The 225,342-nt window shown below is 39.7% G+C and overlaps 9 protein-coding genes across 10 annotated transcripts; 7 read left to right on the forward strand and 2 right to left on the reverse strand.

Annotated features, from left to right (window-relative positions):
* Positions 1-19,619: 19,619 nt before the first annotated feature.
* LOC131981701 (neuronal acetylcholine receptor subunit beta-2-like) lies at positions 19,620-34,901 on the forward strand. The gene is made up of 6 exons (XM_059346116.1): positions 19,620-19,748; positions 28,495-28,640; positions 28,797-28,841; positions 28,951-29,060; positions 32,829-33,816; positions 34,675-34,901. Exons 1-6 carry the CDS (start codon positions 19,697-19,699, stop codon positions 34,828-34,830), a joined length of 1,497 nt encoding a protein of 498 aa, XP_059202099.1. The 5' UTR covers positions 19,620-19,696; the 3' UTR covers positions 34,831-34,901.
* A 13,300-nt stretch (positions 34,902-48,201) lies between these two features.
* Positions 48,202-68,337, forward strand: LOC131982283 (neuronal acetylcholine receptor subunit alpha-3-like). The gene is made up of 7 exons (XM_059346894.1): positions 48,202-48,368; positions 62,876-63,015; positions 63,098-63,142; positions 63,230-63,339; positions 63,485-63,692; positions 64,339-65,382; positions 67,434-68,337. The coding sequence occupies exons 1-7, from the start codon at positions 48,311-48,313 to the stop codon at positions 67,557-67,559; spliced, it is 1,731 nt and encodes a 576-aa protein (XP_059202877.1). The 5' UTR covers positions 48,202-48,310; the 3' UTR covers positions 67,560-68,337.
* A 13,525-nt stretch (positions 68,338-81,862) lies between these two features.
* Positions 81,863-89,417, forward strand: LOC131981995 (neuronal acetylcholine receptor subunit non-alpha-3-like). 2 transcript variants are annotated; one of them, XM_059346551.1, is made up of 6 exons: positions 81,863-82,062; positions 83,589-83,740; positions 86,071-86,115; positions 86,707-86,816; positions 87,614-88,529; positions 89,115-89,417. In XM_059346551.1, the coding sequence occupies exons 1-6, from the start codon at positions 81,999-82,001 to the stop codon at positions 89,277-89,279; spliced, it is 1,452 nt and encodes a 483-aa protein (XP_059202534.1). In that variant the 5' UTR covers positions 81,863-81,998; the 3' UTR covers positions 89,280-89,417. The 2 variants fall into 2 exon arrangements, with proteins under 2 accessions (XP_059202534.1, XP_059202533.1); XM_059346550.1 differs by lacking the exon at positions 81,863-82,062 and having other exon boundaries at positions 83,557-83,740.
* A 1,059-nt stretch (positions 89,418-90,476) lies between these two features.
* On the reverse strand, positions 90,477-92,310 carry LOC131981996 (uncharacterized protein C3orf85-like). Its single transcript, XM_059346552.1, has 4 exons — positions 92,277-92,310; positions 91,870-91,994; positions 91,649-91,734; positions 90,477-90,950 (listed from the first exon to the last, which is right to left on the reverse strand). Exons 1-4 carry the CDS (start codon positions 92,308-92,310, stop codon positions 90,872-90,874), a joined length of 324 nt encoding a protein of 107 aa, XP_059202535.1. The 3' UTR covers positions 90,477-90,871.
* Positions 92,311-98,190: 5,880 nt separating this feature from the next.
* LOC131981994 (neuronal acetylcholine receptor subunit alpha-7-like) lies at positions 98,191-139,015 on the forward strand. Its single transcript, XM_059346549.1, has 10 exons — positions 98,191-98,331; positions 98,883-99,044; positions 113,183-113,322; positions 118,452-118,496; positions 120,170-120,279; positions 130,806-131,053; positions 131,798-131,992; positions 132,969-133,055; positions 137,031-137,140; positions 137,246-139,015. The coding sequence occupies exons 2-10, from the start codon at positions 98,984-98,986 to the stop codon at positions 137,867-137,869; spliced, it is 1,620 nt and encodes a 539-aa protein (XP_059202532.1). The 5' UTR covers positions 98,191-98,331; positions 98,883-98,983; the 3' UTR covers positions 137,870-139,015.
* Positions 139,016-154,310: 15,295 nt separating this feature from the next.
* si:ch211-175m2.5 (uncharacterized protein LOC568697 homolog) lies at positions 154,311-160,175 on the reverse strand. Its single transcript, XM_059347018.1, has 5 exons — positions 159,851-160,175; positions 159,601-159,768; positions 158,629-158,728; positions 156,034-156,164; positions 154,311-155,858 (listed from the first exon to the last, which is right to left on the reverse strand). Exons 1-5 carry the CDS (start codon positions 159,902-159,904, stop codon positions 155,568-155,570), a joined length of 744 nt encoding a protein of 247 aa, XP_059203001.1. The 5' UTR covers positions 159,905-160,175; the 3' UTR covers positions 154,311-155,567.
* Positions 160,176-161,533: 1,358 nt separating this feature from the next.
* polr2g (RNA polymerase II subunit G) lies at positions 161,534-164,844 on the forward strand. The gene is made up of 8 exons (XM_059346279.1): positions 161,534-161,755; positions 162,071-162,180; positions 162,988-163,147; positions 163,652-163,702; positions 163,805-163,870; positions 164,000-164,071; positions 164,231-164,264; positions 164,505-164,844. The coding sequence occupies exons 1-8, from the start codon at positions 161,744-161,746 to the stop codon at positions 164,516-164,518; spliced, it is 519 nt and encodes a 172-aa protein (XP_059202262.1). The 5' UTR covers positions 161,534-161,743; the 3' UTR covers positions 164,519-164,844.
* Positions 164,845-164,925: 81 nt separating this feature from the next.
* eef1g (eukaryotic translation elongation factor 1 gamma) lies at positions 164,926-171,815 on the forward strand. The gene is made up of 10 exons (XM_059346278.1): positions 164,926-165,076; positions 165,939-166,097; positions 166,336-166,399; positions 166,668-166,810; positions 166,944-167,087; positions 167,929-168,058; positions 168,536-168,740; positions 169,273-169,445; positions 170,682-170,806; positions 171,443-171,815. Exons 1-10 carry the CDS (start codon positions 165,065-165,067, stop codon positions 171,599-171,601), a joined length of 1,314 nt encoding a protein of 437 aa, XP_059202261.1. The 5' UTR covers positions 164,926-165,064; the 3' UTR covers positions 171,602-171,815.
* Positions 171,816-187,972: 16,157 nt separating this feature from the next.
* ahnak (AHNAK nucleoprotein) lies at positions 187,973-223,078 on the forward strand. Its single transcript, XM_059346677.1, has 7 exons — positions 187,973-188,204; positions 195,604-195,667; positions 200,118-200,176; positions 200,326-200,482; positions 200,596-200,822; positions 200,946-205,476; positions 205,639-223,078. Exons 4-7 carry the CDS (start codon positions 200,326-200,328, stop codon positions 222,102-222,104), a joined length of 21,381 nt encoding a protein of 7,126 aa, XP_059202660.1. The 5' UTR covers positions 187,973-188,204; positions 195,604-195,667; positions 200,118-200,176; the 3' UTR covers positions 222,105-223,078.
* Positions 223,079-225,342: the final 2,264 nt, after the last annotated feature.

Genomic DNA, 225,342 nt, shown 5'->3' on the forward strand with positions numbered 1-225,342 from the left:
TGCTGGATTTCTCTGTTAGATTTGATGCGGTGGTATTATTTATATAAACTTGACTGCTGCTCTGGGTAGCTTAATCTTCTCAGGTTTTGGTCTGGAAGTGCAATGAATTCAAGCTGCCACTAGGTGGCGTTATTGTTCTTTTACACGACCAGTTCTCCACATCTGGCCAGGTTGTTCTACATACTTTTTGGTTTACAGGTAAACAATATGCAACTAACACTACTTCTCTGCATTTTGCTGAAGTGCTTCTTAAACAGAACATGCACATTACAGACTCGGCACACAATAATATCAACAGTTTGTGATTGAGTGAGACAGTTGTTACTCTAAATAGTAGCCATTCTTCATGTCACTCTGGGGAATAAGTGGTCTTTTGTTCTTTTTAAATCACGGCCAACATCACTTTCTTGGGGTTCTCATGAGTGTCTACTCATTTGTTACAATTCATTGTACTATCACATACGCAGATGTTGTAGTCCTGTAAGTTACAAATACTTGCTGGAGTCATGATTAAAATAATTCTGCAACAGTTTAAAACAATATAGTGGAATAATTACAATTAGAAATACAACATAAATGAACAGGTACGGTACATGAATAAAAACAGAGTGCTGGAGCAATGAGTCCCAAAACCCAGAAATGAGCATTTTTTGCATTTCCAGTTCCCTAGTCTTTAAGTCAGTGTTTTGAAAAAAAGCTCTCTGAAATAAAGCCTGTGGTTAACAAACAACATGGAATACATCAGTAAATACTCCACTTGTGAATATTTTAAGCTTTTATGTGTCTTAAAAAAGGCTCAGGGTAACTACAGAGGCTTAGCTTAGTGGTGGTGACCTTGAATTAATGTGATCGTGGTGCAGTTTGTTGTAACGTTAGCTCTTTTTCTCCTGGCGGCTGCATTTATGCCTAAAAATGTATTAAAGGTGTGTATTTTTTTCCATGAATATTATCTTGCTGAAAGAAGCTCAGAAACTTTTGTTTACCACGTAGCTTATATTTTCCAATTATCTAAAATCCAATGGAACAATCCCTTTGGCTTTTTGTTAAGGGCAGCAGGGCGTCGCTAACTTCTGTGTTGGCCTGCAAAAACCCATCATTCCTTTAAAACTTTGGGTGCATTAACTAAGGTTTAAATTGTATATGAATCTGAAACAGAACAAACACACAAGGTATAGGAAACAAGCATTTAATCAAATAAAGACCATGATGGATAGCTTAATTAAATGACAATGTATTATCAGTGACCCTTTTATGCAATTTAGATTGTCTGCATCCAGTTGGTGCACACGCTCGCAGCGTACGTCTGTCTCCCCACTGTCGACGTAGATGTTAACTCTTCCCTGACTGCACACAGCTGTTTCCCTAGCAGCATCCGCCTGTTTACTTGTGCCTTCTGTTGCTGTATATACTTCTACAGTATCTACAGTTGAAGTCCAAAAGGCAGACGTCACCTCTAGGCTTTGCCGCACAAATGGCTACATGTTTGCAAAATTGTGCATGTAGCTGCTTTAGGCGCAGACAACACAAATGTCATTGTTTTTCACTGGAGACCGTTTACACAGCCTGTTGACGAAGAATGTGATGAAGAGGGTACAAGCACCTGGGGCCAGTTTTCAGATTTTTTGCACTGAGCCGGTCAAACTGAGTTGCAGTGACTTCTGTTACGACTTCTGGAAGAACCTATGGAGAACTCTGTCCAAAGGTAATGGGTTTATGTTTCTAGAAGTGAGAACTTCAGATCAGTTATTCACCCTTTGTGTTTGAAGGAGCTGGTTGCAGGAGCCAAAACTGACCCATATTTTCATTATTCTTTTCAGTTTCTCTTTGGATTTCCCTGGCTGATTTTTAACCACCGCGTACATATTAATTTGCTCATTTCCCTCTTCTTCTGTCACCCTAATAAAATTAGGGTTAAATCTGTTTGCATGTTTGTGGCCAACTAAAGATAACCAGTTTAAATGAGACACTGCAAACTCGTTCCACTTTGTGAAATTACTCCACTACAAGTAAAAGTCCTGCATTCAGAACATACTTAAATAAAAGTACAAAAGTATTGGCATCAAAATGTACTTTAAGTACCAACATAACTACTCATTATGCAGAATGAACCCATTCAGACTGTTATATATTATTAGATTAATTATATTGGTGCATTTATGTATGCAGCATTTTAATTTTGTAGACATAAGGCTCATTTTAACTACTCAATATACTGTTATGAGGTTTAATTTATGTTTTTTAAAATGTTTTTTTATTTTTAATGTTGACCAGAAAAGTAACGAAAGCTGGCAACAAAATGTAGTGGAGTAAAAAGTAAAAATATTTGCCTCAAATGTAGTGGAGTAGAAGTATAAAGTTATATAAAATGGAAATACTAAAGTAAAGTACAAGTACCTCAAAATTGTACTTAGTACAGTACTTGAGTAAATGTATTTAGTTACAAGCCACCACGGGTCACAACAAACTAAAGAACGGTTTGATCGTATCACAGCACAACTTTGCTCATGCAGTTTTAATCCTGACATTCAGGTGTCACTTTGATTTCTGGAAACCTGAATCTGGCTCACTGTTACTTTATGCATTTGTCTTGTAGAAACTACTCTTCTCCACTTCATCTTTGTTACAGTATTTGTTGTAAACTGAAAAACAGGAGGTCACAGAGGTTTACGCCGTCTAAAACTGACAAAAAGTCTGATAACTGCCCCCCTTTTAGAGACGGAGAGGAGTTCATGTTTAATTAAATAAGAAACCTCTTGGTTGAGGCCTGATGACTCACTGTCCTCCTATCCTTGTCCTTCACCCTGTTTGTTCCTGCTCTTTTTGTTCCTCATCGCTTCTTCTTATTTTCTGAATCGCCCCCTCTTCCGCCACTATAACTTTCCCTTTCCCCCCCTCCCCGTCCTTTCCTTCAGCCACTTTCTCCTGTCCTCCTCATGCACTGTCCACTGTCGACTCTCCTCCTGTTCTCTACTGTCTCACCACTCTGTTCTTCTTCTCTTCCTGTCTTCTTACTTATGCATCTTGTCCTCCACCCTGCTCGTCTCCCTCGTTGCCTCTGCTGCGATCACCACCCACTCCTTTAACCCGCTTCCGCTGCGGAGCAGGCAAGTGGAAGTGATGGGAGATTTCTGCCTAAAACTGTCGGCCCAGTTACTTAACTCAGGGAACAAACAATATTTGTCTTGTCTTGCTTTTTCTCCCATTTCATAACCAGGGTTCTACAAGGCCACAGTTCCCCCAACTTTTAATCTGGGTTTACTGTTTAATGGGATACTGTTAAATAAGTTTACTTCGAACTTTAAAAACACTGCAGAACATAATAAATAATGCTAAAGTTCACATTTAGGTCTCACCTGCTGTGTGTTATTTGCATAATAAGAACCATTCATTTTTGCACAAACTTACCTAAATCATTCTTTCTTACAGTGTCATTGTATCTGCTCAAGAGGAGTCCTACTGCTAAAAATTCTATCTTGATTGTCGTTCTCTTTGGCTGGTTTGTTGCACTCCAGTCACTCATGTGTCACTGGCTGTCCCGTCCTCAGGCTGGAGGAGAAGAGGAGAAGAGGAGAAGAGAAGAGGAACTAATTCAAGTCTGTCACTTGCAGGTCAAAGAGAGGGCAAGAAGAAGAAAAGTTTCAAGAACAAGATAAAGAAGAAGAATCACCAGAATTCATATTTTTACTTGACTAATGTAAACAATGTTTGTTTTGGAAATGTGAATGAGGACCATTTTGCCCTTCTATATAAACAGCTCAATGAAGCCGTGTTGTAAAATCAGCGGTTGTATACCGGTCTATGACTTCAAATTTCTACATTTGTAGCTGTGCTTTGCACGTTCATGTTTACAATCAACATGGTCTCACAGGAATCCGTGAAATAGCCACGGATTTCGCTTAACTCAAAATCCGTGGAATAGCCACGGAATCGCTCAAATTCCCGTGAAGCTGACACGGATTTCGCTACAATGCAAGTTAATGACAGTCATATCCCGTGGCTATTCCAACATACAAAGTGATTATGTACATTCACTGAATGAATATTTAGAAAATAAAACATATATTTCTCGCTAGAAATGTGATCAAAATCCACTTTTATGCAGAAACAAAGTCAAAATATTAATTTTTTCACAAAAAATGAGAGAACTGTCCGCCATGTTTTTTGTTCTGACTGCCGGAACCTTGAAAGTCACGTGACTTGGAACAAACCAATAGGATGGCCACCGGATATGACTGTCTTTAACTTGCATTGTAGCGAAATCCGTGTCAGTTTCACGGAAATTTGAGCGATTCCGTGGCTATTCCACGGATTTTGAGTCAAGCGAAATCCGTGGCTTTTTCACGGATTTCTGTGAGACCAGGTTCTTTACAATATATGTGTGCTTGCCTGTGAGTTTGTATAGGACTCAATCATATTTCAAGCAGGAGAGTTTAAAGTGAAGCAAACGTTACTCTGGAAGAACGTGAAATAAGAGCCTGATGTCACCTGTGACCTCAGAAGGAGCCTCAATGACCGTCTACTCAGGTATGTGTCTGTGTTTGGCTTTTATCTTTCCTTGCAAAGCTCAAGTCAGGTCAAATGTCTTTCTAAAGCACACACTAAAGTGTATAGAATCACAGTTAAGACAGTAAAACGGGAAATTCACAGTGAAGCAGTAACACTAGTCAGCAAACATAATTAAAAAAATGTAGTCCCAACAGAAGTAATTTATTGATTTGTTTGTTAGATTACTGTATTAAACAAGGACACAATAGATTGTTACATTGGGAGAAGCAATGCAACACATATGTTGTATGTACACTACTGGTCAAAAGTTTTAGAACACACCAACTTTTCCAGAATTTAATTGAAAATTATGCAGTTTAATCTCTGTGTACTCTGAAATTAATGCACATTTGCAACATTTAAAATTCTTTATTGAGCATGATAGTGTTTTGAAAGTAAAAAAAAGATTCAAAATTACATATTATGTTGGACTAAAGGACTAAAAAAAGACACAAAATGACCAAAAAAAAGACACAAAATGACTTACAAAGACATGAAAAGAATTAAAAAATGGACAAAATAGCCCAAGACTCCATAGAGTTAAGTTGTTAACCCATTTCTTGTTCACTGAAAAAGGCCTACCGTACTTATATAATTCTGAAATGTACATTATTTTTCAGTTTTGGTTAAGCTTACCTTTTTTATTTACCTCTGGCAGTTCACCACTTACCTTTGTACCCTTTCAAGCTGTTCATTTGACTAGAACTGCTTGAATTTCAATAAAAAACTGGAAAAAATTGGGGTGTTCTAAAACTTTTGACCGGTAGTGTATGTAAAGCATCCAGCTAGTTTATAAGTACATTTCATAAGATTTTCCTAAAAAAAAGGCTTTGTGGAAACCCCTATTTCACCCCACACCTATGATGACCTCTCTGTCACACCACTCAGTGTCTCACACCGAGGCACAAGGCAGCATCTGTATGAAATCATACGCTGGGAAGAGAATGAATTTTTGTTTTTATGTGCTTTATGTGTTCACCCATCACCATCTGTGCTGTGGTTTATGTGTTTGACCCACGGTGGGGGTGAGCCACACGGATCAGAGGACAGAGTGAAGCGTGTTATTGTAGAGATGTGCAGAGGTGCAAGTGAGTTTATTTATGCTTTATAATATAACCGCCATGAAACAGTCAGAACTGTTGTTATATTCCTCTTATTCACAAGCTTGTTCTCTCTAATGCTGCTCCCTCTCTTCGTCAGTTCATTCATTATGTTTATGACTTAAAATTGGCAATAAGTTACACATTATGCCTTTAAGTTTTGGGGAGATTTTGGGCTTTTCTCACAGCAGCTACACTGATAGCTGACTTTTTAGTGATTAAGATATCAGATGGAATCAGGCTGAGGTTTGGGAAAGAGTTTAGATAGAGCTAAACCTCAACAGATAAATGTAAGTCAATTAGTCAAACTTTATGTGCAGCAGATAAAAGCCACAGGATTAAAGTGTATAATCTTTGACGTGATGTGCTTCCCTCGTTGGGATGAAGGAAAGACAATAAATCAGTTTTGCAGTTATTTTAATGATAAACCATGATCCAGCTCCAAAACCTTTTCTTTTACAATTTAAGAAATGGCTCTGTCCTTTTTCATTCTGTCCTACCTTTGATAACTAAACGAAGAGAGAGAAGAGGCTTTTACACCTCTGCTGTCTTCACCGCTCTCCACCAGGCAGCCCACACTTTTAATGTGCAAATGCAAGAGTGTGTGTGTGTGTTTGTGCACGTTGTGCAGACTGTCCCAAGCTGACAGGGTACATGGATTCTCCATCCTGCTTGTATATAAAAAGAACGCGAGGGCAGCAAGCTCTGCCTTCTTCACTTATATTCACACTCATACACACATCGACTTGCACACACTATCTTTCCTTCCCCCTTCTCCCTCTATCTCTTGTATCTTTCACTCTCCACAGACATGCACTCAGCAGTGTGAGGGTTAAATGTGCATGCGTCAGCAAGGCAGGTTGTTCCCGGCCCGTCTCCCTGAGTGAAGTGTGTGTGTGTTTAATATTTATTTCATAGGGATTTCCCCTTCTCTGCATGCTGGATGGCTGCTGGCCATGTCATCATGTTTTGAGCTGTCAGAGGCCATCACTGTAACGTATGAGACACGAGGTGTGTGTGTGAAAGAGTGAATGATGAGGAGAAGGGGACGAGACAGAAATAGAGAGACAGACAGGATAGGGATTTGTGTTTGTGTGTGTGTGTGTGTGTGTGTGTGTGAGTGAGAGAGGGAGAAAATAGGTGGAGTGGAAACACGGGGCTCAGTGGGAACGTCAGCGTCAGGACGAAGGCTTTCCACTTGACACATTTAATCGGTGAGGAGAGGCAAGCTTGGAGGCAGAGTGCATCACATGTGTCTGTGTGTGATATATACACACTGTGTAATATACTGTACACACTGTAGACACACACAGCATACATGGACAGCAGGACCCTCAGGTCGTCTTCCCAGTCTGCTGGCTAATTCCCTCTCCGGGGAGCCGATGTGAGCCATGTGAAACAGAGCAAAGTCCATCAAGTCACTTGTTAAAGTTTAAATGCTGTCATTATTCTGAGTTGGCTTTTATGTTTTACAAAAACACGGGAGTTTCAGTCCAAGACAGAAAAGTGATGGCAGAGAAATGTGTTGTATAATAATCATATGTAATTTAAGTCAGTGAAACCCAATGCATTAAGCAACTGCTATGTAGGTTATCTTAAAGGGACAGTTACTCACCCTGTGTTACAGAGAATTCTTGAAGAAAACTTTTGTTTTTCTCACATGCCTCCATGAAATGAACAAAAAACAGAGACAATGCTTGAAATAATCCAAAAATAAACTCTATGTCTACCCTATGTATTTTTATGATTTTTTTTAATAATGGAATTTGAGATACTGTTTATTTTTAGAATCATACACACTATGATGACTTAAAAGTATCAATTTATCAAAGGACAAGATGTTGAGTTTGGACAAAGGTCTCAAAAGCCTTTAAAAAGGGGGTACAATCAGTGTTTGTATCTTGTATCTAATCAGTGTTTGTATCTTGTATAAATGCATTCATGTGCACACAAAGCACACAACTGGACATGCAGACACACAAAGTATAATCCTAAAGTTTAACAGTCACATTTATTGTGCTGTGATGAATGTGACTGATGATCTAATGCTAGAATTATATTTTGATTTAAGGGACATTAGCCATATTTGTGATCTCTCTGTCTTAAGGTTCCCCTCTTTGTGCCTTTGGAAAATCATTTTAAAGTCTCCGTGGATATGGTGTTACATCACTTTTCTCCACTGATGTGATTTTATTTAAGAGCCTAAAAAGCACATCTGATGCCAGCTGGCTTGATGATTTGTCTGGTGGGCCATATTTTGATTCTGGGCTTTAATGTCGACCCATACCAGCGTGGCAGGTCAGGCCATAGAAATACAATTTATTGCTGTATTTTAGCCACTGTTCCAAGGCGACTTTTTTAAACAATAAAGATGAGAAAGTATTGGTTTCTGTCTTCGAGAAGGGTTGGCTGACAGGTCGGAGTAGCGAATGGACCAATATGAGTCACATGAATCACCCTGTGACAGTGATGTGCTGTCACTTAACAGAGATCTGTGAGATCATTTTTGTTTTGGTACAACTGCTATTTAGTTGTGCAGTAAACAAACACGCACACAGGGTGAGACGCAGGTCATGGAAAGTAACAGTAAACGTTAGACCTAACTTATTTGATATCCTTGTTAAAATATGCATTGTCATGAATAAGAGCTGTCTATAACACCACGAGCAAATAGCAACTTCTCTTTTCTTTGCAGGAAATTTTGGTTTTTCTATTGAATTAAAATTATATCTGTTTAAAGATAAAGAGAACATTCTCAATGCACAGTATTGAAAAATAAAGCTGTAAAAAATGGAAACTATGAAAAAGTTTTGAGTCAAACATCCAATCCACACAAATCATTTCCAGCAATGGTTGCATGGCGAATAAGCCAACTTGCACACAATAATATTAAGAAATTAAACATCCAATCCTATATGAAATAAAGTTCTCTGGCTAGATTGAAACCAGGGACGCTGCAGTATACAGTATACGTCTATATAAGAAGCCCCCAAGCTACCAGGATATCCCACAGTAAATAATTGATTATTATAATACAGTAGACCATAATATAAAGTAATATGTCATATTGGTTCTAAGCAGAGTGTCGTACAAATTGTGTTTATTTGTAACATGAGAGGAGTATATTTACAATGTAAACAAACACGTTTTAGCCAGAGGGTCAGATTCACTCGAATTGAACAAACAGACCGGAGGCAGACTATATGTCAACTCCATATCTATACTGGGTTAGAAGAGAAAGCTAGGAGAAATGTGTTTTTGCTGCATTTCTTGGTTGGCTGGAACATATTTTCAAGAAAAAAATTGGGTTTTTCAATAGGCCTACTTCCTGCCATTTTAGACTGATTGAGAGAATAATTGGCAGATTTACGATGGTACACAACAACTTTCTTTTGTGATTTAAATTGATTTGTTTATTTTTAAACCAAAATGTTTTTTAGACTATCATCTCAACAAATTAAATTTTTAAATTGTTACCAATGTCCTTTTTGCATTAAACCCATGCCCATCTGAAAAAGAAAAAACTTTTTGTATGTCAATTTATGTGCACATCCTTACCTGTGTTTGTGTTAGTGATGCATTTGTCTGCATGTTTGTCTATGTGTGTGTGTGTGTGTGTGTTTGTGGACATTTGAGGACGAGTCTGCCAGCCGCGCAGCAGCCTGAGTCAGGTGTGCTGAGGTCAGCCACAGACTGAGTCATGGTGACATAACACTTTGCAGAGTGCAAACCTCTCAGACAGACACTCACACTCAATCACACAGACACACAAACACTAGCTGTCTGTTCACTGACTTGTGTTTGATTTGTTAGCAAAAAGAAAACTAATTTGCCCTCAGTTGGGGTTTCCTTCGAGGCTCTATCACTGCTTGAATGCCACCATTTTCCCCCTGAACTCTACAATGTTTGTCAGGTTTTCTTCTGTGTGTCAGTAAATTGGTAGTTTAACAATATTCTTATACATGTATAATTTAACTATGTTTTAGGGATTAATCCCAGTGTGTTACTATAATTTGACATATAGACATTCCTTTTAAGTTGTGCATCTTTGGACGAGCCTTGATGAACTGTAGCTTCCAAGCTAACTGCTAACATGCTAGCTAGTGGGAGACATGCTAGTGCTAACCCACTGGGCTGTACTGTACTCTTTTCATTTTGTTCACTGGGTTGCACATCTTTAAGAAGAGTTTTATTGACAAGAGGGAAAAATATCTCCAAGCTAACAAGCTAACTGCTTGTCAACTGTCAGTTAGCAAGCTCATTAGCTCTGTCGCTAACGGGACAATGAGTTCTAACATGTTCATCAACTTCTGTCTCCTGGAGCAGTTCACGTTCAGACAGAGGAGGCTAAATAAAAGTGGATGGAGACACACACCCCACCTGCTAATGAATCCACTGATTCCATTGAAATATATTCATTTCGCTACAAGATTTTGCCAAAATACTGCTGTGCCTTGTCACTATCTGATCCTAAAGACTCAACTGTTATATTATGCGGTTAGTATTTTATTCAAAGTTCACTGTCACAATAGTAAAGATTCAATATCCTACTAATACAGTGCAGTAAGTAAGAAATCGTATAAAGGAATAACCTCCTTATAGATCTTCAGCCTTCCCGGTATCATAAAACTCCCCAAGGCAACGCACCATAAGTCTGCTTTTGGACGGCAGCAGCAACCTTTTCATGTTCCAGCTCTGACCTATTCTATGGGGCCCATGTGTTCAACAACACACTGCATGTTCTGCCCCAGATAAATACTTCACATCTTGTTCTTCACGCTGTGATGCAAGTTAGGTTCAACCTATAGGAACTGTATCAATCTGTTTACTTTTATAGTTCGGATAACAGGAGGTTGGAGGTTTTAAGTAGGCCACTTCTGTGCTTCAAGACCTCATTCCCCTTCTGTTCAATACAAATAACAATGTTTAACCTGAGAGCTGCAACAATTATATTACTTTATTTTGCAAAAGCAAAGAACTACAGGCTTTTATCATTCATTGTTATATCTGCAAAAGTAATGCACTCTAATTCATAGGTAGCCATGCCATTGTTTGCCAGGAGGTTCAGCTCATTACGAACCATATTGACTTTGTTATTAGGACTTTTAGTTGACGCTTTAATGACGTGTGTAAAGCAGGAACTGAGGATGTGAGCTGACATACCATAAAGGCAGAGAAGGTTTGTTTAGAGGTGGTGGATGGGCCAAACAGTCTCGCCTCTATACATTTTAGATTATTTAAGGTACTTGTGTAGCACCCTGCCCTATGAACTGAGGAATCACCTTAAATATTAGGGCGGGCTCTGGGTTCTTAATTGTTTGTGTGGTGCCGTATTAACCTTAATAAAATGTAACTCTTTTTTCTTCTTTTCAGAGATAAGATAAGTGCATAAGTTATTTGGTGCCTCCACTTAGTAGAACTTAAAATGAAATAGAATGTAAAAACTAACAATAAACAAATTGCTTCAACTGTAAAAGTATTAAACACAGCAAATTATTTCACATGTGGTACATGTTGACAATATCTTTGTTACAGGAAAATACTCAAAATCAGTATCACTTTTTATTCCCTGAATGCAATACTCTTTTCACGTTTAACATAAACCCTTGTGTGCACACAACTAAAAAAAACAAACAAATGGTGCAGGCCTGAATCGTGGCTTGTGAGCGGTGAGGTCTGAAACTTGGGGACCGCTTCACTTAAACAAGCGAAATAAATGCAATGAGTCGATCCAGTGTATTTGTAACAGTTTGTACTCGCAGTCTGTCCTCAGAATCTGTGAAATAGCCACGGATTTGCTTAACTCAAAATCTGTGGAATAGCCACGGAATCACTCAAATTTCCGTGAAACTGACACGGATTTCGCTACAATGCAAGTTAATGACAGTCATATCCCGTGGCTATTCCATGGATATTTTTTCCTATTGGTTTGTGTCCAAGTCACGTGACTTTCAAGGTTTCCGGTGGTCAGAACAAAAAACATGGCAGACAGTTCTCTCATTTTTCGTGAAAAATATTTTGACTTAGTTTCTGCATAAAAATGGATTTTAATTACATTTCTAACGAGAAAAATGTTTTATTTTCTAAATATTCACTCATTGAATGTACATAATCACTTTGTGGCGAAGATTTCACCAGAAAAAGACGATCCGCTGTATTTTATTTTGAAATCTCTCTGATCCTCTGTGTATTTAACGGATCAACCCTTCGCCCATTACATGCCTTGTGTCTGAGGTTGATTTGCTGATCTACAAATATTCTGTTGCAGCGGGAGACACTAATGTTAAAGTAACGACTTACGATCTACGTTTTTGTCCGCTGTTTTATTTTGTAATCTACGGGATGTGTGGCGCGATCTCATTGAATCGCGATCCACTGTATGCCGCGGGTAGTAAAAAGAAATCAATATTTTGACTTAGTTTCAGCATAAAAATGGATCTTGATTACATTTCTAGTGAGAAATATATGTTTTATGTTGTTAATATTCACTCAGTGAATGTACATAATCACTTTGTGGCGAAGATCTCGCCAGAAAAAGACGATCCACTGTGTTTTATTTTGAAATCTCCCTCAGTGCTGTCAGAAATCTTATATACACATAGAAAGTATATTCATCTTTCCCATTGACCAGCTGTTGCTCATTTACAATCCAAGCATTGAAAATGGAGGGTGGAAATGTTGCTTTTAGCCATTTGAATCCTGTCATCTTCTATTTAGTTCAATTAGCAACGAGTGAGTAACCAATCCACCAATGGAGACAGATCCACCTATAGTGTACTTTGAATCACTGCTGTTGAAACTGAGAGGGGTGAGAGTCCTTCCAGGAAAGGAGCCACAGTATGGAACACTTTATTATTCATGAGTGTTCATGTTCATGTGAGTGCACCTGGAAATATGAAATGTCAAGCCACACCATGGATTCAAACACACACACATACTGCCAAAAATGGTGTGTGTCAACACACAATTTTTTAGCTTTTGTGGATAAATCTGAAATGTCCAACCAAGATAATTTGTCTAATGAAATACAAGGAGATTGACTCAGTTTATTACTTTGTGTTACCATTTTTTAACTCTGAACTCTGAGCTACAGGAGGGCCTATGGCGAGTTCATACTGAATCCAAAGTGAGCGGTGTATGCAGTGTGATAACATACACAAAATCAATACAAAGACATGAATAGATGCAAATGTGTGCTTGGTGATTCAAATGATTTAACGCAACATGATGCAAGTACACAAAATTTGCAAATTTGTCAAAAATGTATCAAAAATATTTAACTCTATTTAACTCTCCTGCAAAAAGTTTTTCACTTTTCTTGCGAACTGACCTGAGAAAGCAAGAATTCAGACCTTCTTTATGATTTGGGATCATCATGTAGTATTTCAGCTTCCTTTTGATCCATTTGTTTCAATGAAATACCAACAAAATCAGTTTATTTTGGATCCATACTGCTATAGTAGCAACAGTCATACAGACACAGATCCTGAAGAAGGCAATGAAACTAAGCTCTGTGTGCCTCAAGAAGATGTTACAATCCCAGACATGATGGCATTTGGTTTCCAGATGTATCTCAGACTTCCATAAAAAGGCAAATGAAATGATCATGCAAGTAATACATATAAACACAAATGATTTGATGAGTAACAACAGGTGAACTGCTTCACGTTTGGTGTGAACATTAGCACAAATAACCTTATAGTGATCAATTAAAAACTCAACACATATTTACAAGGTTTATATTAAATCTATCTGTTAAATATAAAACAAGTTAGATTCGTTGTCCCAACTTTTCTTATTTTGGGGTTTTATGACTCTTAAAAGTTCAGTCTGTTTGTAGTACATGTGTTTTCCTTGCAGTGCATTATTTAGTCGAGGAGATCAAAGGTGAAAGGAAGGAATAATGTGTGATGGGAACTTTCAACAAAATGCAGAGTCATCATAATGTGACTCTCTTCATTGACAGCCTGTAAGTGATTTTTTCCTAAAAATCAATGAGCAAATAGAAAAATGTTTGCGATCCAAACATAAAATATGTGACAAAACACCAATATTAAATGTATCTTTTTTTGTAAAATATAATGCTTTTATAAATAAATCCACTAGAGCTCATCATCTTGAGCTGTTTTCCCCTCATGTATCCTCCTCCTCTTCTTCTTCCTCACTTGTCTCTGAACAGGAAGCGTGACTGTGTCAGAGGAACATGCTGGATTGTGTAACGCTGTCATATCTCTTCAACCCTACATGTGTGTGCAGTCCAAGCCTGTCAGATTGTTGTTGCCTCTGGATTATGTGCAGTGCTGAATATTCTTGGCCCCGCAGTTAAAGATGACATGAGAGGCTTTATGTGGAGGAGGGCTGCCACAGAGACAGCACAGCCATGCATGTACACGCCACCCTGCACAGCCTGTAAGACTGCTTTAAAATTTGATCAAGCTATATACTTAGATTTGTATGCTTGAAATAATTTGGTCTGAGGTGGATTTTCCACATCACCAAAAGTTATTCGGCGCCTAATTGTAGCACCACCCAGTAGACTCAGATAAGGACAGTGTATATGTAGAAATAAGAGTGTTTTTTGAATTTGCTCACTTCCTAGATTCTATAAGTTTTGGAGGCAAACCTGGGGCTGTGACAGAAAACCCACCTTCCTTTTTTTTTTTTTTTTTTTACGATGTTACAGAAAAACCAAATCAGCCCGGATGTAGCAGAGCAGCAGGGGCACTCAGAAGCGGCATATAGAGACATGCTCCGAGCTGCGGGCTCCGTCAGAACATTTAATTGAGTTTAGCCTTGATAAGATTCCTGCCATTTTCCCCAACATATTTCTCCCACCCACTGGGAGCTCAGCAGGGGTTTATGTGCCTGTTTGGTTTAAGAGAGATGAGAGGAGAGCGACAGGGTATGAAGAGGACTCAAGAAGAAAGAGTGAAAGTAGGAAGAGGAGATAAGAGGAGGGGGAAGGGAGCAGGCACATGAATAGAACAAAAATGGAGTAAGAGTGCAAATAAAGGAGACTGAAGGAAAGCAACGCGGAAGCAACAGGAAGATTAAAAAAGAGATAGAGATAGATGATGAGATGCTACACATCCAGGAGGTCCCATCATACTGATTCTGCACCACTGGAGCAGGACAATGACCAGCTGTGACAGGCAACCAGTCTGGAATTTACAAAGACCCATCTCACACTGTCAGCCCGAGACACAAATGTCCCCTAGTGATATGAATTTATGATAACGTTAATGCAGCGGAGGAATCAGCGTCTTTACCAGGGCACATTGTCTCTGACTACATTGCCTGAAGACAAACAAACACAGTGTTAGACGAGACCGAGGCTGGTGAGGAGGCTCTTTGGCGAGCAGTAAACTAAACAAACTTAATCCACTCAAATGATATGCAACATGATGATGCAGCTGTTGGAAAATACATGCAGATGTTGTGAGTTTGCTGTAAGCCGGAGGAGCGTGTTGAAGGGGAGACACATGGTGTACAGAGTGTGTAAGGCTACGTTACATACTGACACACAGCTGTGTACAATATGTGATTAATTAGATTAGATCTCAGCAGAGTGCTTCGGTCGTGGTGGATATCAGATTATCGTTGCTGTCGGAACAGAGTTGATGAATGATTAGTGAAAAACTTCAGCACTTTGACCAGACCAAAGGATTTTATCTTAAGTAGAGTCCTATAAGTAGAGTCAGATAATGATTATTATATATTGATTGTATATTATATTATATTATATTATATTATATTATATTATATTATATTATATTATATTATATTATGTTATATTATGTTATATTATATTATATTATATTATATTATATTATATTATATTATATATGTGTATTGTATTATATTATATATAATTAATGATTTTATATTTTGTTAAGCAAAGGGACATCAGTAATGAATTAAAATTTTATAGACATAAACAACAGATAAAATTTAGGGTAAGTAATTAGTATATAGGTCCACATAAATAAGAGAGCTGGCTAAAAGTCAACTAATAACTTATGGAGAAGGTGTGAGAATTAATAAATTTACTTCTATCACTCCTTTTTGAACAATTTTGACAATTGATTTTGCTTTATGCTTTTCATTTTCTGTGATATTCTGTGATATGATCACTTCTCTTTTTACTTTTTTTTTTTATATATGTCCGAAATACATTTCCAGAATTTTTATGTATCATATATACACTACTGCTCGAAAGTTTGTGGTCACTTAGAAATGTCCTTATTTTTTAAAGAAAAGCCGATTTGAGAAGCAATAAAATGATCCTTCCTCAGGCTAGTTGAGTATCTAAAGGTAAAGTTGGAGATTTACAGGTTGAAATTATTTCTACCCTTGTCAATGTCTTTACTATATTTTCGATTCATTTTGTAACTCATTTAATGAATAAAACAGACATTTTTCAAACTTTTGAGCGTTAGTGTACATTTTTTTATTAAGGGTTAAATTATTGTGGTTTAACTACAATCCTAACTACATTTAGAATATTTTTCATTTTCATAACCACTGAACATTTTTATATAGATACTTTACCTTTCCAGAATCTATATTGCTGCATTCATGTCTTTAGATGGATCGTAGCGGTAGGAAATATTCACTTTTTTACAACTTTGAGCATACATATCATCTGACAATTTAAGATAATTGTACGTTTGCAGAAGTGGTGGTGTAAGGCTACACAATACCAGCGGTGGAAGAAGTATTCAGTTCCCTTACTTCAGTAAAAATACAAATACCACCAATACTGTTAAATTAGACCACTACAAGTAAAACTCCTGCATTCAAAGCTTACTCAAGTTAAAGTAATAGTATCAGCATCAAAATGTACTTAAAGTATCAAAAGGATATTCCCAATATATGATTGTATTATTATTTCTGATTGTATTTTATTTCATCTAAGCAGCATTTTATGGTTGTCCAGGTAGGGCTTATTTTAACTACTTAATATACTTTTATTTGGTTTAATTTATAAACCTGCGTAATCATTTAAAATTGATCATGTTTTTCATGTAAAATCTTGAATGGAAAAGTAACTAAAGCTGTCAGCATAACTTCCATATGAGTTGTAAGTTTACTAAGTAATTTCTATAGGAGCATTAATCAGGCTAAAAGAGTAATGAAGGTTAACATTGGGACAGGTGTTAAAGCTGAAATCTAACACAAGTGAAGGTAATGAAACCGTGTGTGTGTGTGTGTGCTAGTATGTGTGTGCATGCATGTAATATTGCTAATTTTCCAGCTTTCAGTTGTAGTAAACAGGGGAACAAAGTGTTTATAGATGTTATCCTGTGTGTGTGTGTGTGTGTGTGTGTGTGTGTGTGTGTGTGTGTGTGTGTGTGTGCTGGCTGGCTCTTCAGAGCCCCAGCAGACCCCACAGTGAGCTCTAAGTAGCTCTGATTAAATTTGGCCTCCCTCTGCTCCTCTCTGTTGCTTTTAGGATGCAGAGATAATGTTCATTAGGAGAGACGGGCGGGGACTTTGGGGAGGCGGATGCTCGCATGTTGCTCAAGTGTGACTGTAATGGGGAGAGATGGGAGGGTAATACAATTTGGTTGCATTTGGAGCTGTGACTATGGGTTAATTTTTATGGAGTGTGTGTGTTTGTGCATGAATGTATGAACCGTAAATTGTCTCGAGTGGGGCCAGAGTTCAGGTGAGAGCTGGACACGGTGTTCCTGCAGCTTCTCTTGACTGCATGTCTGAGGGGGTCACATATTACATAGTGCTTGTTCAGAAGTTGGTTGTTTTGCTTCTCTTTCCAACTCTCAGGAACAGTGTCTGTGTGAGGCTTAGAGGAATACTTTGACATTTGGAAAATACGGAAGTTAGATGAGAATACTGAGTGGTAAATATGAAGCTGGAGCTGGGATAGCAAAGTTTAGTGCAAAGACTGAAAACAGGGCGAAACAGCTGGCCTGATGCTGCCAAATGAAACAATATCCACCAGCCAGCACCTCTAAGTCCATATGAAAGAGAATGATCACTCAGCAAGATCCCCAAAATGAAATATGTTTATGTTCAAGTGACGAAGCCCTTTAGATGCAATTATGAAGACAGCAAAGGAAGCAGTAAGGTCATGGTATCATGGATTCCTGTAGGGGGAACGTCTTATCTTATGTTGGTATTGATCTTCTCATCTATTTCTTGGTAAGACAGTGCAAGCATTTTCCCCAAAATGCTGAACTATTCCTTCCACAGTCTCCTCACCTTCTCCACACTGAATATATCATCCAAAAAGAACCATGGTCCTCTGGAAAATATTTAATTCCCCTATTCTGCACAATCTTTGATGGGGCACCTATTTTTTATTTCCACTTTGTACATTTTTTTCCTTTGCTTCCTCCTCCTCCTCCTCCTCCTCCTCCTCCTCCGTGTCCATGCAGTTAAATAATTAGCAGGAGTCGTCTTGTGAAGCACATTTAAGGGCATGTCTTCCTCCTGCCCTCTCTCCTGCTCGCATCACCAAAGGGACCTCTGGGCCAGTTATACTGCATTGACGTGTGCAGACTGAGGAAGCCTGCAGCTTTTCCACTCTCTCTCGAGCACACACGCACACACACTCACACGGACACACACACAGACACACACAGACACACAAAGACACACACTCCTCTTTCCTCCATAATGCCCGATCGGACCCATAACCCACCAGCTGAGACTTCTTCACCACATGTGCATTAAGAGTATTGCCTGTCATAGTTCCGCCTGACAGGAAGCTCGTATGAAGAGAAAAGGAAAAACTGTAATTAATCTGCTGCCGACATGCAGATTTGATGAGCAGTTTAGCTCTTTTTTTTAATTGTTATTTTCACTCCATTTTTTACGTTCTGATAAACTTAAACATTTCATCTGATGAACTGAGCTTGTAGCCTCGCGATTACAGCTGTGTTTTCTGGGTCCTTGCAGTTTCCTGCTGCTCTTCTGTTGTCCTGTAGCTGATCCTGACCTTTGAACTCCCTGTGGTTGTAACAGGGAGGAATCACAGTGGGCAATTTCCCCATGGGGATCAATAAAACATCAGATTCAAATGACTTTAAATGACAAGCTGCCAACACCTAAAGGTCCTCGTGCTTCCTACATGAGCTGTCATTCCCTTCCTCCTCCCAGCCTCAGTGAGGGCACAAACAACTAAAGCACAATGTGCTTAATGCAGATAAAAACTGACTTGCTGTCAAAGACCTACTTCTATACAACTCCAGTGTTTGGGTTTAATGGCTTTATATTCTCACCAGCTAACAGAGTGCAGAATTTGAAGAGATAAAGTTTTCTTTTTGTAGTTTTTTGTGTGTTTTGTTTTGTTTTTTTTGCCACAGCTCAACAACAAAAAACGCTTCATGTAGCTGCTCCCTGCTGAGCTTCTTAAAGTGTTTTAATTAAAGTACATTTTCAATGAGGGGATTTCTCCTTTGATTGGAGAAGATACGGTTGGTTTCAGTGGCTGCTGGGCGTTTAATGTTTTCCCTAGGGAGGATTTCTGACTGCTATCGCTTCCTGTTTGTTGTCATGTCACACTGTGTCGATCAAGACGGCAGAGAGTGAAACTGACGCCCGACAGGGGAGCGCACAGGGCGGGCAGGGCGATGTGAGGGACCGGGACGCTTAAATCTTTTATCTGAAGAATGGCCGCTTCGGTGATAACAGGATTGGCGTATCCCCACTAGCTCCTGACCCATATTCCCGAGGAAAAACATTGTTTGCATCGCTCAAAAAGAATTAATCGGGGACTCTGTTCTCTACGGCCGGTTTCCGCTGCGCGCAATCACAGCTCCAGGACCAGCGGTGGAGTCGGTGCGCTCTGGCAGAAAGCATCCAGCCTCGGACAGCAGTCAGTGCTGCTCTCCATGCCTCCGAGCCTCAGCCACCGGAATCCCTCGCAATGAAACCGCTATAAATCCAGCCTTTCTTTCTCTCTTTGTGCTTCACTCTTTTACTAACTTCACATCGGGGGCATACAAAAAGGAGAAAAGCTACGCGAGTGACTCTCTCAATCTGTAAGTTTTCCGCGTGTGTGTCGCACTGGAGGGGAGGAAGCGATGGCAGCCCCGGTGAAAGCAGCGCTGGTTCTCCTGGTTCTCACCGTGGCAAGTGAGTAATCCTTTTAAATCCTCCCGCAACGGGACGGGACAAGGGGGGCTTCTACTTTGCCTATGGGGCTCACAGTCTCAGGCTGTCCATTGTAAAATATATCTCTCTCTCTCTCTGGGCTTCATGCATGCCGATTAATATAATAACTCCGGGAAGTGTTATGAATGGTAGGAATTTGATTTAATGCCACATGCTTTATGGCTTAAATGCCACAACTCCGCATCAATAGGCTAAAACGTAATGCTTTCTGTAAGTTTTTTATTTTTATTTTGTACAAATGTTTAAACCACAGCTTTATTTTGCAGACAAACACGTGATACCGGAAAGCAGGCCGGTGGGAAAAATAGTGGCATTTCCCTGCGTCAGACAGTTTAGCACGTGATTTTACAGCACGCCTCAATTAACTAACTTGCTCCTCTTTTACACAACAAACCCACGGAGTCATAATGGAATTGCTTAACAGGAGCGAGGGGGTGATGATGGAGAAGGGTGCATCTCTTGTGCACACATTCCTCTCCTCAGCTGGATGATGTGGCTCTAATTGCGGACACAAATCTACTTGATGATATCTCATAATGGTATTCTGTGGCCCTCACTGTGCCTAATGGCCTGCAGTGTGTGCCAAGGCCCTCTGATGGTAATAACAGGGACCCTAATGGATTGCCTCTTTACAGAGCTCCTTAATTTATTGCACCTCTATCAGATTATGTGCAATAGAGGAATTTTTTGGGGTGGCTGTGGCTCAGTTAGTAGAGTGGGTCGTCTTCTGATCGGAAGGTTCGATCCCCGACCATGGCAGCCTACATGACGAAGTATCCTTGAGCAAGATGCTGAACCCCAAATTGCTCCCGATGCTGCGTTCATCAGTGTGTGAATGAATTCCCAATGGTGGCAGGTGGCACCAGTGTGCCCTGGTAGCCTCGGCCATCAGTATGAATGTGTGTGTGAATGGGTGAATGTGCGTAGAGTGTAGTGTAAAGCACTTTGGATAAAAGCGCTATATAAGTGCACCCCATTTACCATTTTCTCTTTTGTTTCTATCCATTGAAACAACATATAAGGAGCTGTCCATGGTCCTGAATCAGGTACTGAGGGGGGAGACCCCATTCAGGAGTGCTGAAATGGGATCTCAACGTGTCAGTGCATGATCTGCTGCAGCGATCAACAGGGTAAAAACCCACTACCCATTGTGTCTGCTTCCTCTGATTCACTCAGTGCAGATAGATGGATGGATGGATGGACGAAGTTCTTGCCTATTTGTATATATATATATATATATATATATATATATATATATATATATATATATATGTTACTTCAAGAGCTAATAACTTTTTTTCCTGTTTTTTTTAGTAAAGCTTAACCTATTTTCATTTATATATTTGATTATTTGATCACAATGTTGCAATGTGACACAGTTACAGACATACATTTCTCAGTTTTTTTTGTTATATATAATAAATGTATGATTACTCTTATTATTCACTTTTAGCTTTAACTTTACCCAGTTCAGTTCTATATTTAGTTATGCATCTAAATCTTGAATCTTCAGTATCTTCAGTACTATAAGTGCGCTAAAATTTCAGCTTAGTTATCAAGTATGGCTCTTGTGCAAATCCTGCATTTATGATGTTTCATAAATCTTCTGATTGCACCCCCTTCCATGCACCCCGTCACTTTACCTTTCTTTGACCTCTTTATCCCACGTTTTTGTCGAACAGATGTACCTCTGTCTCTTTTCTCTGACTCTTTCACCATCACCTGCACTCTGTCTGCAGCTGAGGCGTTACATGACTGTGGGTCTGTCCCTCTGATCAAACTTCACCCTGGCTGCTACAGTAAAACGGCTTCTTTCTTTTTTTCATGTCATATTTGTTCCCTCTCCTTCGCTTATGCTGTAACTCATATGACACATTGAGTTCCTCATCACGCACTCCTCTGTCTCTCTCAGTATCAGCTGCAAGTAAATGTGCCAACGTGTGCAACAGCTTCACTTGATTAGATGTTTTGCTCGTTAAATCCAGAGGAGTGCAAAAGGGGGAATCTCACGCTATCTGTGTGTGACATTCCTGACTCTGCTTTTCCGTCGCCCTCGGGTGAAGCTTTACATGTGGATGGGCAGAAATCTGCAGCTCTAAGTTTTGTCCTAAGGCTGTTGTTTCTCACGACTTTAAAGGAGCAGTGTGCAATTCTGGAGATGGATAATTTATCGCTGAGTCTTAACACATTTTACTTGAACATTAAGCTATCTTCCTTGACCAGGACTCCCTTGTTTAAGATATTCTGAATCTCAGAGGGAATATTCCCAGAAAACAAGGTTAAATTAGATTTTAAAAAAAACAAATCTGTCTCCAGAAAGGCATGCTGCACCTTTAAAAACTGCTTTCTCATAACTGCAGATGTGTTTTGTGTCAAGAGGGCTTGACGTCAGTGAGTCAACACTTCATAGTAAACTATTAGTCATTGCCTTGGCACACTTGTTTGGATGTTGCTCTTTGAATGAGGAAAAAGGAGTGTGTGTGGTTTTCAAGCCACAGAGAGCTGCATCAGATGCATTTAGAAGAAACCTAAGCAGTGGTTGCATGTGAGAAGAACACTCAAGGAGAACAAAGACAGAAGAAAGACACTTTTCTGCTGCCGTTGTCTCTTTTCTACACTCTTTAGTAGTTGGTTTAATCCTCGCAGATGGGGTGATGATAAACATTTCGAGAGCAAACAAGCAATAGAAATCCCTCGAGATGCTAAAGAAAAATCTCTCAGGCAGTAGATACACTGCGAGCAATGTAAAACATCGTGCTTGAACTTGACCATGTGTCTGTGGATGCATATGAGTGGCACGTGAATGTCTTTTGTAACACACCTGATACGAGCAGTGTACTGAGCAAAGCCAAAGACAGATGAATCCTAAATTGTTTTGGCCTCAGAAAGGCCACCCCAGATGGCAAAGCACTGAATAATTCACTACCCTAAAAAAGAACATAGAGATGCAGAATTTGGATGCTTTTTCTCTCCGTACACCAGACAGATCCGTACAGCCTGCCCATCCATCTGCATCATCCAAACACAGCAGCAAGGCAGCAGTGTGTCCCAACGTTTCTTTGTTACGATTCTCCCGTTCTGTATGTTGTGATGGAGCCTGTGTGTTGATTCAATCGGGTTTAGAAAGATTCTGAGAAAAATCTTGTCTGATTGTGGTTGAGTCTCCGCTTGTGAGATGATGGCATTTTTATTTTAGCGGCGATGAATTATTAAGGTGTGGAGAGTGCAGTGAGGCAGACAGGAGAGTGTGTGTGCATACATGTGTGATGGGACCTGCTGGTAGACTCCCTAATGCTCTGTCTGTACTTATAGGGACCTCATACACATCTGATTTAAGACTCATCTACAGCCCATACTGCGCTTGTTCGTCAGTCTTTTCTTACGGTCAGATGAAGTCATTTCTCTTTCACAGTTTAGTGTTTTTTTGTGCTTTATGCCAACTTCTTTTCCGTTTTAAGGCGATATGACAGAAATCAGCGAGCAGCCAGAGAAAAGCAAAGGCCGAAGCTGCTACAACGAAGACCAGTCATGGAACCTACTGGATATCAGTCTGATGGCGATTTAGCCTCTGGGGACATGGGCCAGTATTGCTGGGATTCCAGTGTAGCCAGTCGATACCCGGGCCAAGACTTCCTCTTCTGTGCACTGGTCACTGTTTACAGTCTGATTAGCAACTTGAGATGCGAGAATGGTGTTGGAGTTTGGAGACAAAGTCTACAAAGGGATTGTTTCTCTGCATATGAATGTAAATACATTTTAAAATAGCCATAAAAGCTAAATTGTTGTCAGACGATGGCCTATGAGTTCCAAGATTGCATCTGCAATCCTTTTTTTGTTCTCTGCCCATCTAGTTACTTGATCGGTCAAAAATACTCGGACTACAAATGGAAACCAAAATGCTTCCAATGCCGAAACATTTATTTACTCAGATTTCAGTTTATAGAGATAACAACGAATACCACACTGCTTTAGATTAGTTTGAATTCTAAACAAATTATGTGCCTCAGTTTTTCTAAATAAAATCAACCAACCAAACAATCCCATGTGCTGATATAGGGACACTCCAATGATTTATTATCACACATTAATAGAGAAAGGGGAGAACAAAAGAAGGCAACAGCGGCTGATGTTTCCTGTTTTTACTCCCTGATGCTCAACAGTGGTTCCTACATTTTGCATGATTCAACCAATATTGTTATTTCTGTTTTGACTCTGCCTGCCTCATAAATGCCAGTGTCTTTCAAACTCCATTAGCCCAGTAGTAACGCAGGCTTTCTGCAGGTCATAAATGTCATCAGGGTTTCTATTTCTGTGTGCACTGCTGCAGACACTATACAAATGTTGTCAAAGTCTGAGTAGTACTCCTTATGACGAGTAAAATACACTTAATGTCTGCAATCACTCAAAGCTTAATGGTAGAATAGTTTTCCAGCATTTACTTTTTTGTAGCAAATATAATGGTTCAATAACATACTTAACAACAATTCTGCACATTTTGTGGCCAGATGTCTGTCACTGCTTGGCAGTTCAGCAGCTCCTGCTTTTTATTGAGGCTTTAATCCAATTAACCAAAGCACAATGATAAATAAAGCTGAAACAAAGAGCTGGACTAACAGGATTTATAGAAAGTGTGCTCTCAACTCCCAGGGTGCCAAAATAAAACCAGTTTATTTTAATTAAGGAACACATGTGCCATTATGCAGCAGTTTGCACCCTTAGTGCAACAATGAGTTGTTGCCAGGCTGTGATCCCATTAAACAAACTTATGAATCACTGGGATTTCCCATGAATCATGGCTATAATACGCCATGATCCGTTTTCATTTTTATCAGATGATTATGCTAAGCTGTGGATTGTTTTGTCCTACACTTCTTACTGTTGTTTGTTGTTTATTGTGTGTGTGTTCTCCTCTCAAGTGCCTCCGCCTCTTCTGTCTGTCTAATCCTGACAGACAGAGCGTTGGGTTTCAGAGCTCTCTGAAGACACTTACCCTCGAGGTTTAGTGTCATGTCATAGTTGCTCAGATGTCGGACACGTCTTCTCTTCAGAAGGAAGCCTGCTGGACGTTAACGTGGACTGACCAAGTGTAGAATATACACCATGTCTCTTTCCTGCACCTGCCTTTTAAAGCTCAGTGTCTCTTCTCTTCTTTCTGATGTGCCTCAGAAAGCATTTTTTATCTTGGATATATATTGATATGACAGCTGGCAGAATTGCTGAAAACCAGTGCAGGCAAAGTGCCAAAATAAACAATATTCATAGTTGTCTAAAGCTGCCAACTGCACAGTTTTGAGATGTTTGGACTCAAGTTTATTGCTGATGTCAGTTCAAACATGTTTGCACAGCTGCTTCAGTCTGAATGGTTGACTGCGACACTATCTTTTGAGAATTTTGTGCTTTTGTAGCTGAAATCAAACCCGGCTATACAGCTATCATATGCTAAGCTAGGATACTGTCAAACTGTGCACTATTCAAGGCAGCTAGATGATGTAAACCACTGCCAAAGTTATACAATTATCCAATAGCAGAGGTCTTAGAATCAGCTGAACTCCAAAATGTATTATTTTTTCATCAGTTTTTGTTTTTTCTGGGTGAGTTTGCTTTGCGATGACATAGGCAGACCTCAGTTTCCTCTGAGTTTGCTGTGGTCACGACAGATGTCACTTGAAGTCGGCTACATAACCGAAGACTGAGAGTTTTTATGCTTCTCTACGACACAAACTCTCCCCACACCTGACAGGACACTTGCTGACTCATCTGTCTTCTGAATCTTGAATGGTAGTTTCCAAAAATAGGTCTCTAAAACTAGTCTCTAGACTCTAAAGCAAGTGCACCTGTGTGAGGCTTGGTTGCTTAATAAATGTTATAGAGACTGAAAAGAGATAATTGTTGTATCATCCCAATTCTAAAGTATCTGAAGAATATTCCATTTTTATTTTCAATATTTTCTTTGTTGTGTATTCTGTACAAACGACATGTCAACTGTTGCTCTGTGTCTTTTCTTTTGTTCTTTGGGATCTTTTTATCTGAATTTAAAATTTAAGGACAGAGAGTCGTATCCTGTTTGGATCTGTTACATCTGGCTTAGTTTTAGATAAAACTGAGTTGACTGGACTTGTTACTGATATTTGTAACAACTTAGTAAAGCAAGGTGTGGACACAAATATTTACTGGCTCCATGATCAAAGCCAGGCAGGCGCTCAAACGGCCCTTTTCTAAACGGAGAAACTTTTTACAGCAACTTGGAACCTTTTGAGGAGCTCATTGTGTTTCGACTAAAGGGACCAGAATCTTAATTTAGTTCCTGGGCCATTGTACTATCACTCCAGTATTGATTTAGGACAATTTTAAGACTCACTGTTTAACAACATTAAAGCTAGGCTTTGCTGCTACTGCAACAGTAAATGTCATCGCAGTGAGACATAACCTAAGGTTTATTTTCTTTTCAACGTGTTTTTTTTTTTAAAAAGGGTGGGTAAAGTGGACTGCAGGCTGCAGAGGGTGTTTACCCTTGCGACCATCTTCAGCCAATGGGGTGAAGAAACCTTTGAGTTGCCCCTGGACTAAAATTACCTGCAACTTCCTGGTGGAAACTCAACCAAAGGGGCAAAAGAGGAGGCAAAGGTTAAAGAAACCCACATACTGTTGGATGTATCTTCATGCTATAATCTGCCAGATATTATTACCACAGTGCTCATCTGACTTTAAAGGTCCAGACAAAACCTCCATACTTATCGAGATTAGTTACTGTTCTGGTTAAAATTAATCCTAATTATCACACTTTAAGTGCTTTTTGAAGATGGAGTCTAATGCTGCTTTGGGCTGAGATATCCACAGCATTGACCTCTTATGTAATCCACCGCTCTCTCTTTTCTTGTCACCCTCCAGTTTTTATTGTCCTGTAAGAAGGAAAGCCATAGCCAGCAGTCATGTCAAGCAAAGTTTATTTCTGCGGCACACACAAGGCGGTCACAGAAGCCTTCCAGAAAACATGGCACATGAAAACAGATAAAAGAAAAGAGGAAAGAACAGGTACAAGAGAAAAGGCTTTTAAATGAAAGCATTTGTGACAGAGAGTGCCTATTTGCTTGTATGGGAGCACAGGAGAAAACCTGTTTATATTTTATATTTTCAGCAGAGGGACAGCAGACATGCAGATACAGAGAGGTAAAAAGGTGTAATTTAGGTTCACAGGCTGTGCTAATGGAACATTTGAGGTGAAAAGAGGAGCCAAAACAAGTTTAAAATGTACGAAACTCTGGCAACGTCTGTTTTTCAAACCACCCACTATCAATGAAGCCCTGCGACCCTGTCAAACATTGTTCCTTGTTGATTAAACGGGTGAAATCACTTAGACTGCAGATTGCATGCATTGTTAACATGCAATGTATGCAAAATATAGGATCAAATGCCTGGGGAAGAAGGTAGATACAGATTGTTCTATATGTCTGTTTCTCTGTGTTGGACTGTCACTGAATACACCGTGTCATCATGTCCGTGATCTCACCAACAGATTACAGACACACACACGCGCACACATCACATTACTCTCATTACACACTCATTACATCCGAGGACCTAATTGGTGAAACCCAACAGCACGAGATTTATACATCGCTTCACCAACTACTGCTCCGTGTGTGTATGTGCATGCGTGTGCGTGCATGCGTGTGTGTGCGTGCGTGTGTGTTTGTTTGTGTGTGTGTGTTAGTGTGGGTTTTCTCATTGTGATCCTGTTCAAGTATGCTGATAGTCAGAGAGTCAGCACAGGAGGATCAGGATCAGGGAGCTGTCTGTGAATAAAACCAGGATTTTTGTAGTTAATTCATTTCTTCAAGGACTCTGAAAACTTATTTGAGGTCTTAAAGGTCAATGAAAGAAATGCTTAACTGCACCAACTTTCTTCTCTGTTGTGCTCTTGACCTTATCCATTTAGAAGGGGCCGACTATGTTATTGTGCAACTTTTTTTCTTCTTTTACATCAGAGCCACTCTAACCTGTTCACTACGTCAAAACTCCTTCAGAAATGATTCATCCCATCCGGCTGCAGAGCTGGAAAGTTCAACTCAAGGTCGCATCATATTCAAGGTTTATAAGCAGCCACTCTGACTTCTTCCTACATACATCTGCAACATCAAGCAGATCAGATCCCCCACTACATGTGGCCCCAGGTGTCAGGTCACCACACCCGATTTTTTAACGCACACACATTATTCAGTGTGAGGCAACACACCATGTTAACCTGATTTCATCTCACTACTCACTCCACTGAGATGAGGACATTAGGGAAGTCATTTAAGGCAGTTGTGCAGGGTTGTTGTTTGACATTTTTGGCAAGGTGTAGGGAAGATTACATAACAACCAGAGGATATTTTAGCCTCATGAAATAGAAAAGTTGGAATAGCTCCCATGAGGCTCAGACAGTGTGCGGAAGAGATATGGGATATGCTGTTGTTTAATGCTTATGGAATAAATACTCTTTTGCTTTGGTTAAAATGTGCAGAATTGAATATCAAATACACCTGTAGATGGACACTACAATCATTTTCCAGAATGCATGATACGTATTTTACAGTTGTGGCCAAACAGTGTGTTTTCATTCCAACCTGCAGACTGTTCGATCACTTGCGTCTTGGTTGGCCACGTATAATGAACATACTTGCTATTCAACCCTGTTTCTTTTCTGTGTTTGTGTATGTGTGTGCAGCTGCCATGTGTGCGGAGGTGGAGGAGCGGCTGGTGAGTCACCTGTTGTCTCCAGAGCGCTACAACAAGCTGATCAGACCAGCTGTCAACAACAGCCAGCAGGTCACCATTTACATCCAGGTGTCTCTGGCCCAGCTGATCAACGTGGTGAGGAAACACACACTCTGTCCATATCGACACAGATGCTGTTATTATAGAGGGGTGTCCTGCTTATTTAAGTTCATTTAAGAAAACACATGGTGGAGATTATGCTGTGAGGATGAGTTCAGCCATCCACGAACTGTCTCCCTGTCTGTGTTTCAGAACGAGAGGGAGCAGATCATGACCACCAACTGTTGGCTCAGTCAGGTTTGTGTCCCCACTTGTCCTCTTGTTCTCATTTTTTGTGATTGTGTCCAAATGCATTTTTTGTGTTTCTATACTTGTGTGAGTGTGTGCGTGTGCTCTTCTTCATCAGGTATGGAATGACTACAGATTAATGTGGGACCCTGAAGAGTACGAGGGAATCAAGAAAATCCGGCTCCCGTCACAACACATCTGGCTGCCGGACATAGTCCTCTACAACAAGTACGTCTGACCTGTGAAAGACAGAATGTGTGTGTGTGTGTGTGTGTGTGTGTGTGTGTGTGTGTGTGTGTGTGTGTGTGTGTGTGTGTGTGTGTAAAGTGATTAAAAGAGGAACAAACACAAACAATGAACAACTTTATTCTGAAGCCCCATTTTCCTAAAATGCTTTTCCATATCCTCTTATTTCTTCTATCCTCTTATCTCGCCTTTTTTAAAATCCTTTTTTAGGATAATGAATGCAACCAAAATGTTTTGTTATCACTGTCTAGACACCCTCATGATGATGAGTGATCTTTTAAGGGATGAGAGATTACCGGTTTTGCAGCGAAAGACACAGGGACATATTAAAGTTACAAAATCTGCAGATTAGACAATGGTGTCTTTTGTCACACCTTTGATGTCCATATGAAATAATCACATGTCACGTTTGAGAAAAAACAAGACTGTCCTCCCTCAAAAACTGTCCTGAAAGGTAATTTGTAAAGCAGCTTGTTATGACCCATATTTAAGTTTATTATAAGACAGTGCCCTCCTGTGGCCGTAGTCATTATGACAGCAGCAACGAAGGAAGTCAGGTGATGAAGTATAAAGAGTGAGAAAGTCCTACGAGGGTTGACAAGTCAAGCAAACACTGGACTTAGACCCACGAGTGCACTGTTTGAAACCCACATGAAACCAAAAGTCAGTGTATTTTAAGCCAGGTAACATACTTAACTTTCATAACGTACATAACATACTTATGTCACGTAGATTAACTTACGTTTTTAATTCAAGTAGCGTAACAAATGCTACTTAAATGACTTTTCCTAACCCTAACCAAGTAGTTCTGTTGCCTAAACCCAACAAAACTGCAACTATTTCCCAACATTAACCATGTGTTTAAAAGGGAGACGTTACATTTAGGTATAAGAAGATGTTGATCAACTGCCACCAGTAAGGGGCGCTAATTTATGAAACGCTCCTGTGGGCTGTATTAGAGGTAGGAACATGGTTCAGCTGCATTTCACAATATGTATAATAATATATACGAACCATAGCCTCACACAGTCATTATAAGTGAACTATGATGCGACAACAAACCCGTACATTATGTGTTTTTGAACATTGAGCAGGGCTGCACGAAACCCTGAGGTGAGAACCTTTTCACTTTGGGCGCACATTTCAAAATCGTCTTGCAGCTGTATAAAATGCCTCCAAGGCAAAATCAATACATGAGAAGGTTGATGCTGTAATAAGTTAATTCAAGGAGAAATTAGACCCACTGCCTCTATCCAGTGAAGTGTTAGCTGACAGACAAGACGCCTTTTGGACCTCACTCACGCACTCATATAGGTCAACACCTGGGTCTTTCCCCGTCGGCTGGTTTCTTATAAAACATTTACCTTTATCATAAAAATGTTGTTAATATAGGTTCTTGCTGGGTTGTCTAAAAATAGGTTTAACCAGAATACATCTTTTAAGTTCCTTAATGGTGGCAGATGATTTATATTTATTTATTTTATTCTGTCAGGATAATCTTTCTAGATATGTTATTGTAATACTCATTTTGGCCACAAGAGGAGGAAGTGCACCACGACCCCATGATAAAAATAGGACTAAAAGTATTTATGTTTATTCACAGTTGAGTTTTATTTGTTCATGCACTCTAAACACAAAGGTGTATATATATATATATATATTACGTAACATTACTGTCATGTCTTTGTTTTGGTTATACATTTATTTTTTAATTAAAACTCACCTAGAGGAAAACATGAATGCCTTCAGTCCAACAACAAACCACAACAAATGATCCTGACGGGGAAAAAAAACACCTGCGAAAAACTTGAATTATCCTGGCAAAAGGCTTTTCCCCACTTATTGAAACCAGATTAAGAAAATAGATCACAAGATTTATTTTTCATAGTTGCCTCTCAGGGTGCTGTATGAAGCCCTTAATCTGAAAAACACAGTGAAACTCAGTAAACTCCATATACAAATATAGGCCGTGTGGTATACAATCAAAAGCTCCAGAGCATATATCAAATGGACCTGGTGGTTTTATTATTTATTAACAGTTGTATCTAAAGTCAAGACTAAACCTGAGACTGAGACGGTTCAACAGGCTCACAGCTGTGTGGCTGTGTAGCCTCTGTGTTCTGGTCAGCAGTGTGACCCCGCAGTTCATACAGGACTGGTAAGCATTAAACTTTGATGAACACAGATTGCTGGTCAGCTAAAGACCACATAAAGAGCATAATGGCTTAAGAGGCAAAACGATAGGAGATGATCAGCACTGCTTTACGACTTCAGGTTGAGTTCTCCGGCCAAGTGTGAGGGACCCGGAGTTGATGTAGGCAGGTGGGGCCTCTGCATTTTTAATTAGTCTGCATATTCACAGCAGGGCCCAAAGCATTAGAGACCGAGTGTGATGGTTGGATTCCTGACCTACTTTATAATTGATAGGCCACTTATCTATAATGCATCACCTTCAGCCATGGAAAAAAGTCAGTCTCAGCAGATTTGAGGTGAGGGGAGGGGGCAGTTGTTGGCATGTTGCTGGGACGTGTGCCAGTTTGAGCTCCTCCCTTGAGATGATGATCACACATTCTTCAACTTTCAGCACACATAACTGTTGCATGTGTCACCTCTGCAGAAACACGGTAACAGTCATGAAATTATCTCAACACGCCATCAGTCACCACAGAAAACATTCTTATTCAAGAAAACTTTTAGCCTCTTGATGACACTTTCTGTTGTTAACTCAGTAGCACTAATATTGTGAGCTACTGTAGCTCAAGCTGTAATGGATTCAACAGATGATTTCATAGATTTGAACCAGTGAAGCAGCAGAGTGGTTCTCATAAAGTGAAGCTGAAGATCCTTTCAGTTAACGGCATGATGGAGCCTTATGGCGAAGCACTTAAGGGAGCTTTCACAACCAAAAGTTTAGTCCATTTCAATCGAGCTCTGCTGCAGTGAAATCCTTGTTGAGATGTGTTTGGTCGCTTGTGAACGCTCCAATTGTAATCTGGTGCATTTAGTAAGATGTACACAGAGCGACAGGCGCAACATGACTGGGAGAGGACTGACTTGGACTTCTGCTGAAGTCCGATGTTTGCTTGACATCTGGGCCAAATAACACAAAAAGGGAAATAAAGTCCCCAAAACAATGACATTTATCAAAAAAAAAGATCAACTGGAGGAGAAAAGATTTGTGCGAACGATAGATCAGTACTCTAATATTTCTGTTTGGCACCACATTGCCTTGTTTTTCTCCATGTTTACATTTTCCACTGCTAGTATATGGAGCCTGAAAATCTTTTTTTTTGTTGTTGTTGGTCTGCTTACATTTCTGCATTGTGAACGCAAACCAAACTAAATACAAAATGAACCAAAAGTATCAATTTCACTCTGATTCGGTCTAACCAAACAGAATTGGGTTTTGAAAGTGCCCTAAGTCACACTTGCATTAGGTGATTGGCTGCTCCATTGGTCCTTCCTCATCATTGGTTCAACTACCAGCTTCCTCCACCTCTTTATTAAACAACAATTTAAAATTCATGTATCACCCTAACCCTCAGATTTGATATTCAAGTAATTGTAACAATAAACCAATCTATAAAGCAGCATAAATACAGTCAAGTATGCCAGACTTCCTCTTCTTGCCACTTCCTCCAATCACCCAAAGTTCTTCTAAGATAAATGTAATATTTAATCCCTCCAGTGTGTTCTGAAGGTTATCTGTTGTTTCTTTTGCTTACCTCCTACATTTTTATCTCCCCTCAGTGCTGATGGGACCTACGAAGTCTCTTTCTACTCCAATGCTGTGGTCTCCAACAACGGCGAGGTGGCCTGGCTCCCACCAGCTATCTACAAGTCGGCCTGCAAAATTGAAGTCCGTGATTTCCCTTTTGACCAGCAGAACTGCACGCTCAAGTTTCGCTCTTGGACGTACGACCACACGGAGATCGATCTCATCCTCCTCAGTGACTTCGCTTCACGAGACGACTTCAAGCCCAGCGGTGAGTGGGATATTGTTTCGCTTCCCGGACGTAAAAACGAAGACCCTAATGATATCAGGTACCTGGATATCACCTATGACTTTATTATCAAGAGAAAACCTCTCTTCTACACCATCAACCTGATCATTCCCTGTGTCCTGATCACGTCGCTGGCTATTCTGGTTTTCTACCTCCCGTCAGACTGTGGTGAGAAGATGACTCTCTGCATCTCTGTCCTCTTGGCCCTGACTGTGTTTTTACTCCTAATCTCAAAGATTGTGCCACCCACTTCTTTAGCAGTGCCTCTGATCGGAAAGTACCTAATGTTTTCAATGGTGCTGGTCACCTTCTCCATCGTCACCAGCGTTTGCGTGCTCAATGTGCACCACCGGTCCCCCAGTACGCACACGATGCCTCCTTGGGTCAAGCGTGTCTTCCTGTACCAGCTCCCCTCTTTCCTCTTCATGCGGAGACCCGGTAGCTCCAACATCCGCGAGAAGTTCCGGAAAAAACACCAGCAGCGATCATACTCCGACCATAAGCTGCGTGGAGCCGACGGAGGGACCGGAAGTCCAGGAATGACAGATTCCTCCTCTTCCTTCTTTGTGAATGAGGAGTCGGCCAAACGATACGGCTGGAAGATCAGCGACTTGTCAGAGAACACAGAGTTCAGGAAGAGGATGACACTCAAATGCAAAGTTGACATGGAGGATGCCGTGGACGGGGTTCGCTACATCGCTGAGAAGATGAAGAGCGAGGATGATGATGAAGGGGTAGGTATATCTGCATGTCCATGTGTGTCTAAATATGCGAAGAAAGCTTTCAAGGCTTGTTTTTAGTCACACTAGCAGCTTGGCAATATGATAACAATATTCATCTGTTGATCCGTCCAGAACTTTCATCCTGACTGATATTCTTCAGCAAATACAGTATATAGATTGAAGTGAGCTTCCAATTTTATCGAAATCAAAAGCAGGCAAAATCGAAAATTTGACCATATGGCCATATACAATGTAGCCTAGCTTTGTAGCCCTTTATAGGGAACTCATTGAAATAATTGGAAATTGAACATTTCAACCCCTAAAATGTTTTGGAGGATATTAAAAGACTTGTGACTTTTCTCAAAATGTTAAATTTTTTTGTTACATATCAAGGTCAATTGAGTTATAACGATGATAATTATATTATTATTGTAATAACTGGACAGATGCCATGGTTTCGTTATCTGTGACGTAGCATGCTCTTTGCTGATTGGCTGAGAGAAATCCATGTATTTCTACGACCTCATGGAGAGGCATGGGGAGCCCATTTTGGATATCTGCTGAAGTTACCAAATACGGTTCTTATCCCAATAAAGGGTTAAAGAAGAATTTGAGAATGTGTTTAATAGTTGTCACTGTCAGGATGTAGGTTCATAACCTGTTAACCTTTACAAATCCATTTTCAATAGTCTAACAGTGGCATAGCCTTCAGTGCTGAAAAACAAGTTAAAATAGAAAAAGTGCCTATCCATAGAGCAAATCCGTCAACAGATTTGAATCAGTGAATTATAAGTTTGTACACCTCAATAAAAGATTAAATATATTATAACAGAACAATGGTAACTTTTAAAAACTAACCTTTCTCTGCAGATAATTGAAGACTGGAAGTACGTTGCCATGGTGATTGACCGTCTCTTCCTGTGGATCTTTGTGTTCGTGTGTGTGGTCGGGACGCTGGGCCTCTTCATGCAGCCTCTGTTTAATAGTTACAACACTCCCATTGTCGATGAACTGGACCATGACTAAAGTCTGCAGCATCATCATGAACTTTGAGTGCCCCCCAGAAAAACAGAGCTCCGACAACATTTTAACACACAAACTCAAATGTCCGCCTCGCACCGCACGCTCACTGGGAGATTATAACAATGCACTTTAGCCTTCATCCTCCACCTGCTCCCTTTCTTACCTCCTCCACTTGTCCCCTTCATCCTCCATGTGTCCACCCACCCTCCGCTCCACTAACCTGTCCTCAACTGGGATTTGATTATGTCAGTTGATTAAAGGATAATTCGGTTTATAACAACTTAGGTCACATTTTGGACTAGATATCGGGGGCTTGTGCCTCAACCACTTGTTTACCAGGAGAACCTCCAGACTTAAAGCTGTCACACCAATCACAGATTTTCACCTGAAAAATAGGGCCTACCGAAAATGTATGCGGGGAAAAAAATTGTCCGACCCACTTGATTTCAGTGGATTTCTGCCTGCGAAAATATAGTTTTGAGTCGTGAAAAATTTAGTTCAAACCTCAAGGTCATAGGTCATATCTAGCTTGCTGCCAAAATGGAGGAATACCTTAATTATTCGGTTTCTCAACACCGGATATTGTGCAACAAATACTGCGATGACTACCTCAACATCCAAATAAAATACATAATATTGCTTGAGCTCGCCCAGCAGCTGGGATACGATGAAAATGATAATGAAGATGATGTCAACAACATAATGCAGAGACTTATCGGCTTCCCAAATGTGATGCTAATGCTAACTTTTGTAGCTAGCCCTTTTTGATGACCAACATATGAAGTTAACAAGTGCATATTGGTATATAAGCTGGAGTGGAAAATATATCATGGCAATGCGAACAATTTGCGCCTGACCTGATGTGCATAGTGGTCATGCATAGAATTTGCATGTCGATTTCCTGTATTCCTGCACTGCATTTACACATTGCACTGATGAGTAGCTGCTTTTATTTGGATGAGAAAACAACATTGTCTATTGTTGCATCAATCACAACATTCGACATTGGCCTAGCTTAATTATTGTAGTTGTATGTGCACACAGCAATTGATTTAGTGTGCGGAATGATGTCATTATCAAAGTGACAATGGCCAAAACTATGGAAACAAGACCCAAGTTATAATAAACCAGAATTATCTTTTAATTCAAGACATGAAGGGAAACGTCCAGTAAGCCATGATGCTCTTTTTTGGGGGATCAATACAGATAAGCAGTTGCCAATGTTTGAAATGTATCAGCATTTTTAAAAAGAGACGGTTAAATTAAAAGTGTGTTGACCCTTATCACTGCTCACAAAGGTTTACCTAGCCAACAGCAACTCAGGACTTTTTCTGTTTAGAACAGACTTGGTTTTGCTCTTTGCTACTATGTATCTTGCTGTGGCTTAATCAAATTTTAATGGCCCTAACGTGGCATGCATGTATACAACAAGGCACTGTTCTTTATTTTTACTTTTTTACTTGTTGGCTCAAAGAGAGAAAGAGCCCACAGATCAACAAAGAGGCTGAATTTGCAGATATGGGTGTCACGTCGGCAACACACATACACACACACACACACACACACACACACACACACACACACACTTGCAGATACATTGAAGAAGATCACCTCCCTCTGTCCTTCTGCCAATAGCACACATAAAGTATTAATTTCTAATATTTGCCTTGAACATGAGAGCGAGAGGGGCTGTTCAACTCCTCAAATAATAATGAATTGGTGTGTGAGGGAGGCCAGCCTGTTTTTACCCTCACACACACTCACTGTGTGGACTGATGAATAATAATGATAATAACAGAGTGATCAAATGTATGACAAGCTGTGGGTTTTAAATGACGGAGGGATGTTACAAAAGTGCTAAAAAAGAGCAAAACTCCAAACCAATGATCATTAGGCTGCTGTTACTGTCCATGCTACTTTTAAAGGTACAGTACGCTGGTTTCATTGAAGCAGTGCTCGTCAGCATCCATCACCAAGAAAACCAGCAGCAATAATATTGTACAGTATTTTATACACACCAACCTGGGGCAACTAAGCCCAACAGCCAAACAGCCTGGTTCTTCACTTGCTTCATCTTCCATTATAATGTATGCTTGATTATCGCAGTCTACTCTCAGAGACTTTACTTGAATCAGTGTCGAGTAATTATTTCATAGCGGTATTATAACCTGTCACCTTCATGACGCACTCGTCTGTCACTGCTGCCAACGTTAGCCAAGGAAAAGGTCTACTGTACTAATCCAGCTGTGTTGATTTATTTCATCTTTGATTTTTCAGTGGATGGAATCAAACGTATATATTTTTTCTTTTTCTTCCCACTGGCCAGTCATGTTGTTGAGATTTGTCTGTCTAGACAATAAATGCTGAGAATTACAGGAAGGGACTTGATGGGAGGAGCTGATGTCTTGATAAGTGGATCAATAAATGGAATTGAAACAAACAAGCAGACCTGATGAATCATGTGAGCATTACTTGTTTATTCTCATGGAATGTACAAAATACGTGAACGTAGCTACCGTAAAGATAGAAAATGCCAAAATGCCAGACGTGACCATATTTTGAGTGGTGCTCGGGAGGAGAAAGGGATAGATCGAACTGAGAACCCGGGAACACTATGCACGCCCACCTATACCTGCAACCTGACCATTAGCATAGCAGACGCTAAGTTAGCTGCCAGGTAACACTAGCTCTAGGTAGCTAGCTTGATTAACAAGGTGCATCTGCAATTCACATTAACTGTCATATTAATGCGGATACAAACTTTGCTGAGCGAAAAATTGGGTTAAACCAAATGTAATTGAAGAAAATTAAACTCAAAATTATAGGTTTGAGGTTGGCAGAACTCAAAATTGTAGTTTTTTTTTAACACATGAAAGATTAATTACTTAAAGAAAAAAGTTTTCAAAACGTAAGACTTTTAGTTTGCCTCAAAACTCAAATAGAAAGACACATTCTTCTTGGCGAATAAAACATTACAATTCATGAACACACTGTAAAACAGATGAGCATTGCTTTACCTCTGTCCTGACAGGTTGTCTTGTCAATCTCAAGATTGCCAAGATTGCCTTAAACATAACTTCCTTTATTGTTGATTTACTCTTAATGGGTTCATTAATGACAAAATGAACATCATGCTGTATTTAAGAAGATTAAAGAGAAAATGTTTATTGAAGTTATACATTCAGTGAGAAGTTGAGTCTTTTCCTCATAGACTTCTATACAATCTGACTTCATTTTGCATCCAGCGAAGATGGCCACAGTCTGTTATCATCTTCTCCTTCAGTGTTTCATTCAACATTATAAACAAGTCTCAGTTTGTATGTTAGCTCTTTGAGGCTTCTCTCACTGTCTCTCCTCTAGCTTTCTCTCTCCCACCTGTTTATTTCAGTATCACCTTGTTAAGCACAAGATAAAGTAAAAGCTTAGACCTCCTTCAGGCTCTTTTTCTCCAACCTCACACATTTCCAGCCACACTGAGATGACTCAAAACTAAGCACAATCTTGGGGCAGTTGGCCTTTTCTGACAGAAGTTTCCGGAGTGCACGTGTGTGAACTCTCCGGAGCCAGGGCTAAATGTTAGTCAGCTGACTAAGGCTTCATTAGACAGTCTTGTATCCCCGGGGTTTGCAACTTCGCCTTCTGTTAGCTTAAGATGTCAGCGAGGCGGTATGACCGCTAAAGGGACACAGCATGTGAATGAACACACACATAATCACAAATCTGGAAAGTCTTATGTGTGATGAAGCTTTCCCCTCTTTATCAGATAGCAGCTGCTTTGCCTAAAATGTTGTGTGGACCTATAAAAGAGCCAGAAGCATCATATTAAGCTTGTTGTTCACATGCCACTGATAATCATCTCCAACAAGCAACATCAGGTATAATCAGAGTATTCAAAACTCAATGTAATAGCATTTTCTTTCAGTGTCTGCATTAATGTTTTAAGATGGTTTTCCTGAAAACAAATGTACATGAGATGCTTTTTTTCCCAAGATATGACTGCATCATAATTTTCCATCTTACATCACATCAGTCACACTCGCACACACACACACACACACAGACGCGCTCAGAGTCAAACAGTGACATAATCCTACAGACACAGTGACAGCCATTGAATTGGAGTTGGGTTCAGCAATTATAGCTCATACTCGTTCCCCCATCCTCCCTCCGTACGACTCGTAAATTAGATACTTGACATCTGCATCAATTTCCATTAAGAGTGTGACCACACGAGGTTGGGGTGGGTTGGAGGAGCTGATGGGTGAAAGGGTGGTGTGGGTGATTATGTGTCACATTTTTTTTTCTTTTTTTCTAAACGTCATACAAATGTCATATCCGTTACTTTCTGTTGCATTTTTTTTTGCTCATTTTCTTTAGTTGAAAAGTCAACAATAAGGATTCCTGAAACTCTCTGGTGAGCTTTACAGTATTATTATTTTTATTTTTTTTAATCGAGTCATTCACAGCCTTAAAGATGGAATTATTTTATTAAATTTTCTTTTCAGTTGTTGGAGCATCTTTTTGTTTTTGGTCTGTATTTTGAGGTTAATTTGGGCCCCCTGTTTCCCCCCTAATTTCCGCCCATGGCCGTTGCGGTTAACTCCCTCTGTTGGTCTGGAGAGAGTATGGCAGCAAGGAGTTTCTCCAGGATGGCCTGTGTTTGCAAGGAATATTTCTGAAGGAGTATTTATTGGAAAGCAAGAGTGCTAAACCACATTTCTGTCCTCATGAAAAATCTCGGATTTCAAATATAATGTGACTATATAGCAATTTGCTTGTAGTGCTCAAAACAACAACAACAACAACAACATCATCAACTCAACAGCACTGTCTCTTTCTAGAAATCATGACACTTTGAGCAGTTTCATGTAGATACTATAATAAAAAGTTCCTACCTGGCTATGTTTAACCCAATAACATCCTGATAGAGTTGCAGGTCTTGCAGTGGAAGGACATTCCTCTGGACAAACTGTTAACATTTTATAAATTAGCTATCAGTACACACTGAAACTAAATATATTTAAATTAATATAAGGCTTCCTGTCAATCCAACCAGTGCTGAAACTGTTTACAAGTTTGTGCAGGGAGGTAGAAAGTATAGGAAGCTTTGAATCTGCAGTTATAAACTTATCATCTTAGAGTTGCAGAATGGTCACGAAAATAATTTAAAGGAACAAAAATACATTTGTTGTTCAGTGGTGACAAACTTCACTCAGGCATAGTCTGCTGACTGTAGGTTTAAGTTTTCAAACTGGAATTCAGCAGAACACACAATTTATACCCTTATCTGTCTGCCCACACAAAATACACTTATATATAATAATAATAATATGTATTTTCATCTATTTAGCAGTTTACCACTCCTCAAACATAACTGCACCACCAGGCCTATTCTTCAAGAGGAAAAAAAAGAGAAAAGTCAGCCAGAGAGAGTTGGTGTTATGGTCTCCAGGTCTGATCATGAAGCGTGACAGAGGAGATGAGACTGGATGAGTAAGGGAGGAGGTGGTGGCTATAGATGGTACAGGGCGGTAGAGAACGAAGGGAGCAAGGTATGATAGAGGGAGACAGGGATGATAAAGGCCGGTCGTAAACCAGAGACACAAGACCTCTGCAGTCTGGAGAGGAACCGACATTAAAGACCGCTTCATGCTGTAGTCGGGGATCAATAAGCATTTATTCTTCTCTGCAAGACAAACCCACATGCATATAGACATATATAATGTGCATACATGCAATCATATGCACACATAAAGGCATAAAGGCACTCAGAGGCAGAGAAGCAGTCATAAGATATTTTATTTATTATATATTTTGTCATACATTTTTAATAGGATTATTTGTTTATTGTACAGCAATGCATCACATTCTATAAGATCACCCTATGTTTGCAGCGTTGGACAGCACTGCAACAACTTTGTAAGAATTTATAGTGTATTCCAGATGCTTTTAGTCTAATGCTAATAGTTTATATAGCTAAAGAAGAAGAAATTATTCGTCAAAACATAAAAGAACTCTTATCTTCTTATTCTTATTCTTTTAATGTTTTTGCATTTTTTCCCCTTTATATTACTTTGGAAAATTGAATTCCATTTTTACTATTATAATTGTCTGGTTTAATGCTATTATAGTGTTTTGTTTAACCATATAAGGCACTTTGTAACTTTGTTTTGAAAAGTGCTGTAAAAATAAAATGAAAATTAATAATACTTTAATAATATTTTAAAATGAATACAATTTCATCAGAAATTCGAACTTAAAATCATCAAATTGGAGTTGTCCTGGACAGGACAGGACAGAAAAAAAAAAAGTAATCTCAAAAGTAACTTAAACTGTCATACAAAAAAGTTGAGTAAAAGGTATAATATTGGTCTTTGAGATGTAGAAGAGTAGAAGTATACAGTAGCAGAAAATTTGAAGTAAGATTGAAGTAAAGTAAAAGTAGCTCAAATTTGTACTTAAGTGGGCCATATACTTTATATGTTATACTTCTATTCTATTCTATTCTATTCTATTCTACTCTGCGTGTCAACCTGCTGTAATCAGACTCTTGACCCTCTGATGCAGCATGGTGAGTGTCAGCAGTTTGATGTGTTTCCTGTACCGGCTGTTGCCCTCCATCTCCCCCATTATCCTCCGCAGGACATTCCTGTAGGATTTATACCTGCCATTTCAGCTCTGTGGTCAATATTTATGAACTACATTACTGCATTACAGAATGTGTAGCTGCCGTGCAGTTGAGTCAGGGGGCCATCGATCCTCCCCTCCCAGCGAGTCATCCTCTGAGCTTAGGGGACAGATGTAGAGCTTTGGTCCAAACACTTAACAGGGTTTTAAACTGAGGGGGTCGCTCAGTAATGTCCCTGCTGGAGCGATAAATATGTCCTCAAGTCTGCTACCTGCTGACAGATCAGGATGCCTGCTGCTGCTCGCTAGTGGTCAAAAGAGACACTGCAGACTTCTCTCAGCTACAGCAGTAACAGGAGCAGTTCTGTCACTGCTTTAACTCTCATAAAAAATGCAAATCATCCCCATTTATGATATAGCCGGGATGACATTACAATAAATACATTTAAAAAATAACAGATATTGGGAATCATTTATTGTACAGTTACATGTGAAAAATATGTATTGTTTCTGCACATCAAGGTGTTGTTGTTATAAAACGATGCTCATTTACTTGTTTGTGACATTAAGTTTGATCTCAGTGAACATGTTTATGGTATGGAGGCAAAGTAAGGACATTATAAATTGACTTTTTACAAGCAACTGAACACCTTATTGTGAAATTTAACCACCATTGATTGCTGCAAGGTTGAAGCTCAACGTTAAATTGAATTTATAGCACTTTGAAAAATCCTGAGTTTGATGAAAACTCATTTTGGATTTATACATTTCAATTTTACAGTTGCTCATCCAACTTTTGTGCATCAGATTGTTTGACAGAACCTATTCAGACAGATGCCTGATCAGTCTGATGAGTTTATTTCATGCTCTAATTTTGATGAATTTAAACCATTTGATTTTAGCAACCTTGTATTTTGACTTTATTTGACATATTCAGAATGTGTCTTTCTGCATTTGATCAATATGAAAGTGAAAGTTTCAAAGAAAAATATTTGAAAATTGGTATTTAATTTAAACGCCAAATGTCACAAATCAGTTGCTATTAAGATTAAAATTATTTTGACTTTACTTTACCTGGCTATATAGCCACATGCACAGCTTCATCATCTTCTCTCGGAGTCTAAAATCTCTAAATTTAATCAGACATCGATTTTCAGGCCAGAGAAAAACAACATAAAGTATAAAGGCCATTAAAACGCATCTTTATCTTGTCCGTTATTGTGCTTAAAATGTATGCAACAGTTTTTGACAAAAATGTCACTAGATTCCCTGCAAGTATTCTGATAAGAGTCACAATAACAAAAAGATGAAATAATCCAGTTGGACATTTGCCCCGAGGCCACAAATGAGGATTGAAACAGCAACAAAATCAACAAAATCTTCCACATTTTAAACTGATAACTTGAAGCAAAGATGAGCAGATCATCTGTGATGGCAAAAAGAAGCTCATTCAATCATTCAGATTTCATCTCAGGACAAACATGAGTGGACCAGATAATGAGTAAGCTTCTCGTGGCTCTGTTTGACCCCTCGGGCTGCAGCCATTTAGATGAAAATGACACTGCTGGTTATTCATAGAGCAAGAATAAATACATAAAGCAGAATGGAGTTGTGGGCATGAATGTAAACAAAGTGGCACAATTTAATGTATGCAAGTTGCTGCTCTACATATGCATGTGAGGGAAGGATTTGTGGGAAAAACGATGGTGGTTTAATTAGCAGCAAAGTGCTTTAATCAGATAGCTGTGATCCGAGCAGTGAAGGGACTTTAATTAGTTGCTGGTGGCGGCAACAGGCCACAGCTTGACCAAGCACACGAGTGGACATTGGATGAATGGAAGAATAGGAAGGAAACTCTCTGTGGTGTTAATGGCTGAGCTGGAGGGAGCGGAGAGAGGAGAGAGAGGAAGGAGAGGAGGGAGAGGATGGGTGAATACTGGAGGGTTGACCGGGGTCACTGACTGTAGCGTGACTGGCAGAACAGGACGAGCTGTGGGAGGAAAGGGGATGCTCAGAGCTTTTAAAAAGATGTTTTTTCACAGGGCGGTGACAGTGGAGTGGTGGGATTAGACCGAGCAGAAGGGAGAAGAAGGGGATGATGGGAGGAAGGCTTTAGATGGGGTTAAAGGGTAAGGGACGAAAAAATGTTGAGAGGTCAGGAGTACACATCCTCTCAGCTTACGAGATTACATTTTATTCATATTTTTACAACAAAAAATGTAATGCAAGCAAGACTTGACATAAATGCATTAGTTGAGACGGAAATATGTTAAAATTAAATGTTAACACTTTATTTCGGGGAGTCTGTAATTCTGGAGAAAGATTGAGATTGGAGATTGGAGATAAAATTGGAGCTCAGCACCCAAAATAATAAACTCCAGAAACCTTTTCTTGGACACTTCCGCCATACTCCTAGCTGCGTCTTGCTGTGTTACTATAGTTTCTCCGACCTTCCTGCCCCTTATAGCTCTTGCCGGTTGATATATCACACATTAATTCTGGTGCACCAGTGCAGGAAAGTTCACACAGATGCCACAACTCTGGTGTACTATGAAAAACAGACAGCTTAAGGCTTAATTAGCATTCTGTGAATTAATTTGGCAAGGGCTTGAATATAAATAAGAATTATGGTTCCTTCAAAACATCATTGCTGTTGCAAATTAGTTGCTTGTAAATGCAATTTCTAGGAGACGGTTGCACCATCTAGTTGTTTACTTTGTTTGCTGTTTGGCGCTGGGCAGGTAGTGTTTCACCTCTTAAATAGCTGTGACTAATAATGTCACAAAAGAGAGCAGTGAGAGTGAACAAAACAGTAAAGAAACACTGAGCGAAAATGATTTAAAAGCTTAGGAGAGTTGAAGGAAAGACTAGAGCCGTGTTTTAAACTGCACCACATGTTGATTGGTTCAACTTTAAATGTTCTTATGGCAGAAAAAAGAGGCTGACTGTATGTTAAGGGGTTAAGCTGATGTTAAATTTGCCACAGACGCAACCTGTTCAATAATACAGGTTACTGATCAGACTTACTGCAACATTAGACATCAGGCTGTTTAGAGGCAGACGTCTCCTCAGTGTGAGTGACAAGTAACAAGGTGAGACCGTGACCGGCTGACAGGAAGAATAAAAGAACCAACAATGCGCTTGATGAGCAAAGGAAACACTAAACCCACTTACGCTCTCTTCTCTGGCAATTGATCTATGATGTAAACAGTAAAGGTCAAGGTCAGGAAAATGAGTGATTTATAGAAACAGAAACAGAAAATACCAAAAAAGATTGAGCTGAGGAGAGAGAAATTGTGCACACGGGTGATGTGGATGAGCCAGGACAGTCCTGTCTGACACACACTGTTTGCAACCACACTTGCCCTTTTCTGTTTCCTTTGCTGTCTCCATCAGGCCCTCAAGGTCCTTCTGCTTTGTCTGAGCTGTCCGACCAGATGCCTGCTATTATTTAACATTGGCGTCAGGATCGTACAGGCAGAGGGACAGGACAAAAGACAAGAGAGAGAGAGAGAAGTAGCAGAGTGTTAGAATATAAAAGAGTGGTATGGAGAGTGTTTTCCTCTGTTTGCTTGCTGGGATGTCACCTTGGCTAGAATCACCAGCAGACTGATTGTGACAATGTGGGGCAATAGTCTAACATTTTTATACTGCATATTCATATTTATTCTGCACTGGAATTCTACTCCTTAATACATACTCCTTCTTTAGACACTTTCTTTTTACATTACATTTTATTGTATTTTTCTATCTATCTATCTATCTATCTATCTATCTATCTATCTATCTATCTATCTATCTATCTATCTATCTATCTATCTATCTATCTATCTATCTATCTATCTATCTATCTATCTATCTATCTATCTATCTATCTATCTATCTCCTGGATGCAGGTAGTAAATATTAAGTAAATACACAGCACACGTTGCACAGCTGTACACATCATTTTTTTTGTCTTCTCTGTGTTGATTAGACCAGTGGTGCTCAATCTTTTTGACTCATCAATCTCAAGAAAGTATCTCTCAATCACCTTGGAGGTCCCGACCCCCGGGGTTGAGAACCACCAGACTCAAATGATCAAAATCAGGTACAACGACATCGCTGTTTTGTAAATCCTGTCTCACAGTGACTGAAAATCCCTCTACTGTATTTAATATGAGTGTACAAAATATATGGGACACTTGCTTTTACCTTGATGAGGTTTGTGAATCCAGGTGAAGCCGTTATCCTGTTTTATTCCCTTAAATCGAAACTAATCGCAAAGAAAGAGCAAATAAGAAGCAGAGGGGGTGAGCAGAGGGACTGAGATGCTGATTTACAAAAGGGGTCCCAGGTGACTATGAGGATAGTCACCTGGGACCCCCCCCCCCCAAAAAAAAAAGGAAAAAAAAAATTAGATTATAGATCAGGCTATTACTGAAAAATCTGAATAGAATTTATTCAAACATCTTGGTAACTCCATCCGTTAAAACTAACATTTAGGTAAATATAGGATAAGATGTTTATTAAACGACAAAGGTCAAAGGTTGACCTTTAGCTTTAAATCTCAACGATGGTGGAAAAATACCTGCAAATGTGTGTTGAATGTCAACCAGGCTTTGCTTAAATGTCGATCACTATCTCCTTGTGCCCCTGTGAGATCAACTGTTGAAGTTGATGAAAAAGAAGACGGTGCATGAGGAAAAGAGGCAAATAGAGAGAAAAATGTAATATTATGGGCAGAAAAATAAAAAGACTATGAAAGGAAGAGTTAAAAAAGAAATGTTGTTTCTCCTGTTTCTCTCCTGTCTGTGCCGGTGGGTGGAGACTCTTCCGCAGCTTTTCTCTGCATCTCACTGAATCAAAAAATCTGCATGTAGATTCACTGGCTCTGTCAGACTGAAGGACACCAAGCAGACAAACTGCATCCCTGTTTCTCATTTCTCACCAAACCACATCAACTCTGGAGCTTTTAACATTTTGTGCCCAGCCGTGTATCTCTCTCTCTATTAGCTGTCCATATGCCTTTAGTTTCACCCATCACCTCCTCTCTGCAGCACTCTCTATAAAACCTCTGTTTGCACCTTGCTTTCCTCTGTTTTTTCTTTCTCTGTTGTTCTTTTGGGGGCTGCTTCTGGCCCAAGAGAGACATTTAATCACCGCAGTTTTCAGCCTCCGAGCCTCAACAACAACCTCGGCTGACTTCACTTCCCCAACGACAAAACAAATTGAGCTTAAAATTGAGGACCGAGCAGTTCCACTAGTCTTCAGCCTCTTGGCTCCTGACCTGCCAGCTGCTAACATGCGAGGCACTTTGTACATTAATGATCAGCAGCAGTTGCAGCACACAGGTCGCATTCTCACATTGCACCTGCTGTACTGTGGAGCCGATTTTAGTTTTCTGTGGTGGCAGTGTGCAGCAGGAAAAGGCACAATAACATGCCAAACATAATAAAGAAAACTCTCTCTGTCGCTTTCTATTTTGTCCCCTTCTGTTGTCCCTGGTGTGCATGCATGTCAGTGCATGTCCACACAGATATAAGTGTGTGGGAGATGAACTACATGTTAGAGGCAGATATAGTAGCAATGCCAGGTAAGTGGGTTAAGTAGAGTGGCAGAATAGATACAAACGCATCTGATGCTGCAGAATATTAAAACACACATACACGCACACATGCACACATGCACACATGTAGGTGAACATGCTCCACACATGCATGAACACAGATTCATGAAATATTAAGTGACAAATCAACTAAAAGCTACATCTGTCCATCCTGTTATTTTTTGCCTTTTAGTGCATCACTACTGTGCATGTGTGACTGATTTTTACAAAAGACTAATTTAAGATATTTGGACCAAAAAAAGCAGATTTAATAGAGCAACAAATGTTTTAAGAGTTTCAGGTTTTTGGGATTTTAGTCCTGAACCTCAAAGCAAAACTACAAAGTAAAGACTTTTCTGCCAAAGTAAAGTTCAAATGTTTACTTCAGTGTATGATATTAAAAACACACTATATTCCTTTAAAGATGATAAAGTCCTCAGTCTGGACTTTGCATACCACTTGTATGCATTAATAGCTTTCCATTATTTGAATTGGGCAGACGCTGCAGCATTCAAGACTATTATAGAGCAGCTAATGCTTTAAGCTGCCTGGGCATTGTTATGCATACAAAATCAATTAAGTGACTAAATAGGTCATTTACAGCTCAGCAGTGAAAATATGAGATCTTATTGTGTGTGTGTGTGTGTGTGTGTGTGTGTGTGTGTGTGTGTGCTGCATCTTTTCCTAGAGAGCTGTATAGAGTAAATGTGAGGATAATTCTTGTGTGTGTGGGTGTCAGATATTTTAGTTGAACTTTCTGTTCTTTTCAGAGAAATGTTTCCAAATGTATGCAAATCTACATTAATAATTCAGACAGACAAATACAATACTATTTATAATACAATACAAGTACAAATGCAATAGAAAAAAGCTATTATTAAAGGTAACAGGAGTGCAAAAACTATGACAATAACTAATAAAATAGACATTTTTGCAGTGGGACTCCTGGAGCCATTCTCGAAAACCATTTCATTATTGCAAACTTCTCACCTGTGAGTCAGTGTGAGTCAGGTCGCTAGGTTTGGCCCTTGGGTGAGTGGGTGGGTTAGTGAGTGGGACGCGGAGACGGAGGGAGGCGGGACGTGCAGAAGTTGTTCATGTCGGGAGAGCGCACCGCGAGTCCAACCTCTCCAAGCACGGGAGCGCACAGGAAAAAATGTGGCTCGAATCTTAAGGCTTCACGGACGTCTGAAGCGGGTTACAGACAAGACTTAAATCACCACAGTCATATTTTATCCGCAGAAGGCATCGTCAAGCGCCGATGCATCGATGAATTTCTCCGGGAAACTACAAAACGTCCTCCTGCTGGTGCTCCTCGCAGCGCAAGGTAAGACGCAGCGTGCAGCGAGTCCGTGCTGGGCTCGCAAAAAGTCCCATTATTGTCGGTAGTTGAGTCAAATTGCCATCTCACTTAAGACTCGTGTGAATATTTTGCACGATGCATTACTTTTAGGTTATCTTCAGCTAAACACTTCGAGTTACCTTCAGTGCGCGTCTGTGCGAAAGATCCGTGAAAACAACCGACAAAAAATGATCAAGCTGGATTACATGAGCGAAACTTGAGTGTGATGACACATTTAAACATATCTTACTCCTGAAACTGGCAGTTGTACCAAATAGTCAGCATTCTGCTTAAATGATTCAGTTTCTGGAAGCTTAGGAGCAAATCAGGAGCTGATTTTGAAAAAAGTCTCCCCTCACATTTTAATGTGTGCTCGCTGCTCCATCAAACACGTATGCTCGAGACTTTTACCAGTCTACAAGTGCTCACCCCACCTGCCTATGATGATAATGTTCTCTGCAGACTTGTAGAGTCACTGTGTTGCATGGAGGGACACAGGGCTTAGTTTCCTTTGGAGATCTGTGTGATCATGGCAAGCTGATCCCTCATCCCCCGGAGCTACTGAGTAGCAGCTATTCATGCACAAAAAGAACCAATGCACGGATGACATATGTTCATCGAGCAGCAGCGGCTGGATGCCTGTAAATGTTGATGTCTTTCCTGGATCCTCCAGATGTGGAGCGCTGTGGTCTCCCTCCACCCACAGAGGTCAGAGGTCAGGGTTAGGTACAGGATGGATGCCGTGGAGCTGTTGGGGTTCAGTGTCCTGCTTAAGGGCATTTCAGTAGGATGGTGGTTGCCAGTGGTAGATACTGACAGCAATTATTTATTTGCAACACTCTCATTTCCCCAGTGGTTTGATTTAACGTCTGTAGTTTGTGACTTTAAACCTTAGCTGGATCACTCTGTCAGGTTGTCTTGCTCTCTGTGTGATCCTTTTCTTTCTTTTCTCTTATTTCCAAAGCCCCCTTTGCACACATTTTCCTATTTTCTTCCACCTCTAGTACACGTAAGGCTTTCGGTCCCCTGTGTGCTTTAAAACAGCACATTTTTGAAGCGGGGTGCTTGAGTGGCTCCCAGGGGACCCCAAACAGAACAAAGAATAGATAAATGCTTTAATGCTGCTTTCAAATGTAACTGAATGGTTATTTTAATCCTGAATTTCATGTCATTCACATCAGCAAAGAGTACACAGATACACAGCAGGTTTCTTGGGAGAGGAGCGTCTTTCCCGATGGGAGCACAATGGGCATCTATCTTAGTGAGCGATAAAATAACTCGCTTTAAAGTGCTAATATATTTTTTGGCTGCATCCTCTTTGTTCTAAGTGCTCTCTGCTGTTTTTGCACATTAATACCTGTCAGTCAAGCTTTTTCTGTGGATTTCTGTTGCTGAAATTTGAGTTTCAATGCTGCCCCACAAAGACAGAGAGCAGTAACAACACAAACACTGAGGAAACATTTTCAGCCACACTGTGTGACATATAAAAACATTGTAATGCCTTAATTTGATACCTTTTAAAATAATTTTTGTCTGCCTTTGGTTCATTTTCACAGAATGTAAGGGAGGGAACAGTATCTACAAACAATTACAGCTTCCTTTGAGCCTTTTCATTGGTTTGTTTAGAAAATAAACTTATTAATTAATTAATTAATTACTAGATGTATTCCGGTTTGCTCTCGGTGTCTAACTGTTCTTCTACTTATAATGTTTATACAATTGAATCAATTCAATAATTCAATGACAGTTAAAGCTCGCCATATTGTATGAATAACACTAAAGTCAAAAGCTGTCATGGCTGATATGCTAAGTGTATGCTACTTTAAAAGCTAGTTACCATGAGCAGAGCTGGATTGTTCTTCAACATTCCTGCTTCAATTAATAAGCTGTTATGTGGAATAACAAGCCAAGTTGTCTGTTGGGAGCGCATATATCTGGTTTTTACCTTCTGAGTCCATGTTTGTGCACCATCATGGCCTAATGTAGTCCTGGAGACACCTACTGTCACAGGAACTACCACAGAAGAGGTTTTGAGTACTTTGTCAGTTGTATATGACTGTGGACAGATTTTGTCACCCAATATTATCACAGGAGACCGTCTTGCAATAAGATTGCACCAACTGTGACACCAAATCAGGCCACAGGTGTAAAGTGGAGGGTGCCAATGGCCCCTTCTCTACTTCCTATCAGCCTACTTCTGGCTCCCTTTGCACAGACTAAATACATCTTTTGGCCTTCATTTTGATTTCAACTACACACCTGTAAGGTTTCATGTTATCATATTGCACGGTTGTGACAGTGTCACTGTGTACAAGTAACAGCATTTTGACCAAATATGTAGTTACTGTGTTTTGCCTTTTTAGGGCAGTACATATGACACTCTTTTTCTTGGTTTATTCAGCCATGTTGGCTATCGTTGGGTAGACCAACCAGTCATTTTTTTCTGGGGATGACAGTGTGCTTTGAACTAACTGAGGCAGGAGTAATTTTTCTGGCTATAGGTTGAATCACTGCCATGTTATATGAAGCATTTTTTTAAAAACCCATAGTGCAGCAGTGAGTTTGTCCCAGATGTGTTTGAGTTTGTCCCCCGTGGGAGCAGCACTAAGTGCCTTCATGTTGGCGAGTCGAGGCGAAGGGATGTGTCTCCGTTTGACACGTGGGATGGACTCCCTCACTCCCTCTGTCATTCTCTTCAGCTGGAGAGATTTGCCACAGCCGGCTGCTTTGTCGATTCGCCCTTGAACTAGGCGAATTTCAAAAGGAACAAGAAAGCGGCGCTGTGAAGGGATGAGAGTGTCAATACTCTCCACAGCAGAACAGATTTTGCTCAAGTGAGAGGAAATCTACTGTGTCCTTGCTTGTTTGTGGTGGTTTGGAGGGAAAACTCTAGAATAACCAAAGGATTTTGCTCTCACCTTCCTCTTTTCCCCCCAACTCTGTCTTCCACCTCTCCTGCCTCCCATCCTTCCCTCAATCCCTCACTGGGTGTGTGGGCTTTTGTATGATTCTGTAAAGGGGCTGTGTGTGCAGATAAGTGCCTGAATAACACACACTGACACACACACACACTCCCAGTGGGGGTCCGATTAGTGGGCTACAGAAGGTATTGTCTCATGCCATCCAGAATCCAGTGATTTGTCCCCATAACAGAGAAAAAGCTGATCCTGCAGACCATGGGATTGGTCGAACCTGGTGAATATTTTAGTTAAATCTGGCTGGAGTAGCTTGGAGGTAAGAATTGAGAGATCTGTACAGCATGGGGCTCTTCGTTGTGACATTGAATAAAGTAACACAGCCTTTGTGATAGCTTGTCAGCATATTTCAGGATGGGATTGTTTTTGTAAGGTGAATTTTGCATGATGCGTTTCCCCCCAGCCTGCATCATCTCCAGCAGAAATAGCTGTGAGAATTGTCCAGCCATGCCTGCATTATACTGATCTGCCCAGCATTATGTTTCAGGCTCGACCCTTTATCTCACTGCACAGTGCTTTTTTAATGGGCTGCAGATGCGTGTGACAGTGTAAAGAGGATCTGCCTTTTTAAGCAAGTTCTGCCAAAGCGAGCTGCAAGTGCAGTGCAGTGCTAATAATACAAATAACACTCCCAAGTCTTCACAATGCAGGCTGTGGAGTGGCCAACAATCAAACGTTTCACCAGCAAATTTATATTAAACCCCCCCGTGGCCTTTATCTGCTTGTATGGAATTGTCTGCTTGCATCGCAGCATCATGAAGCTCCTCTGCAGGACTTAAATGCTCCTCTTAGCTTGGAACTACAGAACAGCTATCTGGTTTCTCTCCCAGAAGCAATATAGTTGCATTAAAGTCTGACAGTCAATCTGTGTGTATGTATGTGTGTGTTTCTGTGCGTGTGGCTTAAGGACTGTGCGGTGGCTTGAGGATCCTCTTAACGCGATTGTCGTGTGATTATTGCAACCGAACCTCTCCTCCCTCCCTCCCCACCGCACACACCGTGTAACCACCACAGGCAGAGGCAGAGGACTTATTCTACCCCCCATGGATTGGCTTAAACCATCATACTCCCCTCCAACCAACACCACACACACTTTCTCACACACTTTCTCACACACATACACACACACACACACACACACACACACACACACACAGACCGACATCCTCCTCCAGATAGCCCTGCTGCCTCATTCCTCTGGGACATCCTGGTCTTCGTTGCTGGCGATGAAGTGAGTCACGCTTTCGGATGGAGGGAGAGGGTGAGAAGTAGAAAGCTGGTGATGAGGTTGAGCAAGACAACAGATGCCTCAGATGGAGCACAGAGATATTTGAGCATTTTGCCACATTTTTCTTCTCCTCATTAGTTTTACTGCTTGTATTTGTTGTTTTTTATCCTTGTGTCCATCAAGCACAGTGCAGGCTCTCACAGTTTTGCAGCCATGCATGTCATGGCTTTGTTTACTGCTGTATCTAGCTACCACAAGTTTTAATTACGCCTTAAAAGATCACAGCTTCCTTATTGGCATGTTTGAAAGTATCTTTGTGTGTTTGTTGTCTTGATACCGGAACATGAGTACAGGCTTAACAACTTTTGCCTCAGATAATTAACTAACAGACAAAAGGTTAGTTGTTGCTAGTTAAATCTTGTGCTTCGTGCATTCTTGTCTTTTTATCCCACTTCTGTTTTTGCATTGCATTGTTTTGCACAAAGTTGTCATTTTCAAGAGTGATGATGTTCTTGCATTTTGGTTGTCTGCAGTCGTGCAACAAACTGCTCAACCATGATCGGGAAGCAAACACAAGTTTCAAGATCTCCTGGTTCAGTGTCATCGTTTCCTGCTGAGAATCCATCATTAGTACAACAGTTCAAGCCCTCAATTGATCCATCCAGCCATTCATCCATTTTCCATTCACTTACAGTCATGGAAAATTATGCTGCCCAGCACACTTTCTTTAACAATTTCCTTCCTCTTGATGGATCCTGATAAATTTTCATGTCAGTGTGGGATATGAATATCTCCATGTCGGTACAACTTCAGAGGGAGAAAGCTGTTTGTCATCCTCAGTGACTCCTCTCAGTATAGAAGATCAGGAGTTTGACACTGAGAAGCTCCTGCTGCCTCAGTTCCTCACTTTCACTTGGAGAACCACGGCAGCTGTCAAGTCATTTGATCTATTGTGTCCATTATCTCATTACTCCCCCACCACTCAGCGTTTGAGGCTGTAGGTGAGGGCTGTAGAGATTTCGTTACGACTCATTCTGATCCTGTTTGGCAGCTGCTCATTTCCTCTGAGTGGGCCCAGAGATATACGTTTAGTTCTTTATTGTTCCTTTACCTTCAATAGAAAAAACTGATCTCTATGTGATAGTTAAATAGTTGGAAGAATATTGTCATATTTCCTGAATATTTTTCATCTCACGACATCTGAGAGAGCATCTTAAGGAGAGCATAGGAAATTACTGAATCAGGCAATTAAGCTTAAATAGTTATATAAAGTACACTCACTGGCCACTTTATTAGATGAAGTGTGTACCTAATAAAATTTGGCATACCTTGGTTGTAACAAGTGGTTATTTGAGTTACTGTTGCCTTTCTATCCTCTATAACCAGTCTGGTCATTCTCTGTAAACCCTAGAGATGTTTTGCGTGAAAATCCCAGTAGAACAGCAGTTTCTGAAACAACAACCATGCCACGGTCAAAGTCACCTTTTTTCCCCATTCTGATGCTCAGCTTGCTGCCATGTGATTAGCTGATTAGATATTTGCCTTTTTTCATGGAAGGCATTTTAACATATGTCATACATGTCATATTTTGAAAAAGTGTATGACCAAATAATACAATTAATGATGACTAAAGTCCATTAAGCTGCTACAGTTTCAGGGTGTGATTGTGCAGAGGACTTCAAAATCTTTACTCCGTACAGATTCAGTCAGTGCTGCTGGCATGCATGATCAACTTTCCTTCACCAGCCTCACTGCAGGAGAGATAATCAGACATTTGTTCTGATTACTCAGTTTCCTGCAGCTGTGACTGCTGCACTGTGAAAACCACCATGACCTCCCACTCCAGACTGACACTGCTCCCAAACTGTTTCTGAGTTTTGCAGCCTGGCGCTGTCCCTGCTGCAATAGGTAGCCATATACGTGTGACAATCACACGCTAATTTTATTATTAAACATACGGCAATCCCAAAAACTGTTGACATTTTATTCTTTTTTAGTCATCAGATTATATTGAACATTTCAATCTAGTCCAGCCAAACCAATCAATTTGTCATTTTAGTCAAACTTATCACACATAAAAGTTAATATCATCATTGTCTGATGAAGAACACAGGCTGGATGATTAAGAATGCAGCTTTGCAGAAAGTTTAAGGTCGAGTCGTCTGCTAGAATATTTTTGAACTTAATTTAAGTCTAGTCCTTGTTCGTCACCAATTTAAATCAAGTCAAGTATAGTTTATTTGTCCCAACTTGGGCAATTTGGTTGCAGTCTAGGTGTAAAAAAGACATAAACAATACATTCCAACACACATACATACAACAGATCACAGCCTCTGCTATATATATATATATATATATATATATATATGTATATGTGTGTGTGTGTGTGTGTGTATGTTTAAATATAAAACAAAACAAAGCAAAAACAATAGTTCAACAGAAGGCAATTCCAGGTGAAGTGTCAACCACATAGGTCCCCAACATCAACATCATCATCATCGTCAATATCAAACTCATCATCATCATCATCACCATCACCATCAACATCAACATCAACATCACCATCATCGTTCAACCAGGTTCAGTTCCCTAATGGAAGTGGGGATGAATGAATATCTGTACCGTTCTTTTTCACCCTAGGGGCACATAAGCGCACACCAGATGGTAGCCAGACAGACTCAGAGCTAAGAAGACGGTACCGTCTGAACAGGCACTCCTAGTTATTCTCACTACTTGCCTTTTAAATAAACAATTCAAATCAACAAACAGAGTCCCCACAATCTTGCTAGCAACCTTCACAATGCTCTGTAGGGCATTTTTATGTTTAGTTCCAAGGTTTCCATACCGGCAAATGATAGAAAATGAAATAACAGATTGGATAAAGGATCTGTAGAACAGAGTCATTAAGGTCTTATCAACTTGAAATGCAGCTAGTTTTCTTAAACAAAAAAGGTGCTGCTGGCCTTTCTTACATAGCGCTTCTGTCTTGAAATCAAATTTTAGTTTGTTGTCAAACATGGTGCCAAGATACTTATAAGTGGTCACCACATCCACTACTTGGCCATTTATGACACTGCTCTGGAGGGCTGCTGGAGCATGCTGTCTAAAATCAATACACATATCTTTAGTTTTGCTAACATTAGGTTGGAGAAAAGCATCTTTGCACCAACAAATAAAATCATTTACAATAGGGCCATGGCTGTCCTCTTTATCCTGGAGAAGGCTAACAATTATCGAATCATTCGCAAAATTAATGATGTGTCTGTTTACATGGTGGCTATGACAATCATCTGCATACAAGATGTACAAGAGAGGGGAGAGGACGCAGCCTTGGGGCGAGCCGGTGGATGTGGTCAGCTCCTTTGACAGAGTTGTGTTTACCCTCACTTTCTGAGTTCTTTTTGTGAGAAAATCAAGCACCCATCCTACAAGGCCTAAATCTAAATTAAAGCTGTCAATTAATTTCTCAATCAACATATGTGGCTGGATGATGTTGAAGGCAGAGGAGAAATCAACAAAAAGCACCCCAGCATGAGTCTTATTGTTTTTCAGGTGTTTCAATACATAATTCAATAAAGTAAGTGAAGCATCTTGAACACCCCTCAGATGCCCTGTCCTAGTCAGGAGCTCCCTTTTAATCAATGTCTCGAAAGACTTCATAACTAAAGAAGTTAAGGCCATGGGCCGGAAGTCATTTAAAACCTTGGGGTGACGACCTTTCGCCACAGGCACCACAGTGGACTGTTTCCATAATAATGGAACCTTCTGCTGGATAAGAGACAACTGAAAAATATAGTAAAAAATAGGGCCTAATTGTTCTGCACAAACAAACAAAGTAAGCAGACGGCTACAGATTCTATCTGGGCCTGGACTCTTTCTTGGTTTGCAGCTTTTAAAGCACTTTACCACACTGCCCTCGTCAAAGGAGGTGGTGAAGGAAGGTGCGGATATGAGTCTTTTTCTGAGCTCAACGTGTTTACCATTAAGTACTTGTGTGTCAAACCGCACATAAAATGTATTTAGTTCCTGAGCCAACTGCAGGTCTGAAGGGTGGCCATTGAACTTTAATATGCTTCAGCTAATCGTTTTTGTGACCTACAATGGTCTTCATGCTCTCCCAGGCAGAGCCCAGGTTGTTCATTTTGAGCTGAGCCTCAATCTTAGCTTTATACCTCATTTTACCAGCCCTGACTTCCTGTTTGATGTATGTTCAATGACATTGGTGCCTTCCTGTCATTGTCTTGTTTTAGTCGTGGATTAATTAATTGTATGAGTTCAAATTACTTATATACTGTGCTGATTTTTTGTTGCCCTTGTTCTCCATTGTACTTTTAGGGAAATTTCATACAGGCTTTTGTTGATTACTTTATTCACTCTGTGTCAAGATATTGCATACATAACATGTTTATCTTTTTTCAAAAAGGGATGAACATCCCTTGCTGTCTGTGTAACACACGCACACACAGCAGCAGCAGAGCCGATGTAATGAAAGTGTTAGAATCAAACGACACAATAATGTTTTTTCTTTCTTGTTCCCAACACCCCACGCCTGTCAAGTGTAGCCATTATTGGGCTGATATTGTGTAGCCCGATATCAGCAGTAAAGCCTCCACCTGCTTAAGTTAAGTTATATTTCTAGTTAAGATAAAGTATGCTGTTTGTCACATTAGCACATATATATATTTTTTTAAATAAACAAATGTGACCTTGCTCACAATGTCTTGTAATACATGCAGAGAATTCCAACCTCAAAACTCCCACATCTTCTCAGATGAAAGCATGGAGGCAAGGAGCCATTGAATTTCATGCATCAGTGAAAATAATTCATATGCTATTCCGAGTGAGTCATATCAAAGGTGAGTGGACACACAGTACATAAATAGGAACATGTGCGGACACACAGCGGCACACGCAGTTCCACATATATACATGTATAGGAGAAGATACACATTAAAGCACGCACCATATGCCAAATAGGATGGTCACAGCACATGCAGATCACTGTGGATCCCTTTGTGCGTCACTCAGCATGTCACAGTCAGGGCATCAGAAACCCTGGAGAGCATAGACACGCTATCTAGCTTTTTACCGCTCCTTCAGCCTGTCACTTTTCTCCTCCTATCTCCTCTCTACGCCTTTCCCCTCTCCACCCCTTTGTATCTCTTCTCCATGCACTCACGCACACTGTCAGCAGTGTATTATTGGAGGGTAATTAGTTCCTTCAGAGTGTCCACCACTCGCTCCCAGGCTCATCCTGTTAAGCACATGCCTGATCAAAGAGCCTCCCACAGGCCACGGCTCTTTCTGCGGCTTTAGGCTCCTGTAGCCACGGGGAGACGGGGACAGACTCACTATTTGGTTTGCTAATTCTAAATCAATGTGGTTATTTAAGGGTGAAATGCATGACTGCTTGACTTGGCTTCATCTGCCTCTGAACAAAGCTTCATCACTTTGTCACAGCGTCACAAAGGCAGGGGAAGGAAAGAAGCAAGTCTGGTAAAACGAAACACGACTGTCAAGCCGATTTAATGTGATTTTCATCATCAGAGTCAAAGACAGTTCGGTCTATAATGATTAACAGCTTTCCTCTAAAGTGTAAGACAAGTGAACTGAGACACATTCAGTTGGTAGCTAGCAGCCTCACTTTGGGGATAGCAATGTTGGTTGGTTCACCACTTTGGATTGAAATATTTCAACACCTTCGAGATGGATTGCTGGATTTTATTTATTTATTTATTTATTTTTTGTAGACATTCATGATCCCCAGATGATGTACCCCAGGGAATTTGGAGATCCTCAAACTTTTTCTCCAGGTCCACCATTTTTTAGAGAGATGTATTTCCATGACATTTGGTGCAGACATTCATGTCCTCCACAGGATAATTGTAACTTTGGTGGTCATTAAAGTCCTCCAGACTTGTTTTAAATTATGTAAAAAATGCTCTGCTATAATTAAGAGTTTTGCTATGTAAAAAGTAAAAGACAACTTTGTGAAGGGGCTTGAAGCACATCTACCCTCTCTCCCTCAATTATAAATTCACGCTCTACCCACCACCTGTGCTTGCACTATGTTGTAAAAGCAGTTCAGCTAGCTAGCTGTAGACTGCAGTGGTAATTTCAGCATCTGGTCTATTTTCCCTTTCAGAGGAAACATCGGAGAGATTCAGCCCCACATGTTTGAGCCTCCTGACTCACACGAAGAGTCTGTTGTGTATTAGAAAGTTAGCATTTCTTTGTGTTTTTGCTCTGTATATTGAGAGGTCTGCTCTGTGCTGGAGGTGTCAGGTTTCTTTTACGGCTTTTGATTGTTGAAAGTTGTAACGTAGCTTATTTAGCTTGCCCGGCGTCCGTTTGAATCTCCGATTTCTGGAAGGTGCACAGACTGGAGGAATGTAAAAACACCTCTCTAGTGACAACCTTTACACAGGTACGAGTCAGAATAGTCAAGGTCAGACATTTTCATGCGACATTAACAGAAGAAGATAACATTTTTGAGTGGAGGAGGATGTTAACTTTTCATTTAGGTACTCTTCATCACATCAAAATTTCACTTTGTCGAAGTGCTTTGGTTTATTATCAACTAATAATCTTCCATTAGCCTCATCTGTATTTTTATTTAGGGCTAAAAAGCAAATGTGAGCATGCTAAAACACTAAAACAAGATGGTGAACATTATACCCGTTCAACCTCAGCATGTTAGCATAGTCAGTTATGGCTTGTTAGCGCTAATGTTAGCATTTAGCTTGAAAGAACTGCTGTGCCTACAGACACTAGCATGATTAAACTCTTGGTCCGGTTATCTGTCCCTAGATATATTTGCCTTGCTATAGAAAATACATAGTCTGAGTGTAATATATCAAAGCTTTATGCACCTACTGTGTTGAAATAATTATTCCACATCTGGGTCAGTTGGAGTTACATGTGTTCTGGATTTTAACCCCTAAATGCTCTCTGTGCCACACAAATTAAATGCTTACATTAAATGTATAAGAAACTTCAGAGAGTGGTAAAGTAACACAGGGAATCAACTGAGGTGAAAGGGCAAAGGTTATAATTAACTTCCTTTAAATTCAGGCGTCAAAAGAAAGAAGGGAATTAGAGTTAAGTGACTGTGCCAACAGAGAGAAAAAAAAATATTGGCTTCATCTTTTTTTTGTCTCAGTGAACAAAAGGTCCAATTAAATTACTGATTATAATTGCCCTGGTTTCTGCCCAATTAGAGGCTTAAAGAACTTTCTGTGAGTGCAGCGAATCAGGGAGCAGCGGGCAGTTTGCAAGGCAGGTACCAAGCGCTGAAATTACCCGAACGTCTCAGGAGAGAGGCCTTTTCATTAAGCCTTAACTCTCAACTCTTCTATGCCAGTGACCTCATGAAACTTTATGAGAGTTTTTAAAGCCACTAGTATAATGCAACTAAGAGATCAGACAAGTTTTAATTTGTTTTTTAGTTAACTTATTAGGATCATTCTGGCAGTTGAAACGAGACCAACAACTTCACTTAAGTAAGATAAAATCCCCAAATGGTCCTGGCTATATTTCCTTCATTGGGTTAGGGTCAGATAACACTGGTGAGTTTGATGTAGCAGAAAATGTTTGGGGAAATAAACATGATGGGGAGAAGCTGTGTGACCTGATTTCCATTTACCTCAGTGGACTTGATGAATAGCTTATGCCTCCACTGCTCTGCACCCAGCTGTGTGTGCTCTATCTGAACGTGAAATATTTAGGGGAGTGGTGATTTACATTTAATTTGCAGGTGTAAAATTTGGGGTTACATTAGGTCTCTTTTGCTGCAGCATTTTGCTCATTTTTAAAAATTGTATAGGACTAAGTATTGTCCGGAGTCATGTTTGTGTTTGTGTTTGGTTTTTGTTTTATGTGCACCAGATGTTGTGATGATGTAAGTGTTGTGTGTTTTGAATTTTTAGCTCAATAAGCTTTACCCCTGAGCTGTATTAGTCCACTATGAGTTTAAATTTAATTCTTGTTAAAACCTGTAAAATGTAAAAAGCTAAAGAAGGGATTGAATTTGCTGTGTTTCTGTAACTTTGCTTGAGATGCTTCAGATTCAGATTGCCTCTGAAACAAAAACAAAAGAAAAACTAACAAGGGATACACTTCAATTACATCTTTATTTCCCCGGCTCTGGCAAGTGTGATTTTGTGAACATGAGCAAATGAACAAGTCTCTCAAAATGAGACACCAGACAGACTGTAATCAGAGATGTCTGCCAGATATTCATCTATGTGAACTCCCAATGGAAAAACACGGACAACTGCTTTATGACTTCACTATATGGACACAGAATATTATATATTTATTTTAGCACATTGTTTCTTAAAAAGAAAGATGCCATATAAAATTATGTTGCTACTGAAAGTCCTGTTTTATTCAACGTATGTGAATGAGTATAGGGTTACATGATTAGGATCATTATTCTTATTGTCATTGAAAAATATATTAAAATGGTCACAGTGTGATTTTTTTTGCAAGGATCTGTACCAAAAAAAGATTTTTCTCAACTAAAAATATTGCATCTCCCACCATTTGGATATTATACTTGTCAATATTACAATTTTAATACAATTTTGCAGCCCTTAATAGATATAGTATCCCATGGCAGTGAAAGAGCTGCACATCTAGTTGAGGCATGCTACCTCAATTCAATTAGTTTAATAACCTGCAATAAAACATTGCAGTTTATATTTCTAATTACATTTGTCCTCAGTTTTTTTGTTGCTAATGTGTGCTAGAACTAGCTTTCTCTGTCAAAAACTCAGTGCTATTGTTCCTCCTTTCACAAGATTCAGTGTAAAACATGACACACAAATTACTAAAGACGGGATATTTTTGAAGATTGTGATAGACAGGAAAGTATACAAAGTAAGGTTGTGAACCAGTTTCACAAGCTTCTGCTTTGTAGAGAGGTAACTTACTTGCGCAGAAAGAAAGTGTTCCATTAAAGGACCATGTTTTATTTAGTTGTTGCCAAGGAAACAAACCTTTTCTGTGAATGTGGCTATTTGTGCGTATATAGGCTGTGACCCATTTGCCCTTTTGGTGAAGCACAGAACGGTTCACACTGCTCAGTAAGTTTAAGTGTGATGGTTTGGGACTGAGCTCAATAATGGGTACGTCATTTCTTGCATTGAGCGTTATGATGGAAGAAGTTGGCCTCCGCTGTAACAAAATGAAACAGATTGAAATCCAAGGATGTACAGTGTGACAGAGTACCAATGTTTCAAGGGCTGACATAGAAATAACCAAACGTCCCTGCTACCGAAGAAACAGGAGGCCGTTCAGAGATTTAAAGCCAAAAAAGAGGAACATGACACAGGGAAGATGGGATGGACACACAGGAAGTTAAAGGAAGAAAGAGAGAGAGAGAGAGAGAGAGAGATTATGCGCATTTCCATGTTATTCTAATGTATGATAATGTGCTGCAGAGGATTTGGACCTCATTGAAGCCACTGGCACAGTGTTTCTGAGGTTGTGCCACAGGAGGCCACATTTTCTGCTCCAGGCGGAGATGTGTGTGCCATCCCAGGCATCAGTGCTTCTCGTGGCAGTTTTCCACATCACAACCTTCATTCCAGCCTTACAGTGTGTGTTCAGAAGACACATCGGCCAAAGGCACAGCAGTTTCCGTTGCTCAAAGCATCTTGTGTTTGGACATTTACTAAAAGCTTGCAGACCTTGCTTTCTTTCTGTAAACAAGCGATAGAAAAGCCTCTCAGAACGCACTTCGATCTCTCACAGCTTTCAGCTCATCCAGAGCCAAGAAACATTGATTAAACAGATAAAGGGTCATTTCATCTGAATCAAACTAAAACGTATTTTCCATTTCTCCCCTACAGTGAGTATCATGTAGACATTCACATTATTTGCACAGGATATCCACTGCCACAAAGTGAATGTTTACACTGTTCTGGAAACAATTACAGGATCATGTTTCTGTCTTTCTTCCTTCTTTCTCTATTTTTAACTTCCCTTAAAAAACATTTCTAAAGGCTTGCTAGTGAAATTATCCATTTTTTATGAAAACATAAAATCCATTTGTTTTGTCTTTAGAAGATTTTCTTTTGCAAACTCTCATGATAAACATTTAGTGGCTGACGTTAAGTCAAATTTACTTTTTTCTTTTTTTTCATTTCTTGTCTTAAGTGCCTACACAGCGGCCACATTGTCATACAGCAAATGTCAAAAGACCATTTTCAACTTTTGGGCCAACACTATAAAAGACATTTTTTAAAATCTGTTGACATCCCCTTTTTCTTCCTTTTTTTCAGGCTGTTTCTCATCTAAGGGGGAGGACAGATTATTCCGGAGGTTGTTCAGGAGGTACAACCAGTTCATCCGACCAGTGGAGAATGTGTCAGATCCAGTCACAGTGGAGTTTGAGGTCTCGATATCTCAGCTGGTCAAAGTGGTAAGAGTCGAGAATGAACAGCTCATTGAAATAAAAGCATCTTTGTCCCTTGGTGACTAATTCCCTCTTTTTGTCTTTACAGGATGAGGTGAATCAGATTATGGAAACAAATCTGTGGCTGAGACATGTGAGTGACATTTAACCTTTTTTCATGATGTCAATAGTGAAGCCACTTTTTTTTTTTAGTCATACTAAGTTTGTGTCTGTCTTTAAGGTGTGGAATGACTACAAACTGAAATGGGCTCCTGTTGAATACGACGGCATAGAGTTCATACGAGTTCCCTCCAATAAAATTTGGAGGCCAGACATTGTTTTATACAACAAGTAAGTTTTAGAGGCTAACTTTGCAGAGTTCCTTTACTCTCCTTTATACATGCTAATTTTATTTATTCATGCTCTCCACCTTCTGACCTTTTGTGTTAAATGTTGTAATGGCCTTTAAGTGAAATGACATTTCCGTCCCTCTCAGTGCCGTAGGTGACTTCCTCGTGGAAGACAAAACCAAGGCTCTGTTGAAGTTTGATGGCACCATCACCTGGGTTCCTCCAGCTATTTTCAAGTCCTCTTGCCCCATGGACATCACCTACTTTCCCTTCGACTACCAGAACTGCTCCATGAAGTTCGGCTCCTGGACCTACGACAAGGCCAAGATCGACCTGGTGCTCATTGGCTCAAAGGTCAGAGGGAGACATATTTACAACAGAGTATAGTATATAAATATAATGAAATATAATAATCTAAATTTTGTTATATGATATTTATGCTTTTTTTATGTTCCTCAAATTTAAAACGTATGTCTTCTCACGTTGGGCAAGCAGTTTGTGAACAGTGAAATTAAAATTAAAAAAAATAAGGAAAAAAAATCTTATTTTGGTAAAAGTGCTCTCCAACATTCTTTACAAATTTTCTCTTACCTAAGAGAAGAACAAAAATAAGTACATAGGAACAAATAGTGGATATGAAAAAAAAATCAAAGGAAATTTGTTGCTGCATCGCTTCCTGCATTAGGCCCATTATTTTTTACTTTTGTAAGAACTCATAGTGACATTAACATAAATGTTTCAGTACTGAGCCACAAATACCCTTTAAAGTGCTCCTATCATCTCATATTCAGACAAAATGGGAACAACTTCTATTATATCCCTTTGCTTTTATGTCAGAAAATATTTAGTGACGTGTCATAATTCACAAGTGGCAACTTTTGAACATTTGAATGATCCGATTCTGTCTCTATAAACTGATTTGCTTTTGATTTTCACACACAGAATGAAATTATTTTTCCTCAAAATAACTCCCATTCATCATACATTTGCATGTCATCAGGTGAACCTGAAAGACTTCTGGGAAAGTGGAGAGTGGGAGATCATCGACGCACCAGGATACAAGCACGACATCAAGTACAACTGCTGCGAGGAGATCTACCCGGACATCACCTACTCCTTCTACATCCGCCGCCTGCCTCTCTTCTACACCATCAACCTCATCATCCCCTGCCTCCTCATCTCCTTCCTCACAGTGCTGGTCTTCTACCTGCCGTCTGACTGCGGCGAGAAGGTCACCCTGTGCATCTCCGTCCTGCTCTCCCTCACCGTGTTCCTGCTCGTCATTACTGAGACCATCCCTTCCACGTCACTCGTCATCCCTCTGATCGGCGAGTACCTCCTCTTCACCATGATTTTTGTCACGCTCAGCATCGTCATCACTGTCTTTGTGCTGAATGTCCACTACCGCACCCCCATGACTCACACCATGCCCGAGTGGGTGAGGTCCGTGTTCCTCGGCGTGCTGCCCAGGGTGATGCTCATGAGGCGACCTATCGACCAGGGCTGCTCCCCTCCCGCCAGCATTACAGGAGGGACAGGAGGAGGGAACAAGAAGAGGAAGAACAGTATAGGAGGTGGAAGTGGCTCAACAAGTGTAAGTGTTGGGGGTATAACTGGAGGCGTACCGTGTCCACCGGTGGACGGTGGAGCAGGTGGAGGTGGAGGAGGAGGAGGAGCCTCAGCTGGCGGCTCCATGAACTGTGTGGAGTACAGTGACGTGAACCGTGACATGAACCGGGATATGAACAGGAGGTGCCCCTACAGAGGCAAGGAGGTACCCACTCCTGTGCCTCCCCCGATGGGGCCACCTCCTCCCCCTCCTCCCCCTCCTCCTCCTCCTCCTCCTACTACTACTACTACACAGGCACCCCAAACACAAGGGCCCCAGGAGTCAGAGTTGCCCAAGGTGCCGAGGTCACTGAACGCCCCTTCGCCTGTCAACGCGATTGTTGCTTTCTCCGTGGTGTCGCCAGAGATCAAGCAGGCCATAGAGAGCGTGAAGTACATCGCAGAGAACATGAGGACTCGCAACAAAGCCAAAGAGGTATTAAGGCAAATTTTGAAATGATTAGATGATTATACATTCAGAAATCTACTTATGGTAGCCCATTTATTTTAGGAAGAACAACATTAGAAAGGGTATCCTTGAACTCTCGGCAGGCCTATTCGCTATGATTTAGGGCATTTCTACAGCACGTTTTAAATTGGAATCTGGTTCGTTATCATATTAGTAAATAATGTTTGTGTTCATATTTTTACTGCACTTTTTACTTTTAATATTAATGTTAATCTTTGCTGTATACAAAGTTAGTGATTTCACCTTTATGATGGGATTTGCCAATTTTCTGACTTGTAAACAATCCTAAATTGCAACTACAAACATTTACAAAAACATATATATAGCAGATAAACACACACAACCTTAAACTGCTGTACTTGGGATTTATGTTATTTCGCTGTATTTATCCTAACCCAGTAATAATTAAACTGGAATGTATTCTATGTGAAAAAAATGTTAAAATATAGTAACTAACTGTGTAAAATTATTTATTAGTAGGCCAATGGTGTCACATAGGCTTAGATTACTAAAATCCATCCCCTAAAATAAACCAGAGTTTTGTCCTCAGACATGTGTGAACGTCCTCCCAATGCACACAGCACACAAATAAACATACAGCAACAAAGCTGCATGTGTGCTTCTCTGCAGCATGTGCAAGTCTACCTATCTTAGTAAAAGGTGTAGAAGGCATTAACAGTGTGCTATAAAGGGAGTTTAAAGCTGCTTGTTTGCTGCAGATGGAGGGCTTTGTGTGCGCCTCCTGCACACTCTGGATGGCCCTGATATGTTTGTTGTTTCAGCTCCATCTTTTCTTAGCAAAGCTGGGATCTTTCTTTGATGCATGCAGAATAGTCTCCTCTATAGGACACAATGGCATTGTGGTCAGTGAAGCCATGATCCTATTGTTCACACCTGACTGATGAAGGAATACTACACACACACACAAACACACACACTGGTTTGTGTGTGTAGCATTCACATGTGGTTGCAGTTTGAAACATGTGACTGTGAAACCATCAAGGTTATAGATCTGTGGTTTATGTTACTTTACATTGTTATTAATTGTTACGTTAATACGTATGTTAGATCAAATCATTGACTTTTTAAAAACTGGCATTTGGTTTCACATTCGACACAAACGGCGTTCTCCTGGGTGTAAGTCCCATGTTGTCTGACTCGTCCAGCTACCACAACCTCCACCATCTGAGGACTTTGTCGCCCTTTATACTACGTCACCTGACTTTCTCCTTTCTAGAGGTTGCTGCCTAACAACAAAATGAAATATGGGTCATAGTAAGCTGCTTGCACAGACAAACGTAACGTTTTTTTTTACGACACAGTGCAATCAAAGTAGCCGTGTCTCCATTAAAGTCAAAGCGAAATTTTGTCGCAATGTCATATTAAAGAAAATGCCAATGAGGGACATTTCCATCAACTGGTTAGACCGAATAAGCATAGTTGCATAAATGCAGTGCAATGTATTGCTGTAGGCAATACAGAATAGAAGAGAGAATAGAAGAAGAGATTATGCGAGAAAAAAAATGGTAGAAGAAAGAAAAGATTGAGCTAGAGAGAAAAAACAATATAAAGTAGGTTTCTAATCGAAAAAGTTTGGCCACCTACGAGAGAAAATATGTCTTCAGGAATTAGATTTAATTGGACAACTTATAGTTAAATGTTTGCCAGGTCAGAATTTATACATAAAAATTGTTCCCATCTCCCATTTAGCGCATGAACTATTTTTCGAAATAGACCAAAAACACCTCAAGCCAGCATCAATACCTTTATGTGCATGTTCGAGTGTTTTTTTTATTCCCATCCAGCTTTTGTCATGCGGATCTTCAAAATGTGAATCGAAAATCCTTGATGGAAACAAGGCTACTGGCATCAAATTGCCTTTCACAATTACCATTGAGCCAAGGTTGCTGAGAGCATTTTCAAAAGAAAACTGCTGCTGCACATAAGTTTGTTTGCCCTACTTATTTCATATTTTCTGCTTATATATACACACACCTAAATATCCTTCCTCTCCCCAGGTGGAGGACGACTGGAAGTACGTGGCCATGGTCATCGACAGGATCTTCTTGTGGGTTTTTGTAACAGTGTGTGTGCTGGGAACAGTGGGACTCTTCCTCCAGCCGCTCATCAGCTTCCTAAAATGAGAAACTCGTCTCTGTCCTGTCTCTTTCTCTCTCTTTTTGTCTACTTCTGTCTGTCTCTATGAACCACTTGAATTACGTTGGGAATTATCCCTTCTGCAGCTCTTTCACATCAAACACTGTCTTCTTTCTCCTTCTCTGGCATTTTGTCTCTCTCCTCTCCGTCTCATGCTCTTCTCTGGGACTCCATCATCAGCCATCACTTTTGGCTCTCAGCTGTCTGTTTCCTCACATGACTTACCCTGATTTCCCCATTTCATCTTTGCCTTGCCCTCTCACTGTGCACGCGATGCTGTTTTCTGACATGATTATCACATCTGCTCTTTCCCTTTCTCTGTTTTTCTCCTTTCCTGTGCCATGTTCTGACCTGCCGCTGCCTGCAGCTTATCTCTTCACCGCTGTCTTTTCTCTCCCATTGTGTCCATTCTCCTCTGCATATCCATTCTACGCGTTTTACTCAAAATGTCCACTCAGTCATTATTTCTGTACAGTTTTATGCAATATGTTTAACAATGTCAGGTAATTATTAAAGTAATTATAACTATAATTGCTATAGAAGAACCTCTTAACCTTTAAATCACTGAGAAATAAGAACTTGAATACCTTTGTGCAGTAGGACTTTGCCATTGTAAGCCGGTGCAATAAAGAATTTCTAAGTACATTTCTATTACTGACAGCTGGAAATAATATACATGATGTTGTGTTGTGAAGGTCATTTGATGGCTGCCACTTTTTCTTCAGGATGTTTTACTCTGTTGTCAGACCTCTGTATTTCCTTGTACATACGTTTGTAAAATACTTATGCAGAGTTATGCATGTCTCCTGAGAGGGACGCTGGCTATGGCTGTACACACACACACACACACACACACACACGATGTGTTTTCCACAAGTGCTCACACTTAATAAAATTACACACGTGCATTCACAACCTCACTGCAAACTTACAAATGTATAGAAACACTTTGAATTGCACAATATAGATTAAACTTGTAAAAAGACATAAAAGCAAAACTGTCTCATGTTATTTTGTTATAAAGAAGTTAATGTGCTCAAACTCTGTGTGGAGGTGTGAACCTTTATCTGTGAGGTTTCTTCTGAAGCTTCTTCTGAAACAACTTTTGTCAACTTTTCTCCCTGGCTCATGCTGCGATTTGTACTATTACCCTTTGTTTTTAATGTCTAACATCTAGAAGAATGGAACCTGGAGGTTTATATTGAACAACCTTTTCAACATTGCATTACAATTACGGCTAAATTAGTATGTAAAGAATATTGCAATATACTTCAATGTAAAGGCTTAATAGGAGTCATGTTTTCAACAGCATAGAAAACAGTTAATGGAAAAACTTCTCTCGTACTCTGCGTGAAGTGAACATTTCCTGATGTTCAGCAAGAATAAAGGTCCTTTACTTTTATAAAAGTACTAATACCACATTGTGAAATTTCTACTCTATTTCTACTCTATTACTCTACAAGTAATGGCTCTGCACTCAAAACTATCTTAGAAAAACAAAGCCTCCTTAAGTAAAAGTGTGAAAGTATTAACAGCAATTTAAAGTACTAAAAGTAAAAGTAAGTCATTGTGCAGTAAAACGTTCCCTGCCAGTGTTACTGTTATACTGTTTTAAATAGTTTGACTATATTAGCAATATTATCAGCTAATGTATTTATAAGCAACTGGATTTTAATGTGTTCACCTTCAGCAGTATTTTTTTTAATAATCTGGCCTTTTGTTAAGCTGTTTTATTGAGCTTCTAAAGCATTAAAGTCTATTTGCAAATAGAACCAAAAAGAGCATAACTTTTCACTGCTGTACAGACTTCCACTGTGACTTCTTTCACTTCTGGAAGTGTAAGTTTTAGCAAACAGCCCAAGATCCAAAGATCTGTCAGTGACAGATGGATGACTGAAGAGTCTGTTTTCTCCTTCGTGAGAGTTTCTCAATCTCAGTAAAAGACCTGCGTTATTAAGTGGAGATTTTTTTAACAGTAGCATGAACCGAACAAATTCCCAGTCACAAATCACTTTGTGACTGGGAACTCCTTTGAGGAATGTGTGAGGAACTGAATAAATATTGCTCAGTCACTCACACATAACACATCTTTGAGCAAGACATCTGACCACCAGCTTCTGCAGCTGGGTCTCAAAATTACAAGAATGATCATGTAGCAGGCAGGTGGTCCTGGTTTCATATTAGATATAACTCAATGAACGTGTAGCCGCTGGACACTGAAAAAGCAGGACCAAGTCAGAGAGGAGTGAATTGGGTTAGAGGATGGAAGAGATGCTTTTTTAATTTATTTATTTTAGATGACCAAGTATGTAATAGGTTCTATGTGTATTTAAACTAAATTACATTTAAAATATATATATATTATTAAAACTGTTACTAACTTGACTTTTCTTTAATTAATTACCCGGGCGCAGTAATGTGCTGCCCACTGCTCCTTGCATGGTGTGTTCACTTGTGTGTAAAAAAGGATGGGTTAAATGCAAGGGTTGAATTTCCCCATTGTGGGATTAATAAAGTAATCTTCTTCTTCTTCTTCTTAATTGATCTGCCTTTTAAAAGGTATAAATATTGTTATTTTTAATCAAACAAATCAAAAATGAAAACAAATGTTTTAGGGGTGGTCAGGTGTTCTCATGGATGAATTATGAATGGGCCTAGTCAGAAGTGTCAGGGTCCCTTCTCGTCTTCTCCTGCAAAATGTCAAAAGGACAAGAGCCGACCACAAAAAAAATGCAAAATGACCGTTTGGTGTGGTCACGAGACACAAATGACAACAAAGTGACACAAAACAACCAAAAATGTCACAAAATGAAAAAAAAGTCACATAATCACTCCAGGGAAACACAAATGATGGCAAAAAGACATAAAACTATGAAAATAACAACCAAAAGTAAAAACAAAATGAATACAAAGATACCAAACAGCAAAAAAAAGGAGACACTCTCAACTTATCTTATAAAAGCAAAACATTCCCTCAGATATTCAATTATTATTATTATTATTCATAATTTTTATATTCCAAACATATTTTTTATTACACCTTTTGGGAGACATATTTGAGAAAATTATTTTTTATAAAAAAATATTTTATAAGCATCTCATCAGTTTCAGGGTGAACTGTTTAGTTTACTGTGCTGCAAACTTGAGAAACAGTTCTGTCACACAGTCACACACACTGACGCGCGTTGGGTGAAGTGGCCAAAGCAACAGCACAGCAAAGCATTTTTCCTTTGAAGCTCCCCTCTTTCTCTGACTTATCCTTCTTTTCCTCTATCAAAGGTCACGGGTGAGTCTGAATGTGCCTGTCAGCACACACACACACACACACACACACACACACATACTGAAAGTTCAGGGTGGTGGAGACAGTCCTCTCTCCCTCCAGCCAAATTGGAGTCTGACTTGGACTTTGAATTGGTCCACCCTCTGGCTCTCAACAACCACTCGCACTTAATCCCTACTAGCGAGTCCTGAATGAGCGTGTGCACAGTTGTGTGTGCGTGTGTGTGTGTGTGTGTGTGTGTGTGTGTGTGTTCAAGTGGGTGAGAGAAAGATTACATGTCACCTGAGGAGGTAAGAGTGAGAAACAGACAGAGGGAGAGTGTGGGATCGTGACAGTGTGCATCCATATGTGCACTCAGAAGCAGCTACATGAGGATTATGGGAAGGATGGAGTCTAGTTATAAATATGGAGATGCAGCTGCAGCCGTACAACAGAGTATCCCATCAGTCTCAGTCTGCTTCCTGACAGGGTCACATCAGCGCCTGGCTGCCACAGAATGAAGAGATCAGCCAGAGAACCAGCTACTCCAGCTATATTTGGACTGTATTTCTGTGATGCAATTTTCCTCACTGGCTCTCCACAGACATATTGGGTTGCCCTTCAAACTTAAACTAAACAGGGAACTAAATAGTGCACAAACCTGATTATGTTACTTTGTCATATCGGACCCCGATCCTCCAAAACAAAAGCTTTTCTCTGTGTTACTTTATTATTAACATTTCGAGAAAGACACACCGATCAGCTGCCACTAGAAAGCTTCAGCCACTTTTGCTGTGAATTTTTAATCGTGTCAGTTTGCTACTTTAAAGCTGCAGATTTTTCTTGAATTGTTGGACTTGAAGTAGTGGCAGTCAGAGCAAAGCAGAGCACAGCAAAGCACTGGGTGCTATATTGAGGGATAATACATTATTAAGCCAGCCACATGGATGAATATTTTACATGATTCTTCAGTGTTGATGCTGACTGTTAGCATCCGGCTCCTGGATAGCAGGACTCCAGGATGACGGACATCCTGCAGCGCATGGGTTTGTCGGACCTTGTTTCATTCGTTTTTTGGAAAATCTTTGTAGGAGAAAAATAAATGACAGTTTTCTTACATGCTAATCTTTTTTTCTGTAATTATTTAAAACACTGTGTGAATGAAATACTGACCTTATTCTTTCCCCTCTCTCATCATACTTTCTGTCTAATTACAGTCTTTTTTGGAGACCTCGTCTGCCAAGAAGCCAGGCACTGATGAGGGCACTTCTGCAGTGGAGTGCTGCAGCATGCTGTGAAAAGTTAGGGCGGGGTTGAAGGGTGACATGGGGGCATACTGCATAACGCTGGATGGTGAATAAGGGTAGTCTCTAGTGTCGTCAGGAGCAGAACGGTACGTGCCGGCGGCCAGTCGACCGTGGATAAGTAAAAGAGACTCTCTTCTAAATAATTCATTCCAATGGGAGCCTTCTGAATACAGGCACACACACACACACACACACACACACACACACACATGCAGGGTCCTCTCATACACATAAATGGTTGCTTCTTGAGGTAGAAGACTGTCTGCAACACACACTCACACATGCTCACAAAGAGCAGGCTTCTAATTTTACTTTCTGATGAATATTTATAGATGGATGAGAAAACATTGTCTTGGAATTAAGAAAGAGCATTTTGGTGGAACAACAGAAAATGCTTCTGGCACTTTTTGGGATTTGGGAGCAAACATCTGAAAAAAATTAAACTTTTAGACAAAACATACTTTAATGTGCAATGTTGTTTTCTTGCCTTGGCCTGTACTGTTTGAACAGGAGAGGTAGGCAGCAGGACACATTTATTTTAAATCTGTTGAAAATAATAATAATAATAAGGGACACATTGATGCCCTTTATCAGCCTAAAAAGAGCTGTATGATATTAATTGCATGTTTCTGGTGTATTTGTCCCATAATGGCATTCAGTGCTGGTTTTGCTGTGTGGCCGAGCAGGAAAATGTACCTGTAGACAGAAATGTAACTTAGACCTATAATACATAACCTGCTTTTTTATGACAACTGAGACTCCATCGAGGAAGCATGATAAATCACGTAGAGCTGGAGTCCTGGTGTTTGTAAGTACAAAAACTACCTGCTGAGAGCTTTGCCAAGTCAAGAAAACAAAGAAAACACATACACACACGAACACACACACACACACACACACACACACACACAAACACGCACACTTATCTGTGTTATTTTCTTACTGTCTCTCATCATGTTCAAATGTGTGCCACCAAATAGAAGGAAACAGACCAGCAGGATTCCTGGTGCTCTATAAACAGAAAATCAGCAGCTTGGACAGGGCCAGCAGAGATCAGCCCTGTTGGTGCCGTTTCAGCACTTCGAACCGCAGCTGGAGCAGAACAGAGCAGAACCATGAAATCTCACATCACCTGTGAGCGCTGTGACACAGCTGCTGTCCATCAACAACTGTCGCTTTGGATAAAAAGAGAAGCAGGAAGGCAGTCTAACAGCTACTGCACTGGTTAGATTCCCTCCAATTCAGACCTGCTAAATCTCTAAAGAGACATTTGTTAACACAACAACTCAAAATAAAATAAATCACTTTTGCTTAAACACATTTTCTAAAATAATTTAATTAATGTTTAAGGTAATCGTCCACACAAAACTGCCTAAACTTCAGGTGATGGTCAATACAAAACATGAAAAAGCATCAAGTCAAGACAGTTAAGATAACCCCTCAAACACAACAAACAGCACAATGTCTAGAGAAGCTTTTCAAACATCTCCGGACATATAATCCAGTCCTCCATTTGCTCAGTATGTTGCAGCAGTTTTAACAAATATACTGTAGCTTAATATACTACGTCTGGAGACCATAGACACTCAAGGCTTTCTATATGTTTTTAACTTTTCTTTTTTACATACACGGTTGCTCAAAAAGTTGGAATACATTTTTTTTTTTACCTCTTTCCATGAAATGATGTGACAATGGAATTTCTTCTTTAGAGATAGAGTAACAAATCAATCTCTTCCAAATGTATCACAATGAAAATAAAACCACAATTAACAGAGGACTGTGTCTGAAAACAATACTATTCCAACTTTATGGGCGACCATGTATGTAATAAAAAAAAAATATATATTTTAAATGCTGGGTAAACTATCGTAAAGTTAGTCATTTTTCCTCGTCGTGAAGTCATGTGAGAAAAACATTTTCTAACAGAGGGTGAAAGTATTCCTTCAACATGATCTGGTGGAGGAAAAAGCAATGATTCAAGATTCATTTAAAACACACACACACACACACACACACACACACACACACACACACACACACACAGCATTTTATATGAAGAAACACAGACAGACATTGTGTCAATTAAATGATGTCATTGTCCGTCTTCTCATGATGAACAGCAGTTTAACTACTTTTTGGGGCCAGAACAACTGTTTCTGTTGCATTTCCCACTATAATTTGGTGTCATTCAACTATCCATGTGCTCATAACATTGTGTGTTAGGAACCTACCCGAGGATGCAAATACAATGTGAAAGCTTCTGCCAAGAGCTCAGTGGAGTCAAGACTTTTCTGATGCCATCGCTGAAGCTTCATGTGAATGTGACACACTGCATATGTGGGTGCGTGACAGAAGGTGCCTCATTATCTGTCTGTCTTGTCCAGAGGCGATTGAACGTTACACAACATTTCTGTGGCTCTTGATGAGAAATGGAGACTGATTTCTCCCGGGACAGAAAGCACTGTGAACTCCTCATGGGCACTGACACACAGAGACAGACACACAGAGACGAAACACACACCCAGCCGTCCTCTTTGTTGACACCCCAGGGTGCAAAGCCCTGAGCAGTAACCACATCAGTGAGGCACATATACATACATGTCTGCATAAGGATATACACAGACAGACAGACAGACAGACAGACAGACAGACAGACACAAAGACACAGACACACACAGATACACACACACACACACACACACACACACACACTCAGCGTATGCAGGCCGATAAAGCAGAAAAAGAAAAAAATATGCAAATGCAGATTTACATACGTACATATTGCACATATACCAACACAGGTGGGCAGTCATAGTTTTGCATATGTGCACATGAATAAACACACACACATGCATAGAGACACTCATGCTCATATGCACACACACAGATAAGACACACACACACACACACACACACACACAGAGCACAGCTGACTCACATCTGATGACAACATCTTTGCTGTGCCAGAGTTCATTCACTCTCTCTCAACTGGCTCTGGACTGAAGTGTACTGACACACACACACACACACACACACACACACACACACACACACACACACACACACACACTATGCTTCACAACATGCAGAGCTATATGCGGATGGTATTATAACTGCAATATTATCAATGATGTCTCTCAAAGGGTTCAGTCACGGTGCATACATACATCAGATGCGGGAGGGCACAATTACATCACATACATCAGCACTGAGAGCTGTCGGAGGTCTTGATTGCTGCCTGCGAAGATGTCATGTTCATTAAAAAAAATGTTTGGAAATTGTTGGGCCAATCAACTAAATCAAGCTGACATTTGCTTTTCAACCTAACATGGATAAATTCATCTTGGCAGCTTTTTTATTCTTCAGTTTGGACGGTGCATTTCATAAAAGGATGTTTCTTTATTTAAGAGAATTGTTTTTTGAGTTTTACTTTGTTTTACTTGCTCACAATGATAGTTATGATCAAGGCATTAAGCGTCAGTTTCCAGCTGCCTGTGATCAGCTTGTTAACTTCTCCCTGCTGACACACCTGCCTCTCATCTACTCATCATCTGCAGTACCCGGCTCTCCACTCACTCTTTGCCAGATTGATGTACCGACCACACCATTAGGTACTCAGCTAAAATGCCAGTGCTTTATGAGCTCACCTCTTGAAACTCTTTGTGTTGGCTCAGGATCACCTACCCTGTGGATTATTGTCAACTGCTGGCCTGCACCCAATTCCTCTCTGCCTCGGTCCCGTCTTTCGTTCCCTCTGCCACAATCGGCTGTCACCACTTCAGCTCTTCCCCTTCCTGGATTCCCCTTCAGTCCCATCTGCCTTCAGCTGCAAGTTACTAAAAAAAATGGGTAACGCTTTATATTAAGGCCCTTGTAATAACCATTAATTAACAAGTAATAAGGCCCTTGTAAGTCCTTACAAGATGCTTATTAACATTATTGTGTGTTTATAAGCTTATATAAGTGTTAATAATGGCATTACAAACACCCATGACCCACCCATTATGTCTTTGCCATGCCTTTATTAATCTTATTTTGTTTGCTTATTGATATTAAAATATACTTTATTGCTCATCTATTATAAGTTAACTATAAGTTAACTATGCTTTTTGCAACTACCGGATCTAAAGCGAGAACAATGCCTTATTACTTGTTAATTAATGGTTATTAAGGACCTTATTATAAAGCGTTACCAAAAAATGTCCTGCTCTCGGGTCCCCTTGTGAACGTAACAATTATAATGTTAACATGATGTTTAGGAATCATTTTAGCATGTCAGCATTTGCTCATTCGCACCAAAAGCAGATGTGAGGCCGTTTGGAATTTAGTTTTTCAGGTATTTGGTCATAAAACAAAGTCGAGACCCCTTTACAGCCAATATCATTGTGTGTGCATGTTGGCGAAAAACGTCTAGATATTTTATGTTTGCTTGTAAGAATCAATAATCCAACATCTTACTCAAGTTCTACAGATAAATGCTGCTTCAGAGCGACTGGAGGCGGCTATGGCTGCAAGCTAATGACTACCACTGGACTGAGGACACGTGAAAAATGGTTCTGTTTGTAGAGCCCATTTTAAAGTCAATAAACTTATCATCAAAGTATTTGATATTTTGTACATAATGTAGTTGTAAGCATCTAGTGATTTGCTTGTAATTTTCACGCTGACTTACGCACTTTATTTATTCAATAAATATGTGAATATATCTGGTTACTGAATGAAGCTTGATAACCTCTTCTGCCCACTCATGACTAGAACACAAATCTGGAAGTCTGTCACAATGTGTCAAAGTCAGTTTGTTTCGGTTGCATTTGTAATCTTTGTTGGTTCATGTTCTTACATAGCTGGACAAGCCATTACAATCTCTGTCTTGAATCTATCAAAGACACACACCATTATATTTAATATGGCTGTTGCACATGATTATTGCTCCTTAGTCATTCCTACAGTACGTTATCTGAAGGAGACAGCATTGTAACTCTGTCTGACCGGCTTAAGTTTCAAACAATCAGTGGCCTTTTTCTTCCGATCGCGTGCGTCAGACGAAGATAAAGGAAAATCAGAGTGAGACGTCTGGATTCAAGTATCATGTTAAAGGTCAATAAATATTTTGTGTGCGCGTGTCTGCTGAGTGACAAAGCTCAGATTGCTGCTAACCAGCAGTCACAGACATTGAACTCTCTTATAATTAACACTTGACCCTTAAAGTCCCAGAATGCACTGGTCTCATGCTGAGTGGCCACTTTCTCCTAATCCACTTTTCTTTATTTCTCCCCATGTTCTTCTCTCTTTTGGGAGTTTTGACAAAATCTGCAGTGACTTTTTTTCCTCTGATGAATCTTTCCGTCTATGCAGTTCTTTGATACGTTAAGATGATTAAAATATCAAATGACTGAAGTCTTGCATCATTTATGAGTGGAGATTTTTGCATCTGATAACTTGAAAGTTTGACTAATTTTGAAAAAGTTTCCTCAAAAAGCTACTTCAATCAATACAACAAAGCTCAGTGGGTTATCAGGGTTTAAGTGCTAGTGCTAGCATTAGTGGGCTAATAGTATTAGCATGTGTGGGACCACTAACTTTCCATTTTACTTTGAAGCTTGTGTGAGATTTGATTCCCTTTGCTGTACCCCACTCCCGCCTTTATCACTCGTTTTTAAAAAATCCTCGAAATAACAAACAGATTAAGATTAAAACCGTGGGCCTTTGGGGACAGGGCTGTTTCCGCTATTAAATATTTTTGCACCAAGTAAAATTATGCAGACTTTAATTATGAGCTCAACAACCGGCTGAGAAAACAAAAACAACACTGACACACACAAACAAACTCTGACGTGTGGCAAACACACACATACACACACACACACACACACACAGATGCAGATGCAGAAAATGTATTCTCCTTTCACTTTCTGTCTTCTGTGTCCCACACACACATTACCTAACACATACACATGCACACACACCGTGCAGCTGCCCACAGTTGTCTGGGAAGGGACCGGCAGGTTTCCAGCCCGCGAGAATTTATGTTTCCGAATGATTAGAGGCGAGGCGGACGGGACCGTCTCAGAGGCAGCAGCTGCCCGCCCCACAGCTCCAAGTGGAGCAGAAAATCAGGATAATTTCGTTGTGATAATCAGCCTCCCGTTATCCCCGTCACTTCACCCCATGGAGGAGGAGAGAGGGAGTGTGTGACATACAGAGAGAGAGAGAGAGAGAGAGAGAGAGAGAGAGAGAGAGAGAGAGAGGGAGGATAAAAATACAAAAGAGAAAATGTGCTTCATGCCTGGTTAGCTTTAGAAAACATGCATGTGTGTGAGTCGGAGTGTATGTTAGAGGCTGTGTGTTTAAATTTTGTCCACGTTCATCTTACTGTACTCCGGAGGAACTGTATTCATTATCATATTCCTCTCTCAATTTCTTCACTTTTATTCCACCCAGATCACAAAATCTAGCACTGCAGATGTTGTGGTTTTGCTTTTATTTGTTCAGGTTTTAAGATATGTGGCAGAGGTTCCTTCCTGGCTTTGAAAACTCTACATCTTTCCAGAAACTGTGTCCCATTTACTTTGGATAATCCACAGACTTCACTTTCAACAGTTTTTACTGGAACTGGAACTAGAAACTCCCAAAGAAAACTATTCACAATGAACTCTGCAGACTTCCAGAGTCACACGGAAATTGCTTCCTGTCAGGGTCTCAATTTATTTTTCCTCCCCTGCTTCTAACAGCACAAAGTAAATTCTGCTCACCTTCACTGTGCTGGTGAGGCTTTCCTGTTTATAGAGCAAGGGCTGAGTATGAACACCAGTGAGTGACTGTGAGAAGATATTTGCTGTATTTGACCAAAAATGTATTGGATCACAATTGTGACTTCACTTTTAAGGTAAAACTATGAAGGGGAAAACAAATATTAAAGAAGTGATGCCAGCAACATGCAAAGTAAGACATGCACAGTCCAAGCGGTCATTTTTGTGTCTCTACTCATGTTTGTATGACATTTAGTGAAACTAAAAGATTTGTGTTTGGCCCAACATCAGTCCTGGACTCATGACAACCATCATTTGACCCTAATGCAGAGTCATACATCATGCACGTGCAGGTGTATGTTGGATTGCAAAAATTAGATTGAGTTATTTCTTGTATTGAATACTGCTCAGCTCATAAACATTAAACTGTAAAGCTTATCTATTTCTATCAACTGCGTGTTTCTCACCTAAACTTAACATTTTGTGCTCTCTCTCAGAAGTCAGTTGGTAGCATGGTACAGATTTCTCAGTACACAGTTCTTCATCAAAAGTGTTGTTGTTCTCAGCTGTGATTTATAAACCACCATTGCCATCAGTGTGTTTGCGTGGGGGTGATGTTAATGAGTTTATGTTGCTCTCAGCGCTCTTTTTCTGTTCTCTTCTTCTTTCTTTGTGTGTGAATCAGACCTTCTGTTGTCTTTTTCTTGTCCTTTATACAGATCGCTCCATGCAGTGTCACCCACTTTAGGCTGATTGGGTTTTTTGTGTTAAAAGGAAAAAAATGCTGATTTAAAAAACATGATAGAAAGTGTTACATAATTGTGATGCAGCATTTGGTCGCTCGACCTGCTGAACTGACAACAACACCTCAGCAAGAGATACGATGTGGTGTTTGGTTTCCCATGAGTCTGTGCAAGCTGCTGGTCACTACTCTCACATTTGCTCCATCAATAGGTGCAATACATGAATAGAGAAAAGAAATGCATCATGGGATAGATAATGCTCTTATGACTGACTGAGTGTCTCACACTGGAAACATCTGGCTGTGAAACAGAGTGTGCTGCTGAGCTGGTTCACTGATCGGACACACAATAGTGACACACCTACACAAAAGTGCACATATGGATGCACACTGTCACGATCCCACACTGTCTCTCTGTCTGTTTCTCAGTCTTACCTCCTCAGGTAACATGTAATCTTTCTCTCATCCTCTTGAACACACACACACACACACACACACACACACACACACACACACACACAGAAACGTGCACACGCTCATTCACATGGACAGAATTCCTCAGAAAAAGTACCTTTGACACTGTTAAATAATGCACAGCTGCATTTGTAAGTAAAATGTTAGAAGATGAACTTCACTTTAAAGGTTTTATGGACTGTTAAATAAAATTTTTGTCAGGTAGCGGACCAGAGGTGAGACTCAAGTCACGAATATGATTAAACTTTACCTTACATAATCATAAAAGACTTCAATCAATGCCTCGTGGCTTCTTTTGGACTGGAGTCTTTTGACTTTGAAATTCTTCATACCCTCCTCAAAGAAAAATATTTTAAAAGTGTGTTATACTATGGGCTACTCTGACACTAACCCTTTTTATAATTATGTTCAGTCACAAAACTTGTTTCAAACACACATTTTAAAAACTTTTCAGGATTTTTGTAAATTCAATATATTATTACTCCTTAAATTAGCATTACATTTATGACTTGTTTAGCACTCAAAACTCAAAGTTTAGGACTTGAGAATATTGCATACATGCCACAATCAGTAACAGCAAACATGATTCTAGCTAAAGTATTCACACTAGGCCTAGTAAATGGATATCATGAATGTTCCATGGGAAAACATGGTAAATTAAAACACATAAACCACGATATTTGTAATATTTGTAATAATCCTTTTCCATTGCATGCCTGTTCTGTAATCTGCAAATCACAGATTAATGTGCAGCTCGAGGGGATCTTTTAAATAACAGAAAAGGCCTCTTCAGTCATGCACTCTAATAACATGATGCTGTCCTGGTTAGTGCTCCTGTTAGCGCTCTCCAGTGGACGAGCAGTGACACTGACATGACATACACAGCTGATAGCAGCCTACAGCTGCTAATTAGACTGTGGGCTAGATTTTATTACTGAGACATCCAGCCCTCTACAGAGACCACGGTAAAACGGTCGAAGGACATCCAGCCTTTGCTACATGTCACTACAATGACAAGATAATTTTAGTCAAGTCACGTCAAGTATAGCTTAATTTTTCCCAACTTGAGCAATTTGGTTTCAGTCTAGGTGTATAAAAGACATAAAAAACAACACATTCCAACACACATACATACAACATATCACGGCCTCAATATATATATATATATATATATATATATATATATATATATATATATATATATATATATATATATATATATATATATATATATATATATATATAAACAAAACAAAACAAAAACAAGAGTGCAACAGAAGGCAATTCCAGGTGAAGTGTCAACCACATAGGTCTCCAACATCAACATTCTGAAAAAAGGAAACAATGCAAATGCCACAAAAGTCATTATATGTGGGAAAGTTCCTTCGAGGCTTCAAAACGTGCAAATTACCGTTCGAAAGTACAAATCCAGACCTTAAATAATCCTTTAAGATAAAGAAAATTAAAACACTTTTTTGTTACTGTAAAAAAACAAACACTCGTGAGCAAACCAGCAACACTACAGAGATTTAATAAAAAATAAAATCTTAATGTCTCAGAGCGGTTTCAAACTCAACGCCTCAGCCCCACCCGGGCTTCCCTCGGCCCTCCCCCTCCCTCCCCCTCCGGAGAGCTGCTCCGCTGGACGCCGCTCCCCGTGACGCCTCCACCGGAGTCACAGCACACGGACGCCGGCCACATGCGCCCTCACACCGGGTCCCTGCTCTCTGTCAAGCTGCAGCAGAGGGCTTGTTTTCCCGCATTCTTTTGAGCACAACCGAGGGGAACCTCGGTGCCTTTGTTATCTCGGTGTGTGTACTCAAGTCCTCTCCAGCTGAACGATAGTAGCACGAGGCTGCAGGAGCGCGCAGTCGGACCGGGAGGAGAACATCATGAAGTTGGTCCTGCTCCTCCTCCTCCTCCTCCTCTGCCCGCTGTGCCTCGCTGACAACCATGGTAAGACAACTCTGAATCTTAATTAATGCTATTCGAGTATCCACTACTATCGTTTCTGCTTGGAGAGACGGACCATGTGGTGCAACATTCACGACTAAAATATTAAAATCAGCTCCGCATCACCTCTGGTGACCTCGTCATCCTCAAAGTAGCCTACCACAGACTCATTTAATGCTTATCCAAAAGTTTTGACTTTTGACTTCTTGAATTTCGCGTTTATTACTTTTCCCATATCTCATTATATTTCTGTCATTCTCATTTTGCAGGGTACTTCTAGTTGGAACAAACATTTCCACCTTTTCTTCTCCGAAAACAACATTTTTGAGAGTTTTGTAATTGCAATGACAATAATGAAAATGGAGAATTTTAACAAAATTAATCAGATGTTGTCAGAGTTATTTGTATTGCACTCCTGCATCAACCAGATGAGATTTTAAGCAGCACATCAGTTGAAGAAAATGTGTTGGGGGCCCATATCTGTTTGTGCTAAAGCTGATTGGTCATCATATAAACAGGAACACAGGTGTCAGATGTCAGTGTCCAGCTCACAGCAACTCTGAGTCCTTGAAAACACATACACACACACACACACACACACACACACACACACACACACACACACAGGGGATCCAATAGGACTAAATGCCCTCTAACATTGTGGTTTTATGTTTGCATTGTGGATTCTTTACACTCATTCACCCATGAGTCCACTCAGACAGATGTGAACCCAGAGGAGAAACCAGCAGCAGGTTAAAGGTCCACACTTCTTCTCACCGCACACACCAACTTCTGCACTTGACGCTTCCTCTGTCAGACATTATAGATGTTGTCAATATTACTGTCTCTGTCCCTCCAGAGACATCATATCGCCTCAGGCTGACTGATGTGCTCGGCTTATGTTTCCTCTGTCCCCTCCCCCTCCATTTGTAGCACAATGTAGAGCTGCATCATTCCCTCCTCATCCTCTCTCTTCGTCCAATTTATCTACAATACACAGCTGCAGGACGGAAGTTTTGATTGCTGAGATTTTCTCGTGAAATGTCCATATATTTTTATACACTGTTTTACATATTCTGCTGATTCACATAATGAAACACAAGTCAGGATTTACCAGTCCATTTCAGTTTCAGAAGGGTTACTGCCAATAGTAAAGAAACATATTTTCAAAGTTCTAACCTTCCTTCCTTGCACAAAAAGCTTTTATTTAAAGGTCACATTATGAGGAAGAAGATGTCAAGGTGCTGCTGCTGGCAAACCAAGAATAGTTTATTCTCCGACTACATCTTCCAGAAGTAGCTGAAAACCTCTGCAAAGACCTACTTAAAAGACAACAGAATCACTCATGTGTTTTCAGAAATTTTAAATATAATACATGGGAAAAGAAGTCAACATTAACTCCAGTAATTAGAGGACAGTTGTATGCTATTGTCTGTTTCTATTTTCCACTGGCTGTAACAGTCTGTTTTTGTCTGTGAGAAAGCTTTCCTCTATTCTACTCTATTCCACATTGTTTTTCTTTGTTCCAGCTCCAAGTGAGTTTGTGTCCTTAGCGGAGATGGAGGACGCCCTGCTGAAGAACCTTTTCCAAGGCTACCAGCGCTGGGTCAGGCCCATCCTGCATGCCAACGACACTGTTCGGGTACGCTTCGGACTCAAGATCTCCCAGCTGGTTGATGTGGTGAGAGCACAATTGCATTCACAACAACTTCTGTATTTCTGATTAGTAGTTTTGATTCCAGAATTGGATGTAAACTACAAGCACACATTAGGCTTTCAACCAAAAACTTCACATTTTTTAAGATCCACTCATGATCCTTTAGTGCAGCTGGTTTTTAGACTGACTAAAGAAGCCAATCACATTTAAATGTATTCAATTATTTGAAGAATATCAGTCATACCAGCCACATCATCACGTTTAAAATATTTTCCTGAATGTTACAGCATCGGCTTTGGAGCTACTTAAGGAGGAATGTAGTTAGAAATCCAATACTTTCTCCAGACAAAGACTTTATTTACATATTCCATATTTAAACTCCTCACAGCTCAGATCTGAAAGGAAAAAGGCTGGGGTTGTTCTATATATTCTTCTTGTTGGCATCAAATCACATGAAAAGACCCAAACCAACAATGAACAGATCCTACTAGCCAGTATTGTCTGTGAAGTCAAAACCTTATAAACCTCTTTTTTATGTACCATAGACCTCTATTTTTCTGCTTAAAAAAATGTATTAACTACAAAACCCATCAAATCTGTGAATATCTGTAAATAGTCTCCAGCAAAGGAAAAGTTGATTGCTTTTTTTCTAAAGTTTGCAGAAAACTACAGGGCTCAGCTGTTTTATTTTATTTTATTTATTTATTTTAAACTCCTTTGCCTCACTCTGGACACATGTTTTTTTGGCTCTTTGTATGATGTTATTTTTATTATTCAAATGTATATTTTAGGCAGATTTTTGAGGCAAATATTTTGGTCCTCTTCGGTCATAAAAGCAATTTTTTGTGTGTGGCTCCCTGGTTTAAAAACATTATATTGTAGATATAAAGTAACTGGTTTTCAAAGATTTTTGTCTTTATGGGGAAAACGTTTACACTGTAGTGATGCCAGAAATTAGGACTAACACATTTTGTTCATTTTATGGTGACTAACCACAACATTAATAAAGAACATTTCCAGCTTTATTCTTCAAAACAGATCATGACTTAACACACTTAGAAATAAAAGAAAAATAACAAAAAGAACCACAGTTAGATGCGGTTGATTCCTGCCATTATTCTTAGTGTTCAGCGAGCAGTGTCGCTGTCCGTGGTGCTGAAACCAAACAGGTCACTGGCAGCTTCACAGTGTGGAGCTTTTCGTGGTCCTGAAATAGATCTGGAACACTCTCTTCATATCTACAACCACACAGTCTCAGTCTCTGGAGTGTTCCTTTAATATTTCAGATGCTGCCTGTGATAGGTTGAGATGGTTTAGGTGTCCAAGAGGAGAAAACGGAGGATGCTAATGGACGAGCCGCTGTTCTCAGCTTAAAATATTTATCTCAACCAGTTTAGATTTAACTCTTCATCCTTCTACCTAACACGTGCTGGGCACTGATATAAAAAAAAAAAGAGCCCCCTTATGGCTCTGCAGAGAAGATTTAGTTTGATTTTGGAGGAGAGAGCTAACCAGAGACGCAGCAGATTGGCTACACTGTGAACGTCCCCTGAGTGTCTCTGTGCTGCGACTGAACATGGCTCTGTATTAGATTATGGTTCACCTCTGCTCTATGTGATCACCAAAACATCCAACTCAGTCTGACAGCTGAGGCCTGGTCTGAATACACTGAGCAGCTACTGCTTACTTCTCTCAAGTCTTTTGCTCTCTCAGTCTTCCCCCCCTTTCTTTCAAACTCACTTCCAGCCATGTGGAAATAAACCTGTGTTCACCATTCTCCATCTCTCTGTTCCTGTCTTCATCTATTTACCTCGTGCTGCATTTATATATCGCTTCAGCTTCAGGGTTCACTGCCCCCACCTCGGTTTTATGTTTCTTTTTTTTTCTTGTTTGCTAAGGAAGTGGCAGAGACAGGTAAATGAGATTCTATCCGATTTCATGCCCAAGGAAAAGATGATTTAGTTTACTTCCGACCAAGCTTCTCATCTAGTCCTCTAATCAAATCTAACATCGTGATGAACGTGCCCAGATCAGAACTGGTTTGTGCTGTAAACAAGTTACATCACATACAACGTGAAAAATGCAGTAGATTTAAACGCTGTGTCTGCTATTTTCCTAACTTTGCGCTCAAAAAGTGATACTCAGAAATGTCCTGAACAGAGCAAAACGAAAGATTTCCTTTTCCTATACACTGTTTTTTTAGGAAAGTTTGAAATATGGTGGTGTACAAATCCTTTGTGTAGTTTATAGACACATTTCATGATGATAATTCAAACCACTAAAATCTTGATTCTGGGGTCTTTCTACCATTTTAAAAGATTAATATTTTGTCTCTTGTCTCTTGTTTTTTTCAGGATGAGAAGAACCAGCTAATGACAACTAATGTTTGGCTGTGTCAGGTAAGCAAGATGCAAAATCAAAGTGAGACTTCTTAACAATCAATCTCATTCATATCCAAAAATCAATAAGAAGACCGATACAAATCTAGTTCAGCACAAGTTCCTGACCAACACCCTGACTGTGAAAAGTAAATACTTCTGATTTTATAACATAGTAAAGGATTTTTCTGTACTTTCAAAGAGAATGAACTTGAAATAACTGAATTTGACTAAAATTCATTCTTTTTTATTTGTAATAATTTAGGGAAAAAACTGTTGCACATGCAATAGGGCAGTAAACAATAAACTTATCATTATCCCCTATTAAACAAGCCCCTGTGAAAGGTTTGTTTAACTTTAGAAAGTCTTTGTAGTTTTTTATTATCAGGAAAATATGTTTGAGGATGAATAATGAATAATGATGCCTGTAAATGCAAAAAAAACTTCATTAGTATTGTTTATTAGGTTAACAACCTATCTCTTGCCTCACAGCAAGAGGGTCGCTGGTTCGATTCCAGCCTGCGGCTCTTCTGTGTAGAGTTTGCATGTTGTCCCTGTGTCAGCGTGGGTCTAACTGTATTGCATCCTGTATCCTGTGTTTGTGTCGACCAGGAGTGGACTGACTACAAGCTGCGATGGAATCCTGCAAAATACGGAGGAATCACTTCCATCAGAGTCCCCTCTGAAAATATTTGGCTCCCAGACATCGTCCTGTATGAGAAGTAAGACTCCTCTAATGTGCTGAGAACCAACTGACTGATGGTAACCTTCATGTGAAACTTACATAACTAAGACTCTGCTCGTATGAAAAGTACCACAACAACATTATTCATATATTTTTATATTGAATTGAATTTTTGAGATGTTACCAAACTCTAATCTTAGACTCTAAAACAAAGTTTATGTAATAAATTGCTACTCTCATTTAGTCCATTCATTTTCTGTTTCCATGTTGATTCTGTTTTTCATTCTAGATCATATTATTAGTGATTGCAGTAAGAATATAAAAATAACAAATATACATGTTGGCTTAACATTAACCCTTAATAGGGCACTCATTAAAATTCTTGCAAATTCCAAATTTCAACCCTAGAGAATATTGGAGGATATTACATACTGCCAGAATGTGTAAAAAAACATACGAAAATAATATTTTGAGAAAAACGTTTACGAGATAAAAGTGGCAAATCTACAAGAAAAAAATGCGTAGATTTATGAGATTTAAAGTGGTGAATCTGGGAGAAAAAAGTTGCTTTTTTCTCACTTTTTTCTCGTAAATCTGCCACTTTTTTCACGCAGATTTGCCACTTTAAATCTCTTAAATCTGCGACATTTTTTTTTGTAGATTTGCCACTTTAATCTAGTAAATTTGCAACTTTTTTCTCTAAATATTACCTGAACTTACCAAATATAGTTCTTTGCCTGATAAAGGGTTAAGATGGATTAAAAATCCAATATCAATACAACCACTACATACAGATATTCTGTAAATGTGATTTTCTGTTCCATGTTTCTCCAGTGCTGACGGGCGGTTCGAGGGCTCCCTGATGACCAAAGCCATCGTCAAGTTCAATGGTGCCATCACCTGGACACCACCTGCTAGTTACAAGTCCGCCTGCACGATGGACGTCACCTTCTTCCCCTTCGACCGCCAGAACTGCACCATGAAGTTTGGCTCCTGGACCTATGATGGCAACATGGTGGACCTGGTCCTGATAGACAACCAGGTGGATCGGAAAGACTTCTTCGATAACGGCGAGTGGGAGATCCTGAGTGCCACCGGGGCCAGAGGGAACAGGAAGGACGGCATGTACTCGTACCCCTTCATCACGTATTCCTTCATCCTGAAGAGGTTGCCGTTGTTCTACACACTCTTCCTCATCATCCCCTGTTTAGGTTTGTCCTTTCTGACCGTCCTGGTGTTTTACCTGCCCTCTGATGAAGGAGAGAAGCTGTCCCTCTCCACCTCTGTCCTCGTGTCGCTCACTGTGTTCCTCCTGGTCATAGAAGAAATCATCCCCTCCTCCTCCAAGGTCATCCCGCTCATTGGAGAGTACTTGCTGTTCATCATGATCTTTGTCACACTCTCGATCATCGTCACTGTCTTTGTGATAAACGTGCACCACCGGTCCTCGGCCACCTACCACCCCATGTCGCCGTGGGTTCGCACTCTCTTCCTTCAGAAACTGCCGAGGTTGCTCTGCATGCGTGGACACACCGACCGATACCACTACCCAGAGCTGGCTCCTGAAAGCCCCGAGCTGAAGTCTCGCTCCGGAGGCCGGAAAGGAGCGCAGAGGGCGAACAGCTCAGCGCACGGACAGACGACCTCTGAGGGGAAGGAGGACGAGGCCTGGGCGACCATGATGGACAAGGCTATCTACTCAGTCCGCTACATCAGCAGACATATCCGCAAAGAACACTTCATCCGCGAGGTGGGTTTAGCATGAAGCATAAAGAAGATTGAAGCAATCATTAGAATAGCTCTAAGAGCTTAAAGGGGTAGTTCTGATTTTTGAAGCGGGGTAGCATTAAAGTACTTATCCATAGTCAGTGTATTACCTACAGTAGATTGGTTTGAGCACGCCCCCCTTTTTGGAGAAGCAGGCGAGAGTTCTGGCAAGGGAGCAAAGCAATGTAGTGCTGTGAATGGGGCTGCAGCGAAACTTATGTTAGCCACGTAAAAAAGGTCCAGCATAAGAAATCTATGTCACCTTAAATGCACACTATATTTAGAATATTTTCAACGCTTAACCTTGCCATCAGATAGCCCTGCTTAAGTTTATGCAGGGGAAACTGAAGCTGTTATCTAGGCTCGCATCAAAGCCACCAGACTCCATTGACAAAAACAATAATTTTACCGTAAAGAAGACAGGGGTTTCTGGTCTACCACTGCATTGATAGTTTGAGTTGTATGTGTTATTGTGTGACTTTGGTGTTTAAAAAGGTTAGTTCGTATTCATCAAAGTCAAGCACTATGCTTATGAATCATCATACCATCTCTTTCTTCTATTTCCCAGGTCGTACAAGACTGGAAGTTTGTGGCTCAGGTGTTAGACAGGATCTTCCTGTGGGCGTTCCTCACCGTCTCAGTACTGGGCACCGTCCTCATCTTCACTCCAGCTATTTATATGTTTTTGAAAATCCCTCCACCAACTGCAAGTGAGGATCCACCTTCAAACTAGTAGCAAAAACACACGCTTTCACAGGCAACTGTTGACCCACCGTCAAGATAAAACATTTGTTACCGGTGAGCAACAGGAAGGCATCACAGGTGTTTTGTAAAGGACAACTTTATTTCTATGGTTTCTATTCTTGATCCGCTGTGTAAGATTGTTTTTTTTTTTTTTTTTTTTTACAAAGTTTATGCACAATGTTTTGGGTTTATTTAGATAGAAAAGACAATCTCAGTGAAATTGGTGCAGCCTGTGTCAAGTCATTCATCTTTTCACATTTTACACACAGTGGCTTTAAGAAGCATGCAGCTATCAGTAAGAAATATATTCAAGCTCAAATTAAATGAAACATGAAAAAGTAGTAAAAGGAGAACCCAATTTTGCGTAAAATTAAGATATTAAAAATGCACTACAAATTTAATGATTGGCTTGATTTATGCATTGAGTCAACTTCCTCTTTATTGTTTTATGTTTTTAGTGTCATTAATGTACATGGGGGACCATCTATAATTCCCAATGTCAAGCTATCACTTCCACAATGTGTTACTTTCATACACAACTACTAAGTTACTTAGTACCAACATCATGTGAACTACTTTACACATTCATAAGAGATTAACAACCTGTTACATGTTAGCATATAAATCTTTGAAAACGTTAGTATACATAAAACCATAATAAGCATTAATTTTGTGTTTTTTTCTTAAATACCATGTCCTTATCTTTTTCACCCTCTTCAAATACAAAATCTGCTATATTTTGCTCAATGCAGTACACAATATATAGTGAAATGAATAAATGAAGACTTATGCATATTTCTTTTTACACAATTACACAGTCCTCAAAAGAACAGTATTTGTATTGTTCCGATGTACTTTATGGCACTAATAAAGTTGTTTTAAATACATGATGTTTTATTTTTCCTATCTAATGTTATTATTTATTTATTTATTTATTATTTATATCTACCTATGACTTTCAGCTAAAAAACAGTCCAGTTGCACGCATGTCACAGATAATAAAGTCTTTAAAATATAGAGATGACATGGTGAGGTGACACCACCACCTGGTGGTAAACCAGAGATGTAGAAACATTTTTCCCCAGAATTGAAATAAATTCTTCTTTCCTCCTGTAAAGCTTTTGAATCAGATGTCATTAGAAAAGCATGCCATACAATTAAAAAAAGACACCATTTAATTTGTTTTGATTCAAACTTTTATTCAATAAACTGACTGCAGGCATTATTGTTCTAAAATAAGAAATTATCTTTTAAAACTGCTCACAAAATTAATATATAAAACCATTGTCCTGTATTTTTTATTTTTATATTAAGGACATTCAGTTCAACTCAAGTTAACAACCTTTAACCATTTAAACCCAGTAAACCAGTTTATATGGATACACTATAGTTTTAAAGGTAAAACTAATATATTCCTTCATGAAAGTAGTTCATGGTTGAGGATCAGAATATGTGCAGATGAGGTTAAATGTTTGAGCTTTAACCACTAAGAAGCACAATGTTATTTTGTCTACAATTTGATTTCTGCTCTTTTCTGTATCTCTCATTTAGTTAGTTAGTTCATTAGTTCTCACTAGTTTTTTATCTGTGTGTACCCTGCAGACTGTCCAGGTGAGCTCGTGCATTGCGCAGCATCTCCATATACAGCCGGTTGTTTTCCCTGCAACACGAGAAAGAATAACAGATTTTTTTTAAGGAAATGTGGTTCATTATATCATTTATATCACAGCATATGTAAAGCAAGTTATAGCACTCATGGAGGGAAACAGCTCAAAAGCAACATTACATTGACTTAGCAAATCTGTTGAATTAAAGTAGTTATAGTTATTAAGTGATTAACTTAGTGGATACTACCTTAAGTCAGGGTGGCACAGTAAAGAACGAATAATATGGCACTATTGCTGCCTTCATATGCTATAAAGTAGAAGTTGTGAGGTAATGGGAATGTATTCTGGAGAACATGGTCTCACAGAAATCCGTGAAATAGACACGGAATCACTCAAATTTGGTCAATTTGACACAGATTTCACTACAATGCAAGTTAATGACTAATGTCAAAATATTGATTTTTTTTAACTAAAAATGAGCGAACTGTCCGCCATGTTTTTTGTTCTGACCGCCGGGACCTTAAAAGTCCCGTGACTTGGACACAAACTAATAGGAAAAAATATCCATGGAATAGCCACGGGATATGACTGTCATTAACTTGCATTGTAGTGAAATCCGTGTCAGTTTCATGGAAATTTGAGTGATTCCGTGGCTATTCCACGGATTTTGAGTTAAGCGAATCCGTGGCTATTTTACGGATTCCTGTGAGACCAGGTTGATTTTGGATTTGCTGCTGGTTATCTCACTCACGTTGCCACCGAGCGGTCGAACATCATGTTACCCATGTCCATGTAGTACTGAGCATCTGTTCGTAGTGCTGTCCAGTACTCGTTAGCCTGAGAAAGTAAGAGTCTTTGTTAGAGAAAAGCATCTTTAATGGCTAAAAAAGTCTTTGCTTTTGCATTTAGTGACTATAAATGCTGCTTAAACTGGCTTATTCTACATATTCACAGCACACAGCACAGTGTTACCTGTTCCTGAACTGTGTAACCCCACTGGTTCTGAGAGCTGTGTGGATCCCAGTATCCTGACTGTCTCTTCAGCCTGATGAAGCGCTTTGCCTCTTCCTCCTTCACGAACGGAGCGGCAAAAACCCCTGAACACAATGTTAAAAACATAACTGTACTGACAAATAGTTTCAGAGTTCAAGAGTTATGAATTATAGGAAAATGAGTTTTTATTTCAGAAGATAAAGATATTATTTAAAATAGGAAATAACATAACTTCATAGAAATTATTTAATGATTTGGTAGATAATATAAATACTGGGTGAATCACATTTATTTAAAAATCCCAAATCAATAACAATAACCAATATAACTTGAACTCAATTAAGATTTTAAAAACATGTAGTCGTTCATGAAATTGTCTAACTTACCACTCAAAAGAGCAAACAGGATCACAGACCTCATGTCTATAAAAAAGTGAAATAATGTCATGAATAATAAAAAAACACATACAGACAGTTGTTATAAAAACAAGTTAGCAGCTGCTTCCTTTTTGCACTTTTGTAAATCCCAGTTTCACAAAAAAGCTGTATGCTACAAAAGAAGAAGTGTGAGATTTACCTGCAGTGTGAGCAGAGCTGATAATCAGATGAAAGCCCGAGTGTGTTCAGAGCTCAGAATCCGTCGCCTCAGTGTGAAAGTGAACAAGAGTTTCTTTCACAAGAACCAGAGGGGAGTGAATGGCGTCAGGCATCAGGCCGGCCACTCAAGGTAACCACTTATCTGAGTGCCAGAGCCCCAACAGACCATGCCAGTACACACACACACACACACACACACACACACACACACACACACACACACACACACAGAAACAAGTCTAGCTCTGAGAGTCAGCATAAAGACAAGCCTGTGCGGACTAACAGTCTGTCGGTTTTAACTCATACATTGCAGGACTTTTGATTTGAGGGAACCCAGACTCACTACTTTCCAGTGAAATTTGAAGTTAAAGTCGATGAGCACAGAAATGCATATTGTTTTTATAACTGGGACATACTTCCTTCTCATAACATTGGACCTGGAATGTGAGTCAGAATATTCAGAAAAGCATGCTGGCTTGCATACTACAAAAAACAACTGGATGTAGTAGAGCATCCTGGTCTTACTGACATATATTGACTATATGTTTTGGGACATACCAAATCTTTTTCTTGCACACTAAATAGTAAGGTTATATGGTTATTGGTATGCAGTCTTATCTAAATCATTTTCTCTTCTGCGCTTATGACTTAAGAACTGAAAAAACTTCAGCTAGGGTCATTTCTTCCAAGTCACTTGTTTGTTATTTTTGTTCATCTGTAAAAATTGATGAAAAACAAACTAACAAACACAAACAGTGTTGTCCGGTTTAGGTATTTAGTGTTTTTTTAATTTTATTTTAATACTCATTTCAGCCACAAAAGGCTGAGGTGTACCCCAACCCCAGGAATCTAAATATGACTAAAAGCATTCATGTTCTCTTCCAGATGAGTTTTATTTTTTTTCCCATGCAAAGAACCATATCATTAACCTAAACACAAGGTAAATACTGTATATTGTGTGTCAGCCAGTTGAGTGACATTACTGTCATAAATGTACTGCATGTACCTTTTCCCCCTTGCGCCTCTCTAGTTGTTTTAAAATTTCCTTTTTCACTGAATCAGGTTTTACTGTTAAAACAAAAATTTTTTTTTGCATTTAAGCAAATATAAAACATAATTTTCAATGAATTCATATGTTTGTATGTGTGTTTATCAATAACAGTTTTGTGTAATTTAACATTTCTTCCACTGGGTGGGGTTGTAACCACATTCACGATTGGTGGACAGTTCATGTTTTCTGCTCCAGGCGTTTAACAAATCTGTGACACACAGGGGGGGAAATGCTTTTTTTAAATTATTGTTCTCCAGAATGTTTTTAAAGCTGTGTCAACGGATTTAAAAAGTCAGTAAGCAGACCTGTATGAAATTACTCTTTTACGAAAAAAAAAAAAAGGGGGGGGGGGGGGGAGAGAGACAGTAAATTGTTGACTTAAAATCAGGTATGGCAAAAAGCAAAGATATTCATTAAAATTGTCTAAATTATATGATACATTTAACCAAAGGGGAAAACATTAACAGAATATGCACGTGTATGCAGCATCGCCTAAGTGAAGGGGATTTAAAGCCTGATTTGTGAGAGAAGAAAGACTTGCTAAGACCTCAAAAAAATTCAAAGCAGGTCCCAAGAGTATTAATTTGGGTTTTCTACTTTTGAAGGTGCTGCATTAAAAGCTCACATCCTTTAAAGTACGAGCAGGAGGCTCCCTGTGAATTTCTTCATTTGATGTAATATTTACACAGATGCAGCCACATGAAAATGACCACCTAAAAGCTGAGGTGAGGATGAGAGTTGATGCAGAGTGACAATAAGTAAAAGTCCAACAGAACAAAAGTCATCAATTATTCAAACTCCTTCTATTTATGAACCTAAGCATGTGTTTAAAAAAAGTGTGACATTATGTAAGAGCATGTAATTTCTTTGTTGTCCACCCACATAATGCACAGCTCCTGTTTGTGTTTTCCAGACTGTGACTCTCTGTATCTCTCGCCCTCCTTTGTGTGCACCACTGACCTTATCCACAGTAAACTCCTAAGTGCGTATGAGAGGTCTGACCTTTCTCTGACATCCCATAATAAACTGAGTCGCCACCTCGGCAGTGTAACAGAGACAAATGGCTGGCTGGCAGCCGGACAGCAGAGGAGGATCCGCTTCTGGAGGACCGAGATCCACTTTATCACGTTGGCGGATATTCACAGATAACCTAAAAAACAGCACAGGGCGCAACAAATCTTCACATTAACTGATAATTTTTCATTTGTGACATGTGCATGTATGTCTAAAAAGATCCCAAATGACAAGTATGAATGCACAATTGCAGATGCAGACACATAACATGCACACACACAGACATGCAGGTTCCCAAAGCACACACACACACACACACACACACACACACACCTTGGGTAGCTGTGGGACCCTTGTGCTCTCTGCCACAGCAAAAGCTCTGCGTCTTCCTCACATCCAAGGTAGCGACTCAGACAAAACTAAAACTCATCTGACCCCATTCTATCACACACACACAAACACATGCACACATATGAGCCCTGCTGGGAGAGGCAAATATTCCTAATATTTGATTTTGCAATGGGGTTTAGAAGGATGTTTAACAAAATATGGGATTCGAAATTTCATACACACTTTTTACATTTTGTCATTGATGACTTCATTCGTTCACATACATCCACATGTTAGCAAATGAATGGAGCACTATCTCTGTTCCCAGCAAACATGTGTTTGGTAGGTTTGTTTTGAGTAGCAGAAGAGGGATGTGGAGGGGGAAAAAAGGGACAGACGGAGAGAAGCACTGGTGGATCCACAGCATTTAAGTCCATTAGCAGAACACTTCTCATTTATAAAAGATAGAGAATTAACAGCTCCCTCTGGTCTTTCCACTATTTTCCGCACTTTCCTCTCTGCTGTTGTTCATCTCCTATCAGTGGATCGGTGCATTTAAAAAAGTGAAAATTTGATGCCAATGCCCTCTCTGTAGAAAGGTGGGTGACTTGTAGGCATCAGCTGTGTCATGAGGCGTCTAAATTCTGCATTGTGAATTCAGATTCACATTGACAAGTCTTTTTTCTTCTTCTTTTTTTTCTTAGAACTAAATCTACAAGTATTTTATTCTTTCTGATCTTTTGTTTAAACAAACATTGGCTGGCACATGAGAGCCATACCTCTGAGGTGCTTCTGAGATGTGTTCCTGCTTTGTTGTTTTACCTGATAATTGTTAAATGAGCGGCCAGATTTCAATCTGTCAATGTCTGTTCCTGTCAAAGTTTCAGCTGAATAAGATCAGAGTCTCCGCAGTTAACAGTTTGCTGGGAACAAGATTCAGTCCTTCTTTGTGATGGGGTTTGTTGTGTGTTTGGGCATTGTTTCTCTGGTGTGTGACAGCATGTGTTAGTAAGTCTCTCCTCCAAAGGGGCAAAACAATGTTAAGAGGAGGCAGCACATGGATATATATATATATATATATATATATATATATATATATATATATAAATATATACACACAAACTCAAACTTTTTTGATGAACATACTATAGGAGTTGTAATTGAATGCAAAAAACCTATACATTTGATTCACAATTAAATATGAAGTTTATAATAGGCCTGACTTCATGATGATAAGTTTATTCATTTTGTGTACTGATGTGTGATTTCCATGTCAGTTTAAAACTTCTTCAAGCAGTATTTTAAGTCATGTTATCTTCTAAAAAAGGCTGAACAATAACAAATATTGCACCTCCTGTGATATGGATATTGTACTTTTTAATTAAAACGCTGATTCATTGTTCCTTCCTAGTTCTGATGTGGAAAAAACAAGGCATAAATAATAATGTTTTTTGTCTCGTTTGATTAATTTGATAAATTTAACATCTGCTGGTGATTTCAGCACTAAGGACAGCTCCTCATTAAACTTACATAAAGGTATTGTTAGCTTTTAATGCACACTTGGTTCAATAAGGTTTCCTTGGTAAAATGAGGAATATCTTAAGGACACTTCCTTCTGACTGGCTGTAAGTGTGTCCAGTGAGAGCAAGTACAAGGATGAAGGTTGTGATTCACGGTGGCTGTCTGCCCATGGAAGCACAGACAGATATGGGATTCTGTACGAAATCACATCTAGCAGCATAAATCTCCTCTGATGGAGCTCTACGAGACGTAGACATGTGGGGTATGAAAAATTGCAAGAACTGTTCTAATACCACTGGCGCTGGACTGCTTCTGAGATGATACGCCCCTGTTCCATTGAGAGGCAGAGAAAGGGAGCCAGGCGGTGAGAACATTCGCACAAATGTGCAGTGTTCCCCCTCATCGCCTGACGGATCCTATTTCCGACTGAATTTATTTATGGACTGGAATAAATAGGTCATTTGATTATGAGCCAGACTGGCACAATAAGGTGACAAATATGGCAAAAATGCAGTTGATGAACCTCTTTGTAAAATCGTGAAGTGGGAAATTGCACATCACATTCAAAAATGATAGTCTACAGCTGTGGGAGAAGGAGGGTCGGGTGACTTCAAGGGCCAGAGTTTCAGGCCTGGTTGTGACCAGCAATGAGTCGTGACTCAATGGCCTTGAGGGTTTTAAAAAAAAATTAAAACCAGCATTAATTGACTCTTGGGCACTCGGGGGAAACTCATCGAACACAACACTGGCACATTATGAAGTTTAAAAGTTGTGTTAGGCCAATGTGTTTGCAAACCATTGCTTATTTACACCTTTAGCAGACACAAAGCAACGTCCAATATTTTCTCTTATTTTGGTTTTACTTTATGCTCCCTTATATTCACCAACTGCTCTCTAACTTTGACTGTCTGCCGTTTGGTGCTGGGCAGGCAGAGTTGAGGGTTTAACAGAGCTACAGAACTGAAAACAACTGCTTGCTATGGCTGAAAAAACAATGTCGATGAGAGCAGCGAGACTAAACTAAAATAATAATATAACTTCCGCCTGTAACCAAAACACTTGCCAGGAGAAAATAACAAGCCCCATAGAGCTGATAGAACACAACATCAGTGGATAATTCTCTGTATGTCCAACTACTATAAGCAGAAAACTTGCAAGCACGTTGACCTTCTGGCCACACCCTTATCTGTGATGCCACATTAGGTGTTTAATGCCACAAAATAAATAAACAAAGCATTCAATAATGCAAATACCATAGACTGCTTATATATGGATGTAGTCTCTGTGACGTCAGCCACAGGTTTCTGAAGAGCCACTGTGAGGCAGTCCCCTTCTTAGCTGTCCTCTCCATCAAAAAGGTGGAGCCTGGGTAGGCTGAGTTAAGTGAATAGCCACATGTGACGAAACATACCTGTCACTCAATGCAAAACATGTTTACTTCAGCTCTAAAGTTTTGCATTTTAACATGGGTCTCAAGTGGCCATTTGAGGTATTTCAGAATTTGGCACTTCTGTGTTGGCTTCATTTTTCAGCCCCTTGGCTTATCTTAAATCTCCATGTCAAATGATGACTTGATGATAGCAGATGGATGGGCTGTATTTGTGCAGCACCTTTTCTACTGACCACTCAAAGAGCTTTTACACTGCAAACCAGCATTCACCCATTCCCATACAGGTGGAGAGGCGTCACCTCCTCATCAGGGAGAGTTGACCAGGCGTGGCTAACAAATCACAGACACACCCACTCACAGATGTCTCAGCATGCGGTGCGCCGAGGTCATACTGCAGTTTGTGCACAAATTAACAAGGTTGGAGGGGGCTGGAAGTTTACAGTATCGGCTCCAATGGATCCAAATGTGAGCAGCAGCACTGCACACTGCGCTCTCTGACTACGTCACACGCCCCCCGCGCGCTGCACGCTCTCTTAAATGTAGGTAAGCACGGTTTGGAGAGAGGTGAGGGCACGAGACACGAAAAAAACAGATTTTATCAAGTTAGTAAAGCTTAGTTAGACACTTACATCACATGTTAAGGCAGGCTACATATTATGTGTATAGAAAATGCTAATAAACCTACAATGAACCTACATTTAAAGATTTAAATGTCCCCTAAATTAAGCTAGGCTTCTGCATTCAATTAGGAGAAAGTTAGTGAGGTGTTAATTTTACAGTTAAATAACAAACTCTGCATCAACTCTCAGCGTATAACCGAAGTGACCATCTTTATTAGATTTTAGGCAACAAACACGTTTCTGTAGATTGTTATCGCATGTGTTACCTGTGACTGTTAAAGCAGCCATGTTTCTGGCTGAACTCCAGCTCGGACGCGCGTCCCCGTGCAGCGCTGTGTCAGGGAATGTGTTTGTGAAGCAGCGTGAACGCGCCAATCTCAACTCCACACTCATTCTGGTCTGTCAGTCTCCTTTCCCCCCTTTTTTCATCTCTCACACACTCCGTCTCCCTCCTCTTCGTCTCTCTCCAGCCTCATGTTCACACCACCGTCAAGCCGGAGCTGATTCCCTGTCTAGCCGACACTGAGAGCCCGCTGCCGGTGGCCGGCGGAGTCCACAGAGCGGTGCCAGGATGAAGTTTTGGGGACCATGTTCGGTTGGATTTTATATTTGTGCGACCATGCTTTTCAAAGGTAGGTTTTTTTTAAAGTGATTAAGTTTTTTTTCTTTTCTTTTAAGGCACTTCCTTTAGTGAGTGCATTCAACTGTTTAGACAAATGAACATGATTTTGACGATTGATTTTGATTTGATTTTCTCTATTTGATGAGCTTTGGTGTGGACTGGAGACAATATGTGCCGCTTTATTCTGCTCACATCATGGTTAAACAAATGTGAGTTTGCTTTTCATGTTTGGATGACAAACATTTAACTCTTTAAGAATTAATTAAGTTGTGGAGCCCAAAGAATCCCTCTATTATGTTTTGTGCAGTCACCAAACAGAATAATACCGGCTTCTGAATCATTGAATGACAAATTAAGAAAAAAAAAATCTGCCTCTTTCTGCACCCTGAATGTACTTTAGTTTGGTCTCCTGACAGAGGAAAACTTACAATATGTACTTTTGTATTAGGGAGATTTATTATACTAAGAGGTATTTTTAAATGCTGTGTCTGATCATTAAGGTTTGATCATTCATTTGCAATTAGATGTGCATGCATGGCTCTAATTCTCTCCTAAGCCCCATCCCATCAGCAGCAGCAGCATCATTTGTAACATCTGGGTTGTTTACTTACTGGTTTGTGACACAGAGGCTTTGCTAAAGATATGTCTTCAAACCCCCCTATATATGCATGTATGTGTGTGTGCGTATAGTTCGTCCGTGTGTCCACAATGTGCAAACATCACACCTTAAAACTTCCACTTTCCTCACATCTTCATACCGATCCAGTCAGCGGTCATTTTTGTTGGGAAGGAGGGGGGGAGGAGTGGCTTTAATGACAAAGACTTAAGGGAGGGATTACATAGGAACACATGACAGGAGGCCTCCACTCTCTTTCATTGACAACGTTGCTGTCTCATGGTGGGACAATGTGTCAAAACATATAAACCTACACAAGTCATGTTTAGTACAGACTGAAAAATCGTAGGTTTTTTTCTTTTTACTTACAAAAATCTGCCAACAAAGACAGTTTTAGTCTTCTTAGGGGAGTATGTTATCCTAATTTTTAGGTTCATACTTGACTCAGCAGGGGTTTGAATTAGAAGGTAGCGACTCCAGTCGAGTCAGTGGGGCTAACGAACAGAAACCCAAGAAGCAAATGTAGAGAGTGAGGCTCACTTCTTTCGTAGTTTTTGTTTTCTTTGAGACAAACCGTGTCTGTGTCCTCGAACTTTACTTTATGGACCATAGAATGTCCCTCTCTGCCTGCATTTTGAACAAAGAACATGTACAAGATCAAGAGGAGATATGGTGTCGTTCTCCCAGTTGGATAAAACAATAAAAAGCAAAAATGCTAAAATGGGTCGCCTGATAAACTGACAGCTGCCTTCAAGTATATTCTATGTGTGAGAACCACTAAAAGTTGGATCTAGTGCCTTGACGGCATCAACTCATGTTGCTGAGGTTGGCTACTTTTTAATTTGCCAGACTGTGTCTCTATGACAAATTCCGGTGCAGCCGGTTGGCATGGAATCAAACTGCTTTAAGCTCGTAAACCACACTGCAAACACAGACAAAACAAGAAATCAACCCAACTCTAGTCTGAATATATCTGTGTTCACCCTGAAGCTCTTCGTATCTGCTGCGTCTCTTTGTGTGTATGTGCACAAGAACTGTTAAAGTGAGTTTTTCCACAATACATCCGCTCTAGGTTAACTTTCGTTTTAAGAATTTGCTGCAGAAACAGTGGAAATGGAAGTTTGGCTCTAGATAGGTAGATGGATTTCACCACTATGTTCACCTCAAATGGCTTCTAATAATCTTACGCTGGCACTCACTGCATTTTTTTAACAGTGGATGTCACAGCGAGTCACGTCTGACTGTTGGCAGGGGAATAGACTTGCTCATGTGTCTTCGGGTATGGAGATTAAAGAACCAGCTAGCCGCTTGTAGGCCTTAGTATGTTTACGTTCATTCACCATTGATAAGCAGCTTTAATCTGTCAAGGGAAATATAAAGCAATGTCCAAAAGAGAGGCGAGATTGGACATTTTGGTTTCCTTGAAATAGAAACATGATTTTGTGACAACTTGGGCTCCACACAGCCGTGTAGACAGACGACGGAGTGAATTAGACTTGACAGTGATCATTTTTGTTTTGGTGATAACTAAGTAAAAGATCCAACAGCCCTTTTATTCAGGTGCTGCAAAACATAATGCAAATTGTCTACCCTCCAATGAATTTATCTTCCTGACCTTCCTGGTTAGAGTGAAGTTGACTGGCACAGATGCTGTAAAAATATCTGCTTGATTTCAATGCAACGCCTCATCTCGCTCCATGTCTTCCTCTGTCTCTTTCATTTATTCTCTTTCTTTCTTGCCGGATCTTTCACAGTCTGTTTGGCTCTTATTTTTTCCACAGTCAGCAATACTTACCAATTCCACACACTCTATGCTCTTTAATCACAAAGTTTATGTTTAATGTACTTTTTATGCCCTTGTTCAGCATTTTGGGCATGTGTTAAGGTATCGTAAGTGCTGCTGGTAATTCAGTGACAATGCTGAAATGGTAATGGTTCCTGATAGTGTGTGGAGTTTAATTATAGAAAAATATGCAAGGCATGGTATATTGCAATCAACATGGTGTAGAAGCATAGATGTTGCAGCCACGCACTCAGTGTTGCAGCACGACGAAGGTCTTAGCTCCTGGATTAGGATTAAACATCCAGTGGTCTTAGAGCTCTGAGCCCTCGACCATAGATTATAAATCTCCCGTATGAATCCATCCATCCAAAACTCCATTAACACACAACACCATACGCTCTGATCCCCGCTCACCACTGTATATTATCACATGATGCTGGAAATGGTGTGCTAATGGATGGGCCCGTGACTCTTTGAGCTTCTCACTGTGGTAATGAGCAATGAGCACATGGAAACCCATGAAGGTTGGAATCATTTATGTAAAATTGATCTTTTCAGGATGACTTTAATCCCGTAGGTCTCCTTTACTGTCCCTCATCTGTCTCTGTTCACTCTCCTTTGGGTCTCCTTGAGACCTCCTTTATCCTTCATTATTACTGATTTTTGTAAATTACTTCTTGCCAATGACATGATGCCCTTCTCAAGCCTTTTTGTCTATTTCAGTGGTTGCATGTCACAGATTTGAGCATTTTTCAACCTTTATATGGCCAACTCAGATTATATTGAAGACAAAGTAGCATGGCATGACCATAGCAAATAAAAGTGTAAATTAAACTTTTATTTATAAAAAAAAGGACAGAACAATATAATTACATGTATAATATTTATTAAAATAGCCCTGTAGCATGTGTGCAAAGTTTACCAACTAGTGCAATACTTTTAGTGCTTCAGTGGCCCTACAGCACACCTTGTTCTAGCTACTTAATGAATGAAAATATTTAGCTCTTGTGTAATTACTTCACGTCTTGATGAAGACTCACAAGCTGTACAACTCCTGTCTGAAGTGATACTGTTACATCAGGACTTCAGGAGCATTTTAAGGACACGTGGATGGGTTTTCACCTCTCTCTCACTGTGCCTCCTGTTATCAACTCTTCTCATCTCTCCTTTCTCTCTTTCACTCCGTCTCCGTCTCAAAGATGCAGGTTTAAAGCTGCTGAACATCTGGACACTTCACTGCTGACCTCCTCTGACTCATTCCCCTACCGAATGATTGATAGTGAAATAATGAGGTGCCAGACCATTTTCAATGTAGAAGTGACCTTAATTTAAATTGACGGACACTTGGTTAGTTTAAGAGGCAGAACTTTGTGTAACGCATAGAAATCCATACATAAAAACAAGGTAGATAATACAGGGGCCTCTCAGGTTTAGTGTCTCTTGAAGGACATGTTTCTCACAAGCATGAATGCAAGACAAGGTGCTTTACATCAGGCATGCAGCCCATCAGACTTTATAGTGTCTGAAGCCCATTATTTCTTCACCTTGGGGTGCTTTTCTACAGACAGTTAAATGACAGTTGTCAAGGTCTTTGTCATAATCTGAAGAAGGGATAGATGGACACCCATTTACAGATTTGAGAAAAGAAGTGTCAGAATATATATTACATACAATATGCTAAAGTGACTACCATCTGCATCAAACATGATTTCTGCAAGATGTATTGCTGTATCTGGCCAGTAAAATTTCAACAATGTGAGTTTGTGAGTTAACTGACTGTTTAGTTTTTAATCTGTTGCATTTTTAATTAAATTCAAAATCCCAATGGAATGAGGACCAAATTTAGTTAAGTTGCCGTTTCAGGTTTGTTTTGTTTTTTCATGTGCACACTCTGTCCTTTTCAAGTATCCCTCTGGACCTGAAGTATAAAACAACAAGTATACCAACAAGTATAAAAATGCTCTAAGATTAATATTTAACATGGTTTCCTCACATAAACAGTAAACAAAAAAAAAACTCTGAAAATTGTCCCAAAGCACAATAGTCTTTCTCACTCATTGGGAGACTCTTGATCAGTCCTTGTGCCCCATCCAAAACTGCTTGTGCTAGGGTTATCAGTGGAAGAGCAGTGCACATCAAAATGGAAATCAACCGGGTTCAGACAGGAAGAAGAAGTGCAAGCTCTGCCCATTGCCTTTCGCTGCTCATTTGGGCTGTTGAGGCAGGGCCAACTGCAGCTTTTAGTGTCTTGTCTGTTTTCTCCGTCACAGGAAACAAGATTCAGCTGTACATGTTTGGCTCTGAGTGAGGAGTCTGTTGTGCACCAAGATCAGCTATCAGACATGTTAGAATAGTAAATGTAGTTCACCAACAAAGACCTCACCAATATAGTGCAGAAAAGTTGTATGCGTATGGACAGCCGAGATAGTGTAGGAGGAGGGGAGGATCGTGGTATTGAATGAAAGTATGAGGGTCGTAGGATAAAGGGATGAGGGTAGATGCAGGATGGGAAGATGAGGTGAAGAGATGTGGGGAGATGTTGGGTTCATGGATGATGGATGGTAGAGAGGGAGGATTGGTGTCGGATGAAAGCGGGGAGACAGAAGTGAACCAGAGGAGTAGAGAATCTGAGAGGGGGAACCTTCTTTTTGGGGGAGGTATTCTGAGAACAGAGTCGGAGGGGAAGTCAATGAATCAGGTGTGCTTAAGTAGCTTACTTGTGCAGAAGTGGGATGTGTTTGAGGTGAAGTCTTTGCTCCTGGACCTTGTTTTATACAACTACATTTGGCATCTTTCATTTGTTTATTTGTTGGCTTATAACTCGTGGTGGCTGACATGTTGTTTGCATATCTGCTATAATGTTAGTGTTTTCACAAAATGGTGAAACTAAGCTTGCAAAACACTGATACTTAGTTGTACCTGGCTTCTCCTCTGATACACATGATTTCCCCTCATACTAATGATATGGAGAGCCTCACCCTGCAAGTTGGCAGGATTTATTCATTAGCCATGTGATGAATGAAACACTGCAGTTCCAAGGCAGAAATGGTTGGTGCACTGCAAAAAAGCCGACTTGTATTTTTTGGCCTAAAACAGTGATTTAAGTTGGTAAAACTTGGAAATATAAATTACTGACATTTAGGGCAATAATGCAAGTTAGCACAACAAAGCAAGTCAGTTGTCTGCTCAAAAACAAGTTTGTGAGTTGTTGTTACTTATATCTTTAAGTTGGGGTTCAAAACAAGGGACAATAGTTCTGCTAACTCTTATTTCTTTGTTGTGAAATTTGGTCATTAGTGAAAGCTAGCGGTTAACTGATGCTAGCGGCTAACTGATGCTAGCGGCTCTGCTTGTTACAGCTACAAGAGTAGCCATTAGCGTATCAATGCTAACTCAAAAGTGTGGTCACTACATTAGCTGACATTCATAGCGCCGTTACAATCGTGCCAGAGAAATTCAGAGTTGAGCAAACTCAAAAACAAAACTTAAAAAATTTTGTTTAATTGTCCAACTTAAAATTTTATCAAAGTTTGTTGCCTTGAAATTTTGAGTTCACCCAACTTTTCTTTTTTTGCTGTGTGGAAGGTTGCTTATTTCGCTCACGAACCAGTGCAGAGACATGTTGACAAGGTTAATAAACAGATTTTCATTGGAACTGCGGCCATGCAAAAACCTATTTTTATGTAAATCATGATTGAAAATGAACAGCATGTACGCTGAGTTCAAAACTTCTAACTTGTTCAGGTGTGTGTATTGTTCCAGCTTGGAGGCGTAAATGATATTCAGCAGAGGTAACAGCTTTAGACAAACAACATTTATTGTGTGAGTTTGGCTATAATCATATCGCTCCTTCCACGTCACCACTGCGTTGTGTGTATGCAGTGCTATTCATTTTCTCTTTATGTTTCTCCCATACACACTCGCACATAGACAAACACTAGATATTTGCATTAGAATGGCTGTAGATGAGCAGCATTTGTCTGGGTGTTGACTGTCCAGGCCCTCGGGGAGCGCTGGTCTGTCAGCGGTTTCTTTGTTCTGCTCTGTTCTTCCTCCAGGTTCATAACTCTAGTCGCTCTGTCCCAGAGCATTCTGGGATCAGAGCCTTGTTATGTTTGGGACCGGATAATAGACTTGGCTGTGTTCGTCAATTTTTGAGATTTAGCAAGCATGTTTATCACGTATACCAAATAAGATTACGCTAAGTAATGAAGAGTTTGTTTCACAATAGTGTGGGTTCTATGTTCGTACTGGGACAATCCCCCCAAAAAAGAAAGAACTGCCTGTCAGCATTTAAATTAATGTTAAGCTAAACTGAAGTGAAGTTTTAGCTGTTTTTTTAAAAAGCCTTTTGCTCTTGTCACCGCAACTCTGCAGTGCTCTCGCTGTTTATTCATCAGGATTCATGTTACATCATTGGGACCTTCAGGGGCTGCTAGAAGCCCCATGTTAACCCCGTCTACAGAGTCTGTTTAACAGGCAAGATTGTTGTTGTGAAAGACATTAGCTGAAGCCAGTTACACTTGATCTGTAGAAGAACACGAACACCACATTTATAATGTCTAGATCTGTCCTGAATACTGTAGGGGCTTCGAAGCTTCAGTAATTATTCTGTACAAATATCTGAAGCTTTGACAGGGAGGTGGATGGATGTTCAGGATTTCACCAGGTGCAGTTGCTTCACACTCCGATGGTCGCCTGACCTGGAAGCATGAATATCGAGGAAAAGTAATCAAATCAACAAAATCTGCAAGTCAACAAAAACGCTCTGTAACGTTCCCATGTGGTATGAAGCTGTGCGGATGACTGAACTAAATCAGGTCCCAGCTGAAACTCGGCACAGCTGCACCTGGTGTAATCCACAGTCTGCATTTTATCTCCACCACTCTAGAGGTCCAGGATCAGGTTTCAACCTGTCTTTTAAAAAATCCTCCAGTTTTTTCCTTGTTCGGTCAGTCACTTCTCTATCGTCAGGAGCTGCATTTCTTGCTCTTCAATAAAAAAACAACAACCCTGCATCATTTAAATACTGATTTGTATTGATTACAGTGGCAATGGACAAAGCTTCAAAGCATTCAGGTCAGCCCCAGCAATATCACCTTTTATAGGGCACCAGAGAAGGTTTCACAGAGAGAGAGAGCATCAAAGCAATGACAAAAAATATATAACTGAACTCTGACTATGTGATCGTCCATGCAGCACCTCGTTCAGATTATTTTATGTTTATACAGCCTAGGTGCAGCACAAAAACACATAAGCCATATAATGGCATAGAGAACCCTGTTGTTGAAGTAGTTTCTGTCTATTACTTTAAGACCGGTATCGCTATAAGAAGTTTTGGAGACATCATTTCTGGGTTCCCCAAAAGCTTAATAGTGCTTAAATCCATTCTTACATGATAATAGATTACCTTATCTACATAAATATAGTGGTGTGTCTTGGCATAAAGAGATTAGGGAACAAAACCATGATCATTCCTCTGAATGCTTTCATCCTCCCGGCTCAAAGTGTGTGTATGTGTTTGACAGCGGCTCAGTCTGGATGGGTTTAGCTGAGCTCATCAGGGGCACTAAAACACCCTGATGTAAGAGGTGGTCATTTAGTGCTCTGCCTAAAATAACTCTCCTGCTTGTGTGTATGTTTGTATGTGTGTGTGTGAGAGAGAGACGGGAGGGAAGAGCGAGAACGGGTCTCTCAGGCCGCCTGTGTTTGGATAGCCTGTGTCTGATGGGTGTGTTTGGAAGCCTCATCTGAACGCATTGACCCAGTAAAAAATATTCAGATGGGACAGAATCGGCCAGCTGAATTTCTCGGTGTATGTTAATGTGTGTGAGAGAGAGTATGTGACTGAGACAGAGAATAATTATGTGCTTGAGTGTATTTGCACGCTTCTTGTATTTCCAGATGCCACATCATACAAAAATCTACATTCTTGGCTTCCCACTTCAGTTGTGGAACAATGTTCACCTCCTATCTGTTAATTTGTCCTCAGTTGCCCGCTACCTGAAGGGACCTTCTATGAAAATCCCATCATTTGTTTGCAGATGATGCTACCTAAATGGTGACGACACTGATCATGACCATGAATTAATTTCCAGCTTTTTGTTCATTTCCTCAAAACCTAATCAGCTCTAGAATGCGCTCATTCATTGCAATCAAGAACAAAAACGCTGAAAAGGAAAAAGACAAGTCAATTCAGGACGAGGCAGACAGACTGAAAAGGAGCAATAGAGGTAACGAGACAGGTGTGTGTGTATATATGTATAGAGAGAGCGATCAAAAGATGGGATATCACAAGATTTAGAAAGGCTTGTAAGGGGATAAAGCCATTGATAGAGGGAGAGGTGCACTCAAAATAGAGAAGAATAAAAAATGTACAGTAGAATAGCAACAGAGCAGGATATTGCAAAAAATTGGAGTGGCTTTTCTACAACAAGTAGAGAAGGTGCAAAGAATTGGGATTAGATGTGGGAAGCTTGAGAGGGAGTGTGGGAGGGAAGATGGGAGGAATTGTGCATATTAAAAACTGTGACATTGTGTTTGTGTGAATATACAGTCTTTCTCTAGTTAACAATCCATCCATCCACTTTTATCTTTCCACTGTGACTAGAAAATGTAAGTTCACATAGAACTTTAACCTATAAAGTAGGAGTTTAGATGCTGTTCAGTGAGTTTAAAATGTTAAAGCCCCCTTCAGACATGTTTTAAAGTATATAAAAACACTGTTATGAAAATAGTTAAGAGTGATTCAGCCATCCATATTGGAGCCTCAGTCAGACTCCGATGAGTCAGTTTCGCACCAAAATTGGTGACTAGCAGGCATAACCGAATAGGTAGTTTGCACCTTCTATTGTTTTATGTTGTTTGTTAGTATGTAACAGTCAGTGGCTGACGGTATTGGTACTTGGAACACGTACAATAATATCTGCTGATGATGTTTGTTTTCACTCTGTATTGACAAGTCAGATCTGCGCTGGAGATTTAAGTTTCTTTTCCAGCTTCCAGCCTCTGACATAGCTTCTCTTTAACAAACGAGGTTAATGGTCATCTTAAATACAATAGTACTCTTCAGCACTTTTCTTCTCTTCTCCCCATTTTTCACATTTGTCAAGAGCTGCCATGTGTCTGAAATTTGATTTTCCTCTTACTTTGCACACACTATGGAAATGTTTCCTTTCAGCTGATGCTAAGCAAGATTATCCTTTTATTACTATTCATGGCTGTGTCTGTCCCCATCCTGACTCAGTAGTAGCCGCTGCTGTCATTATCCTTTTTTGAACCCATCCCTCTGTCCTGATGGTTGTCAGATCTTAATGTGCTCCTTCTAATCCTGCACAAAATAGTGGGTCTCATTTAAAAAACGCCCACAACTGTCATTACTTTTTTGAATGGCTCTTAAAGTTTATGCAAGGGCTGGAAGTCTGAAACTTGGTGGGTGACACATTCCTGGACACATTTCACCACCGCAGCGCACAAAGCACAATACATAAAGATGTACCGACCAAATTTACATTTCTACTTGTCTCATTTTTCATTTCCTCTCGATTCTCTTTCACAATAAGATAACTCTCACGTCCAATATTCTTCTAATAAATGTTGATGTCGAGGAAACACAGAAAAAGAAAATTGGCTTGGTCTCAAAGGAGACCTTGTGAATATGTGAAATGTATTAATATTTTGTGGCGTTCTGCCGAGCTGACATAAAAAGAAAATCCCCTAGGGTGCGGATGCCCCCTGGGGTCCCTGAGGTGCCCAGAAGCAGTCTGGCTCTGCTTATTAAACTAGAACTAATTTCTTATGCAGACATCCTAGAGCTCAGAGGCGACATCCGTGTTCTAGATCAGCGAGGTTAGATGAGTGAACACAGGGTCGAACACAGACACGCTAAAAATGTAAAAAAGTTGTATTATCTGTGTTTCAGTTTGTCTGAAGTCAAATTGAGCACAGAGGACAAAAGCGTTTGTAGTGACAAGCCATTTCTTGGGTCGCGCTAACTTACCAGGGGCCTTATGACTCCCCTGGGGGAAATCCAAAATGGAAAGAGTTTGAGCGTATTGAGATATTTATTAATAATGGACATGTGCTCTGGTTTACTCATCATTGATCTTGAATAACTCCACTAATCAGAATCAGGACAGGGCACACTGGTGACCCCTGACATTTCCTGTAATGACCACCATGGAGTTAGACTGATGGAGTATTGATCTGCTTTAGTTTCTCAACATGAACATGTCTGAATTTAACACACACACAAATGTAGTACTTATTAGGACACAGTAACGTTCTTCTCCTCATCAGGGAAGTAAGGTTAATTGTAGTAATGTGTGTGCACAACAGAGACCAAAAGGTCAAACATACAACAGTAAAGTGATATTTAATGAAGACAAAAGATAGTCGTTCATTTAAGAGTGAAAAAGGTCATCAGGTCAAAAGTTAAATGCATCATTTAAATTCTTCTCAGGTCCTTTTTAAATGTTACATTCTTTTAGTCATCCTGTGTTCAAAAGTCATTAATGATCTATCTATTTAAACCATCAATAAGAATTATGCCACTGTGCTTTCTTTTTGGCCTAAATCAATATGGAAACAAATTATATATTTGTTTAAAACAAAGCATCAGGATAAAAAAGGCTTTTGACCTCCTTATCCAGAGGGCTACACATTGCGTCATTACTAAAAATCAATATTTTATAATCATCTATTGATAAAAGTCTTCAACTTAAGAATCTGTAAACCAATTGGATGTTGTCCAAGCTGTCTCTTATGAGGAAATAATTTTAAAAGGTGTTATTTCCAAGGAATATTCTAGTGAAGAATACGGTTGCAAAATTCCGGGAAGTTTTAAAGTTGGAAACTTTTCATGGGAATTAACCAGGAATTTACAAAAATGAAGGTTGGCCCATAACAGGGATCTTAAATGTAGTTGAAGAAAAAATGTTTGCCATAATCTTGACAAATACAAACAGATTTTATTGCAATTACAATATCTATTTTACATATACATTTTACATGTTTTTGTTGTTCAATGAAGGAATTGATTGTTCAGTAAATTAATTGAAACTTGATAAAGTTCCGCCTACAAATAAATCTGTTGAAATGTCATGTTTTTTAATAGTATTATTTTGCATGGATGTCTGCATATGAAAAAAACAAAATATTTATATTTGTTTGTTTAAATTAGCCCAGTTTCCAGTAAATGGCCATAAATTTCACAAAACATTCCATAATTCCCATTTTTCATTATTTCCAAAATTCCTGGAAATTTACCAGTTGATGTTCCACCCCTTTGCAACCCTAGTGAAGAAGAGGTTAAGAGTGTCCTTGATGATTGAGTTTCTTTCATCTGCTCCGAGGAACAACTCTCCATCATGCTCCATCAATAAAAGGTCAAGGATGGTGAACAGGAAGATCAACAAAGAGGGTGCTGCACAAACAACAAATCTTCCAGCTCCCTCACTTCCTCTGCCCCCCTGCTCTTATTTCCTCCCTCTGCTGGAGTTTGTTTGATGAGGCCTCTCGCTGGGTTTGGAGAATTATGTCTTTTTGCCAGTTCCTTCTATCAGCTTCATTAGTGAGATGATTAAAAAAACAGAAAAAAGAAAAACAACAACTAATGGATGTATCCCTTCATCCCTGGCGTATGCTGCACACGTTTGTTTGTGAATTAAAGTTGGCACAGTGGTTTATTGTATTTGATTATTTAATTCCTCACAAAGCAGCAACGGAGACAGAGCTTTCAATTCTTCACTGACTTTATTCGTTTTCTTATGTTTGTTTGGACCTCAGTTCACAATTCACAGTAATAAAACACAGGAGAGACACAGAAGGGAGGCTGGCAGGATAGCAGCTGTAGATGAGGCTGTAGTTAGATTTGAGTGCATGTGCCTACGCAAATTACATTGTGCATAGACGGACAGATTTATCACTTTGTGGTGCTGTGTATTGATTTATTGAGATTGTTTCTTTGCAGAAGCCATCAGGTTTTTGAGCACTTACATGGATGTCTAAACAAACACAGACAGACAGAAAAACAATATGGTGCAAAAATATGTTTGTTTCCATGCATGTGTCAATCCAGCTTCCACGTAAGATGCTGGAAGATAGATAGACGGAAACATGGATTGAGAGGATGCGGTCTGATGTATTAATCAGTCCGTGTGGCTCCACAGCAGCGAAAGGGATTCTGCTGTGCTGAGCAGCTTCTCGTAGCTCCTCTGTCTCTGACCTCAGGCTCAGTCTCGCCATAACTCTCCTCATTACAGCCTTAATGGGCCAATCAACACCGTGCCGGGCCAAAGGCACACTCCTCTCCTCCTCACAGCTTTACAGGACCGTAGAGCTTCTCTTTAATCCTCTCTTCTTATTTCTCATCCACACTACATGTGTGTCTGATCTGAAATTCTGTCTTTTCTCTCTTTCACTTCCTTCCAATATTTCCCAGGGTATGTCTACCTCACACAACTTGTTAAAATGAATGATTTGAATGACTTTATATCTGCATCGTAAAGAGTTTTGCCTTGCTGCACTTCTGTTTTTTGTTTGTAAAATGCATGGATCAGTGACTCCAAGGTCATTAGCAGCGTGGTCTGATCGTTTGTTTGTGTGCGCGTAGGTGTTTGTGTCTCTGTCTCCTTTTATTTTGGGATAAAGAGGCAGTGTGAAATGTTAGTGGAAAGTGAGTGACGATCAATAATGGTGATGAGAGTCGGGCCAACAAACACATCATTTTAATCATCCTGGACCTGGAAGTCTACACCAACTCACACTCCTGCCAGTGTGTGTGTGTGTGTGTGTGTGTGTGTGTGTGTGTGTGTGTGTGTGTGTGTGTGTGTGTGTGTGTGTGTGTGTGTGTGTGTGTGTGTGTGTGTGTGTGTGTGTGTGTGTGTGTGTGTGTGTGTGTGTGTGTGTGTGTGTGTGTGTGTGTGTGTGTGTGTGTGTGTGTGTGTGTGTGTGTGTGTGTGTGTGTGTGTGTGTGTGTGTGTGTGTGTGTGTGTGTGTGTGTGTGTGTGTGTGTGTGTGTGTTAGTCTGTGGATGTATATGCTGATGTCAGCACATGTATATATTTACAGTATTCATTATTCATCGAAACTTTCAGCTCAACAACAGACCTTCCCCTTATACAATGTGCATGCCAATGGCAAGTTCCAAGAATCGGGGACATCTTGGTACAATCTAAATGGACAGAATAGGCACAATATATGGCAGCCGGTTTGAAACTCCATCAGGTAAATTATAATCTGGTTGCAAGTTGGTGCCAGCAGAGGAAGGGTAAAGGGTCAGGAAGACCATTAAAGCTACTTTCTGGATTAGAATTCAGCCTCAGTCCACAAGAATATGTTCCAAAGTACAATTTACAGGAAAGGGATAGTCCAAGCCAAAACACTGATCAGGTTTTGCAAAAAGAATCCTGCCCTGAAACATAATTAGTCTCGCACTTGATTTACGATTTGAAATGCAAATAAAAAGACTGCACCCCCTGTGTCTCTAAATCGAGGAGTGACCTTCATAAACTGCAGCTAATGGAGGGCTGTACCTTCAAGTCCGAAATATGAGGCAGCTGCTGGTGGTTATGTATGACAAAATAATGTCAAAGAGCCCGTTAGTTTTATCTGAGTAAGGACCTTAACTGTTACCTAAGGTCATAAATGAACTTTCTGTGTTCAAATGTTGTTTAGTTTGGAACAACTTTCAGTTCAGATGATGCATTTTCTTTGAAAATATTCATCAAACAAATGATGTTTCCTCCAGGATCCCTGCAGGGAGAACACCAGAGGCGGCTGTACAAGGAGCTGCTGGCTAACTACAACCGACTGGAGAGACCTGTGGTCAATGACTCAGCCCCCATCCTGGTGGAGCTGGGCCTCACACTGCTGCAGATCATAGACGTGGTGAGGGAGATGCTGTTATTCTCTATGTTTGTGTGTGTGTGTGTGTGTGTGTGTGTGTGTGTGTGTGTGTGTGTCATGGTGTTCAGTTTGGGCAGTGTAGGAGTGTGGCAAGATATAAAGTTTGTGTTTTTTACAATGTATGAGGTGACTTGCATCATTTATATTTGAGGTATGTTTCGGAGTATGACATTGATTGAGATTTTATACTTTAAAGGTAGCTTCACAATCATCACAGTGTTAGTGTCATAAACACACTGGTGCATTAGCTAGACGTAAAAAAATATTCCTGCCCGGGGATGATAATGTCCATCCATTCATTATCCTTAACCACTTGTCCAAACTCGGGTTGCAGGGGGCTGGAGCCGATCCCAGCTGTCCCACCTGGACAGGTCGGCAGACTATCACAGGGCTGACACATAGAGACAGACAGCCATTCATGCTCTCATTAACACCTACGGGCAATTTAGAGTCACCAATTAAACCTAAACTGCATGTTTTTGGACTGTGGGAGGAAGCCAGAGGGCCTGGAGAGAGAACATATAAAGCGAGAGAACAAACGGTCTTACTCAGCTACTTTTTTGTCCATATAGTTGATCTGAGTTTCTGTAATAGTGTTTTCTATGCTTTATCTGATTTGTTCTGCATGTTTGGAGCTGTGGGAGATAAGTGACACATTCAGCAGCAGGATTGTGCTTATGGAACAGTGTTGAATATTGGCAGAAGTAAAGCACTCCTGCTGTGTGACGTCTTTTACATAAAGACCCTCTCGACCGGGACTCACGACAATTCCAGCGACACACACACACTAAATACTTTTATACATTGTTCTTTAGTTGTTGACCTGAAAGTCAGCTGGCTGGAACTTTACCTGAACTGACACATTGTACTCTTAATTTCTCTTTCAACATCAGTGTTCTATTGTTTTTAATCTATATTCATAAAGGGAAAGCTGGCTGAGCATAGTTATTCTTGCTGCTCCAGTGAAGCAGAGTGAGATTAGGGCCGCGTTAAGATCATCAGTAACCCTGCATGAAATAACGCATGCCTAATGCTTGTGCCAATCAATGAGGTGAAGATGCCAACACATGGGGCTCCAGGAAAACAAAAGTAGAGTTCTCTGGCAAAAAAAAAAGTTTAACCTGGCTCAACTTTTAGCTGCAAGGCAACATCATCCAGCAAGGCCCTGCGGTGGCCAACCGAAGGCGTTCCTGTCTGAATACCTGCTTCTGTCTGAAGTGTTTTGCTACTTAAGATTGGTAGCTGAGATAGTCGTTAACGTTGCTTATTTAACTTCCCATCCACATTTTTTCATGTCGTCTAGACTGCAGATAAGACTTGTCAGACTTTCCCTGAGGCCCACTGTCCTGACAGTGTTTTGTATCTACCTGAGTTTGACACCCCTGACACATTCCCAATTTATGAAGATTACCAATCCCTCCTCCCTCCAACCTGTGACCCAGAAATCATTCCAGGTCTACTATCTTTAATGACTTTTCAAATTGTTGAAATTCTGCTCAGAGGCCTTTAAATGACTCCTCGACTCATTAACCACCAGAGTAGACCGAAAAACCTGCGAGACACTTTGCAGACTGTGTTAATATTTGTCAGTCAGAGAAATATGAGAGAAGACACTTTAGGCAAGAGTTAGCATGTTAAATCCTCTGAGTGTCATACCAGCCAGATGCCTGCTCTCATCTGTCAGAAGAGACAGATATTCAAAGGGTTTTCCTCCCATAGGGCCTCATACTGTCCATGGAGGGGCAATTTTAGGGTTGTTTGTCCTTGTTCTTGCTATTTGTTGTTGTCTCATCTGCTTCAGAGGAGGTGAATGGAAGAGTGATGCATGTTTTAATTGATTCTCTAGAGTGTCTAAGAGAGACAAGTCAAGTGGACAAGTAACCTTTTTTACAGACTGTGGTTATGTAGCCATTATACTGTAAGAAGAGGATGGGACTGAAGCCACCTGCATATTGTCTTAATGGATGGGAAAATGTGGTTATGAGTGACACTAAAGCTTAGGTGGGATTCAGACCAGCCAGAAGTGTAGATGCTTTTATTGGATGAACACAGCAAGAACGCTCACACAACTGCTCCAGAGAGACACAAATTCAGTAAAAATAAACTAAAACAAATAAAGACTCCTTTTCAGTCCACTTCTCACCATTTCTTATAGCTCGTGGTGTTACGATATACCAGTATTGACGATCACCAAATTACCTATTCATATCATGTTAATAATACACATGATTGTGTAAGTAATCCAGCGCCTCAATATTTTTTGTTTCTTTCCATTCTTGCCTTGTTCTGCACACATATTTTAAGTGTAATTGATTTGCCAAAAAATAGATAAAATTCTTTAGTTAAAGATGAATTTGACTGATATTATTGAATCAGAATCAGGTTTATTGCCCAGTAGGAATTTGCTGTGGTGTATTGGTGCATAAGAACAGTGCTAAAATATGAATATACATTAATAAGGCAAGAACTTGAGTCAAAAGCATAAATAGAAAATATGAATAATAGAGAAAAATATATATTTTAAAATGTATGAAAATAGAAACAGTAGAAAGATATGTACAATATGAGGTGTTTTTAAAAAATTAAATATTCTAAAGATATTTTTTGCCACTACATCGTGACAGCCCATCTCTGTGGAATAAGCAGACAAGCTGCTGCTTAACAAGTGATGAAATAATAAAATATAGTAACATTTTTATCTACCTGAGAATACTTTGTGTGTGGGATTGTTTAAATTATGGAGCAGTAACTGATGTGCCGAGACCCAGAGGTGTACTAGTATGTACTCTAAATGTTATATGCTGTTCAGTGTTCATGGGAACGCCAATGTTCATTCAACTAATTTATTCATCAGATATAAAGTAAACAGTGTTGACTGACTGGTGCAGCATGTTTCTAGGTCAGGTTCTAGGAACATTTGTCCATACGGAGACTCATATGTTGACTCATATAAACACACACATATTCATGTAGAAACAGAAGATAAAAGTAAATAAAAAGTTATATTTTTGAGTATTTGTGAATTGGATGATTTGCAAAGTCATATTCCATGGACAAATAATAATACCTGGAATATAATAATAAGTTTTGAGCTTCACATTTTGATAGGAGAATGACTGATAATAAATATTTTACCTTAAGTAGATTAAGAAAAGTGAAGTGTGTATATTGAATGTGTGCTCACTAACCACATATTGCTGCAGGCATTTTGGTGCTCTGACCTTGAATAGGTGAGCGAAGTTAATATTTTCAGGTCATACATTTTACACACACACACACACACACACACACACACACACACACACACACACACACACACACACAACAAACCATTGGGGGGTTTTGAAATCTCTGAAGAGACACACATTTCCCATGATTACTTTCAGCTGTGACTTTGCTCGATCATCTGGGTCATCTGCCTTCAAAAAAGTCATTATAGAGGCCTTTGCCATATGTGCCCACATTTTCAACTCAAAGCTCAGAAAAATAATTTAAAAAAAGAGAGAGCAGTATAGATATATGGATAAACAGATACAGTGCGTTGGAAAAGGGAAACTGCTTTGATCCCTTTCAGCTTTCCTCTTTTCAGTGCAGGCATTCCTGTTCTGACTTTTCCACTTTGCACTTGGAGAAGAAACTCTGAAGCTTGCAGAAATGCTAATTTCACCTTGCAGCTAGAATAATTTCCCAAATGCTATATTTTCACTTTGATACCATTTCTGAAGTTCATTATTTGGTAAAGTCTCAGGCTTCTATCTGCTTTTACAGGAATGCCTTCACCAAATCATAAGCAACATATCAAACATAAACCATATAAGTTACAATCCTATAATTTGAATTTAAACCCCTAATCATTTTGTCTCTCTCTTTTTTTTTTTTTTTTTAGAGTGGTAGGGATTTTTAGGGGGAGAAAGCAGGTCAACAGTAGATGCAATATATTGGATTTTTAGAGCTGGAAACCCGCAATAGAGCTTTTCAGACATTACATAGACAATTTAACACATTTATAAAGCATGTGTAAGTGTTAGCATTATGGTTGCAAAGGGGGGAAAAAAATAAAATTTTCTGTGAATTTCCAGGAAACTTTCCATGGGAAGTTAAGCTGGGGCGTTTGGGAAATATTCCAAATCAGAAACTTATGGAAATGGAAATCTATAAGAATTTATGGGAATTAACTGGAAATTGGGGGAAATTTAAACAAACTGTATTATAATTTGAAAACATACATATGAACATTTTGTTTTCTCATAAGCAGACATCCATGCAAAATAATAAAATTAAAAACACATACAATATAATACAATGTTGAGTTAAGTATTACTCATCCCCCCGAGCCCACCCATTTAAAAATCCCCCCTCCCCCCCAAAAAATCGAGAAAAAGTCCCATTCAACATATGTAAATGTTGAATTAAACATTTGATGGAGGAATGCACAGGAGGATGAACAGTGCATGTAGGGGGCGTGGCCTCAGCAGCCCTGCAGTAAGCGGTGTGCTGTGTGCATGTGATTGAGGAATAGCAAATATTCAAGTGTACTTGCATGAATTATGGTTGTTTTAGTCAAGATAATGCTAAAATATATTGTGCTCAATTATATTTAAGTTCCCTGTTGAGGGCCAACTTTTGCAGTTTTGCAACCCTAGTTGGCATTTCGCTTCATTAAATGAACTAACGGAAACCGGTGAACCTGCTACAAATCTATTCATTCTGCATCAGTGAGTCTAGAAAAGAAACAAAACATACCTTCTGTGATGTTATTTTGTCTGTAAAATTTGGTTTAATTTGCCTCCTTGTTCTTTAATTGGAGCCAGCACGGAATCATCGTTGTTTAAATCCACTAGGACCTAAAGTATTCTAGCTGTTATAACAGGGTTGTGTAAGCTGATGGCTCCAGTGTTCAACAGAACTGCATTTGGTTACATAAAACCATCTTTAACAGTTTTAAATCGTCTGTTTTTTTCTTCTTTGGATATGCAAAGCAACTGCGCTGACTTGCTGATGACAAAGCCTTTTTCCACTATATTAAATATGGATCAGCCTCGTTGTCTTCTCTTATACAAAAGAAAAAACTCTTTCCCCCCCCTTCTCTCTTTTTTTGTTTCTGTCCTCAGGATGAGAAGAACCAAGTGCTGATGACCAACGCCTGGCTGCAGCTGGTGAGTCAAACTTTCAGAAGGGCACCTAATCATGAATTTAATGTGCTTTAGTTATATTTCTGCTTTTATTACACAATTATCTTCTGAAGACACTGTGACTGTGTTTCTCAACTTACTAGCGCTACCACATTAAGTGCTTGTTGATGATATTGAATTGAACCATGCACGTCCAGATATGCAATGTATTTCCTAGATTGAGTCTTTTTTTATCTTGCTCACAGTCTAAAAGGAATGTCTATAATTTAATATTTACTATGTCTGCCGTTACTGCCAACTCATGCATCCATGTATTTTTTTAAGCTGTCTTCAACTATTTTCACAGTTTCACATCATTTTCAGTACTGGAGCTGAGCCACCAGTTGTTGCTGACCGTGTGTGTAGTAGAGGGAGAGTGGTTTTGTGTGTGTGTCTATGTTCAATGCTGGCATCGGCATACTCAAAAAGACATCACTTCAGGCAGCTTGTCAAGCAGAAAGTGAGACCAGCAGAGGAGGAGGAAGAGTGCAGCACATTAAAGTGGCAGTCAACTTGAGAGTAAATGGACTTAATGCCAGCAGGCAACAGTTTCGTAGCCTCGAGCCGAATTAGTCTGTGCAACAGTTTCAAGTAGGAAAGAGTTTGCTTGGTTGCCGCTGTTTAGCGTGGTAGAAATCTCAACTTGATGCTTTGGGAAGACGGGGTGGCCCAAAATAAATAACAAGTCTTCAAGAAGCAGAGAGAAGAGCCATCTGTAGCTTGTTATCCAACCGTGTTGCCATTTTACAGCCTAATGATGCAGCTAGTTGGCTGTAAATGGTGAGAGACTGTTATATTTTTTTAAGCCTTTTTTATGCCTGTGTGGTAAGAAACATGTTTACAGGAAAAATCTTTTCTTTTCAGGCCTTGATTTCTTCACAGTTGCTATGTAATTTATTGCAAGAATAATTTTACCTCTACATTTTCATTTCCTTCTTGGCAAAGTGGAGCCCTTTTTATTTCCATTGAATCTACAATTCTCTTGTAAAAGTCGAATCCGTTTCGTTGAACTAGCCACTGCACATTACAGGGTTTGCAGAGCTTGAGAGTTATTGCAACCATTAAGAAAATAACATCTCAAAGTATTCAGTGGAAATCTCTGGCAAATATGAGGTTAAACTTTTATAGAGCATGCTTTATAAACCATTGTAAACCCAGATTACAGATTATTTATAATAATGTATTTGATGTGAAATTGCTGCAGTGAATGTATTTGAATCAGTGTTGGACCCTGCAGTCTCACATGATTGTCCCTTTGTCCAGTTAAAGAGGCCATATTTTATTGTTTTGTTCAATGCTCAAGATAAATGTCCAGTGAATACTTTGTTAATGTCTTTCAGAGAGTATTTGACTAAACAGGTGATCATATTTGCTTTGAATAACTAGAATTGTCTTTATGGTCAAGAGGAGTTATCAATTTATAAAATAGAGAAGAAAAAAGAAAAATTGGGCCAGAGGTGTGTTTTGTTTTCATTTATTTGCTTTAAAGAGTAGTTACAGCATGAGTTTTATTAGAATATATGATGTCAAAATGTAGGCTTTGGATGCTTCAACATGTGTGAGGTAATGAAGGCATGATTTCCCTTTAATTTAATGTATTTATTGGTTTTGTATTCTAGTCTGTGAGTGTCTTCTCTCTCTCTCTCTCTCTCTTTCAGTACTGGACAGATATCTATCTGAGCTGGAATCCAGAGAACTACCCCGGTGTCCAGAACCTGCGATTTCCTTCAGACCAGATCTGGACCCCTGACATCCTCCTTTACAACAGGTCAGAGCTGCTTTCTCCTGCTCATTACCGCCTTCCTTAGGGCAGCAATGCTTACTTAATAACAATGAATCCCATGACAGTGTGATAGTATGAAAAGCATTGCCTCTAGTGATTAACCTCCAGACAATTAGCACCTGAAGCTTACAGAGCTTTATATATAGTTTCAGCTCATTGTTCAGCTGTATAGCAGCAACGTTACTGTTTTGGTTCACTCTCACTGCTTGTAGTTTTTGTTTTTCAGCAGCAGGAGATGGCTGTTCAGTGAAAAACTTCTAAAAACCCCACAGCACATAGTTAATGACTAGCTGCGGAACATAGTGGAGCATATAGCAGCTTTTTCTCAAAAGTCGGGAGAGGCCAAAAACATTGCTAAAAGATAGAATAAAGGTCGTACATTCACATACGTGACTAAAAATCACTCAATATATATGATATGGTAGCTCTGTCTTGACTAGATGTAGAAATACATCAGTTTGCAAATCTAAGTTTGAAGGTTGTGACCTTTTTACTTTTCTTTTTAAATGTTCTTTTTTTTTAGTGTAGTATAGTTTCACTTTTTTCTTCTTGTCAAACTTTATAAAATAGAAGTTCCAGTCCACAAACCTGTCAGAGAAGTAATGTTTTCCTCCTATTTTTATATTCGGGAAAGTGCGTTTGAGTGATTGAAAAATCTGTATAATCCTTCTGATGCATCACTATTTTATTAGACGCTGTCTTTAATCTCCACAAAGCGAAAAAAGCGATATCAGGGTTACTTTAAGCCGGTGTGATAAGCAATCACACCCAATCAAACACAAAACCCAGTGACACAGGCAACAGGAGGAGATACGTGTCTTTAACAACTTACAGTATAATCTAAAATTTTATTGCATTCAATTACTGCAACGTCCCATTTTAAATAAAAGTAGAATTAACATGTTGAAAGTAATTTTGCACTCCATCCATCATCTATGTTGACAGGGTAGTCAGCAAATAAATATTCACTTATTTATTGCTGTCAGCAGCTCTGTATTTATTTATCTAATTCATTGTTTCCCAGTATTTATCTAGTTTCTATCATGATTCATGTTTTTATTTTTAAAAACATGAACATTAAAAAATTTTTTTTATTATATTCTTATTTATCTTGGTATGTCCTTGACTCTTTTCTCACTGCTTTTCTTGTTAAAACACCTGAATCTCCCTGCTGTAATAATAAAGGTTTATCTTATCTTAATATCAACTGTCTCAATCCAAACTGCCAATCAGTCTTCTTAAGACGCAGCGGTGGTTGATGAAAGCTGTCGATATCCTTGATGATTTGATTAGGACTGGCTTGTTAACATTAGAGATTAATGACACTAAATGACGCTGATGAAGAGCTTTTTTTTAAAGGATTTATTAAGGAGATAGACGAGCAGAAGTCTTTTTTTTAACGAGGTTGAACAAGCTCATTGCATTTTTTGGATTCAGGTCAGGCTGTATCCACTGTTCTTCACGCTTCTGTGCAAGCCTTCTCGAGTCAATTATAAATGTAGGCCAGTTGTTTTTCTCCAAAACAACTAATTGCGTTGCGTTTGCATACTTGAGTGAGAGATGGGCGATAAGCTCTGAGAATAAGCGAAACGAAGAGATGGATTCAATTACAAAGAGGGAGATGACGACACAGATACAGTGTGAGGAGAAGGTTGTAAAACATCTTGAACACATAAAGTGAGGTTAAGAACAACAGACAGCTTTGCAGTTTGTCTTCACTGATGTTACTGGAGAGAAAACGATATTCCACCTCTAATACACACAAACACACACATGTACATCACAGGGAACACGAGGACAAAACAAAGGTTTGAGGGGAATTAACCCAAATTTTTAAAAGCTCAGCTTTCAGACGTGCCTGGATTACCCGTCCTAATCTCTTTGCCTTTTACCCTCCACTCCTCCCTCTCTACCTCCATCATCCATCCCATCTTACCAGCTCTCCTCTCCTCTCATTCTATTTGTGTCTCCCTCTGTCTCTCTTTCATAAATCACTGTCTCACTATAATTCACTCTATTCAATTAACTCTTTCTCTCCATATTTTTTATCGTTCCCAGCCTTCACCGACTCCTCTTTATAAATCATCCCAGCTACCTGTCTCCGTCTGTCAAGGTGTCAGCATGTTGCTCTGCCCCTCTTCTCACACCCTACCTGTCTGTTCCTTGATTGCCTTCTCTTGTGCAACCTGCTCAAATATGTTCACTCATGAAAACATCTCTGTTTTATAATAAAAAATACGTTTAGATGTTTCTCATTTGCTTTGCCAAATATGCACTGGAGGAAAATTAAATGCTACCTGGCTGGTTGTACAAAGCACAAGACTTTGACACTGCAAACCAGGTTTGTTTGTTTTTAGATTTAGGCTTTGAAAGCACTTGTTTAAGGTAGGGAAACTTCATCCAAGTTCACCTCAAAAGCTTACACTTGACACTGTGCTTCCTGTCATGACATGACATAGTTGCATCTCCTGGCAATGTTAGATTATATGCGTCGTTTGCTAAGAGCTAGCAATTTGAGACAACGATATTTCTGGGAACAAAATTGTTCATTCCAAAAGTTGCATCACTGGTGCATGAAAATTTTCAGTTTGCTACAATAAACATCTGCAAACCCTCCAGTCTTTATTTCTTCATCTCTTCTTGTAGTATTGCAGTGTAGTGGAGTGAGTGATGACTTGAAACTAGCAATTTAGGCGATAAACTCATTATGATAATGTTCACTGAGGTAAATAATCAAGTTAGAGGTGGGCTCAATTCCTCTTAGACTTCTTTTTGCAACCAGTTGAGTCACCCCCTGCTGGCCATTAGAAAGAATACAGGTTTAAGGCACTTCTACACTGCCTTTACTTTTCAGACCTCTTCAGTACTGTAGTGAGTGATGGAGAGCTAGCTGCAACCAGCATGCTGTTTGGTGGTGTAACAGTTAACAGCTAGTTAAGTTAAGTTCTTGTTAGCTCAATGGCACTATCAGGAACACAGCTTTTGTTACAGTGGTTCTGTGAAAGTTGTAATGTTGCATTACATTTTTAAGTAGTGATTTGCAGCCGTGATTCAGCCCATTTGTTTACCAGAGACTGTAAACTTGCAAGGGAAATGCTGGGTAATGATAGCCAATAAAGAGTTAGCTTTGGAATAGCAAATCATTCATGAGAATCGACTGAAAGTGGTTGAGATATTTCAACCTGGACACAACCAATGGACCAACCAAAACTCAAGTTCCCTCAGTATAATCTGGTCAGCACTTTGTCTCCTATTTGATAATGCAAATTAGTTGTTGATGAGTTAATTATTTAGGAGTAAGACAGAGTTTAACAAAACTGTATTTATCATAACTTGTTGAAAACGGGCGTGCGTGTCTGCCTCAGTTTGGGAAATGGGAAAAAAACAAAACAAAAACAGAACTGATATTGCTGGTTTTCAGACTATTGCTTACCGCATTGAAGTCAGAATAGATGAACAGTGAAGCTGAAGGGGAAGATTTACAGCGAGCAAGGTTTACATGCCCCCTGAGGAGAGATGAAAATTTATAGTTTTCAGCAATAATATGGATCACTGCTGGAAACACACAAACACATTCACACCTAACTAATTACACCATGCACCTCTAAGCTCTTGTCTCACTAATACACAGTAAATATCTGTGCACACCAAACAATCTTCACCAGCCTGCCACACACACACAGACACACACACACACACACACACACATACGCTGACACAATTACAGGCAGCAATGGCACAACACACGTCATTACACTGTGGGCCATCAGTGCGCAGCCAATAACACGCTAGTCTTACTGTGTTGAATAGCAGCTGCATTCAGGCTTATTAGCATGCAGCTCAGACGAGAGCTCCCAATAAATCCTCATTCGGCTCTATTGTTTTAATATGATGTTAATGATGTTTATGAGGTCAGATGCCATCTCAATATGTAATGTGTTCAGGAAAAGAAGAGTGAGACTTAAAAGAAATAAAATTGTGGTTGATGACTCATTCAGCTCATATTATCATCCCAGTGTGAAATCTGGCATATTTCTCTCATATTGCTTTTCATATTTTCAGATCATTGTGCTCATGCTGACTCACACTGCCTCACAATGATGTTTCATGCATGGATAATCTATACCGTGAGTCATGTATTTAGCATCCCGACCGTATTCATGTATACTGCCTGGGGAAAACATTTTCCTATTCACCATGTTTGCAAAGATTTTGTACCCATATTGACAGATGACATCTTCAAATTCAGATCAAATAAATTAGATTACCGTACGCCCCAATGGCTTTTAGCATGGAGCAGACTAATTAGTAAAGCTTAAACATCTTTTCAAGTTGTTTTTCTTATTCTGCTCATTAAAATGAACCTTCTAGTAGTCAATTGAAGATCTTGGTGTATTTATGTAAAGGAGTTGACTAATTTAATATCCATAAGTAGGTTTTGACAGCAGGACAAAAGTGGCCTCCACTGAGACAGGCATGAATAGGTTCATGCATGTGTGTGTGTGTGTGATTCATTTTGTATTAGGAGTATCCGGATAAAATGTCTATGTAAGACGTTGACCTCCTCTCTCATTAGAGGGAAAAGTCAATGGTCTCACTTGACTGGGGATCGATGAGGCACACGAAGGACGTCCAACTTGGGTAAACCACAAACAGAATCTTAATTCTGCCAGCAGGGACAGTAGATGTACAACACAGACGGAGCGTTGTGACAGGCCATAAAGATGAAAGGGGAATTAATCGGATAAATGGATAGTTGGAGGGATTTTTGTTTGTTTTTGGGTGGTGGATGGTTGACTGAAGGGACAGATGGACGGATATCATGAGTTTTCGGTGATCACTTAAATGAATAAATACTCTGGCCTGTCTGTCTTTTTTTAGGTGCATGGATTCAAAGTGCATTTTGGTTTGTACCAAAGTTTGTATAGACCCCATGAAAGGTTAAACCTTTTTTTTAAGGTCAAGCCTTAATTTTTCTGTAACTCGTCGCCTCTCTCTTTTTCTGTGGTGAGAAATTTGAGAGCTGATGACATCACGATTAGCAGGAGCCTGCAGTATTTATATGCGAAAAAAGATGTACTGAAATACAGATTGAGGGTATCAATTGTGTGTTATGTCCTATGGACATTATTCTTACTGGACAAGGTGAGCATCTGGAGGCCAAAGAGATGTCAGTCAACAATAATGAAGCTCCCATGATACACAGGAATATATCAGTTTAATCTATAACAATCATGCTCAGTTTATCATAACATTATTTTAAATGCTGAAAAAAATCTGAAAAAGTATTAACTCCAACAGTTATGTCACTTATCATTATCCCAACACAGTGATGGGTGATGTATGTATTAGTGCTCTACCTCTATAGGAACAAACATCCCACTGGAAACTGGAAACATACTTCACTTCTTGCCTGCAGCTTCCTTGACCAGCTCGTTAACCACGGAGCCTTGCAGCTGTGAGACAGAAAGCCTGATGTCAGGACCCCCGCAGGCTGTTGAGTTGAATGCTTTGTTCCTGGAGTATGACACAATGTACATGGGTGGATAAGTCTTTGATTAATGCAGCCTGAGTAGGTTGTAGGAGTAGTAGCTCTCTACTGCGCGGCTTAAAGCATCAGGGAAGGTGTTGGCGTGAGACTTATTGTCTTGGCAAACAAATCTAATAGGATAAAGCAACAGGATAGCAGGCATCAACAACAGCATACGAGCCATATCATGACTTTAGAGGGACATAATAGTATTTCTTAGTCTGCAATTGAGATATTGCTTTTAAGATAATTTCATTCTCCATATTTTACAAGTATGTGATAAATTATTATACCCTACACTGGGTGTAACCCTATCGTCAATTTCTTGGTACATTTCCAGAAGATTTTCAAGGGAAGTTAAGATGAAGAATTTTAGATTTTCTGCACAATTTAAATTTAAAAGGTGTCCCTTTTAATTTGAGGGGGATAGACACAAGATACAGTACTAGTGTGGGTCTAGCTGCATGTTTTGGTTAAATACAAGCCCATTTAATTGAATTGTAACCTTGCACTGTGTTCAGCAGCGCACTCTTCGATGGCATGTACAGATTATTTACCAGCATCCCATTAATTAAGCATTCAGTAAAATTTCAACCATCTGCATGCATAGTATATTCTGCTATCACATAAACAGTCCACACACTGTCTGAGCCAAAGGACAACATGCTTTCATGTAAATTGTATGTATCACAGGTGTAAATATTTATCAGTGATATTTCAGTAAACCAGCAGATCGCAGCCTAAAGTGAAGTGGTAGGGGTTGTGGAGTAGGGGCTTGGTTTGTAAAGGCATCTGTAAAAACATCAAAACATCTTACTCCTTATTGGAGTGTATTTTAGTACAAAGGAACATTACACAAGACATTTATAAGCTACTGAAAAGTTACAACTGATGAACTAAAAACTCACTGTGAAAGGGTCAAAATTCTAAGTCAATCACAAGATAGACCTGCCCGAAAGCATACCCTGCTTTATCATCTATTTTACTCTAAATGCAACCATAATATCCATAATGAACAGCATGCTGTATTGAAGAACACTGCAAACTAGCAATTGAGACTCATTATGATGATGTTTACTGAGATAAATAATCAAGTTAGAAGTAGGCTCATTTCCTCATAGACTTCTTTTTGCAATCAGTGGAGTAGACCCCTGCTGGCCCTTAGAAAGAATACAGGTTTAAGGCACTTCTACACTGGCTTCACTATTCAGGCCTGGAGTATGCTGCTTGTTGCTAGACAGCTAACTCACCACATGGCACATTTCACCCTGTATGCATTTGACTTATTAATTAATTTTGGAAATATGAAATGGATTTTTGCCACCCATTATATACTTAGTTTTCATCTGCCTGTGACATGGTAAATACAGCCACATAACCCGTTTTATATCCATTTTCCCCCATCAATTCCTGTTAATTTTGGTGTAATTTCTGTGTAAAGTTTCCACTCTTAATTGTTTGCAAGCCTACTTTAGGACACTCTGTACTTTGTGGCTTCCTCCTTTTTTTTTCTTTTTTCGTTAGTGTGTGTGTGAGTGTGTTTTCCTGTGTGAGGACAGCAGGAGGTGTTGAGTGAGTGAGAGGAAAGCTTTGGTGACTCATGTCCCATGGTGCAGGAACCTGTCACTGCCACCATTGTCATCGTCGGTCAGTCTCTGTTTCCACCTTGCCTCACTCTCATGTGTCTACAGTACTGGTGTGTGTGTGTGTGTGTGTGTGTGTGTGTGTGTCTGTCTGAGGGCGGCTTGTACGAGCACGACCACGTCCGTTCTCCCAGGGCTATCGCTTGTCCAGTTGTGTGGATATTTTATGTTTAAAATGTATACATTGCACACTGAATTTTGTTTCAAAATCTTAAAATATTTGATCTTAACGGTAATGAAAAGAACATCTAAATACAAAAGTAGAAATGTTTTCAAATAATACGTGGAGCAAGCTCTAATTGATCTTATTTCCATAACTTTGAGCATGTTGCATTGCTCTCCTTTTCTGCACATACAGAACTTGCACAGTGTGTACTCTCCAACACACCCCAGTAGAGAACACCTTCAGATAAAGTAAGGCCAAAGCTTGAATAATTCATTGTGTAGCTCCGCCTTGGTCAACCCACACATGCCTCCCCCAGCACCCGGAGCCACAGCTGATAGCAGCAAACACAAAAACGAGAGATAAATGACCACACTTAACCCCCTGCAAAAAGGTAAATCACTCAATCTTAAGCAAAGGCTGTGACAAATAAAATGGGTCTATCGGCAAATTCTGTTAAGATGCACACCACGTTCTTTTGTTGAGGCTGAATAAGGCTCCGAGATGTTTCAGACACGCTGGCGTTATCTCTCTCGCTGGGGATTGCATTGTGTGTGTTCGCATGTATAGGTGTATTGTGTGTGCCTTTATGCTGCATATGTATATAGAGGTCAGTGTGTGGGTTTGAGTTCTAAATTTGTTTGGAAAGTGAAAAGGACTGTCAGCTCTGGACTTTTTTATGCCCTATGATGAAAAAACAGGATTTATTTATTATCAGGAATATATTGTTTGGGTATATCATGCAATGAAAAACTCTTAATTACATGACATTTTTCTTCCTTCCAACTACTAAAAGCTAACAAGCCTTACAAAAGGAGATTACAGCCTTTTTTCTCCATCTGTTTGCTACATTATCTGTTTCCTTTTTTTCTTTATTGGCTGGCATTTTTCTCTGCTGCTAAAGATGAACTTTACCAACACTTTTTACCGCCTACATGTCCTTCAAATGTTAAAACACTTATAACAATAATATGGATGGGTTAATGCTTCCTTATTTTTAATTTAATTTAATTTTCACAATGTTCAAAGGGAGTTTTAACTGTCTAATCTTTGTTGAGCAAAGTTATAACGTGACTTTCCTGTGGAGGTTTTCTTTCAGTTCCATGTCAACAAGTGAGAAAAAACATCAGTAAACTGTCTTCTAAATGAAACAACTGAGCGGAAATATAAAAGGCTGTCTGGCTGATGAAAAAAGATAATGAGAATCTTGTTATGTAACTCTAAATGGGGGCATTTAAATCCAGATGACTAAGACATTAAATTAAATAACATTAGTTTCTCTGTCAGAGTTAAAAGGATAATCCAAAACAAATATAGGACAGTGACAAGTTGCATTTCCTATATTTTGCTTTCAGTTGTTCTGGTCGAAGCTGATCTTTTATTTTGCCCCATTTTGTTAAAATGAAAACTAGCAACAGAGAGTAGGGGAGAAGAGAATCTTCCTTCCAGCTAGTTGCTACAGTGGAGAATCAATTTGTATGAACAGGATTTTGGCCATATACTGTATCAAAAAAACAAGACACAAGACACAGCCTAAGTTCAAACTTTGCCTCTGGCGCAGGAGTTTATACTCTTGCCGACACCAGAGGAACTACTCGTTAATTCTTAATTAGAGTTCAACTGAAGTGCCAGAGATGAAGTGGGTCTAAGGTTAGGTTTGCAGGCTTTTACTTTATTTTAAGTATCTGTCCCCAAAGCTAGTGTTTGCTGAGATTTTCAGAGAATACAGATTCTACTTTGTTCAGTGATTCTATTGACATTTTTTGGTTGCTTTTCTGAGTGTCTGGTGAGTGAAGCTTTATCAATCTCAAGCTATAAATATTTGAAACTTAATTTATACAAAACCTGTCCATGGCTACACTTAGATGCTCCCAGCTGGTTGAGAATTGCAGAAGCTTGAAGGATGCTTCTGCGGTGTTTTCTCATGTCACTGATTTGGTTCCTGTTACTGCATATTTGGCATAGCAGTGGAAGTGAATATTTAATTTCACCGCTCAAACCCTGGATTTCACCTGGGTTTTAACTGTGTATACATGAGGTGAAGGGCAGGAGCAGCCGCCTGGTTGCTCCACAGATGGCTGATAGATATATCACATTGTTGCTCAGGTTAGGATGAAACCATTAAGAGTGGCACCCTTACACAGGTATACAAATATGTTAAAAAACAAACAAAAACCCCCACAAATAAATGTTTCTAAAGAGTTGGTAGACGGAGACAGAGTTAAGAGAGATTGAAAGTTGGACTCACATTCATCAGCTGACCAGAAACTAGACTGTAAAATAACAATATGTTGATAATAACATATTATTATAACATAATAACTACTGGATGTGCAAATTAATAACTGTTTGCTCACAAGTTCACCATGATATCATATTATATGCCTATGCATCAACAGTGGGAGGGTCTGCGATTGTATGCGTATGTACTTTTTATTTAGTTTATTGCCACATTTTCATGGTATACTTTTGATGTAGTGCTTGTTTTAACTATATATTTGAACCAGATGAATTTAGTCAACTGTCTTATGTGACCAGAGAAACAAGATGAGCAAACATTAGTAACAGTTCGGCTGCAGCCCCTCCGCCAGGTCACCGAACAGCATTGTAAAAACACATATTTAGAATGTTAACTGATTTTTTTTTTCCTGGGTTTTTACTTGTTTAAAGTAACATGTCCATTTGTTTTGGACAGGAAGTGAAACCTCCTGAACAATGAATACTGAGAGAATTCTGACTGACAGAAACTGACCACAATGGCAGCATTGTTCTGTGTTTTGTTATTATTTTGATTTAGAGATCTGTGACGACAGAAAATTACACATTGCACATGTAAAAAGAGATGAAATGTCAATTTCTGCTTCAATTTCTGCATCAATTTCTTGTTTCTGCTTCCCCCAAGAGGCCAAAAAAGATTGTAACTTTAAACAAATCTGTTAACTGTTCTTCAACTTAATGTTGTATCTCTAACTTAACACCTTCCTTTCTCCTTAATTTGTCTGTTTGAGTTTTTGTCTCTCTGCGATTGTACTAATGGACAGAACCGATTTCAAAGTAACTTCAAGCTTGTTTTACACAGGCATGGTGTCAAAATCTATTACAAAGGCAATCAAGACATTTCGGCATGATAGAGCTTTGGCTCTGATGTTTTAAAGCCGTCTTTTTCTGTCTCCAGTGCGGATGAGCGGTTTGACGCCACCTTCCACACCAACGTGCTGGTGAACGCGTCAGGTTACTGCCAGTACATCCCCCCCGGCATCTTGAAGAGCACCTGCTACATCGACGTGCGTTGGTTCCCCTTCGACGTGCAAAAGTGCGACTTGAAGTTTGGCTCCTGGACACACAACGGTTGGCTGCTGGACCTCCAGATGCTGGATGTGGACACATCCACATACATATCCAACGGGGAGTGGGATCTCGTGGGTAAGACAGATGCATTGTTTTTTCCAATGTCATTGTATAAAGCTGCTGTTTATGCAATAAAAGGTGGGATACCCCATCACTAGACTACTTAAGTCAATATGTTCCATGATTTTAATATCTGACACAGCTGAAATAAAAACAACTGACCAAGATGATGCTTCACATTCTATAGATTAAAATACTTACAAATACATAAATAGCCTCTCTACATTTGTGCTCCTCCCTTATTACATCGAGATCAGGCCCTGCCAACTTCTGTGTCCAATTTATCTTTTCTAAATGATTTTATGGTGGGATATCATTTGGACGGTTGTAGCAGGATGAACTGAAAAGAGGATAATTTTTGGAAGACCTCCCAAGTGGTGTGTTTCCAGCTGGGACAGAGTAGCAGCAGATCCCAGTGCCTGTGCCCCCGCGGTGATGGTTAGCTGGAAATGGGTGTTAGACAGTGCCAGATGGCATGCAATAGGAATGTTGGACATGTTGGCAGGTGTGTAGCCAGACCATATGTGAGATCATCACACCACATCCCCAGAGTCAGAGTTCAAGGTGAGATGGTTCACCCAACAAAAATGTTAAGCGCAGTTCCGAGCCTGGTGTGAGTGGAGAAATATTCATCTTTTATTTTCTATGTGCTGTATGTGTTTCTGTTTTGCACACATTTTACAATCCATCTCTTTCTTGAATAACATTATTAGTCTACAAAAATCTACCTGATCTCTATGTGTTGTGCTCCTCTCTTAGGTGTGCCAGCCAAGCGCAATGAGCTGTACTATGACTGCTGTAAGGAGCCCTACCCTGATGTGACATTCACTGTCACCATGCGCCGCAGGACGCTGTATTATGGCCTCAATTTGCTCATCCCATGTGTGCTGATCTCTGGCTTGGCCCTGCTGGTCTTCCTGCTGCCTGCTGACTCTGGAGAAAAGATTTCTCTGGGTGAGAGGGCTGAAGCACAAATAGACATATTTTATTCACATGAAATTACTTTGTCTAGCAAAACATTTGAAAAATGTGTTATTGATCAATGTAGGACAGATAGAAAAAAGATGAAGATGTTTTTACAGTACAAACCTGGAGTAATGTGTTTTTAAACCAGAATACAGCATATTCGGGCAATTGTTGGAAAAAAAAATGAATTAAAATAAACTACAAAGCTGAGAAATTTGTACATTTATGGGGGAAAAAATTGGATATTGTCATTGACATTAAAGGGGGGGGAATTTACAAGAAAAAAAATCACAGATTTCTAGTAAATTTATGACTTTTACGACAACAATTTTTGAGAATATTTATGGGGGTTTTTTCTCCAAGATTTACCACCATTTTTCTCAGAAATTATGGTAAAACAATGGTAACCTCTATAATAGTGACTTTTTTCTCTTAATACAACCCCCTCTACTCTGACCCCGTAATTTCTATTATTATTTATACATATAATGGCCTTAATAGAGTAATAGAGTAATGCACAAAAATGTAGTTTTTCAAACTTGGACATGTAATCTGTGCAGCAATACGTAAACATATGAAAGCAGTTTGTGCATAAATATTTGTCTTTATGAATAGCCAGCCATGAATACATGCATGTCAAATAACCTTGGAATAATTGAATTTCAAAATAAGAGGCTTGGCACTAAATCCATTTTGGAATTCTATCAGTCCCCGTGAGTTTTGATGAATAGCCGTCCGTGAATGAGCAGTCAGCAGTTACAAAGTCAAAGTGTTTGAGGGATTTCTGGAGCTGTAACCTACCTTGGACACGTCAGATGAGCCAGCAGCTGATAAATGGTTGTAGTCATTGAACATAACTGATTACATACATAAGTAATTACAGGAGTGATTTCATACACCAGTGACCCTGATCACGTCATTATGTATATGCTCATGTTCTCTCTCTCTTGATCTCTGTCTCAAGGCATCACTGTGCTCCTCTCGCTAACTGTCTTCATGCTTCTGGTAGCAGAGATCATGCCTGCCACGTCCGACTCTGTTCCTCTCATCGGTGGGTGATATTTATGTGCGTGTGTGTGTGCATATGTAATATGCTTAAGCGTGCATGAATGTAGGATCACCAGGAGGAAATGACACTGAGAAGGGAAGTCATCGTTGCAGATATTTTTCATTAACATTCATTTTTGCACAGATGCAACATATATATCAACAGAGCTATCCTTGATCTGTGAAAAGCAGGGCTTTACCAAGTAGTTTGAAGTTTCAAACCATCATTTATGTCAATTGATTCTGTTTAAGAAAAAAATTGGCTACACTAATATTATTAGTATTGTACTATTTGTAGAATTAGATTCCAGTGGTGACCGTGTAGTGTGATCCAAACATTTCCAGTAACTCTGCAGCTTTAAATCCAAAAGTCAAAATTTATTGACGAAAGGGTGTATTCATTTCCTAAATACAAACAGAATATTATGCTTCAATCCATATGTGGCAACATCAAACTTAATATTAAATCTTAATACTTAATGTATGTAACCACAGTAACAAAAATTCTATTTTAGCCCTAACACTATTATGGTTAATCACTTCCCTCACATTTTGTTCAAGAGATTTTTAAAGGGTGATGATGACACACAATATGACATTTGAAGCACAAACCAGAAACCTTGATTGAAGCTTCAAATGTTAAAACTGAAGAGGAATAAAAAGACACGTGGTAGTGAAAAACTTCACTAAATGGGCGGGAAAGGCTCCTTAGAAAACAGTCTCACTTAAGTGTTAGTAACATCGATTCATCAACTCATTACTTGACTTGATTGCAGTAACCGATTGTCCCTCTGCTACCAATAATAATAATAATAATAATAATATTTCTTGCAATTCCAGTAAACCCTCAATATGTAATGCTTGTTTTAGAAATATAAAACAAGCATTACATATTGAATGCTTTAAATACAGGCAACTGCCTGACCTTTCTGTATAATGTAAATGGTCTCCTGGAAAAATAAAAAAATAAAAACCCACATTGGGTTTTATTTATGATTTTGTATGTGCCCACCCAGACAGGCTGGGCTCTGGTGTGAGCAGCCTCAGGGCGTCTATACATCATTCACAGCAGCCCTGAATAGTATGAAGAGTAAATTGGGTTCACCAGAACTAAAGCTGTCAGCACTATTAATAGGCCATGAAATGTCTAATTCTCCTATGGTAAGGAAAGGAGGATAGAAGAGGTAATGGATGGAGAGAGGGAAGAGATGAGTAACGCTTCAGGTTGAAGAAAAGGAATGTTAAAATTAGTCTTGCAGAAGTGCTGTTCTTCAGCCTGCTTTTTCTGCTTTTTTGTGTTCCATATCATATTAAACTGAATATATTTGGGATTTAGACATTTTAAGGCCTCAATTTAAGAAAGTGGGATTGACATTTTAACTATTTTCTGATATTTTATTTGACCAAACAATGAATTGAGGAAATACTTGTGTGATTCGGACATTTCCAGTAACTCCAGAGCACTGTAAAGACAAAAAAGTCAAAACTTATTGAAAAAGGATAGATGCAATATATTCCCAAATTCACATGTTTGTATCCATCAAAATATCTGCTTCAATTCATATTTGTTGCTGTGAAAAAACATTAACCTTGCGGCCAAAAAAAACAGTTTGATCTCCTGCTTGTTGCACACAAAGAGAAGCACACATCTATATCAACACGGTGGCCTAGCATCAATCTAACAACACTATAAATTACTTTTATGTAACCACCTTAACAAAAAATCTATTTAGGCTCCAACACTAAAAAGCCATTTAATCTGTTTAATTTGTTCAAATTTATTCAAGGATTTTTTTTTAGGGTTATTACCTCATAAAATATGACGACAGACAGCCCTAACTCCTATTCCAGCTGGCATCACAGAGAACACAACAGGAAGAAATGAAATGTGTTTTTTTGTCTTATATGTGTGTGAGAGAGGGTGTGTCTACACACTTTGAATTATACCTGCTGTCATATGTGTTATATGTCATATCAGCTTCGCTCTGTCAAAATGAAATATACTGCACATATCAACTGTACAATATGTGAGCGTATTGATGTGAGTAGTGTTTGGTCATGCCGAACATGGTCACTACATCAGCGCAGTGATAAGTGCCCTCGCTGAGAAAAGCTTGATAAATGCTTCATCAATAGAGTGATTAATCTACGTTTTTTATTTCCTTCGACCTCAACACAAGGCCAGCTGGGACACTTATAGCAGCCTTGTTAAAATGACTCATGTCCCTTTACAGCACAGTGGCTGAATGTGGATATGAGTTATTGTAAGCGCTTGAGCTTAACTGTGGATATATAAAGCAAGTGTTCAACACTGCTGCCAGAATCAGGCCATATGTCTTTTATCATCAGCCCCTAATCACCTGATAAGCACAGCACGATCATTTCAGTTAATTTAGTTTGACCTGCGTTATCTGTTTTAACAGCATTTGGCTCAGGACATTTTAATTCTCTTCAGTTTTAATTCATTTTTAATTTTGGTCATTCCCATATAATTAACATTGTGGCTCGTGATTATGTTTTAAATTATTTGTACATCATATCTGCCGGCAGTCTTCTTCTGACTCTTCCTCCATAAAGAACGCCAAAGTGATTAGTGATTACCCATAAAGCAGTCAGGACGCAGCAAATGTCCTTCAAACTCTCATAAACACATTTTTAATGCTATTTTCTATGGGCTGGCTCTTATTTCTTCCCTCATCTCATCTTTGTTTTATCATCTTCTGATCCTCTCCTCTGGTCCTCCTCTTTTTCTATTTTCTTTTTTCACACGATCCTAACTAGGAAATGCATGATCTGGATTTTTTTCTGCCGATACTAATAACCTGAAAATACCTGCTTCTCATGGCCGATACTGATAACTCACAATTTCACATTTTAAATTATTTTCACATTTAAAAATAAGTTTATAACCTATAGTTTATGCACAACAGAGTGTAAGAAAGACTAAGATGTGGTAGGCAAAAATTAATAAAATATTGATTTATTTTTTCATTATTCATCATTCATCATTTTTACATTAAAGAACTTCACAAACATGCTTCAGCATTAATAAAGCATTTTGCCAAAGAAGTGAAATTAAATGCATTGACACAATCTATCAAATCAGACACTTTGGTATCTATTAAATATTCTGATCACAAAGCAACTTTAAAGGTGCATACCACCAAATACTATATTAGTGTGTATATGTTTTATATTAGCAACTAATTATTAGCTATAATTTAATCATCAGAATAATACATAGTGATATAAATGTCCTATTATCCGTGGTTAATTTATATTGTGCATCCCTAATCGGAACAAATGAGGTCATAACCCCAAACCTCATGAGGTCATGAAGTTTGACTTTGCTGTCACTGCAGCAGCCGGAGTCATGTTTAGCTGTTAGCTCTTCTTTTTCACAGTCACTAGGAAACAAGAGAAAGGAGGGTACGCCCTCAGATATGCTGCGTGTGTGCGTGTGTGTGTGTGTGTTTGTGCGTGCGTGCGTGTGTGCGTGTACATGCTGGGAAAGAGCACAGTGTGTTCAGTTAATGCTCCCCTACACTCTCACTGCTGTTCCCTTCTATGGGTGAAAAACATCCCTCCAGAACCAGCACTAATCTCTCTCTCTCTCTGTCTCACTCTCTCTTTCGCTTGCTTTCTTTTTTTCTCTCTCTCTCTCTCTCTCTCTCTCTCTCTCTCTCATCTACTGTTTTATGGTTTGTTTACCCCCATTCTCTGTTGTGTCACAATTTTTGCACAGATTTATTTCCCCCATTTCAGTGCAAGTTTTTTTCCCCCTGGCAGTATAACTTCTTGCACAAATTGATCAGACGTGCTTTCCTTTCATGTTACAGTGTGAAATCAACCTATTTTTGGGACTTAATTTAAGCTTAATGTTTAACCTGTTTGTACATGTTCATTAAATGTGACCATGGGGAGGGCATGACCATATGTGTATCTCTGAGAAAAAACTATTTTTTTCTGTCCTCTGCAGCCCAGTACTTTGCCAGCACCATGATGATAGTGGGGATGTCTGTGGTGGTGACAGTTATAGTGCTGCAGTTTCACCATCATGATCCTCAGGGAGGCAAGATGCCCAAGTGGGTGAGTGACTGATTTAATCAGATAATCATCTCTATTGTCACTGATTACATTTAACACTAATGACGGTGTTTGTGTGTGCCACTGACACTCCCTCTCTCATTCCAGGTTCGTGTTGTTCTGCTGAACTGGTGCGCCTGGTTTCTCCGTATGAAACAACCAGGCGATGAGCGGAAGCGGCCTGGTTACAAATACCGTCAGGCCACCCAGCACCACTCCAGCACCAGCTCCATAGAGATGGGCACTGTACCAAGCCTCACCATGCCCCTCTCACAGACATCCTGCCCACCCTGCCCCACAGGCACCTCCAACGGTTCCATGAGCCTCTACTTCGGCAATTACCACCCCATAGAGAGCCCACATTGCCCGCCCTCTAGCGACTCCGGGGTAGCGCTAGGGGGTCGTGCCCGCGGCTCCCTCAGTGATGAGGTTGAGCCACCTGGAGGAGTCGGAAGCAGTGTCGGAGGCCTGGGTATGGGAGTGGGTCCCGGTTTGGGAGTCAGCATGCCCCCACCAGAGATCCAGCGCATCTTGGAGGAGGTGTCGTACATAGCCCAGCGGTTCCGGGACCAGGACAAAGCTGAGGCCATCTGCAGCGAGTGGAAGTTTGCAGCGGCAGTGGTGGACCGGCTTTGCCTGGTGGCCTTCTCTCTCTTCTCCATCATTTGCACCTTCACCATCCTCATGTCAGCACCCAACTTCATAGAGGCTGTTTCAAAGGACTTCACATAGCTGGTCGCAGCTCAAAGAGAAGCAAGACAGCAAAAGATCAAAGTTAAAGAAGAGATTAGAGAGACGGTGGAAGGAAACAATGAAGGGTGCAGTATGTGGTCCCCAACCTACAGTCTGAGCACTCCATTGGAAAGGAACTAGACTACACTGTTTTATGAGAAAAATTACAATATCTCTGGATGGAGCCTAGCAGCTGTGCCAAGCTGCTGAATCGTGTAGTCAAGTAAACCAATCACGAAACAAATATTCATGATTGATGAATAAGTAATTACAAAGACAAATGATTATGTTACGTTAGCACATTCCAAATTAAAATGAGAAACATGCGTTTATTGTCCCTCTCTGTCTTAATATCAGACACAAATTGTTCATATCAAGAAGAGAAAATTAGGTTGGGCATGCAGACTGAACAACAAAATCTGGGGAGACTAGAGGCAAAAGGTTGGCAATCACTGTGGCAATAGAGGAGGGCCCTGTATAGATTTAATGAGGGTAAGATGATATGGCAGCTAATTGTCTTTACCCCCAAATATAGTGTAAATATCATTGTTTTATATGCACTATTCATTAAAAAGCAGCTTAATTTACTGTACAGTGACTCATACAGTAACACAGTCCACCTCACTGCCTCTTCTCTAGTTCAGTTAAATCATCCTGTATGTACAAACACACACATACTGTACGTACTAGTATCACCTCAGTCCGAGCGCACACACCAACTGTTCCTCCTATAAGGAATTCAGACTCTTTTCTGATGATGTACCATCCCCGTAATGATGTTAGGATAGTAATCAAAACGAGATGTTTCACTGTGATTTTTAATTGTTTTTGCTTTCACCTTGATCAACAGAGCAGTGGACATAACTTGATTGCTTTGAAACATGTGTAGAAGCATTTTCTTTACCATTCAGAGTAGGAATGCTTACTTAGGCTCACTTTTCACTTTGTCTTGCCTGTTTTATTTTAGCCAATATAATCTGTAATGTATAAAGAACAGTTTGGGACAGTGTTATATTGAAATACCCACTATATTGTACTAAAAAGTACTGTGTCAACTGGTATGTACTGGTGTTAACCAGTAACACAAATGCAGTATTTTTCAGTCAAATACTGTATGTTGAACTGTACAGTACATCTTTTAACCAAGTGGTCATTGATTTAAGTAGGAAACAGGTCAAGAAAAAGTCGTCTAACTGCAGTAAAAAAATATTCATGGACTTTGTTGGACTTCACTGTACATAAGTGTTCATTGAAGAGCGATGTGACTTTTTTTTTAAACTTCTGACACCACAGACAATGCAGCAAGATAAAAACTTCACAACCCCACTCGGCACCCTATCACTGGAGAATATACTGTAGATTTCTAAGCGACCCTAGCGTCAGTGAGTTTTGTCTGTGTTTTGTAGAAGGAGCTGAGCGACGGATTCACACAACAAAGTTGTTAATGTGTTCAGTGCCACCTCCACCTCCCAGCCACCTCTTTGTCGTAGCAGCCATTGGCCTCTTTAACTCTTTCTCTGTCATTCTAAGTGTGAGTTTTTGGCTCTCTGTGTTAATAAAAGTCTATTTATTCTCTGTATAAGAGGCTCTGGGAAGATGTGGTTTGTTGCTTGCGATCTGGAAGATTTGCCACAGAAAGTAGACCAAGCGTTTTATATTCACTGCGGTGAATACATTTAAATTACAGTCTGTTATTATGTGGTATTCTTGGAATTATCCCAAATACAAATAATAGCAGAGACCTCTTAGATTGCTCTATCTGCAGTTTGTGGCTTTAAACAAATCAACACTGACTTCTGCAAGATAAGATATGCAACTTTATTAATCCTAAAGGACATTATTGTGCCAGAGATTGCACAGGAATGAGAACATACATACATTAAAAACAATAACGGTAGAATATTGAATGTGAAGTGCATAAGGAGTAATGCTAACACCAGTGCCTATAGAATAAGATACATTTTATAAAATAATAGTAATATTGGGCATGATATTAAATAAGTAATCTTGCACATGATGTTGAAAAAGTAATTTGTGCATAATCTTGATATTATTGTTCTCAGTGTCTGATGTTTTATCTTTCCTTTCTGCAGAAGTGGAAGAAGTCACACACTTTCGATGTCCACTTACTTACTGGGCAAGACACCAGCCAATACTTTCATTTCCATAAACTCCATCCACAAGTTTTAAGTTCAATCAGAGGACATGCTGCTTTACTGCAACCTGCCAAATTACCAGAAAACAGCTCAGCCAGATGTCTGAAGTGCAAAAGTAATCAGGATAATGCAGAAAAAAAATGAGACTGAGCCATTTAACTTGTTGTAAAACAATCGTTTCAGTGGCATAAGAATGTTTTATTTAAAGATAAGCACATCCAAAAATGCAATGTCACCATCAGTGTCATTGCTAATTATTAGGAAGACTAATGACGCATTAGATTGTCTGGTGTTTGTGTCACAGAGAGCTCTAAATCTCTTGACTAACTGCGATACATACATTATGCCATCATGGATCAGGATGTGATTATTTTATAGAGAGCAAATAAGTCATAAATTAAAAACCAACCTTTTCAAACAAGAGAAATATATTACGAAAATTCCCTTTATTTCTGCAAAACTCTGTTTTTCTTCGATATTGGTACACATTTGTCTTTGGTTGGAGATAAGGAATCAAATAAAACATGGAATGGGAGGAAATTTTTAAAAGAAATCTGAGATAAAATATGCCAAAAAAGAAAAACTTGCAAGACGAGGAATGTGGGGCATGTTTTCCTTCTGTGGTCTAGGAAATATGCTCTGATGTCTTTTTTGTGTGGCCAACAAAGGCGGCCTCTCAGCTTCCAAATGTTTGATGTTTTGTGGATAAACTCCAATCAGTAAGGCAGAACCCACATTTTAAGCGGAGTGGTTTGCTGGTTTAGTCCTTGTGGAGATGTAAAGTTATATTTTAGCAAGTCTGCAGACTCAATGATTATCAAAAGTTATTAAAGGAAGGCAGTTATCTATCTTTAGAATAGCTTTTTTCATCTCAAAATCTTACTTAAAACTACTCAATAACAAATAACACAAGCTGAAATGTATTCATTATGGAAAATAGTAAATTTATTTAAGTTAACTGGCTAAACTAAATGATACCACAGTACAGCCAGTGCTCCTCTGTGTTGTGTGTTTGTGTGTAAAACATCCGGACACTAAAGCGCTGAGTTATGCCTGCTGCACTGTGTCAGTAAGCTAATCATTTATTAAAGAGACATGGGGATAAAAATGAGTGAAACAGTCCATGACGGAGTTAGATAAAAATATTACACATCTTGGGCAGAGGGATACGCAGCACTTTGAACAAACTTTTTAAAAAGCAATTGAGTAAAAAATGTAGAAACTAGCTGTAGATGTAGATGTATCAAACTTCAAATGACATTTCTGTTAATAGGTACACAAGATGTGATTTAGACTTGTAGTTCTGCAAGACGAGCAGCTACATATTACAACTGGTCCACTTCTACAGTTTTACAGGGGAGATACAGGTAATTTTACAATTTTGGTGAAGGAGACATCAATTGTGTGGGAGAAGATGAGAAGTCAAATAGAACAAAAAGAAATATAACAGGTGAGTGGTTTGTATAATAGTGGTTTAAATAGCAAAGAACCAAATACAATGGTATGATTCCCTTATATTGTTCCAGATGAACAGTCTGAAATAAATAACATCAATTGTGTGTGGTTTAAATTGTCTGTTTGCAGTAAAGGAAAAGCGAGAGAGGGAGAGACGGGACGTAAGAGCAGCAGTCAGTCAGTGGGCCACACATAAAGAATGTTACATAACTGAGGATAAACAGAATCACAGCTGCAGGGCAGGATTATAGGTTAAGGATAGAAATGGCAACTTCATGATAAATCGTGACCTCTGGCAGTCAGTGTGTGTGTGTGTGTGTGTGTGTGTGTGTGTGTGTGTGTGTGTGTGAGTGTGTGTGTGCGCATGTGCGCGTCTGAAAGCTCTCAAGGCATTTTGGTTGGGAGACAAACAGCCTCTTTGTATACTGTGTTAAAGGTTAATCCCTCTCTGTTTTCTTCTGCTTACCTTAGCTACTGAGGTTTTGCAGGGTGTGTGTGTGTGTGTGTGTGTGTGTGTGTGCGTGTATGGAACAACAGAATGATTAAGTCTCTATGAACTGATGATAATATACTGGAGCCAAAAAGTACACAAGCAGGGTAAACAACAAAAAAGTAAACAAGTTGAAAGTGCACTGACTATATTTTTTTCACCAAGGCTGTAGAATCCTTGACATGTTTAATTTTAACCCCAAAGATTGTTTGTCGAGGTCGAAAATTGAAAAACCATACAAAATGTAAAGGTTATCAGTTTTGTGAATAAAACAAAACAAGGTAGAAGGACATCATTGTGTCTTAGTGCACATAAAAAAACAACATTACTGGAGACAGGAAGGTCACACCAACTGCAGCCACAGCCTGAAAGGAGAAGGAAATGTACCCAAACACAGACAAACTCAATTCCCAGCAGCAAAACTCTGAACTATTGCTGCTTTAACCTTTCTCTGACTGGACTGAATCACTGCAGGTAAAAAAAAGCTGTGTCTGACCACATTATGAGGACAACTATGAGGTCTATGAAATGTTAGCCATCATTAATGCATGACGTAACAACTGTATGTCAGTACAGGCACTCATTGAAATACTTGCAAATTCCAAATTTCAACCCTAGAGAATATTGGGGGATATTACATACTGCCAGAATGTGTAAAATTGTATTTTTATTTTTATCCATACTTGGCCTTAATATGCCGTCATAGTCAAGTTCTCCTCGTACAAATCCATGTGGTTCTACGACCAAACAGAGAGACATGGGGACCCCATTTTGATATCCACTGAAGTTACCAAATATAGTTCTTCGCCCGATAAAGGGTTAAGAAAAATGACACCAGGGATGACCTTTGAACCAGAAGAGAAAGAGCAGTGACAGTGAACAGCTGCAGAAACACCAAGTGAGTGATGCAAGAGGGAGGCAGCCTCCTGAGTGAGAAATATATTGGTGATCTTATCTGTGATCATAGAGATCTTATGGGTGAAAAAGTGTGTGTGTGTGTGTGTGTGTGTGTGTGAGTGTGTGCGCGCGCATGTGTGTGTGTATTCCTGTTTCCCACAGTATGACAAAGGAGCCTCTGCACCAAGAGTGCATTGTCAGCATTTACCATTTTATACCCACTTAATGTAACATACACAAGAAAACAAAAGAAAAATAGTATTATTTGAGAAATATTGTCAATCCTTAACCATTTAATAATTGCTCTAGTTTGCAATAGGCTGGGCTGTTACGTTAGAACACTTTCTAAAACTAAACCCTTTTTATGCCCTCATTTAAACAGCAATTAAATCCTGACAGTATTAGTGAGCGCTGTTCTGATTAATCAACAACGTGCTGTGGCAATTAAAGCACATTTCTGAATTGTTATTAGAACATAAAAACATGTTCTAGATTGTTTTTTTATGTCTGTGGCAAACCTGAGTACAATAGTAATTGTCATGAGGGAAAAGTCGGATATTCTAAATCAGTTTTAACCTTGTGATTATTCAGGAAGGTGGGGAATACAAAGCAGTCACTCACCATATTGTACACAGTTTAATTAGAAATCTGTTCGTTCTTTTGTTCCACTGAGACATGTGAGAATTTCATCAGGGATCAGAGTACAGCAGCACTGAGAAGACTGAGGCTCAGTGAACACAGGACTAAAACACAATACACATATTCAAACACATGCCACGTGTTGTTTATTTTGTTATGATTACAAGTAATACTCCAATCTGTTAATCTGTAATTCATTAAAAATATAAAGTACTCTTTGCTGTGTTGAGGCCCTGGAGGACTTGTGAAATCCTGAAGGAAAAGTGTGTTTATTGGCATTTGTCACACTGTTATTGTTTTTTTTATTTAGAAAGGGTTTCCCCTTGTTTCCTAAATTTGGGAACCCTTTACACTTCCCCATGCTTTCCTTATGTCTTATATTGTGTCTTACATCATTAAATTTACATAACAGTCTTGGGGAAAACAAACCATTGGAGCAGATGCGTGTGCCCCAATCTCATCAACACCGTCTGGTATACATAGCAAACCCCCTGTGAGGAGAAACAGCTCAGCCGCCACACTCAAGATTCAGGGATGACAACATGTAAACAAGTGTTGTTGTTATTGTTGTTGTTTTATGTCAGGCCAGTGACAGGTAACTTGAGGATATGGAGCCCGAGAGGTAACGTGGCAAAGTGCAAGACTGGGTGTCTGGATGACTCGCATACACACGTACAAAGACGTAACAGCCACACACATCTACACATAAACACAAACATGCTTGCACACCATCAACATAAACACGTTCACACACACTGTGCACGGCGGGAGCCTGAGCGAGACCAGATTGCATGTTCAGAGTGTCAAATGGTCAGACTGCTGAGCTCAGCGTGCAGCTGATGTATACTTCACAGGGAATCAAAAAGTTATGAACCAAAACAGAGACACTTTCCTTTCCCCACCTCGGGAATACAGATTAAAATCTAATCTGCGATAGTTAATAATGCAACTACAGCAGGCGGTATACTGTAGGTAAATAATTTTGAATTCTGAATTATATGCAGGTCAAGAGAAGCTAAAGGGCAAAGCGGGGAAAAACGTCAGGAAAGTAATGAAATCCATGAAAAAGTTATGGGTTGAAGCTCAATCTTATTACCATCCAATATGCCAGCGACCTCTGCCTGCTGAACTGCTGGCCCAGCATTATTGGTTAAAAGAAAAATGAAGCTCTCACTGTGTGTTTGCGTGTGTGGCAGGTGGATTGCTGATGGGTGGGTGGGCCTCTGCAGCCGAATGCTATTTCTTCCTCAACACGCACAGTGAGACGCGTCAGCTCAATCCTCGCCCCCGGAGCCTTTACCTCCTCTCTTGCTCCCTTTTCACGTTTTCTCATTCCAGCCTCAATCAATCCCATAATCCCCTGGGGGGCTGGAGTTGGGAAGCAACCCTGCTGGACGCTGCTGCCACACCAGATGATCGTCTCTCCCCCTATTTGTCCTGCAAGTTGCTCAGCCACCTGTCCTGTCCTCAGGTCCAAACGGTCTCTCAGCCTCACACACCACCCCAGACCCATCAGTTCTTTGGTTAGATTGGTTAGAGCAGCTATTTTGCAGCCAATTGGGGTCGCGAGATGATTTCTGGGGGTCAGCAAATCATTTTGGAAGTCAGCTCTGTCTCCACTGTGTTCATGTGTTTTAGTCTTTTTGGTCATTTAATGTCTGTTTTTTGGTAATTCTGTGGGGGTTTTTGGTCATTTTGTGTCTTTCTTGGTAATTTTGTGTCTTTTTTTTTTGGTGATTTTGTGTCTTTTTGTCATTTTGTGTCTTTTTTTGGTCATGTGTCTTTTTTTTTGGTGATTTTGTGTCTTTCTTGGTGATTTTGTGTCTTGTTTTTGGTGATTTTGTGTCTTTTTTCGGTGATTTTGTCTTTTTTTGGTCATTTTGTGTCTTTTTTTGGTCATTTTGTGTCTTTTTTGGCCATTTTGTGTCTTTTTTTTTGTCATTTTGTGTCTTTTTTAAAGTCTTTTTGTGTCTTTTTTTTTGTCATTTTGTCTTTTTTTTTGGTCATTCTGTTTTTTTTTTAGTCTTTTTGTTGTCATTTTGTGTCTTTTTTTAAGTCTTTTTGTGTCTTTTTTTGGTCATTTTTTTTCCTTTTTTGGTGATCTGAACTGTGCGTGTGAGATTCTGTTCAGTGAACGGGGGTCGCGGACAATATGCATGTTAAATTGGGGGTCGCGACTCAAAAAGGTTGAGAACTACTTAGGGTTAGAGTGGTTAGACCACGTGTTTCTACTCATTTGCTTGCTTTATGTTTTAGCCGGGAATGAGCTCGAAGTAGATTCACTGCTCTAGTAGATCCCTTTAGAAGTGTTCTGGGTGGCTTACATTGACATTTTATGAATGAACTTGTACAAGGAGAATTAAAAGAGAGAGAGAGAGAGAGACAGCAGTCTGTGATGTGTCATTTCAGCACACGTTTCCCCTGGCATTGTATTTAATGCAAAAGAAAGGCGTTTAGCCTAAACATTGACAGACACCGTCAGTTTGGCTGGCGCTGTTTAGACCAAGCTGGGAACAGCTTGAAACAAACAGGAAGAGGTGAGAAACATTGCTGGGGGAGAGAGACGTCTGAAATACCTGCCTTAGTCTACTGCCCCTACGACCCGGCCCCAAATAAACAGAAGAAAAATTAAAAAATGAAATGGATGTTTTAGCCTTGCTGGCACTCTTTGTGGCAATGTCAGTGTGTTCGTTGGTTGGTCTGTTGGTCAAACTCTCTGCCTGAATTTTTAACCATGAGGTTGATAGTTGTGGTTTTGAGGCATGCCATGAAATGTGGTCTAAGACTGTTCTTCCAAGAAAAGTAACAGAACCGGTGTCCCAAAAGTCAAAGGACTTATCACTCAGACTCTATTGTTTTCTTTTAACAGAGACCAGGGTCTTTGTGAAACCACATATTTAGCTATTAATGTAACCATGATACTAAAGGTCTTCTAATCTTAAACTACAATATTTTCTTATGATCTTTCCCTAAGCCTAACCAAGTTTTCTTGTGCCTAAATCTAAACAAACCTAAACCATAGCATAACATTAGAAACAGATACTTTTTTGTGATGTGTTTTATTTTTCTGCATCTTTGCTGTCCTATTCTGTTTCAGTAATTCATTAAGGCATTATTTAATAAATTCTGTTGTGACACTTTCATTACAGTAATAAGCAGTGATTAATTTCAGTGGCTGTGAGAAAAGGGACAGCCTGAATGCTAATGTGACGCATCCCCAAATGAAAAAGCAGCAGCGGGGCTGACTGGACAGGGAGCCCTGTCATCCATCAGTCCCGTCTCCTCTCACTCTCCTCATGGCTGTCCTGACAGAGCGGGGCCATCACTCCCCTCTGTGGGCCAGCGGTCTGGATAACTGTTTACTTGGCTCCGTCTGCAGGCTGGAACCAAAACATGAGTTTTATATGTGAGACGTGATAATCCCCCCGGAAGAGATATGGTGGCAATTAAATGAGTCAAAATGATATTCATATTCATGGCACACAAACAAATGAGCCCAGCATTTTGCAAATACGTACAATGGAGTCTGCCAAGTGATGATTTCGCCAAGTTTCAAGGACAACCACAGAGAAAGCAGACTTCTGAAATAGTTATTAAGGGTAATATATCACAGATTCATGCATAATCAAAAACCTAAACAATGTAAGAACAGAGGGAAAACAAAGCAGATTGAAACCTTTGAAGTGTAAACAGGGAATGAAGCCAAAATCAAATGCATCATAGCGATTTAACAATCTTCCATCTAATACTGAAACCATTAGATCCAATGTGCTCATGGAGCTCAGAGGACAGGCTGCAGGTCATACTTTTGATGGCTCCATTAAAAGAACCCCAAATGCTCTTTCCTCATGAAAAAACTGCAACATGCAGCCCCTGTAAGCACACAGATGGCCATAAATGCGGTAAGCAAACATCCAATATACCACACAAATACCTACTAGAAAACAAGCAACGATGCACAAACAAACAAAAAAAAACAGTACAAGCATGAATCTCTCTCGTTCGGCAGTGAATATGAGATGATGCATGATGACCCATAATCCACAGGCATGAAGTAATCTGAGCAAATGTGCATTTGGATTATCAGTCTGGAACAGTCTAATCTGAAACACTTCTCAAACTGGTTTACTGAAAGGTCATGGAAGAGCCTCAGCCATGTGGAGATGAAGTATTTGTCTCAGTGTTGTCCGAATGATGAGCAAGTGCAGACGAGTTCAAAAGCTTTGGCTAGATAGTGTTTGCTGCATTGCGTCACCTCACAGCCTGAGGGTTGTGGGTTCAAAACCCAGCTCTGTGCCTTTCTGTGTGGAGTTTGCATGTTCTCCCTGCATCACCGTTGGTTTTCTCCAGGTTCTCCAGCTTCCTCCCACAGTCCACAGACATGCAGGTTAATTGGTGACTCTAAATTGCCTGTAGGTGTGTCCTGGGTGTACTCCGCCTCTCGGCCAGTGTCGGCTGGGATAACTCTGGCCCCCACCCAACCCTAATTAGGATAAGCAGATATGGATAATGAATAAATGAATGAATACATTTGGTATAGATATCTGCATTGCCCAGAGGGTGCATCCTAATGACTCAGCATCTACTCAATGAGATGCCACTTAATCTTGCACGTATGGTTTCCAGATGATGAATCCTAATGGTGATCCCCCTCTAATGACACTATGATGTTGACATTTGTGGTTTTGAGTGACATGTCTGCTGGAAAGATTACCATAAAATAGGACACAAATATTAATATCATATAATAATAATAATACCTTTGGTCAGTGGCGGTTCTACACAGGGGCCTACAGGGGCCACTGCCCCTGTGAAGAAGTCCTTGGCCCCTGCTGTGGCCCCTGTGTCAAATTAATAATAAAATGATACATTTATAATGATGAATGACTGAACAATTCTTACCTATTTTTTGTTCAAAGAATATCTCATTGTACACAAAAGGAACCCAGAATGTGTACATTGTATGATAGTCTAATTGTGCAATAAAAGCTTGTGTATATATATAAAAAAAACATAATTCTCACTGGACTGCACTTTCAAAATAAAAAAAATAACTGTGCACAAAAATGAGAAATGTCATTGTCGTATAAAAATAATTGTTATTGTTAGTAAGTCTCATTGCTTAAATCAATGTTTTTGTATCTTCCAAATATCCTTCAATGAGATTTTTTTTTTTTTAAAAGAAGCTAAAATAAAGGGTTTGAATGCTTAAATATCATGTTTGGCATTTTTTAATGTGCCCCTCTGATTAAACACTGGCCCCTCCTTGGCCCCCACAGTAAAACTGGTCTAGAACCGCCACTGCCTTTGGTGATCCTGTAACCTTTCATCTAGTGCTATCAACAGGTTAAAGTTTAACTTGTTTACTGCTTTATAACTTTTAGAAGTTTAGAAATAGTAAAACTTGTGTCCCAAAATACATTCAGTATTTTCACTGCACTCTGGTGTATTCAGGCTATCTGAACAAAATGTCAGCTCCAAACAGAAGCCCTGACACCAACATCTGACATTCATCATTTAGCCCTTTTTCAATGATGCGCTGCTGTGTTGCCACTCGTCCTCTTTGTGTCACAGCTGTGTGACTGACTGCATGCTCTATCTCTGATGTGGAGTCTGAAGGGATTAAACTCCCAGTTAAGGGACAAGTAGCTGCTCTGTTACATGTGAAATGCCATCAAATTAAGTTAATGCAAAAGACCCCAGCTGTGAATGCTCACATGATATGCTTATTCAACACGCATGCACACTTTGCTGGAGAATTTACTGGGTGCGCACATTAACACAACACTGTGCATGTGCAGACTCTCACACGTGCATCCTCGTGCACACTCTTAACTGGAGCTGACACATTCTTAACACAGAAGATAATGGCCTCAGCCTTGTATCTGTCCATTCGCTAATGTCCCATATGTGCTTGCTCGGTTAGAATTCAGCATTTATGTCCGTCTACATTTTCCTCAGTGAGCCACAAAGTGTGAGGGCATCCCTTGCGTGTAAATAAAGAATCTTAGTTAAAGGGAAAAGTCATCCAATAAATGTATGTAGGTGGCTGAAATCACAGAAGTAGTCTTTATTCAAAACACATTTTGTGACTATACTTTTCTCTTATTATTACATCTCTCTGGTGTCCTGAGGCTACTGTGGTAGGAGTTCTTCCATGGTATGTTATTGATTTATACTGGGACATAATGGCAACTTAGGGGCTGCATGGTGGGGTAGTGGTTATGTTGTGGTTAGCACTCTCGCCTCACAACAAGAGGGTCGCCAGTTCGACTCCAGCCTGCTGATCTTCTGTGTGTTTGCATTTTCTCACCGTGTTAATTTGGGTTCTCATCAGTAGTCAGGCTTCCTCCGGTCCAAAAACATGCACTTAGATTTAATTGGTGACTCTAAATTGCCTGTAGGTGTGAATGAGAGCGTGATTGTCTGTCTCTATGTGTCTGCCGTGATAATCTGGCGACCTGTCCAGAGTGTACCCCGCCTCTCGCCCAATGTCAGCAGGGATATGCTCCAGCCCCCTGCGACCCGAGTGCAGATAAGCGCTTAAGGATAATGAATGAATAATGGTAACTTAAGAAAGAAGCCCTTATTCTTCCTCCCTGTTCTTCCTCACATCCGTTCAATGATATGGTATGAGGTTTTCTTTTGGCTTTGAATGTGATATGACTAATCAAAGTTTGCTTAGGTCGGGCTGGAGAACCTGGTCTCACAGGAAATTTGAGTGATTCCGTGGCTATTCCACGGATTTTGAATTAAGCAAATCCGTGGCTATTTCACGGATTCCTGTGAGACCATGTTGGGCTGGACGTCTGGGTCAAACAAACACAATTTAACTTGTGCATATAAATAAAGTCTTGTAACATTCTTGTATCTTTACATATATGCTATATTAATGTTGTAAATGTCATGTACAGCCCCTTTAACTTAACTATGTAACTTGAGTCATGAAACAAATGTACTTATTTCAACCCAAACCATGATCTATTACTAAGTAGTTTCGTTTTACCACCTTGTTTAAATATGTGACCATAATCTGGGGTACATTTACCTTGAAACATAATTAAAATTGCTTCATTGTTGTATAGGAACATATTTTTGGACAGTTAGTGGGTTGGAAAAGCAAACCATGCACGGATAATAAGCACAGTTTCCAGAGTTTGGCCATCACAAAATAAAGAGAAAAAGATGAACACCCAATATGGGGCAGAGCATCTCTCAATATTTCTCCTTGAATTATTTTTTCCTATTTTAACTGCCCACACTGGCTCCTCTCCCCTGCAAGTGTGGGGGAATGGAAGAGTTGTCTGACAACTCTGAGAGTTGTGTTAAGTTTGCTCTCAACACCCAGTGGAGGCATAAAAGATGAGAAGCACTTCTTCCAAAAACCGCCCTTTCTTATCTCTCCTTGAGCTATGTGGGTTGACTCTAACTGCAGGAAGTCTGGGGACTGTGCAGAGAGACAAAGAGATGGCAGATTCACAGTTTAACAGCTTCATGTATCAAAGCATTAAGTTACTTGACATTTACTACTAGAATTCGTAACAGCAAAAGTAATCACTAGATATTTATCTTGAGTTAAATACTGTATTTATGATGACATGACCATGGTCATAAACTTTGATTTAAAATGTGTTTTTGGACTTGGAAAAAATAGCTGACAAAACAAACTACTACTACTTGCTACTACTTAGCAAATAATCAATAGTCATAGAAGTGTGTTTGTATGGAGATTGAGAGTTTTCTTTGTCCATTTTCTCTCTGATTCAAGATTTATTTTATAAAGTTTTTACCAGAATATTCTACACAGTACATTCTCTAGATAAAGTTTTAATGTGTTGTGAGCAGGGCTGTAGTACTCGACTCCAGTCTCAAGGTCAAATTTTTTAAGTTTAGCACTTGTCTCATGGCCTTGTTGGACTCTTGGCTTGGCCTTGGGCTCGTCTATTGAGAACTGGTCAAATTGTTCCTGGCTGCTGATTCAAGATCAGTTGTATGCAACAAAGCTTGTTCTACCAATGCGTGGAAATAAAATACACCTCCCTCTTTTCCTCTCTGACGTTGCGCCTGATCTCAGCACTTGCCACAGTCTGTAAACAGTTACATTTAACCCATTGACGCCTAAAACTTCCTGTAAAACCTCTGGGCGATTTTAAAATAAGCCCCTAAAACCTGAAGTTTTTCTGGAAATTCAACAGAAGTGTCAACGCTTCTACTAAATAATAGATTTTTCAGCCTCTGTAGCAGATAGAAATGAAATTCAAAAAGTATTTGAGAGCTTATACAAATACTACAAAACGACGTATCTGCTTTCCAGGCTTCAATGGGTTAAAGCAAGTCATGAGCTTGCTACCGCTAACAATAGATGGCAAGATGTCTGTGAATCTAAATTTTATGCAGTGATTAGTTTGATGTTAGATGATAGGTCAATCTTGTTTATACATATATTATTTCTGTCAATCCTTACCTCTTTATCAACATATTAGCATTTGAAAAACACTTAGGCCTTTATCAGGCAAAGAACTATATTTGGTAGTTAGAGTCAGGTAATATTTCAAGAAAAAAGTTGCGAATTTACTAGATTAAAGTGGCAAACCTACAAGAAAAAAAGTCGCAAATTTAAGAGATTTAAAGTGGGGAAAAAAGCAACTTTTTTCTCCCGGATTCACCACTTTAAATCTCTTAAATCTACGCATTTTTTTCTCGTAGATTTGCCACTTTAATCTTGTAAACTTTTTTCTCAAAATATTATTTTCGTATGTTTTTTTTTTTTTTTTTTTACACATTCTGGCAGTATGTAATATCCTCCAATATTCTCTAGGGTTGAAATTTGGAATTTGCAAGTATTTCAAAAAGTGTCCTATTAAGGGTTAAAGTGGTGAATGTTTTTCTCGTAAATTTGCGACTTTTTTCGCGTAGATTTGCCACTTTAAATCTCTTAAATCTGCAACTTTTTTTCTTGTAAATTTGCCACTTTAATCTAGTAAATTTGCAACTTTTTTTTTTAAATATTACCTGAAGTTACCAAATATAGTTCTTTGCCTGATAAAGGGTTAAGACTAATGAGAACTTGGACAGATCTCAATCTGCTCTGGACTGGTTCTTGACTTGGTCTTGACTGCCTCTGGCCTTGTTCTTGACTCGGATGGACCTGCCCTTGGACCTGGCTTGGATTCGATAAAGTTGGTTTTGACTACAGCCATAGCCTCTGAATACTAAAGTGACTTTTGGCTTTGGATTTTGGAGTATCTTTTTTTCTGAATTGGGTTGCCATGAAATAGTGCAATTTGTATGTAAAATCCCAACAGAAATTGCTGTAAGTTCCTGTGTCCACCCCACTCTGAGAACCATTGAAAGGATATATTTAACCTGTTGCTACTGCTCTTTACTTTCCCAGTAATATCCACCCACATGGAAGTTAAGCTTTATAAATGATGTCTGCTTCACTGGTGATCTTTTTTCCACTTGACCCACAACCTCACCAATCCTCTTACTTGCTCGACAGCTCTTCTCTCCTGCTCGCTATCATGCCCCCATTTCACATGAATGTATCACAACTTGTTTTATCTGTCTCGGGGGAATAAAGACGCAGCGCCGAGCCTCCCCAGACTCTCCTCCCAGGAATGAAATCGTATTGATTTGTCCATCAATGTAATAACAGACTACAATAACAAAAGCGGGAAAGCCTCCACCTGAAAGCCAATAACTTTGTATTCCTGTACATTTCTATTTTGTTCTTGAGTGGCAGGGCAGCTACAGACCATAAAGTAGCCTGGTCTGGAGCCTGTTGCCTCCTTTTAATACTAATAGGAGACATGGGGGTCAGGAGGGTTGGTGTCTAATGAGGAGCTGTAATATTACACGAGCAGTTCCCGAGACATATGACACTTAATCAGGATGATAAGGATGTGGCAGGAAAGCCCAGGGAGGACACTATCAGTGAAATGACCTTTGCTAGCATCAATAGATTTCAGACCGTTTCACAATGTGTCTCAAGCTCTGTCAGAGGAATTCAGTGGTGTGTGCATGCCTAAAGAGTCCGATTCTGCTGAAGTTAATGTCTAGTTTCAATGACTTTCAGGGTCTGAATGACTTTCAGCTCACCATTCAACATGTGATGCTTTGCACTGTCAAACACATCTTCTCAAATGTGAATATCTCCCTCATCTCAATGTGAGACAGGTCGTTTTCAAATGCACTTGAAAAAACAACAACATTTGCATATGTGCTCTCATTGCTACCCACTGTTTGTAACTCCGACATCATTCACACATGCACACCGGAGTAAATCTTGTGGCGACGCCTGAAGTCATGTTTTACTTGTATCACTGTGGATAATAGACAGCACAGGGACGTCAGCATTAAAAAGTAGGTTGCCAGAAAATAACATTTCAGAAGGGAATGTTGTTTTGCACACAGAAATTAGATCAGGAACAATGATTCATCTACAGCCACAGAAACTGTAAATGTACAGCTAAGATCTGCAGACATAGGTACTCATTGTAAAATATATTTTTTTCTCTTGATGTGATAATATCTATCACGTTTACAGCTATTATAGGATATAAAATCACATCAATCTTTTAATTATAGTCTGGCAGTGTAACATACCTTTAAGCCATTCCAATGCATGTGTTGATGTGGTGCCATCTGGTGGTGATTCACAGGAACTCACCAAGTGTGATTGTGATTTCTTTACTTCTGCTGTCCCACCACTGTGATACAAGTGATTTATTATAAACCAACCATTTCCACAGAAATCTAAAAGTGGCAAAGTCAGAAAAATAAAATCCAAACTTTATATGATCAAGAAAAATAGTTTATTTAGATAAAGGGAAGGTTTAGAAAGGCAAGCTTACACTGCTGTGAAACAATGCTAGCAATTTATTTACACTCTTCCTCGTAGTCAGGGTAACAATGCATTGAGCATAACACATCATAACAAAGAGCACATTCATCTGGTGAACAAGGAAATAAAGAGCTGGCTTCAGATTTTGAGTTTCATGTGACAAATTTTAAGACACAGACACAGAATATAAAAGACAACCGTGTAATTGTATTGCAATTGCACTTAGCTGCAAAAAAACAATCCCCACCACATAGCGCATGGCATATAGTGTCCAGTGCACAACCAGAGCCACCAAATATTCTAAATGTTGTGATAAATAAGCAGATATAAAGACAACAGTTACACACAGTGACAAATTATACCTCATCGACACACACAGGAAGGTACACAACTCAGATGACCTCTCTAATGCTTCTCCGTCATCTAAATAAGCACAATTTTTTAAAGGCACTTTTGGAAGTGGTAGTTGTGTCATTATTAGACTTTCAATTTTAAGGTCATGATCCATTCACTTTTCGATTTAAAGATATTTGTTTCAGTACTGACAGCTATGCTATTGTTAGACTAATGAGTCTTGAGTCATAAAGTGACGGATTATTGTATTTATGCCCAGACAACTGACGTTTACATTTTCAAATTCCTCTTTAAAAAGACAGGTGACATGGTATTAAGTGTGACATCACCACCATATTTTATTTTTTTTTTATTTTAAGGCCATATGGTTACATTTCTTTGATAGCTGATCCTGCCTTTAATTTCGATGATTGAAACTGAAAGAAAATTTCAAAGATTTTTTTATTTAGAATTTAAATCATTACACCCCTTAGACTTGGTAAACTTTACAAAATCCTCAATGTTTACATCCTATATTCAATCCGGAGAGCAGGCCAAAACTTTGGATACACTAGGCAACTTGTGATTGATTTTAAGCATGAAATAAAATATCACCAAGGTCAGTTATTTTGCTTCCTTCCTGTGTTAGTCTCTAGCTTTTATTCAAACCCACCCAGGCTCAGTCAAGTAACTGTTGAACCTAAATCATGGTCTCATGACAAACTGACTAATTCCAGTGTAACTTGCAAATGTAATTGCGTTCAAGTGGCATACCTGCCAATCTGCTCCTCATTTAAACATAAATTAGAAAACAGCTGATTGTTCACAAGAGGGAGACAGAAATAAAAAACACCTTGACATGTGATAATCTTGTCAGTGACGCTACTCCTTTTCCCCTTGCCTTTTGTCCTTACTCTTGTCCCGTGGTATGCGCCCCATGTTATAAAATTCCAAGTTAGGCCTCATGTCGGTGAGGTGGGCGAGCCGGTTGGACATGGCAAAGAAAGCAGCGATGGCAGCGATGTCCCACGCATCCTCACGGTCAAACCCCACTTCCTCCAAAGACTGGAAGTGCTGCTCTGTGATGGTGTCGCTGCGACACACAGCCATCGCAAAGTCTAGCATGGTACGCTCCCGAGGTGACAGCTCTGCATTCTCATAGTTAACAACCACCTGCATAAAAAACAAAGCAGCAAATTCTGATGTGTTTAAATTATAACTTTTTTGAGTCACATAAAAAGTGTTTGGCTCTGATTGAATAAAAACCCTTCTATAACTTTAATATAGTAAATGTGTATTATAATGAGCAAAGCAGAGACAAGTAGAAGCAATCAGTTACAGGTTATACCTGATCAGATAGAGTGGGTTTCTTAGAGTAGATGCGGTGCAGTGCACTGTGGGATACCACACAGTAAAGACACTTGTTGTGGATACTGGTAGCCACAACAATGAGCTCACGATCTGCCTTGGTCAATCCGCCTGGAAGACATGAGATATATTTTTAGTGTGAAATCATGAAAAAAAGAACACACATTACAACAACAACAATAAAATATAAAGTACATAGGATCAGAGCAGGCTGGCTGGTTACAGTCAACCAAGCTATACAGATAAATGAGTAAACTGCATCTTGGAACAGATTTTTATTGTCAGTTGTAAGTGTAAACGCTCAGAGGCCAATATGACTCAATACATGAAGTCACAAAAGCCAGATCGTGGTTATCCGATAACCACACTAACTGTACAGGTGACATGGTGTGCTTTTGTGCAGTCAAATATTAGTTAGTTGAAGTGGAGTAGGCCACCTCCAGGTCAGCTTTTGTTCCACATAGTGTCTAAATGTCTTCACATTAAGGACCTTTTTTATCATTCACATCTGAAAAACAGAAACATAATAATGGGGTGCTCTGGCCATAATCCAAGCCACTAGTTCTTAATTGGTCTAGCCTCAGGGTCCACATTTCTCCTTAGTCAATAAGTCACGGTTCACATGTAGGCTAACTGAGCACCCATTCAGTTTTATTTCACAAAATGGAAACAAAACAAAGTGCAATTGAGTTTTAAAACCCAATGAAGTAAAATGCATAGCAACAAAAAACCTGAATACCTAATGTACTCTGCAGATCTCTTCCTGTAATGACTGCTTCTGTTTTATTATGGCCCTCTCACTATGACTGTGAGATCTCGCTCTACCTGCCAAAAGTGCCTTTGCTGCTAAATATTTAGGAGCCCATTTATGTAAAACAAGAGCCTATACATAAAGTGACTTTATGAGAAGACATTATGCACTTTCTTTTAAAAGGTGTCACTTAACACTTCCACGAGTCTGCAGTCTTGTTATGGCTGTGGCTGTCTGGGTCCACATCTACTGTGTGTTTAGTGAGTGGTGGAGAGCAGACACAGTGCAGCAGCCAGACTGATAATTATACTACTCTCACTTTCTTATAGTGGCCTTAACTCCCCAACTACAACTAAAAATGGGAATTATATGTGCAGTCAAAGTGGTGGAAAGCTCCAGATTCAGCAAGAGACAAGATGCAATCAGCGTCTTAAAAAAGAAAATTATATGGGACCACCTTTCTGTGCTTATACAAGTAGCAACCTCTCCGGGGCTGAAAGAGAAGTTGACGCTAAAGTGCCCAAACCTGCAGTTCGACAAATGGCCACTTGAGGCTGACCTTAGAGTTCTTCAGTTTTTCTGGTAAGTACATTATGTTTTAATGGTTTTAAGCATGTTTTGCAGTTCACCATGAACTGTAAATGAACCGTTTTAACCAAGCTAACAGGTAGTGTTACGGTAAGCTCCACCCTCTTATCCATATATGGTCACTACTAATTCCTTTTGGCTCAAAGAATCCAAGATAGCCACTGTCAGAATGACACACTCCAGCAGTGGCGGTTCTAGACCACTTTTATTGTGGGGGCCAAGGAGGGGCCAGTGTTTAATCAGAGGGGCACATTAAAAATCGTCAAAAATGATATTTAAGCATTCGAAACCTTTATTTTAGCTAAAAGTCTCATATTTGGAAGAACTTCATTGATTGAATGAGACTTACCAACATTAACAGTTATTTTTGTATGGCAATGACATTTCTAATTTTTGTGCACAATTATTATTTTTTTAATTTTGAAAGTGCAGTGCAGTGAGAATGATCTTTATATTTAGCTTTTATTGCACAATTAAACTATTATACAATGTACACATTATGTGTTCCTTTTGTGTACAATGAAATATTGTTTGAACAAAAAATAGGTAAGAATTGCTTTGTCGTTCATCGTTATAAATTGATCATTTTATTATTAATTTGACACAGGGGCCACAGCAGGGGCCAAGGGCTTCTTCACAGGGGCAGTGGCCCCTGGAGGCCCCTGTGTAGAACCGCCACTGCACTCGAGGCTTCAGAACAGTAGTCTAAAAATCACTAGGTGACTTCACGGTGACTATGTCCATTATTTTTATATATCTAAGTGCAGAATAAAACCCACAGTGTATGTTTAAGTACCAGTCTGTATCAGATGGGTGTGTTGTTTCCCTACCTGGTATTTACCTGTTTCCACCAGACCTTATTTACCACAGCTTTGACATTCCTACCTGTCACTGTTTGATCATCAGCTGAAACGGATATAGTATCACACCTGCACTCCAGACGAGGCCATCCATGCCCCATCTGTTACTAAATTACAACACACAACCAGAAAAGCCAAACAGAGCGCAGCCTTGAAAAAAAGTGAGTAATACTGTAAATGTAGGAAAGCTGCAACAGTCTGGCCTTGCATATGATTGTGGTTACAGGCGTTAATGACTTATGGGCCTTGGAATTAAATGTTTAAAGTGTTTAAGGGGCCCAGGTGGCCTCATCAGGATGCCTATAATATCTATCACCGACCCTGAGTTATACCACTTGCACTCTTACTGCCACTACAGAGAAACAGAAACACACACCTGTCTCCTTGTTCATGAGTTCATTGTAGTAAGCAAAGAAGGCTCTGAACTCTGCCGGTCTGTGAGAGAGGACTTTGAAGACATTGGGCAAAAAGCCTCCCTGTCAAGAAGGAAACATGAAGTTTAACAGACTGTAAAATGAGAGTCTGTGTGCAGTTGATGTAGTGTAATGCAATACACTTGAGAAAAAAATATTTGCCCTTTTTTCTGAATTAAAGAGCTAAGAAGCTAAGAAAAGTTGTCATGGAAAAAACACTACTGGTCTTAAATTGAAAATAACTGAATTAGTTAGATAATTATTTGAATTGGTGACATCTCAAATGAGTGCATTAACCCTTTATCAGGCAAAGAAATATATTTGGTAACTTCAGGTAATATTTTGAGAAAAAAAGTTGCAAATTTACTAGATTAAAGTGGCAAATCTACAAGAAAAAAGTCGCAGATTTAAGAGATTTAAAGTGCCAAATCTACGAGAAAAAAAAATGCGCAGATTTATGACATTTAAAGTGGTGAATATGGGAGAAAAAAGTTGTTTTTTTCCCAATGCTGCGCATTTTTTCTCGTAGATTTGCCACTTTAATCTCGTAAACTTTTTTCTCAAAATATTATTTTCGTAATTTTTTTTACACATTCTGGCTGTATGTTATATCCTCCAATATTCTCTAGGGTTGAAATTTGAAAGTATTTCAATGAGTGCTCTATTAAGGGTTAAAGTGGTGAATCTGGGAGAAAAAAAGTAGCCTTTTTCCCACATTTTCCTCGTAAATCTGCGATTTTTTCCCGCAGATTTGCCACTTTAAATCTCTTAAACCTCCGACTTTTTTTCTTGTAGGTTTGCCACTTTAATCTAGTAAATTCGCAACTTTTTTCTCGAAATATTACCTGACTCTAATTACCAAATATAGTTATTTGCCTGATAAAGGGTTAAACTTCCGAAATGTATGATCTCTTACTATGATGGTTGTTGTTTACCTTTGACTCAACTTCCTCCATAAGCTCCACGATATCATACGGGAGGTCTTTCTTGTTCGGGACTGGATAGCGACTGATGTTCTCCGGTGGCGGATCGCTGGAGAAATGTCTGCTGCTCCCCGCGGACACCGCCGCTCTCCGAGGCATGCAACCCGACCGGAGAGACGTCTGGGCGGAGGACAAGAGGGTCACACGAGTCCAGCAGAAACAACACCCGCAAAGCAGAGTAGAAAAACATTCAACAACTTACCAGCTGTTTGAGCACAGGGGGACGAAATAACTTGGAGACGAGGTTGCTCGCCATGTTGCCTGGCTGGAAAGTACAAGAGAGGAGCCGGAGGGAGATCAGCTGTCAGCTCCGGTAGTTTCCAATCTTCCCAGAAGGATTGAGGAAGTCAGATTTATGGTGTAGTGTCGACCAATGCTGCTACTGTCGTAAAATAACAAAATAACAAGTTATTTATCAGTCGTTCCAACTGTCAGTCACCTGTTATTGTTCATGTTTTTGCAATGGGTGATAACAGGATCATATGCTGTTATCTTACGTCTGCATCTCTTGTCTTGTTGTTAAAAATCTCCAGTCAAAACAACCCAATCATAAAGCAGCGCTGAGTCACGCCTCCCGTCTGTCCGGTCTGTCCAATAGTATGTGTCTGCAGGACCCGGAGGCTGCAGATCTGTACCTGCAGATCTGTACCAATCTGTACCCTCTCTTTCTTGTTTTTGTAAATGAAACCAAACAGTATATTGAATCTATTAAGAAATCTTCCAACCTGAAAGCTGTAAAAACTGTTAGTTTATGTCAACTTTACAGTTTTTTCGTATAAGGACTTGCCTATGTATTGTTAAGACCATATGTCTATGGTTAAGACCCCCTGACGGCGTTTTGTATTGTTGTTGTATTGGTGTTGTATTGTCTTGCATTGTGTTGCTTTAATAAAGTTTAATTAAAAAAAAATTCTAGACCTGTCAGTGCCCCTACTGGACGGGTGTAGAACTGCAACTAAATCAGCATCTCACCAAAGCACCACTTTTTGAAATAAGTTACACTTGTATTACAATTTTAATTTTTTTCTACTCCCGAATAAAAATACTAAGATTTAATTATTGACGATCATGAAGCTTCTAACTAAATAATTCCCCTCCAGAAATCAGTCTGATTCTGATGAAGCTAAAAGCTTCCCTTCAAACACGTTTTTAACATTTATTTACACCATCAATTCTAACAGTTTAAAGGTTTAATACACCCCAACACTAAACAGTTGGAAGGGTGATTACACCAAAATACAATATATTAACAAATGATTAAAGGTTTATTACACCTATGTTTTCTTTAAGTTTAATCACACCCAGATATGTATTTTGGTATGCATCTATATCATTTACACATGTTGTTTGATCCAACTATTTCAGTTCTTTATTTCTTAATATCCATCAGAGCACAAAACTTGCACTGCATTGATCAAAACCGCCACAACATATAACAGGAAATGTCTGGTCTTGGGTGTCCAGTCCTCACTGTTGTTGTGGGAATATGAAATAAAGGCTGAGAAATACGGAAATGGTTTAACATGTTTTATTTAATAAAATAAATAATGATTGAATGAAAAAACATGTTCAAAAGTTGCTTCAACGGAAATTAGGGGCGCTGTCGCAAAATACAAGAAGTCTAGAAATGCAGGTACAGATCTACAGGTACAGATCTGCAGCCTCCGGGTCTGCAGAAACACCCTACTCGGTGTCCCCGCTCCCGTGCACTGCTCCTCCGCGCCGCCAGGGGTCAGTGTCTGGCAGTGTAGCTATTGTTTCTATGGAGCGTTTATGTCTCTATTTATTGCAGTTTACAACCAACTAACCCACAGATAATTAATTTTGAAGTGGGGAGGGTTTTTGCAGGGTTCCTTGTTTTTTAGCTGCCTTTTCTAGTACTTTAGGTGGACTGTGCGCTCCCTCTATCAAACCCATAGATATCTATAAGAAAGGCTGTGTATCTATGATCAACCCCCCCAGTGTTGACCCTGTGAACCGGAAATGATTCAGTCACGAATGAGCGACAGGTTTTTATTCATTCAGTGAACGACGCTTTGGATAATTGATCAAAACAAGAAAATCAATCAAGCACGAATTGAGCATTACATCAACTATGTTTTACCATGTAAGTACATGTTTTGCTCTCCGTGTATGAGCTGGCTAATGCGTGTTTGTTTATCAATATGCCTAGCTTGATCGGTTAGCATAGCTAATGTAACTTAGCTCAACAAAAGTTCTCAAAAAAAATCCTGTGTGTTGTGTTGCTGTTTGATAGCCATGCAGCAATAAAGCCAGTTTTCTCTTGATTTTGATACGCTGAGGTAGCACCCGCAGGATCACTCACACAAAGCTTAAAACGAAAATTACAAATAACATGCAGGTCACACTACGAGCCACTGGAAGCGTTGTCTTATAATGCACTGATTTGTTGTGTTCTCAGATTTCTTTGGAGCATGAAATCTTGCTACATCCGAGGTATTTTGGCCCTAACCTTCTCAACACCGTGAAGCAGAAGCTGTTCACAGAAGTAGAGGGTACCTGCACTGGCAAGTGAGTGGCTGCAAGACTCATTAATGTGCAGATATACAAATGCAATACATACAAATAACTTGTTTTGGTTCTGAACATCTTAATAACATGGTAAGAGCTTGTAAGTTGACTGAAAGGTTGTCATTACAGTGACTTATTGCATATAGGAGGTTGGAATACATGTTTCTAAAGTGCAATGAACTTCAAGCCAATGCAGATATATTTGTAAACACTTGACAAACACTTAAACAAATAAGCATTTCTATGTCCTTCGTAGGGGGTAGATCAAGTAACCAAAAATATTCTGGATGACTTGCCTGGGATTGTCTGTGCTATTTGACAACTTGTGTTTTTTATATATATATATATATATATATATATATATAAGTACAGGCCAAAAGTTTGGGCACACCTTCTCATTCAATGTGTTTCCTTTATTTTCATGACTATTGACATTGTAAATTCATCAAAACTATTAATGAACACATGTGGAGTTATGTACTTAACAAAAAAGTGTGAAATAACTGAAAACATGTCTTATATTCGAGTAAGGAAAGGGTGGCTACTTTGAGGAATCTAAAATACAAGACATGTTTTCAGTTATTTCAGTTAATTCCATATGTGTTCATTCATAGTTTTGATGCCTTCAGTGAGAATCTACAATGTAAATAGTCATGAAAATAAAGAAAAACGCATTGAATGAGGAGGTGTGTGTCCAAACTTTTGGCCTGTACTGTATATATATATATATATATATATATATATATATATATATTTTCTTTGATTGAAGATATTCATGTTATTGGTTTTTGTGTGTTCCTCCTTCAGATATGGCTTCGTCATTGCAGTCACCACCATTGACAACATCGGAGCAGGTGTGATCCAGCCGGGGAGAGGCTTTGTCCTCTACCCAGTCAAGTACAAGGCCATTGTGTTCCGCCCATTTAAAGGAGAGGTGGTTGACGCTGTGGTCACTCAGGTTAACAAGGTGAGGGACAATAGAAGGAAGGTTGCCTGATCACTGCAGAGTTCATAAGCTGGCTTATTCTTAAATTATCTCATGTGGTATCAGACATATTGACACTATATTACTCCTATTGATGCTGCACTGCTCACTAACATTTGCTGATGTCCAAGATGTGTAGATATTGTTCTGAAAAATCTGCATAGTATTGTAACTGGTTATTTTAATGGCTAATACTCATGTTTACATATGCTTTCTGATGAATCTTGTTCCAAAGTAAAATGAGATGCTTTGTTTTATAAATCATACTTATCATAAAGATAACATGTGGCAAAGATGACTACAAAACCTTTTGGACTAGTGAAATTTTCTACTGTTATAGAGCACTTTTTAAAAATCTTCATCACAGTAAAGGTGTTTTTCAGACTTTTGCAGTGTTTGATGCATTGCATATGATTTAATTATTAAGTGATCATAGATATTTTTCTTAATATATATCTTAATTATATTTTTCTCCGTTCCCCTTAGGTTGGATTGTTCACAGAAATTGGTCCCATGTCCTGCTTCATCTCTCGCCACGTGAGACAGCTTAACATTATTTTTTGTTGATAGATTTGGTTGGCTTAACTTAACTTTTCGATGTACATTGTCTTTATCTCATGAGAAACTTTGTTTTTGCAGTCAATTCCCTCAGAAATGGAGTTTGACCCCAACTCCAATCCTCCTTGTTACAAGACAGTTGATGAGGTAAAAATATTCATTATTTCTTATTATGAGCCAGAGGTTAAAAAGATCACAACATTACAGTATTATTGTTTAATCAGTATACTGTTGTAGAGTTGCATTTAAAGGATGCTTTCTTCTCTTCTTTAAAAGGACATTGTCATCCAGCAAGATGATGAGATTCGGCTAAAGATTGTGGGAACAAGAGTGGACAAGAACGACATTGTAAGTGATTTTGTTTGTTTTAATAAGGGCTGCATATTAATATATATAAATAATAATTGAAAAGGTGTGTCACTATATCTTGGACATTCCACAGTAGTTTATAGAAGTGAAGCACTGTAATTTACAGTAAGTTAAAAACCTTTTCCCCTTGTTTTTCAGTTTGCCATTGGATCTCTTATGGATGATTATCTGGGTGAGTATTAAACAGAACATAGCCATTTAGGTGTTGATCTGCTCATTAGATGGGCATGGACTGATAAAATGTGTTGTATATATTTATTTAATGTCATTAATGGAGGTTTTGCTTCAATTTGGTTACTGTTGTTGCATTGGAACAGTTTTAGCTGTTCTGTGATGACCTCTGTTATAAAAATGTTTTATTCCCTGTTTTATGATTGGTCATTGAACATTGCCTTCTGTACTTTGTTTCCAGGTCTTGTGAGCTGATTTGCCCCAGAGGGAGCACATTTCACATGGGACATTTATTTAGTTATTTCTTTGTTAAAATTAATATTTTTCTACAGTGATTGATAAGGCATGGTGGCAGGAAGAGAAGCCCCACATCAACATCATTTCATTATTATTACACTGCACACTGTTTTTATTGGAACTGGTGTAACATTCAAAGTAAATCCAAGAGCTTGCAAAATGTAATACCATAAAGAGGCGGCACATTTTTATTAATTTAACATTACTTTCATGCAGAATTCAGTTTGTATCTCAACTATTGTTTTTTTGTACGCAGACTGTAATAAAGTATTTTATTTGTTGTATCTTTGTATCCTTTTTCATTAAAATTTCATACTGTTAATATCTGGTCAGGGCATTGACAGTTAGTTACATCAGCTACATACATCTGTTTGAAATGTGGCAAAGCATTACCCATCCATAACATCACCCGAAACGTGAACGCGGAAATTTCAAGTGCGCGCACGACGCGTGGCCGTAAATACGTCAGTGAAACGCTCGTTCTTTCTTTCTCTCGTCCTGAAGATGGCGGCAGGGGTGAGTACGATGGAAAGATGGCTAGTTTGGGGTTTTCTTTTAACTTTCCTGGCGCAATCCGCCGTTAATCAGGCCCATCTGCACTCTTACTGAGCACGTCTATCCACAAACAATTATAAATGTATGTTAGTTAGCTGTTATTGTGGGTATTTACGAAGAATTTCATTCAGTGTCCATAGAAACTAGGGTTAGCTTTTGCTATACTGACGTTGCATTCACAGTGAATGACGCCCCTCTTCTGGCCCTGGCTTCTGCCACGTTACCGTGGCTATTGTAAAGCGGTGAACACTTAAACTAAATTTAGAGGAGCTTTCGGTCAATGTCTGTGGCTTTGTTTTGTTAAACCCAAGGTTAACCTGTGTTTGACTTTCTCTAGGAATATTGAGTCAAAAGCTGCACAAACGGAGACCGGTAATGGTAGCTAGCATCAGTTAGCATTTAAAGCCAGCTAAAAAAAAAATCCCACGTGAATATAGCTCGGTGTTTATTTTCAGTTTAATAGGGTACTTTTGACACGGATAACCGGCATTTTTTAAATCTTAATTACACTCCAGCTTTACCTTGTTCCTGTTCCTACCGAGTCCATTTTAAATGGCCAAGCATCCAGACTCAGCTGGCACCATTACTTTGTCAAGGAAGCTACCAGACTAAGCTATTTCACTTAACCAGGGTTCGTGGCTTTAGTGACTATAATTGTATTTCCCAATATATAGCATAGTGTAATTCAAAATAATAGAACTGCATTGCACCGCCGGATCAAATAATTTTTACAAATTCATGCTAAACTGCTAGCAAATTGTCTGTTCAAAGTTTATATTTTTTAATAGTTTTATAATTGCATTGTTGTCTCTCTCCTTTCCAGACTCTGTACACGTATCCAGATAACTGGAGGGCATTCAAGGCCCAGATTGCTGCCCAGTACAGTGGGTCTCGCCTCAAAGTCGCCAGCAACCCCCCTGCCTTCACCTTCGGGCAGACGAACCGTACTCCTGCCTTCCTCAACAACTTTCCTCTGGGCAAGGTTAGTGCAGCTGTGCTCAGCCTGCAGGATCTTTTTTGTTTTTACAGTAGCTCTTGTTTCAATGTCAATAATGTATGTGGTGAATAAGGTACTGCATTTTGGTCAATTAATGGGATGGCTTTAACCTGTTTGACGATGACACTGTTGTGTAACGAACGTGTCTCATCATGCATTTAACTGCTTCACCCTCTGGATAAAAATGTGTTAAGTTTTTCTTGAATTCTGCCATTTTTTGTAGGTACCCGCCTACCAGGGAGATGACGGTTTCTGTCTGTTTGAGAGTAATGCCATTGCTCACTATTGTAAGTCTAATTTATTATTAAAATGGTTAAGGTGTCTCATGCACTATTAAACTGGGTGTTAATCCAGGAGTTCTGTATTGTTGGTCTTCAGTCCTTAAAGGAGTATAGTATATGTTGCTTCATTAATGCTGAATTCATGGATGTGCAGGCCTGTACTGCATGCTGCATTTCATTAGTCCTTATCTCGTCTGCACTTGTAACTGCTCTACCATGCTTTTAAAGGGAATGCATTAGTACTGAAACCCTTTCCACCTTTTTGTAACCACAGTGAGCAATGATGCCCTGCGTGGTGCCACTCCACAGGCCGCAGCCCAGGTGCTGCAGTGGGTGAGCTTCGCTGACTCAGAGATCATCCCTCCAGCCAGCGCATGGGTCTTCCCCACTCTGGGAATCATGCAGTTCAACAAGCAGGTTTGCATCTCTATTCAAGCTAAACACTTAAATGATTATTTGGTAGATGTGGGTGATGGTTGGTGCCAGATTCAGTGTGACACACCGGCTGAAACTTGGCACTTGACCATGTAGTATTTGTGTCATTGTCTAGGCCACAGAGCAGGCCAAGGAGGACGTGAAGAAAGCCCTTACACTGCTGAACCAGCACCTGAACACCCGTACCTTCCTGGTGGGAGAGAGGATCAGTCTTGCTGACATCACAGTGGCCTGCTCCATGATCTGGCTTTACAAACAGGTAAGACTTGCACACAGCAAATTACAGTTGGCAAAGTCACACGCTGTATTCCTTATTTTTCTTACAACTACATGCAGGGATGATGAAGTCTTGAAAGTTTCAAATATAGGTATTGGGGAATATGCTTGAATTTGAAGTTACTTCTTGGAAAATGCCTTATTTTCAGCATAATCTGGAGTTTTATCTGCACAAGTTAACAAAAAGGCTTTCTATTTTAAACTAAGCAATCCTGACATTTTGTCTCCGAAGTCTTGCACCAGATGTTCCTGAGTGGAGTTAGATTGACTGCCATGGGTACTAAAATAAAAATATTGAATATTGGGAAGTGTTGACCTGTAAAAAGTCACACCCACCAAACCTGAAAATTATGTGTTTTAAATTGTTTCAAGGCTGGTCTGTTGCTGACATGATGCACAGACTTTGCTTTTTATAATTTAAACAAACTCAGCCGCCTGTTTGACTCATGACATGTTATGCTGCTGACTTGAAATAGACCTTTTCTTAGATAAATAAAATGATTTCAAATCTTAAAGCAAACAAAAAATAACCAGAACCTGCTGCTGGCTCATATTATTCTACTGAGGTAATATTTATGTCAGACATTCTGTCCGGAGGGATTTGAATGTTTGTCTTTGACAGATTTAACCTGATAACGGAAACCCAGATGCTGATAAGGTTTTGAGTCTGGACATTTTTATATTGGGTACCTTTGAATGTGCTTCTGAAGCCTTGACTTCTACTTGTAAAATTTTGTACTTATCTGACTCACTTCTGATGTCCATAATGATATTTGACCGAAGATGCTTTCCACAAGGCCCTAACGCCCCTCTGTCCCCTGTAGGTCCTTGAGCCTTCCTTCCGTCAGCCGTACACCAACGTGAACCGCTGGTTTGTCACCTGTGTCAACCAGCCCCAGTTCAAGGCTGTCCTTGGAGAGGTCAAGCTGTGTGAAAAGATGGCCCAGTTTGATGGTGAGTAATGCATTGAGCATGATTATGGTTGCTCGAGCTCACCATGCAAGTTAAAGGCTTAAATTAGACATGCAGCATTTACAAATATCTGTGTCCAAGCTGAATTACTTTCAGCCACACACAAAAAATTTAAACTCCAAAGACCTCAGCTGAAAGCCCCCCTCTTTAGGGAAAACAGGTGGTCCCCTGTCAATGGGCAAGGTGGTGTCCAGTTATGGCACAAAGTCTTAATCTGACAGGGGAAGAGAAACTTGAGACCGTATATTCATCCCAGCCAACTCTTATTCAGTGAGCACAAGGCTGTTTCATAATACGGGCACACTAAAGAGACTGACTATAGGTACGGAAATTTTCTATAAAACAAAACTACACTACGTTTTTTTTTTTTTTCCCCCAGTTTTGAGTGCAAAAACAAAATCACATCACTAACATTTTAACAGGAAACATATTTTTCAATCTTCTGTTCCCTTCCTCCAGCCAAGAAGTTTGCAGAGATGCAGCCCAAGAAAGAGGCCCCTCCTAAGAAAGAGAAGGCAGGAAAAGAGGCAGCCAAGCCCCAGGAGAAGAAGGAAAAGAAAAAGGAGGAGAAGAAGCCTGCCCCAGAGGAGGAGATGGATGACTGTGATGCTGCTCTGGCTTCTGAGCCCAAAACCAAGGACCCCTTTGCACATTTGGCAAAGAGGTAGAAATATCTTTCATGCTTTTGTTTTGATAAGGTTCATTGATTTTTACATTTTAAACTAACAATTTATAGATCAGCAGTAGCCAAGTACATTTAATTGTGGGGCAGTAACTGGCCTATCCACCAATGAGGAAACTCTCCTCTTTGGAAGAAACAAGAGGTCCCCTGTCATTGGGCAAGGCGGTGTCCATTCATGGCACTAAGTCTTAATCTGATGGGGGAAGAGAAATTTAAGACCATATATTCATCCCAGCCAACTCTTATTCAGTGAGCAAAAGGCTGTTTCATAATATGGGCACAAACCAGATACAATCACATCCTCAAGATTTACAAAACCGTACTCTGTAAGAGGAATAAGTTAGATTTCCTGCCTCAAGTGTAAGATGTAAAAAAAAAAAAAAAAACCTTTGTGAAATTACAAAAGTCATATCTATTTGACACTTTTTCCATTTCTACACCTTGGTGTTTTTTCTCTAAATCTACAGAAAGCACAAATATGACCCTAAACTTTCTCCTTTTTCTTTTTTTTTAGTGCATTCGTCATGGATGAGTTCAAGAGAAAGTATTCCAATGAGGACACCCTGACAGTAGCCATTCCCCACTTTTGGGAGCACTTTGACACTGAAGGGTACTCAGTCTGGTACAGCCAGTACAAATACCCTGAGGAGCTTACGCTTACCTTCAAGAGCTGCAACCTTATTACAGGTGAGACTCAGCAGCTGACACTATCCAGAAAGTGGCATTTTAATATTTATTTATTTTTTGGCTTCGGTCCGTTATGTATGGAGATTTGATGTTTCATGTGTTGGTGAAAGTTTCCTCTATTTGTTCAGTTGGCTTCTAAGGAACAACTACAATTTAAGTGTTTTTATCAGATGTGTACATTATGTTGGTTCTGATTTATATTTACAAAGGTAGTTGGTTGTTTTCCATGGATCCTGCCATCTTTTATAGACAAAAGAATCAATCAACCAAACACTAGCTCCAGAGAGCCTTTTTGCGTAAACCATTCTTTGTGCATTTAATGTACAGACATGACATGCTCAAACCAAGATATGTCAATTGTCTTGGGTAACAATTTTCTGAGAAGAGACATTGCTGTTGAGGTTTTTCAAATTTATTACTTTGGCGGCAGGAACACTGTAAGCCAAGTGCCATATAGTCGATTAATTCAAGAAAAAGCTGACATTTCTACAGCTGATGTCTCCAACACCCTGCAACTTGCACAAATACAATTTTAGAATGAAATGGCACTACAGGTAAGAGAAAATTAGTTGTTGGGGTTGAATTGTCACTTTAATCAACACATTGAGAGTTTTTCTTGGTGACACAAACTTGTTTTGTGAGTTGTTTTGCACCATATTTCAATGTAGCACATTTTTCTTTGAAGTTGATGCATTTTATTTGATAGGGCGTCTTTCAAGGCACTCAAGGTTGCCTTACAGCATAGATTAAACAAAACATCATAAAATTTGTTAGATGAAAATAAGAATAGAAATGCATTAAACCAAATACAATAGGATACAATTGGTTGAAGATCACGCTCAGAATGTATAACAAAGGTTAAGTTACACCGATCGGTAGACTCACCACTTCAGGCCAAGCAAATGCTCCCCTGTCATTGGGCAAGGCAGTGTCCAATCATGGCACCAAGTCTTAATCTGACAGGGGAAGAAAAACTTGAGACCATATATTCATCCCAGCCAACTCCTATTCAGTGAGCAAAAGGCTGTTTCATAATATGGGCACAGTAGATAAAGATAAAGCCAAACTAAGGGTAAAATGTAGGCAGGACTGCTCTACAGACATTGGTTTTGGCCAAAAGTTTTTTTTTTTTTTTTTAAACAAAGTTGACTGCACTGATCAGTGTGTCAGGTAAATGTCATAATACAATCATGTTTTTATGTATTGCTAAAATGTCAAACCCTTTCATGTTAACAGGCATGTTCCAGCGCCTGGACAAACTCAGAAAGAATGCCTTTGCCAGTGTCATCTTGTTTGGCACCAACAACGACAGCAGCATCTCTGGCATCTGGATCTTCAGAGGCCAGGAACTGGCCTTCCCTGTAAGTAAAAACAAACCTGCCACAATGTCCTGACCTGATGACACCTTCATTGAGTGCTTCTTTAAGACAAACTGATGCCATGTGTGTCGTCACTGTGAAATACTTTGACTGCAGCTCAACATTAAACAGATCTTTGAGTGATAAAATGTTTGATTAGAATCAGTGAACAGTCCCCTGTCATTGGGCAAGGCGGTGTCCAATTGTGGCACCAAGTCTTAATCTGACTGGGGAAGAAAAACTTGAGACCATATATTCATCCCAGCCAACTCTTATTCAGTGAGCACAAGGCTGTTTCATAATATGGGCACAAATTATATCAAGTACTATTTTAAAATATCAGATGTTATGTTGATTGGCATCTGCATTGCTGTAGTAACAGCTTTTGTCACTGGCTAAATAAAATGACGTCTTTCAAACTGCAGCACAGTTGAAAAGATTGTGTGAGGCAATGTTGTATCTTATCTGAAACTACATTCTTAAAGCATTCACCAAAGCTTTCATGGTCTGTATTTCAGTGCACACTGTGATGGTGGCTGGATAATCTATCTGATAATTAAATTGTGGTACATTATCAATTAATCAGACCCAAAGTTAATCCCCTGACAATCAAATAACGTATTTTTATTCTGCTCCTAGCTGTCACCAGACTGGCAGATCGACTACGAATCATACGATTGGCGCAAGCTCGATCCAACTAGCGAGGAGTGCAAGACTATGGTAAAGGAGTACTTTGCCTGGGAGGGAGACTTCAAGCACGTGGGTAAAGCCTTCAACCAGGGCAAGGTCTTCAAGTGAGAGGACACTGGGACAGGATCAACAAAAGCATTCAGCGCTTCTGCTTCCCGACACTTAAACCTACTGACTTTCAGCCACCACGTGCTTACATTACTGCAGGAATGACTCGGAATGACAGTGTTTTGAAGACGAGTGAATTGTCTCAGTGGCCCCAAACTGTTTTTTTTGTTTTGACCTGCGAAATAAAGCATTTTCCATAATGCCATCTATGGGATTTGATGTTTGTCTGACTCCAGTTTGTATTTACAGTTGTCTTATTTTCAGTGGTAACCCATCTAGAATACTACATCTTTTGCCAGTCACTTCATAAATGAAGTTTATGGAAAACATTTAATCTGTCATTATCACACGGGTAAATGAACGCCTGCAGAGCAATTCAACAGCAGTTAAAAGCTCAAAACAACCATGTTGAATTGCACAATCGTGTACAATTCTGACCACACCCAGTGTCAGTATTGGGTGTGGTTGGTGATGTTAAAATGCTCCGCCAGAAGAGGTCAGTAAAACAAAGCTTTTCAGCTTGCTGTCAAGTTACTCTGATGCTGCATATAAGATACTGGGCACATTTTTTCTACTTGTATGGCTGATTATGTGAAAGGGTGAATACATATAGCATGTGCCCTGACAGGGAAACAGTTTAAAAACGTAATTAATCCCCAGAGAAGCAGCTGTTTTAGTGTAGTTGCCTTCACTGTCTGAAGTTTCAGTTGATGCGGTTTCCTCTTGTTCCTGCAGGGGGCAGGCACAGACCTGTCATTGTAAAGCGGTTGAGCTTGTTGAATGGGTAGCAGAGAAAATTACTAGGCTGTGGTTTTGCTCAGTCTAAGAGAAAAATGTCATCTGCTTTAAACTATGGCTTCTTGTTTTGATGTTTCTGTTGTTTCCCCAAGGAGAGGAAGTCAGAAACAAATCTTTGTAAAGAACATCCATTTACACGCCCTTTAAAATTGTCTACAAGGGCCATTAACCTAAAACAGGAACTCTTTTTATATCTAGATTTCATTGATTGGGACACCATGTTTCGTTGTTTTTGGTAAAATATCTAACAAAGCTGTTATGTTAATTTTAGATTGGAAATGAGAAAAGCCTGCACACTGACTAGAAAATAATTTAAATGGGTAATGTTGCAGTGCTATTCTAATCTTTCAGTCCACTAGTAACTTCATTTTCAAAATAGAGGAACATACATGTATTTGAGGATTACTTATTTCATAGGCAGATATAAAAATGGTTTGGGTTGGACCACACCCCACTAAAATGCAGAAATGCTGTGTTTCGATGCCTACTTCTGCAAGTTGGTTTTAAAAGATTTCCATGGAAATAGAGTAGATCAAGAGTTCCTGTGTATACCAATTGAGCAAATCTTTTAGCACCAGACTGAATGACTAAATTGAAAACTAAACGACAAACTTTCATTTTCTTTTCCAAATGAAGGAAAATGTTGCTGAAGCTTCTGAAGCTGAGTTTGTGTTGGACTGCGAGGATGAATCATTTTTTTTTATAGGGACACACCCAACCATATCAAAGTTTGTATCACACTTTTGTTCAGTTGCTGTTGACCGTTCCCACACCTGCAGCCTGGCTTATCCTTTCCCTTCTGCTATAACTGATGTCTTTGTTCTGTGCTTCATTGTGTGCCGTCTACTGTATGGCTGCAGGTAAAATAGGGCACCTGGACCAGCCCATATAATGAAATCAGTTTATATGCATAATAAGAACTGACGTCAACTTTGAAAGTCTTGATTTGTTCATAATACAGCAGCAGCAGCTGACAGTCCAGCTTTCTGGAATACCCCTGAGAGGGGCAGGACTGCTCAGAGGGGGTTCAGTTACAGTAGAGAGGTAAATTAAAAATCCTTCCTTTCCTTTAATGGCCCAAATTGTTTGCAAAAAATGGAGGGGAAAAAGTAATTTAACTAATAAAATCAAATGTGAACGTAGTTCAACAACCAGAAAATTACTGCAAAGTGTATCAAAACTACAAGTTTAATTACATGTACTTCACTACTCCCCAATGCTTTATATTTAAAACAATACAAGTAAATTCAGTGAATCTGTTAAAAATCTTAAGTTAAGAAGTTCTTGGGCGGATCTGTTTTTTGTCTCAGACACACACACACACACACACACACATGAGAGATGCACAAGAAAGGAATCTCATCCCGCAGTGAGTCAGATGTGTCATTTTTTCCAACTTACTAAGCGTGATTCAAGATCATTTTGGCGCAACCATCTTCCACCATAGTGTTGAATCAGGGAGGCCATTTTAGTTTGTTCTGTGGTCTCATGGAAATCAGAAAATGGAAATGTTCCCACAACAGCGGAGCGCCCAAGTCCTTGAACACATGACTCACCCATCCTGTGGATGGAAGAGGGCTGTAACTTGAGCAAATAACTTCAACTTCACCCACATCATCGCGGCAGTTACAACACCGCTGATGGCTAACCCTTCGATTGCTGAAGGAGTGGTGTTTCAAAAACCTTTTCATCATGCAATCAAATATGAATTTAACGTGAGGAGAACACACACAGTTTTAAGCCTCTTGAGGCACGTTTCCTGCGCAATGGCTGCAATATTAAGCCCATACAATATCCCGGTCCTTATTTGTGTTTAGTAACTTCAGAGTTAACAAGCTAAACTAAAGCCAGCCACAAGAACAATACGCAGTTTTATGCCAACAGCAACATTTTCTCTTCCAGCCCTGCCAGCCTTCCTCCCCCCTGATCTTTATTTCTCTCATGGCCACACACTCATACGTATTTTCCCTTCCTCTCTTCCTCTCTCCTTGCTCGCTGGACATTTTCTGTGTCCGTGCATGAAGTGGTTGTGACGGTGGGATTGAGGAGGGGGGCTCTCAAAAGCAGTTTCGGCAGTAGTGAGGAGGAGTGCTGGCGAGGGAGGCTGTATTGTTTCACCACACAATGTCCCTGTGTGGCTGTCAGCCCCTGTAGGAGCTTTAGGCATGGTATGCATGTGCTGAGCATCTGTTGGTGCAAGACACACATCTGGAAAAGAGTGAGGCAGCCAGTGGGGGGCTTGGAACAGCGAGATGAAGAGCTAACACTAGGGAGTCCGGGGCTGAAATCCAACAAAGTTTTCCCCAAAGAGGCTTGATACATTGCAGACGCTATTGCTAAAGAAGTTATTTTTTTCCAATGCTCAAGCATTTTGGTGATGCGAGAGTGAGACAGTAGATACACAGATCTTATTAAGTCGTTGCTGTGGCCACAAAGTCCCTAAATAGATATTTCTTCTCTTTAAGACATGTTTACAGCTCTGCTACAGTGTTTGAGATTAATGACACATGCAAGAGTGTGTTAGTATTGTCAGACGGTCGTGGCGGTGTCTCTACGCGGACAGAAACAACACTCAGCCGCCACACATACACAGTCCCACCCTCAGAGTTTTATGGACTTTTCCTTAGACTCTAGCCTGGGGTTGGGCTTGCAACCCCACTGACACACACACACTAAACTTGCGCAAAATAAATGGGGGCAGGAAAATGGAGCCTTAGTCAGCACTTGAGGGTTTCTTCACCTTAAGCGTCCCCATATTTGAATTACAGCCAGGAACATGTGTACGCTACACTGGCAAAGGCAAGTTAGGACACAAAAACTCTGAAAAGCATCCAGACTTTTAATGCCGGTCAAAATGCTTCTCTTCATACATCACACTGTATCTGCTTCTATTCAGAAAGAAAAGTGACCTACAGATCTTAACCTCGGATCCAGAGTGAGGGGCGTTTCTTCCCATTGGTGCACTTATAGGGGTGTGAGCTGCAGTTTCTCCATGGTACTAAAACACAGCATAGTAATTTAGTACTGGAATGGAATGAGGGAGGTCAAAGGTGAGTCTGCTGAAGGGAAATAGCTGAAGAAGGCAGGGAGAGACAATCATATGATAGAGCAACAGAGCAGGCTTTGCTACGTAACAATATCTGCAAGGAACATCCTTGAGTTGAAGTGGGACATAGATGTTTATAAAAATGATTATTTATTAGTTATTTCTTTGTGAGTTTGTGTTGCCCTGCAACAGAGGTTGCCAGTGTGAGAGTGGAGAGGAAAGTGCGTGACATGAGGGAAGAGAGAGAGAGAGGTACGGCGGAGGGAAAACAGACAGCCCCTGCACTTTTGCACATGAAACCCCAGAGCTGCCTCTGGCTCATATTACCAAAATCTGGAGGTGGGGCACTGGGAGTGATGTTGTCAAAGTAAAGCAAAACTATAATACGCACTTCCATGACTACCAAGTGTAGAAATAATGATCACTGTCATCAGAAAAAACACAAAAAAAACACACCAAGTGGTTCCCTTTCATCTCTCTTCCAGTTGATGCAATACCTTTCAGTTAATTGTGTATAAAAAAAATACTACATTTAAGTTAGTCATGGTAGCTGCGCAAGCACTATGGTTTGGGTGTGTACTGAACCTTCAATTATCACCTTGGCCCTAGGCTATCCATTACCCTCCCATGAAACACAACTGCAATTGTCTACTGCTGGAAATAGGTACTTTGCAGGTATAAATACTGAAATCAGCACAGTTTACAGTAACTTACATTGTTTCAAGAGGTTTAATAGGCAATGTTCGGTTAAAAAGAGGCAGTTGAGATTTCTCAACAAACAGGTACCCCGACGCTGCATGTCAACGGCTAGACTGATTTTTCATGTATTGACTTGTTGGTGGTTTACGGTTTATATCCCACCCATAGAATGAGCAAGTGTGTTGGAACATTTACAGCTATGACTGGAATGTGCAGCCAAGGAAGGTATCTGCTTCTGTTGAAGCACAACAGATGGGTGAGCCAAAGGGAGGAGAAACTGTTGCAAAACCTCTTATCACTCCCTTGAATCAATGTATCAAAACAGTGAGTGATTGTCAGACGCTGTATAGGAATTGATCGCACAGAGTGACACAGACACATGCAAACACAGAGAGATGTGTCTCTGTGCTGTGAATTAGTCAAATCTATGGCGTTGCTTCACTCCCTGGAGCCTGATATGTTGAAACAATTCTGCATCAGCGATACACCTAAAGGGAAGCTTTCAGCAACTTGATTATTCTGAATGCGCATTGTGACGATAGTGGCAAGACTGAACATGTGAAAGGTGTTCCCAGCATCAGTCTGCTAGTAGTGTGCAGACATGAGAAGATAATTCAGGCTGCGTTTAAAGAACAGGAACAGGGTGGAGAGATAATCTCATCTAAAAAACAATTATAAACAAAGTAGAGCAAAGTTTCTTACTACTTTACAGACTTCTTTGTGGCATGTGATATTTATCCATACACACACAGGGCATTGCTATGGAAACACCCCTGCAAGTACCTGCCCCCTTGCTTATTATGTTGCTATAGCAGCCATCCCAGAATAGTCTCTTTTTTTTTTTCTCCGTCCCTCCCTCGTGTTCGTGACTCACAACTTGCAGTGGAAACCACAATTCAATCTGTCTCTCATTCCCCTTTTTCCCTTTACATTCTTCTCTGTACCAAAGGAACAGCTCGCCTCTCTGAATCATCAGTGTGTGTTTGTGTGTGTGTGTGTGTGTGTGTGTGTGTGTGTGTGTGTGTGTGTGTGTGTGTGTGAGTGAGGGAGCACGCGCTGCGGGGAATTCCGAAATGATTACCAATGATGAGTTACTATGGTGATAGCAAATATCAGGAGGGGTGACCCGGTGTTGCAAGATAGTGTATCTTGAGTACGGCACATTGTCATTAGCTGACTGTGATTTCTTTGTAGTTTTTATCTGTCCATGGTTACACTCCGCTCTCAGTTGTTACTTTAGCTCCACTTTGTTTGTTTTTTAGAAGTCAGCTTGCTCACAGGCCTCCAGGCGCAGGATAGCACAAAATCACATGCGCAGTAATATGTTGCATACAATGCAACAAACGATGCATGCTGTAATGAAGTTAAGGTTTAACTTTTTGAACATCATCTCTCTGCTTTTGTTTTAGTTCCATGATTCCTCAGCAATTTGCCCAGATGATGAAGAAAATCCAATTAGCTGTGCTAATTAAATTAAGTTAAATTTAATTGGATTTTAAAAAAGACCATGAAGCCATTCCTCTACTTTCACAGCAATTTTACAAGTCAGAGATTTTCCAATTATATTCAAAGCTTCACTGGTCTCTGCTTGAGAGAGAAACATAGAATGGAAGGAAAAGCCAGTGATTGTTGACTAATGTTAACATTTTAAATGCACTTCAAATATGTTCGGAAGTTGTTACCGGTAAAAGGAAATGTACGGAAGTAAGCAGCTGATTGCCCCCTTTCAGAATTCTATTATTATATATTATTCTCGGACTGGGACACTAATTAAATTTTCTATTACAATTTTGGCACCCAAGATAATAAAAACAAGGTAACCAAGATAAAACTATTATTGTTCCACATTTCAATTTACAATCATGCTCTTCAGGCCTTTACAATGGGGCTGCTGACTGGTTAAATGTATTTCACCAAATGCATTAATATTTTTTTAGTAGGCTGTGGCAGCGCATTACAACACATTTGATTTGATCACATTTATTTCAGTCGAGTGTATTTTCATTTTGTTCTTTTATATATTAAATTTATTTTTATTAGTTGTAGTTTTCAATGCCCAGACTTTACAACTTAGTTTATTTATTTGGATCTAATTTAATTTTAACTACTTTCATAATTATTAGTTTTTTTAATTGAATCATATTTAAAGTTCAAGAAAATCCTTTTTTTTTTTCAATAAATGCATGATGTTTTCAAAGTCAGTGATTAATCATGTGTAATAATCATGATCTCAATTTGGAATATAATCACGATTATGATTTTTGGTATGTCATAAGATAATTATCATTGATGCATATATGTATGTGCAGAAAGTTTTTGTTGTAGCAGGTTGAGGTGGAGCGAATGTTAAGTACATAATGTGCTGGTAGGTAATGTGATCATATAATCATTCAGTAGCATCCAGTAAATGCTTCTGGATTATACATTACCACTCTAATTATAAAGATAAGATTTCACCTACCTAGATGGTAATGAACAGTTTACAAAGGTAAGTACACGGTGTGATATGTCAGGTATAATGAATCAGGTAGAAGAGCTTGTGTCTATTTGCATGAAACTCTGTTTAACTTTCCTTAGGCTACACAGCATGCTGAACACTGTATGTAAAAATAAAAAGAAGCTGAAATTCAGGTTATTAATTTCCAAATGGTAATTATAGGCATTTTTTTCTTTAACCCTATATTATCTAAATGCATGGGATTATATGATATTGCATTTCATTACATTACATTAAACCTTTGATTATAATAGCATGTACATTTGAGGGAATTAAAACAACAAGCTGTGGGGTCAATTCATTGATTTCATCAGCGTTTGCAATGGCGACAAGTAATGATTGTGTCAAACATACAGATGTGTGAAACCCATTGTGTCTATATTAATGATTCATAAACAAGAAATGATAGATAAAGATAACACGAACACAGGAGTTGTTTGTCTCCTTGCACCCACTGATTAAAGCAGTGAGAGCTGAGACAGCAGATGCTGCAGGTGATTACACATAACTTGCATTCAATACTATCTTTATACAACAGGAACTGACATGTTTTTTGCTGTTTTCTTCCACATGTGAAGAAGAGATTCTAATGTTAGTGAATCTTCTGATTTAAGGAAAAGTCAAAGGCCATTGAAACTGTAACAAAACCAAGAGTAAACCACAGTAGGAAGATATACTGTATCTATATTAATTGAACCTGTATAAGGGTGCTCTCATTGAGACATGTGGTCTCTTGCCCAAGAGTTTGACATGTTTAAGACAATTTGCATATAGAGCAAATGAAATGACGTATTTTTGTTGGCAATCCAGACGTTGCATTGCCATGGGGTCTATTGAAATTTGCCTATGGGATTTTTTTTGCATTGGATTTTGGAACATTGCAGAAAATAAGCTCTGTGGCAGCACGTTTCTTATGCTTGCATATTTTGTTCAGCAGGATAATTCTCACAAATGAACACCCCTTTAAGATGCTAGTAGTGTTAATGCAGCCAACAGAAGTAAACAGCTAACATCATGCTATAGAGAACTATAACAAGGTCGCATGACTTCAACGCCACAAGGGTTAGCTTAAGATAGGGTGACCAAGCGTCCTCTTTTGCCCGGACATGTCCACTTTTTACGTCCTGTCCGGGGCGTCCGGCTGGGTTTTATAAATTCACGAAAATGTCCGGTGTTCACTGTTTTTCATAGGACCAGTACACGTGCACGTAAATTGACCGGCGCTTTGCACACAATTTTGCGAGACGTAATTACCAAGAGGCTGGCTAGTGGGCGGGTCAGCGCCGCGCACACACACACACACACAGAGATAGAGAGCAGAGCAGACAGAGGGCAGATTGAACAGCGGAGCAACATTGCACGGGAAATGGCGAAGCGTAAGTGCAGCTTCACAGATGAACTGCAAAAAAAATTTCCAACGTACCGTCACAGGTGGGAGGCGGAGTGCACCGTGTGCAATGCTGGCACATATGTCTCAGTGTCTAATAAAGATGCTGGAGATCTCAAAGCTCAAAGCTCAAAGACAACTAAAGATGAAAAGTATAGATCCTTTTTGTTTGTTAAGTTAGTATCTTTGTGAGACTCTTCTATTATTTATCTTATTGCAGTTATTAAGAGATATATTGTTGAAGCTAGATTTTCTAACAGAAGAGTTCATATTTAGAACATTATTTCATATTATTTATTCATTTATTTGAAAAGAGTCTACGAGAGCTATTATTTTGTACAAGTTTTTACAGATTTCATTTTATTTTATTACAGAAGTTAATTTTGCACCATTGAAGCATAATAAAGCATGTTCATCAACCTCTGAGAAGCCTGTCTGAATTTGTGTCTCGAGGCCGTGCCAATTGTCCTCTTTTTTGGAAATCAAAATATGGTCACCCTAGCTTAAGACCGTCTCCGACTAGCTAAGCTAGCGAAACAGTAGCCTAATAAATTGTTTATTAACCTAATCTACAATCTACAAATGTTTGCAAGAGCACTAAAAACACAACTGTAGGAGACTGTAGGATGGACTACTGAGAAAGTTCCTGTCTGACATTTAACGTCCCCGACAACCACTGTAGTCTCATTTAGCCACAGTTAGCAACCGCCTTTTTAAGGAAAGGTAAAACTTCAAAATTCACAAGTGCAGGGATTTACTAACATAGTTTATGTCTTACAACAAAAGGTGATCATCTTGTAAGCTTTTGTTATGACACTAAAATGCTAACTTTCTTCCTGGTTTAAGAACTCATTATTGTGGCGCCCTAATAGGACACAAAGTTACAAACAGAACCGGACGTTTATACAAAAACAAAAGGGGAAATGTCCGAAAGTCATACATGCAAGTGCCAAATTGTTTTCTGTAAGATCTTTAAAACTATGAATAAGAAAATCTTCTCTATTTACGCCGTTTAATCTTGCAGCCTTTTTGACTCATCTTCAGCAATAGTATTTCATTCATTTATGTGGAACACAACATGAATCTGTAGTACATTTCTTTTGACATTCTCAGACAGTGACAATGCCTCTTTGACAGTGTTTATCTGTCTGAGTCTTCAGCACTCACAATATTGACAATGTTGCATTGTGTGAAAAAAATCTAATGAAGTTTTTATACAAAGAACTCTTCTATCTGCACACAATATGGTTTGTGTAGAGAGTGCCTTCTTTTTAAAATGATCTTGACAAAGACTTTTAAGTTTAATGACATTTTCAAGTGACCACAAACTCAGCAAACAAGATCAGTTTCAGTGAAAGCAGACGCTTTGAATAAGTTTGCTGTTTATGTCAATGTTAGTGATTACCACAGATGAAGGTTATTCTCAGTCTTTACAATGTTTTCATTTCAGAACAGAGGTGATAAATAAATCTCAGATGTTACCAGGTTTAAAATGTGATAAATGCAATTTTTTAAAGTTATTGGTTAAACCTCATACTGCTCACAAAATAAATCTATTTTTGTCACCTGCAGTGAACAAAGATAAAAAAGAGCATCCAAATATTGAGTTACGTTCTCATATATTTTTTGGTATAACACCCTTCCATTGTATCTCATGTTCTCACAAATTATCTTGATGACTCATACAAACGGGCCGTGCGCCAAGGACACTGAGTGCATTGTCTGTGTTTAGGAAAGAATTTCAGTTGATAATTTTGACATTTTTCAAGTATAATACAAGGGGTTTCTTTCTTGACCGCATCCTAACCTTTATCAGCCATTTTCAAAACTATTGTGAATTCCTTTGGCTTAAAAACTGCAGTGAAATATGTTCAATAGTTCGTTGTGTCTGATTAAAACTGCGTCACACAGTCAAACATGCAACTCCCAACCATCTGGCTCTAACGCGGATAATGGGCAGTTTGCTAGAGGAACTCTGATAGAATTTAAATAATCATTATATCCAGGTGTGGTACCATTTCACAAGTTACAGTTTTGCTCAGGCCAGTGCAATGTGACTTCCTTTATCCTGTGGGAGACATTAATCATACACACACAGCAGTCACATGTACATCAACAAGCATGTGAAGGCACACACACACACACACACACACACACACACACATTCAACCGTCCATCCCCATCTAATCCTCTGGTTTTCCTCTTCTCTACAGTCTGAGCTGCCCTGTTTTCATTGTAGTCATGGGCTGTGAGTCATCGAGCATCTGAGCCAAGCTATTTGCGCTGGTTCACACTGGTTGACACACCTAGGCCCAGGAAACACACCCATTCCCACATATCCTTGTATTCAACAACAGTGACCTGCCACAAAGCAATGACAGTCAGAGGGGATTCGTTAAAACATGCACTGCATGTGCAAAATATTCAGGACTTCTCCGTTTTAGTTGTTTAGTTTTATCGCTATTGCACAATCCACATTTTATTAGTCTCAACGCTCCTTCTCCAACTCTTCTACTTATCATGATCTGCTTATCTTCAGCCTCAACTCCTGCTATGGATTGATTTGATTTTATACAAGTGAATCAACAAGTAATCAGGGCGTTTATCTGGACTTCATCAGTGTAAGAATGAGCTTTTAAGTAATGGTGAAAGTGCAAATGCTCGGTCATTCTGAGTAGTAAAAAGCACAGCAGGGCCAGTGTTTACTGCAGAGTTGTTATGTGACCCTAAAGGCACGGAACCTGTAGAAAAGTTATTAAGCAACATGTCATTTGGAAAGGCCTCCTACTGTTTACATGCACACACATTGTAGGAGTTGTCTGTCTGGAAGCACCAATTGCTCTAAGCTGAAACTGTTCTTCAAAGGCAACAACAGCCACACCTCAGTGGCAAAAAGTCAAACATGTATAGAAGCTGTGCAAACAGGTGCAGTAGCAGGACACTGTGAAGAAGATAATTATCCTTTTCAGCTTTGAAGCAATATGTTTGAAAAGCATGAGGTTTCTTTAAAAAATACAATATGGACAATAAAAATGATATCTGTAGTCAATAAGATGATGTAATGCATGCTGCGCACCTACTAATTTTGCAGAATGTTTTCAGAACTTTTGGAGTCCTACAGTAATATGTTTTAAGTTTTACTGTCCTTTAGTATTGTTTATTGAAAACACTGTTGCAGTCCAAAGAGTAAAGCAATACCACACTTCATACAGAGTTCTTTAGGATCGCTGCTTATCTTGCACATAGTTGGGATTACTTCTTCACTTTTATCTCAGCATGCACATAATTACAAATACACACATGCACGCACACAAACAGCGGGGCTTCTTTTTTTGTACCCTGTTTTTGCAAGAAAACAAAATCAGAACAGTCTTCTTGGCTCATGGTGGTGTAATGTGGTAATATTGAAGTAGGCTATGTGTGTATGCGCACATAGAGCTTGTGTGTCTGTGTGCCACTCCCTGTTTGATCCCTGCAAAGCCACGCAGTAACTTCCTCTGTGTTTGCACTGCTCCTTGCATGTTTGCTATTTCACCTCACAGAGCAGGGGGGTGACATGTGTACAAGGAGGAAAAGGGGTGTTTCAAGGACACTTAACATATGTGAGAGTTTTGGACAAGCACACATATATCCAAAATTAGTGATTCATTCATAATTAATTCATAATCAGGGGGACTTCAGTTGCAAGGGAGAGGTTATAGAGTAACCTTGCTTTGTTGAAAAATAGAAAAAATACTGTTTGATGAAAGAATATGTCAAATATTGAGTTAGCAACAAATAAAATCCACACATTGCAACTGCGTGTGTGAAGACTATAGCAATTGAGGAGACAGGTTGGTAAATGGTTAAATAGATAGCTTAAAGAAGCCTAATACATAAATAGTTAAACAACTTTAGGTGTAAGTAATAGATACTGAATTGAACTGAAACATAGCTAAAACTACAGTAAAGGCTAAGTTGAAATAATAGCTAGTGGATTAATGTTTGAAATAGCCAGCTATAGCTAGTATAAAAATACAAGCTAGCTAAAAGATTTGGATAAATAGTTAAAAAATAACCTACATAGCTAAAATTAATGGATAAATGTTTGAATTACATAGCTGAAAGAAATGTTAGTTAAATAGGCTAATGCATGGATAAAAATCTAAAAGTGAAAAATGTTTGAAGCAGCTTAAAAACACATGTGGTTTCAATAGTTAGTTTAGTAGTTTAGTTAGCTAAAAGAAGAGGGTTGAAGATGGTTGAAACAGTTTTTTGAAGTTTAGATAAACAGAAAGGAAAAGCTAAAAGTATAATTTATTTTAAATAGCTCAAAGTAATGGAGAAATGGTTGAATAAATTAGCTAAAATCATGGCTGAATGGTCGAATCAGTGAATGGATGGTTGGGATTGATCAGTTAGGTAAGGCTTAGATGAATGGTTGAAACAGCAATAGATTAACAGTTAGCTATAAGTAATGAATAATGGTTGTAACATTTATTGTAAGTAATATATAAATTGTTGAATCAGTTAGCTTAAAGTAGCCTAATGGATAAACGTTTAAAATAGTTAGCTAGCTCGTACAACAAAGCAAGCTAGCTAAAATATATGGATAAACACTTAAATACACAAAGCCCTCCACATTCAAAGCCCTCCACAACCTTGCCGTACACTCAGGACCTCCTCTGCTTCACTCCTCTCCATCCCTTCCGCCCATTTAGCCACAATGGGACTACGATCTTTTAGCTGCTCTGCCCCCCGACTCTGCAACAAACTCCCTCAGTACATCCGCTCTCTTACAACACTGTCAACTTTCAAGTCACATCTCAAAACACACCTGTTTAGACTAGCCTATCCCTAAAATATTCATCATTTTCAAATTACAATTTTTCTCTGTATTGTTTAAGTGTTGTTTATTGTTTATTATTACTGTCATTGTTGCCTTTATTGTTCTAATTTGTAATTGTTTCATTGTTAGATAGATAGATAGATAGATAGATTACTTTATTCATCCCCGAAGGGAAATTCGGTTGTCACAGCAGTCCGGTATTCAAGTACAATAAAATACAATAGAATAAAATACTGAGGTAGCATAAATAAAAACAACAATAGAAAAAACACAGATCAGAATAGATACTGATTGGATCAGAACAAGGACACTTAAGAAGTTAAGAAAAGAACATCATAAGTTGGTAGGATGGTTGGCAAGATGATGGTAATAATTAAACTGGTGATATGACGGCAACAATGCTATAGTGACTAGACGGTATATAATAATAATAATAGTACAGTATATAATATATATATATATAATATAATATAATATAATATGTAATAGTAGATAATAAACAATATAAAAGTAAAATGAAAAAATATAAATAGAGTAATTACAAGTAAAGTAATATAATATATAATAATAATAATAATAAATAAGGCCTGTAAGGCCGGTATAATAATAATAGTAGTATATTACAGTATATAGTAATAATAGTAATAATGGCAGCAACAGTATATATAATAATAATAATAATAGTAATAATATTAATAACATAGCAAAGTGTCGTGCATAGATTTAGTGCAAAGGTTTAGTGCATCTCAGTAATGTTGGTTCTGGCAGAGGTAGATGAGTTGTATAGTTTTATTGCAGAAGGTTGTTTATTATTACTGCCATTGGTGTTTTATTATTATTGTTTTGTTTTTAATTGTTTATTGTAAGGTGACCTTGAGAGTCCTGAAAGGCGCCTATAAATAAAATGCATTATTATTATTATTATTATTATTATTATTATTATTATTATTATTAAATTAGCCTACATAGCCAAATGTAATGAACAAATGTTTGAAATACATAGCATAAGATGAAAGAAATGTTTGGAATAGCTCAGTAGGATAATTCATGGATGGTTGAAAACAAGTGAAATACAGCTAAAGGAAATATTTATATATATATATATATATATATATATATATATATATATATAAACGGTTCAAACATCCAAAGTAATGGGAATAAAGTTTTAGCTAAAACCAATGAACAAATTGTTCAAATAGTTAGCTAAAATAATGGATAAATAACTGAAATGGTTATTTATTTATCTAGTTAAAAGTGATCGATAAATGGTTCAAATACTTTCCTAAAGGTAACAGATAAATGGTTGAAACAGTTAGCTTAAAGTAGTGGTTAAATGGTTAAAGTAGTATGTTAGCTAAAGTTAGACAAATGGTTGAAACAGCAGACCATAACATTGAGAGTTCTATTGTTTGGGGAAAACATATATTTACAATATTGACTTGTATCAACAATGTTAAACAGTCAGTTCAAATGAACACATTTGGAGCAAGCCAGGCTGTGGCAATGAGGGGTTACTTGAGTTCATCTGATGTGATGGATTGTCACACAAAACATGTTGACAATTAGCCTTTTTTCCTAAAATATTGTTGTAGTTACAGCACTTGGTTTTTATCCGACATTTTCATCTATAAGCCTGCAAGGTCTCATTTGCTGACCTGATATCACCCGGAGTCCCATGCTGTTGTCTGAGGCACCACCCAGTATGACTCAAAGCCTCATTTCATTTCTTCTTTTATTTCCCCACAACACTAAAATAGATGCACACATTCATGTCAAGCATGACATTGAAAATCATTTGCAGTTTCTTCTAAAATATTCTAAAACTGTCACAAAGTCTGGTAAAAATATTTTCTAATATTGGAGGTGAGTTAAGCAGTGCCCTGTTTGCTTTGGCTGGCCCTGCATCAGAGCTTGCATAGACTAAGCCTGTGTCTCTGTGCAGACTGAAATGTGCAGTAGCAGTATCGTGAGAGAGGAAAACTGAACCTTCATTCCGTACATCGTCACTTTAATGTATTCTGGTAAACAGGAAAACTGCTTTTGACTATGACGATTCACTCATGTGATGCTGGCTATTACAAAATTATGCAGGAGAGAATGTGTTATAATCATACTGACAGTGACTGAGAATACTGAAACTATAACTATTTTCTGCGTATGAAAAGTCAAAATAAGCTATTTTTTCAAAATCTTTGGTATGTTTTAATATAAGAACAGAACAGAAAAAAAGTAATTTAACATAAAACAATTCAGTACACCTTAGCTCAGGGTGGGCAATGTTAAAACCAAAAACTTTAGAAAATCCTTTCTTGTAAATACACACTTTGCCTTTTGTAAGTAAGCAAAGGACTCACTCCTTAGTCATTTAAGATAATGATAACTTTGACTCAGTTTGTGTGCAGCAGTTTAAATGCTTTAATAGCATGTTTATGTCATTGTCCACGATGTGATACCCATATTGTGGTGTTCACTCTGTGTAGTTCAGTCTTACTCTAAAATGTGGAACAACAACTGATGAAAAATAATTTGAATCAGTTTGAGTTTGTTTAAATAGATCATAGAATGAAAAAAGATTAAAGCTGGTATCGACTGCAAAAACTGACGCATTTGTCTGTCATGCTGTCTCTTGTGCATGGGTGTCAGTTGGGTATAGTGAAGTGTGTCACATTCGTTGACTTAACAGTCTCAATGTATCTTCTAGTTTTTTTTTTATTATTATTGGCAGCAAAAACGAATCACAAGTCAAACTTGAATAATAAATTATATGGCTCAAACAACATTTTCTCAGTCACTGCTAGTTGCTCACTTTGATATTATAGTACTCCGGATAAAAGCCGTTTCAGAAGTGTTGACTGCTGGTAAAAGTTTGTTGATAATGTATGTACTTATAGATAGTTAATGTGGCTATTATATAGTAACTTTACATGTCTTTCTATTTTTTTTTAAAGCAGAAGTTACTTTTCCTGTTGCATGTCATCGGAGCTCTCTATGTGAAGCAGTGGGTGGTCCCATGGCTGCTGAGAACCACTCCCTCGCTTTCCCCTCCTTCTGCAAACCAGGAGCCCTACCCAGCTCCATATCCAACCACTCTGCTCAGCCCAGAGGAGCAGCCACACAGAAAAAAAAAGTTTAAATCAACTCAGAGCAGAGGAGGGAGGAGGGGGAAGAAAACGCCCTGGAAACTTGGTTGATCGAGAAATAGGAAAAGTGTGACAGAATCCTTACAGACTGTAAAGTTGCGACTGGAAGAAGTGCTTTTCTTGGGCTGAGGAGCAGGGGACAGGACACGTTTTCAAGGATGCTCAAGCTGGTGTGAGGCTTCGTGGGCGCTAAGACTGCGCACAGGTAAAGATGCACTTTTTGCTTTTGTCACAATGTTTTATTTAATTTTGAAAACTGTTTGTGAACTTTGTTGCCAGCTGTTTTTTCTGTTTTTGCTTTAAACTGAACTGTGTTGAAAAAACCCCCATACCACCTATGATAACTTGGCCAAGTTTAAACAACTAAGTTGCAAAGTCCCACATTCCTGTAATATTCCAGCGGGCGCTTGTAGTGACTGTATCAGTGTTAAGATTGCAGTAACTTTTGTCCTACTTTGTTGTTTGTCTTTATCTTCTGTTGGCATCCTATGTTTTTTTCCTAAAGAGAAGTTTTGCTATTGGGAGGTTTTGTATGAAGAGAGCATGTGTTTTATTACTTAAGTTTTTTCTGTAAAGGAGCAAAGAGGCTGTTATGTTGTGTCAGTATCATTTTAAGTTTTAAATATGGACTTTAAATAGCGAAAGATATGAGAAGTGGGTGTGTACCCACAGCCACCACATGAATGCAGAGGACTAGACTGGAGTTGCGCACTTCACTTTTCTTTCAACTGCACACAAAGGTTGTTATCCAAGCGGCATATTGGTGCTGAAAACACTGTTGTAGAGAGAATAAAGTGTATATTCATATGATTTAAGTCAGGAAATGAGAGGTACCCAAATTTACTTGTATAGTGATTTGACTGTTGTGCAACGTGGATGTCTTTTGAATACACATAATCTCTTGTCTTTGGGATAGTAAAGTTTTTATAGCCCTGGAATATCCCACACTACATGAAAGCTGAATGGAAGCGTTAAGATAAAAGAGTTTGGTTGTTTGCACTGATGTTATTGTTCAGGTGTTTCTCTTATCTGTCCAGCGCCCTTTGCTGAGACTGAAGTTTAAAAAGTAAAGGTAATTCTCTATGGAAGCGTGCAGCAACAAGCTTGGGTGTGGATTCCTCTCTTTCACCTCCCTCCACCCCCGCCTTTTTCCCTCCCTCCCTTCTTGCTTCGCTGTCTCCTCACAGAGGCACACCCTTTATAGCCAAAAAAAAAAAGAAGGAGAAAAAAGTCCATACATGCTGCAGACAGTCGTCACAGTACGTGTAAACATATCCAAAGATCCTTCATGGGCAATTAGGAAGTTCCAGCTCAATTAAAAGTAGTAATCTTAACTTTGTCTGTCTGTACTGCGGGGTATTGTATAGTTATCAGTCATATGGAACAATGAATATCTCATATATGGCCTTTTTTAACGCGGTCTGCTTTTGTGGAATGTGGCAAACATGTCTGAAAGTTCCTGTTATGATATTAATCAGTTTTTTAATAAGGCGTACTTCTTTCCAGCTTACGTAAGAGAAAGTTGGCAACTTTCACTGCTGCTTTGTACTGAAGCATGTTTGTTTCTTATGACTTAGTTTAAAAAAAATCTTGGACAGAGAGAGATTTCTCTGTCTTTCTTTTACCTTGGGTCTCTTAACCTGGGCACCCTGCCAGGGTGTGCAGGGGAGGAAAGAGTGGAGGGAGGAGAAGGAGGGAGGAAGACGGGGAAAGAGAGTCAGGGAGTGAGTTAGAGAAGGGGGGATGGGCAGGGTGGGGGTGAGGAGGGGAGTAATGGAATGTAGTGGTTTGGAAAGACAAGCTAATTGAAACCAGGTTTGAGGCATAGAGGGGGGAGCTTAGACTTCGCACTTTTGGAGAAAGAGAGAAATGCACTTTATTTGTCCAAAAAGTTATTTATTTTTCTGCCTAACTTGCGTACACATTGAAAGCATAAATGGCATCTTTCCGGGTGTGGTTCAAACTAGAATCATCGCATGTCGTCTGGCCTGGCTTTGACATGTATTTGTTCAAGCTGAAGAAAAAGTTGAGGAAAGAGCAGACTTGATGTAATCCTTTGTTGAATCTTGGTTGAAAGTCAATTTTCTTGGTGTGCAGTTCCCTGTCCTCCACTGCTCCCTCGTGCCACACCCAAAATCATTTCACAGTTAGGGAGAGCTGCTTTTTGCACCGCTCTGCATAGTCTTTTCTACAATGCGCAGTTAACTCATGTTGAGTGCCCCACAGCTGTAAATGTCTGGCATTTCTCAAATTGCTCTTGTCAAGGTGATTGATTGTGACACAGGCTGCTGGAAGAGCCAAATGGTGACACAAGGCTAAAAGGTCTTTGAGTAGTAGGTTGTCATTTAACCTTTAATATGTTAAGTGTCCTTAGCATTTTAAAAATGCATGTTTCACTTGGTGATGATATGGCAGAAAGCACTACATTACATCTGTCACTACAGGTGTAGAATTTTGCTGCAAGCAAAGTATGGACTTATACAAATAACATAACTATGAAACAGATATTTCAAGCACTGAAACTGGTTCCTGACTGCCTGCAGCTAAACTGCTTTTGGTTAACAGGGCCTCATCTTGGCCTGGGGCGGATACTGTTTGTCTAAATACGTGCACTGTCTAGCACTCAGCAGTACAGAGACCGCATTATGTTGTCACCTGGCGTAATGTAAGACATTTGGAATTCCAAAAACCACACTGTGAAATTTTTAGAAAGCTTTATTGCTCAGTTATCATAGCCAACATTGGTGGTGCACAGTGTATGTCATGCTGATTTGGTTGCACTTGGCATCCACGTGACAAACAGCATCTTTACTAGCCTCAAGAAAAGGACATGCCTCATGACTGTTTGGAGTCTTAGCTCGATCACGTTAAGATATTTTTCACAGTAGCACAACATATTCTTACGTCCTTGACTGGCAGTACAGGCGAGAGGAGTGGTATTACTCAGCCCTGCCAGTGTGAAACGGAAAGAAACTGGTCTCTAGCACACTTCCTCTGCCATTTCCTCATGGGCTTGTTGAGTGGGTGGTTGGAAGGAGGGGAGGCAAAAAAAATGGAAGGTCGATGCAGTGAAGAAGGGAGGGGGATTGCAATCAAGCCGCAGCTTACTTTTTCACACCTGGCATTAAATTAAAAGTAAAGTGTGACTTTTGGACATCCTGCAGTTCCAGTTGACACCCTGAAGTCCCACCCTAGGGATTGGTTCAATAAAACAATAGCACATTTGTAGATTCACATCTGTTCCAGTAAGGGAAGTTTAGCTTTCATCTAGCTGCATATAAACATCTAACTGTAGTGTGCGATTTTAGACTTTCTAGGCAATCCCCCCAGCAGCCACTCCCTTCTCATCCATCCAGTGCTGGTTTGGAATGTTTCAGCAGGCCGTCAGTTCGCTCTGTGGAGCACCTATCATTAGTACTGCTTTCCTTGCTGAGAAATATTGATTTAAAAAGTATGGTGACAAAGTCATCACAAGTAACTCATACTACCTCTGCAGGTCACACCCATGCATATGCTTGCAATTGATCTTGTTTATCGTAGCTTCAATCTTGGCTTGGCTTCTGCAGGCATGGGATTTAAAAAGGGTGTGAATCATTTTTCTGATAAGGTGATATATGTCTGCACTGCTCTGCCAGACATCTGCTGTACGAATACATCCAAAAACAAATAAATCTTACATGACTGTTGCCTTACTGCACAGTATACCTGCCCCTGCTAATTATCTGATCTGACATCCCAATCACCATGAACTCTGTTATGTTTCCCTGTGCAAGGAATGACGTGCAGCATCTGTCACGAAAACTCTGTTTGGAATGCGGCGGCCAAAATGTCAGGGCAACAGGCTTTGGAATGTAAATTTAGAAATACATTCAGCTTTGTTTAGGTATACTTTATCTATTACAAGATACCCAAGAATGGCACTCATCACAGTCCAACACTCCCTCTTGCTTTAAACAACTTTGCACTACTCTGGCATGGTCTAGTGCGAAGCATGAATACATCTTCTAATGCCGTGCTTATGCTTCAAGCTAAGGAAGTCTTATGTCTATATATACATTGTACTGCTATGGTTGCCATCTAGCTGTCCTCTTAACCTTCTTGTATCCTGCTCCATGAATGGACTTGCATTTGTTCTTGTTCAAACAACAGCTGTGAAAGACAAACTAAATTGAGTTGAAGTTGGGCAGTTATATGGCAAAGCTTATGTAAGGTTGCTATGGGTGTCTGTAAACTTCACAAGATATTTTATCTAAGTGACAGACCTATGCAAACCTTATATCCCTCCTTTTCTCTCTCTTGTTCAACTAGTTATTCCACTTTAAATTTGCATACTCAAATTTTGAGTTGGCATAAAAAGTCCTCTTTTTTTTTTTTTTTTTTAACTTTCTTAGTTCCTCAATGTTCTTATCTCTGAAACTGCCCAAAGGCAGCAGCCTAGGATCACTTCTCATTTCACAACTTCAGATATAGCTACAATGTGTTAATTATTTTTTGCAAAAATGTTACTGTTGTTTTCTTCTGTATACCCCATGATACTAGTAGATACTTGGTTGATACTAGAGCCAGGGTTCATAAGAAAACAAGGAAAAAGTCCCCTGAAAACATTAGCACGTACGGAAAAAATGGAAGAAACCCCAGGAGAGGAAACTCAAAGTGAGATCCTCCCTCCTAGGAAGCCTAGGGGTCTATAAGAGAACAATGAGAAATAATAGGAGCCATGATTTATCCGGTATTTACCGTCCCACACAGTATCAAACATTACTTTTACCGTCCTTTCGCAAACATGAGGCTCAGAATATCATTTACATGAAACTCAAGACATAGATTGACTCCTAATGCGCTTTCTGGTCTTGTTTGACCTCGTAAAAGCAAAAAGAAGAGGATTTTAAGAGTTTCCTTCAGTTTTTCCATTTTGTGCGCAACTCCTGCCAAAGTCACAATAGTTTAATCAGCAGCAGGCCAAGTTGGCGTCACTGGGCAGGATTTGGTCTCATGCAGGACTTGTGGTTTGGTTTAGGGCTATGTGGACTATGGAGTGCAGAAAAGAACCATTTATTTTGATGTGCATTCCTTTTATACGTGTCACACATGCATGTCCTATCTGTGCTTTTGAGGGAGGAGTGAACCTACGCTGGAGCCAGCTGCGTCTCTTTCTGTATTTGTTTTACATGCTGCACCAAACTTTAGTGGAGGGGGAGGAACAGTGAGTCTATTCTGTTTTGACAACACAACTGATTTGGTCACTGCTCTTCTCTCACTCTTTCCCTCTGAGGCCTTTTCATTTGCTCATAATCAAATCGGATCACTCAGCAGCTCACCGCTCACTGTGCCTGATTCAGATTGTGCTTTTAATCATTATCACACTGCTCCTGTTTTACTACATTGATTTCATTTGGTGATCAACCTGATGGATTGTTTGTAGCCACTTTGATCAGTTTCTGTGTGCTGTGACCTACTTTAACTCAAACTGGGACATAGAAGGAGGCTTGGAATGGGGTGTAAATATACAGGAGTGAGGGGTGGAGTCATGTTTATTGCATCTACCTGGTACACAGGTGGAGTTAATTAAAATGATGATGATGATGATGATGATGTTTCCTCAGAGCATTCATTTGAGAAAGTGTATTTCAGGGTGCCTTTAAATGTGCATTCTGACTGAATGTGGTGTTCTTGTTTATTTGGGCAGAACCTGGAAGTTGGGGGGTGACTGCAGGGGGGTGGGCACTCAGGCAGGGTGCATGGTGGGCGGCATAAAATGAGGCTGGGGTTAGAGAGAAAGAGGACATTTCTTTGGAGTTAGTCACTGTGGGGAGAGGCTGGCTGCCTTCCAGCTGGCCTGACGGCTCTATCAAGGAATGTGTGTGACTGGAGGCCTGGGTGGGGCTGTGCACTGAGCTGCTCCCTCTGCAAGCAGAGCACAGAGGCAAAGCGGCATGATCCCCCTCGTGGACTGTTGCGTGGTATTTCTACTCTTTAACACAGCATGTGTTTTTATTTTCCCCACTGTTGGCGACCACGCTTCACCTCACTGTGCATGCCTGCATGTGTGTTTATGTGTGACGCCTCAACAAGAGATTGAGAACAGAAGATGGGCTAACCTGTTTCCTATCTTTTGAGTCACATACCTGGATGCTAAACCACATTATCAACAAATCTCACAAAAATAAGTCAAAAGCATCTCTTTCAAAGTCAGAGATCTCACAACTTATTTTGTTTTATTGCACGAGAGACTGACACTTAACAAAAGTCAGCCCTTTACCTGAATGACTCCCTGCATGGCAGTCTGATTAATACTTCTCTGTAACAAGAGTATGGGTTAGAGAGTGTACACAGCTTCTGTGGCGCAAGTCTCCCTACACAAACATAATGACAACCACGCACTGTCTGGCATTTATCTCTGCTATGTCCTATCGATTTCAGTATAGGACCACTTTAAAAAGGTAATCAACAACAACGCATTATAAGCATTTTACAAGCTTGCAACAAATGTTGTTTGGTTTAAGGAGCATGTGTACTCACTTTCTCTCTTTTGCATTTAGCCTTAAGCATAGGTTTTGAAAACCTGACTGTTTAGAAATACTTTCAGAGTCTCACAAGCACAGTTATTTGGCATACTTTTCACAAAGTAATGAGCAATTTGGTTTATTGAACACAGGGGTCTGGGGAGGGGGAGGTTAATGATGGGGTTGGAAAGCCTGTCTCAGAAGAATTTTTCTGAGGGACATGTTCCCACTGGTAGATGCCTGTCTGTACACACATCAAGTCTGGTTCTGTTTGTACTAGGACTGACAAAGAGAAGGCTTTGTTTCACAATATGCCGGTGGGTTGAAGCAATAGTCCTTGTAAGTCTGGTAAGATTTTCGGGCTAGTCACAGCAGGTAAGAGTCAGATTGATTTGGCATGTAGGATGACACGTAAAATCTAAATCATGAATACAGTTGCAACATTATTTTATCACTAGGTTGACTTAAATGGTTGCCCATTCCTGCTGTTATATAACAGTGGTTTTATACTTTGACTCTTGGAAGTGCAGTCTCACAGTCATCATTTGAGCAATGCAACTAGAGTAGAGGAATTCATATTACATTTCATTTTAAAATTCCTCTTGAACTGGATATGCTACTTTTTAACTCGCACTTACAAAATCCATCTGACTGAACTGGGTCTGTCTCCTTTTTCATCTGCAGAAGTGAGGGCCACACCAAACAAGTAGTTGGATTTATTTACTCAAAGGGAGTCTTTTACATAATTACTTGCCAGAGTCAATACTGCTACTACTGTTGGTTAATTATTAAAGCCTTGGGAGGCTTTGATTGGTCGAGGGAAGGTCCATTGAGCATGAATACTAAAATGCCATGAGTAAATACTGAATGTAACCACAGTGGCTCTGTGTGTCATGCTGGGACACACCTCCTAACGCAACAGTGGCTTGTATATGTGAAGCATAATGTCAAACATGTAACTGAAATGTGGTGTGTTGTTGCATAGGAGATCAACATGATGAAATCAGGGTAGGCTTCTTATGTATCACCCATGACAATGCTAGAACTTGTTTTAATCATATAATTTATATCTCAATCCTGTTTTTGTTTTTCTGTCCACAGAAGCCAAGAATACGAGAACCACAGCAGCAGACTGAAGGCCTCGGCCTTGCTTGAGCAATCCAAGGTAAGCGTCCTTAGACATAATGCAAGAGATCCACACAACACATCTGCTACTGGTTAAGTTCAACAAAGAACACTACGTTTCTTATCACTCCACTAAAAGGCCATCTAGTCAGTGTCACCTTAGAACAGCACTCTATTATGCGGACTGATGCCAAACCTCTGTTGGAATGTTTGTTGCAAAGCCTTCTTTGAACCTGGAAGGTCATGCCACTGCCATTCAGCTGTGAAAGGCCTGCCTTGTGGAAACCTGACACTTGGCTGCTTCTGCTCACTGTGCCTCCTCTTTGCATCCTTCCTTCCTCCCCCAAACACCACCTGTTCCGCTCGAACCCCTTTCTCCTTCTTATGAAACAACTCTGTCAAAAGACTGCCAAGCTCGTACTGTTTAAACTGTTTGTAGCTGGCAGCTGTGGACGATTTATTCCATAGTAGTGGAAGGAAAGCTAGCGGCAGAAGCTATCCCAAACCCACAGCGTATGCAGGCCAATGACAGGCTATAAGAGAAGGCGTATCCAGAAGAGCTATGCGGTTGCACTCTAGTTAACGGAAGCTTTTGTCTGGCTGGCTGTCCTTACGTCCCCCCTTGCTCTAAACACATACCAGGCCATACTAAAACCCGACAGATGAACAAGCTCATCTGTTTCCCTTTGCCCTCATGCCTCCATTGTTTCCTTTAACAGTTCTTGGAAAAAATCAAATTCTCTCTGATCTTCAAATATGATTTTAAGGCCATTATTTATCAAATATAAGGACATTTGACATAAGGAATGTCACTCTCAGGCATGCCAGGGACATGAAAGAGAAATAATTAATGATTGGTTGATTGTCATATTGCTTTGAGTCACAGACCCTCTGCCTGCCTGCCTGTCTTATGATCCGAAGAACAGAGGCTTATTATTTAATATTTGTTTACAACACAATTTAAATCTAATCATATGATCTTTGTCTAGTAAATTGTTCCTCTGTGCTGTATTTCAGAAACAGGTTATGCTATGTTAGGGCATATTCTAATTTTATCTAAGAAGAATGAAGGAAGAGAGTAAATACTTTAAATGTTCAGGCAGCCCTCTGTACAGTGGGTTTAAGCTTTTCATGACACTTTTCAGTAATAGCCCTCTATTTTCATTCCGGCTCTGTGGGTTTCTCCCCCCTCTTACTGTTAACTTATATGCTAACATTCCACAGAACAGTTTTACAACCGTTCTTCTCTCTTTCTCACTAACTATCTCACTCACTTTCATTTTTTTTAACCATTTCCCCTTTCTCTCCATCTCCCTCCCTCTCTTTAAGTTCCTTCCTTCCCTCCCTCCTATATTGCTGAGAGCCTCAGCTCCTTCCTGCGGCTTGCTGCCAGATATATGTCAAAGCTGTGAGAACAACGACAGCTCAAACAGTTCACTCTCGATCATGGAGAGCCTCAGAGCAACGCTAAAATGTGGGAATAGGAAAGGAAGTTCAAATATGAGAGGTAATTATGTATGAAAATACATAGATGGAGAGAGAGAGAAAGTAAGAGAGTTTGTGTCCTGAGGTTATCCTTGTAAGTGAGAAAGCGGAATGAATAAGAAAATTGTTTTCTCTCCCTTGCTCTTGGGGATTTTTGTGATGTTGCCTTTTCACTTCGTCTGTGAGATGTCTTCTTTAAAAAAAACCCCAAAACTTAGGATCTAGCCAACAATAATATGAGCCTTGTTTGAGTATGATAATGCTTGATATTCACTGTCCCCCTCGCAAACTTGGGCTGAACAGTTCTATGTAATGTCAACAAGCCCTGAGAAACATGTGGAAGAGGAAAAAATGTTAGCAAACCAAGATCATGTAAAAGGTTTGTTGGCTATTCTTGTCTGTTTTCACTGACAAAGTGAAGAGGGGAGGTGGTTGTGTAAAATTAGATGCATTGTGACCCATGGGGAAAACACAAATTCTTATGGTTTAGTCCAAATACTCTCAGGCTTGGATCAGAAGGGCTTGGTTTAGATACTATAACTGGCAGTGTCAGTTGACCTGGGTGGAATGTGATCTAAATGAGTTAATTGGGTAAAGCTTGGTCTTTGGCACTGCAAACTGCCTTGTTTGTCCCCTTCATACACATTGCAGCTGTGATTGATGCATATAATGTTGTAGATACTGTAAGGCTTGAGGTCTTGATAGATTCATGTTACTAGCTTCAGTCAAGTCTTACTGGCAGAGGCAATGAGAAAGAGAGACAGGGACAGAGAGAGAGGAAGGAGGGAGAAGATCACGTTGTAGATTGCTGCAAGTGGTTGCTGTCACATTTGGCATTAATACCCTGCCTAACTCTGTTATTATCACTTTCCCAGTGGCCCTGAGAGTGTGCAAAAGGCTATTTTAGAGAGCAGGCTTAATATTACCTCAAAGCATAGCATGCATTTTCCAGTATTCCCAATCATGCAGGACCAGTCTATTTATTGACTCGCGTTAATTGGTGTTTTGCCTGTGGTGAGCCCTTGGAAAGGGACCAGCAAACTCGGAAGACTGGTTTGCAAACCTCCTGGCATTCCCCACTGTCTGTTTATTAATGCTTTCTCACACACCCTGACTTTTAGAAAAAAATCTGCTGTGTTAATACAATTGTCAGGAGATAAAGAGGTGTACATCTCACATACAACTTATTCAGAAGGCAAATTGGTGCTTCTGATCACTTGGAAATCCAGCTGTTAAGGCAGTTTCTTATAAGTTTACATGTCTTATCTTGTTATACATTCAACAGTTTGTATACAGATTGCTGAGTATTATCTCAGAAATCTGACTACATGTCCTCACCATAAATAATGGTCTTTGAGGAGGTCTATTTATCTCAGGGTAAAGATAGAACCAAGACAAGCCAAATGAAATCGAGCAAACAAATAACGCAAGACACCTGTATACCAAGTGGAGAAAAAGCAAAAATTGAAACCCTGAAATATGAAATGCATAGCTGACCATTCTGAAATCTTATAATGCTCCAAATAAGTATGGTGCATAGTGACACAACAAGTAAAAATCCTACACCATCCCTTTCCAAGTTTCTGGTTGTCAAGTCTATCCAATCAAAACACATGCAACCAGTCACCATTATGACTCATATCCTGTTTCCTTTGTGCCATCCTGTGGACAGGCTTTTGCCATTTATTTTGACTGATTATAGACAAATAGACAACTTGCTGGAACCTACTGAATGGCTGCATGGTTTGATGTGGTAAGCAGCAGGCAGCAGCAGAATGTTTCACTCGTTGAAATGACTGCTTTATCAGTGTCAGTACAATATAATCAGGTTCCAGTACTGTCAAATATTGACTGGTTGCTGTTGGTATGATCAAGTCAGTGCTGTAGAAATGAATAAAAACACAGCACACATAATTACCCTACCCTTTTAAAAGAAACTATCTGGGATATGTGGAGAAAACTTTAAGTCAGTTTGCACAATATTGTTTGACAAATGAATGCAAGTTAAATACATGCAAACCATTAATGGCTTATACAGCTTTGTGTAATTGAAGGTGTGGGTTTTGGAGAGTTTGGTAATCGTGAAACAATAGGTTGTTTGTTCCAAAGAGCAGGGTGGGTAGGACTCGTCAACATACTTGAAGAGGCCAGGGTCTGAGAATGATGGAAAATATTATTGCACAAAAAAATAGACAGTTATAGAAAATTTAAGCATGCCTATAAATTGGCTTGATATGCACTGATAGAAATATGGTGAATTGTTACATTATTGTTTGCTTATTGAAAGAGATTCTGTAGTATGGCTAGTAACATTTAGTAAAGTTGATTAAACATCTATGCTTTTGAATTGCCGAGTACATCTTCAAGGTGATCAACTTTGTGATTCAGTGTGGGTAATGAATACAATTACAACAAATAAAGGTCAGCCTTGACTGAAATGTATACGTAGCTGCCATTGATTGAACAGAGGAAAGAAGTTTGGTCCTTATTTTGTGTGACCATATACTAAATTGCACTTGTTTAAGCACTATCATGCTGGTGTATGTAACTGTGCATTTCTGGACCTCTGTGTGTGTTTTCAGACAGCAGGGCAGCTTTAACCATCATTGTTCTCTCTATTGACATTGGAGCTGGGGTGTAGGCGCAGGATTGGACTGCTTGCCTCAGGGCAGGGTGTGGTCTGACTTCAACCAAATTTCCAAAACACAGAGTACAGAGGAGGGAGGGAGCTGATGGTTTAGAAGGGGAGTGGTAGGGTTGGATGGAGGCTTTGCTGTTTGAAAGAATTTTACTACCATCTAGTGTTAACCATTGGGTCCTACAAGCCAGACAAACTTACAGAGTGGGGTTGTCAAATAGGATTTAATCTTAAGGGTAAAATATTTTTTTGTATAGAATAATTTACTACTTAATAATAATATTTTTTTTACTTATGTGATGATAAAGTGATGCATTGTTTTTTATGAAATTTGCTAAATGATTATTATTGTCTTTTCTTTATGCAGGAAAACCAAAAAGGAATTTACAACACACCAGGGCTTAAATAGAGAAAAGCAAAAACAAGGTATTTTTTAAAGAAACAAGGAATCCCTTGTACTTGTATATATTTAATTCAGTCTTACCTCAGTGAAAATGCCAATATTAAAAGTTCTTGCTGACCACCTTGTGTTCTGTTTCTCTTAAACCTAGTTATTTATATGGTTATGTTTACAGATGGCTGAAGAGGAAGAAACCAGAGAGGTGCTGTTTCCAGATTGGGAGGGTCCAGACAAAACTGGCCTGACCATTGAACAGACAAGTGAAGGAGAGATCTTTGTTAAGGAAGTGAAAGGAGAGTCACCTGCAGCACGGTCTGGAAGAGTATATGAAGGTGGAATATATATATTTTTTTCTCAAATCATCAAGTATAAAATAAGAATCGTCCCTACATTCTAACTAGTATTCTGGTGTTCTTATCATACTTTTTCTCTACATAACTTGTAGGTGACCAGATTGTAGGTGCCACTGTCTACTTTGATAACATGAGCTCAGAAGAAACAGCTGAGCTACTGAAGACATTGAACCGGCACAAGGTTGGACTGAAACTACAAAACAAAGGAGACAAATCCCCTTGCTGCTCGCCCTTGAGCACACCATGTCGTTCACCAATTGGCACCCTGACATGGGAAGGGAAGACCCGATTTGGAGGTTCCAGTCCAGACATCATCCTTGTAAGTTTTTTTTTTTTTTTTTTTAATTACATGGTCACTCATTCATTAATAAGGGTGCTGCTTAACAAAATACATGATATAATAAGATTTACATGTTGTCTTTCTGTCTTTTCTATCAACAAGAGTGGGGAGGATGAGGACTATAAGAGAATATACACAAAAAAGATTAAACCAAGGCTGAAATCTGAAGACCTTGCAGAGGGAGTAGATGTTCGTACAGAGCGGCACAGCAGCACAAGCAGTGATGGCAGCACAATTACTACGATCACCCGCCGCATCACTACCTACACCGTTGATATGCCAGGTGGCATAAGTGAGCAACTTGAAATTTCAAGCCCAGAATTAAAGGGGCTAAGACATGAATCTGGAGATGGCTCTCCCCGTGTCAGTATCTTACATGGCAGCCCTTCAGGTAAAGTGGGAGCAGAAGGGGGAGTTTTTGAGTCAAGCAATGTCTCTTACACTGGGCCACAAGGTAGCTCCACAGAGGCACACTGGGGCACTGGGGGTGTTCAGACCACAATAACTACAAGAGAGTTAGAAAGAGGTTCAGGTCATGGATTTAAAGGGCCTAACTTTGGAGTTCAAGGTGTTAAATACCATGAAGGCTTTGAGATCTCAAGAGGAGAGCAAGGTGATAGAAGCATTCAGATGTCAGGAACAAGCATGACACTAAGAGACAGCACTAACACTGATAGTAGGCATGTTACAATAGGACATTTGGGAGGTGCAGGGATAACCTCAACTGATGAGAATGGAGGGTCAATTAGTATGTCTTCACCAGGAAGAAGCATGCAGATTTTGACCTCATCCGTGAATAAAACACAGGAGGGAAGTGTAGACACCAGTTTAAGTGAGATGACAAAGGTGAAGGTATCTGAAACTACCATTAGCCACCCGCAGACAAGGGGATCAGGCAGTATTGAAATTCCAAAAGTCAGACTTGGTGGAGGCTCTACAGGTATTGATACTGATTTGAGAAGTGGCAGGATAGGAGGAACAGAAATAACAGTTGGCAACGTTACCTCAGGATATTCCTCAGGTAGGGATGGTTCAAAATTGAAAGGCGAGGTGGATGTCAACCTGCCAAGCACAAGGGAAGGGATAAAAGTATCTGGAATCGGCACTGAAGTCTCAGGCTATGAAAAGGACACTGTGAGTGGCCAGGCCAAGATGCCTGTGTTTGAAATAAAAGGAAACAAGAGAGAGGGAACTAGTGTTGAAGTTAAACTCAGCGGGGATTCAGGTATGTCAAATGTAAGACTTCCAGAGGCTGACTTTGCAGCACCTGAAATCAACTCTGCCATTCAAACCAAAGTACCAAAGATTGATAGCAAATACAAAATGGAAGTGTCTAAGGTTAAAATTCCATCATTATCTGGGCGAGATACAGATGTGAACCTGAGAGCTTCCAAGCTAGAGGGAAACATTGATGTAACACTGCCAATGGCTGAGGGGGGAATTAAGGCACCCAAAATAGACTTTACAGGTCCAGCTATAAATATTGAGGGAAAAGAAGGAGACTTAAAAATGCCATCATTTGGGGCCGAGGGACCAAAGGGATCCACGATGCCAGAATGGGATGTCAGTCTGAAAGGAAGTAGGAAGGGAGATGTGGACACATCAGTTCCAAAGATTGAGGGGCAAACAACAAAACCTGAAGTTCAGATCAAAGGACCAGGAGTTGATTTTGGAAGAACTAAAGGTGGATTTGAGAGGCCTGGAATCAAAATTCAATCATCTGGCTTTACAGGTCCTAAGGTGGAAGCTCCAGATGTTGGTGTAAAAGTTACCAAACCTGAAATTGATGTCAAGGCACCTGGGGTTGGCATTAACGCAACCAAAGTCAATGTTATTAGCCAAGATGTAGACGTGAAAGCTCCCAAAGTGGATATTCACATAAAAGGACCTGATGATGAATTCAACCAGCAAAAATTTACAATGCAATCTATTGGCCTTACAAGTCAGAAACTTGAAGGTGACAAGGCTGTGTCTGTACAAATGACAAAAGGAAACATAACAGCACCTGATGTTGACATCAAAGGTCCACAAGTTAATATTGAGGGGCCAAAGGGTGGACTTGAAATGTCAAAAATAAAAATGCAATCACTTGGCATCAAAGGCCAAAAACTGGAGGGTTCAGACGTTGATATAGACCTTTCCAAAGGTAACATTGACTTGAAAGGACCTGTGGTGGACATAAAAGCACTGGAAGTTGATGCTGACAGACTGAATGGAAAACGTTCCATGCAAGAAATGGATATAAATCTGAGAGGTCCCTCACTCAAACATGATGTGGATGTGTCATTGCCAAGGACAGGAGGGGACCCAAAAACAACAGAAGCAAGCATTAAAGCCCCAGAGATTGATGTTGAAGGCCCTGATGCAAAATTAAAAGGATCCAAAATCAAACTGGGTCAAAGAGGGGCAAAGTTGCCAGGATGGGATATTGGTGTAAAAGGGCCGAAAATACAGGGAGATGTCGATGTGTCAGCTCCAAAGATTGAGGGTGTCCTAAAAACACCTCAAGTTGACATCAAAGGTCCAGAGATGGATACCGAAGGAGCTAAGATTGGATTTGACGTGCCGAAAATCAAAATGTCAAAGTTTGGCTTGAAAGGTACAAGAGCGGAGGGTCCAGATGTTGATTTAAGTCTTCCTGAAGCTAACATTGATGCCAAAGCTCCTAAAATTGACATCAAAGGTCCAGAAGTTGATATTGAAGGCCCTGATGCAAACGTGCAAGGACCCCACATCAAACTGCCTTCAATAAAAGGACCGAAGCTGCCGGAATGGGACATTAGTCTGAAAGGGCCCACAATAAAGGGAGATGCTGATGTGTCAGTTCCAAAGATTGAGGGAGAAATTAAAGGTCCTAAGGTTGATATTGAAGGGCCAGATGTTGATATTGAGGGCTCCAGGGGAGGATTTAAAATACCTACATTTAAAATGCCATCCTTTGGGCAGAGAAGTCCTAAAGATGAAGGGCTAGAGGTTGACGTGAACCTCCCAAAAGCTGACATTGATATTAAAGCTCCTGAGTTGGCCATCAAAGGACCAGACGTTGAAGGTCCAAGTGGCAAAGTCAAAGGATCCAAAGTCGACATGCCAAGCATTTCCAGAACAAAACTTTCAATGCCAGATGTGGATGTATCAGCTCCAAAGATTGAGGGTCACATAAAAACCCCTAAAGGTAACATCAAAGGTCCACAGATGGATATCAAAGGAGCTAAGATTGGATTTGGCATGCCGAAAATCGAAACATCAAAATTTGGCTTGAAAGGTCCAAAAGTGGAGGGTTCAGATGTTGATATCAACCTCCCCGAAGCCAACATTGATGTTACAGCTCCTGACATCAAAGGTCCAGAGGTTGATATTGAAGGCCCTGATGCAAACTTGAAAGGATCCCACTTCAAACTGCCTTCAATAATAGGACCCAAGCTGCCAGAATGGGATCTAAGTGTTAAAGGCCCCAAAATAAAGGGAGATGCCGATGTGTCAGTTCCAAAGGTTGAGGGTGAAATAAAAGCACCTGAAGTTGATGTCAAAAGTCAAGAGTTGGACATTGAAGGGTCTAAGGGTGGATTTGACATGCCAAAATTAAAAATGCCAAAGTTTGGCTTCAAAGGTCCAAAGGTGGACGGTCCAGATCTTGATATAAACCTCCCCAAAGCAAATATCGATCTCAAAGCACCTGGTGTTGACATAAAAGGGCCACAGGTTAACATTGAAGGACCAGATGTTGACATTGAGGGCACCAAAGGAGGATTCAAACTGCCTACAATGAAAATGCCAGATGTTGACATTGAGGGCCACAAAGGAGGATTTAAAATGCCTTCAATCAAAATGCCATCGTTCAACTTGAAAGGTCCAAAACTGGAGGGTCCAGATGTTGATGTAAAACTCCCCAAAGCAAATATCGATATGAAAGCACCTGATGTTGACATTAAAGGTCCAGAGGTTGACATTGAAGGCCCTGATGCAAACTTGAAAGGAACCCACTTCAACCTACCTTCAATTAAAGGACCCAAGCTGCCAGAATGGGATCTAAGTCTGAAAGGGCCCAAAATAAAGGGAGATGCCGATGTGTCAGTTCCAAAGCTTGAGGGTGAAATAAGAGGTCCAAAGGTTGATATTGAAGGACCAGATGTTGACATTGAGGGCCCCAAAGGAGGATTCAAAATGCCTACAATCAAAATGCCATCACTTGGCTTCAAAGGTCCAAAAGTGGAGGGTCCAGATGTTGATATCAACCTCCCAAAAGGAAATATTGATCTGAAAGCTCCTGACCTTGACATCAAAGGTCCAGAGGTTGATATTGAAGGACCAGATGTTGACATTGAGGGCCACAAAGGAGGATTTAAAATGCCTTCAATCAAAATGCCATCGTTCAACTTGAAAGGTCCAAAACTGGAGGGTCCAGATGTTGATGTAAAACTCCCCAAAGCAAATATCGATATGAAAGCACCTGATGTTGACATTAAAGGTCCAGAGGTTGACATTGAAGGCCCTGATGCAAACTTGAAAGGAACCCACTTCAACCTACCTTCAATTAAAGGACCCAAGCTGCCAGAATGGGATCTAAGTCTGAAAGGGCCCAAAATAAAGGGAGATGCCGATGTGTCAGTTCCAAAGCTTGAGGGTGAAATAAGAGGTCCAAAGGTTGATATTGAAGGACCAGATGTTGACATTGAGGGCCCAAAAGGAGGATTCAAAATGCCTACAATCAAAATGCCATCACTTGGCTTCAAAGGTCCAAAAGTGGAGGGTCCAGATGTTGATATCAACCTCCCAAAAGGAAATATTGATCTGAAAGCTCCTGACCTTGACATCAAAGGTCCAGAGGTTGATATTGAAGGACCAGATGTTGACATTGAGGGCCACAAAGGAGGATTTAAAATGCCTTCAATCAAAATGCCATCGTTCAACTTGAAAGGTCCAAAACTGGAGGGTCCAGATGTTGATGTAAAACTCCCCAAAGCAAATATCGATATGAAAGCACCTGATGTTGACATTAAAGGTCCAGAGGTTGACATTGAAGGCCCTGATGCAAACTTGAAAGGAACCCACTTCAACCTACCTTCAATTAAAGGACCCAAGCTGCCAGAATGGGATCTAAGTCTGAAAGGGCCCAAAATAAAGGGAGATGCCGATGTGTCAGTTCCAAAGCTTGAGGGTGAAATAAGAGGTCCAAAGGTTGATATTGAAGGACCAGATGTTGACATTGAGGGCCCCAAAGGAGGATTCAAAATGCCTACAATCAAAATGCCATCACTTGGCTTCAAAGGTCCAAAAGTGGAGGGTCCAGATGTTGATATCAACCTCCCAAAAGGAAATATTGATCTGAAAGCTCCTGACCTTGACATCAAAGTTCCAAAGGTTGATATTGAAGGACCAGATGTTGACATTGAGGGCCCCAAAGGAGGATTCAAAATGCCTACAATCAAAATGCCATCGTTTAACTTGAAAGGTCCAAAAGTGGAGGGTCCAGATGTTGATATCAACCTCCCAAAAGGAAATATTGGTCTGAAAGCTCCTGCCCTTGACATCAAAGGCCCAGAGGTTGATATTGAAGGACCAAATGTTGACATTGAGGGCCACAAAGGAGGATTTAAAATGCCTTCAATCAAAATGCCATCGTTCAACTTGAAAGGTCCAAAACTGGAGGGTCCAGATGTTGATGTAAAACTCCCCAAAGCAAATATCGATATGAAAGCACCTGATGTTGACATTAAAGGTCCAGAGGTTGACATTGAAGGCCCTGATGCAAACTTGAAAGGAACCCACTTCAACCTACCTTCAATTAAAGGACCCAAGCTGCCAGAATGGGATCTAAGTCTGAAAGGGCCCAAAATAAAGGGAGATGCCGATGTGTCAGTTCCAAAGCTTGAGGGTGAAATAAGAGGTCCAAAGGTTGATATTGAAGGACCAGATGTTGACATTGAGGGCCCCAAAGGAGGATTCAAAATGCCTACAATCAAAATGCCATCACTTGGCTTCAAAGGTCCAAAAGTGGAGGGTCCAGATGTTGATATCAACCTCCCAAAAGGAAATATTGATCTGAAAGCTCCTGACCTTGACATCAAAGGTCCAGAGGTTGATATTGAAGGACCAGATGTTGACATTGAGGGCCACAAAGGAGGATTTAAAATGCCTTCAATCAAAATGCCATCGTTCAACTTGAAAGGTCCAAAACTGGAGGGTCCAGATGTTGATGTAAAACTCCCCAAAGCAAATATCGATATGAAAGCACCTGATGTTGACATTAAAGGTCCAGAGGTTGACATTGAAGGCCCTGATGCAAACTTGAAAGGAACCCACTTCAAACTGCCTTCAATTAAAGGACCCAAGCTGCCAGAATGGGATCTAAGTCTGAAAGGACCCAAAATAAAGGGAGATGCCGATGTGTCAGTTCCAAAGCTTGAGGGTGAAATAAGAGGTCCAAAGGTTGATATTGAAGGACCAGATGTTGACATTGAGGGCCCCAAAGGAGGATTCAAAATGCCTACAATCAAAATGCCATCACTTGGCTTCAAAGGTCCAAAAGTGGAGGGTCCAGATGTTGATATCAACCTCCCAAAAGGAAATATTGATCTGAAAGCTCCTGACCTTGACATCAAAGGTCCAGAGGTTGATATTGAAGGACCAGATGTTGACATTGAGGGCCACAAAGGAGGATTTAAAATGCCTTCAATCAAAATGCCATCGTTCAACTTGAAAGGTCCAAAACTGGAGGGTCCAGATGTTGATGTAAAACTCCCCAAAGCAAATATCGATATGAAAGCACCTGATGTTGACATTAAAGGTCCAGAGGTTGACATTGAAGGCCCTGATGCAAACTTGAAAGGAACCCACTTCAAACTGCCTTCAATTAAAGGACCCAAGCTGCCAGAATGGGATCTAAGTCTGAAAGGACCCAAAATAAAGGGAGATGCCGATGTGTCAGTTCCAAAGCTTGAGGGTGAAATAAGAGGTCCAAAGGTTGATATTGAAGGACCAGATGTTGACATTGAGGGCCCCAAAGGAGGATTCAAAATGCCTACAATCAAAATGCCATCGTTTAACTTGAAAGGGCCAAAAGTGGACGGTCCAGATCTTGATATAAACCTCCCCAAAGCAAATATTGATATCAAAACACCTGATGTTGACATAAAAGGGCCACAGGTTAACATTGAAGGACCAGATGTTGACATTGAGGGCACCAAAGGAGGATTCAAAATGCCTACAATCAAAATGCCATCACTTGGCTTCAAAGGTCCAAAAGTGGAGGGTCCAGATGTTGATATCAACCTCCCAAAAGGAAATATTGGTCTGAAAGCTCCTGCCCTTGACATCAAAGGCCCAGAGGTTGATATTGAAGGACCAAATGTTGACATTGAGGGCCACAAAGGAGGATTTAAAATGCCTTCAATCAAAATGCCATCGTTCAACTTGAAAGGTCCAAAACTGGAGGGTCCAGATGTTGATGTAAAACTCCCCAAAGCAAATATCGATATGAAAGCACCTGATGTTGACATTAAAGGTCCAGAGGTTGACATTGAAGGCCCTGATGCAAACTTGAAAGGAACCCACTTCAACCTACCTTCAATTAAAGGACCCAAGCTGCCAGAATGGGATCTAAGTCTGAAAGGGCCCAAAATAAAGGGAGATGCCGATGTGTCAGTTCCAAAGCTTGAGGGTGAAATAAGAGGTCCAAAGGTTGATATTGAAGGACCAGATGTTGACATTGAGGGCCCCAAAGGAGGATTCAAAATGCCTACAATCAAAATGCCATCACTTGGCTTCAAAGGTCCAAAAGTGGAGGGTCCAGATGTTGATATCAACCTCCAAAAAGGAAATATTGATCTGAAAGCTCCTGACCTTGACATCAAAGGTCCAGAGGTTGATATTGAAGGACCAGATGTTGACATTGAGGGCCACAAAGGAGGATTTAAAATGCCTTCAATCAAAATGCCATCGTTCAACTTGAAAGGTCCAAAACTGGAGGGTCCAGATGTTGATGTAAAACTCCCCAAAGCAAATATCGATATGAAAGCACCTGATGTTGACATTAAAGGTCCAGAGGTTGACATTGAAGGCCCTGATGCAAACTTGAAAGGAACCCACTTCAAACTGCCTTCAATTAAAGGACCCAAGCTGCCAGAATGGGATCTAAGTCTGAAAGGGCCAAAAATAAAGGGAGATGCCGATGTGTCAGTTCCAAAGATTGAGGGTGAAATTAAAGGACCCAAGGTTGATATTGAAGGACCAGATGTTGACATTGAGGGGAAAGGAGGATTCAAAATGCCTACAATCAAAATGCCATCGTTTGGCTTCAGTGGTCCACAAGTGGAGGGTCCAGAAGTTGATATAAACCTTCCCAAAGCAAATATCGATATGAAAGCCCCAAAGCTTGACATTAAAGGGCCAGAGGTTGATATTGAAGGACAAGGTGGAAAATTCAAAGGACCGAAATTCAAAATGCCAACTATATCAGGACCGAAAATATCCATGCCAGATGTGGATTTCAACCTGAAAGGTCCCCAAATCAAAGGTGATGTGGATATGTCACTACCAAAGATTGAGGGTGACATAAAACCACCTGACCTTGACATCAAAGGTCCAGAGTTTGATATTAAAGGGGATAAAGGTGGATTTGACATGCCTAAAATCAAAATGCCAACAATATCAGGACCGAAGCTGCCAGATTTGGATATTGGTCTGAAAGGACCCAAGATCAAGGGAGATGTGTCAGCACCAAAGATCAAAGCAGACATTAAATCACCTGATGTTGAAATTACAGGTCCTAATGTTGATATTCAAATTCCAGAGGAAAAACTAAGTGCACCAAAGGTGAAGTTACCAAAAATATCTGGACCAAAAGTATCATTGCCAGACGTTGATATAAATCTAAAAGGGCCAAAGTTCAAGGGTGATTTGAAAGGGGATGTTCAATTGCCAAAAGCTGAACTTGAGGGACCAGATGTAACAATTGACGTTCCGGAAATTGGAACAAAGAAACACAAATTTAAAATGCCAAAGTTTGGATTTAAGGGGCAGAAGATAAAGGCCCCAGAAGCTGATGTGAAAATGGGAAAAGGGGAAATCAGCATCAAGGGGAAGACAGGTAGCTCTGAAGGTCTTGATCTTGACCTGGGATTGACAGGTTCGAAAGCTAAAGGATCCAAATTCAAGTTGCCAAAATTTGGTTTCAAAGGTCCAAAGGTTGAAATGCCAGATGTTGATATTAATCTCCCCAAAGCTGGAATTGATATAAAAACTCCAGATGTTGACCTTGAAGGACCAGATGTTAAAATTGAGAGTCCAGATGCCAAAATTAAAGGAACCAAAATCAAAATGCCAACTATCCCAGGACCAAAGATTTCCATGCCGGATGTGGATTTCAAACTGAAAGGTCCAAAAATTAAAGGTGATGTGGATATGTCACTGCCAAAGATTGAGGGTGATATGAAAACACCTGAAGTTGAAGTCAAAGGACCAGGGGTTGATCTTGAAGGGCCCAAATTAAAGGGAGATGCTGATGTGTCAGTTCCAAAGATTGAGGGTGAAATAAAAGGTCCTAAGATCGATATTGAAGGACCAGGTTTTGATATTGAGGGCCACAAAGGAGGATTCAAAATGCCTACAATCAAAATGCCATCATTCAACTTGAAAGGTCCAAAACTGGAGGGTCCAGATGTTGATGTAAAACTCCCCAAAGCAAATATCGATATGAAAGCACCTGATGTTGACATTAAAGGTCCAGAGGTTGACATTGAAGGCCCTGATGCAAAATTCAAAGGACCGAAATTCAAAATGCCACATATCTCAGGACCAAACATTTCAATGCCAGATGTGGATTTCAACCTGAAAGGTCCCCAAATGAAAGGTGATTTGGATATGTCACTGCCAAAGATTGAGGGTGACATAAAAGCACCTCAAGTTGATGTCAAAGGTCCAGAGTTGGACATCGAAGGGCCTAAGGGTGGATTTGACATGCCAAAATTCAAAATGCCAAAGTTTGGCTTCAAAGGTCCAAAAATGGAAGGACCAGATGTTGATATCAACCTCCCCAAAGGAGATATTGATCTGAAAGCTCCTGACCTTGGAATCAAAGGTCCAGAGGTTGATATCAAAGGACCTAAGGGTGGATTTGAAATGCCTACAATCAAAATGCCATCATTTGGCCTTAGTGGTCCAAAAGGAGAGGGTCCAGATGTTGAGGTCAACCTCCCCAAGGCAAACATTGACGTCAAAGGTCCAGAGGTTGATATTGAAGGCCCTGATGCAAACTTGAAGGGACCCCACTTCAAACTGCCTTCAATAAGAGGACCCAAGCTACCAGAATGGGATCTAAGTCTGAAAGGGCCCAAATTAAAGGGAGATGCTGATTTTTCAGTTCCGGACATTGAAGGTGAGATAAAAGCACCCAAGGTTGATATTGAAGGACCAGATGTTGACATTGAGGGGAAAGGAGGATTCAAAATGCCTACAATCAAAATGCCAACATTTGGCTTCAAAAGTCCAAAAGTGGAGGGTCCAGATGTTGATGTTGACATTAAAGGGCCAGAGGTTGACATTGAAGGACAAGGTGCGAAATTCAAAGGACCGAAATTCAAAATGCCACATATCTCAGGACCAAACATTTCAATGCCAGATGTGGATTTCAACATGAAAGGTCCCCAAATGAAAGGTGATTTGGATATGTCACTGCCAAAGATTGAGGGTGACATAAAAGCACCTCAAGTTGATGTCAAAGGTCCAGAGTTGGACATCGAAGGGCCTAAGGGTGGATTTGACATGCCAAAATTCAAAATGCCAAAGTTTGGCTTCAAAGGTCCAAAAATGGAAGGACCAGATGTTGATATCAACCTCCCCAAAGGAGATATTGATCTGAAAGCTCCTGACCTTGGAATCAAAGGTCCAGAGGTTGATATCAAAGGACCTAAGGGTGGATTTGAAATGCCTACAATCAAAATGCCATCATTTGGCCTTAGTGGTCCAAAAGGAGAGGGTCCAGATGTTGAGGTCAACCTCCCCAAGGCAAACATTGACGTCAAAGGTCCAGAGGTTGATATTGAAGGCCCTGATGCAAACTTGAAGGGACCCCACTTCAAACTGCCTTCAATAAGAGGACCCAAGCTACCAGAATGGGATCTAAGTCTGAAAGGGCCCAAATTAAAGGGAGATGCTGATTTTTCAGTTCCGGACATTGAAGGTGAGATAAAAGCACCCAAGGTTGATATTGAAGGACCAGATGTTGACATTGAGGGGAAAGGAGGATTCAAAATGCCTACAATCAAAATGCCAACATTTGGCTTCAAAAGTCCAAAAGTGGAGGGTCCAGATGTTGATGTTGACATTAAAGGGCCAGAGGTTGACATTGAAGGACAAGGTGCGAAATTCAAAGGACCGAAATTCAAAATGCCACATATCTCAGGACCAAACATTTCAATGCCAGATGTGGATTTCAACCTGAAAGGTCCCCAAATGAAAGGTGATTTGGATATGTCACTGCCAAAGATTGAGGGTGACATAAAAGCACCTCAAGTTGATGTCAAAGGTCCAGAGTTGGACATCGAAGGGCCTAAGGGTGGATTTGACATGCCAAAATTCAAAATGCCAAAGTTTGGCTTCAAAGGTCCAAAAATGGAAGGACCAGATGTTGATATCAACCTCCCCAAAGGAGATATTGATCTGAAAGCTCCTGACCTTGGAATCAAAGGTCCAGAGGTTGATATCAAAGGACCTAAGGGTGGATTTGAAATGCCTACAATCAAAATGCCATCATTTGGCCTTAGTGGTCCAAAAGGAGAGGGTCCAGATGTTGAGGTCAACCTCCCCAAGGCAAACATTGACGTCAAAGGTCCAGAGATTGATATTGAAGGCCCTGATGCAAACTTGAAGGGACCCCACTTCAAACTGCCTTCAATAAGAGGACCCAAGCTTCCAGAATGGGATTTAAGTCTGAAAGGGCCCAAATTAAAGGGAGATGCTGATTTTTCAGTTCCGGACATTGAAGGTGAGATAAAAGCACCCAAGGTTGATATTGAAGGACCAGATGTTGACATTGAGGGGAAAGGAGGATTCAAAATGCCTACAATCAAAATGCCAACATTTGGCTTCAAAAGTCCAAAAGTGGAGGGTCCAGATGTTGATGTTGACATTAAAGGGCCAGAGGTTGACATTGAAGGACAAGGTGCGAAATTCAAAGGACCGAAATTCAAAATGCCACATATCTCAGGACCAAACATTTCAATGCCAGATGTGGATTTCAACCTGAAAGGTCCCCAAATGAAAGGTGATTTGGATATGTCACTGCCAAAGATTGAGGGTGACATAAAAGCACCTCAAGTTGATGTCAAAGGTCCAGAGTTGGACATCGAAGGGCCTAAGGGTGGATTTGACATGCCAAAATTCAAAATGCCAAAGTTTGGCTTCAAAGGTCCAAAAATGGAAGGACCAGATGTTGATATCAACCTCCCCAAAGGAGATATTGATCTGAAAGCTCCTGACCTTGGAATCAAAGGTCCAGAGGTTGATATCAAAGGACCTAAGGGTGGATTTGAAATGCCTACAATCAAAATGCCATCATTTGGCCTTAGTGGTCCAAAAGGAGAGGGTCCAGATGTTGAGGTCAACCTCCCCAAGGCAAACATTGACGTCAAAGGTCCAGAGGTTGATATTGAAGGCCCTGATGCAAACTTGAAGGGACCCCACTTCAAACTGCCTTCAATAAGAGGACCCAAGCTTCCAGAATGGGATCTAAGTCTGAAAGGGCCCAAATTAAAGGGAGATGCTGATTTTTCAGTTCCGGACATTGAAGGTGAGATAAAAGCACCCAAGGTTGATATTGAAGGACCAGATGTTGACATTGAGGGTAAAGGAGGATTCAAAATGCCTACAATCAAAATGCCAACATTTGGCTTCAAAAGTCCAAAAGTGGAGGGTCCAGATGTTGATGTTGACATTAAAGGGCCAGAGGTTGACATTGAAGGACAAGGTGCGAAATTCAAAGGACCGAAATTCAAAATGCCACATATCTCAGGACCAAACATTTCAATGCCAGATGTGGATTTCAACCTGAAAGGTCCCCAAATGAAAGGTGATTTGGATATGTCACTGCCAAAGATTGAGGGTGACATAAAAGCACCTCAAGTTGATGTCAAAGGTCCAGAGTTGGACATCGAAGGGCCTAAGGGTGGATTTGACATGCCAAAATTCAAAATGCCAAAATTTGGCTTCAAAGGTCCAAAAATGGAAGGACCAGATGTTGATATCAACCTCCCCAAAGGAGATATTGATCTGAAAGCTCCTGACCTTGGAATCAAAGGTCCAGAGGTTGATATCAAAGGACCTAAGGGTGGATTTGAAATGCCTACAATCAAAATGCCATCATTTGGCCTTAGTGGTCCAAAAGGAGAGGGTCCAGATGTTGAGGTCAACCTCCCCAAGGCAAACATTGACGTCAAAGGTCCAGAGGTTGATATTGAAGGCCCTGATGCAAACTTGAAGGGACCCCACTTCAAACTGCCTTCAATAAGAGGACCCAAGCTTCCAGAATGGGATCTAAGTCTGAAAGGGCCCAAATTAAAGGGAGATGCTGATTTTTCAGTTCCGGACATTGAAGGTGAGATAAAAGCACCCAAGGTTGATATTGAAGGACCAGATGTTGACATTGAGGGGAAAGGAGGATTCAAAATGCCTACAATCAAAATGCCATCATTTGGCTTCAAAAGTCCAAAAGTGGAGGGTCCAGATGTTGATGTTGACATTAAAGGGCCAGAGGTTGACATTGAAGGACAAGGTGCGAAATTCAAAGGACCGAAATTCAAAATGCCACATATCTCAGGACCAAACATTTCAATGCCAGATGTGGATTTCAACCTGAAAGGTCCCCAAATGAAAGGTGATTTGGATATGTCACTGCCAAAGATTGAGGGTGACATAAAAGCACCTCAAGTTGATGTCAAAGGTCCAGAGTTGGACATCGAAGGGCCTAAGGGTGGATTTGACATGCCAAAATTCAAAATGCCAAAGTTTGGCTTCAAAGGTCCAAAAATGGAAGGACCAGATGTTGATATCAACCTCCCCAAAGGAGATATTGATCTGAAAGCTCCTGACCTTGGAATCAAAGGTCCAGAGGTTGATATCAAAGGACCTAAGGGTGGATTTGAAATGCCTACAATCAAAATGCCATCATTTGGCCTTAGTGGTCCAAAAGGAGAGGGTCCAGATGTTGAGGTCAACCTCCCCAAGGCAAACATTGACGTCAAAGGTCCAGAGGTTGATATTGAAGGCCCTGATGCAAACTTGAAGGGACCCCACTTCAAACTGCCTTCAATAAGAGGACCCAAGCTACCAGAATGGGATCTAAGTCTGAAAGGGCCCAAATTAAAGGGAGATGCTGATTTTTCAGTTCCGGACATTGAAGGTGAGATAAAAGCACCCAAGGTTGATATTGAAGGACCAGATGTTGACATTGAGGGGAAAGGAGGATTCAAAATGCCTACAATCAAAATGCCAACATTTGGCTTCAAAAGTCCAAAAGTGGAGGGTCCAGATGTTGATGTTGACATTAAAGGGCCAGAGGTTGACATTGAAGGACAAGGTGCGAAATTCAAAGGACCGAAATTCAAAATGCCACATATCTCAGGACCAAACATTTCAATGCCAGATGTGGATTTCAACCTGAAAGGTCCCCAAATGAAAGGTGATTTGGATATGTCACTGCCAAAGATTGAGGGTGACATAAAAGCACCTCAAGTTAATGTCAAAGGTCCAGAGTTGGACATCGAAGGGCCTAAGGGTGGATTTGACATGCCAAAATTCAAAATGCCAAAGTTTGGCTTCAAAGGTCCAAAAATGGAAGGACCAGATCTTGATATCAACCTCCCAAAAGGAAATATTGATATGAAAGCTCCTGACCTTGACATCAACTGTCCAGAGGTTGATATTAAAGGACCTAAGGGTGGATTTGACATGCCTACAATCAAAATGCCATCATTTGGCCTTAGTGGTCCAAAAGGAGAGGGTCCAGATGTTGAGGTCAACCTCCCCAAGGCAACCATTGACGTCAAAGGTCCAGAGGTTGATATTGAAGGCCCTGATGCAAAATTGAAAGGGCCCCACTTCAAACTGCCTCAAATAAAAGGACCCAAGCTACCAGAATGGGATCTAAGTCTGAAAGGGCCCAAATTAAAGGGAGATGCTGATGTGTCTGTTCCGGAGATTGAGGGTGAAATAAAAGGTCCCAAGGTTGATATTGAAGGACCAGATGTTGACATTGAGGGCCCCAAAGGAGGATTCAAAATGCCTACAATCAAAATGCCATCACTTGGCTTCAAAGGTCCAAAAGTGGAGGGTCCAGATGTTGATGTTGACATTAAAGGGCCAGAGGTTGACATTGAAGGACAAGGTGCAAAATTCAAAGGACCGAAATTCAAAATGCCACATATCTCAGGACCAAGCATTTCAATGCCAGATGTGGATTTCAACCTGAAAGGTCCCCAAATGAAAGGTGATTTGGATATGTCACTGCCAAAGATTGAGGGTGACATAAAAGCACCTCAAGTTGAAGTCAAAGGTCCAGAGTTGGACATCGAAGGGCCTAAGGGTGGATTTGACATGCCAAAATTCAAAATGCCAAAGTTTGGCTTCAAAGGTCCAAAAATGGAGGGTCCAGATGTTGATATCAACCTCCCAAAAGGAAATATCGATATGAAAGCTCCTGAGCTTGACATCAAAGGTCCAGAGGTTGATATTAAAGGACCAAAGGGTGGATTTGACATGCCTACAATCAAAATGCCATCATTTGGCCTTAGTGGCCCAAAAGTGGAGCGTCCAGATGTTGATATTAACCTCCCCAAAGCAAACATTGCCATAAATGCTCCTGATATTGAGTGCCCTAATGCAAACTTGAAAGGACCCCACTTCAAAATGCCTACGATAAAAGGACCCAAGCTGCCAGAATGGGATCTAAGTCTGAAAGGCCCCAAATTAAAGGGAGATGCCAATGTGTCAGTTCCAAAGCTTGAGGGTGAGGTAAAAGGTCCCAAGTTTGATATTGAAGGACCAGATATTGACATTGATGGCTCCAAAGGAGGATTCAAAATGCCTACAATCAAAATGCCATCATTTGGCATCAGAAGTCCAAAAATGGAGGGTCCAGATGTTGATATCAACCTCCCCAAAGCAAATATCGATATAAATGCTCCTGACCTTGACATCAAAGGTCCAGAGGTAGATATCAAAGGACCTAAGGGTGGATTTGACATGCCTACAATTAAAATGCCATCATTTGGCCTCAGTGGTCCAAAAGTGGAGGGTCCAGATGTTGATGTTGACATTAAAGGGCCAGAGGTTGACATTGAAGGACAAGGTGCAAAATTCAAAGGACCGAAATTCAAAATGCCAAATATCTCAGGACCAAACATTTCAATGCCAGATGTGGATTTCAACCTGAAAGGTCCCAAAATCAAAAGTGATGTGGATATGTCACTGCCCAAGATTGAGGGGGACATAAAACCTCCCCAGGTTGATTTCGAAGGACCAGATGTTGACATCAAGGGCCACAAAGGCGGCTTCAAAATGCCTAAATTCAAAATTCCATCCTTTGGGCTAAAAGGTCCTCATGTTGAAGGGCCAGAAATTGATGTCAGCCACCCAAAAGTAAATGTTGATATTAAAGCTCCTGAGTTGGACATCAAAGGACCTGATGTTGATATTGAGAGTCCAAGTGCCAAAGCCAAAGGACCCAAATTCAACATGCCAAGTTTTTCTGGACCAAAACCTTCCATGCCAGATGTGGATTTCAACCTAAGGGGCCCCACAGGCCCAAATATTGATATCGAAGGACCACATGTTGACATTGAAGGTCACAAAGGAGGATTTAAAATGCCTAAATTTAAACTGCCAACATTTGGGCTGAAAGGTCCAAATGTTGAAGGGGCAGAAGTTGATGTCAGCCTCCCAAAAGCTGATGTCGATATTAAATCTCCTGACTTAGAGATCAAAGGACCTGCCATTGATATTGACAGTCCGAGTGGTAGAGTCAAAGGACCCAAATTCAAAATGCCAACGATGTCAGGACCAAAAATGTCCATGCCAGATGTGGATTTCAAACTGAAAGGTCCCAAAATTAAAGGTGATTTAGATATGTCACTGCCAAAGATTGAGGGTGACATAAAAGCACCTGAAATTGATGTCAAGGGTCCAGAGCTGGACATTGAAGGGCCTAAGGGTGGATTTGACATGCCAAAATTCAAAATGCCAAAGTTTGGCTTCAAAGGTCCAAAAATGGAAGGACCAGATGTTGATATCAACCTCCCCAAAGGAGATATTGATCTGAAAGCTCCTGACCTTGGAATCAAAGGTCCAGAGGTTGATATCAAAGGACCTAAGGGTGGATTTGAAATGCCTACAATCAAAATGCCATCATTTGGCCTTAGTGGTCCAAAAGGAGAGGGTCCAGATGTTGAGGTCAACCTCCCCAAGGCAAACATTGACGTCAAAGGTCCAGAGGTTGATATTGAAGGCCCTGATGCAAACTTGAAGGGACCCCACTTCAAACTGCCTTCAATAAGAGGACCCAAGCTTCCAGAATGGGATCTAAGTCTGAAAGGGCCCAAATTAAAGGGAGATGCTGATTTTTCAGTTCCGGACATTGAAGGTGAAATAAAAGCACCCAATGTTGATATTGAAGGACCAGATGTTGACATTGAGGGGAAAGGAGGATTCAAAATGCCTACAATCAAAATGCCATCATTTGGCTTCAAAAGTCCAAAAGTGGAGGGTCCAGATGTTGATGTTGACATTAAAGGGCCAGAGGTTGACATTGAAGGACAAGGTGCAAAATTCAAAGGACCGAAATTCAAAATGCCACATATCTCAGGACCAAACATTTCAATGCCAGATGTGGATTTCAACCTGAAAGGTCCCCAAATGAAAGGTGATTTGGATATGTCACTGCCAAAGATTGAGGGTGACATAAAAGCACCTCAAGTTGATGTCAAAGGTCCAGAGTTGGACATCGAAGGGCCTAAGGGTGGATTTGACATGCCAAAATTCAAAATGCCAAAGTTTGGCTTCAAAGGTCCAAAAATGGAAGGACCAGATGTTGATATCAACCTCCCCAAAGGAGATATTGATCTGAAAGCTCCTGACCTTGGAATCAAAGGTCCAGAGGTTGATATCAAAGGACCTAAGGGTGGATTTGAAATGCCTACAATCAAAATGCCATCATTTGGCTTCAGTGGTCCAAAAGTGGAGGGTCCAGATGTTGATATCAACCTCCCCAAAGGCAACATTGATGTTAACGATCCTGACATTGATATCAAAGGTCCCAAGGTTGACATCAAAGGACCTAAGGGTGGATTTGACATGCCTTCAATCAAAATGCCAAAGTTTAGCTTAAGTGGTCCAAAAGTGGAGGGTCCAGATGTTGATATCAACCTCCCCAAAGGCAACATTGATGTTAACGCTCCTGACATTAATATGAAAGGTCCCAAGGTTGATATCAAAGGACCTAAGGGTGGATTTGACATGCCTACAATCAAAATGCCAAAGTTTGACTTAAGTGGTCCAAAAGTGGAGGGTCCAGATGTTGATATCAACCTCCCCAAAGGCAACATTGATGTTAACGATCCTGACATTGATATCAAAGGTCCCAAGGTTGACATCAAAGGACCTAAGGGTGGATTTGACATGCCTTCAATCAAAATGCCAAAGTTTAGCTTAAGTGGTCCAAAAGTGGAGGGTCCAGATGTTGATATCAACCTCCCCAAAGCCAACATTGATGTTAAAGCTACTGACTTTGACATCAAAGGGCCAGAGGTTGACATTGAAGGACAAGGTGGAAAATTCAAAGTTCCAAAATTCAAAATGCCAAATGTCTCAGGACCAAATATTTCAATGCCAGATGTGGATTTCAACCTGAAGGGTCCCCAAATGAAAGGTGATTTGGATATGTCACTCCCAAAGATTGAGGGTGACATAAAAGGACCTGAAGTTGATGTCAAAGGTCCAGAGTTTGACATCAAAGGGTCTAAGGGTGGATTTGACATGCCAAAAATCAAAATGCCAACGCTTGGCTTCAAAGGTCCTAAAGTTGAGGGTCCACATGTTGATATCAACCTCCCCAAAGCCAACATTGATGTAAATGCTCCTGACTTTGACATCAAAGGTCCAGAGGTTGACATTGAAGGCCCTGATGCAAACTTGAAAGGACCCCACTTCAAACTCCCTTCAACAAAAGGACCCAAGCTGCCAGAATGGGATCTAAGTCTGAAAGGGCCCAAATTAAAGGGAGATGCCAATGTCTCAGTTCCAAAGATTGAGGGTGGAATAAAAGGTCCCAAGGTTGATATTGAAGGACCAGAAGTTGACATCGAGGGCCCGAAAGGAGGATTCAAAATGCCTACAATCACAATGCCATCATTTGGCTTGAAAGGTTCAAAAGGGGAGAGTCTAGATTTTGATGTAAACCTTCCCAAAGCAAATATCGATATGAAAGCACCTGAAGTTGACATGAAAGCTCCGGAGCTTGACATCAAAGGGCCAAACGCAAAATTCAAAGGACCAAAAGTAGATTTTGAAGGGCCTAAGGGTGGAATCGAAATGCCTAAAATTACAATGCCATCATTTCATATTAAAGGTCCAAAAGTGGAGGGTTCAGATGTTGATATAAACCTTCCCACAGGTAGCATTGATGCGAAAGCACCTAAATTTGAGATGGGCCTAAAAGGGCCTAAAGTGAAAGGAAAGATTGATGCATCAGTGCCTAAATTGGAAGCAGATGTCAAGGGTCCAAAGGCTCACATTGCAGCACCCACTATCACTATGGAAGGTGTTTCTCTTGGCCCTGAAAAAACTGGTGTCACATTTCCCAAGTTCAAAGGTCCTAAGTTTGGAATGAAATCTCCAGAAGTGGAGGGAAAGACAACCTTGTCAAGTGGTGGGGTAAAAGGTTTAAAAACAGAAGTTAGTCTCCCAAATACTGAAGCAAGTCTTGATGCCCCTGATATTGACATCAATGTACAGGGGAAAAAGGGCAAATTTAAACTCCCTAAAGTGAAAGGAAAGGCAAAGAAACCTGATGTTGACATAGAAATACCAACAGCAGACCTAGATGTAGACTCACCCAATATTCATGTCAAAGGAACAAAGGTCAAGAAGCCCCTCTTTGGTAAGCTTCATTTTCCTGATGTGGAATTAGATATCAAATCACCAAAATTGAAAGGTGATGGATCTCTATCAGAGGGATTCAGATCACCTGAGATAGATCTTCCATCTGCTAGCTTGAACACCACTGTTGAAGGCTCTGCTGTCAGTCCAAAAGTTAATTTGGGAGGAACAGATGTGAAATTAAAGACTCCTAATATAAATGTGCCAAATGTGAAAGTTTCCACTCCCGATATTGATGCAAATCTAAACAGAAAAGGAGAGGCAACCATGTCTGCAGGTTTGAAAGGCCCAGGCATAAATGTGAAAGGTGGTGCAGAGTTTGATGCAAGTGCTTCAGGGGGCAGTGCAAGTGGTGGCTTTCAATACCCAGAAGGCACAGTAACATTTCCCAAAATGAAGGTACCAAAGTTTGGTATTGCTCTGCCTCAGTTGGAAGGCCAGGGAGGTGAAGGAAATGTTGAGACAGCTAGTGGAGGCATAAACATACAGTCTCCATCTGTAAGTTGCCAAGTCAGTTCACAAAATATTGAGGTTCCCAGTCCAGAACTGAGAAACAGAGAGGGAAAATTAAAGGTAAAGATGCCAAAATTGTTTGGAAAATCAAAAGCAAAGGGTAGTAGTGCAGGAGACCTTCAGGGACCAGGTGTAGAATTAAGTGGAAAAGGCGGTAAGGTACATACTGGGGAACTGAAGGGTGGAAAATTAGAATTTGAGGGTGATCCTGGGCTCAGTGTGTCAACTAAAGGCAAGTCAGCCTCACTGGATCTATTTAAGAAATCAAGGCATCGATCTTCTTCTCTCAGTGACGAGGGGGGGCTTGCAGTTAGTTCTCCTTCAGGTCATTTAGAAGCAGAGGGTGGCGACATTTCATTAGACCTAGGAGGAAGCAAGGACAAAGGAAAGAAAGGCAAGTTGAAGTTTGGCACCTTTGGAGGTTTTGGTTCAAAGTCAAAGGGCTCATATGAAGTGTCACTTGGTGGTGAGGGTGAAGCAGGTGCAGGTGCTTCTCTACCTTCTAAAAAATCGAGATTGTCTTCATCTTCGAGCAGTGACAGTGGTTCAAGAGGTGGTTTCAGGTTCCCAAGACTTGAACTATCTGTTTCACCAAAAAAAGATTAATTATGAGGTAAATTAAACTTTCTCATGTACACCCAACACTCTCCTAATGTGGAAAATGATTCAATCTATAGATCTTTAAAAAACCAAGGGGACATTCACAGTCATCTCAATACTGTTCACAATTAGACAGGGGTGCATGAGATTGTTTAAAATCCCTTCAAACTGTAAATAAGATTAATTTGTATTGTAATAATAAATATTGTTTTTTTTTGTACATAGTCCAGATTTATTGAACATATGCCATCTCACCAAATTGTAATAGTTTATTACAGGGTTTGTAATTTTTGCCTATTTCATCCTATTAAATGAATGTTATTAATGGACGGGTGTGGTATATTTGTATCCAGGGGTCTATTGCACAGAACAGATAGTTAAAGTAGTTGTTTTGAAGGAAACATGTTGTTTATACACTCATACCCAAATACAAACAGTTACCATTTTTTATGTATGAAATGATTTTATTTTCAAGTTTGATATTATATAATCACTGCAGAAGCATATTAAGACAACATAATGCTGGTCCTTTGTAACACATTCTAAAGAGTAATGCAGTTATATCATAAATGCAAAGACAATCACTGTTTGGAGACTACCAATTCTCTAAATTGCTGTCAGTACTTTTCTGTTCATTTTTAAAAAATAATCTTTATTCACCCTCTGGTTCTGTGCCATTGACCACAAATATGCATTGTTAGAATTGTTTTAAACATGTTTTGCTTCCTAATCTTGTGTCATTTTCATTCTTACCTGTTGTATGATCCTCTGTATTTTATTTGCTGTCACTGTCTCTTTGTACACAAATCATATGATAATGTAAAAAAAAAAAGTCACAAATAAACTGTCTCTTTTTGATTGCAAACTAAATCTGTGATGATCGAGAGTTGCAAAGTTTTAATCAGATATGATGGAGATAGAGCATGATTCTTTGGTCTATTTTTTTGTGTGCATTCTGCCAAATAAACAAAATAAAAATATTTATAGAATTTGCTAGTTCCTTAATCCTGTGATATGTTATGGGCAACTCTTGTCTTTTTCTATATTTTGTTCTACATTACAGTGTTTTCACTTAATATCCATCATCCATGAACTTAGCCAGCATTCATACAATATCCATCAAACCGACGTAAACTATCATTTGTAATGGGCCTTGATATACCGGTGATTTCATCCCTGATGTAGAGACATAACAGCTGCACTGGATAAATTAAATCTTGCTGTACATCTAAACTGTTCATTACAGAATAGCAGGGGTAGAAGAATTATTGTGATGTTTTACTTTAACAAAATTTACATACAAGAATATAAATGTACTTCACTACAAGTTAAATTTATGCATTCAAAATCCCAAATAAATTGGCTAAATAAGTAATATTATAACAAGTAAAAGTTGGTTGTGCACATCCAAAAGCTGTGTAAGACAGGTGTTTGGCCAAAACAAGAAAAGCCTTTGCTTCCACAAGTGGAGTAGAAATAGACAGTAGCATAAAATAGAAATATAGTACTGTACCTAAGTACAAGTTTGGGGTACTTGTACTTTACTTGAGTATTTCCGTTTTTGTAACTTTATACTTCTACTCCATTACAGTTTAGTGACAAATATTGTACTTTTTCACTCTCCTACACTACACTGACAACCTTAGTTAATAGCTATCAAGTCAAAAATTAATGCATAAAATAAAAAATAATGAATATATATAAGTGCTTAACAAATTTATTAGACCACCTGTCATAAAAATGAGAAAACAAATATTTTAGAAATCTTTCAAAAGCTTGTTAAAAACTAAAAATGTTATTGTTATTTATTTGGCAAATAAAAAACTGAATTCACCTTTTTATACCCAAATTTGAGTCGCACTCTGGGCTTCTCTGAGGAGTCAGAAATTAATCAAGCATAACATTCAACCACTACAATTAATTTTTCTGTTCAGGAATGGAAGTAAATAATTATAATTTGACATCTTAATCAAAAAACAATAATGGGCTTTGCTATTTTTACAGTTCTTTTGTAAACAGTAAATTTGAAAATCCATGGATAACTAATTATTATATTTTAGCATTAAAAACATAGTTTCGGTGAAAGAGCTTCCACATACTGGTGTATTTACCATTACAGAAACATAAAAATTATATATTCATATATATATATATATATATATATATATATTATATATATATATATGAATGGGGTCATTCTGCACCTTTGATAGACTGTTCTAAGTACATTTTATTCTGGTACTTTTGTACTTGAACCCAAGTAAGGCTTTACAAAATGACTTTTACTTGTTGTGGATTAATTCCGTAGTGTGGGATTTACATTTTTTTTAGTAAGTATGGGATCTGAATACTTCTTCCATCACTGGTATCATTTCACTTACCTTTCAGTATCATCAGCCCACTTTATGATCTCAGTCGTCTGCCTTGTAAAGCATTCTGTTGTGATATGGCAAGAGACAAGATCAGTGATTCAGTGAATTATTAATAATAATCACTCAAGGCCAAGACAGTTGCAAATGACGTAGTTACAACTACGTTTACATATATCAGTGCACTCTCTGTAACCTGGGGCTGTAGCCTTTAAGTAAGAAAGCTTATGCTCTATCCAAAAATGAGGGGAAAAGGCTAGTGGAGGAAAGTTCCCTGATGCACATTGCACACCTGGTCGGCCGTTTTTCAAACTGTGCACTTCAATGTGGAGCGCAGAGCTCTCTCAGGGGGACAAACGGAGCTTCGCCGAGATGGAGCTTCAATTCACCTAGTTAGCTAAGTGTAGCCATGTGCTACGAGGGACTTTGCAGGAGGTAGGATACTTCTGCGCTAAGCTAACTATAAGCTGCTGCTGCTAAGACTGCTGAATGTGTGTCTTCTGCTTCCGCTATCTATCTATCCTATCATCCATCCATCCTGGGGGAAATTCAGGCATCTAGTAGATTGTATGGAAGAGACTGTCCATCACAGCAAAGCATACCAGAATATCAAAATGCCAAAGAAAGAAAATAAAATAGGCTCCAGAGAAGAAAAGTTTCAAAAATAGTTTCCAGTGCAAAATTAAATATGCAAATTAAATCTGTGGGGAAAAAACGTAAAAATTAACACTGAAATGTCTATATAAAATATGAGATGGTGAATAATAGTTATCCATAATAATAAATACTGTATAGCCGGTGCTCAAAGTCAGGAAGAAGAAGTGTTTTTAGAAAAGAAGTGTGTTCATGTACTGGCATAGATAGGCTAATGTTAA

The sequence above is a fragment of the Centropristis striata genome, chromosome 12 (genome assembly GCF_030273125.1).
Source record: "Centropristis striata isolate RG_2023a ecotype Rhode Island chromosome 12, C.striata_1.0, whole genome shotgun sequence".
NCBI classification, from domain to species: domain Eukaryota; kingdom Metazoa; phylum Chordata; class Actinopteri; order Perciformes; family Serranidae; genus Centropristis; species Centropristis striata.

What these genes read in the sequence shown, in the direction of transcription:
- LOC131981995 (XM_059346551.1), top strand. Translation starts at nt 81,999, where the DNA reads ATGAAGTTGGTCCTGCTCCTCCTCCTCCTCCTCCTCTGCCCGCTGTGC. An exon ending in CTAATGTTTGGCTGTGTCAG is followed by an intron (nt 86,116 to 86,706) that starts GTAAGCAAGATG and finishes TGTGTCGACCAG; the next exon opens with GAGTGGACTGACTACAAGCT. An exon ending in AAGAACACTTCATCCGCGAG is followed by an intron (nt 88,530 to 89,114) that starts GTGGGTTTAGCA and finishes TCTATTTCCCAG; the next exon opens with GTCGTACAAGACTGGAAGTT.
- LOC131981996 (XM_059346552.1), bottom strand. Translation starts at nt 92,310, where the DNA reads ATGAGGTCTGTGATCCTGTTTGCTCTTTTGAGTG. An exon ending in CCTGTTTGCTCTTTTGAGTG is followed by an intron (nt 91,995 to 92,276) that starts GTAAGTTAGACA and finishes CATTGTGTTCAG; the next exon opens with GGGTTTTTGCCGCTCCGTTC. An exon ending in TTCGACCGCTCGGTGGCAAC is followed by an intron (nt 90,951 to 91,648) that starts GTGAGTGAGATA and finishes CTCGTGTTGCAG; the next exon opens with GGAAAACAACCGGCTGTATA.
- LOC131981701 (XM_059346116.1), top strand. Translation starts at nt 19,697, where the DNA reads ATGGCAGCCCCGGTGAAAGCAGCGCTGGTTCTCCTGGTTCTCACCGTG. An exon ending in CCTGGTTCTCACCGTGGCAA is followed by an intron (nt 19,749 to 28,494) that starts GTGAGTAATCCT and finishes ATGTGTGTGCAG; the next exon opens with CTGCCATGTGTGCGGAGGTG. An exon ending in GACATAGTCCTCTACAACAA is followed by an intron (nt 29,061 to 32,828) that starts GTACGTCTGACC and finishes ATCTCCCCTCAG; the next exon opens with TGCTGATGGGACCTACGAAG.
- polr2g (XM_059346279.1), top strand. An exon ending in GAGGGTACCTGCACTGGCAA is followed by an intron (nt 162,181 to 162,987) that starts GTGAGTGGCTGC and finishes TTCCTCCTTCAG; the next exon opens with ATATGGCTTCGTCATTGCAG. An exon ending in TGGTCACTCAGGTTAACAAG is followed by an intron (nt 163,148 to 163,651) that starts GTGAGGGACAAT and finishes CGTTCCCCTTAG; the next exon opens with GTTGGATTGTTCACAGAAAT.
- LOC131981994 (XM_059346549.1), top strand. Translation starts at nt 98,984, where the DNA reads ATGAAGTTTTGGGGACCATGTTCGGTTGGATTTTATATTTGTGCGACC. An exon ending in TGGAGAAAAGATTTCTCTGG is followed by an intron (nt 131,993 to 132,968) that starts GTGAGAGGGCTG and finishes CTCTGTCTCAAG; the next exon opens with GCATCACTGTGCTCCTCTCG. An exon ending in GAGGCAAGATGCCCAAGTGG is followed by an intron (nt 137,141 to 137,245) that starts GTGAGTGACTGA and finishes CTCTCATTCCAG; the next exon opens with GTTCGTGTTGTTCTGCTGAA.
- ahnak (XM_059346677.1), top strand. Translation starts at nt 200,326, where the DNA reads ATGGCTGAAGAGGAAGAAACCAGAGAGGTGCTGTTTCCAGATTGGGAG. An exon ending in GTCTGGAAGAGTATATGAAG is followed by an intron (nt 200,483 to 200,595) that starts GTGGAATATATA and finishes CATAACTTGTAG; the next exon opens with GTGACCAGATTGTAGGTGCC. An exon ending in CCAGTCCAGACATCATCCTT is followed by an intron (nt 200,823 to 200,945) that starts GTAAGTTTTTTT and finishes TCTATCAACAAG; the next exon opens with AGTGGGGAGGATGAGGACTA.
- LOC131982283 (XM_059346894.1), top strand. Translation starts at nt 48,311, where the DNA reads ATGAATTTCTCCGGGAAACTACAAAACGTCCTCCTGCTGGTGCTCCTC. An exon ending in GGTGCTCCTCGCAGCGCAAG is followed by an intron (nt 48,369 to 62,875) that starts GTAAGACGCAGC and finishes CCTTTTTTTCAG; the next exon opens with GCTGTTTCTCATCTAAGGGG. An exon ending in CTCGCAACAAAGCCAAAGAG is followed by an intron (nt 65,383 to 67,433) that starts GTATTAAGGCAA and finishes TCCTCTCCCCAG; the next exon opens with GTGGAGGACGACTGGAAGTA.
- si:ch211-175m2.5 (XM_059347018.1), bottom strand. Translation starts at nt 159,904, where the DNA reads ATGGCGAGCAACCTCGTCTCCAAGTTATTTCGTCCCCCTGTGCTCAAA. An exon ending in ACTCATGAACAAGGAGACAG is followed by an intron (nt 156,165 to 158,628) that starts GTGTGTGTTTCT and finishes CATGTCTTCCAG; the next exon opens with GCGGATTGACCAAGGCAGAT. An exon ending in AACCCACTCTATCTGATCAG is followed by an intron (nt 155,859 to 156,033) that starts GTATAACCTGTA and finishes TTTTTTATGCAG; the next exon opens with GTGGTTGTTAACTATGAGAA.
- eef1g (XM_059346278.1), top strand. An exon ending in TCATGCAGTTCAACAAGCAG is followed by an intron (nt 166,811 to 166,943) that starts GTTTGCATCTCT and finishes GTCATTGTCTAG; the next exon opens with GCCACAGAGCAGGCCAAGGA. An exon ending in GAGCTGCAACCTTATTACAG is followed by an intron (nt 169,446 to 170,681) that starts GTGAGACTCAGC and finishes TCATGTTAACAG; the next exon opens with GCATGTTCCAGCGCCTGGAC.